Source organism: Amblyomma mixtum, chromosome 1 (genome assembly GCF_055824585.1).
Source record: "Amblyomma mixtum isolate Tamu chromosome 1, ASM5582458v1, whole genome shotgun sequence".
NCBI lineage: Eukaryota > Metazoa > Arthropoda > Arachnida > Ixodida > Ixodidae > Amblyomma > Amblyomma mixtum.
Window position 1 is genome coordinate 139,276,477 of NC_143012.1, and position 288,358 is coordinate 139,564,834.

Genomic DNA, 288,358 nt, shown 5'->3' on the forward strand with positions numbered 1-288,358 from the left:
TGCTGCTGCCAAGTTCTTTGGGCGGCTGACTGGAGTGTATCGGCATCCTCCTGTGTTCCTCTCAGCTCCTTGCCACCTGGATCTCTTCCGCCGCTTCCTTCGGCGCGACGCATCGCAGTTTATCAACTCACGTCCTTGCTACCAGTAAGGCATCCCCGCTTCACCTGGGATGCTCCATATCTGGTGGACTCTTTTCTTTAATCTGTAGTGCTGTACGTGTGCTGAGTGTGTGTTTTTCTTAGTATTTTCATTTCTTATTGGCTCTTTTCCCTTAAATTATAAATATGGCTTTGTTTTGTTTGATCCGTTTGTTGTCTTGTTCAAACCTGCACGCGATAGCGTTCCCCTCGGCAGTTGAGGATGCGTTGCCAAATCGCGACAGTCTGCTCAGAACAAAGCTTGGCTGAAGTTGTCTACTGAGAACAAAGCTTGGGTGATGTCCTCAGGACCCCTTCAGGCCATAAATGACACTGGAAGCGTCAGCAGAGAAGGCACCTTTATTCCACATCCAGATACTCCAAGAGATACAAACAGGCAAAGACGGGACACCACGATGGCAAAAAGGTGCCTTTTCCCCAAACAGCACATATAAATACATGTCACGGTGATGCACCACTGATGCGTCTGCCCTCTCCTCCCATATGGCAGTCAACACAGTCCTCAAGATTGCCACGTTACAACTTTTATTCGAATGCAATCATCAGCCACTCTGCACGTTCGGTAGTCGCCGATGACTGTGTGCAGTTCATCAAGACTATAGGATCGAAATGACTCCTCAAAAACTACAATAAACCCTCGTTAACTCGAAGCCGTAAATATGGAGAAAAAATGAGCTAACTGGAGTTTCCAGTTCAACCAGCTGCTCAAATTTTCAGCCATACACTACATTAGCGCAGATTTGCTCGGTGGTTTGCAGTCGGCTATGCTAACTGTGCACTTATGGCCTCTTCGTGAGTTTGGACAAGCCAGATTTTCAGTTTCTACCATGAAAACCTTTTTAGATAAGTGGTGATAAACACACAGTACCTTTTGAAATGCGCAGTGCGGCCTGAACCATTTTTTACCTACATACTTTAAGTTATCTGAGTTTGAGTTGATGAGGGTTCATTTTATATGACTAAAGCTGCCCCACCTTGAACGAGGGTTGTGCACAGCCTAGCATGTGCTCCCTGTCACCTCAGCACTCTCACGAAAGCTCAGACTTTCAGCCCCCAAAAGTGACGGTGAAAAAAGAAAAGGTCACTCAGTGCAACTTGATTGTTGTTATTGCCCGGCAGCCTAGTAACAAAAAAAGTGCTGTGCCAACAAGACAATTACAACACCTGTAGTTCGCACAGCTGGAAATTGGACGCATGTCTTGTAATCACAGCCTCCGACGAAACATTCATTAGGCTCACGATGATGATGGACTGCATGTGAAAGCACACTTTGGCGGAACAAAAACAGGATGATAAAACAAAACGCACTCTCATAATGGAAAAAACTACCACGTGTGGTTTACTACATCAATTCTTGGTTACAAATGTATATTATAAGTTGAAAACAAGCAAAACTGCTTGGGGCAACCCTGTTTCATAAGCTTCGAGCATGCCTATCTGGTTGTTGCTTGACACTCGAATTTTGTTCGCCTTAAACTCGGGATCAACACGCAGCTCATGTAAACAATATTCACAAAATAAAGCACTGTTGGCAGTTTGTGCACATCATGCGTGCTTCATCCATCTCATCAGGTGCAAGTCTGTCTCCAAGCGTAATCCTACACCGGCATGAGCCGCCAACAAGCCGTCCTTCAATTCCAATTCATTGGACGTGCTGTGCCAATATTTCCCATATGCAAGCTCCCTCTCATCAGCAGCTCATGACTGTGCATATTTTGTGTTGTTATAGGTGTCGTGCATCTGTGCAGTACTGTCCCTCTACTGACAGTTCTGTAATAAACCGGACAGTCCTTCGCATTGCAAAAAATTGCTGGCTACACCTGTGTCAGACGCACAAACGCTAGGATACAACAAATTTAAGGGGGGATGCAGCTTAGAAATAAATGAAAATGGCCAACATTTTTCTATAATTGTTGCATCCAGTTGTATGCCTCGTTTTCCGTGCTGTCCTGAAGTTTCACTGCTGAAATCGAGTGGGAAGTACTCGAACATGAACCTGCCTTCTGCCACTTTCTCTTAACTCTGCACCTTTTAGAGTCAGAAAAAAACATATATTAGAAAACAATTTTGCGAAGATATAACAGCGAAATTTTGTGAGAGATAATTATTTGTAATATGCTCAGAAAATTTCATCTAAATACAAAATGCCAAAAGATTTTTGCTCAAAGCCGCGTCCCCCCTTAAACCAACGCTACTAGTGCACAATAAGGACATGCAAAGTAAAAGCCAGAATTCCATCAGAATCATACGGAGAAAGATGGCGGCAACCTTCAGCGTCAAGTGAGTTGCACAAACTCCATCAGTCCTGGCCAGCTGTCTGAATCAGGCAGCACTCGAGCAGACACATCAGCTAAATGGCATGCTCAAATGACTAGAATGCTGCTCTCGTTAATCACTCATGCCACTGTTTTTCTGCTGCTTTTGTGACCATGTGAAGATGATGTCAATGAATCTCAGCCGTGAAAATTCACTCAGCCCCACCTTTATTACGCATCAATGAACAATCCTGTTTGCTACAGGCCGCCAGTGAAGAGAAATCGGGGCAAATGGGACAAAATACGTGTCTCCCAGGAGTCTACTTTTTGTCCCGTGACAAGAACAAATCAGACGGCCGTTGAAGAAAACACAGACTCAAACGGTGCTGCGCGTCAGGCATTTGGCACAGCCTCGCTCCCTGCTTGGGGCGTGGCACCAGAGGGAGAGGCTCAGTCAGACTCGGATTCGGTCAGGTCCCGGTCCTCCTGGAGCTCGAGCACGTGCTCAATTGGGTGGGGACGGCCGTCGGCGCCCACACGCGCTGGCTGCACCACGCCACCTCTGGAAGGCAGAAAGCATGCTGCACTTCGCATGGGTGTCGCTGGAAGCCCAGCAGAGTGAACAAAAGATGTGGAGAGACTTCGTAATGCATGGTGCTGGCCCATTCAAGTTTCAAGCTCAGCATAAAACATACAATGTTGGTGATGATGATGCTGGAGAGCACCAAACACAAGGTTTTTTGGTGACAAGCATATTCAAACAGTGCTAGACAACAGGACCAGAAAGAGGAGGAGACAAACACGGCACTGGCCCTGTTGTTTATTGCTCTGTGAATGTATTCATGACCATGGAGCATCAACTCGCCCAATCTGCCGTTCTGCTACAAAGTTTTTGGCTGGCTCAGGCTAAAATATGCACCCCTAGGCTGCATGGTTGGCTTCTCATTCGTATAACAGAGCCCTCACAGCTTTCCTAAAGATCAAAAAGTTCTTTGAAGCTGAGAACAGGGATTCTCCTTACCGTACAGAGATACTATAGAGCTTGAGGGCTGGCATAAGAGCTTTACTATGCGACTGAGAAGAAAAAAAAACGTGCAGCCTGGTTACTTTCGACAAAGACTGTACATGATTATAGTGTGTCAGGAGGATGTATAACTCAGGTGGAATGGCTTAAAGTAGTGTTTAGCGCACCTAAAAATTGTGTTAGGAATTGTTGGATATAAAAGACGAAGCCAATCAGCCTCAACCATAGTCAACCACAGGCCTAGGTAGAACACTGCATCGAGCACTTTTAAGGAGGTTCTTCGTGTGGAATCGTCCACTACTGAGCCGCAGTCTGCGTGACAGAACTACGCTACTTAGAAGACGCAACAGGCAGTCTCTATCTGTACCCCAAGATGGCGTGACAGCATCTTTGGAAGGTTCAGTGCCTTCATGCATTTAAGTGTTAACTGCTTAATGTATGCGATGAATGTAAGCTTTTCATCGACTATGACACCAAGAAATCTGCGGTCTTTTTGGACAGCAGTACTCTGCCTGTTAAGTGTGCTGTCGGGTTTGGGTCTAATACCACATTTTTTTTGTGGAGAGTACACTGACTGTCTTTTCTGTGTTGAGTTTAAATCCATCTTCGTCTGCCCATTTTGATACTTAGTTTACTACAAGCTGAAATTGCCGCTCACAGATGGACAAATTACACAACTTGTAGTTTATTTTGTAAATCGTCAACATAAAGAGAGTAGGATACTGATCTAGGTAGGATGCTATTTAATGAATTCATTTTGACTATGAAAAGCGTGCAGCTAAGAATGCTTCCCTGAGGGACACCATTCTCTTGTAAAAACTGTTTAGATAAGAAATTCCCTACACGGACCTTGAATGTTCGTTCAGACATAACTCTGAACGGTGGTCAGAATATTCCGCGAGATCCCAAAGGCAAACAGGTCACGGATGATACCATAGCATCATGCGGTATCGTGTGCTTTCTCCAGATCAAAGAAAACAGATGAACAGTGCTGTTTATCAAAAGCATCCTCTACGCAAGATCGAAGGCAACGAGCTGGTCAGTGGTTGACTGGTTAGCCCTAAATCCAGCCTGATGCTGGTCAAGAATACCGCTGAATTCAAGGGAATCCACAAGGCGAAGCTTTACCAATGTTTTCAACAAGTTTACACAAACAGCTGGTTAGGTCAACTGGCCGCTAACTGGCTGCAAGTGTGGCTTCTTTGCCTTGCTCTAATATCGGGATAATAGTCGCTTCTTCTTTCCAGTGTTTGGGCACACGTCCAGCGGCCCATATCTTGCTTTAAACAGATGCAGGATAGTTTCAAGGGTTTCTTCACGCAGGTGCCTGAGCATTCCACACGTGATCCCGTGAGGGCCCGCTGCTGTTGAGTTGTCACATGTGCCTAAGGCAACCTTAAACTCTTCTCTATTGTATCCTCCAACACAGTGTGTTCTTTTCCCAACAGGTTTCCGTTCCTCAGCTAGCTTGTATCTCAAGAAGGAGTCTGCATAATGCGCTGATCTAAAAGTGTATTCCAAGTGTTTGTTTAGTGCTTGGTGTCCCAATGTATCGCCAACAGTATTAACAAAGGGAAGTGGATGTGCACCATGCCCTTTAAGTGCTTTTAGTCTACTGTAAGCTTTATGCGTATCTGTGTAAGAATTTACAGAGGAGAGAAACGACTGCCAACTTTCTCGTTTGGATATACGTTGAGTACGCCTGCCATTTGCTTTAGATCGCTCAAAGTTTATAAAGTTGTCGACCATAGGACAACAGCGCAATTTTGACCATGAATTATTTTGGTTCTGGCGAGCTTTCTTGCACTGTGCATTTCACCATGGTTTTAGTTTGTTGTGTATTTTACGTGATGTTGGCGGAATGAATTTCTCTCCAGTGTCTATCAAGGATTGATTCACCTACCTATGATCAAGGATCGAGATTCAGCTGTACCTAGGTCTGTAATTGATGAAGAGGATAATGCTGGGAGTTCCCAGAAGAACTACTAGTCAGCAATCCGTTCTTTAAAATTCCTACAATTATTTACCTTTGCATTTATATTTTCTGCGTATTATAAAGAAATGAAAAAGTGGTCACTTCCATAAAGGTTATCCCTAACAGTTATCCCCTCAGCAGCTGCCAAAAGCAATGGAGAACCAATAGCAAGGTGTACAAGCTGTGCACAAAAGCGTCCCTTACGCAAGATTCGAAGGCAACAAGCTGTTCAGTGGTTGACTGGCTAGCCCCAAGTCCAGCTGGGTGCTGGATTTAGCGTGAGCCAGATGACAATAGAAATTTTTCAATTAGGGCACTTTGAGAATCAGTTCTAGCACCTCCCCACAATGGGTGGTGTGCATTAAAATCGCCAACAACAGGAACGGCTCCGGAAGCTGGTCAATAACTTTCTCAAGTTCATCACTGGATAGGCGATGATCTGGTGGGATATATGGGGAACATACAGTTATATTACTCTCCCAAAAGTTAGGGCTTGTATTGTCACTCTAAATCAGTAGCCAGTGCAAGACATCGAGAGGGAGTTGAATTCTGAACCACAATAGCAATGCCACCTGATGAGTGTGCATTGTCTTGGCTGTCCTTCCGGTATACTACGCATTTTTTCACAAAGATCGTAACTGTTGGGTTTAAGTGCGTTTCCTGTAGGCAAATTATGCTTGGTTGATATTGCGAGAGTATTTCATGTGAACTCGAGTCACTTGAAAATCGAAGGCAAAAATCAAGACTAAAGCTTTTCTTTCAAATAGTTCAAGGGCACTTTAAGATAAAAACAGATACAGTGGAACCTCGATTATACGTCCCCCGGTCATGCGACGACCCGCATTTTACGACGAATTTGTGCGGTCCCGGCAAAACCCCCATAGAGACAATGCATTAAAAACCTCGGTTATACGACGCAAATTTTAGAAGGACCCCGCTTCGTACGACGGCTGGCTCGTACCGTCCGTCAAAAAAGGTCGTCAGCAAACGCAGGCCGGGATGTACCGTATTTTCGCGATTCTAAGCACCCCCCCTATTTTCGGAAAAAAATTTCTGAAAAAAAAAAACTGCATGCGAATCTAAGCACCCCCGTTTTTGCGCGGAAGAGAGCGTTGCCGAGGCCGCCAAGTGCACTTGCTCTCTTTTTCGTCGAGCCTGTGCAGTCGGAGTCCCAAGGAGGCGCGGCCTGCGTGTTGTTGCGACTGAGAGAAGGATGAAAAGGAAAGCGCACGGGCCCGCCTACTGGCGTGAGCCAAGCCACCACCGCTGCCGAGGAGAGTTAAAAGATCAGAGGAAAGATAAAGAGAAAAGATAAGACGCGCGTCCCAGCAACAGATGCGTCCACAGGAGCCGACGCTGATGAAAAAAACAGATAAGCGGGCGAGGCCGCGCTCGCCCAAGCGAGGACAGCGGCGTCCACGGCGCTTTTTGTAATGGAAGTAATGGATGCTTGTGCCCCACGATAAAACTTCCGAAGTGGACAACGATGCAGAGGTTTGCGCTCCCATTCCTAGTTACGCGGACGTGTTGCAGAGCGTCGACAACATCCGGCGCTTTGCTTGCGCGCGCGACGATGTTGGCGACCTACTGCCGGACGTGGCAGGCCTTGAAAGAAAGTTGATGCGCCGAGGTTGGGCAAAGGTGCAAAAAAAAAAAATTACCGATTTTTTTTACACGGTAATAAAGATTTTTTTTACAAATCTGTTTCAAACAAATGCTGGGTTTTGTCTTTTTTAATCTGATTGGCGTACTTGCCGCGGGCTTGAAGCCGGTCAAAAGTTTTCGGCGCAAGGCCGAGCGCCACTGGCCGCATTCTTTGATTTTCGATTATACGACACCCGGATTATACGACGGTTTCGCGCGGTCCCCCGAACGTCGTATAATCGAGGTTCCACTGTAGATATGTTCAGTCCCCGGGAAGACGGAGCGTGAGAACAAACCACACTCAATCAATCAAGCCTTACGATTCACGTGTTGATGTTTTTCGTCACTCTTTTTTTCCTGATGTGATCGAAATTTGGAACGCTTTGCCTGCTGAAGTGCACAAGTTTGAATGTTCAATCGATATTTTGTTTCGAGGGCGTCCAACTTGATGTTACGAGATGATTTTTGTCTGTTGTACATTGCATTGTACACCCTCCCTTTAACGACCCTCAAGCGAGGGTCAACAGTATCAATAAATAAATATATGCCATCCAGGTTCTTAAGTAGCCCTCGGCAGTTCCAGTTCCAGTGGATAATGCTCTCAACAGCCATAGTTCTTAACAGAGGATGCGAAGACTAGTGGGAGTTATTCAGGTATCGCCACCTTTATCAGGCTGCTTGACTGGCAGATGTCTTTTCGGTTTAAGGCGGTCTAAGAAACTCTGCCTTTCTTCGGGGGACCCCCTCAGCGTCTCAGACGCTGAGAATCCTGGTGTCACCTCTTTTGCTTCCGGTGTAGACGCGAAAGCGGATGTGAGTTAGTCAAAAGGCAGAGGCTCGCTCTCATTTGTCCGTGTTTTCTCAGACGTCTGTGAAAAGTTCACCTCTGGGACGTGGAAAGTTGGTGCAGCAGAAGGCTGCTTGGTAAAGGGCCGGGACGGGCACGCATCAGCGATGCTATATTGCGTGCCCACTGTGACGAGAGGCCGCCCGACCCCCCGGGGTGATGCGTCAGCGTAGGATGCTCCGGAGATTAGTGAGACCTCCTTCCGGGCTTCTGATAATGGGATGTTTTCTCTTACTTCGATCTGTATTCCTTTTTTCTCATTTTGAAATGCCTGACATGTTAGTGAGTACGCGGCGTGGGGCCCTTGACCGCTGGGACATTCTGCTCGAGCGGCACTGTAGTTATTAGTTGGGTGCTCATGAGCACTGCACTTCGCAAGGGTCAGTTTTCAGTGGCATGTATTAGATCCGTATCCGTACTTTTGGCAGTTGAAGCATCTTCTTGGGGTTGTGCACAAGGACAGATTTTACAGTGAATAAATTCTGCTTTCACAGCATCTGGTAGAAGGTAAAAAATGTCAGGATGATATAAGGTGTCATCACCTCTTCACCGTTGCGCCTTATCGTGATGTGGCGAAAGGCAATGGCACCTTTATCTCGGAAGCCTTCAAGCAGGTCTGAATTTGTTTTGCGGACGAGATCGCGTACGCATATGGCACCTTGTACAGTGTTCTGGCTGCGGTTGTAACACGGTTAATACTTCAATACAGGGACCACCGTGCGCAACTTTTTTAGGTGAACTTTATCATGAAACGACGGGGATGACGACTTCCGGGATCATAAACACGCGGCTGTTTCAGAGGCCCCAAGCAAAAGTAATGTGAAATGCCAAAAGATGGCGAAAATTGCGCTTTTTGCCATTGTCAAAACAAGCCACAACAAGCTAGCGTTCTTCTTTTTTAGTCATCCTTTGCAACTTTGTTTGCTCCATGTATGTAGTGCGAAGAGAATGTTTCAGCTGTGTTGCCTCCAGAAATGGACAAAATTTTTGACAGCGCATCCGAAGATGAAGACTTCGAAGGTTTTAAGTAAAATTAAAATGTTATTATGGACATAAATAGAGTTCTTTTATTTTTTTTTTATCTTTTTCTAAAACGTAAGCGAGTATAGTGTGAGTGTTGTTTTTTTGATCACTTAGCGCTGCTCAAGAACTTCTCACAGGTACGGTGCATTTCGCAATGGTCGCACATCATATTTAATTAAGCCTCACTAGCCTAACTGAGTAAATTGAGGTGCTTCTTATACACGGGTGCGCCTTATATACCAACTTTTTCAATGACAGCCTGCATATATGGCGGGTGCGTCTTATACACCGGAAAATATGGTAGTTCCTACCGATACGCATTGTGCTAGCCCTCTCTTGGGCGACCGTCTTCCAGCTGGCCTCACCTGGCGAGGCGGTCCATGAGGTTGACCAGCTGCATGGCCTCGTGCTCCTTCTGCTCCTGGCTGAGTCCCTCGGTGGGTCGCTCCTTGCGCTCCTGGTAGCAGCCCAGCACGGGGTTGATGTGCTCCCGGTGGAGGCTGTACTCCTCCGTGTCGCTGTCCTCCGAGTCGCTCGAGTACTGCGTGGGGTCCCCCCCCGCACTGCCGCTGCCTCCGAGCAGCAGGCCCCTGCGAGCCAGCAGCCCAGCCGCGTTGCCGTAGCCCGTGTACTTGATCAGCCGGCCCACCTTCTCCTTGCACAGCACGAACAGCAGCTCAGCCGCCAGCTGCTTGGTGTCGGTACACGGTGACGTCATCAGCCGCACCAGCCTGCACCACCACACGTTTTCACAATGGCAGCTGTTTGGGTAACGCTTCCGCTTTGTGGGGACGCGCAGTACTCGTCCCCTGTGGTTTGCTTCCCCGCAGTGCACCCTCAACTCGTCCTGGGTGGTTCACTTCCCCGCAATGCACCCTCAACTCGTCCCAGGTGGTTCGCTTCCCCGCAATACACCCTCCTTAGTCGTGTTACTTTAACTAACAAGGGAGGGCGCTGGCGTCGCGTGAGGCTCCGCTCTTCATCAGCGGGCACCTCGTGGTGGGAACATGCTCCCGCCAGTTCGTCCCGTCCGGCCTTGGAGTTTCCCTCTGCCCTAGCGAGGGCGAACGTTCGCTCTTAACCTTGCTGGTGAGTCAGACGTCCTCGATTCCTCAGCGTATTTTGTTGCTAGCTGGCGTTATTGTTTTTGTAGCAATAAATGCCTTGTTTGTGTCAGCCATAGTGTTGTTCCTTTGTTCCCTCAGAGCAAGGTCCGCCGTGGTTGGCGAGCGTATGTGGCCACGGGGTGACGTCCGCGCGGTTTTGAACTGTGTCAGCCGCAGTTAAGCAGGGAGAACGTATTTATATCTCCCCAATTATTAAAACCCACAGCTTCATGTATGAGGCAGTGGCGTTGTTGGAGTAACAAGCCAGGTGCAACATGCCGTGCCAATTGGTTAGAATGGAGTGATGTCATGCATGACATCATGACAATACGCCGCACCGAGTGGCAACGCTCATGCCGTAATTATGTAACCACACGTGCATTACCATCCTCGTCCTAGGGGATGCCAAGTTACTAAGCACTCCGACTTGGCGTCGGCATATTGTGCCACTCCTACTGTGTCCGAAATTCTCATTACCACAACGATACATGTCCAGTCAACTTTCTCTCGTGCTCTTTCCTTACTGCTGCAGTCACACGACCTTATCACCTGCTGTGTGAGACACCACTACAGAGCGCTCTGGAAAAACTGTGATCACGAGGGGGCGGCTCCTTTCCCTGAACTCCTTTTCACCTGGTGTCTCCAGGGGCACTGATCTGCATAACACCAAGGCCACAACCAGAGCTGCCAGCCATGGCAACCAAGCTCCCACCACTCTTGTGAACCGGTTAGTGTAGCGAGCATGACACACCCCAGCACTAGCCGCTGTCACGATGATGTGAAACAGAGCTGCGGGAAAGGAAGGAGCCCTTACTTTTGCTCTCATCTGTGAGTGCTAGGCATTGTGTATGACAATGCAACTTGGCTAAGATATCCATACACTCCGTTTCATACATAGCAGGCAACAATGCGGAGGTTGCTGAAGTATCCGCGAAACCATACTACTCCGCCACGTATCATTCGTTCTACTCGAAACTCCGGCCATTGTTTGGACGAATACAAAGAGCGGTATAAAAAGATGTGGTAGCATTGAAAATTCAGGCTCTCTGGCCATAATTTTCACGGAGAGTGAACTACTTTTTGGGCGCAGATTCAGTGGAAGTGATTCACCCTACCAACTGCGTATCATACCGCCACGTGTACTTTTTGCTTCTCGAAATCTCGACGAGTCGCAGGATGAAAATGTGGCAAAAGGTAAAACAAAGTCCAGGAGGTGCCAGTCACAGCACTTAAGATTTGTCGCTGCGAAATATGCTCGTGTTCGCTTTGGTTGTATGGCGAACTACTTTTTGCGTGTGGGCTTACTAGCCTGCGTGAACAGGCACACTAGCTTTGGCAGCGTAGCCTGCTATGTATGAAATGGTGTATACACTGGCACAGTATGCGCCAATTTGGTGAGACCCATGAGTGGGGTGTACGAAGGGGCCCCTTCCAAACAAAACTTGGGGCCTTCTTGGCCACATTCTTAAAAAAAAAAAATGTGATAGTATTTTGAAAGTCGGCCCACCCCTCAAAATTCCAAAGGACACTCAAAGTTTTCAAAGTAGGCCCACCCTAGAAAATGGATTAAGGTGGATTACTGGGGCTCATTGTGTGGATCAAGGTGGGTTAGCAGATTGTTGAATGGTTTATGGGTGTCTAACGTCCCAAAGCGACTCAGGCTATGAGGGACGCCGTAGTGAAGGGCTCCGGAATAACTTCGACCACCTGGGATTCCTTAACATGCGCTGACATTCAGTGCTCAAGGAGATACAGCTGCACGAGCAACTCCGAGGCTTTTAACGCGGGAGCGTTAAGGGTGCTGTTCTACAGCAATCGTGGCGTCGGCGTGTCGAGGAAAGCAGGTGACCCACCTGCCACTTAAGTCACGTGATCTTGTGACGTCATCGCAATCTGCCCAACGTGGCAGGTGGCAGTTAAAGCGATCACTGCGGCGACCCGCATTGGAGTAATGCGAAAGCAAAACGTCCACATGCTATATTGACATCCATGGCTGTTCTGACGTTCATGTACTATATCAACGTATATGGCTATTTCGACGTGTAAGTGTATTTTTTCGTGTTTAATTAACTAATTAAACCTCATCAACCAAATTTTTGCCAGGGCAACATTTTATCACACACTATCTGCCACAATCACACTTTCACACATTTATCTTCAGAGAACGATGTAATCGCGCAGACAAAATTTGCGGACACTTATTGCTGACGCAACAGAGCCACATAGTGCTCTTGCATTAAAAATGATTGGTCACGAGGGGGGGGGAGTGTTGCTTAGGGCCTATTCAGACTTGCGAGTCGTGACTCGTAAGGCACATGTGACCAGCAGTCGCTGGCGACCTGGCAGCTGTGCGACAACACCGTTGTCTTAACACTTGCAAGCAGCTTGACGAGCGGGTCGCCTTCTCGCTAGATTTTCGTTTGAAGCGATAACTCTCAGAAGTGACATTGTTCGCGTGCTTTTGAAAGCTTTGTTTGCCTTGGCCGTGCCTCCTGCACTCGCGCTCGGTCCCCTAAAGTGCTATTCACAGTGCACCACGACAACCAGGAGGATGTCGTGGCGGTTTTGATGTACACGACGGCCGTACATGCAGCATGATGACAGGGGTGCGCTTCCTGCCTGCCAGCCTGTATGCCTGCCACCGGCGGCAGAAAAATGCGCCAATATTGCTCGTTCAGAATGTCAAAAAATGAACGATTTTTGAAGACCGCCGGCCAGTGCTGAATTGCTGGTAGAAGTAATAACTGCGACACAAACAAATTTCTTCTTATAGCCCTTTATACTGCTGCTGTCAAATGCGGCTCGACTGTTGTCTGCTAGCCCCGCTGCTGAAGGTGTCACATAAATCGAGCATATACAGACGGGGTTTGCAATAAAGCGGTGACAAAAGCAGCATCTTAATTACTAGCGCTGGCCAGGATCCGAAGCGCCCTCAGTTGCGGCATCGATGTGAAACCGGCTAGGCTTAGCGATGACTAGGGCAGCCAGGGAGCAGCACGTTGTTCATCGCCCCGGAAAAAATTGTAAAACTGGTTTTGAGGAAAGGAAATGCCGCAGTAACTACCTGACATATCTAAGTGGACACCCGAACTGCACCCCAAGGGAAGGGATAAAGGAGGCAGTGAAAGAAGAAACAGGTGCCGTAGTGGAGGTCTCCGGAATAATTTCAACCACCTGAGGGGGTCAGCTGTAGTCTGCGCATTTAGGCATCACGCTAACCTTCTCATAGTTCTTTGAACGCGCTGTGCAGTCCCAAGGCTAAGAGCTTTTCAGTTGAGACGTTATGGGGTAGTCGAAGCGCGGTTTTCTATGCTTTGCGTAAAATCGCGCCCGCCTTTTGTTTGGTTTGGTTTATGAGGGTTTAACGTCCCAAAGCGACTCAGGCTATGAGGGACGCCGCAGTGGAGGGCTCCGGAAATTTCCACCACCTGGGGATCTTTAATGTGCACTGGCATCGCACACTACATGGGCCTCTAGAATTTCGCCTCTACTGAAATTCGTCCACCGCGGCCGGGATCGAACCAGTGTTTTTCAAGTCAGCAGCCGAGCGCCATAACCCCTGAGCCATCACAGCAGCAGATTGCTGAATGGATTGATATGGATTATGGTGGATTAGTCATCCCAATTACTATAATCCCATATGGTAATCTAATGGGAGGTACTGAAGCAATCCAGTCCTCAGACTTTCAAAATTGGCGCTGCTGATGAAGCCGTGACCCTCTCGACCAATCAGAGAACTTATGAGGGAGAAGCTGGCAAGTTTTTCTGAGACGACAACCTAAGTACTATCACATTAATAATGCACTTCTAGCTATTATTACGGAGTGCAAAGCAGAAGCAGGCGGTAGGATGGTTCGACAGGATATCGGAAAGCTATCTCAGGGGACGAAAGATCTGATTAAGAAATGCCAAGGCACGACAGCGCCTAACCCTACACACAGAATAGAACTGGTACAACTATCAAAGTTAATAACTAAGTGCAAGGTAGCTGACATAAGGAAGTTTAATATTGAAAGAATAGAGCCTGCTATAAAGAACAGAGGTAGGCTAAAAGAGGGGAAGAGGAAGCTAGGCACAGGTAAAAACCAGATGTATGCGCTAAGAGAGAAAGCAATGTCATCAGCAACATGAACATGATAGTTAATTTATCCGAAGAGTTCTACACAAATCTATACATTAATGAGAGCGGCAGTAGTGCACAGCAACGGGACATCCCGCCAAATCGAAGGAGGAAGTAAAGAAAGCCTTAGGAGCAATGCAGAGGGGCAAAAGCAGCTGGTGAGGATCAGGTAAGAGCAGATCTGTTAAAGAACGGAGCGTGCTAGAAAAACTAGCCATCTCGTATACCCTGTTTACAGGGTATACAGCCACCCTGTACTGTTTGGCATTACAGAACGGATGCTGCAGGCATGGCGGCTGTAGCTAGGCAAAATTTTTGGCTGTTCCATGCGATGTCACGGTGCGGTTGTTTGCGAAGTGTGGGATTTCGCTGGACGACAACAAGCTACGAGACCACAGCAGCGATGATGACGGAAGTGCTAGTGAGGATGATGGCACAAGTGTGGTGAGTAGTCCAATGACTAAGACACTTTCATTGTGGAATGTGTCCATGGGCATGCCCTTAATTTTTTTTTTTTCATGACGTGCGACACTAGGGGGTTGACTTACATTCAACTCCACTTACAATCGTGTAAATATGGTATGTGCCAAGAATCTTGCAGTACTAGTTGGGCTAGATTGAATTTCTGGCTTGACTGCATGCAGGCGGAACCTCCTTGCTTGTAGAAACAGAATGGGGATCATCCCAAATATGCAACCTGGTTCTTCAGTCAGGCATGTCCTAGTGCAAGACGTGTAATGCTGAGCGCAGCAGTTCAAAAAAAGCTGACAGACAATTCTGATGGTCGCTGGTGCGAAATTTGAGAGCAGCTCTTTACATGTCACCTGCCACCACTGGTAGGTGGGTGTTACACTCCCCGGGATCTTCCTGTGGCAGGTGGCATTCCACTCTGCTACTACCTTCCACGGTTGTCAGGTGGCGCGTTATGCCGACTGCGCCAACAACGCCGACACCAACAATTGTGATGCGGAATGATGGCATGGGAGCTTAAGAGCTGCATTCTAAAACAGATGCAGAGCTACGGCACACTGCATATCGAGCTGTCATGCAAACTCCAGCCTGAACGGCAGAGGTCAAAGCCTGCAGAGGGGTCTTTTGCTTGCTAATGCTACTGGTCACCTGCCCGTTTCTTAACTAGGATGCCTCACCCAAGCAGACAACATGCACTGTGCCCATCTCAGATGTAGTTATTGGCGCCATCTGGCAACACATATAATAACTTCGAGCATACAGATTCAGTGACGGAATGGACTGCATACAGAAGAGGGCCCAACAAACAATATTTGCACATATGCCCAGACACACTGGTTCTTTCTAGCAATAGACCACATGCTCTCTTTGAAATCAGGAAGTTCCAGCGGCCAATTCCCACCTGTTGCGGAGGGTGTTGCCTTCTTCCGGCCGGTTCATCACGTCACTCAGCGGAGGCAGCACCTGCAACAAAGACACGTGACGGCAGGGCTGGGGAGGGGGACTGGGTACGCTCACCACTTCCTTGCCTTTTTTTTTTTCTTAAAAAAAAACACACTCCTCCGAACTTGGTTCCTATATACTTCATCTCAAGCTGTTTGCAGCACTGTGAGGGCTGCGGCGATCTGAGCCAATCAGAATGGCAAGTGCCACAAAGCATGTTCCTCCATGCCCCTCAACCTGCGACTGGTGGCTCCATCCCGGGGAAGAAAACAGCACCAGTGTCCGGTTGCTGTGCACAGAAGACCCGGCCGACTTGGTGGATGCCATTTTTACGAACCATGACGCACCACTTGGGCCTCCGCAGTGCTGTGCTGGTGTGGACTTTCTTTGCTAATTCAACCAGCGATTGAAATGCTTGCTGCATTTTCAGAACACCATCCTGTACTACCTTTTCTATAACTGCAATTGTCTGAAAAACAGTCGCAACACTGCTCGAGTATTTGAGGGACTGCTTGTTCTATTCCTTGGCCTTGATTGGATGACAGAGCTTACCTTCCACAGTGCTGCAAACAACTTGTGAGGTGACGTATAGGATTGCAGTGCTCTCTGGTAAGGCATAACGAAAGCAGAAGCGGCAGGCCAAAGTAAAGGAGCTGGCTAGACAAACGGTGACAAGTTGTGCCCAAACCACTGGCAGGAACTGGTCAATCTAGGGATGACATTTGCTGCTGCATCACCATCCTAATCGTGGTCACACTGACAATCACAGGTGGCAACAGCGTTTGTGCCCAACCCTATACCTACATGGCCATATACAGGGTTAGTCAAAAGTTCCCACATGTGGCCTGGGAACTTTTGACGGACCCTGTACCTAAGCAGTGCATGCTCATAAAGGCACACGGAACAAAATTATTTATAGGTCTTTACCTACTCTTATCCCTTTTGTTTCTAGTCTTCTTAATGGCCATGCACACAGCATATCCTCACGAAGACACAGCTACCTTCGGTATTACTCAAATCTGGGTACGAGATTGCCATGGCTGCACAGAAAGCTGCTGTTACGGCGGACACTCATCATCATCATCAGCAGCCTGACAACACCCAATGCAGGGCAAAGGCCTCTCCCATGTCTCTCCAATTAACCCTGTCCTTTGCCAGTTCCGGCCACTGTATCCCCACAAACTTCTTAATCTCATCCGCCGCCTAACCTTATGCCGTCCCCTGCTACGTTTGCTTTCTCTTGGAATCCACTCCGTTACCCTTAAGGACCAGTGGTTATCTTGCCTTCGCATTACATGCCCTGCCCAAGCCCACTTCTTCCTCTTGATTCCGACCAGGATGTCATTAACCCGCGTTTGTTCCCTCACCCACTCTGCCCTCTTTCGATCTCTTAACGTTACACCAATCATTTTTCTTTCCATAGCTCGCTGCAGACGCTATAAACCACAAATTCAGATGCTAGATGAATGCATTCGAGCCTTAAAATAATGATGGCTGTTCTCCAAATCCAAGGTATGGGTGGTTAGAGGAATTGCAAACAGTGAAAGCGAAGAACACACTTCCAATGTTCTTGTGAAAAAGTGAACAGCCTGGCACTGCAACACTGCTCCTTTATTACCCAAGCGTACAACAAAAAGCTGCAAAACAGAGCATGCCAACATAGTATACTTGTAAAGACTGTAATAAATAGGCAAGGATAAAAAAATCGGCAGGACAGTTACCACTGTGTAGCCGAAGATTCAGTAACAGCTGTTAAAGTATTTATATCTTACGATGCGTTGAGGTAGACAATATGGGAGGGAGTTCATATCTGCACAGTTCTGGAGTGCTCTTTTTAGTTTTATTGATTTATATACACATACTGCAGCCCTGACGAGCATGCGTGACGAGCCGAACTGGGCTTGAGTAGTATTGCTTTCTCAACAATAAACAAGCTGACGTCACGCGTCGCCATAGCAACGGAGAGGCTGACGTCACACCATCTGTTAGGCGCGGCGGCGGCTCCTCGAGAAGCAGGGGGGTCCACGGACCACGCGACGAGGGGTTAGATCTGGCGCAGTACTGTTCTCGCAATAAAACATTGAGAACCCTTGCTCTTGGACGTTAGTACAAAGAGTACGTTGGGGCCACAAAAGGAACTAAAAATAACAGGCCTGCACCACTATGCAAAACAGGCTGAACTAGCAAGCCAACGAGGAGAGCCAGCAATTACCCTGGAGCGCAGGTATCGGCGGAGTATCCGGTGTCCACGTCCACATTCGGCCAAGCACAGCAGCACGGGGGTGAGCTGCCGCTGCAGGCTGGGCTTGGGGCTGGCCTCCTCCTGCGTGGGGGGGGAGATCCATAACCGCTGTTTGCTGCCGGAAGCGGATGGGTGCAGCAATCTGCAGGCACCCTTACGATTTAGCTCGGTTCGTTTGCAGTGCCGTCAGTCGGTAATAATAATCATCATCATCAGCCTCACCACGCCCACTGCAGGGCAAAGGCCTCTCCCCTGTCTCTCCAATTAACCCTGTTCCTTGCCAGTTGCGGCCACTATATCCCCACAAACTTCTTAATCTCATCCACCCACCTAACGTTCTGCCGCCCTCTGCTACGCTTGCCTCCTCTTGGAATCCACTCCGTTACCCTTAAAGGTGCACTGAAGAGGAATCTGAACTTGTCTTTTTGCCGCGGGAACTCGATCTACACGTCCTGAGCTTTCTTAGAAACTGCGATTTACTGCCCTGTGTGGCCGATTTCCCCAATTAAATCGAATTAACGTCCGGCTCCCACCTTTTTTTTTTAATTCTGCCCCGTACGGTGGGCAGAGTCGACCAACGCGTGGAGCGCCTTTCACCCAGTCCCGTGGCGGCTTGCCGCTCTGCCATCGGCGGAGTAATACGTAGTAGTCCGTAGAAGCAAATAGTCCGCGCGTATTTTTATTTCTGCGGGTTTACTTTGCGGCTATATTATTTGCGAATGAAACTATTCATTCATGGAAACCTAAAAAACAAAATAAAGCGAAAGCAAAGCCTCCATGGGACTGGGTGAAAGGCGCTCCACGCGTTGGTCGACTCCGCCCACCGTATGAGGCAGAATTAAAAAAAAAGGCGGGCGCCGGACGTTAATTCGTTTTAATTGGGGAAATCGGCCACACAGGGCAATAAGTCACTGTTTCTAAGAATGCTAGGAACGTGTGGATCGAGTTCCCGCGGCAAAAAGACATGTTCAGAATCCTCTTCAGTGCACCTTTAAGGACCAGCGGTTATCTTGCCTTCGCATTACATGCCCTGCCCAAGCCCATTTCTTCCTCTTCATTCCGACTAGGATCTCATTAACCCGCGTTTGTTCCCTCACCCACTCTGTCCACTTTCAGTCTCTTAAAGCTACACCTATCATTTTTCTTTCCATAGCTCGCTGCGTTGTTCTTAACTTAAGCTGAACCCTCTTTGTTAGCCTCCACGTTTGTGCCCCATAGGTGAGTACCGGTAAGATACCGGTACTCACCTACCGCACTACGGTACTACAAGAACCACCTGTGGTAGACACTTCGACACTTCGTCCGGGAAGCACTCCAAAAAAATTGCTTCATGAATTGCAGTGGCATTTGAAATGGTGGAAAAGGGGAATTTTTCGAAGCCAGATATCTTTACACAGCTGTGAATGAGCAACACTGTCTTTGGCTCGGCAGGAGGCTTGTACCTTCTTCAAAACTGGTGCCTCAGCTCGGTTAAAATTCAAATTGAGTTTATTTCCGTTCAAAACAACGGAGGGGGCTCGAACAAAAAGTGAAGCAAGTCCATTTGATTACGTTCGAGCCTCCTTTTCATGGCATTTGGTGATGACAGAATTCTAGTTTAACAACAGATACATTTACAGATTGTAGAATAGAAGAAAAAATGTTAATAATGCACAGAAAATCTGACAAAATAATTTACACAATGCCAATATGCAATTCTAAGTGCAATGTTCATAGAAATAAGTACGTATAAAAATAATATGAGTGGAACAAAGCAAAAGAAATATTAATTATACAGAACAAGCCTGACAAAACAATTCACACAGTGAAATTATACGATTGTAGGTTGAATATGCACAATGCAAGTTAGGAAATTAATTAAGCGCAGAAGCAAGCAAGCAAATAAGCACGCATGCACGCACACACATGAATGCACACACACACGCGCGCGCACACACGCACACACACACACACACACACACACACACACACACACACACACACACACACACACACACAAGCATGCATGCATGCACACAAAGTTACAAGACTGCCACGTGACTTCTCTTGTCCGCATTGGACTCCTCAGCGACTGCCAATGGTGTGAGGTCTGCTGCAGCGTTTGGTTAGCTATGCTTGCGCACCTCACGTTTTACTATTTTGGGATGGGGCTTTGGTGAGTGACCCCTCCTTCAAAAAGAAGCATAGAAAGGCATGTTGTTACAGCAGCTGCAAGCAAAAGACACCAACAGCTAAGAATGGTAAGAGGACATCTCTACGGGCTGCTGTGAGTGAATTTATTGTGGAGAGCGTCACAGACACTCCACAGAGCGTCACTGTCTGAGCACTTCAAGCTCCGTTGGTAGCCAGTCTGCGAAAAGTGGCTTGATCAGCGTTGGAAACCAAGTGGCAGATATCAGGAAATGCAGCCGAACTGTTCGGAGTCACTGCTACCGTGCAGCAACTACAAGCAATGAAAACTTATGCCATGTTGAGAAAGGAGTCATCAAAAGCGCACCAGGCAAAAGGCCAGACAGCCAAGCAATGCCACATTAAGGGGGGACACTTAGACCTACTTTCCTTATTTTTAGTCCAATCCTATCGAAACTGAACCACCTTGCTCAGATTTTTATACTGATTTCAAATTGAAACTACCTTTCTCATAATTTAGTCGGTTTCCAAGATATTTAAACTTAATTAGTCATTCATTAGTACCTCAGTGCAAACAAAACTGCTCAATAAAAATTAATTTTTAATCCATGGCTACATAGTATGGTGAGTAAAGAGTGCAATAATTAAAACCATATTTCCATTTTATCCTCATTAGTAATTTTACAGCACTTGGAATATCAATGTTCAAGGTGTGAATGTAATGCACCGATAAACTTTGTGAAATTATAAATTTTTGAAGGGCAATTGAACAAATCTACTTCGATTATTGCACACACTGTGCCTTCAGCTTCCCTTAGCATGTAATATGACATCTCTATCTATCCTAGACATTGAGATATCGACATACCAAGACAGCCAAGCGTCCAAAATTTCCATGCCATTAAATTCTCTGCTCCTGCATAAATTCAGCCCACACAATGATCTGAATTTGATATTATGGTCAAAATGCTGACTTCTTGAAGGAAAAAATTGGTACAGTTGGAAAATAATACCTGTAGATTCCAGAAATGTCATTTTTTGAAGATCGATTGTTGCTCACTTTTTGGTCTCAAAGACCAGTGTGCCCTTCAAAATGGCGCCTTTGGAGAAGTAAACGTGGTGCTCAACTTTGAATGCCTTTTTCTCAAAAATGCTTTTCTGGGCTGTTGCTCACCTTGTGGTGCTGATCCCTACACGACTGTTTGGTCTATTTTGACCCTGTTTGTTTTGTTGCACTGTGTGAACCACGTCAAGTACAATGACAATCTTATTTTTTAAGGTTTATGAACAGTGAATTCTTGGTATGATATTGTGTTCGCACTCTACACATGCCCATGGCAATTACATCTCACAAAAAATTTGTACCCAAAAATTTTTACAGTTGGTGCGGGGGTAGGGGAATCACAGGACGGTTATTATGGAAGATGGAAGGTGCATTTGAGTAGTTGGAATTGCAATAAAATCACAAGTGGAATAGACAGGGGAGCGGAAGAAAGCAGACTCAGAATTGGAATAGATTCGCAAGTGAAAGAACGCGATCACATTTCCTCTGCACCAATCCACTTGATCGCCCTCAAATTTTTTTTCACGATGCTCAGCCTGACACTGCCTTGTGGCAAAGGCTGATGCTGTGCTCACTGGAACAGGCACTTTATATTGTAGGGCTGAAGTCACGGGTGCATGCTCAATTCAGCCTCACACGGCAACAGATTGAAGCCCTGGCTGGTGAGTCAAATGCAGGGAAATTCCTGTCATTTCAGAGGTGGCACACACTGCATGTAACGAACTTCACCTTTCTCCGCAAATGTTGCCCACACTTCACAAGCAGTACCCACAGTGATTGACTGGGTCAAATGTTTAGGGGAATCCCCCAAGGTGGAGTAAAATTTGGAATAAGGGAGTAATTACTCCTTGGCATCCACCCGAGCGCAGCCATGCGGCTACAGAGGAAAGCTATACAGCTTTCTCAGAAACTTCGCAGTTAAAGAAAAATTCGTCCTGGTCCAGGGTTCGAACCCGGGACCACCGCTTCACTGGAGCAGTCGCTCTACCAACTGAGCTAACCGGACGGCAAGCTTATGGTAGGCCGAGAGCGAATTGATCAATAACTCGAAGTGGGAACAGTGTTGGTCAAATGTTTAGGGGAATCCCCAAGGTGGAGTAGATTTGTAGTAAGAGAGTAATTACTAGCTTTCCTTTGTAGCCGTATGGCTGCGCTCGGGTGGACGTCAATGAGTAATTACTCCCTTATTACAGTGACTGACTTATGCACACGGTGATTGGCACATGACTGGCTAAGTGGTCCTGTGGAACTTGGCATTAGATGGATCTTTGAATACAGTCATGATCTAACTCAGGTTTCCCACTGAAAAAAGAATTGATTGGAATTTAAAATATTAGCACAGACTTGAGTTTCATTCCTTCCCATTTGTTTCAGTGTGCTAGCACTTAAAGTGGTCGTTCCCCACATTCAGCCGTTGTGTCTTTGTCTGATGTCATGGCAACGCTGCTCGTCTACCCACTGTTTCAGGCAGCAGCTCAATTAATTGTGAGAGGCTGCTCCTAACCCAACCTAACCCAAGCAACCCAAGTCCCACCGATGGTAGCACCTGCCACCGAAGGGCAGTGGCGCATCACTTGACCGCTCCACAAACTGCGCCTGGAGTGGTAGGAATACTCCCAGAGACCTACTAATGTGGAGAATGACCAATTCCACACACATATGGGCACTAACCTATTATCGCTATCCAAACAGTTGCTTTCCGTGAACTCTTCATCTGAACACCGGAACAGAAGTGAAAACCAGACTACTAGCTCACCTAATTCGCATTTGGCCTAACTATGCAAATCGACCATTTTTTTTTTTCTTTCTGTGACCGCAACAACGATGGCCTGTAAAAGCAAGTATTAGGGATTCAAACCTGCTTCAACATTTACAATTTTCGCTGCTACCCACCCACGAGAAATTTCACTGAAGCAGAGCTCTCACTATTTGCACATCGTTTACGAATACCACAGGTGGTTAGGCACACTTCAAAGGCCAAATCGGCGAAATAAAGTCATCCAACTCATGAGTCATTGTGACTTACTCTCAAACTTCTTTGCTTAGGAATGTTTAGGAATGCCAGGAGTGTGTGATGATGAAGGCGTCTGCAACAGCAGACCTAGTTGCAGGCAGCGCTACAGGGGGCGCTAGTGTACGCTGCAGTTGCGAGAATAAACACAGGAGGCCGCCAGGTGCAAGATAGCACGAGGAAAGAGAGACAAGAAAGGAGGGCAGTGGAATAAAGGTTGGTGATGTGGGAGCAATGTGTGCTGGGGTTGTGGGTCGAGTAACTGTCCGCGGCAAGGCTTGCTTGTGAAAGTAGTTCACCCCACCTCACCTCATCGAGTCGACGCTCGAGGTAGGCGACCAGCGTGGCCACAGCATCGACGTTGTAGCCCTCGAAGCTGCCTTCTTCTCCACTGCTGGCCTCGGTCAGCAGCTCACCATAGCTCGAGCGGGGAACACTTGACAGAAGGTGTACCACTTGCCTGTATGCACACAGAGCAGAGCACAGCGCACACGTGAAGGATAAAGGCCTCTCCCATGTCGCTACAAATTAATCCTGTCCAGTGCTAGCTGCGGCCACCCTATCCCCGCAAACTTCTTAATCTCATCCACCCACCTAACCTTCTGCCAATCCCACCTGGCACAAATGACTACAGCATGCAGAATTTTCTGCACTTTTCCAGAGGATTCCCCCGCATACTGGAGTCACGTGTGACATCACCTTTGACTGCCTTCCTCAAGGAGACCAGGCCATGAAATCCTCAAGACACCGACAGTTATCAGCTTGATAACTGGTGCACACTTTACCGGTGGTGGACCATTTCTCGCTCAAAAGCTGTGAGATCCAATGAGAATGGCAGAAGAAGAGTTTTCCCGAATCACCACAGCCGACAACTTCATGAAAATACGCCCGACAAACACCTTGTGCTCACCCGTGCAATTGGTCCTTTGCGTCAGCGTCAGCAACCTCGCAGAGAAGCAGGTCATGCAGGAGGCCCACCAACCGCTCAAAGTGGACCTCGTCCTCCTGCAGATTAGTAACGCACCATCTACGGCCACTTCCAACCGCCATGCCTCAACCATTTACTGACTTCACTTAGCCACATCATCATCATCAGCCTGACTACGCCCACTGCAGGGCAAAGGCCTCTCCGATGAACCCTGCACTTTGCCAGTTGCGACCACCGTATCCCCGCAAATTTCTTAATCGCATCCGCCCACCTAATTTTCTGCTGCCCCCTGCTATTTCTGCCTTCTCTTGGAATCCACTCTGTTACCCTTAAGGACCAGCGGTTCTCTTGCCTTCGCATTACGTGCCCTGCTCAAGCCCACTTCTTCCTCTTGATTTCAACTAGGATGTCACTAACCCGAGTTTGTCCCCTCACCCACTCCGCCCGCTTCCGATATCTTAATGTTACGCCTATCGTTTTTTTTCCATAGCTCTCTGCGTTGTCCTTAACTTAAGCTGAACCCTCTTTGTTAGGCAGCCCATATGTTGCTTACCATTTGGCAAGCCACATAGCCTTGCTGAATGCTGTCAAACCTGGGCATATAGAACTGAAAGGGGATTGCGAATTTATTCGATATATGGATAATCCATTATATAAAAATGGCAATAGAAAAGCTTTTGTGTAGCCTAGAACGAAGAACTTGTAGCACCTATGCCTGACACAATCCTGCAGCGATGTGCTGCTTGCTCGGAGTTTCGCCTAACCTGCTTCGCATCGAATCTGCAGTGGAAGATGGTTTGGAACTAGCCGATGCCTACGATAAGATGTTTGATCCTGTTACCAGTAAACTGTAGAAACAATGATCTAATTAAAATAAAGGTACAGTTGGTTTCAGCAATGACTTCAGTAGCGAAGCATGCCAAGTGAGGGCCACCACAAAGGCTTAGTTCGGCTGACTTCACTGTACGACAGTGATGTGGCATGAGAAATGAGTATAAGAGACCGCACGTCACCCTCACAGTCACCTCATCACACAGTTCCACAGTGCCAGCACTGCCAGTAGCTGCCCAAGGCTATGTAGTCGATACGTCTCCGCATGTGAGAAGAGTTTGAAGAGTGCCTTTAGAAGAAGTGGCCCTTAAAGGGACTAAGAAATAAATTTATCGAGATTACGTAAAGATAGGCAATCCATCACTCGTCACCCCAGCGCAAGAATTTTTGAGCTAGCATCAATAACAACGAAGTTATAGACGATTAAAAATCACGCTCCTCCTCTCCCCCCTCAACTCGTACGCGCGGGGCGCCATAAAAAAAATCAAGAAAACAGCTCCGGGACTGGGCACCGCCCATGAATACGTCATTCCATCATTGCCATCAAGTATCTAGGCATAACTATTTCTAGCGATCTTTCTTGGAGCCTGCATGTTACTAATATAATATCGTCAGCAAACAAGACATTAGGTTTCCTAAAGCGCCATCTTCATCATGCTCCCCATCATGTCAAGTTATTAGCTTACAAGTCATTAGTCAGGTCCAAATTGGAATTTGCGTCGCCCATCTGGAATCCTCATCAAGCATATCTCATCAATGCCCTCGAATCTGTTCAGAATCGCGCTGCTCGTTTCATTCATTCATCCTACTCTTATGACATCAGTGTTTCGTCCTTAAAAACAGCATCCGGAATATCACCCTTATCGCTCCGCCGTCGCATTGCCAGCATGTCTTTATTTCACAAATTCTTCCACAGCCCTATGCACATCGCACCTTATATTCTTCCACCCGCACGCATATCTCACCGCACCAGCATCGCCTACAAGTTGCCCGTCAACGATCACGCACCGTCACTTTTTCTAATTCCTTCTTTCCTCGTGCAGCCGCAGACTGGAACGGCCTTCCGAGAACGTTGCCATCATCACTTGCCCAAGTCTTTACACTGATAACGTAGAAACTTTCCTGTCATTGTGAATTTGTGCTTTTACTCTTGTCACCCCTTATTTAACACCCCTTTTAAGGGGCCTTTAAGGTAATAAAATGAAATGAAATGAAATGAAATTCGCTGACGTTCGGTTTACGACTTCCGGTTGTCCCACTCCCGAGGAGCAGCGTGCGTCGGCAGCGTCTCTCCGGTCTCTGCGCTTTCTTGGCTCCCGAACTCGCGACAGAAAGAGGCGGCAGAGGTAAATTGAAAACATGCGCGAAGGCAATGCCCTGGATCGCGCCTGCCCGAGGGGGTCGCGCGGCAGCTCGAGCAGACGATTTTCACTGCTACCGGAAGTGTGCCCGTGACGTCGTAGCTGCCGCGGCTCGAGCGAATGACAGCGTGTGGTGGCCTGCCGACGTCATGGGACTAGTGACGTCTGTTTTCCCGATTTTGGTTCCAAAATGGCTCCCTACGAAGACACCAAATGGCCCGCGAATTTTAAAAAACACAATTTTTAAAAATTCATAATAAATTGCCGGCTCAGTTCCGAAGACTCATACTTGGTGTCAATGTTTCTGAGCATCACTTCTAACATTTACAAGCGGCTTTTAATTCTTTGGATGGTCCCTTTAAGGGATGCAGCGCACAGCTCGATATAACGAATATTCCACTGAACGAAAGTTCAATATACACGAACAATGGTGCTACACTTGTGCATGGGATTTTCAAGGACGAACATCTGATATAAATAACAATTCAATATATCCGATTTTGTTATCCGGCCTCGACTGTGCAACAAACTGCGCACCAAACGATGACCAAAGGTGGGAAACAAATTTTTAAATTCTGTACCAGTTAAGTCCTATACAAGCTCAATAGCATGCCAACCTGTTCTGCATAAAATGCAAGCAAGACTGCAAAGAAGACTCAGACAGCCGGGTGGCAGAATTGTTGTGGCAGCGGCCTCTCCATTAGTGCCATCAGAGGGAGAAAGAAACTCGCTGCAAGCGATGTACGCAACGAAGCAGCGATATTGCCACGTTGTAGTGACAGCAGTCAGAAAGACAACAACAAGCCTTGAACGAAGCTCTTTATTTGGGCTGACATGCGCCCGCAAAAGAACTGAATCACTCGGCGGCGGCGTAAGCAACAAACGTGCTCGTCAGTCGTCGAACTACGAATGCCCGCCGCTCGCGGCATTGCTCAATTTAAAGCCAGCAAGGAAACTTCGAGATAACAGGTCAAAGTCATATACAGTAATCTGGAAACACGTAGATGCAGCTCTTCATGGCCGTGATCAATCGAGATAGTCCGGTCGCTTCTCGCGTCATGAACAAAAATGATAACACCCCTTTCCTGCGGCCTTGTGCGAACAAATGGATATACTACAATGATACATGGCAATATGTTTTGGAGAATGATTACAAGATGATTACTTTCGACATTAATCCCGTGACCTGTTTCCTATGTGCACTTTCCATTTATTCTGCTGCCATTTACAGTTCATCATTTGAACTTATTTTTATTATCTATCATGCATATGCCTACATTGCACAAGGAGTATAAAGTGGCACCTCTCTGCAGATACTAGGTTCTTGAAGCAACCTTTGCACAGAAGCAGACACAGAGAGCTACAAACCAGGCGGGAACTAGCACTTTATCCGTAAACTATTGGCCTATCATGCTTCCGCGCTAAGTTTTTCGATGGCACAAAAGTTCTGACCACAGCTAATGGGTGTGAGAAAAACAGCCATCAGAACATCTTCCACGCAAGCAACTAACTTTTTGCTGCAGCCCATTAATAGCCAGACAATCTCAATATAGCTTTTTCTACATTTCCAGAGTTCCTGCTGAGACTTCCATGGTCGACCATGGCGGCTGATGTTTGCCTAATCCCTGGAGCTCCTGGTCATACAAGCTTGCCAAGCTCTGCCTGGCTTTCTTTCAAGCACTTTGAAGGCAGCACTTATAAAATGTTGGAGAAAAAATGTCTGCCTCAAACAGAGGCACATTGATTGCCTGAAAATGCGCAAGGGCTAGGCGCTCCTCACAGTGAATGCGAATTCTCTGCAGTATTAAAGATAGCATGCGTGTACCCACAACAGACCATGTTAGGCAACAGCACACTTCTCTCTGCCCCTGGAAGACTGCATTCCCGGAGAACACTCAATGCATTCTCATTCTGATGCTCCGCAACTAAGTCTACTTCTGGCACGCTAAACTCAATCCAAGTTTGCTTCGTTGTGAGTAAACATGTTGAGCGCCATGTGCAGCAAATGATGACACAAAGAACAGCCCCAAACTCCCCTGCACCTGCATTACTTTGCATCACTGTGTGACCACCACGAATGCAGTGGAGCTGCAATGGCCCCGGCCCAGTGCTCACACATTCACCCCAGGAGTGGAGCACTGCACGGCTAGAGATTCATGAAAAAAAGGCACACAGCATACCTACACTCCATCTCACAAGTTGTTTGCAGCAATGTGAAAGGTGGAGCTCTCTCATCCAGTCAAGGCCAAGGAAGACAACAAAAAATTGGAGGAGTCACCTAAGCTCCGCATTAAGCATATCAGGCAATAGCATTAATGGGTTAATGCCCATAATATTGTTACAAAGACGACGAAGCTGGCAGTGGCGTGGGACGGAGCGCTTGTGCTACCGTGGTGGCCAGCACTTAACCACGTTGCCACTTCTTTCCTGCCCTGGAAGCCATCACTGAATCACGCATCCCTTCGTCCATGTCTTCTTCAGTTTACGATCGGGACGATCGCTCAGTGGCCCTGGGTAATGTTACGAAGAAGACGAAGCTGGCAGTGGCGCGGGACGGAGCGCTTGCGCCAGGCCAGCGGCCATTAGGTTTGAAGGTTTGAAGGTTTGAAGGTTTATTTCCGCAACTAGGTGTTGCGAGGACAGCCAGGGAAAAAGCTGTATAGACAGCTTGAGAGGTCCTGGCTTCCTCTTACAGTGCAGCATTGACGGCGGCGGAATAGGACATCAAACAAATAGTAAGAAAAAACTCGTATGTTCTGTACATAGAATGACACATGTACGTTCAGTAAGCAGTACATTCTGCTTGTAAAAGAAAAAAAGAACTATATTAGGTCAAAGAGACTATAAAGGCAAACACAGGGAGGAGAAAATAAAGGACAGCAGAACTGACAGGTGCACTCAAAATGGTAATAGCAAGAAAAAAAAAGAACTACACGAATATTTGGGGCAATTCTTTCAGAGAAATATTAGAGACATCAAGATTCTTGTGGCAGTACAACTGGTTCAGGAGTGTCGGTAAGGTATGCTGCAACATTTGTTTGCCATAGTTTGTACGGCATTTCTTAACATTCCAAGGCTCTGCTGCGCGGGTATCATACACAGTTCTGCTTTGCTCTAACCTAGCAAGTGTAAGTAAGAAGTCATCATTTTTCATTATGGCGAGTTTATATTTATAGCACAGCCTATAGTTATACATGGATTTCATTGGAATAACGTTGTGTCGGTGGAAAAGGCTCGCAGTGTGGAAGAAATACGGCACTTTACATGCAATGCGTATAATACGTTTTTGTAAGACAGTGAGTTTGTTAATATTTTCAGCTGTTGTTGTTGCCCACACCATACATCCGTAGCTGGCTATGGAAGAGAACAAAGAGTGATAAAGTAACATGTTGACTGACGTAGGAAAATTAAAGCAATGGCGGCGCATGATACCAACTGTTCTGGAAAGTTTCTGAACGACGTAATTGATATGGTCATTCCACGACATATCTGCTGCAAAGTAAACGCCCAGAGTTTTCACAGACTGCACAAATTCTATTCTGGTATTGTTTAATTCAATTAGAGGAAGTTCAAAGTGTTTGTGACGTGGGTGGAACATGACGGCTGCAGTTTTACTAACGTTAATTCTTAAGTGATTATCAGCAGTCCAAGTATTTATTTCTTTTAAGGTTTTATTAGCTCGATTTGCGAGATCAGCCGTTGAAGTACCCGAAAAAAACAGACTAGTGTCATCTGCATAAATTATGTACTTAGCAGTGCTATCGATGCGAACAATATCATTAATATAGAGAACAAAAAGAAACGGACCCAAAATGCTCCCTTGCGGAACGCCAGAAGCTACCGCTTTCAACTGGGAGCATTCACCGGCAATACTAACAAACTGAGATCTATGTCGCAAGTATGAGGAAATCAGCATATGGGCTATGCCTCTAATACCGTAGTGGTCTAATTTTTTAAGCAGCACAGAGTGATTAACAAGGTCAAACGCCTTTGAAAAATCTAAAAATAAACCAAGTACCATGTTTTTGGATTCAAAATGTTTTAGTATGAATTCTTTCTGAGCAAGGAGAGCTAACTCAGTCGATCTATTTTTACGAAACCCATATTGAGCGGTAGTGATAATGTTACATCTTTCAGTGAAGGAGGATAGCCGTTTAAGAATAACTTTTTCGAGGCCTTTGGAAAAAAAAAAAAAATTAAAAATTAAAAATTAAAATCATCTCTTGTACATCGTTCACCACGCCTCATTCTTCGGCTGGCCGCCATGCAACAATATGCAGGAACGGCCATTCTCTACTTTACACTCATATATATAGGCCCCTGGGAGTCCTCGTACCACTCCTGGCACAGTGGTGCAGCGGTTAAGCGATGCGCCATTACTCTGCGATGGCAGGTGCTGCCACCGGTGTGGCTTGTGCGACCCAGGTTGCTCCTCCCAAACAAACCTCTTGCGACCAATCATTAAGTGCCACCTGCCGCGGTTTGAAAGTACAGTAAGCATTTCATTTATCGGTTAAATTAGCATCTCCTATGCGAATTAGAAATCCCTCATTCAAATCCCGTGCTGAGTGCCCCCCCCCCCGTCGAGCACCTCTTCAATGTGGAACTTGTCCAGGCTGCAGGTGAGGTTGTAGAGCACCTTGAGCACCTCAGCCGCCAGGGCAGCATCCTCACTGCTCAGCACGGGGGCCACCACCACCGTCTGGCCACCACCACACCCTTCCGGCTCCCCTGCCACGCCCACACCGTGGCGTCCACGACGGCTCAGCCGCATGCACCGCTTGGGGCCCCCTGCAACAGGTGGCAGCACTGTGAGGGGAAGCACTGGAGACAGCCTCCAGTCCACGTGACATCACGACAAAATTCTTGCACCGTGGCAACTTTGCGCAGGAAGGAAGAGTCTGAGGAAATGCACATGTACACCGGCAGGTACAAGTTAAAGCTGCACTGAAGAGGAATCTGAATTCGTCTTTTTGCTGCGGGAACTCGATCTACACATTCCGAGCGTTCCTGGAAACTTCGAACTATTGCCCTGTGCGACCGATTTCTCTAATTTAAATCGGATTAACGTCGGGCTCCCGCCTTTTTTTAATTCCCTGCAAACGGTGGGATGAGTCGACCAACCTTTCACCCAGTCCCGTGGCGGCTTGCTCTCTGCCATCGGCGGAGTGATACGTAGTGATCGGCGAAAGCAAAGAGTCCACACGTATTTTTATTTCCGTGGGCCTATTTTGCAGCTGTGTACTCTCTGACTAGACCTATTTATTCACGGAAACCTAAAAGAAACAAAATAAAAGCGAAAGCAATGTCACTGGGCAACTGCCTGAAAGGCACTCCATGTGTTGGTCGACTCCTCCTACCGTATGCGGGGAATTCACAAAATAAAGGCAGGAGCCGGACGTTAATCCAAATTAATTTGGGAAATCAGCCACAAAGAGCATTAAATCGACATTTCTAAGAAAGCTGGCAATGTGTAGACCGATTTCCTGTAGCAAAAAGACGAGTTCAGATTCCTCTTCAGTGCACCTTTAAACGGACCATGAAACAGTATTTACTGAGGTTAAGAAAAGCACATGAGCGATTGGCATTCTATCAGTGGTGACCGCACCCGCGAAAATTTTTAAGCTAATTTCATTAACAGCTATGATATCGGTGATAAACGATAATGCTCTGCTCACGACCCCTTAACTCATACACGCTGACCTGGCAGAAAAAAAAAATAAAGAAAATAGGTTGGGACTGCAAAAGTCACTGGAAGCTTTGCCAGAGTACGTCATTTATGCTCTGCATGCCTCTGGATTCGGAAGGTATTTGGCAGCCGCTGCCTGATGTATCCACTAGAACAATCACCTTTGTGGTTCCAAGTTTGTGTGCCCTTGCAACCTAACAATTTTAGGTGATATTTTAAAACCCTGCATATCTGGCACAGCTCAAACTAGCAATACTGTGAACTAACCCTTACAAGAAGCGGGAAACGAGGATTATAGAACACTGCTAAACCAGCAACTTGTGCACTTATGCAGGCTCTAGAGGGCAGCCCAGAGTTGCCGAAAGAGCGCCGTTCTATGCAATTTATCTGTTATGGCTCGTTCCACCTGTTCTGGCAACACTGAACTTTGGTAGCCATACACCCCTTAAGCCGAGTGGTACGGGGAAAACGAACATGGTAGTCTGAAAATCTTTCCAGAGACTCTAGACCGCTCCCTGCCTGGCCCCATCACGCCCATGTCAATCGGGTGTGTTAATGAGAAGACTCGCCAAGATTGCCCATTCATGTCAGTGGATTAGGAGCGGCGAAGAACATGTGGTGAGGTGTCAACCTGATTGGTTGCAAGCAGAGTTTTTAAATTTGACTCAGACACTCACAAAGACCACCGAACAGATTTGTTGCATTAAAATATAACCATAAAAATTATTTCCCTTTAATGCCAGTTACTCTTACACTCCGTTTCATACATAGCAGGCAACGTTGCCAGTTAGCGCGCCTGTTCGAGCAGGCTAAGTCCGTGCGCAAAAAGTAGTTCGCCACGCAAACAAAATGAACACAAGCATATTTCATAGCAACAAATCTTAAGTGCCATAACTGGCACCTCCTGGACTTCATTTTATCTCTTGCATCATTTTCGTCCTGCGACTCGTCGAGATTTCGAGAAGCAAAACGTACACATGGCGGTATGATACGCGGTTAGTAGGACAAATCACTCCTACTAAATCCGTGCCCAAAAAGTAGTTCCTTCTCCATGAAAATTATAGCCAGAGAGCCCGAACACTGAGCGCCTGACAGCTTTGACCATGATTTTCAATGCTACTACAGTCAAAACTCGATTTAACGAAACCCGATTTAACGAAAATTCCGATTTAACGAAGGTATCCTAATTCCCCCTCAGATGCCCATAGGGTTCAATGCCTTGACTAACCCGAAATAACGAAACCGATTCCGTGATCTGTCCCGATTTAACGAAACTTTTTTCGAGAAATAAAGGTGAAAAAATGTTAATTTTTGGTCTATTTTGTAGACAGCACCCCAAAATTTATTGATTGCGAGTCAGCGGTAACAGCGCGGAGCATCTTCAGCCCGCCGCATTTTTCGAACTGCGCGGCGCAAAACGAGTTTTAATTTTGAGTCGAGCTCACGAGATGGCGCCAGCAGTAATAAAAGTTTCGTGCCACATTTCATAGATAGCGCTGTTGCAGTTTGCGTGTTTTTTTGTGTGTGTGTTTGTGTGTTGTGCTCTGTGTTCGCTCTTGTGCAGATATTTCCCCGTGCCTTTGAACACACGTCTTTGTCAAGCTCAGCTTGTTAGGCCTCCATCAGTCTAGCCTTGCTATCGTGAACGTGGACGTGGTGTGTGCGAGCAAGCGCGCCGCTAACCCTCCTGACTAGCAGATGGAGCCCTGCAAGAAACGAAAAAGGCTTACCCTGGATGAGAAAGCAAATATAATTCGTGCTGTGACAAGTGGACAGAAGAAATGTGACGTGGCTGCAGCACATGGCATTCCAGCGAGTACTCTCTCCACAATATTGAAAGGGAAAGATGACATCCTCCGCGCCACTTCGTCGGGGAATCTCTCGTGCAAAAAAACGCTGAAGACTTCTCCTCAAAGCAAAATGGAAGAGGCCCTCTTCGCCTGGTTTATGGATTTGCGGGCGAAGAATATTCCCGTGAGTGGAGACCTGCTCCAACAAAAAGCTCGCTCTTTCGCGTGCTTGCTGGGCGACAACGAGTTCAAGGCAAGTCCCGGCTGGCTGTCGCGCTTCAAAGAACGACACGGCATCGCCGGGAAAGTGCTCAGCGGTGAAGCGAGCAGCGTAAGCATGGCTGTAGTCAGCGACTGGCAGTCTGAAAACGTGCCCGACATTCTGGGAAAATATGCCCCCAGCGACGTCTACAACGCCGACGAGAGCGGTCTATTCTACCAAATGCTGCCTAAAAAAACACTCGCCCTGAAGGGGCAGGCAAACACAGCAAACAAAGGCTGACTCTTTTGCTGTGCGTCAACATGGATGGCACTGACAAACGAGACCCGCTTGTCATCGGAAAGAGTGCGAGGCCGTGCTGTTTTAAAGGCACCAAAAAGCTTCCTGTGAAGTACGTTGCCAATTCAAAGGCTTGGATGTCGCGTGCCATTTTCGCTACATGGCTGAAGGAATTTGACAGCGACATGTGCCTCCAGAAAAGGAAAGTGTGCCTGTTGCTGGATAACTGCACGGCCCACTACGTTGCAGAGGTCGAGCTGACCAGCATGGAGCTCCGCTACTTCCCTTCAAACGCAACGTCCATGGTTCAGCCCTTAGATCAAGGGATAATTAATAGCGTGAAGTGCGTATACAAGCGTCGAGTCGTTGACAGAGTTCTCCTCAACCTGGAGCTGAAGCGTGAGATGAAAATAGATATGGCGGTTGAGATGGTGGCAGCGGCTTGGAGAGCACTGAGGCCGTCGATAATTGTCAACTGCTTCAGGACTGCCGGTTTCGGTACACTAGGCCCTGAAACTGCCGAAGCTGGTCCGGACTGCGCGAGCGCCGTGCACGAGGATGAAGATGCCTGGGAACACCTTCGCTCAGTGGATGAAGTGCCCACAGGCATAAGTTTCTCAGACTACGTGAATGCCGGCGCAAACGCAGTCACAACGGAAGTTTTGATTGACGCCGATATGTTGCGGCTTGTAGGAAGCGTGGAGGGAGTGACGGCTGAAGACGCTGCCGACGACCCTGCAGGTGCCGAAGCTTCCGTGCCGACACCAGGTCAGGTGATGGATGCTCTCGATCTGCTGCGACATTTTGCCGGCGCACACGAGGGGACGGAAGATGCGCTGGACGCACTTCAGACCTACGAGAAATCGGTGCGGCCGTTGCTCACAAAGCGCACGCAGGCAAAGATCACCGACTTCTTTGGCGGAAAATAAATTTGTAGTCCCCTCGGGCCTTTCTTGTTGAGTAAGAATTTTTGTTGTTTCTTTCCATACGCGCTAGCGGCGCCGGTCGTTTCCGCGGTCCGCAGTTTCATTTTGGGAGCATTTACGCGTCACAAATATGATGCTGCAGTAGCTTTCTGGATGCCGCCATACCATATAATCGAATGTACCGAATTATGTGCCCAAGAAATGCCTCATTCAATTTAACGAAGTTCTCGATTTAACGAAATAATTCATGGCTCCCCTCAACTTCGTTAAATCGAGTTTTAACTGTACATCGTTTTATACTGCACTTTGTATTTGTCCAAACAATGACCGGAGTTTCGAGAAGAACAAATAATACGTGGCGGAGTAATATACTTTCGCGGACGCACTACTTCAGCAACCTCCGCAGCGTTGCCTGCTATGTATGAAACGGAGTATAGTGCTGTCTGCTTTAGCATGCAGAATGAAAATTGTGCGACGCAGTACAAGAAACAAAATTCACTCGAGGCATGCATTTTTTCAAAAGCACGACTATGAGCAAAGAAATGTCCCAAGTAATGTTAGAACAGTACAACCACTTTACAAACTTTGTCTTCTTTCTAGCACCCCGCTATCCTGTTCACTGCTCCTTCTTTTTTGGCTGCAGTCTCCGCTCAGTTTTACCCATTCGTAAGTGCCTAGGAAGACGTACTATATGGCTCATGTCCATCAACATGAATCAAAACGCACAGTACCACACCTGCTGAGAACCACGTGACAGCTCAGCTAGCACTGGTTGCATGGTGATAGAGAAACAGCAATGGCCTCATTGCACAGCATCTGCCTTACATGCAGGTGTTGCATTGCAAGACACTGCTGGCCTGTGGGCTCGCGAGCTCTGGAAACTGTTTGTGCTGCGAGCGTACCGGCCTACCCTCGGCACCCCAGGGTGCCGGCCTCGTCAAGGGACGCGGGGCTCATGTTCAGCCAAAGACGCACCCCCCTCGAACACGGCGTTCAAAAACGTGACTGTCAACGGCCAAGGATGCTTCCTTCCGGGAACCCGCAGCTCGGTCACGTGAACATGGCGTTCGAAAACGCGACCATCAACAGACAACGAGTCTTCCTCCAGCACCGGAAGAGAGCGGCTGCCCGGGGAGCCAATCTGTACCTTCCAAGGGCCTGGGGCCCTTTTCTTTTTGGGTCAAACTCTCTAAATAAAGACCCAATTCTTAACCTTCATCGAGTCCACAGCCCGTACCTCACAACACAAGGTGTACTGGGTTTGAATCCCAGTAATGCCAGGGGGAACCCAGCATCCACCTAATCGCACAAACACCTCTGGCCAGGAGCTTGGACTTCTTGTGGTTGAAATAATCAGAAAAGCTGACACTTGGTCTCAACATTCAAACCAGCACGCAGCTGTTTATGCTTAGAACAAATGGCACTATGATTCTCGGCACTGCAAGGACGCAGCACCAAAAGCAATATTAGTGGCTGGCTTGAGCTCACCATCAAGCCGTTCACTGTCATGGAGTCAAAGCCGTGAGTGGTCCATGGGGCTTTCTAGCGTGTGCAACATACCAGATCACTGAAACACGTGCTTAAACAGGCAAGATGGAAGATTTGAAACGTATGACTTTGACACACAACGCCTTCAATTCCACTGGCAAAGCTCTCAGCTACTGGGTGGCTATCCAGCAACACAGACCTGACAGCATAAGATATTGCCACCGTATCATTGTAGTGTCTGTTCGTTCATTCTCAAGGACGCAGGAAAGGGGCGTTATCATTTTTGTTTGTGATGCGAGAAGCGACCGGATTAACCTCGTGATCACAGCCATGAAGAACTGCAGCTACGTTTTTCCAGATTACTGTAGAAGATCTTCACCTGTTGTCTCAAAGTTTCCTTGCCGGCTTTAAATTGAGCAATGCAGCGAGCGGCGGGCAATCGTAGTTTGACGATCGACGAGCATGTTTGTTGCTTATGCCGCTGCCGTTTTGTGGGCATAAGTAGTCCAAATAAAGAGCTTCGTTTGCAAGTCTTGTTGCTGTCTTCCTGACCGCTGGACTGCCGTGACTACAACGTGACAATATGATACCAGGGTGAACTTTATATGAATCAGAATGATCATTTTTTGGAAACGTAGCTCTACCATGAATGCCCTCTCGAGCTGTTAAGACAGTGTGAACATCCTGTGCGAACGCAGCATGTTCTCGAGACAAGCCACAATTTGTTGGTGCACACCGGAGCAATGAATGCATGATGTGTGCCACGTCCCCAGCTTTGGCGGTCTCACCTGGCGAGGTCTGTGCAGCGGCAGTGCGCTCCTCACTCAGTTTGAGGACGAGGTCGAGCGTCTCCCGCAGGTAGATCAGCCCGTGGAGCTCCGTCCTCAGCCGAGGCCTGCATGCACACAGACACACACACAACACCGTATGTACAAAGTTGCGTGGCTTCTCGACCATACCAGCGGCAGAACTCCCCACAGGTGACACACTCCGAAGTCTGGCACATTTAATGGCCAAAATTAAGGGATGGATGGATGGATGGATGGATAGGAGCGCCCCCTTTGAAACGGGGTGGTGGCAATTGCCACCATGCTCAGCTTTTCTTTATTTATTATTTTTTTTTGTTTACTGTGTTGGCAATTCTCATTAAGATTCTCCATCACCTTTGCCTACGGTTTCCTACTATTCTAACTTTATGCCACATCTCTGCTTTTCAGCCACCAATCCTCCAATCGCTTTTTGCTGACTTCCACTGCAGATTTATTTACATGACCATTGTTATCTTTAAACCCTAGGGCCTCAGGAAGAGTGACTGTGCCTGCATCGACATCCGGATGGATACCATCACATTTGATTATGAGGTGTTCAATTGTTTCCACAGATCTACCACACACTGCACATGTGTCATCTTCTTCGTTAAATTTCTTTTTGTAGCTGCGCGTTCTAAGACACCCTGATCTAGCTTCAAAAAGTAGGGCACTGCCTCTTGAGTTATCATAGAAAAATTCTTTCTTGATCTGCCTTTTCCAGAATCGATATAGTTCTACACTATGTTTCTTTTCCATTGAATTCATCCAATTTTTAACTTCCGCATTTTTGACCTGTCGTTTAATGCTCTTTCTTTCTCCGTCCTCATGACCGGCATACTTACTGGTTAGTTTTCTAGTTCTTTTCCGCCACTGTGAGTCAACGTTCTTTCTGTATAAATATTTAAATACCTTAGCTGCCCATCTGTTATCGTCCAATTTCCTCAGGCGTTCTTCATATAGTATTTTACTCTTAGCTTCCCGCGCCTCGAACGATGCCCAGCCCATATCCCCTTGTACTGCCTCGTTTGTGGTTTTGCCGTGGGCACCTAGTGCTAATCTTCCAACAGCTCTCTGATTTACGTCTAATCTCGACTGAACTTCTGCCCTTAAGCACAGAACCGCATTGCCGAAAGTAAGTCCCGGCACCATTATTCCTTTCCAAATACCTCTTAGTACTTCATATTTGTTGTACCCCCATAATGCCCTATGTTTCATTATCCCGGCGTCTCTTCGTCCTTTTGCCCTAAGAGCCTGTTCATGCTTTTCCGTGTATATCTGCCCTTCGTTTAGCCATATCCACTAAGGGGCTCACAGAATGCTGTGCCACCTGGTGGCAATAAAACGAACTGCTCAGAGCTGCTCAAGGGTTACGGCAGCAGGGAACCAGTGACGGGTGGCACAAGAGTGTGAAGTGGTGCCCCTGTCTTTTATACTGGAAACTGGACTGGAAACTTGAATAAAGCTTTTGCGACTAAAATTTCTCTTTTTGTTGAAAAATAACAAGCTATCAATGAGCCCGAACCCTTACATGAAACCACTAGTCACGCGATTAACGAGACATCGTCACGCCCAGTCCTTAACACCTTATCATGTCAGAACCAACTTGTTTAAATATTCTTATTTTCCCCGAACAATAACTGACTGAAACCAGCTTCCTTTGACTACACTGTTAAGCACTGAGAGCATTGCCAGTTTTTTACGACTTTTGTATGCTATACTTCCAGTTCTGCCGAGACATTGTGTTAAATTTCCCTATTTCTTTGTTCGAATCATGCATGGGTTCTCTTTGTTTTGTTTATCTTTTAGTTTGTGTGCTAAATGTTACTTTGCCTTGTACCTCATTGTATTGCCCCTCCTGCCTGGGCCTACTAAGGCTGGCAGTATTGAATAAATAAATAAGCTTTTAGAAACAAAAAGAACAACTCCAAAGAATTTTCAGACATTCCATCTTCATAACTGCCTTCACTCAAACACCCTTTACTTAGTTCCAACAAGTTGTTCCTATAAATAAACGGCAAAACAATTTTAAAGCAGCAAGATACAGGGAACCAAAGCCGACACTGGGTTTCGACCAACGCCCAGCCGACAAACGACATCTCAGAACAGGATCGGCAAAACTCTTGAGTACAGGTCAAAAGGCTAAACTAGTGGCTGCCAAGTGACAACCCCATTTGTGAGATATATCTGAAACAATCGATAAGAGGGCGCCTTTTTGTCATTTAGTTAGTGCAAAGCATACCTCAACGGGCGGGTAGGTCATGAGATCACTAACGCAGGACTGCCCATAGAAATCAACCCGAGTGAGATAACGAAATTCAAAACTTTAAAGCCAATTTGCGCTGAAACCAAACACAAGACTGCGGGATTTGGCACAAAAGACCACAAGAAACTTTAGCAAAATTTATGAACCTTGAGTTACCTTGGGTTGCCAGTAAAAGGGCACTGAAAAAGACGGATAGATAATTTGTTGCACTACCATGTTTTTTCTATGTGAAAAGGTGGCTGTGTTGCCGAGAAAACAGCACATGAAAGTCCCGAAACCCTTACACATTCAAGTCGCCGGTGAAAAATGAGCACCATCGCATCATTTTTGTGACGCACTTGCAATTGAGTCCTCCGAACAATCAGAGGCGCCACAGATCGGAAACATGGCTGTAAACTGAAAACGCAAAGTCAACAGACCAGTGGACACTGCAGCAAGCTGCAAATACAGGCTGGTTCAGCCCAGCCCCCCATTGAAAGGTAGATGCCTCCCCGGTACAATGTGTGTGGCTGAGTCAGTTGCTACGCTGCTACACACATGTACGTCAGAAATAGGCTCCGCGGGTGCTACAGAAATTAAGTGAAGTTATCGAGGATAGCCGAAGACTGCAGAACAAGCCGCTTATTGCACTCACGCAGATATACATTGACGACGACAAGAGGAGCTTGTGGCCATCGGTGCATTGTGCGCTGGAATGACGTGTACACACAAGCCTCGATGGATCCTCAAAAGAATGCGAGCAGCAGTTGTGCTCTGATGTGTTTCATTCAACACCACATCTGGGTGGCGTTCCTTTTTCCTGGACAAAGCTAGGACAACAAATGTTGCGCCACTCACTTCCAACTTTTAAACACACTTCACTGCAGTCAAATTGACATCAACCGCACTAACATTTCCAAGGTAAAGGCTTTCCTTACAAAAATATAATCAAGCCACTGAATGCATTAACACCTTCACAAACAATACTGTTCACTTTTAACTGATGTGATCATTCTCATTGCCTTATTGTATTAGGCTTTTGCTGCGGTGCAATAAATACTTTCATCGTTATTTTATTTCCTAACTTGCATTGTACATATTCTATATACAATTTGTATAATTTCACTGTGTGAATTGTTTTGTCGAGCTTGTTCTGTGTAATTAATACTTCTTTTGCCCTGTTCCCCCATATTATTTTTATACGTACTTATTTCTATGAACCTTGCACTTAGAATTGCATATTGGCATTGCGTAAATTATTTTGTAAGATTTTCTGTGCATAACTAACGTTTTTTGTTCTATTCTGCAATCTGTAAATGTATCTGTTGTTATACTAGAATTTTGTCCTCATCAAATTCCATGTAAAGGGGGCTCGAACGTAATCAAGTGGACTTGCTTCGCTTTTTGTTCGAGCCCCCTCCGTTGTTTTGAACGAAAATAAACTCAATTTGAATTTGAATTTGAATTTGAAAACTGCACGCATTGCTCATCAAACGGAGCGCTGTGCTGTCAATTATCACGTTTGTTGACTAAATAAGCCGTCACAGACAACCCTCGTGATTCAATGTGCTCTGGTCATTGCGAATGCTATGTTTGTGAATTGCTTCTTTTCAAGGGTTGCAAGTGGAAATGAATCAGGGTATGTTCCGCCTAATTAAATGCAGTCTGCCGTCTGCCAGAAGCTGTCGGCAGGAATCTTGACAAACATGCTACAGCTGGTTGAACGTTTTTCTTGCAGAAGAGTGGGTACTTAATGTTAACACAGTCGAAGCCACATATATCGAACTCAGATAAAACGTCTAAGAGTTTGACATAATGTGTAAGTCGATAGAAAAGTAGTGGTAAATTTAACAACACACAAACACACTGAGATCGAAAGAAAAAAAAAAAGTATTTCTATGATAGCTACTTAGTGCATGTATATTACCGAGCAAAATAGTCATGAATTTATAATGTCTTTTTTTTATCATCATTACCTCGGAGAAAAAAAAAATATCCATGTTATTGATCGCCGCAACTGGCGAAGGACAGGGTTAACTGCAGAGACATGGGAGAGGCCTTTGCCCTGCAGTGGGCGTAGTCATTCTGATGACGATGATGATCGACAAACCATGCTGAGTGTACGGGGTGTATGAGCACAGGTTCTCTCAAGTCCTTACCGCATTTCGCATCAGTGGTGCCCTGGTTAAACACGACATCGGCAACGATGTCATCGTCTGCAAGCTCTCCTGCAATCTTAATGTCATCGTTCGCAGAGACAAAGTCACCTACAGCTGCCCTATCAGAAAAAAGAACCAGGAAATTTGGACAACTGGTTCCACAAATCATCAAGATTTGCGACAGCTTTGTCAAGCTCATTCGACAAAAAAATTTGCTTTGTCTTCTTTGGCAAAGCAGAGGGCAGAACGTCGGAAGCAGTTCTGAGTAGTTTCATTTTAGACATAACCGCTGGTCCTTAAGGGTAGCGGAGTGGATCCCAAGAGAAGGCAAGCATAGCAGGGGACGGCAGAAAGTTGGGAGGGCGGATGAGATTAAGAAGTTTGACGGAATACGGTGGCCGCAACTGAAAAAGGACAGGGTTAATTGGGGAGGCCTTTGCTCTGCAGTGGGCTAGTCAGGCTCATGATGATGATGACAACCCACTCAGCATCGACAGGGTGCCTAAGAGGTCAATTTTTAGGGCTCTTCCAGTCCTTGGGTTGTGCAGGAGCCATTCAATCAGACATTTCCTATAACTAACCTTCACCATGCAGGCTACCCCTGGTCCAAGGGCTGAAGCCCTGGCATAGAATTCAATGGCAGGAAGTGAAGTACAATGTTGGTGAGACTGCAACGGAGGGCACAGCCAACAGCAGAGGCAGACATCGAGCAACCACTTGCATGCTGCTGCCTCTGCATCTTCATATGCAGCTGTGCGCATACATCTGGCCGGGCCTCTTCTCCACTTTGGCCCAAACATCAGCCTTGTTCTTCAAAATAGCGCTCAGAGTGCTTCTCAGAACCTTGTAGTACACCCTGCGGCAACTTCGTGTTTCTTCTCACCTCGTTGAATTCGCCTGATGACTTCTAGTTCCAATATGTGTAATGAATAATGCTCTTGCCCTCATATGCATGCTTATTATCATCAGCCCTTGTGCACTCTTCTAGCTTGTATTAATCTGCTATTAGTACATGTATGTTTTGCATTCCTGCAACATTTCTGCATATGCATCACTTTGCTATGCACTCATCAGCTCTTCTGAGCTTGTGTAATTTGAGTTATCTGTGTGTACCTTTTCTGCATTTTTGCTTCAGATGTATATCTGTATTATCTTGACATGAAATGGGAAACAGTTGACCTCAACGATTTTTTTGCTTTCCATGCATGGATCCATAACTAGCCTTTGGCTAGGGATCCGGACAGTGATGACATGTATTGCACTAAAGAAATGAACATAATAAAGAAATTGGAATGAATTGAAAATCCCCCCTATTCCACGTTAATCCATTTTAAAAAGGTAAATTTCAAATGTTGGAGAACCTAAGATTTGCAAATGTCATGGTGCTGATGACGCCCCGACCACCTCAACCAATCAGCAACTTTCCCTGACAGAGAATCCGAAATTTTTTTGTAAGACACCAACCTAAATGCAATAAAAGCCCCAGCGAGGGAAATCCCAGTGCTGAGCTAGCTACCATCCTTACCTGGTGTCAGCACACAGGGCCGTCAGCAGGAACAGCATTCGCATGTCGAAGAACTGAAACATACAGGGCAAAGAATCTGGAAGCCCGCGAGAGAACGCTCACACCAAACACACCTAAATCCAGTGCAGTTTTGCGACCTCTGCTAGATAGCCTATGTCCACGAAACACAGCAGACGTGTACACTCGGCCAAATCTTCAACTGGCTCGGGTGTTGCATTGCTAAATGCACCTTGTAAAAGATTCTTTTCGGCTACACCGCTGGCATATTCATGCTGTAATTTGACGCGCGAGATGGTATTTCGTGGTTCTTTTTATATAATGTTTGAGTGGAGTACTTGCATGTTTAGATCAAAGTTATCAGAAATATTCATTGTCTGCCACTACGAAAAGCCGAAACAAGCGGAATACGCAGCAATGGTTCTGGCAGCGCATGTGCGCTCACTCTGGGTAAACGACTTGTCTGCCATGAAAGGAGTGGTAGTTTACCCAGAGGAGGAGGCCATTTGGACCAGATCCATTGCTGCGTGTTCCGCTTGTTTCGGCTCTTCGTAGTGGCAGACGAATATTTCTGATAACTTTGATCTAAACATGCAAGTACTCCCCTCACGAATTATATAACGAAAAGGAACCACGAAATGCCATCTCACGCGTCAAATTACAGAATGAATATGCCAGCGGTGTAGCTGAAAAGAACCTTTTACAAGGTGCATTTAGCGATGCAACACCTGAACTAGTTAAAGATTTGGCCAGGTGTATGCCAGTTTGAACATGTGTTGCATAGGAACAAGGCACAACTCAAGCACCTGCCCCTTGTTGCCAACATGTTGCAATACACAAAGACAACAAGATGGCTGTACCAATGTAAGTGAAAGTAACTCATTTAGAAAAACAGGCCTTTCATAAATGGCCACTCTGAAATTTTTACTATGGTGCTGTTCATTTCTTAAAAACCAGCTCGAAACTGGAAGTGCTTGAAGCACAGAACAAATTGCTCGCTAGCATTTCGAGACTGAAGCTGGGTTCTATAGGCAATGCTCTCTACATGTGTTCATTAGTGGTATTTTCGTGAAAAAAGTAACCTTAACAATGCTGTTTGCATTCCTTCGTCCTATTGTTTGAAGCATCCCTTCAGGTAGTGCTCACAATGGTGGAAGCCATCTGCTTAGATATGGTTCATATTGGTTCAACTTGTACTGCTCGTTCAAACGACATAACTGGTATTCACTCAAGAGTACCTTTATGATTTAAATATTCCAGTTTCCCACGGTGGCACAAACGCAAAAATTGAAGATGGTTTATGGAGGTTTAACGTCCCAAAGCGACTCAGGTAAGGGCTCCGGAAATTTCTACCACCTGGAGTTCTTTAAATATGCACCGACATTGCATAGTAAAGCCTCTAGAATTTCGCTGGTGCACATTCAGGAAAGTACAGGAGCAAAAAGTGCAAATATGAAAGAGATGAGGTAAAGTGACAAGCGCTGTACTGTCAAAAAGCGTTATTTAACGATAAACATTTATACACAAGTTTCGTCACCCATGTATGCATGTGTGTATGTGCTTCCATTTATTTATTCATTTCAAATACCTGCAGCGCCCGAAGGCATTACTGGGAGGCGGAGAACACATCACGTTCGAGCAAAACCGACATAAGAAAAGAAGAAAAAAATATGTAATACAAGAAAAATAAGCAAATTTATTGATGAATAGCAACAAAAATGGCAGCCACGCAAGCCGTTATACATCAAACAACGGAGCCCAAAACGATATCCGAGTATGGCGTTCAATAATTTTTTGTGGATGTTGTTGGTTCTATTCGGTCGATGGTGTGTGGAAAAAATGAGCTATGAAAGACATTAATTTGACAATTAATTTCTCTTATTTTTCATCAATGATTACGTTTCACAGGCATCAAATGAAGTGGCAAGAAGCAAGCCTCCCTGTCTACTTTAACTATGCCGAAATAAACTTAGAAGACCACCTCTAACCGCATATTTTTTTTTTACACCTGCTTAACAGTTCTCATCCCAACCCATCTTTAAGTAAAGTAACACTGGAATTAAAGTTATACCGTATAAGCGCATGTAAGGGCTGCATCCGTGTATGGGCCGCACGCTGCTTCCACGAAGGAAATATCAAAAAAGAAAAAAAAACCTTGTAGGGCCACACCCAAACCTTCCACGACCCACGTGGAAATAGCCTTCGAAATGCATGCGCTGTGGCCTCAGCTCCGGCTGCAAGCAAGGGTGCGCTTGATCGCGGAGGCCATGTACACGCACGGGAGCTTCCAGGTGCTGCCCATGGATGGCGCCTGAGGCCGCGCTCATCATCATCATCATCAACTTTTGTTGCGAAAGCAACACTCCGACAGCCAAAGCGAGACCTCGGGGGGCCGCCCTAGCTACGCTGACCTTGTTTCAATTGGTCAAAACGGTCGCGATGTCACAGTGCGGGAATTTCAAACAGGGCCAATTGTACTCTGGCTAGTAACCATGCAAGCAATTAAAGGGATCGTATAGCGATGCTCCAAGTAAGTGGGACTGAGTTTAGTTAATTGCTTAATTAGCCCAATTAGGCTCATTAACCTTTCTGGTCAGACGAGATAAACAAATAAAACCAAGCAGGAAATTGGTCGAGCTGGGGAATCGAAACAGGGTCTCCAGAGTGCGAGACGAGCACGCTAACCACTCCGCCATGCCAGCTCAATGGTTTGGAATGAACAAAGGCTTCGTTCACTCCCATCTTCCTCCCTTCCTCTTACTGGTTCAGGTGTCCACTGCACTGAGATATGTGAGACAGACACATTTCCTTTCCTCGAAAATCAATTTACCGTCAAGCAAGGCGCAGAGCTGAACGGGTGATGGCGTTCTGTGGACTCCCTGGCAGCATTGCAAGACGCTGTCGCGTTCCACTCTTAGAGGTGAAGCTCAACATCTTAACCACACAAAAATGACACAAGCAGCAACACCGCGCTTAAGGCTTTCGGCTCACCGCACTTTAGGTCAACAAAGCGCCCCCTGAATTTTTTCCCCTGCCGCGAGCCCCCACTATCTATATCGGTATCAGTATCACCAGCTCGTTTTTTGTGGCTGCGAAAGGCACAGGAGTTGCAGTAGACTGTTAGCTCATCATAGCTGTGGCTTTTGTGTGCTGCCGCCAAGCGTTGCAATTTTAGCACGATGGGCAAGCACCTCAATAGCTGGGAGTTTGCTCTCGGACATGGCAAGTATGCGGCAGGCAAGAAATTTGACGTCACGGAGAAGTACATCTGACCATAGTGCAATCAAAAGGATGCATTGAGGAACACAAGGTGCAAAAACGTGGTTCCCGAGACAAGCCGTGCAAGTTTCCCGAACTGGAATAAGAGCTCCTCTGTTATGTGATAGAAGTGCGGAACAGCCGTTACACATTGACAGCGAACATGCTGTGCGACCTGTTACGGGATGAACGTTTCACAGAGCACAGCTCGAGCTACTGAATGTAGAATAAATGTCACTCATTCCCAGATTGGTGTAAGAAACAGATTCACACAGCGCAACGGAACGAGGACAAGAAGAAACACGAAACACAGGATGGGCGCTGTTAATCTGTTTCTTAAAGTATGAACCAACTAGCCCGCACCAGAATCTTCTTGGAACAGATTGGTGTGTTTTTACTTAAACAAATTTTTTTTTTTTCGCGCGTCGCGTGTATGGGCCACAGCCCCGAAATTTGGCCCTCGAATCTGAAAAAAAAAAAAAGTGCTGCCCTTACATGCGTTTATATGGTAATTATTCAAACAAATCAAGCAGCATGGCTTCTTACCCGTTCCAGCATTTCAGAAAGAACTTTAGTTTGCAGGTCCCAGACCACAAATGTGTACACTCCAATATGGATTGTACGTTAGTAAAGTGAAGCATCTTGAGAAAAACAGCGCTTGCAGACAAAGGACCAGAACGAGAAGGACACACAACTGCACTGCCCATCTCGTTCTGGTCTTTTGTCTGCAAGCGCTGTTTTTCTCAAGATGTACCCTAACCAACTCGCCCAGCAATACACCTTGTTAAAGTGAAGCAGTTCTTTAATTCTGGGAGGTGCTAACCTGAAATCATCTAGATAAAAGTCTTGCTGACATACATTCAACATGCTTAATCTAAGTTAGTTGAGATGAAAAATAAACCCCAAGGTATTTACACTCACATACTCGCGACAGCTCTGCAGTCTCTAATGTATAAAAACAGGAATTTATTGCGTTCATGCGCGAAGGAGACCAATCAACACTTCGATGGGTTCAGAGACACCAGTGCCGCCTCTAGTCCAAATTGCGTAATAGGTAATCAAGGTCAGAGGAAAACTTAATGAAGTGATAAATAATGCAATCACCCACATATAGACATATTTTGCATGAGCCATAGCCTGAGCAATATAACTGATGTACACCAATTAGCGATGGCAGATGCCAGTGCTAGGACAACATTCAGTGTCACCAGTGATAGTGGATGAACATTAACTGTCATCATCATCATCACCACCAGCCTGACTACGCCCACTACAGGGCAAAGGCCTCTCCCATGTCTCTCCAGTTAACCCTGTCCTTCGCCAGTCGCGGCCACCGTATTACCGCAAATTTCTTAATCTCGTCCGCCCACCTAACTTTCTGCCGTCCCCTGCTACGTTTGCTTTCTCTTCGAATCCACTCTGTTACCCTTAAGGGCCAGCGGTTATCTTGCCTTCGCATTACATGCCCTGCCCAAGCCCATTTCTTCCTCTTGATTTCAACTAAGATGTAATTAACCCGCGTTTATTCCCTCACCCACTTCGCCCTCTTCCGATCTCTTAACGTTACACCTATCATTGCTCTTTCCATAGCTCGCTGTGTTGTCCTTAACTTAAGCTGAACCCTCTTTGTTAGCCTCCAGGTTTCTGCCCCACAGGTGAGTACCAATAAGACACAGCTGTTGTATACTTTTCTCTGGAGAGAGTAAAGGCCACAAGGCCTGCATTGCTTTTACACAAGCAGCACTGTGCCAGTCCAGTCTGTGGCATAACCAGGAAGATGTTCTCGTCAACCAGGCACTCACCTTCACATCGTGCGGCAACTCTGGGTGCACGTACAGCTTAAGTCTCAGCATGACTCCTTCCACACAGCCGTTGTGACTGCACACACACACACATGCCACACAGTAAACACACTCGCCTGCCAAGACTGCCCATGCCGAGAACAGCTCAAACTGAAAGGTGCACAAAGCACAAAGTTGATTTAAAGACTTTTAGTTTCTTTCGGGCACTGACAGTTGAAGCCGCAATACAGGCACTGATGACAGAGAGTTTCACAAATGATTTCAATACCGCAGCCTAGTTCACAAATTAAACAGTGATGCAAAAAGCATACTCCAAGCATGCAAAGAGGAAATGTATTTACAAGTGTGAATGCTTGGTAGCGAGAGGGCAGTTAGATGGTTTCTTGACACTCACAAAGTGAACAACGGAGGGCAAGGCCCCAGGGTGCCTGCCAACATTTCGACAAGAGGTCTTATCTTCATCTGGGCAAAGTGTTCATCATTGGCCGGGTTTAAATAGGGCCTTCACTCTGAGGGGGAGGAGGGGGTGAAGTGGGAAGGGTGAATCTTGCCCAGGTGTGACAGCTGCTAGAAAGGATCAACCGGGTGACCTATGAAACTGAAACGACAAAGGCCAGCTTAGCAGCAGAGGAATCCGAGAGTGTGGAGCATGGAGAGAGAGTGAACGTGGGCTTCAAAGGCTGTGTGTCCAGCTGCAACAGCTGGCTTGGTATAACTGGCTATGTTGACCTGAAAAACTAGGATAAAGGAATTAAGCGCCATGGCAGCACAAAATACTCTGGTACAAAAAAAAGAAAAAGAAAAGAAAGAAACTGAAAGAGAAAGGAAAAATGGGGACAGGTTCGAGGAAGTGCAAAAGGAAAGGTGGGAGGATGGAGTGTTGAAGCCAAGGGTTTCTGAGAAATGGTTGGTTTGGTTTATGGGGTTTAACGTCCCAAAGAGACTCAGGCTATGAGAGACGCCGTAGTGGAGGGCTCCGGAAATTTCGACCACCTGGGGTTCTTTAACATGCACTGACATCGCACAGCACACGGGCCTCTAGAATTTCGCCTGCATCGAAATTTGACCGCCTTGGCTGGGATCGAACCTGCTCCTTTCGGGTCAGCAGCCAAGCACCATAACCACTGAGCCACCGCGGTGGCATTTTCTGAGAAATTATAGCAGGAGGTGCAGGGCATAAGGTCAAAGCAGAACTATAAATTAGACAAAGAGAAAAAAAAAGAAAGGAGGGGTAAGAACGAGTCAGGGCAGAGGGATAGGGTGAAATAAATGAAGAAGCAGGGATATGAAGTACTGGGAAAAAATCTGATCATGTGCAAGAGCTTTTTAAAAATTTACGCCAGTGCTGGAATGTACCTGAGAGATTCTGAGTTTCCTCTGGATATGTTTGTCCCTGCTGGTTGTAAGGTATTAAATTTGTGGATTAGGAATGCCTCTCTGCATTTTCTACCCCTAGCAGATTTGAAGCCTGAATTGGTTTTCCCAGCACTTCATACCACAGTTTTATCATTTCATTGACCCTACCCCTTTGCCCCGACCCAGTGCTTTCACCCCTCTCCCCCTTTGATTTCCCTTTTCCCCCTCCTTTCCTTTTTTTTTCTCTCTCTCTCTTTGTTTAATTGATCATTCCACTTTTACCTTGTGCCCTGCCCCGCCTGCTGTCATTTCTCAGAAACCTTTGGCTTCCACACCCCTTCCCCTCGCCCTTTCTCTGACCCATTCCCATTTTCTCTTTCTTCTCCAATTTCTTTTTTTTTTAAGGCGGAAGCCTTTAATGCCTCATCGTTGTAAGCAGGAGTGGTCGACAGAAATGTCACGCTTTTCAATTGGTCGAAACGGTCATGATGTCACAGTGTGCGAATTTCAAACGGGGCCAATTGTACTTTGGCTAGTAACCATGCAACCAATTAAAGGGATCATATAGTATCGCTGCAAATAAGTGGGAATGAGTTTAGTTAATTAGTTAATTTACCAAATAGCCTAATTAACTTTTCTAGTCAGACCAGATAAATAAATAAAACTGAGTAGGAAATTCGTCAATTTGAGTTGGGGAATCAAACCAGGGTCTCCAGAGTGGGTCTCCGCCATGCCAGCTCTCCATGGTTTGGAATGAAAAAAGACCCCATCTTTTCCCCTTACAGATACATTTCCTTTCCTCAAAAACCAATTTAACCGGTTCCAGTTAAAAGATCAGAGGAAAGAGAAAAAGGAAAGAAAAGAGGTCACAGCAACAACCACGCTGGCTGAAAAATGAAAAAAAAAGAGATGATCGTCACCACCTCTCAGTTGCTTAACTCTCTTAGAGGCAAAGATTAACACCTTAACCACACATCAGTGACACAAGCAGCAACACCATGCTTAATTCTACCGCCTCACCACATTTTAGATCAATAAAGTGCCCCCCAGAATTTCTTTTTGTCTCCAGGTATTTCATTCTTCCATGGTGCTTAATTCCTTTATCCTAGTTTTTCCAGTCAAGGTAGCCAGTCATACCAAGGCACCTGTCACAGCTGGACCACAGCCTTTCAAGCCCACGCTAGCTATCTCTCCACGCTCCATATCCCTGAATACCAATCTGCCAAGCTGGCCTCTTTCTCTTCGCAGTTTTGCAGGTCAACCAGTTAATCAGCTTTAGCAGCCATCATGCCTGGATAAGATTCACCCTCCCCATCCTACTACTCTCCTCCTCCTCACCAGGCCTTCCTCCTCAGAGCGAAGACCCTCTTACCAGTGACGCATGCTTTGCCCAGATGAAGACAAGACCTCCTGTCGAAACGCTAGCAAGCACCCGGAAGCATTCCCATGCCTTATTCAAACTGAAAATCCAGTGTTTCTTACAAGTGAGTAGCACAAACAAAGAAAATAATAAAATGAAGTTAGTTCCCCTGATGGCAGGACAATATATTTTGTGTTCGGTCTGAAATAGTTATTACACATCATCATTATACTCCCCATCCCCCTCACTACGCTGACTGCAGGGCAAAGGCCTCTCCCATGTCTCTCCAATTAACCCTGTCCTTCGCCACTTGCGGCCACCGTATTCCCACAAATGTCTTAATCTTACCCGATCACCTTACTTTCTGCCGCCCCCTGCTACGTTTGCCTTCGCTTGGAATCCACTCCGTTACCCTTAATAAGGACCAGCGGTTATCTTGCCTTCGCATTACATGCCCTGCCCAAGCCCATTTCTTCCTCTGATTTCAACTAGGATATCATTAACCCGCGTTTGTTCCCTCACCCACTCCGCCCTCTTCCGATCTCTTAACGTTACACCTATCATTTTCCTTTCCATAGCTCGCTTCGTTGTCCTCAACTTAAGCTGAACCCTCTTTGTCAGGCTCCACATTTCTGCCCCATAGGTGAGTACCGGTAGGATACAGCTGTTGTATACTTTCCTCTTCAGGGATATTGGAAAACTGCCGTTCATGATCTGAGAGAACCTGCCATATGCGCTCCACCCCATTCTTATTCTTCTAGTTATTCTACTTGGGTAAGCCCAGGTTAGTTTGGGCACGGGAAAAGACAAGACAAAAGTCTTGCTTGGGGTCGGTGCGTCTGGAGTGACGCTTTCGCACCATTAAGAATGGAGTGGAGTGCATTCAGCACGTACTGTCTGATCATGAGTGGCAGTTTACAAATATCCCTCAGGAGAAAAGTATACGACAGCTGTATCTTACTGGCACTCACCTATGGGGCAGAAATGTTTATGCTAACAAAAATCTGTTCAGTGAGAGGTGCAACGTTGAGACACGGAAAGAGAGCAGAGTCTGTGTGGGAACCAACGAGAATTAATGATATCCCATTCAAAATCAAGAGGAAGAAGTGGGCTTGGGCAGGGCATGTTATTCGAAGGCAAGATAACCGCTGGTCCCTAAGGGTAACGGAGTGGATTCCAGGAGAAGGCAAACGTAGCGGGGGCGGCAGAAAGTTAGGTGGGCGGATGAGGTTAATAAGTTTGCGGGGATACGGTGGCCGCAACTGGCAAAGGACAGGGTTAATTGTAGAGACATGGGAGAGGCCTTTGCACTGCAGTGGGCGTAGTCAGGCTGATGATGATGATAACCCGAGTTACTCGGGTTAGTCCACAGGAGCGTCACACAAGCTGCAGCCAATGGGAGGAAGCTCGGGTAAGTTTGGAGGAGCATAGCATCAGCTGTTGCTACGCTGCCACAGAATGATGCTGTAGACAATAGTTTTGCTAGTTTTTCTTTGCCATGCGCTGCGTAAAACAGGTGAGTAGTGTGGACGGTCCGCAGGAAACCAGTGGCAACGACTGAAAGCCGGTCAGTCAGAGGAGGCAGTGCCTACCTGCAAGTCTGCTGCACGATGGGGCTGTTGTAGATCAGGTTGCACAGGGTTTTCAGGGCCTCCACCACCACTGTGGAAACACAGAATTCGATGTCAGAGAGTCACAGAGGTGCGCAAATGCAAATTTTTTGGCGAAGCAAAGTGAATAGTTTGAATATGAATACAGGTAGTTAAGACTGAAAAAAAGAAAACAATAATAAAGCTTTCAACAAAAAATAGTCGTTAAAAAGTCACCAGATTATTAAACTCTAAATACCAGCTGGACATTATACACATAAAGATGGAGCAACATGTAACTGAAGTACATTTTATAAGATAACATATCCATGCTAAGTAAGAGAGGTCTGATGGGAAAGTCTGACTTAAAAAGGCTCCGAGAGCTGTTCCCAATAAAATTTCGGTTTGCCTGGGATGGTAAAGGATGTCACTCCACGAACATCCTGCAGAAAGAATTTTTTAAACGCCTTTTGTTGAAGCCAAGTTATCAGTAGTCCAAGTTATCAGTAGTAGTAGTAGTGAAAAATGTGCATGATGTTTTTAATTCTTGTAGGTTCGGTCTAACCTTTACAATAGAAATCCCAAACGACGATAGGCTACAGTTCCTTGATATATGCATTAGGTTTAAAAAAGCACGCGTTTGCTGGATGTATTAGCCGAGAACAAAAAAAAGAAAGTCTGAGTTATCAATCAGCGCACTCTAAACTTGTCAAAAGGGGTATTGCCAAGAATGCCTTCCGCGCTGCTCTCCATAAGTCGTGCGAGCATTGCATCACTGAAAGTGTGGCACTGCAGAAGCTTCGCCTAGAGAACGCCGGGTTTCCGGATGAAACTCTGATATCTGTTGCAGAAAAGCTGCTAAAGGAAGTGAGATCTGGGAGGCAACAAAACCGTGAAGATCCCCAATGACGCACTCAACTTGTGGCTATGCCGTATGTGCACAATATGTCGCACCGTCTAAAAAAGGTGGCGAAGAAGTGTGGCGTCGATCTTGTATTGACTTGCCCGAGGAAACTTGTGCGCTTGTTCCCGCTTGTGAACGGCGAGGTCAGAAAGCCAGTGTGCACTACGAACCACCAAAAGAAGTTCGTTCCATGGAAAGTCGGTGTTTACAAAATCCCGCTCACTTGTGCCAAGGCGTATATTGGGCAATCAGGAAGATGCATAAATGAACGGCTGAGAGAGCACCGCTTGGCAACGGAATCCATATCGGTGGGGGGGAATCTCGCTGCGCACTGCAAACGCTGTTTTATCGAACGGTACCCTGGCGACCCTGACCCTGTACCTTGCACACCAATCTTTCCAGAAACAATCATTCTAGGTACAATGAAAACCCAAGCGGAACGTGAAATTTTTGAAGCTGTGTGCATTGATAGTGAAGGTTCCAAATGCGTCAGCACCCCGTCTGTTAATCTGTCGAAAAAAGAAATGATGTTCCTGAGGCGTGGCGTTGCTACTGCGCATGTGTGAGTTCAGCTATTTTGAGATGTCTTATATTGATTGTTTTTCTAGTAAACGGCAGTTGAAGACTAGCGTCTGTCCTGTGTATTTCTGTTCTTGTCCCGTGTGTTCACTAAGCGGTAGCAAATATGAATCCAAACGCTTTCCAACTAGCCCAAGTTTGACCAAATGTTTAGAGGAATCCCCCAAGGTGGAGTAGATTTGTAATAAGGGAGTAATTACTCATTGACATCCACCCGAGCGCAGCCATACGGCTAGAAAGGAAAGCTATACAGCTTTCTCAGAAACTTCGTAGTTAAAGAAAAATTCGTCCTGGTCCGGGGATCGAACCCGGGACCACCGCTTCACCGGAGCAGTCGCTCTACCAATTGAGCTAACCGGGACGGCAAGCTTATGGTAGGGCGAGAGCGAATTGATCAATAACTCGAAGTGGGAACTGGTTTGATTTATTGGTTTATTGGGGTTTAACGTCCCAAAGCGACTAAGGCTATGAGAGACGCCGTAGTGGAGGGCTCCGGAAATTTCGACCACCTGGGGTTCTTTAACGTGCACTGACATTGCACAGTACATGGGCCTCTAGAATTTCTCCTCCAAAGAAATTCCAGCCGCCACGGCCGGGATCGAACCCGCGTCTTTCAGGTCAGCAGCCGAGCACCATAACCGCTGAGCCACCGCGGCGGCTCGAAGTGGGAACAGTGTTGACCAAATGTTTAGGGGAATCCCCCAAGGTGGAGTAGATTGAGTAGATCGAGTTAATGATCAATTCGCTCTCGCCCTACCATAAGCTTGCCATCCCGGTTAGCTCAGTTGGTAGAGCGACTGCTCCGGTGAAGCGGTGGTTCCTGGTTCGATCCCCAGACCAGGATGAATTTTTCTTCAACTGCGAAGTTTCTGAGAAAGCTGTGTAGCTTTCCTTTGTAGCCGTATGGCTGCGCTCGGGTGGATGTCAATGAGTAATTACTCCCTTATTACTAGCCCAAGTTTCCGCCTTAATCAGAAGTCAAGATTTGAATTTCAATGTCTTTGCGCCTTTCCTTCTCTTGTCACTCTTTTGCATGCTGCAAGGTTCCTCTGCTGGCCGCACCACCAATGAGCACGAATGTTCCCCACAGGGCTTCCCGACCCGCAGAAGCGACACGGCTGACTGGCCATGGTAGCTGCGTGACGTCTGAAAGTATCTGACTAACAACCACCTCTTAACCGGCATACGCAGGAGCATGAGACGGAGGAGGCAGCGAGCATGAAAAAGTTGCTCGAAAGGGCTCACGAACTTTCACGCATTACTGTGGGTCTTCTACTGCGTGCAGAACTGTATTATTTGGCTCAGGTGTTAATGACAGCACAATGCAGTGATTGAGTGAGTTTATGTACTCTCCTCAAAAGTAGGCAAGTGTAATTTGGTAATTTCAAATATTTGGTGGGATAGTAAAGTATTCGTTATTCGATTTGATCTGAATGTTTGGTATTAGAAGTCTCGAAGCACCCGCCTCGAGCGAGAAATGTCTTGGGAACTCTTGTTGTGCATGGTTTCGATTCAGCACACCTCGTCCACGATGGCACTGCGGTGCACATGCAACCAAAGCCTCGATTCCGTGCTGCGTGCCTACGCACCCACGCGTATGCTGGAGCTGGTCTGCGGAACAGTGGAGCAATTGCCAGCAGAAATCGCAATGCTGAACCCACCAGTAGCTTACAGCATCTCAACTCAACAACTCAACTCAACTCTGGTCTGCGCATGCTCGTGGCAATGGACGCGAGCAGTCGGAAGTGCTGTGCACAGATGTGTACCTGCCAGGTGTCTGTACCCGCAATGTGCACATGCCACAGCCAGTACGGCGGCATGCATCAACAGAGGTTTTGCACAGTGTGATCCGCTTCCGCATACCGCCAGTGCTCACACGCTGACTGGTCCCGACGGGGCAGGATTGCAAACAGCTGGCCGGCGCCTTGTGGCGTCCTCAGGGCGACCTGTGCATTCGCAGTGGCTACCTGCAGCACCGAATCGCGCTATGCTAAATCTCCGATTGGAAGACGTGCGGTTCCCTTGGTTTCCGCGGAACAAGTCTGAGCTGACTGCAGGTGCCGCAGCCACTCTTCTCTGCGTGAAATTCGCTAAACAACCTTCACGGAGCAAGCACAAAGGGGAGATAACGCATGACACATGGAGACGCCCATTCCCAATGCCTGACATGGGGATGGGGTGGCACTGGGCGCCAGGCACATGTTGCATATGCCTGGGTGTCATGGAGTCGCCGCTTAGCAGCAACAGCTCCGCAATGACACCATCGCAAACAAGAGCAGCAGTTGGAGGTTCCACGTACAGGTCTCACACTCCACGGATGCTTAAACACCACATGCAGGTCGGCTCTCCAATTTCGGATGGCCATTTTTTTGCAGAAAGTTGACCAGCTTCAATGAGTGTTACAAAGCTTCAATGCATTCTCCTTTCTTTTTTTTTTTTTTCACATAATGACCTTGTTTGTTTGAAAAATACATGGATTTAAAAATGCCACTTGTGCTGTTCAACATTTTTGTGCACCAGAAGCATTCAAATACTCGTTTCCGAATTATAAGAAAATTGCGGTTCACTTCGAATTCGCTTCAGAGCAAAACACCATTTGTAAATGGCTCCTCAGCAGGCATTCAGCACCTCGTTAATGCATACATGACTAAAGTGCTCAACGAAAGCTGCCATGAAGCATTCTGAGCTGTTGTTGGCATGATGTACTGAATGTTGTCAAGAAGCACTGCAAGGTGGCCACACACCACCTCATTGACGGATTGATGTCAGAGGTTGCTATCACAGGGGCCACGCAACGTCGCAATGCTGGCAGAATGCAAGATGGCTCACAAAACTCACACAAGGTGGCAGCCCGTGCTGCAACATGAACTGGACCAACTCCTCCACACTGCCTTGCCATGCCTAAAAGGCAGAATGCTAGCTGTGGAACGCCACCCAAACGCACTATTTTCTACAGGACATAGAACACTTATACTTCGTCTCACAAGATGTTTGCACCACTTTGAAAGGTGGAGCTCTCTCGTACAATCAAGCCAAGGAAGACAACAAACACTCCCTCAAACATTCAAGCAGTGTTGTGACTAATTTCCAAACAATCATTGCAGTAATTAAAAAGCTAGTTCAGGACGGTGTTTTGAAAGTATACCGAGCGATCCATTCACTGGTCAAATTAGCAGAGAAAGTCCGCACAAACAGAGCAATTCAGAGGCTTGCTGCAAAGTGGTGTGCCGCCACTGATAAACGTGGTGCGCCGAGTTGGCCAAGTTTCCTGCCTGCAGCAGCTGGACACTGGTGCTCTTTCCTTCCCAGAGATGGAGCCACCAGTTGCATGGTGAGGGATGCGGAGGAACACGTTTTACAGAGCAAGCAGGTCTGGTTGCCTCAGATCACTGCAGCCTTCACAGCACTGCAAACAACTTATGAGATGAAGTACTATAGCCTTACGAGATGAACTAGTTAAGAGATGATGTATTTAATCTCTTCCGCACATCTAACTTTCTGCCGCCCCCTGCTACGCTTGCCTTCTCTTGGAATCCACTCTGTTACCCTTAAGGACCAGTGCTTTATCTTGCCTTCGCATTACATGCCCTGTCCAAGCCCATTTCTTTCACTTAAATTTCGGCTAGGATGTCATTAAGCCGTGTTTGTTCCCTCACCCACTCTGCCCACTTCCGGTCTCTTAACATTGTGTAGAATAAAAGTGGTCACCATGAAACCAACGCAGGAGCACCCGTATGCTTCAGCTTTGCTCGCTCAGCTATCCTCTGCAAGCCTCATTTCCACATGCACTACATTTCTTATCACAGTGATCAAAAACGATAGGGTATTGTTGTTTGTTTTTCTCTTTTTTTTTCCTCAGTGCGTTCACATATCCAGCCATCACCTGCACCACTGGCAGTTGACCATACCTCGGAAGTTTACTCTAATAGGAATGAGTGGCTTGACTGACGTGACAAGTGCAAGATGATGAACTAGCACGGTGCTACTTGGAAGTGCTGCAATGTTTAGCTGCAATCGCAGATGAATAGAAAAATTTTAAATTGACAAACATTAAGAAGATCTGAATACTGTGAATAGTAACAGTGTGCTGCCGATGAAATTAAATACCCAGAACTACCACAGATACTCGTGTAACGACTGTACTTGTTTTCTGGGAGTTTTGATGGGATGCGGCTCTTACAAAGGACTGGTACTTTTCCAAACACTTTTTTCCAGGCTACAGTGGAGGCTCGAACACGCGTCCTCATTTTATGTGGCGATACACATTTATGTGGCGATACAAAAAAATGGCAAAATAACCGCTGATAACATTGTTTGTTGTCCTTCTAGCTCTTGAAGCAGGCTGATTTAGTTATGCAGTGAATTTAAACTATGTATCAGTGTTTATATCGCAGATTTTTTTCGTGCCTTGCATCACCTAAAGGTCAACTACACGTGACAGATTCGTTCAGTTGATAAAACCAATATAGCATGCGAGAAGAAATTCAATTATAAGTTATTTAGCGGCCATAGACAAATACCACACGATGATCCATGTATTCTGATGTCTGACGCATCGTTTGAAAGACGAAAACATGCAATTAAAATGAGGCGTCTATAGTCTTTTCAGATAAAAGAAGTTTGAGGGGATACAGTGGCCGCAGCTGGCAAAGGACAGGGTTAACTGGAGAGACACGGGAGAGGCCTCTGCCCTGCAGTGGGTGTAGTAGGTGTAGGTGTCCACTATCATGTTGGTGTCGTTTACAAGATCCTTACCTCTTGTGGCAGTTTCTACATCAGTGAGACGGGATGCTTACTATGTGAACACGCAAAAGATATACAGAACAAGTCACGCAGAAACTATCTTGCTTTGCATTGTGCAGAGTGTGAAGATTGCAAAGTGCACGTGAATCGGACCACTATCATCGCCGTTATAAAGATGAGACCACAAGGCTCATTTCAGAGGCCTGCCATAATAAAAAGCTAGGTAACACCTGTATCAGCAGCCCATCGATAAATCTACTACTTAGTACCTAAGGAACATGCGTATCTTAATCAGCCACGTGCCTTTTTTCAGTTAGGTTATGTGGTTGTGCGGTATCTTTTTCTCATGCTTTTTCTTGCGTTTTTACTCATGCCATTCCATTTATATGCTGCCTCACCTGCAGCAATAAACCATTTGGTTGTTAGTCAGCGCTGGTGTTTGTCCTTCTCTTGTCTCGTCTTCCGCTGGGCTGTTTTTTCCAATCCTTCAAACATGTACAGCCTTTGTCAAAAGTTTGGAGCCCAGGGGGTTTGCTTTTGAGCCACACTGTCTGGTTCGTTATGCATCTCCAGCGCTCCAAATTTGCTGGAGGTAAGAAGATTTCTGCTCCTGCCTCCTCCAATGGGTAGGACTACCACGAATGCTACAGGAGTCCCACTGCGAGGCTTAGAAGCAAACCTCCTGGGCTCTAAACTTTTGACAAAGGCTGTACCAACCAGCCTGTATTTCAGGACAGCAAGCTGCAGGGCTAGTTGGTGAAGCATGTTATATAGAATTCAGCGCAAAAAAACAAACAAGGGACGAAGTAAGGGACACAGAGACGTTCAGGAGCGCTCGTGAACGTCTCAGTGCTCGTGAACGTCTCTGTGTCCCTTACTTCATCCCTTGTCCGTTTTTTTGCGCTGAATTCTATATAACAGCCCGTATTTGCACTCTCTAGGAAGGGCATCTGGCAAAGCCCCGCCCCGTCCAGGCGAGTCACCTGGTGTGGGCAGGTGCTCCACCTGTCCCAGCTCCTCGCTGGGCCTCCCCGTGAGCTGGGCCACGCGTGCCAGGTCGGCCAGCACGTCGGGGGAGAAGACCTCGTCCAGGTGGCAGCGGTCCCGGCTCAGCAGCCGCAGGGTCTCCAGGCACCGCACCCGACACGACTCTCGGGCCCCCTCGGACGACACCACCTCGAGCAGCCGTGCCACGAGCCGCTGGAGCCCAAAGGAGCAGAACAGCCCCCCCCCCCCACGTGTGACCACAAGCCTCACACAAAGGACGTACAGTCTTTGTCAAAAGTAACCAGGCTCCATGGTTTACTTCTTGTTTGTACAGCAGAGCCCTCACGGCTTCCCTAAAGATCAAAAAGTTCTTTGAAGCTGAGAACAGGGGTTCTCCTTACCATACAGCGATTTAGAGCTTGAGGGCTGGCATAAGAGCTTTAATATTCGACTGAGAAGAAAAAAAAACCATGCAGCCTGGTTACTTTTGACAAAGACTGTACATTGTAAGGGTGCAGTCAGTACATCGCACCTTCATGTGATCCGAGCGTTGTGCTGTTGTTGGCATTTTATTCATGCAGATATTAGCACCTGCACTCAGAGCCACCGCAGTGGCTCAGTGGTTATGGCGCTCGGCTGCTGACCTGAAAGACACGGGTTCGATCCCTGCTGCGGCGGTCGAATTTCTTTGGAGGAGAAATTCTAGAGGCCCATGTACTGTGCAATGTCAGTGCACATTAAAGAACCCCAGGTGGTCAAAATTTCCGGAGCCCTTCACTACGGCATTCCTCATAGCCCGAGTCGCTTTGGGACGTTAAACCTCATAAACCAAACTCAACCTAAAAACTAAGTACTTGAATGCAGCCCAGACAGTGTACTATGTGAATGTCACGCAGAAATTGTTAGGACTCCAAGCTCGTGGAGGTCTGTATGATCGAGAATGAACGGTTAGCTGAAATGCGGAATGCATCGTATTGTTCGGATGAGATTGCCTTTTGTGTGAGGCGTACATCCACCAATTTGGGGCTCAAAAATTTTGAGAAAAAAAAAAAATCAGCGAAGACACTTAACCCTTTGAGGCGCTTTGTACACAATTTGTAAGCGGCAAACTTACAGCTTTTTCTGAGAAACTGGAGCACTTAACAGTGATTTCGTTATTTCAGTTAAATTGAGCACCCTTCTTGTTGCAAATAAGTTGCTTTTTTGTGCTATATAACGAGTGCAGTATATATTTCACATAAGAGTGAGCTAGGCAGCACTTTCTCCGCCGTTTTTGTGCAGACAGATTTTGCCGGGAGTGAGAACACGGATTGTTCTCGCTCAATTTTGAGCGTAATGTGCATCTTCGAAACACAAAGCGATTCCACGATCCCCAGGGTGTTTACCTGACACACGAGAACATTTGATGTTATTATTTCTAACAAATCTGACACTTTGTACGTAATTCTCCACATCGCTATAAAAACTTACCTGCTGGTCTTTCATGTTCAAAAACTAACAAATTCCCTTTCTTGAGGCCTGAATATACTACTTAGGTGAAAAAATAATTGATTGCAGTCAAAACAAAAAATGGCGCCTGAAAGGTTAAGCTCTGCCTTAAGGGTATGACGCGACAGCGTTAATGGGTTATAATGCCCGTATATGTGGAGTTGGTTATACTCGACTTTACATTCATAGAGCCCTGTGAGTCCTCATACCACTCCTCGCGCAGCGGTGCAGCAGCTAAGCAATGAGTCACTGCTCTACGATGGTAGGTGCTGCCACCTATGGGGCTTGTGCAACCCAGGTTGCTCTTCCTAAACAAACCTCTCGCGACCAATCATTAATTTAACTGCCACCTGCCCCAGTGGGCAGTTAGCTTACAATCTGTTGGGCAAGTTGCAATGACACCACAAGGCCATGTGATCTTTGTGGTGTTTGTGGTGCTCTTTAAGATGGAGCTAATATACCTTGAGTGGTTTGTGTGAATGAGACACAAGGGTTCATAATATGCATGCCTTCTTTATTCCTGATTGCAGGAGAGTTGAAATCTGGGTTAGTTGGGACATACTTATGAAAAAACCAGCCAAAAAGACGGGGACAAAAGAGAGACGAGGCACGCACAACGACTGGACTAGCAACTGTTGCTAGTCCAGTCGTTATGTGTGCCTCGTCTCTTCTTTGTCCCCGTCTTTTTGGCTGTTTTTTTTTTCATAAGTATTTATTCCTGATATTTTGCTGGCCTGGACAGGAAATAAAGTAAGATGAAAGTTAGCACGACTCCTGTGCCCTTCCTTTTTGTGAGTCTTGTGAATGCGCTATGCTACGGGAACCTACTGTATGAGTACACATTGATAGGTGTAACGTTAAGAGGTAGGAAGAGAGCAGGACGGGCGAGGGAACAAACAGAATTTAATGATATCCTAGGTCCAATCAAGAAGAAAACAGGCAGGGCATGTGATGCGAAGGCAAGATAACTGATGGTCCTTAGTGGTAACAGACTGAGTTCTGAGAAGGCAAGTATAGCAGGAGGCGGCAGAAAGTCAGGTGGGCTGAATAGATGAGCAAGTTTGTGGGAATCTGATGCTGGATCCCATGCTGGACGTTTTCAAACACCACCCAACAATTTCTTTGTTGTCACTAGTTTATTCCTTTACATCACTGAGCAGCGAAAGACTTTTTGGCTCACAGCAGGCGACCATGGCAAAGAAGCATGAGTAAACTGTGTGCTTTAAAACAATGGACGATTAAAATTAGCTTGATAGCAGAAGCAATCCATCTCAACACTTCCAAAATGGATCAATTAAGGTGCCTCCTGTTGTAGCGGCGGGTGCCGCCCAAGTACACGAACTGCTAGCAACCAAACAAATCCCGCTTTATTGCCACATACAGTCATATATATACACATAGCGACACTGGTGCCTCTAGCGGCAGGTGATTCCCAAAACGGAACCGAAACCACATATACAACATATTCCCTTCCTTATGAAAAGAACAGCTACATGGGTTAGTGATTTAGTAGTGTTAATACGTTAGTGCTCTTTTACAGAAGTATATTTACAGTAACAACAATGTGCTTGTCTTATGCACTTCATACAAAAATATAAAACAAAAAGAGGAAAACAAGATACAACTCCATTTATGTCCATATTTCACAACGTCAGCAAACTCAACACTCGTGCAGATTGTGACAGGTTCATGTTCACTGCAAAACGTGTCTTGCTGTACTTAGTGTCCATAGCGGTCTGGAGGTCGTCTATTCCTTGATGGCTGTACCCTACGCTGAGGTCCCGATGCTTCTGAGAAACCACTGGCGGCAGGCGAAGTCTCTTCCGGCTCACAGCCGGTGACTGGTGGCATAGGCGGCTGCTTCGCAGCAGCCACAGCTGAAGTTCCGGTTGGCGCTTCTGAAACGGGTCTCTCCAAGGTAGGCGGTGAGCTGCTTTCCCTAGCGGTGTCATTTGTATCATTCCTTTCCCCCCACCCACAGAGAGATGCAGAAGCTCGTGGCATCCTTGACAACTTTGAAGCGTTCCATGTTTTTCCATCATCAAGTTGGAAAGATGATTGCCCCTGCTTTCTTATCACTTTTCTTGGGCGGCTAAAGGCCAGGTCACCTTTAAAAGCAGTTGTCGGTTTGCGTACTCGTACAACGTCACCAACATCCACTTTGGTTTCCCTTGCGGCCCTGCGAGCGTCTGTGTATAGTTTACTGGATAGCTGCTTTTGCTTCACCCGTTCGCGTAGGCGGTGGAGCTCTGAACTAGGGTCGGTTGCAAATATTGCTGACGGATACCCAACGACATCGAGCCGAGTCCTTGGCAGACGTTCATGCAGGAGAAGTGCTGGGGCAACTGCAGTTGTGGCATGCGGCGTACAACGGTAAATGCCCAAGTATTCTGTTACCGTTTGGCGTAAGGGACGCTGCGCGAGTGTAGCCACTTGAACAAAGCTTTTAAAAACTCTGTTGAACCGTTCTACCTGTCCGTTTGCTTGCGGGTAGTATACGGATGAATGCCGCAAGCGGATGCCGCGATCCTGCAGAAAAGCTTGGAACTCTCGAGATGAAAACTGTGGCCCGTTATCGCAAACAATTTCCTCAGGGTAACCTTCACGTGCGAACACTGACAGCAAGAAGCCTGTTACTGTGCGTGTTGTGGCTTGGTTGCAAAAGTATACTTCGGGCCACTTAGAAAAGTAGTCGACCAGCGTGATCGCATATCGACAATCGTGTGGTGCTCTCTCAAATGGGCCAACAATGTCCATGCCGAGCTTTAGCCACGGTTCGTTTGGTAAGGGGACCGGGTTCAATGGTGCAGTCATAACCTTCGTGCTCTTGTCCGCTGCCTGGCATATACTACACGTTTGAATAGCTAGCTCGACTTGCCTGTCCATGGCTGGCCACCAAAATTTTTCTCGCAGACGTGCTTTCGTTCGTACAATTCCAGGGTGAGCCTCATGAGCAGCGGTAATTATCCGCGCTGTAAGTGATGCGGGAACCACAAGGCGTTCGCCACGCAAAATCAAATTGTCCACCACTGACAGTTCATCGCGAAGCTTGAAGAAAGGTTGAAGCTCACCCGGCAGAGATTTTTGCGCAGGCCAGGACGATTCAATGTAGGCCTTGATTCGTTGCAGTGTGCTGTCTTCCGACTGGGCCTGTTCAAACTCTTCCCTGGTAATGCAAGAAGAAATAAGGGCAACTGATACAGTTTCATCTGGTAAAGTCTCTTCTTCCTGAGGAGGTGACGCAGGGAGACGAGAGAGCGCATCTGCTACTCGATTTTGCGAACCCTTCCGGTACTTTACTGTATAGTTGTACTGTAGTAGGCGCTGTTCCCTTCGAGAATTAGAAGTTAGCGTCGTTTCAAGGCATTGAAGAGATGACCCATCAATCTGTAGACCGAGGGCCTTGATGGCATCGATACCCAAGAGTGAGGTGCCTTTTTCAACGACGTAGAAAAGAAGGCTTGTTGTGCTAGCTTTGTACGTAACGTCAGCGAAGAAACAGCCACGAACCGGAATTGGCTGTTTTGAATAGTCCAGTAACCGAACAGTCGGTGCCAAAAGTACTTGGCCTTCAAAATACTGCTTAAAAAGATCGTGTGCAACAATGGAAACTGACGACCCAGAATCTACAAGGAAAGTTATGTCCGCACGGCCAATCGAAACTGTGACGTGAACAGCGGAGCGAGCGGCCGACGTCACAGCCAGAATGCTCAAAACTTCCTCGCTCGGAGAATCTTGGCTGTCTACCTCACGCACCGGAGCGGAGCCTCGTTTCTGGCAAACATAGCGGAAGTGACCCATGACACCGCAATGGTGACAACGCTTGGTTTTGGCTGGACAGCGAACTGATGCTGCATTGTGCTGGGATGAACCGCAGCGGTAACAATGAGACTGGCGGTTGTGCGCCCGCTTCGAGCTCTCGTCGGATTCTGGTGTACGCGTAGGCGTATTTCTACGAGTATTTATGCGTCCAACATCTACAGAAGGAAATTCTTGCAGATCATTGTACGCCTGCTCAAACTGCCTTGCCAGTAGTACTGCTCTAGCGAACGAGAGAGACGATCCTTCGAGCAGAAGACGCTCGCGCAAGCTCCGAGACGAAATACCCGCAACGAACTGGTCACGCAGCGAATCTTCTTCGACAGGAAAAGAGCATGTAGCAGAAAGCTCCCGCAATGCTGTGATGTACTCATTCACTGATTCACCAGCTTGCTGAACTCGCCTACTGAAACGATGCCGTTCAGCAACAACATTGCTTGTTGCCGAAAAATGAGCGTGCAGAGCGGTAACTGCGATATCGTACGACGATACTTCAGGCCTTGTATCGCCTTTGCCCTTGCTATCTTCCGACGCTTTATCAGTAGCAATTTGCTCACCGAGCATGGCGTTGTCCAACGATGGAAGTGGTAATGTGTAAAATATGCGCTGACCTTCTACGCCGAGGCTGTGAAGAAGTAGTGCTTTGCGACGATCCGGCGTGCAGTCAGAGGCCCCCGAAGCAAGCAGGTAGTTCTCGAAGATGCGGAACCATTGCGGCCACGCAACAGCAGGTCGACCAGGCACAGGCAGGAACGGGGGCGGCGGCGCGATTCCAGAAATGCTCATGGCGCCGGAAAGCAAGCGGCGAAAGTCACGCCCCCCGAAATGATCCCGTCCTCGTCGCCAATGTTGTAGCGGCGGGTGCCGCCCAAGTACACGAACTGCTAGCAACCAAACAAATCCCGCTTTATTGCCACATACAGTCATATATATACACATAGCGACACTGGTGCCTCTAGCGGCAGGTGATTCCCAAAACGGAACCGAAACCACATATACAACACTCCCACAAATTGTGAAAATCACCAGTACAGCAATATGCAGGTTGTGTACACTAATGAGAACTAAGCACTGAATAAATGCTCGTATATACAGCTGGAATGACTGTAAACTATATTGTTGCTAGGGCAAGAAGCGGTACATTTTACTTCGTGGTAACTGAATTCATTAGATTAAAGGAGTTATTCGCACTCTGAATTGCTCAACGTATGCACAGACACTCAATCAGAAAGTTGTAAAATGCCAACAGAAACCCCAAACGATAAAATCTTTGCAATGATGGCACAATACTGTTCTCATGCCGCCTGGACCAAAGCCTGTGGAATCCATAATGTTCGCAATAGGAACATATGTTCAAAACAGTTTGGTTCATGATTTCATCATCATCATCAGCCTCACTATGCCCGCTGCAGTGCAAAGGCCTCTTCTATGTCTCTCCAATTAACCCTGTCCTGTGCCAATTGCGACCACTATATCCCCGCAAACATCATAATGTTAACTTTCTGCCGCCCCCTGCTACGTTTACCTTTTCTTGAAATCCACTTCGTTACCCTTAACGACCAGCGGTTATCTTGCCTTCGAATAACATGCCCTGCCCAAGCCCATTTCTTCCTCTTGATTTCGACTGGAATGTCATTAAGCCGCATTTGTTCCCTCACCCACTCCGCCTGCTTTTGGTCTCTTAACGTTACACCCATCATTTTTCTTTCCATAGCTCGCTGTGTTGTCCTGAACTTAAGCTGAACCCTTTTCATTAACCTCCTTGTTTCTGCCCCATAGGTGAGTACCGGTAAGATACAGCTGTTGTATATTTTTCTCTAGAGGGATATTGGTAAACTGCCATTCATGATCTGAGAGAACCTGCCATATGCGCTCCACCCCATTCTTACTCTTCTAGTTATTTCCCTCTCATGATCCGGATCTGCGGTCACTACCTGCCCTAAGTAGACATATTCTCTTACTACTTCCAGCACCTCGCTACCAATTGCGAACAGCTGTTTCCTTTCTATACTGTTGAACATCACTTTGGTTTTCTGCTTATGATTATGGTTTATGATTTATGGAGGTTTAAAGTCCCAAAGCGACTCAGGCTATGAGGGACGCCGCAGTGAAGGGCTCTGGAAATTTCAACCTCCTGGGGTTCTTTAACGTCCACTGATATTGCACAGTACACGGGCCTCTAGAAATTCGACCGCTGCGGCCATCTTCTGGGTCAGCCATAACCGCTGAGCCACCGCAGTGGCCATATGTCGAAAACATTCAGCCTCCAGTCATGTTCCTGCACTTGCCACTATTGACACAACATGCCCAAGTTTATGCAGCCATGTTCTGTATCAGCATGAGCTAGTGGCCGAAATCTTGTTCTTTTTCAGGACATGGTGCACTTATTTTCAAATCATGGAGAAGCCAGAGCATTCAAGGTTTCTTTGTCCCTGGCAGTCCTAACAATAATTTTTATGTACAAGGCAGGTAGAAGAATTGGACGAAAAGGTGGAGAGAACAGTTTGCCCAAACTCACCTGCCGGTCATCCAGGCTCAGGTCAGGAAAGGTGAACACTTGGGCATGCTGATGCAGAAAGCAGAGAAGACACACACAGATGTTGAGATACACGTATCTCAGTGAAGAGTATAAGCTGTTAACTGTTAGTGGCAGAAAATGTTTCAAAATCCAGGCAAAGACATTATGAGCAGATCTCTACCCTGGCTTAATGCACCTTTATAACAAGAACATATGGAGACATTGCCAACCACGCGGACATCTTCAGTATACATTAAAGGTGCACTGAAGAGGAATCTGAACTCGTATTTTTACTGCTGGAACTCGATCTACACTTTCCGAGCGTTCTTAGAAACTTCCAATTTTTGCCGTGTGCTGCCAATTTCCCTAATTTAAGTCGGATCAACGTCTGGCTCCCACTTTTTTTTTTAATTCCCCGCATATGGTGGGAGGAGTTGACCAACGTTTCACTCAGTCCAGTGGCGGCTTGCCGCTCTGCCATCGGCAGAGGGATACATAGTGATCAGCGAAAGCAAAGAGTCCATGCGTATTTTTATTCCCGGGGGCCTAATTTGCAGCTATGTAGTCTCTGGCTAGATCTATTTATTCACGGAAACCTAAAAAACAAAATAAAAGTGAAAGCAAAGTCTTCACGCGACTGCCTGAAAGGCACTCCATGCGTTGGTTGACTCCTCCCACCGTTTGCGGGGAATTAAAAAAAAAAGGCGGGAGCCAGACGTTAGATTTAAATGCGGGAAATCAGCTGCACAGGGAAATAATTCAAAGTTTCTAAGAATGCTGGGAACGTGTAGATCGAGTTCCCGCAGCAAAAAGACGAGTTCAGATTCCTCTTCAGTGCACCTTTAAGCACTTGTGAGAGACTGGGCCAGCGTACTTCGCAAAGTTGTACGTGTTAGGCAAGGAGTTTTGATTAGCTTTGCTTTGCATAAATAAGAATTATGGTAGTTTTTCCATACCCCATTGACATCTTTTAAAGAGGGTTAGAGCACCATCAAATTCAGGAAGAAATTCCCCTAAGTCCAACCAATAGTTGACAACCTCCGTCTCTTTCTATATCACCTGCATGGCCTTGGCGGAGCCTTTGTAGTGCACTAACATTACGACCCCCACTCACAAATTTCTCCACTGTCTGTAAGGCTAAGCTTAACTTGAATTAAGTAAACTAAAATAAAAGACTTCATGGCCCCAAGTGGGTTTCAAACCCATGGCGGTGGACAATAGATCAGCTTCATTGGCATTAGACCACTACGGCAAAACCGTGATCTGAGCTAGTTGGTACATCATTGAATTACATTGGGCAAACCGGAAATGCATTAACACCCGCTTACGCCAGCATAAAACATCTTTGAATATTGCTCCTTCATCAAATCTAGCCCTTCATTACACAGCTTGTCATCTGAACAAACCCGGTGTGTCCAAGGTGTCCAATAAAAAGGCATGCTTTCCTCTCCTTAACTGGGCTCAGATTAAATTCAGACATCCAGATCAGCTGACCAGGGAGTTGTGTGAAGCCTGTCACATTCACAACAACAGCGACACGTGCGTTAGCACACCTTCTGTAACCAGTCATGAGTGTGAAATTTCGTATCTGGATTCCTAGCTTCCTTTTGTGTGCTTTTTTTGCGGGAAGCGCAGGTGCTTGGGGTTGCCAGTATACAACCTGTGTGTTTTTTCAAATAAACTTTCAGTTGTTAGTGGCGCTTGTCCCTGTCCTTCCTTCTCTGTCTTTGTTCCTCGTCACAGCGCTGGTGATGTTGTGTAGACCACTACGTCGTCACGGCTGCCGAACATCCCGCGTGATTAACTGCCAGTGTCCCGCACTGTGCTCTGAATGTATTTATGTTCATGAACTTCCATTGAACCGTAATGGATCTGAACACTGAAACCGAAGTGAAAACCGAGCTGCTGTGCACCTAATTCACATTTGGCTGACCAAGTTAAATTTTTTGTCAATTGTTGTGCCCCTTTCCAAGTGCCTTTTGGCACTGCCCAGTATTGTTGAGGCAAGCAAGATTGTATTCTAAAAATGACACTGCATATATCACAAGGTGCCACATTTAAATTGCAATGTCACTTATGCTGGTGACACGAGATGGCACCAAAAGACGCACCATAACTCTTTCATTACCACACCACTATGCATCAATCATTGGTGACCGACGGATTCAAGGCGCGATTTCAATCCTGCCGGAACCGTTGAGGAGTTGTGCCATCTAGTGGGTAATTTAGACACTCAATTTTCCTTTCTCGCATAGTTTGTATTTATCCCTCAAGGTGGCAATTCTTGAAACGCCCTTGAAGCTGAGGACCAGGGCAGTGTGCTTGGAAAAATCCAGCTTCTTGCGATTATCCCACATCTGCAGCCGATTTTTTCAATGTATGAAACAGCAGAGACATTGATGATGAATTGCATCATCGGACTTTGATTCTGACTAACAAACTGCAAAACCTCAACCTGAAAAGTGGGGACCTGCCCGCCCGTAGGTTTTGTTTTTCACTTATTGTCTGTCTATTCATTCCTGGAGATTTCATGAATGATATTTCTGGTTTTTGTACTGTCTCGACATATGAAGAAGATTTACAACCAACTGACCAAAAAAGAATCAATTTCGGGCCCAGCAGAAATCAGGGCACTGACCTCGAATTGACACTCCGATAGCCCAAGGCTGTTCGTGAAAGCTGTGAATGTCTACCAATTCGTACCAAATCATCCGAAACGTCTTCCAAAATAGGTTTTTGTAAAGTGAAAGTGAAAGGGGTCACGACACTATTCTTCAGACTCAAGCTGTTTATTGCATGTTGTTCGCTATCCATCTGGGAACAAATGGACAAAATATGAGCTCATTTGATGCAGCGAGTAATTTGTAATTGAATTTTTAAAAGTCCTCCGAACCATGTGCCAGTCAGGCAACACTGGCACGCTCGCGGTTCGTGACGACATTGATTGACAGTCACGTGCATGCTTGCTCGCGACGACTGAACTGCACGTAGTGAGCATAGAGGAGTGATTGTTGTTCAGGCTTGGGTTGCGGTGAGGTGAAGGGGGGAAGTTGGAGGGGGACAAAGGCAACGAAGGCATGTGCCTTCCCCTGTTCTGTCCAGCTTCCACCCTGCGTCAGCGACTTCAGCACGATGTGCCATATCCGTGCATGCGGCAAGCGCACGCTCTGCTTCGCACTGACCGTGCGTGCGGCAGTTTTGCAGTAGAGGACGGCGCTGTCAGTTTGTGACGTCCCCCAAGCTGCTTCAATATGGCCGTTGCTGCCAAGGGGACGGGCCTAGGGCCGATAACTTCAAACCACAATTTCTAGCTCAAATGCACGCATAGAGCCCTACTTCTTTTTTAACTACACATAATAAGGTTGCGGCTAGAAGCAGCAATGTAAAAGCCCGATTTGTTGGTAGACCATGTCGTGACCCCTTTAATGAATACTGTGGTAGAATGTTTATGTACGTTTTTGCTGTGAAGTTGTGTCAAGCCAGAGAAAAACTTTTCTTATAATGAATTGTAAATGTGGACAGGTGAACCAGACAAGCAGTTAATTACAGGTTAAATTCCTCAATTGCAGTCATAAATTATTTCTGAGCGAAATATAAGAAAAGGTGAGCCGTTTCCTGAACCACGTTGAAGCTCCGTAAACAGGTCCAGAGAATCCTGCACCTGTTTCAGGTCAGTATCTCCGACGTACAGTACAGGAAAAGTGTTCACACTGTTTTATGGCAGGGAAAAAGGGCAAATGACTGAATTAAAAGAGAAAACTGGACTGGAGAGAAAGAACTGTGCACTTTTGCCACTCTGACCAGCAACTTAATTAATTTTTGTCAGTAATGCATTCGTTCTTTCTTCAGTCAAAACTATGGAACAGCAAATAGAAAATGCAGCTAATAGAAGATGTGAACAGAAAAGTGAAGAATCAACCTGCAGGGGAGGTGGTGATGTAGGGACAAAAAATAAAGGAAAGAACTGAAGCTTACATCCAGTTATTCTGGCACAAGGCACTTTTGGCCAAGTTAGTTCATATTCTGATATGTAAATAAGCTCATATGAAGACAATGAAAAGGCCTTTCTCTAATTGCACTTTTTTGCATTTAACGCCACTATTATTTTACACAAGACATCAGTAACAAGCATGGTGTACAAAATGAAAAGCACCAAAACCAATCCAACCTGAGCACGGCATAGGGCTCCATGTAAAGGGCTGAAGAACCTCTTTGGAGTTTGATGTGCAAAGTAAATAAGTGTTTTCATTAGCAGTTGATGCTTTATTACGGTGCAACCCCTGAGCATGTCTGTGTGCTCTATTCCCACCACTGCATATGTGAAAATGCGTGAACAGAAAATGTTCTTTTGAACTGGCAGACAAATCGTGAAAGTAGAAGCCTACAGATCTCAACAAGGCACAAAGAAAGACAAGAAGTACTTCGTCTGTCATCTTCACATCACATCCACTATGTCTCACACAGGCAGAAAAATGCAGCTTATTGCGACAATTGTGCACGGGCTGATACGACAGCACACAACAAACCTCATGCTGATGAGAACCGCAAGGCATGCAACTGAAAATATACGCCAGGTCAAGCACTGGGTGGGAATGCGAAACGGTCGCCTAACTGCAGGCGCGAAATTAACAAATTTTGCGAAAGTGAGAGCGGACGCTTAAAACGAGCCACTTGACGCATTGGCACCCAACTCATCCAATTCATGTACTGCTTGGCTCATCTTCACTTCAACACACAACATTTGTTTTTGCCACTGACGTTGTACGGTCGTTATTTCTCTGCGCTCCACATCACAGCCATCTAAATGAACGTCATTCTCCATCTCACAATCCCTTCGCTGGAGGGGAAGTCAAGAGCGCGAAACGAGACGGTTTGCAGCTGCGGCTCGCGCGAGAACACCCGGCTTGTTGAAGCTGCGTGCCGACTCGCACTTGCAGCCTTCGCTCTGATGGTAAACAAGGCTACGTCTTCGCTCGTTTTGTGCCCCGCTCTTGCGTTGTAGGCTTTGTTCAAATTGAGTGGCCAGTCTGAAGGAATTGCAAGTTCGACGTTCACATTTCGCGTTCTATTCCGCTCTACGACTACCTCACACTTGAAGATGTTTTTGTTTTGTTTTTTGCGTTTCTCGGTGTTTCCACCTCCGTAACTATAAAAGAGTGACCGATCAAGACTGCGCTGTCAACGCCGGCTCAGGAGTTCCGACAGCAGTCGACGCTTTCGTCCCAGCGTGCAAAGCAGCATTTCCGACGCTGCCGCGGCGACTGAATCAAAGGCCGACCGCTCACCTTGGCATTAAACTCCTCGAGTAAGCGCTCAGCTTGGTCGGCTGATGCGCCCAGGAGCTGGTCCACGATCGGCGGTCCCATCGCGAGATGTGCTAGCGTGCCGGCGACATGGACCGCCTACGAGGACCGCTGAACGGCCGGAGCTGCAGGCGATCGCGATCTCGCCCGAGTTTGACAGCAGGAATCGCTAAGGAGCTCTGAGTTCGCTGTAAGCCGACTACGCCTGCAAAGGTGGAAAACGCGTAAAGCGCTCCCCTTCGCTACACAAACACAGCAGAAACGGTACAGCGGGCTTCGGGAACCACCACACAACCGCTGCGGAAACGATGTGACGCGCGGCAAGCCGCTCGCGGCGCTTGCCGCGTCTGGGACGCGCGCGTATTTTGAGTCAGGGTGGTGGTGGTGGTAAACATTTATTGACTGTGTACAAAAGGAGGTGCTTGGGCCTAGGCCCTATTGGCCCAGGTCCTCACAAATCTAGGTGGAACTCCTATTCCGGAGCCCCAATGGCGTCTAGCGCTGCTCGCGCCCTGGCGACCGAGGTCCGTTGGGACTGCAGGTCATGGCGCGAAGGCGCGCCCCTCAGCATGTGAGCAGTTAGCTGCGGTGAAAGACTGCTGCAACTTCAATTGCATGCAGTGGCTGGCTGATCCTCTTAGAGGCGCCAGAACTTAGCTTGAATAACACCACCTGCCGGGCTAGTTGGTTGCGATCCATGTTGTGTTCGCGCTGCTGATACTTAGCTGCCGCCGGTAGTTATGCTCGTGACGAAAGCGGGGCATCGCCGCCAAAAATTGCGCAATTATAAAACACGCCTGAACCTCCCCCAGATTCCTAGGAGGCTTTACACCCGCTTGTTTGTTAAATTGGTTCTCCTCAAAGCACGGAGAAAAAAAATGATGGTAGATTTGCGTAATTAAGCCAAATACGGATTAGGTGCGGTTTGGTTTTCACTTCGGTTCCCATGTTCGGATCCATTGTTCGCACGGGTTCGATCCCGGCCCCGGCGATCGAATTTCGATGGAGGCGAAATTCTGTAGGCCCGTGTAGTGTGCGATGTCAGTGCACGTTAAAGAACCGAGGTGGTCGAAATTTCCGGGGCCTTTCACTATGGCGTTCCTCAAAGCCTGAGTCGCTTTGGGACCTCCATAAACTGAACTAAACGTCACTGATGGAAGTTATTCGGATAGCGATAATGGGTTAATCTTCCCATATGCGAAAGTTGTCATTGTTTAATGACGCAAAATCAACTGAGGCTATGATGCTCCAAACTCAAGGTTAGAGTTTTCTTTTAAAGGTGAAGCTTTTGAAGCGAAAAGCTTCACTACGAGGGTCGGAGCCGAGCTTCGCGTGAGCCGGTGCACAGATTTGCCAGTTCTGCGCATGCGCGAAACCGAGTGATGTCACACGCGGCGCAGGTGGCCGCAGCCGTCGCCTGACCTTTCGCCGCAGCCGCGCGCTACTGCGCATGTGCGCCGCCGCTACCGCTGCGCGCGCTACTCCTCCTCGCCACCATTTGTTTAACCGCGCCGATTTCCGTTTCCTCCTCCGCCTCCGTACAGGCAGTGTGTGGACGGCCGAACGCCTCCACCATTATCGTGGTGCTCCCAGTGCATTGTGCGGGAACTGCGACATCCATGACGTCAAACCAAGCGTAACTGAAGCTTTTCGCTTGTATATCCAGGCTTAACCAGAGTTAAGCCACAGCCAATTTTTTTTTATATCCAGAGTTTGTTTAAAACACTGCCTTCCTTCAGAAACTTAGAAATACATGACAAATCAACAAGTGCTATCTGTAGGTGATCTACATAAACCGAATACATTGTGGACTTGGGTATTACTTTAGCTAAGGAATTCATTTTTACTATGAAGGGTGTCGTGCTTAGAATACACCCCTGGCTCACGCCACTCTCATGGGTGAAAGTCATGGAGAAAGTTGTTTCAGGGCGGACTCGGAATGTGCGGTTATGGCCAGGAAGTCGTTCAAGCAATTCAGCATCCTGCCGCGAATACCTAGCTGTGCTAGGTCACGGAGGATGCCGAATTTCCACGCGGTACTGTAGGCCTTCAACAGGCCGAAGAAGACCCCGATACAGTGCTGCTTGTGGACGAACGCCTCCACGGTGGTGTTTTCTAGGCTGACAAGGGGATCAGTGGTTGTTCATGCTTTTCTGAATCCACATTGATGTATGTCTAAAAGTTGCCGGGATTCAAGTGCGAAGGTCAGTCTAATGTTTGCTGCACTTTAGAAAGATTTATCAATGCAGCTGGTGAGGGCTATTGGTCTGTAACTGCTAGGACTTGTTGGATGGTTTTCCTGGTTTCAGAAGGAGGTACTGTGATTACTTTTATCTACTCCTCAGATATATTCCCTAGTTTTCCATATTTTATTAAAGAATTTCAACAGTGCCTCTACGGCACCCTCAGAGAGATGGGCAAGCATAGAGTGTAATACACATTGTCTGGGCCTGGTGATGTCCTTTTACCGGAAGATAATACCCTATTTAATTCCTGCAGTATGAGAGGCTGGTTTTAGTCCTCAGGCATGCCTGCTCCAGATGGAAGTTTTTGTTTTTCTGCTATTGCTTTGTGCTCCTGGAATGTGTTTTGTAGTTTGACGATCTTGAGCATTCAGCAAAATGCTCGCCCAATGTATTGGTCTGCTCTTCTAATGTTTGTTTGCCGGGTGTTGTCAACAGCTGAAACTGCTTAACAAAATTCTTTTTACAGAATGGCACTTGTAAAGAGTGACCAATCGGCGAGATGAATTTACCAGCGCCGTGGTCGTGTGGGGACAGTATGAGCAGAGGATGACAGGCTGATGACAGCAGGCAGGTGATCACTTCCCAGCGGGTCATTTAAAACATCTCATTTGAAATTGTTAAAAACAGACGTGATGTGAAAGCTAGTTTGAGGAAGCTCATTTTTCCCAAGCTTGGGCATCAATATATGGCTTTTTCGCGTTTAAAAGACATACATTATTTGCCATGATAATATCTTCGATTATTTGGCTCTTAGAGTCAGAGCGTTCGCTTCCTCCCAAAATGGGAGTGAATATTTAAATCCCCAACTACCATACATGGCTCTGGAAGTTCATCGACCTGTCTTCTAAATCTTGGACCGTTAATGTGAAATGTAGAGGAATATGCGCAGAACAGGTTGTTATTGTTTTGTAGCTGACAATGCTGACCGCAACCGCCTCAAGTTTTGTTTCGAGTTTGATTTCTTGAGCAGGGACACCGGTTTGAATGGCAGTTTCGAGGCCTCCTCAGAGTCTATTTGCATGCTTGCCATCCCGTCGGAAAGTTTTATAATGCCACAGTACATTCGCTTGTTGTGGACCAAGGTTGGTTTTCTGAAGGAATAAAGCTACAAGCACCATTGGTCCTATAGAATATGTGTTATGTCACTGATTCGTCAGAAGTCCTCTACAGAATCACAAAAGTCATGTTTGTAGTTTTCGGGGGGTTGGAATGGGTGGGATTTATTTTTTTTTCTGGGCCGGTTATCAGGGCTCTGTCTTTTTTCCGCTCAAGAGAGCTTTCCGCCGCTGCAAAGTCGGCGGACTGGGAGTTCTATCTATCACCTCACCAGAGGCACTGGGGGACCGCGGAGAAACCGCGGGTGTTGTGAGTTTTAGGTCTCCCCCGGCGGGGAGAAGTCCTGCGGGGTGCCTACCCATGAACCGGCCCATCCTGCTTTGGAGATCTGGAAATGGCAGAGCAGCGTACGCTGTCCCTGCCTGGGGCGTGGATGGCCCGATCATAGGCTCGGTGGAAGGGGCCTGGGCAAGTGCCGGAGTGATGTGTGGTGCACCGTCCCTGCGCACCACATCAGCGACAATTTTCTTTTTTGCGGAGAAGGTGAAAGTGTTGTTTGCATGAAAGAGTCGTCGCGCTTCCTTAAAAGTGATATTTTGTTTTGCCTTTATCGTTATAATATCGTTCTCGTTCTTCTATGAAGGAAATTACCTTGAATAGGCAGAGTGATAACCTTCACAGTTTGCGCAGCGTAGTGCTGCTGCTTGACAGTTTTCAAAGGCGTGTCCTTTTGAGGCGCATTTCGCGCAAGTTTCGCGGCCATGGCAACTTTGTGACCCATGGCCGTACTTTTGGCATTTGAAACACCTTCGCAGATTTGCAATGTAATGTCGGACATTTATCTTCAGATAGCGTGCTTCTATGGTTTGGTTGGTTTGGTTTGGTTTATTGGGGTTTAACGTCCCAAAGCAACTGAGGCTATGAGAGACGCCGTAGTGAAGGGCTCCGGAAATTTCGACCACCTGGGGTTCTTTAACGTGCACTGACATTGCACAGTACACGGGCCTCTAGAATTTCGCCTTCAAGAAATTCAGCCGCCGCGGCCGGGATCGAACCCGCGTCTTTCGGGTCAGCAGCCGAGCGCCGTAACCACTGAGCCACCGCGGCGGGGCTTCTATGCATTCCGGGAGTGTGCTCGAGTTGAAAGCCAGTACTAGATGTTTTATGGGTATCTTTTTGTCATCCTTCCTTATTTTTATGCGATGTACATTTGTGGCCTCTGAGACCTTCAGGCATCTCTTCTTCAGTGAGGTAGATGAGATCCGTTTCAGAAATTACACCGTGGACGTTGTTTAGAGATCTATGTGCAGTGATTGAGATATCCCCGACGGTGCAAAATCATGTAGTATGCACTACAAATCAAAATATGAAAAAAAAACATGTGAGTTCCAGATAGCCATGAAAGAAGGCGCACAAATACATATTGTAACAGTAAAAAAAATTCAAGACCTCGCTGACGCGGTCAGTGACGTCGTGAACAAAAGAATCACGCCATTCAATGAGCTGTACAAACAAAAGAAAGGAAATAGTGGCACAAGGAATAACGAGCGTTGTTACAAAAATTTCACAGAAGATACAAATGATTCGACCGAAGACATAATTGCGATTTCTTGCGGTAGAGCATTCCACTCTGAGGAAGCGAGAAGCGATAAGAGTTAGTTTTAGTCTGTGGCATCACAATTGTTTTTCTATGCTTACCGCTTGTTTTCCTTCATTTATTAAAACTCATGAAAACTCATGCGTCGAATGCCGTTTTTTGTTTGACTGCTATTAAACAAAGTTTGTAGATGACGTAGTTACGTCGAAATTCTAGAGTTAATTGGGAGGCCAGGTCGTGTTTTAAGGCTAATGAAAGAAGCTCGTCTACTGTATACATTATAAATAAATAAAAAAGCTTTCTTGTTCGGCTTCAATGTGATTTATGTCGGTCTTTTTATGGAGATCCCAGACAACCTCACCGTTTTCCAGTAGTGGTCTAACAAGCGTGATGTAGGCAGAAAATTTAGTTGTGCTTGCGCAGTGTTCAGACAGTGTTTAAAGTAACCATTTTCTTTTAAGTAACCATAGCCTTCTAAGCGAAGCCGACTCGACGTACTGAACATAATAACTGTAAGTCATTGTGCGGTCAGTTACTACACCTAGGTATTTAAACTTATAAGCCGCTTAATTTCTGCATTGCTGATTTTATATGTACAAACTAGTGGTGTTTTCTTTCTTATAACCATATGTGTGCATTTTGAGTTGTTTAAAGGGACACTGAGGACAACGGTATCAATTTTTTGTTGTTGTTAGTAAAATCCGATAGTTCGGCATTTTGTGGCTTTGATGCCGTTTGTCCGGCAACGAAAGGCGCATTCACTGCTGAAAAATTTGGACTCGGAAGTTGAAAAACTTTTTCCCGCCGCTACGATTCAAACTCGAGACTCTCTGATGACGAAATAAGAGTAGAGTGACGTAAAGCGGTGGAAACGGAAACGAGGAGTCCGTGATTGCTGGTTGCGAGCGTTGTGCTCCCGCCTAGCAGCAGCCGAAGTGAAAACTATACTAACTATACTGCCGGCCGGACGTTGAAGGCCTCTATCAGCTGTCGTAGTAGCTTCGTGTACGTTTGCACCAGCGTTACGATGGATCCCGTTCCCGATTCCGACAACGAAGTTCTCGCAAAGAGCTGCGGCCTGCATTCAGCCACTTCAACCCGACACAGCGTGCACGATGCCTTTGAGGGTTGAGGCGGCGGGTCTGGCAAGAAAGCCCCAGCGCCGAGGAGTCGGCAGCGTCGCTGTCACCGCCGAGCCACCGTCAGGACTGATCTGTAGCGACTGGTACGTGCGGGCATATTTAAATTCTGCAATAACAGTCTTCGTAGGGCTGGTTATACAGCCCAGAGTATTGGTACGTTGACGAAGCGAACACACCGAGCGGTGCGTTTGCTAACGTGGAGGCGCGTCTAACATTGGTTATACACAGCTCTTTTTCCTTGTCGCAGTTGCGTGCCGTTGCACGAGCTTCGTCCGAGGAGCACTAAGATAGGCACTTGGAGGTTCTCTGCTGCTCCGCCCTTGTAATTCGAGGCGCGTAACCAAACCATGCGGGCACGCGGAACGCACAGCCGCGAGGCACCCCAAAACATACCGAAAATGAGCTGGCCGTCGGTTGCGCCGCCAATTACAGGTTTGACTTCCAACATTCAGGTTGTCTTTTTTCCGTCTTCGTCGTGTGAGAAAAGTGCACTGGTGGTTTCAGAACAAAACTTATACACTTTAATATCAACCAAACACGTAACCTTCGTGCACATTTGTCAGCCTCAGAGATCTGTCTTTTCTCTTATTTCGTCATTCAGTTTGTACTTGCGAGGTTGGCCTGCGACGGCGATACCTGTATTTTAGTTCTTGCTCTTTGCTACCTTACAAGAGCTTTGTTTTAAGAAAGGGTGGTGTTTTCGAATTTAGGAGCTGGTATTCTATCAATAAAAAGCCAACTTCAATTTCTCCTCAGTGTCCCTTAAAGCTCACACGTCGAGACTGACACCAATTATTATTTGCAGAGAGGTAATAATTTAGAGCATACTGTGATCACGCAGTGATTGAATACTGTGATACACAATACAATCATCAGCGAAAAAGGGGCAGCGAAAAAAACAGCATCGTCTTTTGTGACAAACCCGATACAACGCTTGATCAAAATTATGAAAAAGCACATCTAGTTGCCCATACCGTTCCAGTGCTGCCATAACCTCACTGGTAACGTGTAGCAACCGTGTAACTGTGGATAGGCCACGTCGAAATCCTAAGGCCATGTCGAAATCCATGCTGTTTTTCAGAAAAGAAACTATTGTTTTCCGGAAAGGAACTTAAGTGATTAAAAACGAAGTGCTCCTGCACTTTACTGGCTGTGCAGAGAAACGAAACGGGTCTGTACTTTTAACACTGAGTTTGACACCGGACTCATGAATGGGTATCACCTTTGCCGTTTTCTAATCGTTAGGAAGGGTACCAATTGTTTCAGACAGAAAAAGACAGACACAAAAAGACACAAAGGAAGACAGACGCAAAAAAAAAAATGGATATGACCGGTTCTGGCAACCTTCCTGGACCATGGCTCCCTCGCACAAGTACACTTCCATGTTTTGCTAAGAAGTAAAGCAATGCCTGCCTTCTGCTGTTCTCACGCCCACGAGTGCTACTAAGTTTGCTTGTGCAGTCATTTGATGTGTGTGGTCAGCTGCTCTTGCAGTCGGTAGAGGTACATCTTATATCCCTGGCCCTGGTTCTGGTGGTTCTGGTGTTGCTACGCGCTCTAAGAAAATGGAACTGATGAAGCGGTACAGAAAAAGCTGTATGATACGTTAACTTTATTTCCAAGCGTTAACTTACGCACCGTTAGAATGGGAACGAAGCAGACACGTTTAATTACTTCCATTACTGAAATAAAAGAAAGTCGAGAAACTATGAAGAAGAGCATCTTTGATATTGATGCGAGGCTGTCAGCTGTTGAAACTAAGACTTCTCTAACTAAGAGCTGAAACTAAGAGCCTCTGAAGTGGCTCAACAAGAGCTGCTAACCCTGCTTGAACTAGCTGATAACCGGGTACGGGAAAATGCCAGATTGCGGTTCAGTTAATCTCAGCTGGAAGACAGGTAGCGAACCAACAACCTATAGTTTTTCGTTTCGCGTGACAGCTCATTGGAAACATGGGAAGAAACGGAAGGAAAGCTGTTAAAGATGATTTCTAGCTGCTCTACCGGTGCTTACGAAGGATGCGTTTGAAGATGCTCATATAGGATTGGTGCATTCCCAGACGAGGAATGTCGTCCAGCTAACGTGAAGTTCCGTTCCTTTAAAGTGAGGCAGCAAATTTTATCCCAGTCGGCCAATCTCAAAGATAAAAGTGTCACTGTAAGTGAGATTATATATTACAAACACACCAGGCCAGGAAAAAGTTGCTTCAACTCGCAAAGGATCAGGACTCGTTTTACAAGCTTAGGTACAACAAACTGTACATTAAGGGTCAATGTTATAGCTGTAGCCCTGCTCGCGACTGTGTTTTCATGGAAAGTAATCTTCAGGGATCTACACCTGACCCTGACAACGTCTGTGGGCAGACGGGCCAGCTTGAAGGCTGGCTCTTCTGCACATTTCTTAATTATAGGAGTAAAGTTCACAAGTTCTTTATCTTCCTTCCTCGCACCAGAGGTGCCCCGCCAGAGACGGTTTGTTTAACTTGAAGACTGAAGCTTTTTTTCGCACCAGGGGTGCCCCGTCAGAGACGGTCTTACGATGAGTTGAGATGCAGGGATAAAGGGAGTACTTGAAGTTTATGTACAGATATTTACATCACATACAAATTTAGGCACTGAGACAAATTAAGCGGCAAAAAGACAAACAAAAAAAAGGAGGAACTGGCTAACACTAGGGGAGGCCCCTACTCAGCGTAGCCGAAGATGCGTAGCACCTGACCTTAGCTCAGAACCCTTTTTCCGGCTCCGGGCCCCGGTTTTAAAGCCCGTAAGACCCGGCCCACATTTGGTAGCAATCATGTTACACTGTTCACATGATTGGTTTATCGAGAGCCCGGCCAGCCCTCCAGTTTCCGTAGGGCAAAACACCCTCTCCATTGCAAAATAAAAATAAAGACAAACAAAAACACAGTCGTGCCCGCACGTGCGAGGTAAAACTTTCACTCCCTCGCAAAATAAAAGTAAAAACAAACACAAAAATACACTCGTGCGAGCACGTGCCATCAGTTCCCCCGATGACCCCCGACTTTGGCGTCGTCTCGGAATTGGGGATTATGGGGCTTAAACGGGCAGTTACCGCTGTAACTGCCAATGTGAGCTCGGACCTACGTTCCAAGGCGACTTAGCCTTCCCAAGGCTGTTTAGTCGGCACCTCACCGACACCCGGTCAGTAGCGTCAGCCAACTCGGGCCTTCGCTGCTCCGGGCTAGCCGCGCTGTCGCCGGCTATTCCTCATCTCTATTGCCCCCCTCGTCAACGGCGCCCTGCCGCCCTTCTGTCCGGCAGTGCTCAGGAATTCTGCAGACTTTTCGAACGGGACGTTCGTTCGCGAGTTTGCGCCTCGGCTGGTGTCCGTTAAGACGAGGGGATTAAGACAAGGGGGGTGTACGTCGTCGTGTGGCTGCTCTTCAGTCCCATAGCTGTCACCGCTCTTTTGCCCTGCCGGCGCGAATTGGCACCGCGGGGCGATGGACACCAGAGCGGCCCTACGCAGACCACAAAAGCTATCTGAAAGAAAAGTTACTAACAAGAACATCTCACATATCAGCACGGATTGATCACCGTCATAAAGTTGGCATTCCATCTTGTCGGACAAAATGTTTTCATGACTCATTCATACCTAGAACTTGTGTCAGCTGGAGTCACTTTCCCCATGACATTGTTCTTATAACAGATAACACATTTCTTAAAGCCATTGTTTACGTTTGAATGTTTCTCTCTAAATTTTGCCCTTTACTGCCTGAACGTTGTTTTTGATGAATCCCCGCTGCAGTTCTGAAGATTATTTTCTTCCCGTGTTTTGCCTGTATTTCTACGTACTACGTGTACTTTCCTTTGTTTCTCCATTTTGTTGTTTCTGTTTATATTCTAATTTTTATGTATTCCTACCCCCTCTGTAATATATGTCCCCAAGCCCTGGGGGTACAAAAAAAAAATACTTACAGGGGTTGAGGATTATAAACCGACACTAGGTATCCTAACTGATTTCTCGAAAGCATTCGACAGGATTGATCATATTTTATCTATAAACTCAGGACACTATGGGTTTCGTGAAGCTTCTGCTGAGCTTCTTAAGTCGTATTTAAAACATCGTAAACAGTACGTTGTAGTGAACCGATCTCATCCTTCTGTACTAAATGTTACTTCGGTCAGCGTCCCGGAACCTGTTTTTTGATTTTTAAATAAATGATATAATAAATATCAGCAAACTTGCTTCTTTTTTCCCTGTCGACTAGTAAAGATATGAGCTCACACACTCCTCAAATGTTACACTAGCAAAATTGTTTCCATGGGCTCAAATAAACGCCTTAGAAATTAACATTGCCAAAACAAAAGGCATAATATTTACGCCTGTACAAAGGTTATTAGTGGAGATATCAACCTAAAACTCGATTCCCAACAAATAAATGTCGTAAAAGAGGCGAAAACCCTTGGGAGTGACATTTAGTCAGCACCTAAATTGGAATGCGCACGTCGAACGCGTGGCAGGAAATTTGGCAAGAGCTTGTGGCATGCTATGTAGGTTTGCTATGCTATGTAGGACAGCGCTTGTCCTGTGTGTTCTTCTACTTTGTCTGCGTCGTTTGCGCTGTTGGCATTCAATATGTACCACCAACTCGCCCGTTTGGCTATAATGTAGGTTTAGACAGACGCTTCCGACTAAAATTGAATCATTGATTTATAACACAATCTTTGCTCCTTACATTAATTACAGCAGCCTTGTTTGGCTGCTACATCTCAGAAAAAAAAATTCGTCACGTAGCCAATGCCGGACCTGACGCTCATACAAGATAACTTTTTGCCTCGTTTATGTACTCCTCGTACAGCACTCTCACAAATTTAATCATGTTAGGAAATATTGCCGCGTCTACAACAATAGCCGCTCGGCGGCTGTTCGGCACGCAGCTCGTGCGCCACGCGGTTCGCTGCTGAAGAAGACGAAGCTCGACGTTCCATCCTGGCCGTCTCGGTGTGCGCTGGCATCATCTCGGTGTTGGCGTTCCTCTGCCGTCTGGACGCGGCGCTACCTGTACCAACTGCTACGTGACACTGGTGGAGGTGCGGGCTCGACGTCCCATGTCCAACACCTCTTCAGACAGCCGCTCATCGAGTCCCGACCAGCTACCCCTTGTCTGCACGCCCGTTCACCGCAGCAGCCGCCGTCTCCTGGGACTGGTCCCAGAGTTTGGTCTCCTCCCAAAAGAGGCACGCACTCATCGACCTGGTGAGCATACCACCATGGCTCAGGCTAGCGCTTCACATTTGACGCTCCAGCAACCCCGCGTGCCAGCCAGCTTCCATGGCGTCACTTTCGAAGACGTTGAAGACTGGCTTGACCAGTTTGAGCGGGTTGCCGATTTCAACCAATGGAGCCCTGCGCAGAAGCTGCGGAACGTGTATTTCGCCCTCGAAGACGGAGCCAAGATTTGGTTCGAGAACAGGGAGGCCGATCTCCAAAGCTGGGATACCTTCCGCCAGCAGGTCCGGGACACCTTTGCTAGCACGGACCGCCGGGATCGTGCGCGGCGCCTCCTGGACGCTCGCGTACAAAAGCCTAATGAGACCGTTGCAATGTTCGCCGAGGACGTGACCCGTCTTTGTCGGCGCGCTGACCCAGATATGGCGGAATCCGCGAAGCTCCGCCACCTGATGCAAGGTGTGAAGGACCAACTCTTCGCTGGTTTGGTCCGGAATCCCCCGCAGACGGTAGCCGACTTCATCAAAGAGGCGACCGCCATTGAGCGGGCCTTGCATCAACGCTGCCGCCGAAATGACTCCTTGTGCGGAGAGCCAAGCGCCAGTGCGGCTGCTTTGAGCGTGTCCAGCGACAATGCGTCGCTGCGTGAGCTCATACGCGCTGTGGTCCGTGAAGAGCTGCAGAAACTGACCCTGGCCTCGTCTGACCCGACGGCTGCGGCTCTTACCGAGGTTGTGCGCGACGAGATTCGTCAAGCATTTTCACCGCCTCCTCCAGTCATGCCGGAGCCACGCCCCATGAGCTACGCCGCGGCTCTCCGTTCCGAGTTGCCACCTGTGCAACGCTTGCCGTACCATCCGCCGCCGCCAACCGCTCCGCCACCGTCATTCTACCAGCGGCCTCAGCGAGGACCTGCCATGCGTCCACCGGCCCGGAAGGCGGCTGTTTGGCGCACTTCTGATCAGCAGCCGCTCTGTTACCATTGCGGGGAAGCCGGCCACCTGTATCGCCGTTGCCCATACCGTGAAATCGGCCTCCGGGGTTTCCCACGTGACGCTCCTTGTCCCCGTTTCGGTGAGCGACCCCACGAAATAGAGGAGTACCTTGCTGCCCATGACACCACCTCTAACCGCCGACCCCGATCTCCGTCTCCCGCACGCGTCACGTCGCCCAGCCGCCAGGCTTTCTCAGATGGACTGCGGGGCCGGTCTCCAAGCCCGCGCCGGGGAAACTGAAAGCGGCGACCTCAGGGGGGAAGGTTGCTGACAGCGGATATAACGAAGACCCCCGAACGCCGCCGGAGCGCGATGCCGAGATCCCGATGCCGCCGCAGCACGATTCTGTGAACCCGAGTTTCCCTGACACCGATGCAGTTAGCGCCGACCTCCGCATTCACGTTGACGGGCACCCAGTGACTGCTTTAGTCGATACAGGCGCGGACTTTTCGATCATAAGCAAGCACCTCGCGGATCGCCTCAGCAAGGTAAAGACAGCCTGGGATGGACCTCAAATTCGTACTGCTGGGGGTCACCTCATGACGCCTGTCGGAAGATGCACTGCTCGAGTCACCATTGCCAATTCTGCTTTTGTTGGCACTTTTGTTGTTCTGCCGCACTGCTGCAAAGACCTGATCCTCGGAATGGACTTCTTGCGTGAGCATGGTGCCATCATAAACCTTCCTGATCGTCTGGTAACATTTTCGACCCCTGGAACGATTCCAATCGACACCGAACCACGCAGAGTGGCCCTGCGCATAATCGACGCCGATGTGACCGTCCCTCCGCGATCCTGTGCCCTCGTTACCGTCATTTGTGACGACCTGTGCAGTGCTGACGGCGTAGCAGAACAGAACACTGCGCTTGTACTCTCTCATGGGGTCTGCATCGCCAGAGGTATCGTCACGCTACGGAACGGCCTGGCAGATGTCCTTCTAACGAATTTCGGGACCGAACGGCAACACATCGCCAAAGGCACTGCGGTCGCATACTTCGAGGGCATCGCCGAAATTAACGACTGCCTTGCCCTCCAGAGCGAAACGTCCAATTCTTGCACACCTCAGCTGATCCTCGACGTGAACCCAGGCTTACCCCCGGCCGATAGGGAGAGCCTAGTCGGCCTACTGCATCAGTTCCAAGACTGTTTCTCGTCTACGTCGGCAGTCAAACAGACGCCTCTCGCTAAGCACCGCATCATTACGGACTGCAGTACCCGACCAATTCGACAAAACCCATACCGTGTCTCACTGCGGGAGCGTGAAGCCATAGCTGAACAAGTCAAAGAGATGCTGCAGGATGGTGTTATTCAGCCGTCGAGGAGCCCGTGGGCTTCGCCTGTGGTTTTGGTTAAGAAGAAGGATGGTAGTCTGCGATTTTGCGTTGACTACCGGAAGCTTAACCAGGTTACCAAGAAAGACGTCTACCCGTTACCACGCATTGACGACTCTCTTGACCGGTTGCGGCACGCGCGCTACTTTTCTTCGCTGGACTTAAAAAGTGGTTACTGGCAGATCGAAGTTGACGAGCGGGATCGCGAGAAGACAGCGTTCGTGACGCCGGATGGCCTTTATGAGTTCAAGGTCCTTCCTTTCGGTTTGTGTTCAGCTCCAGCAACATTTCAGAGAATGATGGACGCTGTTTTGTCGGGCCTGAAATGGCAGACGTGCTTGGTATACCTGGACGACGTTGTTGTATTTTCGCCAACGTTCGAAGAGCACCTCCAGCGCCTCTTGACCGTGCTACAGGCTATACGATCTGCCGGCCTGACGTTGAAGCCCGAGAAATGCCACTTCGGTTATGAGGAGCTCCTTTTCCTGGGCCATGTCGTCAGCCATCGTGGAGTCCGGCCGGATCCGGCTAAAACAGCTGCCGTCGCCAACTTTCCCACTCCTTCGGACAAGAAAACGGTCCGGCGTTTTTTGGGCCTTTGCGCGTATTACCGGCGGTTCATTGCCAACTTTTCCCGACTTGCTGCACCGTTGACGCATCTTACAAGAGAGGACGTCCGATTCACGTGGACAGAACAGCAGCAGCAGGCATTTGATGAATTACGGCGACGGTTGCAAACCACGCCTGTCCTTGGTCATTTCGATTCTAGTGCGGAGACTCTCGTCCACACAGATGCCAGCAACGTGGGTCTCGGTGCTGTACTCGTCCAGTGGCAGGATGGCGCTGAGCGCGTAATAGCATACGCCAGCCGCACTCTGTCTCGTGCCGAATCTAATTATTCCACGACCGAAAAAGAATGCCTTGCCGTGGTATGGGCTGTGACAAAATTTCGACCTTACCTGTACGGTCGACATTTTCAAGTTGTAACCGACCACCACTCTCTCTGCTGGTTGACGAACTTACGGGATCCCTCTGGCCGCCTTGCGCGTTGGAGCTTACGCCTTCAGGAGTTTGACATGTCCATCGTCTATAAATCAGGGCGCCAGCACAACGATGCCGACTGCTTGTCCAGATATCCAGTCGAGGCTGCGCGCGACGACGACGAACCGGACTTTCCTCTCATCGCAGCCGTAGACGCAGCGACTATTTCCAGTCAGCAACGTGAGGACCTGGCGCTGAAACCTCTCATCGACTTCCTGGAAGCACGTACCGAGGAGGTTCCCCAGCCCTTCGCAAGAACCCAGTCCTCCTTTTGTCTGCGCAACAACGTGCTGTACAAAGCCAACTTTTCTCCAACCGGAAGCGACTACCTCCTCGTCGTTCCAGCGAATCTCCGTGAAGAAATCTTGCAGGCGTGTCACGACGAGCCCACCGCAGGTCACCTCGGCTACGCCCGCACTCTGGCTCGGATCAAAAAGAGCTATTACTGGCCTAAGCTTGCGGCGACTGTACGACACTATGTGCGCACGTGCCGTAATTGTCAACGACGAAAAACACCCCCTGTCAAGCCAGCTGGACTTTTACATCCCGTTCAAGTGCCCAGACTCCCGTTTGAGCAAGTTGGCATGGACCTTCTCGGCCCTTTTCCAACTTCATCTTCGGGAAACCGGTGGATTATCGTCGCTACTGATTACCTTACGCGCTACGCTGAAACCAAGGCCCTCCAGCGCGGCACAGCAGCCGAGGCTGCGAAATTTTTCGTGGAACGCATCGTCCTCCGGCATGGCGCTCCAGCACTAATTATCACGGATAGAGGCACCGCTTTCACTGCCAAACTCTTGGAATCCCTCATGCGGCTGAGTGGCACTACTCACAGGAAAACAACCGCCTACCATCCCCAGACGAATGGCCTGACCGAGCGCCTCAACAAAACTCTCGTCGACATGCTGTCCATGTATGTTGACGTTGAGCATCGCTCTTGGGACAATATCCTGCCATATATTACTTTCGCGTATAACACGGCTCAACAGGAAACCACGCGGAGGACGCCCTTCTGTCTGTTGTACGGCCGCGAAGTGTCGACAATGTTGGAAGCAATGCTGCCCCATGATGGCCGCGACCCCGACGTTGGCGCCGAGGAGTTCACGCTTCGCGCAGAAGAAGCTCGACAACTTGCACGAGTGCGCATCCTGAACCAACAAGACCGTGACGCCCGACGTTACGACCGCCGCCACAGACTGATGACGTTCGCCCCGGACGACAAAGTGTGGGTATGGACCCCCATTCGACGCCGTGGCCTTTCCGAAAAACTGCTCAAGCAGTATTTCGGCCCCTACCGAGTTCTCCGTCAGCTAAGCGACGTAACCTATGAAGTCCTCCCTGATGGGGCTTCCCGGACTACTCGCCGTCAGCAGAGACCAGAGATTGTTCATGTAGTGCGGATGAAGCCCTATTTTTCGCGAGACATTCAGTGACTCAGTGCTGTGCGTTACTCTGTTTTTTTTTTTTGTTTCTTTCTCCCTATTTTCTTCTTAAAGCATCGGGCCGATGCTCTTTCCGAGAGGGAAGGTAATGCCGCGTCTACAACAATAGCCGCTCGGCGGCTGTTCGGCACGCAGCTCGTGCGCCACGCGGTTCGCTGCTGAAGAAGACGAAGCTCGACGTTCCATCCTGGCCGTCTCGGTGTGCGCTGGCATCATCTCGGTGTTGGCGTTCCTCTGCCGTCTGGACGCGGCGCTACCTGTACCAACTGCTACGTGACAATATAAAACATAATCTAAGAAGTAAGAACACCATTTTCTTAACCCTTCTAATTTGAGAAGACCCTTAAAACGACTTACTTAATCCGAGACAGAGGCCACTGGTATACCTCTTTGCCGTACTAACCAGGGCCTGCACATGCTGCACCACCTCATGCCTGATTACAGAGTCATAAGATTGATATAAACAGGATTACGAAAGAAAATGGAAGAAATACTTTATTCAAGAAAACACATGAGTTTGAAGGATCGGCTTTCCGGGATCCGTTGCTGCTGGCTCACTCGAGGAAATACGCCCTGGCTCCAGAATCAAGCACGGTGCTCGTTTAATGCCTCACCCGCAGAATAAACTGCAACAAGCACATACAGAAAAAACTTCCCACTGAAGTTGTTCGGTACAGAAAAACCACTTCTCAAAAGCACTCGAAAAACACTTCCAAAAAGACAGCAATTTTGGAGGATGCGCCAGGTGAGAGAGAGAAGGTATCCAACCGAGCTCATAATTCCGACAGGCCCCCTTCGAGTCGGTAATGATGTGTTTCACTCGTGGGAGGGAGAGAGCGAGCGCAATCGCAATTTCGTACGCACGTGTTGTGCCGTAGGCGCGGAACGTGAGTACTGCCACTGTGTTGGTGTTGTGGACCACTGCCGCGGTGAACCACCCCAACGGTGGGGACCGGCAATGTTCACGTAGTACACGTGTTGTTGTCGACCATAATGTCGCTCCAGTGCTTCCGCACGCGCCTGGCGACGGCCATTATGGTCAGAGTGTGACATGTCACGGGGAATGGGTCGGACCCTGAGGGCGTCTCTCCAGGGTTCTGGCGCTCGTACCCTTTCCTCAAAGGTGATGGTGTGTTGGATATTGAATCGGTCAAGAATGCGGCGACCGGATGGCGTTCGTGATAGGCGCGCCTATTGGTTGAAGAGATGGGCTTCTCAGAGTTTCCGTTAGTTGTTTGCCACCTCCAGGCACAACAAACTCTGGTTGGATGCGGTAATGGGAAGGTCAAGAGCCCTTTTGATGACTTTGCGGTGTATGACCTCGAGTTGATCCTCGTCGTGTTTGCGCATGCGAAGGTAGGGGGTTGAGTAGAGAATTCTACTCGTTACGAAAGCATGTGCCAGCCGCAAGGCATCCTTGCTTCCTAACCTCCCACGCTTATTGGGTATCTCCAATAAGCTGGGAGGTTACGAAGCAAAGATTCCCGGCGGACCATACGGCCAACCTGGTTGCCGTACATGCGGAGTTTCGCGAGTATTGTGTCCGATATGCGTTGTTGGTGAATAAAGAGGCCAAGGATGCGGATCTCCTTGGCCTCTTTAATTAGACCCGAAGGGAGAGTGAGGGGAATTGAAGTGTCGTCCCGAGGGAGGGACGAATGTGGACAAACTCTGATTTGTTGGGAGCACATTGGAGACCACAGTATGCAGAGTAAGCGCCCACTACCTCCGCTGCCTGGTGTAGGCTGTTGTCCATGTGTGCGAGATTGCCTTCTGTTGCCCAGATAGAGATATCATCCGCATACAGGGCATGTCGGATGTCGGGCATGGAGCTTAAATTTGCGGGAAGGTTTTCATTGCAAGGTTGAAGAAGAGGGGAGATCACACCGCACCCTGTGGTGTACCAGGAATCCGATGGCACAGGGTCCATGCTCCTCATATTGAATTCGAATGTAGGCCAGAATGTAGAAATTGCCAGAAGTATCGGTATGTATTGTGACCACGGTTGGTGTCTTGGAGGTGATTGAGCATGACTTCATGTTTGACATTATCAAAGGCTCCTTTAAAATCCAAGGCCAGGACTGCCTTGTCATTGTGAGGGAGTTCTCTGGGCTCGAGTACGCCATGATGAAGTTGTAGAAGGATGTCTTGTGCGGTTTTCTGTGGTCGGAAACCAAACATAGTGTCCGCAAAAGTGTTATCGTTTCGAGGTAAGTGGCCAACCTGTCTCGTGCCATAGTCTCCATCAATTTGCCTACAGAAGATGTGAAGGAAAATTGCTGTCGGTGCAGCGACCCCTCAAATTGCAACCTCGTCTGGGCTTCCGGCCACCAGGGACTCCAGGAAAATGAGTTAGCCGATCAGGCGGCCCGCGCGCTCTCTCCCTGGGCACTCACACTTGCTCTGGAAGCCTACTCCGAGCCCATTCAATCTCTAGTTACTTTCGAAGACGTCACTACGTATTATAAGGACAGTCATCGTCGCTTTCCAGAACCCTGTAAGGGCCTCCGGAGAGCAGACCCAGTAAACCATAAAACGTCACATAGACATCAGCGAGATATTTACGCTGGGCATTAGACACCTCCATTAGACATCCATTTTAGTACCGTTTACGAAAAATCTACGTACCTACAACATGGGAATTGGGGTCCAGTCCATGTTGTACGTACTGCAGACATCACGCTCTACATTTATCAGATATTTGTGAACATGTAAGTACGCCTAGTCTACGTAGCCTAGACGTCTATATAAAGAGAATATGACTATACATAGATCAATATCCAGGTGAAAATTTCTAACTGGTTCCAGTCCTACTGTTTTAAGAGACACATTTCCAGACTGGAACCAGCTGCAATACGAGATGCAGCTGACACCTGTTACAATTCCAGATGGAATGGAGACCTACTGCAGCCCAGCCACAGACTTCCCTATGGAGTCGTCGGGACGTCCAAGCACTCCAGCTAGCTCAAATACAGTTGAGTAAGCGAGTACATGGCCATCATGGGAGCCCAAAACACTGCAGATGACTTCCTAGTGCGTCAGTATTTTATTGCGCTCGGCGCTTTCACTGAATCTTCTCGTTGAGCATAATCGTCAGGTTAACAGCTGCGGTGGCATCAATACTCTTCAGCCGAGCCCAATAGGCCAGGGTTGCTGCAAAAGAAAGCATAATTGTTCACTTTTACAGGTGACAAGAGAATGGCACAGCAACCACAACAAACAAACCCAATAATTTACGCCACTTTTACCGACGCAAGTCTATGAAGCGTCAAAGGTTGCCCTTGCAGCACTAAAAGGCAGTCGTGCTGAGCGGAGTGTGCTTGCACACGCACTTCGGCACACCATCCGAACGCATGCCCACATTTCGGTAGTAGAGGCCAGTTGCATACATCACCAGCCTTTGTTTCAATACACAGCGAGTTTGGCAAAACAGCCAAACGAGTGAGCGTAAAAATATAACGTGCCGATAAATGCGTTAGAATTTCTTCATTACGAACGCAAAAATAGCATAAAATACACTTCAATGAGTAAACTGAGACTGAGTACGCACCAAGAAAGGTCACGATCCCAGCCGGTGAAAACGACTTCTAGTCCTAATTCGTACTGACGGGTCCACTTCGCCGAGTAGTAAAAGCAAGCAAACTGTCTTCCTTCAGCTCCATCAAGGAAAGAACGGTTGAACAATCTCGCCAGCAATAATAAGGGAATAATTAATTCTGTGTCGAGGTTCTTCAAACACAATGTTCCCACGGAACACGATTGAAATCGCACACGCGCTGCGCTCTACCACTGCCGCCATGGCTGAACCTAGCCTCGTGCGGATGTGCGAAACTGTCACATATTTTGTATCGTCTCTTTTTTGTACTTAGTAGCAGGCTTGGTGTGGCATGAAAAATAACTTAATTATTTTTAAATTGTAGCATGTTACTTTTTTCACAGCTGCAATCGCCATGCGCAGTTTGCGCTATTATTGATAAAATACGATACGAACTACAACGCGATGGCGGCTTAGACAATTCACCGCACTTTCCCCGCCGCCGCCTGTCCGCAGCATAGAACAGGCATATGGGCAGCGCATGTAGCATGAAGGCAAGATGACCAATTATCATTAGTGTCACGGGCTGGATTCAGAGAGAATGCAAGCACAGCAGAGAGGATCAGGGCAGGTGGGCAGATTAGGTTCGGAAGTTTGCTGGGATAAGGGGGCCGCCGCTGGCACAGGGTTAACGGAGAAATTTTTGGCCGGCAGTGGACATGATTACAGTGTTGACATGATGATAAAAAGCGGGACTCAAGAAGTTTATTCTCAAGAAATATGAGGTCACACATTCAGCAACACAAATGCCTAAGCTTTCCTCAGCTCAACATCCCAATAGTTATCATTGCTAGCGCGATTAGCAGATTTAAGACATTTTTGAAAAAAAATAACTCCCAAAAATTGAACTCAACCAATTCTTGTATTTTAAATAGTTGGATAAGTTGAATAAAACATGCTTAATCAGAAAAAATGGTTATTATATAGTCCTGGCTGCTAAATAACAAACAAGGTTTTTAGTGTGTCCTCACTTTTCAGTGTGGTTGAGATAGCTTGCAGGCTGTAGCACAAGGTATAAATTGAATGTAAGAATAGTAATGAAATAACAATGCGAATCCTGACCAAAGTGACTGGCATTTCAAACCAACTACGTACAGTTCAGTCAGAAACCTGATGCGTGTGCATTCAGATTTGTCTTTACTACTTCCCGTATTTTTCTTCTTTCTAGGCAGGATAATGTTGCCGTGAAGCGAGCACGAAAAAACACAAAAACACAGGCAGCGCTGGTCATGCCTCCAATTTGTAGTCAACAGCGATTTCAAACTTTAAATGCAGTAAGTCAACACGAAATATCGAACGATTGAAAAATATGGAATTCTTAAATTATATATCTCGCTTACATACCCAGGACGTGACAAGTAATATCTACGAGAAGTCTAGGTTAAGGCAGATATGATGTCGTGGGTACGTCTGCAGCTTTTCCACGAAAAAAGGTTGGTAGATAAGACGTCTGAGAGATTTTGGTTTGGTACATAGACGTTCAGGCTTAATCTGGACATCTATGGGAGGTTTGTGGTTTGCTGGGATAGATCAATACCCAGGTGAAAATTTCTAACTGGTTCCAGTCCAACTGTTTTAAGGGACACATTTCCAGTTGTTGGAACTGGAAATTTGTTCCTTAAACCAGTTGCGACTAGAACCAGCTGCAATACGAGATGCAGCTGACACCTGTTACAATTCCAGATGGAACGGATACCTACTGCATCCCAGCCACAGACTTCCCTATGGAGTCGTCGGGACGTCCAAGAACTTCAGCTAGCTCAAATACAGTTGAGTAAGCGAGTACATGGCCATCACGGGAGCCCAAAATACTACAGATGACTTCCGAGTGCGTCAGTGTTTTATTGCGTTCGGCGCTTTCACTGAATCTTCTCGTTGAGCATAATCGTCAGGTTTACAGCTGCGGTGGCATCAATACTCTTCTGCCGAGCCCAATAAGTCAGGGTTGCGGCAAAAGAAAGCATAATTGTTCACTTTTATAGGTGACAAGAGAATAGCACAGCAACCACAACAAACAAACCCAGTAATTTACGCCACTTTTACCGACGCAAGTCTATGAAGCGTCAAAGGCTGCCCTTGCAGCACTAAAAGGCAGTCGTGCTGAGCGGAGTGTGCTTGCACATGCACTTCGGCACACCATCCGAACGCATGCCCACATTTCGGTAGTAGAGGCCAGTTGCATACATCACCAGCCTTTTGTTTCAATACACAGCGAGTTTGGCAAAACAGCCAAACGAGTAGAGTAAAAATATAACGTGCCGAGAAATGCGTTAGAATTTTTTCATTACGAATGCAAAAATAGCATAAAATACACTTCAATGAGTAAACTGAGACTGAGTACGCACCAGGGAAGGTCACGATTCCAGCCGGTGAAAACGACTTGTAGTCCTAATTTGTACTGACGGGTCCACTTCGCCGAGTAGTAAAAGCAAGCAAACTGTCTTCCTTCAGCTCTATCAAGGAAAGAACGGTTGAACAATCTCGCCAGCAATAATAAGGGAATAATTAATCCTGTGTCGAGGTTCTTCAAACACAACGTTCCCACGGAACACGATGAGAAATCGCACACGCCGTGCGCTCTACCACTGCCGCCATGGCTGAACCTATAGCCTCGTGCGGAGTGTGCGAAACTGACACATATTTTGTATCGTCTCTTTTTTGTACTTAGTAGCAGGCTTGCTGTGGCACGAAAAATAAGTTAATAATTTTTAAATTGTAGCATATTACTTTTTTCACAGCTGCAATTGCCATGCGCAGTTTGCGCTATTATTGATAAAATACGATACGAACTACAACGCGATGGCGGCGTAGACAATTCACCGCGCTTTCCCCGCTGCCGCCTGTCCGCGGCACAGGCGCCTGTCCGCGCGCTGCAGCCTGTCCGCTGCCCATATGCATATGGGCAGCGCATGTAGCATGAAGGCAAGATAACCAATTATCCTTAGGGTAACGGGCTGGATTCAGAGACAATGCAAGCACAGCAGAGAGGATCAGGGCAGCTGGGCAGATGAGGTTCGGAAGATTGCTGGGATAAGGGGGCCGCCGCTGGCACAGGGTTAACTGGAGAAATTTTCGGCCTGCAGTGAACATGATTAGACATGATGATAAAAAGCGGGACCCAAGAAGTTTATTCTCAAGAAATATGAGGTCACACATTCAGCGACACAAATGTCTAAGATAGATAGATAGATAGAACTTTTATTCATGTCAATTGTCAGACAATATAAATCGGGCCTACCAAAGCCTCAAAGGTCTTGAGTGGCAGCGCCTGGCAGACAGCGAACATTGGCAAAACAAAGGAAAATAAAGATGTTGCAATGAACTTTGCGAAAGAAGAAAAAGGTCGACAAACGTAGTGAAACAAATATATAACTATTACAACATCAAGAGAGATTACAGTAATTTGAAATTAATACAGTAATATAGATGAAATAACTGCGGGGCAGGAAGCAGCGCGGAGACATACCGCAAAGTTTTTTTCAGGGTGCATTTAGTTTTCATGCGGAGTACAGTAGGTGGCAAGCTATTGAAACAGGCAGGTACATAGTAATGACGTGTGCGCTTTCCGTACCGGGTTGAGGAGCGAGGAATGCAGTAGCGGTATTTTGGTCTTAAATCCCGTGCAGGAACATATGGAATGGTGAACTGACTGTACCAGAAGTGTTTTAGCACCATAGTTTCTGTTAATAAAGAGTTAAAACTTGGAAGCTTTAGTCTTCTAAAAATATCAATGTCATTACCAATGGACAGGTCGTAAGCAATATTCTTTAGAAGCACACGCAAAAGCGATTTCACCCTGTGTTGCCAGCGAACCGTGCAGTGACCATAAACAGTAATTCCGTACCTAAGCACACTATAGGCTAGAGCATGTGCAACACATTTACGGACAGAAAAAGGCATAAAATATCTAATGTTATACAGGACACACGATACAGCACGAAGCCTTTGGCAAACAAAAGAAAGGTGCGAGTTCCAAGAGAGATCACTGTCGAAGATCAGGCCGAGATATTTGACCGTACACAGTTACAATTAAAACAAGAGGAAGTATGCAAATAAACAGGGTGAGTCAATTCAACTTGTTTTAATGGGTTATGAAAACATATCAGTTTTGTTTTAGAAGTATTAACATTAATAAGATTAAACTTAAACCAGTCCATGGCTTTAATAGCTGCTATCTGTAGTGCTGTAACAGCATCAGTGTATTTCTTTGCACATGCAACAATAACAGTGTCATCAGCATACTGAAACAGCAAAGCTGGCACATTGTTAGCAAGGTCTTTAACGTATAGATTGAATAATAAAGGACTCAATATAGAACCCTGTGGGACTCCAGAGGTAATTGCCGTGAAATCGCTATGGAATCTTGAAATCGACACATATTGGCGCCTATCTTGTAAAAAGTTAGTAAGCAGTTCTAAAAACGAACCTCGAAATCCCAGCGCAGAAAGCTTATCAAGCAAAAGAACGTGGCAGATGCTACCAAAAGCCTTGCTTACGTCCAGAAAAAGAGAACATGCGCCTTGATTCTTATCAAAAGCTGAATTTAGCACGTCAGAGAATTCTTCAAGAAGAACCGTTGTTCTTTTTCCTGCTATAAAGCCGTACTGACAAGGTGATAGAACACTGTGCGTATTAAAAAAATTCATCATGGTGAGTAACAGATGCTTCTCAAAAATTTGGCCAATGCATGGTAAAATAGAGATAGGTCGGTAATTACTCATAATGTTTCTGGAGCCACCCTTGTACAAAGGTATAACTTTAGCAGTTTTCATTGAAGCAGGTATTATACCAGTAGAAATGATAGTGTTAAGGATAACTAGTAGAACACCTTTAATCGCTTCAAAATTTCTGCACAATTCAGAAATCGTGAGGCCGTCATGACCAGGAAATTTGCTACTTTTAAGACTGAAAAGTATACACCTTAAATCATTTTCAGTAGTATCAGGAAGGAAAGCAGATTCCATCACAATGAGAGGCATATGACAGGCGGTAGGAGGGTTTAGAGATGCACCAGAGACCAGAGAAAAAAAATTGTTGAAGTCATTCGCAATGCTCTGTCCATCTTTATGAAAATGCGAGATGAAATATTTATTTTTATTTATTTATTTATTTATGGCATACTGCAGGCCGTGAGGCCCAAGCAGGAGTGGGTACAGAACAGAACACAAATTGAGCAATAATACCAAACTGCAAGCAGAAAACGAGCAGCGCGAAATGACATGGAAAAGAAAAAGAAACTAACATAACAAACTAAAAACAAACTAACAATGGTCACTTATCAGGTCAAGAGACCGTACACACGAAGCTGGTAAGCTGTTCCAGTCACTGATGGTTTGTGGAAAGAAAGAGTGCTGAAATAAGTTAGTCTTTGCAAAGTACGGGGTCAGAGAAAGGGGTGGGAGTGTCGGGTTTGTCTGGTGTTCTGTAGATTAAGATACGGCGAAGAATTAATTCCAAGTTTCTGGTTAAATAAGAAAAATAAGAATTTCAAGTGAAGAAACTTGCGCCGGGACTGAAGGGTTGGTATGGAATTTGACTGCATTAATGCAGAGACGGAAGCAGTTCTATTGTATTGCGAAAACATGAATCGCACAGCTTTCCTTTGGATCCGCTCAAGTGCTTTTATGTTAGTGAGAGTATACGGGTCCCATACAATGCACGCATATTCCAATTTAGTCCTTATAAAGGTTTCATATGCTAGTCTCTTAACCTGAAGTGGTGAATCTTTTAGTTTATGGCGCAACAAGCAAAGTTTTCGTAAGGCAGACGAGCAAGTGTTAGAAATGTGAGTGTTCCAGCTTAAGTTGTTTGTTAATGTAACACCAAAATATTTATATTCAGTTACTTCGGTTCTGAACCCAGAAAAAAGGAGCGCTTAAATGAATTAAGTTTTCTTGTAACACGTAGTAGGACAGTCTTTTCAAAGTTAAGTTTCATGCCCCATCGATTACACCATGCGTGGATATTATTAAGGGACGTGCTTAGTATTGCCTGATCGTCAGCTGATCAGATCTCATTGAAAATAATAGTCATCAGCGTACATTCGAATCTGTACAGGTTCATCAGCCACATCTACAATATCGTTACAATATATCAAAAACAACAGCGGCCCAAGCACACTGCCCTGAGGGACACCAGATGTGACCGGAAGAGCGCAAGAATCATCTCCATTAATAGTTACGTACTGTTCGCGTTGTATTAAGTACCTCGATACCAAAGCAATAATAAAATCTGGCAGTCCAATCAGTTGAAGTTTCTCAATTAATTTATTATGGGGTACTAGGTCGAAAGCCTTGCTGAAATCCAAGAAAATTAAGTGTATACCTGGCCAGCCCTATCCACGACGGAAGCAAGGAAGTGAAATATGGTGACTAACTGAGTAGTAGTTGTAGAAAACCCTTTCCTGAAGCCGTGTTGATGTTGCGACAGAATGTTATTTTCTTGAAGAAATTTTGAAATGAGGTTAGACACAATGTGCTCCATGAACTTACAAGAAGAGCATAATATAGATATGGGGCGGTAGTTAGATAAAGAAAGTGGGTCACCCTTCTTTAGGACGGGCACCACACGTGCCGTCTTCCAATCGTCAGGTATGGACGCAGTACTAATGGATGCTTGAAATATAACTACAAGGAACTTGCTCAGTGTTTCAGAGTAACGGCGAAGGAACGCGCCAGGTATACCATCAGGTCCCGGTGAAGATTTAACTTTCAGTCGGAGCAGCATGTTCAGTACTCCCTCATGCGAAATCAAATCTGTGACATTCGGAAAATGAGACTGGAATGTTGAAAATGAAGGTTCAGCGGGCATGGAGAAAACGCTGTGAAAATATTGGTTAAAATGTTGTGCAATAATCTTGGGGTTAGTGACTACTGCACCGCTATGAGATATTTGTTACACATGCCTTTTGCTTTGCTTCATAAAGTTCCAGAAGCCTTGAGGATCCTCAGAAATGAAGTTCGGGAGAGTAGTGTTAAAATAAAAAGACTTTGCACGCATAATGGCGTCGGAAAGAGCTGCGCGAGCTTCGCTGAAAGCATGAGATGCTGTTCTTTTCTTACGTAAGCGTTTGACCTTCCGTTTTAAATGTATTATATGCCTGTTCATCCAAGGCGTATGCTTCGCCGTTTTCTTTATTTTGTCAGGAACAAAATTACTCAAACAAAAGTGGCATAAATTCTTAAATTTGTTCCAAAGAACAGCAGCATCATCATCAGAGAAGTCAGAAAACTGAGAATCTAAGTAATCTAAAATGGCATCATCGTCAGATCGTTCAATATCTTTTACTGTTTTAACAACTGCATCATTTTTTACAGATTTGGGAGCAAGTGCTAGGCAAACAGATATCATTTTATGATCAGATAAGCCGGAATCTACAGACACTTCATAATCATCAAAAGCGCGATGAAGAAAAACTAAATCAAGAATGGAACTAGACGAATTGCCTACACGTGTAGGCTTACTGACAATTTGAACAAGATTATTCTCAAACATGATGTCAAACATAGTATTGGAATCAATTGCAGAGTCGGCACTGGAAAGCAAACGGTCCCAGTCAATGCATGGAAAGTTGAAGTCCCCAACAACTATAATCTTATATTTGCTGTAATGTGCCATATGATTCCTTAGTTTTATTAGAAGATCAGGTGTCGACTCTGGTGGTCTATATATCGCATACAATAAGAGGATATGCCCAAGCATATCTTTAAGCATAAAAATTCTACGTCATCTAGGTCAGGAAGACGAACGGTTTCTATATCCGATTTTATTACTACAGCAACTCCACCACCCGTGGTGGGCCTGTCTTTACGATAAATTTTGAATGCTGGAGGAACAAGATCGTCGTTGCTGATTGCACTGTGCAACCAAGTCTCAGTAATGACGGTGATGTGTGGGCTATAGGACAAAAGAACTCCTTCAAGTTGGCTAGTCTTATTTACGATACTCCGGGCATTTATGTTAAGAAGCCCAACATGCTTATCCTGAATGGGTCATGGGGAAGGTGTTTGGGGGGGTTTGAAATTAACTGCCGTTCTTGTTTTGTATCGTCCCAGATAAACACATCACCGTCAATGTGCAACTCGTCATGAACAAGAAACACTTTCCGGCCATGCAATTTCTCAGATTTTGCACTCTGCCACAACATCTTCCGTCGTTTTAAAGTAGGCTGCGAGTAGTCGTTCTGGATAGAAATATTAGACCCTTTAAGTTTGGTGCAATTTTTGAAGAGGGATGCTTTTTCGTTGAAATCCTGGAAAAAAACAACTGGTCTTGCGGACGTCCCCTTTCCTAGCCTGTGAATGCGACCAATTGACACACATGTTACGCCAAGTTTTTCCTCAAAGGTTTCTGCGATGACTTTGCGTTTAAGATCGGATTCAGTTTCGTTCTCTTCTTCGGTTATACCATAAACGATAAGGTTAGAGCGCCTGCTTCTGTCTTCTAGATCTGTGAGCTTACGAGCCTGATTGCTCACAGAAGCTTGGTATGTACGGAGCGCGTTTTCAAGATCCTCTAATTTCAGGGTCTTAGCTTTAAGTTCGGAGATGTGGGCGTCAATAGTGGCAAATTGAGCTTGAATGTCCGTAATCATGCCATCTGTTTTTGACTTTAGGTCAAGTATTTCTTCGCGCAGCGAATTTTGACCTTCAAGTACCCTTTGCAGTAATTCGTTGTTAGAAATGGGACCGGGATTCAATTCAACGTCCCCACATAGAAGGAGCTCAACAACATGGCAGCACTCATATGCAATCTTCAGACACCGTAGTGGGCACGGCAGGACAAGCAAAAAACGGCAGTCACTTTTAACAGAACTAGACAACGAACCAACCTGCATGAAGTACAAGAAGGGCTTGATTAACGCCATGTTCTTGCCAGGCCCACCGTGCCCACTGAAGGTGAAGCGGTGAAGACAGTCCTTTATGTAGACGCCAGTCGGTGACGTCATGAATCCCACGTGAGGAGCGGCCGGTAGCGTCGCGGTTCCAAGGTTGCTTTGATGAAGCTGTATAAACTTTGGATCGCTGGTGATCGCGCAACTGTTAAGCTGCACTGTTGGTACGTGGAAGGCAGTTGGTTGATATAAGCACGATGGGTCACCGGCGCAGGAGCACGGCATCGACGTTCCAGAAAGCCAGAGAAATAATCCCTGCATGAAGTATAAGAAGGGCTTGATTAACGCCATGTTCTTGCCAGGCCCATCGTGCCCACTGTAGATACCCATCGTACCCACCGTACCCACTGTAGAATATGTACCATTGTAGATAGCAGCGCTCCCTCCTTTCAGACTATTCACCAATGACCATGTTTTCTTGCTGTTAAAACGTGCGTCATTAAACTGAGACCTAAAGTGGTTGCGCTTGGCCAGACGGATCATGGCGTTGACACGGTTTCGTTCCCGTTTAAACTGCAGTCGTAGCTCAGAACAGTTTGGGGCACGTCTTGATCGAGCCCAGAGCAGATCCTTCTCTTTAATGGCTTCCAGTATTGCGGGAGCCATCCACTTATTGTCTAAATTTCGTTGTTTAACTGTCACCATGCGGGAAGATTCTGCTTTGTGTGAACGAAAAACATCGACGAACCTGTCATGTAAGTCCGCAGGGGACACACTGTGAATAAAATAATCCAAATCAAGCTTTGCTATTCTTTCATCAAGACGCTTATAATCAAGTACTGATACCTTTTGCTGGCTGTGCATAGATGCAGGATGGCTGGAACTATCTGTTAACGAGCAGCAAATGAAATAGTGGTCTGCAAGCTTGACCTCAACCACAGCAGATCGCACCGACAGGTTTTGAGAACGCACGTTGATGTGGTCGATGCAAGACGCGACCAGCTGCCCAGCTAAGTATTCCTCACGTGTAGGGCTGTGGACTGTAGTCGCTAGTCCCCACTTTGATAAAGTGTCCAGATAATCTGCGACCGTTGACACAGTGGGGCGTAGAATATCGATATTCATATCACCGATAATGCGCACGTGTTCTTCGCGGGAGAATGGTGATATTGCAAAATCAAGCTCAGCTAAAAAGATTCGACCGTTACAACACGGAGGGCGGTAAATTGTGAGAAGAACCAGCGACAACCAAGGTGTACTTAGGCGAAGCGCAACTACTTCTGCTTGAGTGAAAGGAATACTAATTTCAGAAACGGTCCAAGAATCCTTAACAAAAACTGTGATTCCTCCTCCCATTCTTTGTAAACGAGTGTAAGAATATAACTGGTAGCCTGGCAGCGAGAAATGTAGTAACACGTCTGACGAAGCGTTCACTTCCGTGAGAGCAACGACGTCAAAACTTGAGTGAAAAGGGTGAGTTAACGCAAAAAATGGTCCCAGTGTTTCCGTATACTGCGAATATTGACATGAGTAAACTGAAATGAATTGACTGTTTGATACTGAAAGAACTTCCGGACTTCAGAAAAATCGGAACACTTCACGAAACCTGTATCAGACATGGTTATGTTAGTTTCTCAAGATCCGAAAACTTGTTGATGCGAATGAGAGGTGCGCCTTCGGACTGCTTTGCAAGGACCTTCCAATTTTTGGTCCAGACGAACTAAAAACCCTTTTGTTCGCCCCGAGACCTTGCTAATCGGAACAGCTCACGATTAACCCGAGACAGGTTATCGTTAAAAAACAGCCGAGGAGACTGGTCGTCTTGCACAAAATCACGAAGGCCCTTCCGAGCTCCGAGCCATTTCTGCTTAACAGAAACCGACTGAGTCTGCACTAGGATCGGTGGGATATAGTCGCCTCTGGATGGCAGCCGATGGACTGCTGAGATATCTGCTGCTTGAAAATCGGTAATGTTTAGTTTGCCTGCTAAGGTACTTAAGAAAGTGTGCAAGATTTCATCAGATTTGACTGGAAGGCCGTGAATCTCGAAGTTACATCGTCTGCTGTATTGTTCGAGATCATTTATCTCTCCACTCATCCTGTCAATCACTTCTGTCTGGGAAACTACTGTTGAAGACAGTGATTGAACTTGTGATCTAAGGTCTGCAAGCTCAGCCTGATTAGTGGTCACTGTAGCAAGCACAGAGTCATACCGTGACGAAAGGAAGTCAATAGCTGACTGTATGTCCTCGACTGCTGAAACAACGTTTTCACTAGTTTCCTTGACCAAAAATAGTTCTTCCATTTTCACCATCAGTGCTGATACAGTGGTAGTCAAAGTATCCAGCTTCACATTCAGAGCGGACAGTTGCTGCGAGAACGAACCACCATCGGGGTTGGATGCTACGTCAGGTTGCGCCACCGAATCATCCTTGCATGAAGGACACTTCCATGTTTCACGTGTTACCGTACTCATCTTCTTGTAGGCGTTATCAGTAACTGACGAGCAGTTTTTCCCCAAGTGAAATTCGCCCTCACAGGCACAGCAAGTCATAAATTTCCCATCTTTCGGTATGGCTTTTGAGCAAAAAGTACACAAAGAAGACATGGTGCAGTCAGCGGCAAAACACGAAAAGTGATGAATTACAACAAGTGTAACCAACACTCACCTGCCAAAAGCGAAGCAAACGTTTAGACCGAAATAACTCTCAAAAATTGAACTGAACCAATTTTTGTACTTTAAATAGTTCGATAAGTTGAATAAAACATGCTTAATCAGAAAAAATGGTTATTATATAGTTCTGGCTGCTAAATAACAAAAAAGGTTTTTAGTGTGTCCTCACTTTTCAGTGTGATTGAGATAGCTTGCAGGCTGTAGCACAAGGTATAAATTGAATGTAAGAATAGTAATGAAATAACAGTGCGAATCCTGACCAAAGTGACTGGCATTTCAAACCAACTGCGTACAGTTGAGTCAGAAACCTGATGGGTGTGCATTTAGATTTGTCTTTACTACTTCCCGTATTTTTCTTCATTCTAGGTAGGATAATGTTGCCGTGAAGCGAGCACGAAAACATACAAAAACACAGGCAGCGCTGGTCATGCATCCAATTTGTAGTCAACAGCGATTTCCAACTTTAAAGGCAGTAAGGCAACACGAAATATCGAACGATTGAAAAATATGGAATTCTTAAATTATATATCTCACTTACATACCCAGGACGTGACAAGCAATATCTACGAGGAGTCTAGGTTAAATCAGATATAATGTCGTGGGTACGTCTCCAGCTTTTCCAAGAAAAAAGATTGGTAGATAAGACGTCTGAGAGATTTTGGTTTGGTACATAGACGTTCAGACTTAAACTGGACATCTATGGGAGGTTTGTGGTTTGCTGGGGACGACCGACTTCTCAAAATTTTTACAAATCTAATGCTGTGCCCGGCAGTATTGCAACACTTCAACACAGAATTTGATGAGGGGCTGGAGCCTGTGTGGAGCGACGTTCTCGGACGTTTTCCACATGGTCTGGGCATGCCCTTCCAATCCCCACCCATCCCAATCCTCCATCTCCCACCCTTCTGGGGGGGCCTGGGGAGGCGGCGCTGATCAGCTGCCATTACCTACATTCTCAAAGGACTTCGCTCACCAGGGCGCGAGCGGCGTTAGATGCCATTGGGGTTTCGCAATAGGGGCTCCACCTAGATTTGTGAGGACCTGGGCCAATAAGGACTGGGCCCAAGCACCTTTTGTACATAGTCAATAAATGTTTAACACCACCATCAAAAAGACACTTCATAAACACTTCCAAACGACGCTTCGAACAACTCTGTCGGTGGTGCCGTGGCACTGCTCCCTCCTGCTCGTCTCTCCCCCTTTATTGTCTTGCCCTCTGCTTGCATACTGCGCTTTGTATTTGAGCACCTGACCCATAGACTGCACTGGTTCAACCTTCAGTTCATGATCACGTCGTTGAGAAATGAAGTTGGGAGGTAAAATGAACACGTTCTTTTTTATTCCCGTGAGATCAGAGTATATTTGGAAAATAGTTCTAATTTTGCAGTTAGTCGCCAATGTGCCAGTGTTTTCCACCCAAGGTATTCTTTAACCCTTCCCTTGTTTGCGTAATACTACTACGGCAGTTATAGTTACCGGAAACAAACCTGGCAGCACGGTTTTGGACGCGTTCAAGTTTTTCCATAAAATAAGATCTTTTAGGGTCCCACGCCGCACAAGCGTACTCGAGTATTGGAGGTGCATTAGATATGCACAACTTTTTTTTACTCTTTTTTTTTTTGGGGGGGGGGGGGCTTGATAAATATTACGCCTAATTGAGTTTAGCGTTCTAGATGATTGTAAGGTTAAATATTCAGTGTGTTGACCTATGTTAAATTTCTGAAGACTAGACCCCAATATACTTGTAATGTTGGGCTTTTTCAAGCGGATGTCCATCCAAATTACAGACTGATCTCACGGCAAAACGTTTGCGGGTAAATGACGCAAGTTCACATTTAGCACTGTTCAAAAGGCATGGCCCATTTAGTGCGCCAACCACGAATTTCGTTCAAATCACTCTTTATACTGCGGACATCCCAATCTTTTTGTACATTCGTATAAATGGCACAGTCATCGGCATATAATCTCAGTTTTCACTCATGGCCTTGAACGTTGTCAGTTATGAAGTGTACAAATAACAAAGGCCCTAAAACCCTCCCCTGGGGCACGCCAGAGGTTATGGTCACATGTGTTGATTTAGTTCCTTTGATTAAAACATTCTTAGTTCGTCCACATAAGCAATTTCTAATCCAATTGACTAGTTCAGGGTGTATACTGAAACAAGATAATTTATGTAACAACAATGCATGAGGATCGGTGTCAAATGCTTTCCGGAAATCCAAAAAATAGTCTACCTGAAATGCAAGGTCAAAATAATGAAGGTTATCGTGGGCGAATTCCATCAGTCGAGTCGTGCATGCTTTTCAGGCTAGAAACCAGCTTGAGAACACCGTTATATGAAGCATTCACCGCGGGCATGTTCTCATAGGCTCTTTCATGTATTTCGGGCAGTGCAACAGTGTATGCGGGAGTAAAGACGGATTGAAAATAAGAACTGAAACAGCAAGCCTTCTCATAATCCTATGATGATGTTTTCCCATCAACTAACATATTACGGAAAGCAGTCACCTATTGATTTTAGCAAATTTCCAATATTACGAGTATTAAGGATTTTCTCTCAACTTTGTGTTGATTGGTCCGCCTAATCCTGCACCACACAGAATCGGAATGATTAAAAGAAGTAGGCAGTTCACCACTCTTACACTGAAGGCATTCATTAATGAGGACAAAACACCACCGCCGCGGTGGCTCAGTAGTTACGGCGCTCGTCTGCTGGCCCGAAAGACGCGGGTTCGATCCCGGCCGCGGCGGCTGAATTTCGGTGGAGGCGAAATTCTAGAGGCCCGTGTACTGTGTGATGTCAGTGCACGTCAAAGAACCCCAGGGGGTCGAAATTTCCGGAGCCCTTCACTACGGCGCCCCTCATAGCCTGAGTAGCTTTGGGACGTTAAACCCCAATACATCATCATCAACATCAAAACACCACCGCCATGTGTGTTTCTGTCACACTGATAAACATCATAGCCCCACTGAAAGACTTCGGTATCAGCAACGGATTCATGAAACCAAGATTCAATTCCTATTACAACAAGCGGTTGGTTGTACGGAGGAAGCAATAATTACGGCCTGTAAGTATCTTCTTTGCTGTCGCTTTTGTCGAATATATATGTCGAAAGAATACAGCACGGAGGTATTCGGTATTCTCTATGTCCTTTAAGTTATGTTTTATACAGTTTATATATATATATATATATATATATATATATATATATATATATATATATATATATATATATATATATATATATATATATATATATATATATGCGTGTATAAGAGTGTTTACATGAACGTATACAGTGAATATAATCATATGTATTTATTGTGTATTCTGCGTTTTAGTCTAAACACTTCTAACATGACTGTTCGTTTTCTATGCCAAAAAGGGGTACAAACCTTGTCAAGCTGCCGAGTTAGTACCTTTTTGTTCCTCCTTTGGCATTTTTATTCTGACGGGTTGTCAGAAAAAAACAGGCTCAATGATGATGAATGAATCAAGAAATTAATTAATAACTCTAATCTGAAGCTATTATGACGCCCTATATTCTTCTCTCTTTTGCTCGAGTTGTTTTCCTGATGTGTGCATAATTTTGAATAATATGCATCTTAAGTTTGTACTGATGCATCTTCCTTTAGCGCTTTGTGGCGAATCTCGGTGCGCATTGGGTGATTCCTCGTGCCGCGTGGACAACCAACAAGCACTCTGCGCTACGTTGGCCAGGAAACGAAAAGTTATGCACCAAATGAAGATGAATAAGTTTTGAATTTGGATTTCGACACAAGACACCAACCGCGAATGTACCGTGTTACCTTAAGCGCTGGAGCAGCACCTTGATGAGCAGGCGTCTCTGAGGTGCCTCGGTTGCCATTCGACACGGGGGTGAAAGAGGAGGGAGAAGCAGCCACGGCACCACATGGCATTTCCTTATTTATACCACTATACCTTGGCCAATTCCCCCGCGTGGGTATGTGCCGTTTTCATGTGGAGAAGATGAAGAAGAAGAAGAACCACATGGCGCAGGAGGGCGAAGAGGGAGCAGCCATGGTGTCTGCCTGCGAGGCTGACCGCTGCCAAGGGCCGCCGTCGGACGCCACGTTCGACGACGTCGGCGTCACGGCGGAAAGCGACGCACAGCGGGGCACCGACTGGGTCCAGCCCCGGAGGCGGCCCAGCGTCTGCGACATCTGCCAGGCTGAACAAGGCGAGATGGGTGTGCCAACCGCGTCCGCTCATTCACGTTTTCGCCTTCCACCGACCAAAGCGCGTTTTTCACAGTACTGCGTGCTGTAAACGACGCTTCGACTTGTGTGGAACAAAAACTATTGCGATCAAAATATACTATTGCTATTGCGATCAAAATATTACGGGACGTGTGTTCTCGGAAAAAAGTATTGCATTTCTCTCTTGCGACCCACTTGCGTCGTATATGTTGCCAATGGATAGAGAGTGAATGTTTTGTCATAACCTCAGATATTTCAGGCACGTGAATGCTCCGGAATAATTTTTTTTTCCGCACACACGCGTCCCGTAAACTTCTTTTCGCGATAGTATTTCTATTCGCGTTCACGTTCGCGTCTGGCTCATTTCGTACTTGGCTTCGCAGAAACATTCCTTTCTGGGCCGTTGCATGCAAGTGGTTCGTTGTTCTCCAGCCCACTTTTCAATGTCGTTTTAGTTTAGATTTAAAAATCCGTTTAGATTAGTTTCATTACGACGCCTCACTCGCGGATAAGTCATGCCGTACACACGCCTCCTCTCCAGCGCACATGAACCAAACGCCAAAGGGTGTAGAATGACACATTGTTGGATTCGATACCGCTGACCTGCCAGTTGTGTTACATTTTATTTGTGTGCAAGGCCATTTCCTTCTGGCAGCGTTTGCTATTCTTAGCATACAAAACGAGCATCTTGACTACCACACTGTGTGGGGTTTAATTGGGGGAGATATACACGTTCTCCACGCTTAACCGCGGCTGACACAGTTCAAGACCGCGTGGACCCCACCCCGTGGTCGCGAGCGCTACCGAGCGCACGCCGCGACCACCGCGGGCCTTGCTCTGCGGGAACAAAGGAACGACACGCTGGCTGACACAAACAAGGCATTTATTGTTACAACAACAATAACGCCAGCTTGCAACAAAATACGCTGAGGAATCGAGGACGTCCGACTAACCAGCACGGTAACGAGCGAACGTTCGCCCACGGTAGGTCAGAGGAAAACTCCGAGGCCGGGCAGGACGACATGCGGGCTTAACGTTCCTCCCCACGAGGGTTCGCGCCAGCCGGCGAAGAGCGGAGCCTTGCGCGTGAACATCTACGCGCTCCCCCGGTCCCGAGCTGAAGAGACCCGTCTCTCCCCCCCCCCCCCCCCCCCCGCGCGCTGCAAACACGCCATCCGTGGCGCTAGTGTCGCTGCGACGCGAGCGCCCTCGCCTGTTATTTAAAGGGAGACTGAGGCGGTTTTCGAATCAGCTAATTTTTTAAGGTTTTGAAGTAGTGTCATTGCTGATCACGTCTGTGAAATTATTTTTTCGATTTTGGCCAAAACAGTGGCGCAATCACCAATTAAAAACGCGATGTTTAAATCTCCCGCGCCGCGCGCGACCGCAGGAGAGGAGAACAGCGGAGAAGGAAACCTCGTCCATGTCGGCCAACGTGACGTCACGTTGAGGAGCCGGGGATACTTCGGCGCACCCGAGCGAGCTTTCAGCGCGCGTTGTTTCTCGTGCTGCATGCGTTGTTCCTCGTACTGCGTGCGTTGTGACTTACAAAGCGTGTCAGCCGACCTTGAGAATCAGATTCAACACGAGGTACTACTCTGCTTTCGTGTCCACGAACAACTACGCCCGCGACTGTGTCGTCTTCCACTGTTTTCCGCAAGATCATACGCTCGCAGCGCAAGCGCTCGCTGCTTTGACGAAGAATTCAAGCCGACCAAAGCAAGCGTACTCTGCTCGAAGCACTTTCGTGAGACCGGCTACATGCAGAGCTTGTCCCTAATGTGATCTCTGGAGATTTCGGTCGCGGCTGAACCATGACGCAGTTCCTTTCATTTCCTCGCGCATGAGAGGCGTGTCACCATTTCGAAGAAGCGCCTCTTCTAAAAGCAGAAACATGCTCACTAGAAACACGCCCCTGCAGAAACCTAACAGAGGCTCAAGCATGTGTTGCTCTTCTCTATGTGTTGCTCTTCTCAGCTTATAAGTGCGGCCAGACCACCTGAGGCGTGCTCAGCAAGGCTCGGTTAGTGATTTTGTACTCGGTTCGACGTGTCCAAGCAAGCAAGCAAGCAAGCAAGCAAGCAAGCAAGCAAGGCAAAACACAATAAAGCAAAGCAAGCAAGCATTGAAGCTCTTCATATGCGGCATCGTTTAATTGTATCTAAGCGATTAAAATGAGAGCGTCCGACGTTCTGATTTCGGATGCAAATTTAACAGAGAAATGAATGCCAACCAAGTTTTTGCATAAAACATCATGTCTCGCAACCTTAGTCGGTTTCTTCTTCAAGTTGTGGCAGCGAACGAGTTGCAGCTAGCTTGGCTTTTAAACACACATATAGTTGGCCACTACTTCACTGAACCTAAACTGCAAATCTAGGAAGGGCGAACGTTTCCGAGGCACCGATTAATATTTTCTGGCATCTGCTGAACGCGCCACGAGTGAAGCAGCAGCCTTGTGCTCGTATTTAGCTTGGTTTCCAGCGCACAATGATTCCTTCAATATCCTGTGGTCACATGCCTCGCAGTGCTTGGCCACTGCGCTTCGCTAATTTTGACAGCTTTGTGCTGCTTCATCGTTTCCTTGAAATACTTTCTTGCCCCAACCTACGCCGGGTAGTGAGAATAGGATTTTTTGTACACAGCGCTTTGGGCCTTTTCTTTAGGATGACGCTCTTTCGGGTGAGCCAGGAGGCGTCCGGTGGTGGTAATTGACTTGAGTATTGTTCGCACCCCTTCCTTTCCGAGAATACCAGCCGAGGTTGTGCTGGCACCTTTTACGCATGATATGCGTACGGGTCTTTCACGCTAGCGTATGCTTGTGCTAGGCGTAGAATTTTTTGCTCGTGTCTTTTTTGCTTTCAGGTGATACGTGGAATGAACAAACTGTAGTATCCTTTTCTTTGGAGGTCAGTAAAAAAATAGTCGCCATATTCGCTTTTACAACGCCACGGAAAGCTGCGATCTGCACTCAACGCAGCGCCGGATCCGCATCGGCAGCTTCTCCAGTCCTCAAAGTGACGTCACGACCTCGCTTGACCAATCACGGGCGGCGGCGCACCGCGCGGCGTGCCCCGCGGCGGAGGCCGCATATTTCTGCTAAGAAAAGGCAATTCGCGCTTGTTTTTGCCTTATTTGGATGCGATATTCGAGCATACAGCATGAAAAACTATAGGACGCCGCTGCCAGCCTGATTTTCAAAAAAAGTGCTTCAGTCTCCCTTTAAAGTAACCCAACTGAGGAGAATGCATTGCGTGGAAGCTAACCACAGAGAACGAGTTGAGGGTGTATTGCGGGAAAGCGGACCACAGGGGACGAGTGCGTCCCCACAACTGTCATACAGCATTACGGGCAAAGCCGCATCATATACCCTCCTGTCCACTCCTCACTACACAACTTACAAATCACACGTTTAATCAAGAAGTTTTGTTGAGTGACACAAACAAAACGTATACACAGATATTTGGGCCGATAGCCAATGAGGCTAGTCAGTGGTCCAATATAAAATAACATGTAGGTCAGCAGTCACAGACACATTGAAGAAAAACTAATTTTGTAGCCTTGCTTCGATTCCCAGAAAATGTCTCTTGCATGTCAGTTTGAAATTCCTAGATTGCTTTATTTCAATTGGCAACGAGTTCCAAATTTTCGCTCTTGTAAATTCTATTCGTCTTTCTCCGTGAACATTATGACAAAAAAGAAGATTAAAATCGCCATTACTGGCTTTTCTGTGTTGCGGACGTAAGGGGTCGTTGGCATTTTTGATATTATTAACCATAAGAGCTATTTTGTAGTCGTGTAATGTTGTGAACGACATGATTTGCATTGCGTCAAAAATGTTATTGTTAGAACTGTACGACGTGGGTAATCCCATGGTTTTCAAGGCACGCTATTGTAGTCTCAGCAATGGTGATAAATACGTTTTGTATGTGATTCCCCATGATTCGCTGCAATAACTGAGATGACTGTGACATAATGAAGAGTACACTGATCTAAGAATAGCATGTGGAAAGTGCCGCCGTGCCTTTGCCAACGTAAAACAACTGTACGCAACCTTTTTACACACCCTATGCACCTGTTCCCTCCAAGACAAGTGGCACTAAAACATAACCCCTAAATATTAAAAAGGAAGACACACTGTCAATAATATTGTTACGGGGAAATACTATTTACATTTATTTACAAGCAGTAGGTGAATAGTTCTTAGCGGCGAGCATCAGGAAGCACCAACGCCAGCAGGAAGCACCAACAACCTCTTCTTCTTCGTGCGACCCTTTCACGCGGGAGGCCACTTCGACTTCCACTTCCTCTTCGTCGTAGCATGACCCCCGGCGGCATGAGCGCCGTCCCGGCGTTAGGCCGGTGATAGAGGAGCGGCGTGGTAGGGCTTGAGGCGCATAACGTGAACAATGTCGGTGGGTGGTGTACATGAAGAGGATGCAGGTGTATGAGGAGCAACTTCATACGTGACATCGGTGACCTGACGCACAACACGATAAGGACCATGGTAGGGAGACAAAAGTTTTTCAGAGAGAACGACGCGACGGGAAGGGGACCACAGAAGAACGAGCGACCCCGGTTCGTAGGTGACATGACGATGGCGATTATCGTACAATGACTTCTGCGCTTGTTGGGACGCTTGGAGCCGAGTTCGGGCGATTTGGCGAGCGTCTTCAGCTTGAGCAATGGCGTCCCGGGCGAAGGCGGTGACGGGACGGTCAGCGGATGGCACGAGTGTGTCCAATGGCAGGACGGCGTGTCTGCCGTATAAGAGATAGAACGGAGAGTAACCAGTTGTGTCATGCCTAGAGGTGTTGTAAGCGAACGTCACATACGGCAAGGCGAGATCCCAGTCTTTGTGGTCGGGGGAGACGTACATAGACAACATGTCTGTTAATGTTCAATTCAAACGCTCGGTTAGCCCGTTTGTCTGTGGGTGGTATGCTGTGGCAATCTTATGCTTGGTAGAACACGAACGCAGGATGTCGTCGACAACTCTGGACAGGAAATAGCGTCCGCGGTCTGTGAGTAATTGACGGGGGGCACCATGTTGTAGAATAAGACTGTGCAAAAGAAAGTCAGCGACATCGGTCGCGCAGCTCGTAGGCAGCGCACGGGTGATCGCATACCGAGTGGCATAGTCTGTGGCTACTGCGATCCACCTATTTCCGGAATCCGAGGTCGGGAATGGTCCGAGGAGATCGAGCCCTACACGGTGGAACGGCTCCACAGGCACGTCTATAGGATGCAGAAGACCAGGAGGTGGTGCCGAAGGCTTCTTTCTGCGCTGACAAAGGTCGCAATTGGTGACGTAATGCCGGACTGTACGGTATAATCCTGGCCAAAAGAAACGGCGCCGTAGGCGGTCGTAAGTTCGTGCCACACCAAGGTGGCCAGCTGCAGGCAGGTCATGGAGTTCTGCAATTATAGAAGACCGCAGCTGCTGGGGAATGACTAGAAGGAGTGAGGGCCCGTCAGGACGGAAGTTGCGGCGATAGAGAATGTCATTTTTAGTAACGAAGAGCTGCAGGGAGCGCTTCAAGCTTCCAGAGCTGAGGCCCTCGATGATGGTTTGCAAATATGGGTCTTTGCGCTGCTCCTCGGCGATGTTGTGTAGATCAGAAATGCCAAACAGGGAAGGGATATCGTCAGTGTCACTGAGAGCAGGTGGCTCGACAGGGTACCGCGACAGGCAATCAGCGTCGTGATGGAGACGTCCAGACTTGTACACGACAGTGTACGAATATTCCTGAAGGCGTAGCGCCCAGCGGCCAAGACGCCCAGAAGGGTCTTTCAGCGAGGACAGCCAGCATAGGGCGTGGTGGTCCGTGACAACAGAAAAAACACGCCCGAACAAGTATGGCCGGAATTTAGCGACAGCCCAAACCAGAGCGAGGCACTCACGTTCCGTAATGGAGTAATTTCGCTCGGCAGGTGAAAGCAGGCGGCTAGCATACGCAACCACGTGGTGTGGGCCCCGGGAGCGTTGAGCCAGCACGGCTCCCTACTGAAAAATCCGGTATGAATTTTAAACCGGAACCGCATACCGGGTTATTGTACAGGATTTGCGATACCGGATTACCTGAATATCCTGTATAAAACAGGACAGTCCTGTATAATACAGGACTCTCCTGTATTGTACAGGATACTCCGGTAATTCGGTATCGCAAATCCTGTACAATAACCCGGTATGCGGTTCCGGTTTAAAATTCATACCGGATTTCAGGACAGTCCTGTATTCTACAGGCTAGGCCCGTATTATACAGGAGGGCCCTGTATCACAGGACAAAGGCAGGAATAAAATGCTTCAAATATATTCCACTTGGACTAAATCTGCCCAAAAACTGGGGCCATAAGTGCACATGCCAAATGCTGCAATATACAGAGCCTCAGAAACTGGTAATCTGCGATTATCAGCGACTCGTATTGCAGTCGATGTGCAATTGTGTTATTTGCTCCCAGCTTTTACCAAGTATTGGTTGCTTGGTGAGTATTGTAATGCATCAAAAACTCCAAAAGATGTTTATTTTTTTCGCATGTCGTGAACCAGCTCACTGAGGTAATAATTTAACTCTTTGCGACGATCTACCGGCGCGGGGGTCTCTACAGGGTGCTGGCCAATGAAGTAGTGAAAAGCACCTGCAGAAAAGAAAATATGATTGGTAGTACATAATGCCCCCACCTTATCATTTTATTGGGCACTGACACACAACATAATGCATTGAGCACTGTGACATGCAACTTACGGCCAATGGCTTGTAGCGTTTCAGGGGTCATTGGCTTCCTGCCCACTGTCGAGGCTTCTGACTTCAGGTTCCGATGGCAAGCTTGCCCTGTAACGCTCCTTTCCAGGAGTTGTGGAGTCGTCCAAAGGCTGCGTCCTTGCAGAAACGCGAATCTTTGGGTGCCACCATAACTGCTGCCCACGTAGCCGAAGGAATAAAAATTCCATTCCCGAGGTGGACCTGTATGCAATAATTACAAATGCATACCCCAGTAGCACAAACGGGGCTCTGAATTGCGGGCCCTCGTAGGCCCAGACAAGCCACAGACAAGCAAGGCGTCTCAAGACGCCAGGCCCTGAGCATTGGCAATGCTCAGTATCGTGAATGCACCTCACGCCTTCCATATTTGAATCAATAATGTGTTGAAAATCTGCGTCGTAACATTGTTGGTGTGTAAACAGGTTGTTCGGACGATTCCGATGCTTGCGTGGTCATCCTCCATTATTTACGGCACATACTGCAGCATCGATGCGATGCTTGACGTTTGTTCAAGGGCTTGAGCCGCTCCCCCTCAGGACGCTTATCGATGATTGCTCTCGCACGTGTGCACCACATGCCTGTGCAAAGAAAGAATACAAACTATAAAACTAATTTTAGTCGTGTTATCATGAAGGACAAGCAATTTCGGTATGTAACTGAAATAAAATTTTGCGCTATTCCGTCCCTCTACGCTGTGCAATCTACAAAGTTTTAGTTAAAAAGACACTGGACAGTTAGAACGTTTCTGTTGACGCCGAGCATATCCCCGAGACGGAGGCAGTACTTAAAGAACAGAGTGATTTAAAATGCGTACTTACGTCCTAGCAGCACGACGTCGCCGTCATAAAATCCGCCTTCACCGCCGTGGCCTCCACCGGTCAAATGTTCACCACTCACGTCTTTCGGAGCGAAGTCATTCATCACTGAGACAAGGATGATAGGGTTCCACCATATTTGCACTGGACGTACGCATGAAAGGCAATGTCATCTTTGATCATGGATTGATCAAGGCAACACGAAGAAAGGCGCAAAAAATTGTATAACACAAATTCAACGCCAACGAGCGAGTGCCAGCGTGTTTTCGCAGCTACCTTCATAGCTTGACACTCAACCCAGCCGCAGGAGAGAACTAAAACCTGTTCCAAACAAGCGCAGGAAAGGCGGGGGAGGACTTCTGCATAAAGTCACCGCGCTGCGACCGGGCACAGTGAACAAGCAGAATCAGAACCTCCTCGCCACTTCATGGAAGCCTCGCGGGTAGCGTGGTCGGGAGGGCGGCTTAAAATGCTCGGTCGTGGGTTGTAGAGTGAGCGCCTCCGCGCCGCTTCGGGGAACGACACTGGAAGGGACAGGACAGAAAAGCCAGGAATGCGCAGGTTTTTTTTTTTTTGCGACTGGACCCAGGAAAAGCAAAGGCGGTGAGGAGAGAAAAGAAAAAAGCTTTAAAAAAAATTGCGCAAAGACGGGTTACTCGTGTAAGGTTTCTACAGGTGGTTTTTGTTTTTATTTTGTTCTCTCGAGCACTGTATCTTTTAGCTAGCACGAAGCGTCGCCCTTAAGGGAACACCCCAAGCTTCCGGCTCCGTTGAATTAACCTTTTCTTGTTTGTAGATAGAAATGTTCTGGGCGATTTGTGATTAGTATGTGTTCCTGATAGAGTGAAAGGTGGGGCCGGTCGCGATGACGCTTGGGCAAGTTGCGTTATCAATGGGCGATCACTTGAAGAAGAAGTGCAAAGAATTCCTGCACGAAACCAAGAATTTTCTTTCTTCATCGATGCGTCGCTAGAGGCTGCCGCTAGTGAACGTTAAGAAAGCTGCTACAAACCTTTTTGAGCCTCTGGCGCAGTCACCGGAGGCTCGCCATGTTTATCAGCCAGTCTTGAAGTTCTGCACTGTGAAATCCAGAGTAATCTTCGAAGGACTTACGAAGGCTGCTGGCGGATATATACTAGCCGGTTGCCCGCACACAGCCGCCCTGGCTTTGTCAGGGTGCTGCACGGGAAGCAGCCCCCGCCTTTCATGCACAAACTGCATGTTTTGCCACTGCGAAGCTCACGCCTAGCCCTTTTCTTTTCCTAGACCTTTCAACAAAACCATGTATGTGTTGATTATCGCACTTATGCGCACGCTGCCCCCCCCCCCCCCCCCCCCCCCCTTCCCCTAAAAAATATCTGCTGGCGTACAACAGTCAATCTGCAAACCAAGCACCAGAACCGCAGCACATATCGCTCTGAATACAGGCTGGTATGTCCGGTTTGAGCTACGTACCGGACTCCTCTGTCCGGTTTGAGCTCCGTACCGGGCTGGTCTGTCCGATTTGAGCTTCGAACCGGGAATGGACTGCCCGGTATGAGCCCCGTACCGGAGCGGTCTGTCCGGTTTGGTATCGATACCGGACCGGTATGAACCGGTATAGCCATCAAACCGGACGGGTCTCGCCGGTATGAGAGTGATACCGGACTGGTATGAAACCGATATGTTCCGGTAAAATCCGGTTTGCCGCGATACCGGATTTTTCAATAGGGCTCCGATCCCGTAGCCACAGGCGTCCGTGCGGAGTTCAGTAGGGGCCGCGGGATCAAAATGTGCCAGAATCGGGGATGATGTCAGCAGGCGGACAAGCGTGGAAAACGCATTTTGTTGATCAGAGCCCCAGGTAAAGGCTGTGTCCGTCTTCAGGAGGTCAGTGAGGGGACGAGCGATAAGGGCAAAATCTTGAATAAAACGGCGAAAGTAGGAGCACAGCCCAAGAAAACTGCGCACGTCTTTCTGAGAATTTGGGCGAGGGAACTGTTGCACCGCTGCAATTTTAGCTGGATCAGGACGTACACCGGAGGAATCGACGAGATGTCCCAGAATGGTGAGTTGCCGGCGGCCGAATTGGCATTTGGACGAGTTGAGCTGGAGCCCAGCCGTACGAAAGACAGTCAGGATACTCCTTAGACGTTCAAGGTGCGAGGCAAATGTGGGCGAGAAGACAACAACATCGTCAAGGTAGCAAAGACACGTAGTCCACTTAAATCCGCGAAGGAGTGAGTCCATCATCCGTTCGAAAGTAGCTGGTGCATTACAAAGTCCGAACGGCATCACTTTGAACTGATATAAACCGTCAGGTGTGACGAAAGCTGTCTTTTCGCGGTCTTGCTCGTCAACGGCGATTTGCCAATAACCGGAACGAAGGTCAATGGAAGAAAAGTATTGAGATCCGTGGAGACAGTCGAGAGCGTCATCGATCCTGGGGAGTGGGTAGACGTCTCTTCTTGTGATGCGGTTCAGGTGGCGGTAGTCGACGCAGAAACGCCAACTGCCGTCTTTCTTTTTAATAAGGACGACTGGAGAGGCCCAAGGACTGGACGACGGTTCGATTATGTCCTTAGCGAGCATCTTTTCGACTTCCTGTTGTATCACTTGGCGTTCGGAACTGGACACCCTATAAGGCCGGCGGTGCAGAGGAGTGGCGTCACCAGTGTTGATACGATGCTTCACAATAGTCGTACGAGCTAAAGGGCGGTCATTGAAGTCAAATATGTCCTGAAAAGATGCCAGAAGATGGGTAAGCGCCTCGGCTTGGTCGGCAGAGAGATCTGAAGCGATCATATTGGCAAAGTGGTCAGGTCTCGAAAGAGCTGTGACATGATCGTCCGGAGAGGACGATACACAATTTGTGACTGCAGAGATCACGTATTCATCGGTAGGGGACAGCGTGGCGAGGCACATGCCTTGAGGAAGCGTCTGGACGTGCGTACTGAAGTTGAGAACAGGTAACCACGCGCTGTTTGCCGAAACTGCGACAACCGTATGGGCAAGGGCAACATTCTTTGTGACGGGCAAATCAAGGACAGGGGTGATGATATACTGGCCGTTAGGAAGAGGTGGAACAGATTTAAACAATACGTAAGTAGCGGCTTCAGGTGGTAAGCGGGTGAACTCGGCAGTACAGAGACGGTGCACAACTGGGGCAGGTGGTTCTGAGAGGTACGGTAGGTCCAACTCAACAACACTTGTAGCACAGTCAATAAGGGCTGCGTGCTCACTAAGGAAATCAAGGCCGAGTATGATGTCATGAGGGCACTGATTCAGAACGGTAAAGAGCACGGTGGTTTGGCGGTCAGAAATCGTCACACGAGCAGCACACAGGCCGAGGACTGGGGACGTTGTGCCATCGGCAACTCGAACAACGGCCGTAGGAGCAGGCGTCAGTACTTTGCGGAGGCGGCGTCGTAGGTCGGAACTCATCACAGAAATGTGGGCGCCCGTGTCAACCAGAGCAGAGACGGCAACGCCATCGACTTGTATGGTCAGTAAATTGCGCGGGGCACGAAGAACTAAACGAGGATTTTGGAGCCGGGTCGTATCTGCAGCATCACCTCTGGACGCTGCAGAAATTAGTTTTCCGCCTGTGATTGTCCGTAGGGGCCGTGAGAGGAAGCGCGTGGTCGTTGCGGCGAACGGGACTGGCGGCGCTGTGGTGATGGTGAGCGGCTGAAGCGAGGCGGTGGGACGTCGGTGGTGGGTCTTGACGTGTCCAAGGGTCGCGAGAAAGAGCTTGAGTCTGCAGCGTCGGGGCGATAAGGTGGGGTCGAGTAACGGGTCCGCTGGGAGGAGTACCATCGACTACGGCAATGACGGGCGATGTGGCCGACACGGGAACAGTTGAAACAGATAGGCCTGTCGTCGGGCGTACGCCACTCGGAGGGGTTGCGCGGTCGAGGAGCGGCGTAAACAGGCCGGACAGGGTATAGAGGAGGGACTTCGGGCACTTGGGAGGTATGAAGAGCGGCGACAGAGGTCAAACCCAAGTTAGCAATTTCCTGGCGCACGACGGCTTGAATAAGTGGAAGGGGCAGGGGCTGGTTGGCTGCAGGTGTTGCTAAGGAGGCCGGAGCAATGGCTTCAAGCTCACGGCGTACGATACGGGTCACGTTCTCTGGTGAGGTCGGCTGGTTCCGTGGGCAAAGATCTTGGCAGGACGAAGAGGCAGCCGTGTTGGGCAGGCGTGCGATATGCTGGGTGATCCGTCGGCTTTTGGCGTCCTCGAAACGGCGGCATTCTTTTACGATGTCTGCAAGCTTGTCGCAGTTCTTATAAACGAGCAGATTGAAGGCATCGTCTGCAATGCCCTTCAGCACATGTCCGACTTTGTCAGCCTCGCTCATCTCCTTATCGACAGTGTAGCACAAAGCCAACACATCCTGAAATAGGACACGTAGGATTCCGTGGATGACTGGGCGCGACTGGCAAGATCTCTTTTAGCGGCAAGCTGCCGGCCGAGTGGTTTGCCGAAAAGGTCAATAAGTTTCTGCTTACAGTCATCCCAACTGGTTAATGTCTCTTCGTTACTATCATACCACTTCAGCGCCGTGCCCTTAAGGTAAAAAACCACGTTCGCAAGCATGAAAGTCTGGTCCCACCGGTTGTTAGCGCTGCACCGTTCATACTTGCGAAGCCAGGTCTCAACGTCAGCGTCGTCGTCCCCAGAGAAGGGTCCAGGATCCCGAGGGTGAGTGAGGACCACCGAGGACACTGATGCTGCCGAATCTGGAGGAGCGGCTTCCGTCATTGTAAGCCGTGGAAGGTAGCGGCGGCGTGAAAGGTACGTCGGGGGTGGAAGGTAGCGTCCGCTGCGTAGTTCCGTCTTGCCGCACCTCCACCAAGATGTTACGGGGAAATACTATTTACATTTATTTACAAGCAGTAGGTGAATAGTTCTTAGCGGCGAGCATCAGGAAGCACCAACGCCAGCAGGAAGCACCAACAACCTCTTCTTCTTCGTGCGACCTTTTCACGCGGGAGGCCACTTCGACTTCCACTTCCTCTTCGTCGTAGCAATATTGTTTACAACCCACATAGAAAAAAAAAACACTTGATTCAATACACTTTTGTTTTGAACGGAAAATAACATATTTAGTTTTTTTCGGTGTTTAAAGTTAGATGGTTATTACGAAACCAAGTCGAGGTACGTTAGAGTTCACTGTTTATAGAATTTTCCATTGACTCAAGAGTTGCCAGTACAGACAAGTGCAGTGTCATCCGCATACATCAAAGTTTGAGAACACTGCATTGCATTAGGGAGGTCATTAATAAAGAGTGAAAATAAAAGCGGTCCCAGAACTGAGCCCTGGGGTACACCACACGTACAAGTTTGGTATGCAGACTTGAACTGTTTGAGGACAACTTGCTGCTGTCGTTAAGAAAGGTAACTTTTAAAGAATTCAAGTGCCCCGCTATGTACACCATATGCTTCCAGTTTCATTACGGTGTCGAAAGCTTTTTTGATGTCTATAAATACGCTTACAGCAACATTATGGTTATGAAGAGCAGATAGAATAAGCTTTGACAGAGTAAATACAACCGTGGCCGTGGACCTGCTAGAACCAAAATCGTGTTGCTGAGGACAAATAATATGATTAGTAAAAAGAAAAGCTTTCAGTTGGGAAGCAATTAATTTTTCAAAAATGGTATCGACAACACTCAGTACAGATATTGGCCTGTTCTGCACGTACTTTTCACGTGCTGGCCTGCTTGCAAATCTGTTTGAGCAGTCGCGTGCTTTTTCCCTCGTGCTTGAACGCTGACGAGCTTCAGAGGATTAGCGAAATGTACAGGGGCGCTAGAAAGAAATGTGAACAGCACTGCGCCCACGCACTGCGCAGTGGGAATTTATCTCCAGTGCGCTTGTACCTGGGTGGCAACAAAAAGGCGCCAGAATGATATATCATTGTATCACGGATGTCTCTAGCGTATTTGTATTGGGAGTCAAGTATAAGCCTGACGAAAATAAATTCCAACAGCGGAGCGCGTAGGCACCGCGCTGTTCGCAATTCTTACTGTCGCGACAGTACGCTCTGAGATGTAGGTTCAAAGAAAGTGACAGTGAATTTTTTTTTGCTGTACTTGAAAAAACAACTGCTAGTGGTTCAGGTCCACTCCTTGAAGCAGATTGTTGACGGAAAGGATGTTACCGTAACGGTGAATTGGGTGTCGCAAGTAAATAACAAGATCATTTAAGACGTGGAATTCGAGGTAAACACCTTTTCTTTTTGGCATGGTCATCTTCGCAAAATACTTCGTTGAGTGGCTGAGCAGTTGGGTGCAAGCAGATTTATTCACCAAATAATTAGGATTTCATTACATGTTTCGCTGAATAATAATGGAAATACTCTTTATTTTAACATAAAATAAAGTGGCCTTAAGGCGACACGCGAGTCTGAAGAGGAAAACGAAAACACGCACGAAATGCGCCGACCAGCTACTCGCTATATACGGCTAAGAGAAAAAATGCTCCAGTTTGGTCAATCGCTACAACTGAGATAAGCGGTTGGTATATTCATTTTATTGTCGATTACAGCGCACGCGCATCCCCAAAACAATTTATTTGCATAGCCATCGCTCATATGCAAATGCTCATTGATGTGCAAGCAAATATTTTGATTATTTTCATTTCTAGAAACTTTTTACATGCAGTAAAGCAACTTCGAAAATTTAGTAGGGCGTCAGGGGGTCACAAGTCGGAACAATGAGGCTATTACTGACCTTGCCGCACACGCGTCTGCATAACGCCGCTAGCTCTTGATGTCAGTCTCCAAAATAATTTTTTGCTTTACCTGACCGGCGAAGGGCTTTAATAGCAAAAAAAAAATAATCCGTTTCGTTAGCGCGCGCTTTACTAAACACTGCATGCTTAGTGAATGGCAACAAAAGCTACTCAGAAATAAGATTACACGTGCAACATACCAAACATGTTTAGGAACAGAAAAAAGCTTACTTCACCCTGCCCCCAGCAGTTATCGAGGCTTGCCGTCTCTCGTTCTCAACCATTTGATACCAGGACAAAATCATTTTTGAACGGGAAAGAGTGCATGAACGCATTTCTTTTTCATATACTGGAAGATTTCACTATAGCAATCTCCCATCGACAGCCTTGCGTTTATTTTTCGTATTATCGTTTTTCCTATCGTCAACTTCTCGATACGAGTGATGAAAAAAATTTAAGATTTTGGTACATATCGATAGGACGGATCATTTCCTTCAATATTTCTATTACTGTATACATTTTTCCAACATTAAAGTTTTTTTTTTTCGAAGAATGTAGGACATGTCCAGGAAATCTGTAGATTCCTCGGGCAGCTCTTGGCCGTTGATGTCCAGAGAACTACAGTGACAGCCTCCGACACAACAATTGAGCGTCGCGGAATCGCATTCATGACTCACTACGAGCGGCAACACCTATTCTGTGCACCCGCGAGCAGGACTGCGCGTGCTCACAATGAAAGAGAGTGCCAGCGGTGCGAGCAGCACGCGTACCAGTCGAGACGTTGCTGACTCAATGCGCTCCGCCCGCGACGTGCCCGGACAGTAGTTGGGAAATAACCACCAGGGGAGAGGCGGCGCTGGTGCAGGGGGGGGGGGCAGACTTTAGGTGGTCTTCCCTATTTACAGCCCTGTTGTGCTCTTTATGCACAGCATGCAAATAGCTTATATCTTGCGCGTGTTGATTGTAAACCTGTCTCGCGTGCGAGTTCAGCTGCCTCTTGTTGCGTGACTATTCTGAGTGAGCGTGTGTTGCAGTTCTCAAATTATTAATAAAATATGTCTTCTAATGAAAATTTACACTACTGCTTTTTTATGCGAGAGAAACTCGACGAACATAATTCTGTCATGGTCCATTGCTTGCAAACTTCGGTGCTTGAAAACATCTCCCGGCCACCGTGACGACTCAGTGGCTCAGGCGCTCGGCTGCCCATCCAAAGTTAACGGGATCGAACACCGACCGCAGCGCCTACACTCTATTTCACTAAATGAAAGTTTGCACCACCACCAGCGGCCGCATTCCGACGGAAGGCAACCAAAGGTTGTCTAAATCCTCCAATACGGCATCCATCATAGCTGACGCGTCGCTTCAGGACGCTGAACACCACAATTTGCTACTTGAAAACAGCGATAAAATAGCTATGACTGTCTGTACCTTAACATCTACAAATTCAGCATGACACACGTGATGAGGAAGAAGTAAGAAGATACAACGTGCGCTCGACGTATGAAAATTGTCCTTGCAACCAGCACTAGCTTCGTCTTTTTACAGCTAAATCTGTATAGCAGCTTAGCTCAAACCAAAAAAAAGTTTAGGGGCATAATAGCAACCATATAGCGCATCAGCACCACGCGCGTAACGCGGTCTAGCCAGCGGCAGCAGCGGAGATGAGCTGAAGCCAATCACAAGTTAAGGGCACAGCGGCAGCATTAAGCCAGCCAGTTTCCTGAAAACATAGAGTATGTCTGCGCAACTTAAACCTTGAGGGGACAAGTTTCCTTAAGAGTGCTACGCAATAGCGGTTCTTGAAGGCGGTTCTTGGTGGCGCACAGGCAGCGTGCGACTGAAGGGAGTTCGATTCCAGCACTTCACCATTGATTTTTTCTTTTAAGTGAAAGTGCTTGGCTCAGACATCAGTACCCTTTCGACCAATCAGGACTTTCCTTACACAACGTCGATAAACGCAGGGTTTTCCGTCGAAGACTAGACAGTTCCCAGTCTAACCTTATTCGTAGTCCAGACCCTCCGCTGTATTTGTGGAAAGGAGAGGCGCATAACTGGCTCACCTTGCCGGGGAGCACCTCAACTGAGCCTTGAGTGAGTAACATGTACGCTGAATAAAAGCTCGTTTACAGATAGCGTTCGTGTTTTTGTCTCGCTGCGCGGTTGAGGTGTTCACCGGCAAAGTGAACCAGTTATGCGCCTTTCCTTTGCTCTTACATAACGGAGAGTCCAGACTACTACTATTTTCGTGGTATAAGCTGTGAATAAGGTTAGACGGGGAACTAGACCGTTTAATTTGCTTCGTGCAATGCGGGTCCTGCACTGTACTGAGAAGGAAGGGTTGAAAGGGGCAGTCCACGATGTAGAGCAGCTCTATGAATCAGGCGTGTTTCTCTCCTCGTAAACAGCGCTTGCTAGTCGCATCCTGCAGCCCACCCGCACGCAACGCTCGGTCAGTCCCGGCCGCGGTGGTGGTGGTGGTAAATATTTATTGACTATGTACAAAAGGAGGTGTTTGGGCCCAGGCCCTATTGGCCCAGGTCCTCACAAATCTAGGTGGTGCCCCTATTCCGGAGCCCCGATGGCGTCTAACGCCGCTCGCGCCCTGGCGACCAAGGTCCGTTGGGACTGCAGGTCATGGCAGCTGAGCAGCGCGCCGCCTCCCCAGGCCTCCCTAGAAGGACTGGGATTGGTGTGGACTGGAAGGGAAGTCCCAGACCATGTGGAAAACGTCTGAGAACGTCGTGCCCCCCCCCCCCCCCCCCCCTCTTTAAATTATACGTCAAAGTGTTTCAATACTGCCGGGCACAGCATCGTATTTGTAAAAATTTTGAGGAGCCGTTCGGTTTCCGGAGACCCTTACAGGGCTCCGGAAAGCGACGATGACTGTCCTTATAATATGTAGTGATGTCTTTGAATGTAACTAGAGAATGGATGGGCTCGGAGTAGGCCTCCAGAGCAAGTGTGAGTGCCCGGGGAGAGGCTAACTCAACTAACTCATGCTAACTCATTGCCCTGGAGTCCCTGGTGGCCGGAAGCCCAGATGAGGTTGCAATTTAGCGCGGCCCTGCGTTGTCAAGAGAAATGTTATTGATCGAACTGACCTGCTGGAGTTCGTGTTGCCGGCCGTGTTTACGGTGCCGCAGTTTTCTTACAGCGGAAGCTCTACTCCTCTTGTGTCGCTCCGAAGGACGACCTTCTAGCGGCGGAGCGGGGTGTGTGGCTGTGGTGTCATACCATGCGACTCGCCGCGTCTCAATGCAGCTGCGGCGTTCACTCGCCTTCGCAACTGCGTTGAACAACGTGATTCAACTCTCATCTGGAAGTTGCGTTGAACCAAGTGACTCGCTTTCATCTGATAATAAAAAGCGCGGAGCGTTGCTTGACGTTCGCAGAGTCAAGGAGGAGTCGAGCACTGGAACCAGCGCTTCGGCTGTGTATCGTAGACGGTATTGAATCTGATTATTATTACGGTCTAGGACGCCGACAGGGCACGTTGGCCGAAAATAGAGACAGGAAACGTGCTAAGATTGAACCAGGAACCGAAGAAGAACGAGAGGTTCGTCTTTCGCTCTTTAAACTAGGTTCAGCCGGGTTGTACTGCAGCCGATTTTTTTAATTCGTCGTTGTCTCGTGTGCACTGTTGAACGTCAAAACGTCCGAGCATTTTTTCCCCACCAGACAGCGCGTAGGCTGCATCACGTCTTGTGTTTAATGATGATGTCATTGTTTAGTCGGCCACTCACTTCGGGAATGTCGCACCCTCCGTACCACAAGCCACCATGTTTTGAGCCTATGGGCTTCTATGAAAACTATGCTGCCACGATACGCCTACCCTGCCGCGTACTGTTGCGTGGTGCCACAGCCATAGAGTAACATAAAAGTAAAGAGCGGACACTCGGACCCTTTCGCGGCCGAGTTCGGCGCTTCCCCGTTTCCGCCAGATGGCACTGAACGTGCAAATAAAAAGAAAGAAAAAAGAGTATGGTCATGGCATGTCTTGGCTTGCAGTGACGTGCGCTGCGCGCCTACGGCCGCAGTTACGTCAGCAACAGCGGCGTCTTTTAAGTGCGTCAAGCCAACGGGCAAGCACGTCCAGGCGGCAGTGAGCGACGGACCGACGGTGTGAGCGGCTGTATTTTTTTGCGATGTCTGCAAGCTTCGTGGGCACGTCCGTTTTGTGTACTGCTGTGGTGCTGCGACGGTTGTTTCTTGGTAAGACCGCAGTTCGCTATTCTTGCTGTACTGTCTGCACGTAAATATTCCTCTATGTGTCTCGCTGGGGGGGCATAGCCCTAAATACGCATATTTCGAACAAGAAATAGCGCATAACTGTAGCATTCGGCGCGAGGGCCGTTTGTTTTATTTACTAAAGCTGCACACGGCGGCTTCAGGACATGTGAATTCAACTATGATATCGCCTTTGTGTGAATTTGGTTAGCTACGCGTAGCATGCGTTGTGAGAAATTGTGTATTTTGTATTTTTGTTAGTGTTCATTAGGTTTATCTCAACGCTGGAATTTGCCTATATGCAAAATTGTGGCTTTTCTATGTTCTCAGGCCATGCCACCGGGAAGGGGGCGCTACGGCAGGTACTGCTGTGTCACGTGGTGCGGCAACAAGCATGTTTTGCATAATAAAAACACACCTCAGTCAAGATCATCTTGTGTGATTGTGTCGTTGCATTTACGTCCTTTTGCGTGACTCCAAGCGGTAGGGTAATAGCATGTAATAGCAATGCAAAGTTCCGTGCACTTGACACCTGGGCAAACCTGCATGAACGACGCTATGCATGCGAGAACGAAACCGAAAATGAAAGTAGAGCCTCCAAGATTCCTGTTGACGTCTATAATCTCTGAGGCCAGTGCGTTTCCCCGGGTCCGCTAGGTGCGCTGTGCACAAAAGTCGGCCGCTGGGGCCCACGGGAGTGTCCGCTCTTTACTTCTATATTACTCTATGCCACAGCTGCCACATGTCTCTTCCTCCGCGTTGCTGTGCAGCATAGAGTTTCTTACTATTACCTAGAGGGAAAGCTGGCAAGCCGTCTATGGGAGTTTGCATGGAGACCCCACGTGACCACCTCAGCCACCATGGGCGCTCAAAGCATCATGGGGCGGTGAGCTACTTTTTGCGGAACTGCAACTTTTGGCCGAAAAATAATAAAAAAATAAAGCTGTTTGATAACTACAAACGTCCTAACATTCAATATCTTGTCTAATGATTACAACAACCGAGCAGAAAAGCATTTAAGTGCAAAGTTTGCCTAAAATAAGAGATGACTAGCTTTCCTATTGGCCAAGTGATGAACACAAAAAAAAACTAATATTTCGTAATTAATAGGCGCACTTTTAAAAGTAAATATGTTTTCAAAAAAAAATGTTGTTGTTTAGATACTTTGAGGTTTTTTTAATGGCATTTCGGATGAGTAAAACCTTTTATTGGCGTCGTGTGTCGTCGCGTTTTCACTACTATGGCCTTTGCACACTGCGTTCGCGCGAAAGTCGTCTGCGCACAGACGAACTACGTTTTCGGCATGAAACGCCTTAGTACTGCCACTCTGTGTTCCCGAAAAACTACGACTGTGCCGCAACAAGTAGCTCACCGCCCCATGATGCTTTGAGCGTCCATGGTGGCTGAAGTGCAGCGCCGCCAGCTTTCCCTGTAGGTAGTAGTAAGAAACTCTATGCTGTGCAGTGCTTGCCGCTCGCTTTCGGCGCCCTACGCTGCGGCGCTGCACCCAAGCTGTGTCGCACTTGCAGTTAAAGCGTAAGCTCTACTACGCCATGTCTCCCAAGGTCACTCGTCTGCGGCCCTACGACCTTGAGCCGGCTGGGAGCGGGGGTGTGTTCGTGACGTCGCGCTGTCACGTGATCCGCGCCGCCGCCGTAGCAGCTGCTTCCCCGTGCTAGCTTCTCAGTCTCGCCGCCGCCGCCATGGACGCTGCGCCGGTGGTCGGGCCGTCTGCGCGCTCGCTTCGGCGTAAGCGTCAGGATTAATCCTATCATCTGGCTGATGTATCCGTCCGCAAGCCAGTCTTGCTAGCCAGAGAGAACGCACCCGTGCCAGGTACGCTGCTAAACCTAGCACAACAGAACTTACGCTCGATACAGTAGGTTTAAGAAAAGTTAAACCCCACCAATTTTTCCCCCATCCTACCCCTCTCGTATACCCCCCTCGCTGTGCAGGCGTCCGTGCCAATGTCGTGGAACGGGAGGCACCTCCTATTAACAGCTACCGCTGTCATATAAATCTGACAAAAGAACCGCGTACTCGTGGCTTACAAGTCTGCTGCTTTCGTTGACGCAGGCCTCGCCGCACTACCAGGACTAAGCGGGTGCGACCAGGAAGGCCTGAGCAGCGATTCACCGGGGACCGGCGATGTTGCGCGTGACTTCCTGTCCGACTGGGCCTTCCTGGGCGTAGTGGCGGCTGTCGCATCCGCCCTCGTTTTTTTGCTGCTTCTGGCCTACCTGAGAGACGACACGAGGCTCGACGACCTCGTCCCAAAGCTGGCTATGAGAATGCTTGAGCGAGAGGGACTCCTTTACTTACACGCCTTTTATGTCTTATGAGGCGTTGCACATAGCGCCGCGCGAGCCGGCCCCGACGCGGCTGGCCTGCGCAAGTTTTGCAGGTGACGAGGTAATCGAGAAATCCACTTATTTTTCCTTGAACCCTACAAGCAGACGCGACGAAAACCTTTGCAGTGTTTTTAATATGGCAGCCTTAAATTCCACGTTCGCCAGAAATTCCGTCGTCGGCGTTGAGAAAAAAATCACGAGCATGACTCTGGTAGTTGGTGCCTAGAGAGCAACCCAGGAGGCAGGTGGGCCACCTAGGTCACGTGACCTTGCGGCGTCATCAAAACCTGTCCACCGGGCACTGAGGAAACTGTCCACAGTGGCAGGTGACAGTTAAAATAATGATTGGTCGCTCGGGAAGAGCAGCCTTGGCCGCACCACACCCACCTCTGGGAGTACCTGCCATTGCATGGGCAGTGGCGAATCGCCTAACCACTGCGACAGGAAGGTATGAGGAACCCCAGGGATCTATGAATGTAAAGTATAGAATGACCTTCGTGGTATCTGGAAATTTACCCATTACGCTATTGCGTCATACCCTTATGCGTCATACCCCTCCAATTTTGTTTTAATGCAGTACTGAACACGACTCTACCAAAAAGATGCCCAGGTAGGCATGAAATCACTGCTCCGCTAGCGTATTTCCTGATGGAAATAAGGAAATTACGGAAGTTAATTTTTTTTGCTAAGGAAGGTATATATTTAGGTACTCTGCTCTCATTCGAGCTTTTATTGTACCTGCTGCAGTCTGCGAGCCATTCAGGGAGAGCCGAGTACTGCGCAAAAATTTTATCGCAGTGCACACGATGCATTGTGCTGTAAGTACACTACACATCACACTAACATTTCCGGAGCTCTGGGGGATGAAGAATAAAGCGAGTGTGGAGATGCCACCTGCGTGGCATAATCTGGGAAGTAACTCCGCCCAGGACGGGTACACTGCAGTCTACGGCCAGAGCGACGCGGTGACGACGAGCCGCGGAACAAACGGCAGAAGTATTATTCATTGGGTCGTAACTGCAGCGAAACCAGCTTGGGGCAACCGAGCTGCAGGTGCGGCGGGCACGTCTGCTTACACTGCTGGCAACCACCACATGCAGCAGCTGCCGCCGCACCGTATACGGTCGCAGCGCGCAGAACCGCCGTTAGAACCGCCCGAGGAGCTGTTTGAGGAAGTCCGGTAATCCATGAAACTGGCGCCCTGAGGTGCATGCGATACGGATGGGGGCGCAAACGCTTAGCGCTGGTTTTCAGGGCAAAACAGCATGGCAGGACGAGCGATGCAGGTTGTAGCCCCACGGGCACACAGTGGCGCGTGCCAGAACTAAACAGACGCGTGGGAGGGAAGCCTGCCGCGACGAGTTCGTCGTGGTCGCCGCGGAGTTGGGTAGTAGCGCGGTGGCAGGCAGTTGGACCGCAGAAGGAGCCTCTGCGAGCAGGGCCACACCGAAGATATGTCCAAGGACGGTCGCCCGCGAAAGCGGCTCAGCCGATCTGCACGAGACTACGGGGTCCCACGAGAGCTGACGCCATGGCTGCCGCGAGCGAGAAGGGAGGCCAAGCTGGCAGGTTCGCCGTCCGCCCGCGTACAGAAGACAGACGATGAGCCCGCTGGGAGAAATTCCGGCCGCCGTGGTGTGCTCAATTCATCGCAGATGTAATGACCTTCGCCGATACAGAGCAAGCCGCGACCGCTGCACCGCGCACTGTGCTGCACACGAGGTTTGCTATTATAAAATTCGTTTGCACAACATATCTGAGGTTGGTATCTTTTCTGAGAGCTTGGTGTCAACTGCAAGTCTTGTATTATTTATTTATCGTAATGCTTCAGGGCCAGAGGCATTACTGAGGGGGAGTGGCAAAACACTAGAATAAGATTAGAAAATACAGCAAAGAGACAAATTTAAATAACACCTGAATTGTAGTGTAGCAGCCGCGCTCGCTCACTGGGATGAACTGTGGTAGTGAAAGACGACGACGATCCTTAGGTGTGAAGCTCGCTCGCAGCCCGAACGTTTGGCCGAACCTTTGCTGAACGTTGCAGAGCGACCTAGGTTCTGCTGAGTCACAACCCCCATCCTACATTTGGTGGAGGTGCTGTAAGTTCCCCCTCTCGTCCTCATCCTGGAGCTCCGTAGCCGCACCTTACCTTTGCCGCCCGTTATGCCTGAAGTCACCAGCCAGACAGCCCCCATTCCGTCGCCTACCATCCTCTGTTCTGGCGGGCTCCGGCAGCGAGATCCCAGCGTCTTCAGCGGTGCCGACGACCACGATGTTGACGACTGGTTGGCGACTTACGAGCGCGGCAGCGCCCACAACAAGTGGGACGATGCCACCAAGCTTGGTAACGTGCTATTCTATCTCAGCGACATTGCCAACTTGTGGTTCCGCAACCACGAGGCCGACTTGCCTACCTGGTCGTCCTTGAAGACCAGCTTCTCGGAGGTATTCGGCCGCCAAGCTGTGTGCAAACTGCGCGCCGAACAACGCCTCCGCGCTCGCGCTCAGCACGCCACTGAAACCTTCACCAGTTACATAGAAGATGTTCTAGACCTGTGCAAACGCATCAATCAATCCATGCCGGAGGCCGAGAAAATTAGTAACATCTTGAAGGGCATCTCAGACGATGCGTTCCAGATGTTGCTTGCCAGGAATCCACAAACAGTGGTGGATGTCATTCAGCTTTGTCAGAGCTATGACGTCCTCAGGAAGCAGAGGAATTCTACTCGCCGACCCGGCGTGCTCAACGAGACCCTTCCTGCGCCGGTGGTCTGCAGTCTGCTCTCTGACTCGGCCTCCCTGCTTCCCCAGATCAAGGCCTTCATACGGGAAGAGGTGGCCCGCCAACTGTCCCTCCTGCCTGTGTCTGGCGACCATGCGCCAGCCCTCGATCCAGCACTGCGACGCACCATCCAAGAGCAGGTCGCCGACGTTTTGCCCTCTAGCTCTCGGCTTCCGCCTGTGGCTGCCCCCGTCACCTACGCTGAGGTTGCCGCCAGACCCCGACACCACGACGCCTACGTTTCCCAACCATCTGTCGCGCCGCTACCACCTCCGCCGGCACCTATCCGTCGTCGCCTGCCGCCTCGCCGTGCCGTCATGAACCCATGGCGCACCCAGGACAACCGCCCCATCTGTTACGCTTGCGGCTTGCCTGGCCACGTCGCCTGGCTTTGTCGCCAACACACGCCGAGTTTCCGGGACGAGGCAAGCCCATTCCAATACGACCCTGCGCCTCCTTCGCTACCAGTTCCCTCCGGCACCACTGCAGACTCCTTCCACCTTGACCGCTCTTCATATTCTTCACGCCAGTCGCCTTCTCCCCGTCGCCGATCTATCTCTCCCATGCGCCGGCGATCACCCTCTCGTCCGGAGGAAAACTAGCAGCCGCAGTTCCGGAGGCAAGAACTGCGATTTCAATGCTACAATGATACAATGCTAGCTATAGCTTCGCGAAACATATCATAATTATTGATGTCGGCAATATCTATGGGAAGGTGATTTCAGTCACGCGAGGTACGCAGCAAAAATGACTGGGAAAAACATTTGGTGTTGCATTGGCCTTTTATTGCACCAGTTAGCTACAGTGGTAAGGCCAGTCTGAAGTAGGCAGCTGTCGTTAGTATCGGTTATTTCTCTGAAAACAACGCAATCGTCCGCAAAAAGGAAGATATGAGAGTTAACAAGAGATGGAAGATCGTTGATGTAGATTAATAATAAAAGAGGCCCAAGGACTGAGCCTTGGGGAACGACTGAATGCACTCCTGTAAAACCGGAATTAAAACCATTGGCGGTTACAAACTGTGAGCGATTAAGAAGAAAACACTCAATCCATTTCAGTAGATTAGGGTCAATATTAAGGTTATTTAGTTTTAATAATAGGAGTCTCTGATACACCTTGTCGAAAGCTTTACTAAAATCTAAGCATATACAGTCAGCTATTGATGATTAGTCAAGGATACGGTGTAATGCATGCGTAAAACGTATTAGTTTAGTCTCGCATGAATCATATTTCCGAAAACCATGTTGTGCTGATGAGAAGAAGGCGTTTGATTCCAGAAAATTAACAGGATTTGTAAAAATTATATGTTCGAACATTTTGAAGCATGTAGGGAGATGGGACGATAGTTGAGGGGAGATGTTCTGCTGCCCGACTTGTACTCTGGAATCACCTTCCCAATTTTCCACTTTCGGTAGGATAGATTGGTCATAAGATTGTTGGGAAATTTTTGTTAGCATAATAGAAACATAGGCTGAGCTGTTCTTCAAAAACGTAGCGTTAATAAGATCACAACCTGGAGCAGAATGAAGACTGGGATTATCGATAAGTTTAATGACACCAAAAGTATCAAATAAAATTGGCGACATAGTTTCATAGTGGTGATTATGTTGTTACGTAGACGTATGCACACGAGGAGTAGGCGTAGTCACAGAGAAGTAGCTGACAGCAGCTCAGTCGAACCACCACCGGCCAACGGCGCACACAACCCACTTCGTCCTCTTCGCGCTCTGTGCACGAGCCCAGCACTGTCTTCGTCGTTGTCCCCTGACAGAGCTCCCGGCGGCGAAAGCATCGTCACGTTGCTAAGTGGAAGACGGAGCAGGTGCACAGTACGGCTTGAGGCGAACCACGTGAACAACGTCAGTGGCAGGGCGGGTGGATGACGACGGAGGAGCGAGGGGGGTCAACCTCATAAGTCACGTCGGTCACCTGACGGAGCAGGCGATAAGGGCCGTTGTACTGACGGAGTAGTTTCTCAGAAAGACCGACACGGCGAGAGGGAGACCAAACGAGGACGAGTGATCCTGGCGCGTAGTGTACTGGACTATGTCGGCGGTCGTAAACTGACTTCTGGTAGGCCTGGGAGGTGGTGAGACGGTCACGGGCGATTTCGCGGACCATGGTTGCTTGGGCTATGGCGTCACGTGCGTACTCCGTGGTCGAGGCCGAAGAAGGCGGCAGGAGTGCATACAATGGCAACGCAGGATGCCGGCCATACAGAAGATAGAAAGGCGAGTAGCCCGCGGTGTCATGCCGCGATGAATTGTAAGCAAATGTTACATAGGGCAAGGCAATGTCCCAATCACGATGGTCGGGGCCGACGTACATTGATAGCATGTCAGTCAGGGTCCTATTCAGGCGCTCGGTAAGCCCGTTCGTTTGAGGATGGTACGCTGTAGTGAGTTTATGCTTGCGTGGAACAGGACCGGAGTGTGTCGTCAACTACCCGGGACAAAAAGTAGCGGCCGCGGTCCGTCAGCAATTGGCGGAGGGCACCATGATGAAGGATGACATTTTGCAATAGGAAATCGGCGACATCGGTAGCGCAACTGGTGGGTAATGCACGCGTGATAGCGTACCGAGTGGCGTAGTCAGTCGCGACAGCGATCCATCGGTTGCCGGAACTGGACGTAGGGAAAGGGCCGAGGAGGTCCAGTCCTACACGATGGAAGGGTTGCAGAGGTACAGATGGCAAAACGCATGTATAGAACAAGCGAACTGCCTGTTTCGCATCTCCCAAAGGCGCTGCGACCAGGAAGTCAAAAAATGACAATGAAATCCTGTTTAACTGCACATGCTTACATCCAGACCATTTTTAACCGAATGTTTTCTATAGATATAGCGCGTTCAGCCCGAAACACGCCCAGAACGTGTTCTAGACAAGCGTTTTGCCCTATGTACGTCGATAGGCTGCAGGAGGCCAGCAGGCAAAGTGGAAGGACGCTTCCTGCGTTGACAGAATATGTTGTAGGTAAGTGTGCATCAGATGTAACAGAAAAGTTATCAATAAATGAATGGTTAAGAATTGTAGCAACAAGGTCCGAAGGAATATGATCACCAGAGGAGTCGATTAGGACGATATTTTCATCAGTCGCGGGATTAATAACGCGCGAGAATTTTCTGATATTTGTTGTGAGCATAGACGGAAGGATCTGCGAATGAAAGTGTTTCTTTTCGTCTTTAATTGCCTGCATGTATGCTTCGGATGCAGCCGAGTACGAAGCCCAACGTTCTCTGGTGGGGGAAAACTTAGCGATGCGATAAAGTCGCTTCTTTTTATTAAATAAGCAGAGGATATGATTGCTATACCAGGGAGCATTAGTGTGGTTGACGATGGTGCGTTGAGGATTGAACCGTTCAGTGAGCTGGTTTACTTTGGACGAAACCATTTTCCAGTTGGTTTCAACAATACGATTGTCAAAGCCATCAAGAAAAATGTAAAAAATGTCCGGGGTAATAAATGCGGTCTTCTCCCAGTCACGTTCGTCCACCTCTATTTGCCAGTAGTCGCTGCGTAGATCGAGTGATGGAAAGTATTTGTCGTGGCTCAACGGTCTAGGGAGTCATCAATGTGCGGCAAAGGATAAACGTCTTTTTTAGTTACTTTGTTCAGACGTAGGTAATCAACCGTCTTCAGTGTTCAGTTCTCCCGCCGTGGGGACGTGCCTCTGAATTCGCCAGAGGTCGACGGACGGCTGGGAGAAGAGAATCTCCTTGGCGATGGGGATCGAGACTGACGTCGCGGCACGGTCGGAGCCTGCAAGTTGGATGTCAGGTACTGCTAAATCTCCTGGGGTCGCTCACCATAGCGTGGTCGAGAAGCGTCTGAAGCAAAACCCCTTAAACACATTCGACGGTAGGGGCAGTGGCGAAGGATGCGGCCGGGCTCACCGCAGTGGTAGCCGAGCGGCCGGTTCCTCGGCGTTCGCCACACGTCCGCTTTACGCATGGCGGGCCGGAATTCCTGCGGCACGGTGGTGGGCACGGCTGGACGTGGGTACGGCACAGCCGGCATAGGTGAAAAAGCTTGTGCCACTGCCGCAGGCCGTCGAAGTGCTTCGCTGTAGGTCATAATGTAGGGCTGCGGCTCAGGAACAACTGGCGCTGGCTGCATCACTCTCGAACCAGATCTTTGCCGAGTCCTCTAGCGCGAAACAGACATTCCTCAACTTGCGCTCACCGTCCCATTGGTTGAATGCTGCCACATGATCGAAACTGGCCAACCAATCTTAAACGTCCTCGAACATGTTAACATGGAACGCCGGCGGTGACCGGGCGCGTGGAGTACGAACGGGGCGTCAGCTCCAAAACGTTGAGTGGTATGGCTACCAGTGGTTGATGTCATCTCCCTTGACGGTTTTGTCAGGCCGCTGAACTCTGGCTATAGGCCTCGCAGGCGGCGGCTTGCTTTGTGGACGGGGGTGTGTCCACTCATTGAGAACTGGCTTCAAAGGAGTCTTCGGAGTCAGTGTACACGGGACGTTACCCAGCACCTCCACCAAATATACCACGGCTAGACAGTCGGCACAGGCAGGACACGTTTTGCTGGAAAGCGCCAGGCAGCAGCGAACTCCCGAGAGGAACGCGAAGAGCCGACGACGAAGAAGCACTGCCCGCCACCATGGCTAAGGCTATAGCCAGAATAGCGGTTAAGGCAGTTCGGCCGGGAGACGGCGCCGCGAGAATGCCCAGGAATGTGGCATTATTCTCGAAGAGATATTTAAGTACTTCCTTCCTCCTAATTTTTCCTTACAACGATACCATATAAATAAACTTAGAGAAATAACGTGTAACGTGTCATTTTTTCCCCGGGCAATTTCGGATTCGAACCACCTACCCAAGATGTTGCGACCGTAAGTGGAAATGATCACTTTTTTCACTGCTGCTGTAGTGTTTGTGTGCAATTATGCGAAAATGAATGTAAGTTCTGTAAGTGCTATATCCGGTGCCTTGTGTATATGGTACAATTTTTGCGGTTATTTGTAGTTGCGTTTTTCGTGCTATGTTTTTTCTTTTGTTCTCCTTTCATTGTTATACCCCCCACTGTGATGCCAATTATGACGCTGTTGGTATTGTGATAAATAAATAAATAAATAAATAAATAAATAAATAAATAAATAAATAAATAAATAAGAGGAACTTATGGACAAAAAGGTTCCCGTTTTAACAACCAGATGGCGCCACTTTGCTGAGCTTATCATTTTTGCTCTCTTTGCATTCGCTAAAATAAAAATACCAATATGGCAAATGGCGTAACATCCTGCAAAATGCTTGTGTTTGGCATACGTAAGCATGCATACGCTCATACGCTTATGGTACGTAGGCACGGTCGATTTGGGCTCTTTTCTAACCCTATCTGTGTAAGACACGAAGAGAAGACGTGTAGAGAAGGAACATGTTTAACGCGCTATCCTGATTGACTGAGAAGCTACCTTCCATAGCATTCTGGGTTTTTTGAGCAAAGTCTTTTGCGCAAAACACCCAGGATGCTTAGGCACCAACTAGCCTGCAAAAACATACTCGCAACCTTCCATAGCGCTGCAGGAAAATTATGAGATAGAATATACTCACAAGACCGTCTTCGGCCTATTCTGTCACCTTCCATTTGTTACGCAAAAACAGAGCGCGTGCGCGGTGCAGGAAGTTAGGTCTTTTAAGCAACCACCGGCGTACATCGGCGTACATCAACGCGAGTTGGTTGGAGGAGACCAGTCGAGGACACCAGCGCAAAAAACCACAGTTTTAGCACTACCGGACAGCCTTAGGGCAAACAGGTAACGCGTTGCCGTTGCTAGCGTTGCCAGACTTGCCTAGCCACATGTGGCCTACGGTCGCAGTTACCGAGTTTACTGTACGGTGGTGCTAAAACTCTAATAACGCGCTGCCGTGGAAAGCAGCGCACCGCACGTGGACACGGCTGCGTCTGTGTGTGTCATGTCGTCGTGTTTAATTCATCCAAGGGCGACGCTATAAGCCCGCGAGCAACTTTTCGAGCAGGTTTGGCTGGCACGTCTCGGAGCAGGCGGCGAGCGAGGTGTGGCGGTTGGGGCCGGCCAGACAGGCGGTGCGCCACGCCACGCAGGCCGCCAGAGACTGGTCGTAGTAGAAGGCGAAGCGCTTCTGGTCCAGACGGCATGCGCCCTGGAAGCGGGGCACACGGCAGGCGGGCTCCCCTGCGATGCACCGACCACATGATCTGAAGCAGAGTGGCGCAGCTTTGCGCCCCGTGCGATCACGCGAACCTCTTCATGAGTAAAAACAGTGCAGCGACTTAGCATTCCTTCCACTGCCACTTTTATGAATGGGGAAATTATATATAAGAAACGTAAAATCCAATGAAAGCAAAATCCATGTTCTGAAAATGGCGATATGGATGACAGAACTAGTATTCGCAGCATCAGGCGTGCTTTGACGCGCCTAATCATGGAGGCAAATTACCGACTTTGCAAAAGTTCCTCTCCGAAGCAACGCATATGTTTTCAGTAAGGCATGTTGACGGGCTAGTTGTTTTTGCATCTTGAAACTTGGAAAAAACCACCAAGGCGCAAATAATTTCACAAGGACAAAAAGAGACTGTCCGTTGTCTCCTCGTCTCTTTTTGTCCTCGTGAAATTATTTGCGCCTAGGTGGTTTTTCCAAGTTTCAAGCATATGTTTTGGAGGGCTGGGAACCCGTTCACTAAACAGCACAATTGTGATGCTGAAATTAATACTGAAGAAAGAACTAAACTATTTAATCTTTTCTTCTGGTCTGCATTTACTCGTCTGTTTTTATTAAGGATGTTGATACAGTGCCAATACTTTGCGGCTTCTCAGCTGCTGTCCTCCAATTTCGGATATTTAGATAACCAAGGAAGGAGCTCTGAACATTTTGCTTAACGCTAACGAAAGAAAAAGGCCCCGGATCAGACGATATTCTTAATGAATTTTCAGTTCTACGGAATTCTTAGTCAGGTATGCTGAATGGTGTCTTATATTCCTTACGAAATTATTTCATTCGTCCCGTACGAATGGTTCCTTCCCTACAGCGTAGAAACTAGCTAGAATAGTACCAGTTAATAAACCCGTGGCACTTCAGACTTTAGCAATTTCCGGCCAATTTCACTAACGAGTACCCGCTTTAAACTAGTCGAACACATCATATGTAAACTCCTGTCGAACTACCTTGAAACTTATAACTTGTCTCTCATACAGCAAGGTTTTCGCAAAGGTCACACATTTGAATTGGCACATGACACTTAAGAAACAACAACTTTCCGGGGGGAGATGGACCATAGTTATCCGATTTCTCCAAAGCTTTGGATAAAGTTTCCGACCCTAAAATTCTGTTGAAAGTCAGTACAGTGTCTAAGAATTCCAGCATCAAGAAGTTGTTCACCTCTTATCTGCGGTGCCGTCAGGAGTGTGTTGAAATAGATACGCGCAGGTCCAGCTTACCACCGGTTGTTATCTGGAGTACAACAGGGGAGTGTCCTAGGACATGTTTTATTTAACCAGGTTAGAATGCAGCCGAGAAAGCATTATTAAATGGCAATCAATCCCATAAAATCAGTGCGCCTGTCTACTACTGGAAAGAAAAAGATCCCTCGATTTCCTTATTGTATACACGGCAACGAGCATGGAAGGGTAGACGAGCACATGCACCTGGGTTTATTATTTACAGGCGACTTGAAATGGAATCTATACGCGAAAAAAATATGTAACAACGCTAATAAGGTGCTTTGTAGTCTAGGGCGCAATTTCCACAGTGAAACACTTGAAACTAAAAACTTGGCTTGTAGAACCTGTTATGTATGACATTTTTAAACCAGTAGCTAGCGCCCCCTACGTGTGCTGTGCAGTATCTGTGTGGGTGTCCAGTCCAGGGCTTGGACGCTGGGGGAACCGGGCAGAGACAAAAAGCGCGGGAACTCGCCATGGCCGCTCTGGCTTGTAGTATGTAACGTCAATAAACTTTTACTAAAACATAACATGGTGTCAGAAGTGCAAGTGAACGCCTAGTCTCAGCAACGACTCCGCAACAAGCAGCGCAACATGGCAGGCGTATTTCTGCAGCAACCGCCACCGTTTGAGCCGACAGACGACCCAGCAACGACCTGGGAAGAATGGCGTTCGTCGTACACATGGAGGAAGGAAAAAAAGAGGAGAGGCCCTTTCCACACAGCACGCTGGGAGAAAAGTGTGGAGGAAATCACGTGGTTTTTCCTCGATTGGGAGGCCATCTTACTCCGGCAGCTTAGCAACGGCGTCGTAGTTGCTGTTTACAACCCGGGCGATAGCAGACGGCCGCGGCGTAGCATTTGAGGTGCGGCGTAGGCGTGCTTTCCTCAACTGCTCGAGTTTATTTTTGATCGTGCTCACAGGCTGACGTTGGCGCCGTTCACTCATATCTCAGGTGGAATTCGCCGCAAAACTCTCGTGGTTGCGTGCATTGATTTCAACGTGCTCGGCGACCACGATCGCACGGGCATTTCGTCTACTGCGTCACTGCTCGGAGCCGTCGGGAGACCGCCGCTGCATTCGCGCTGTTCGTTCACCAGTGATTCAATACGGCGTGCGCTAGAGCGGTCGTCGGCGCATTGTGCGGACGTTTTGCGTCCTGTACGTGCAGTGTGTGTGTGCTATTCGCGCTCCCGTTTACATCGGCAGTGAAACCTCGTTGCTACCTATGCGTGTTCTTGCAACGCTCCAGAGATTGTCACTGACGTTGGTATAACTGTCATTTTCGTTTTTCGACGATTGCGCTTGTTTGAGCGGCGGGGGCCATCACATGGGCGGAGAGCGATATTGTAAAGGAAGCAGCTGCGCTCGCTTTGCACTTAGTATACAGAAACTTTGTTACATGCCCGTTTGAAGCGTGTAACGTTTGAAGCGTCTAGCGAGCTGTTTGCCTCGGGGACGTGCCGGGCTCAAGTGTATTCGTTCATATTGTAGCGTGCAACGCGAAATCGAACACCGGAGTACGAAAAACTGCGGCGGTCCCTCAGTGGTCCGAGCGCGCGAGCGAGAGCCAACTAACTTCTTCCTTTTCTATAGTGCATGCACTACTTCTGTATCTTCGAATGCATGTATCAATATCGTGGCCAATTCTGTGGTTTTGGTCACGCGCTATGTTTATACCGGTTTCGTGTAGCAGGTTTGCAATTGCTTTTCTAGCTGATGTCATGGCCAAGAAGTGCGAAAAAGGCGAAGCTCTAACTGAATTTGGAGGCCTTTTCTCACATGCGTTTATTGTGCCCATGTCCTGTGATAGTGTTATTTGTCGTAAAAAGTACGTGGTGAAATGAGGATCCGCATGTGCGCTGAATTTCATTGATGCTTGTGGTGGTTATATTGTGATCAGGAAAGTAAAAACAGCGCTAAATTTTACACAAACCACACAGAAAGACGGACAGCGCCCGTCCTGTCCATCTTTCTGTGTGGTTTGTGTAAAATTTATGCTGTTTTTACTTTCCTCAACATAATGTCACACCAACTAGCCCAGCAAAAGGGCCTGTGGTTATGTTGAAGAAAAATAATTTGATGCATTCATTACGTACAACAGATCGACTTTCATTGCCTGTATTGTCGATCACAAGTAAAGTGTGCTACTATGCAGTGACATTACAAGCTAGTATTTCACCAAGTAGAGAAAAGTGAAGCGTATAGCTGCAGCTCTGCACATTAAATATGAAACACAGCATTGAAATGAGGCACAACACCATGAAACTTATACTGCAGCCACTGGGGACTCCTAAACTTCTAGAAGCCTGAAAAGCCACGGTCATATATATTATGCACATTACTAGATCTGTGGATGTGAAACATATGCGATGTTGCCATGCTACAAAGGGTGGATTTACGGAGGGGGCAGTCACATTTTAAACGTATATTTTCTGAAATTTTTTAATTGAGGAAAAGGTGTTCAGAATGGTTGTCCTATGTAAAATTTCAGTCTTTTGAAGAGAAGCGACGCCCCCCCCCCCCCCACCCCCCATCCATAAATCCTCCCCTGCCGTCTACTATATGCACTTTGGCCCTCTCCGTTTCTGTCGCCTCTATGAACGGCTTTTGGAGTTGTGAATCAAAAGTCATTGTTGGCACAGCCACCATTACAACACGTTATGATACTACATTTTGTGTTCAGGGTCAAGAACTCAAACTTATTAGTATATTTGCCCATCCTCACTGCTGTATGAGAAAGCATTCCTTGCATGGCCAGCCGCACGAAAACATGCAATGAAGATAAGTATGGTATTCGACACCAACAAAAAAATACTGCAGAATTTTTCTAATCCTCACTGCTGCAACAGAAGCCATTGTTGACACTGCCAGCTTCCAAAACATACAGAATGGAGGCAGATTGCAACATTCAGCGACAAGAGCTGCAATAAAAGGCAGGTTGAACTCTAAGGTGGGGTGTGGTCATGCATGGCAGCATTGTACGACGCAGTACGAAGCAGTAACTGGAAGTAGCCGCCTGTCTGACACGGGTATTTCCGCTTTATTAACTTTTCCGCTGACGAACACCCACATAGGGCACCCTAAACCGGCAAGCAGCCAAGCGCCACTCGCGCGGGGGCCTGCGCCCATGCGGTAGCACGCTCCTTCGTTGGCTTTGAAACGCGCGCGCAATCGGCGCGGCGGCGAAATGTACACAGAAGCCCGCCGGAGTAAGATGGCGCCGAGCTTGTTTCCGGCTTCACAAAATGTCACGTGACGGCCTCTCCTCTTTTTTTCCTTCCTCCATGGTCGTACAGCATATACGAGCAAGCTTGTGAGTACGCAGCTAAGCCAAACGCAGCTAGGAAAGCCTTACTTCTGCACGTTCTTGGCCCACAAGCACGACGAATATATCAAACGTTCCCGCCGCCTCCTACGCAACCAGACGGACAACCAGTGGATGAAGTCGAGTGCATTCTTGACAAGTTCGACGCCCTTTATAAGCCTTACAGGAGCGCTACTCAAGCCACCGCCATTTTCAACTCCATGACCCAGCAGGTGGGACAGTCAATTGACGACTTCGTAGTTGAACTGCGAATTCAAACCAAGCGCTGCAATTTCGGCAGCGTAGCGGATCGACTGATTGGTGATCGAATCATCGTGGGCATTCGGGACTCTGCGCTTCGGGAGCGCCTGTTCCGCGAAAACGACTTAACGTTGGAACGCATGATCACAATCTGCAAAGCTGCCGAGATTTCAAAAAAGCACTTGCAAAATCTTCAGGCGACTGAACCAAAGATAGAGGTGGACGCACTTCGCTGCAACAGTCGGCGGGCCGGTAATTTTCAACGCCACCAGCCCGTGAATGACCGACGTCCGCCACCGCCGCAACAAGGCCGCACGCCGACCCCGACTACACTCTCATGCTCGAGATGTGGGAGCAATCATCCGCCGCGCAACTGTCCGGCATATGGAACGCACTGTTTTCGCTGTGGCAAGTTTGGATATTTTGCAGTAATGTGCCGTCAGAGGAGAGCAAGACCAGCTAGACCAGCTGACTGTAATGATCAACAGACGCAGACTAGACCACCGCACAACGTGTCGACGCTTGACCGGGATGACTTCTTTCTTCGGGAGCTGACAGCGGGCAGTACTCTCAAAACATCGGACTGGACAGCTACACTTGTCGTCCACAACCACAAGGTGACGTTTAAGCTTGATACCGGGGCTGACGTGAACATTCTTCCAAAGCATGTGCTTCAACAGTGGAGTGATCAACCAATGCTGCATCCGACTTGCATCAGGGTGTCTACGTATACAGGCGATCGACTGCCGGTCAGCGGTGAGTGCACTCTGCAGACAAAAACACAAAACCTCAGCTGTAACTTGCAGTACCTTGTCGTAGACCGTGATGTGTTCCCTGTGCTTGGTGCTGAGGCATGCCAGCAGCTACAGCTGATTCGTCGACTTCATCATCTCGCCTCTTCAGGAAATGCAGCCGGTACTCCTCAGCGTGGTTCTGACGATGTCACAGCTCAAGACATCATTAAGGACTTCAAAGATGTGTTCACTGGGATTGGCCAGCTTCCAGGAACTGTCAGCATTGTGCTGGAAGATAGTGCAACTCCTACTATTGCAGCACCACGCAAGATCCCTTTGGCCATTCAAGACAAAGTTAAAGCAGAGCTCGAGAAGATGGAGCAGGATGCTATCATCACAAAAGTCACGAAGCCAACAGACTGGGTGAACCCATTGGTAATTGTACCCAAGAAAGACGGCAGTTTACGAATCTGCCTCGTTCCCAGGCATCTAAACAGTGCTATCAAGCGCCAGCACTACCGTATACCAACGCAAGAAGAACTGTTTGCTCATCTATGTGGGTGCACTGTATTCAGCCTGCTTGATGCCAAATCTGCATTCTGGCAGCTTACTCTCTCTGAAGAAGAAAGCTCTTACTTGTGCACGTTCGCAACCCCTTGGGGCAGGTACCGTTTCCTGCGGCTACCATTTGGACTGAAAAATGCTCCAGAACTTTTGCAGCGTTGCATGGATGATATGTTTGCAAACATTGAGGGTGTTTACCCATACTTTGATGACATTCTGATAGCGTCCAAGACTATGAAGCAACACATGGAGCAGCTGCAGCTCGTCATGTTAACAGCTCGCAAACACAATCTCAAGCTTAATGAGAAGAAGGGTCAGCTAGCACAGCCTAGTCTTCAGTTCCTGGGACATCAGATCACTTCAGAGGGTCTGCAAGCAGATGCTGCAAAAGTGAGTGCTATCTTAGCAATGCCAGTGCCAACAAACAAGACTGAACTCCTCTGATTTTTGGGTATGGTGACTTACCTTACCAAGTCTGTGCCAAATGCATCAAAGGAAACTACATGTCTCAGGCAGCTGTTAAAGAATGACGTTCCTTGGCACTGGGATGACAACCTGACTCGAGACTTCAGCAGAATCAAGCACCTCATCTCTAAGACCCCTGTTCTTCACTTCTTTGACAAATCAAAGGAGGTTGTGGTCTCAGCGGATGCAAGCTCATACGGAGTTGGTGCGGTACTCCTACAGGAAAATCATCCAGTAGCCTATGCCTCAGCTGCACTCACGTTGGCAGAGCAAAAATATGCCCAGATCGAAAAAGAGCTGCTCGCTATAGTCTTTGCCTGTGAACATTTCTATTTTTACACATATGGCCGGAGTGTTGTGGTGCAAACTGACCACAAGCCTCTGATTGGTCTGCAGCAAAAGGACTTGGACAAGATAACCCCAAGGCTTCAGCGTCTTCTACTCAGACTCCAGCGGTATGATGTTCAGCTAACATATGTTCCAGGGAAAGAACTCATAGTAGCTGATGCACTCTCACGAGCGCCTGACAGTGCACGTTCTTTGCAGGAGTATGAACCTGCTGAGTGCCTGGCTAGTTGTGCGGTAGTCAACGCTTCAACGTCAAAGCTTGAACATATCCGAAAAGCAACTGTTGAGGACAGCTTTTTGCAACAGGTGTTGAAACACATCAAGGAAGGTTGGCCTACACGTGACACATTGCTCCCAACAGCAGTGAAACCTTTTGCCCATTGCAAAGATGAACTACACGTATGTGATGGCCTTATATTGAGAGGGCAGCGACTTGTCTTGCCTACCTCGTGTCAGCAAGATGCCTTACTGAGACTTCACGAAGCACACCGTGGCATAGTTTCATGCAAGAATAAGGCTTGAGAAAGCCTATATTGGCCGTCCATGAATGCAGACATTGAGGAGATGATCAAACATTGTCATCACTGCCAGCGACACCAGCGACAAAACCAGTATGAACCCCTGGCTGAGCGTGTTTTGCCCGATCGTCCGTGGCAGAAGGTTGCAATGGACCTCTTTCATTTCAACAGATCTACCTACCTGCTAATTGTCGACTACTTCAGCAAGTATGTGGAGGTGCAACAAATGGCATCAACAAGCACTGAAGCCATTATCACTGCTCTCAAAGCAGTATTTGCCCGTTTCGGCATCCCGGAAGAACTCGTATGTGACAATGGACCTCCATTCAATGCGACCCAGTTCCAGGAGTTCCTCGCTTCTTGGGATATCACATACAACCCTAGTTCTCCCTATTACCCAAGGTCTAATGGACTGGCAGAAAGGTCCATACAAACAATAAAGCACTCCCTTCTAAAGGCATTGCAAGATGGAAAGGATCTTTTTGTGGTCCTGATGGATGCTCGAAGTACACCAATGGATGGGCTTAAGTCACCAACCGAACTCCTAATGGGCACGAAAATGCGTGCAAGAGTACCTATACATCCTGTCCAGCTCCAACCGCAGTACAACTGTGCCGACGCAAGAAGCCGCCTTCGTGTTCACCAAAAACGACAGCATCGCCACGGTGACAGAAGAACAAAGCCGTTGTCTGTGTTGAAGGAAAAACAGAAGGTGTGGTTCAGACGCCAAGGTCAGTGGATGCGTGGAAGTATACACAGAGCTGGCCCACAGCACCGATCATATCTGGTCGTCACACCAGAAGGTGCCATGTATCGTCGGAACCGTTACCACATTAGACCTTTATTTGGCATTGCACCGGTGCCACTGGCTTCTCCAGAGAACTATGACATAACTCCATCCTCTGACAATCCATGGCCTCAGCCTGCATCACCTCAGCCTCCACCTGCTCAGCTGGCTTCACCAACATCCCCCACACCAGCAGCATCATCACCTCCACGAGCAGTTTCTTCTAGCGTGTACCATACTCGCACAGGTCGGCGGGTAGTTAAGCCAGCAAGATTTCGTGAATGACAAAACCCAGAAAGCCTGAACACCGCCTTGTGTTGTGAACTTTTTGTTTTTTAAAAAGGGGCGTGTTATGTATGACATTTTTAAACCAGTAGCTAGCGCCCCCTACGTGTGCTGTGCAGTATCTGTGTGGGTGTCCAGTCCAGGGCTTGGACACTGGGGGAACCGGGCAGAGACAAAAAGCGCGGGAACTCGCCATGGCCGCTCTGGCTTGTAGTATGTAACGTCAATAAACTTTTACTAAAACATAACAGAACCCTCTTTAGTCCTAATATTGCCGCGAATCTTTGTAGCGTTTGTTTGTTGTGTTTATTTGTTCATGCTTCAAGGCTGCCGGCACGCCGCTTCATCGCTTCGTTTGTGACGCAAGACGCGCCTAGAATTATCTCGATTGATCGCATCCAGGCGGAGCCGATTCTATTTTGTGCCAGAATGTTCTAGTAACTTCCCAAGCTTTATCTCGAATGTTCGCTATCAGCTTTAAAGAGAGCACAGCCGACAGCGGCGGGCATTCTGTTCGACGACCGCCGAGCCCGCTTGTTGCTACTGACGTGCTCAGTGCTGCGTCACTGAGCATGTGCTTGACTGATCAGGGCATTAAGTTCATCTGTTTTGTTTTGTATTTTCTATGTTAAAACAGAAAAAATAAACTTCTCTTTCTACGCCGCCGCCGAGTGATTTGCGGGCGCAAGTCAGCCCGAATAAAGAGTTCCGTTTCGAAGACATTCTCGCTGTGTTCCTGCTCGCCGGACTGCAGTCACCACTACGTGACATCTGGTGGAGGTGCTAACGGATGTCTCTGTCGTCCTCACACCATGGGAGCCGTCAGAGCAGCCCGAGCCGTCTCGAAGAAGATCACGCGAAAGCCGCAGAAGACGTCCCCCCCGCAGGCGAAGGGCGAAGCAGCCGTCGTCTCTAGGGGTGTCCACCAGAATTCGGACTGCTACCGGACCGCACGCGAACGAAGAAGGACCCCTCAATTTCGACTTCGGCCATGGCTACGACACCAGCCCCCATTATTTTACATCAGCCCCGACTGCCGCCCACGTTCAACGCTTCACCGAGCGAGGATCCCGAGGAATGGCTGAACAGTTTGAGCGTGTCGCTGTGTTCAACAGTTGGGATGACCAGACTAAGATGAGCCATGTTTTCTTCGCCTTGGAAGGACCAGCGAGAATTTGGTTCGAAAACAACGAAACTTCTCTAGCGACGTGGGAGCTATTCAAAGGGGAGTTCCTGAAGGACTTCACGAGCATCATCAGAAAAGAAAGAGCTCAGCTGCTCCTACAGTCACGCATCCAACACCCGAACGAGTCAGTGACCGCATATGTAGAAGATATGAAGCGCCTTTTTCGACGAGTCGATCCTGACATGGCGGAGGAGAAGAAGGTGGTTCTTTTGATGCGTGGTGCTAAACAGGCACTTTTCAGCGGTCTGACCCGCAACCCACCGAAGACGGTCGCGGAATTCACCAGTGAAACAGCCGCCATTGAGAGAATCTTGGAAGCACAAGCCCGTCATTTTCCTCGACAGCCCCAAGTGACCTCGACTGCCTCTCGGATGGCACACCATTCGGAGGCAACCTGCGGGTTGTTATCCGCGAAATTGTACGACAAGAGCTGCGTCGCCTGCTACCATCTTCTAACCAGCCTCAAGTAGCGACCCTTGAGGAAATTGCGCGCGAAGAAGTGCAGCATGCGCTTGGCACTCCGTCATCTTCGCCTCCAGCTGAAGCTCCAGCCTTAACCTACGCTGCTGCACTACGCAGTCCTCAGCCCCAACGCGAGAGCCGCATTCCGCCTCTTCGACGTGAACCAGCTGTTCCCGAACGCCGTCCCCCTGCCCCCGCCCGCCCAGCCTATAACCGACGCCCAAGCCCCAGGAAGTGCAACGCCTGGAGGACTTCCAACTACCGCCCGCTGTGCTTCCATTGCGGCGAAGCCGGTCATGTACTTCGCCACTGCCCGTACAGACGCATCGGCCTATGTGGTTTCGCCATAGACGCCCCACGACCATTCGCCGGCCAGCGACCACGGGAAATCGACGACTACCTGCGCAGAGGGGAGTACAGGTGCGGACAGAATAATACGGAGCACGCGAAAGGCGGCCAAGCTGGCAGAAACTGCATCTAAGCGCCACCTATCAGCACAACAAAGACACCCCTGGCTATCCGCGCGCAGTGAGACTGCCTGCCGCCGAGCCCCCCTCTTTGCTGCAACCCTGCCGTTACCACTGTTCGAAAGATGCTGAGCTGGTTCGGGCAACACCGCCAGGTGCTGCCTTCATCCAAGCGTGCTCACTTCAGCCTCGGTGGCCGCGCGGACTGAAGGGTCGAGATAACACGTAATGCCAAAACGTCCGTCTTGCGCCCGTACAGCGCGCGCCGCTCCTTGATGCGAGAAACGGGGCAACGAAGCGCATGGCGCTGTCAGCAGAGTATCAGTCGCTCATAGAGCAAGGGATTGCATGCTATATGCTGTGATTTTGATAGGCCTGCGGAAAAAGTGGGTCCGTGCTACCGGCGCCATCTCCCCGCGTCCAAATTAAGATAGTTCCTGTCGCCGCTGCTAGGCAGCGCACATAAGCTCGTTTCCGCTGCTCCGCGACCCCTCCTGTGCTCCGTATTATTCTGGCCGCACCTGTACGTGTCGTCAAGCCGTCTTTTCCGCTCCCCGTTATCGTCCACCTCACGTTTTGCATCACCGAGCCGCACCTACGCCGCGGCTGTCCGAGATCTCCTAGCCCCGTAGGGGCAACTAAACAAAGCAACCTGTGGAGGTCAGGTTGCTTGCCGAGGAAACGACGAAGATCCTCCAGCGACCACGCCGTATGAAGACGTCGCACCCACTATGCCGACGCCGCATACAACGACAACCTCGACCACGACGCGAACCACCTTCAAAACGACGCCGTCATCAGGAAAAGCTTCGACCACACGCCCCACCCACAATTCACATATCCGACGAAGCCGTGACCCGACGCCGAAGACGACGCGCAATGCCAGAGCCAGGACATCCGACTTAGAAGCGGTTATCGACGGCCGGAAAGTCACCGCTCTAGTCAACACAGGAGCCGATTATTCAGTGATGAGCGGACCATTCGCTGCGCAGCTGAGGAAAGTAACAACCGCTTGGGACGGCCCGTAAATTCTCACCGCAGGGGGCCACCTCATTATGCCATCAGGACGATGCACAGCGCGAGTGACTCTCAAGGGACATACCTATCCCGCGACCTTCGTAGTGCTACGGCAATGTTCCCGCGAAGTGATCTTGGGTATGGATTTCCTAAATGAGCATCAAGCGATCATCGACCTGCGATCCAAGATGATCACACTTTCCACGGATGAGGCCACCCCGTCGATGAGAACTCCGGAACATCACGTTGCGCTTAGTGTCCTGGAGGAACAAGTGAGTGTCCCACCTCGCTCAAGCGTCATCATCATCGTAGGCGCCACGGAAGCGAATAACACTGAAGCCATTATCGAGGGGAACAGCAGTTGCTTCTCGACCGAGGAATCGGCATCGCAAGAGGCATCGCACATTTCCGCAAAGGACAAGCCGAACTACTGCTAACTTCAGCGAAGAATACCGGCACGTTAACAGAGGAACGACGATTGCATTCCTCGATGAAATATCTGACGTACGAGACTTCTTCGCGCTCTCCGACCCATCCGTTGAAGATTCGCAGGACCAAGAGAACTCGCCAACTTTCGTCATAAACCCAGCCCTGCCACGGAACAGACAAGACCAGATCCGCAATCTCCTTCGAAGCTACAGCGAGTGCTTCTCGTCATTGCCGAAGGTCCGGCAAACGCCGATTGTTAAGCATAGCATTATAACCGACCAGCACGCCCGACCTCTCCGCCAGCGCCCCTACCGAGTGTCGCCGCGAGAACGACAAGCCATCCGGGACCAAGTGGAAGAAATGCTGCGCGACGACGTTATTCAGCCTTCAAAGAGCCCCTGGGCGGCACCTGTTGTTCTAGTGAGAAAGAAAGACGGTGCACTTCGATTCTGCGTTGATTACCGGCGCTTGAACAACATTACAATGAAGGACGTCGACCCCCTCCCTCGCATCGACGACACACTGGGCCGGCTCTGCAACGCCAGGTATCTCTCATCGATGGACCTCAAGAGCGGCTACTGGCAAATTGAGTCGATGAAAGACATCGCGAGAAGACCGCATTTATCACTCCAGATGGCCTCTTCGAGTTCGAGGTGATGCCATTTGGTCTCTGTTCCGCACCAGCCACAATTGAGCGAGTAATGGATACAGTGCTGGCAGGCCTGAAGTGGCAAATTTGTCTGGTATATTTAGATTTATTTATTTATTTCTGATACCCTCATGGCCCACAGGGCATTATTGAGGAGAGTGGTACATAGATATAAAATGAAACTGTTACAAAAAGGGGGGTTACGCATACATCGACATGCCTACAAAAAATAATACGCATGATAGCAAAAAGAAAACTAGCTGCAAGAAAATACACGGTTCAAAAATGCGAAACAATACAATAATTAGGAATACCAACACCAAAACGAATAAATTCACAAAAACAGTCGAAAAACTTTGCAAGTAAACACAAAGATATGAACAAGAACATCACCATTCGTAGAAACATTGAACGTGTACGATGGCAGAAGGCTATTAATAAAACAAAGTGCATGCAAAAAAGAAGGAACAGAGCTAAATACACAATATTCAAAACGAAGTGAACCAATGATGTCGTTGTCTTCGCCTAGAACTTTGAGGAACACCTAAAAAGGTTTCGTTTTGGTTTTATGGGGTTTAACGTAACAAAGCGACTAAGGCTATGAGAGACGCCATAGTGGAGGGGTCCAGAAATTTTGACCACCTGGGGTTATTTAACCTGCACTGACATCGCACAGTACACGGGCCTCTATAATTTCTCCTCCAAAGAAATTCAACCGCCCCGGCCAGGATCGAACCCGCGTCTTTCGGGTCAGCAGCCGAGCACCATAACCACTGAGCCACCGCTGCGGCCACACACAGGAAAAGCTTCGAACAGTACTAGACGCAATCAAATCGTCCGGCCTAACTTTGAAAGCAGAGAAGTGCCAGCCACTTTGCCTATGAAGAGCTGCTGTTTCTAGGCCACATCGTTAGCAATGAGGGAGTACGGCCAGACCCGCAGAAAACCGCTGCTATCGCAATGTTTCCACCACCGGCCGATAAGAAAGCTGTGCGCAGGTTCCTCGGACTGTGCGCGTACTACCGACGATTTGTGAAGAAATTTTCGCGCATCGTCGAGCCACTGACCCACTTGACAAAGGCAGACGTGCCATTTAAATGGGAAGCGCCGCAAGTGGGAGCCTTCAAGGAACTTCAGCGTCGTTTACAGTCCCCACCGATCCTCGCGCACTTCGATGAAAACGCCGAGACTGAAATTCAAACCGACGCAAGTAGTGTGGGCCTAGGCGCTGTCCTCGTTCAGAAAATTGACGGAGTGGAGGTCATCGCGCACGCTAGCCGTTCCCAGTACAAAGCCGAAGCCAATTATTCGACAACCGAGAAGGAGTGCCTTGCCATCATCTGGGCTACGTCGAAATTCCGCCCCTACCTGTACGGACGACCGTTCAAGGTGGTCAGCGATCACCACGCATTGTGCTGGCTCGCCAGTTTGAAGGACCCCTCCGGCCGCCTCGCTCGATGGAGCCTGCGGCTCCAGGAGTGTGATGTAACCGTCGTTTACAAGTTCGAACGCAAGCACTCGGACGCCGACTGCCTGTCACGAGCCCCTGTAGATGCACCGCCGCCGAACGACGACGAGGACACCTTCCTGGGACCCATCAGCTCCAGCTCTTTTGCACAAGAGCAACGCGCGGACCCCGACATAAAATGCCTCATTTTTAATAAGAGAGTAATTACTCATTGGCATACACCCGAGTGCAGCCATACGGCTACAAAGGAAAGCTATACAGCTTTCTCAGAAACTTCGTAGTTAAAGAAAAATTCGTCCTGGTCCGGGGTTCAAACCCGGGACCACCGCTTCACCGGAGCAGTCGCTCTACCAACTGACCTAACCGGGACGGCAAGCTTATGGTAGGGCGAGAGCGAATTGATCAATAACTCGAAGTGGGAACAGTGTTGGTCAAATGTTTAGGGGAATCCCCCAAGGTGGAATAAACTTGTAATAAGAGAGTAATTACTCATTGGCATACACCCGAGCGCAGCCATACGGCTACAAAGAAAAGCTATACAGCTTTCTCAGAAACTTCGTAGTTAAGGAAAAATTCGTCCTGGTCCGGGGTTCGAACCAGGGACCACCGCTTCACCGGAGCAGTCGCTCTACCAACTGAGCTAACCGGGACGGCAAGCTTATGATAGGGCGAGAGCAAATTGATTTGACCAAAATGCTTCATTTGACCAAAATGCCTCATTGAATACTTGGAAGGCAAGGTTTCTTCACCCCCCGCCTCCGTCAAGCGAGGATTGTCTTCGTTCTGTTCACAGAACGATGTCCTCGTGAAGAAGAACTTTGCAGCGAACAAGGCAGCCTACCTCCTTGTTGTACCTGCAAGTCTGCACGTTAGTCAGGTTTCGGGCGAGCAGTTCAAGGCACCTTCAACTGCTCGCCCGAAACCTGACTGTAACGTCGTGGTCTGCCCCTGGAGGTTGGACACCCCGCTCGCATCACTTCAACCTCTTGCTCCAACATCATATACTATTCGGCCTCCCCCGCAGTGATACTACGCTGTTGTGCCGCCTGTGGCTAGGAGTGGCATTCACAAACGCCTATTCCCATCTCATCTCAATGGCTGACTCTCCTGCGTGTGACCAGTGTGGTTGTGACGAGACGATCAGCCACCTCCTCTGTGACTGCCCTCGTTTTGAGCGAGAGCGCGGTTGCCTAGTTGCTTCTCTGCTCCGCTTGGACTCGCGTCCTTTAACAGAGTATAACGTTCTGGGGCCTTGGACGCAACCTTCCAAACAACGGAAAGCGGTGAAAGCGCTCCTGAATTTCCTAAGGGACTCGGGGTTGCATTCCCGCCTATAATCTAAGTTTTCTGTGCGCGCCCTCTGTCCCTGTGACATAGTGGTCGATGGACACTTGACAGACTCATTTCTTTGCAGCTCTTTTTCCTTTTTTCCCCTTTGTTCCCCTCCCCGAGTGTAGGGTAGCCAACTGGGCATCGCCTGGTTAACCTCCCTGCCTTTCCGTCCTTTTCTCTCTCTCTCTCTCTGCGCGGAGAAGTTCTTCAGGCCTCTCAGGCCTCTCAGGACGAGCCGACAGCTGGACATCTCGGGTTTTCTCGCACCCTCCGCCGCATTCAAAACAAGTATTACTGGCCCCGACTGTCTGCCGATGCCGCACATTATGTGAGAACCTGCCGAGATTTTCAGCGACGAAAGACCCCTGCAACCCGATCAGCAGGATTTCTGAACCCCATTGAACCCCCATCAAGGCCCTTTCAGCAGATCGGCATGGACTTGCTTGACCCTTTCCCGAAATCAACATCTGGAAATAAGTGGATCATTATAGCGACCGACTACCTGACCCGCTACGCCGAGGCAAAAGTCCTACCGAACGGAACGGCAGCAAAAGTCGCCAAATTTTTCGTGGAGAACATTCTTCTGCGACACGGCGCCCCCGATGTGCTCATCACTGACAGAGTAACAGCATTCACGGCGGAACTGACGCAAGCCATCCTCCATTACAGCCAAACCAGCCACCGGAGAACAACTGCATACCACCCGCAGACCAACGGACTGACCGAGCGCCTCAACAAAACCATCGCCGATATGCTCGCCATGGACGTCGATGCCGAACACAAGACCTGGGACGTCATCTTGCCTTACGTAGTCTTCGCCCACAACACCGCAGTGCAGGAGACCACCCAGATGACTCCTTTTAGGCTCGTCCATGGCAGGGAGGCCACAACCACGCTGGGCGCCATGCTGCCGAACGTTACCGAGGAAGATAACATCGACGTCGCCGCCTACCTACAACGCGCAGTAGAAGCCCGAAGAGTTGCCCGGTTAAGGATCAAAGACCAGCAGCGGACCGACGCCAGACGCTACAACCTACGAAGCCGCAACGCGGAACACAAGCCAGGAGACCGAGTCTGGGTTTGGACGCCCATTCGCCGCCAAGGATTGAGTGAAAAGCTTTTGCGACGCTATTTCGGCCCGTACAAGATTCTTCGTCGGCTAGGCGAATTGGACTATGAAGTCGTCCCTGACCAAATGTCTGCATCCCAGCGACGCCGCGTACGACCAGAAATAGTCCATGTCGTACGCCTAAAGCCCTATCATGCACGCTAAAGGACGCCGTTGTACCATCTCGCCAGCATTTATTCCTTTCGATTAATACAGATTACATCACTGCTATCACGGTCACACCACCGGCTTCCTTCGCCGGACGCACACACCCAGCATTCCTTGCGCGGGGTGATGTTCATGTGGGTTGGAGTACAGGTGTTAGTTGAAACCGAAACCGTAACACACAACACTACACCTCTCCTCCATTTCGTTACGCTCAGCACTCCTCAATGAGCCTCTTTGGCCTCCTTTTATGACGCTTCTTTGTACCGCGGGGAGAGCGTGGTATAGCTTGCCGCCCGGTGCAAAACGGCGAAGATAGTGCACTGGGTTCTGGTACGGCGAAGCCAATGATAGATTCTAGCCCTGCTGCGCAGCCAGGTGCTTGCAGCTTTCTGAAGTATGTTTGTTTCTGTATACTATTTTCCCTTCCTGGTTTGCTGCAGTGATGGTGTTGCCTTTTGTTGAAATCACAACCAGGCGGTCAGGGTCATAGACAGAGTGGTGCTTTTCCCTTACTTCTCTTTTCTTGAGTACTTCCCCCCCCCCCCGCCCCCCAGAGAAGTCGTGGTGGCCAGCACGTCTGCGCTTGTCGGCGTAGGCATTCATGGTTTGTTTGCTGAGGGTGTCTTTTGTAGCCATTTGGTTGTGCTGCTCTGGTGGCAGGATACATGATAGGAGGCCTTTGGCATCCCTTCCAAACATAATGCGATGAGGGGAGTGCCCCGTAGTGAGATGGGGTGTTTGCCTGTAACTCGCTAAGTAGGCATTAAGTTCCACAGCCAAATCCCTGTTTTCAATGTGCGTTGTCTGGATCAGCTTGACCAGCGGCTTCATGAACCTCTCTACGGTTCCGTTCGCTTGAGGCCATTTAGCAGTCACTTTGCGGCGATGGAAGTTCAGCTCAGTCGCGAGGGAAGTCATGTCTTTGCTGTTGAAAGGTGGCCCATTGTCTGACTTTACCACGTCTGGGATGCCAAAAAGAGCAAATCTTTTCCGCAGCTTTGGCAGAACTTGCGTAGAAGATGTTGAATGAACGATTTCCACCACTTGAAATCGTGAGTGCTCATCAATGATGACAAGTAGATATTTGCCTGACTGAAGGGGACCATGGAGATCAATGGCTACTTCTGACCAGGGTCGTGCTGGGAGGGGTGTCATGACGAGTGGCTCTTGGCGTATCTTTTCGTCGCATGACTGGCACGGGATACAACTTTGGATTGTGCCCGTACAGAGCTGGACCATCTGGGGAAACCATACTTTTGTACGCAGGAGCTGCTTTGTCTTCACTATTCCCTGGTGGCCAACGTGGGCTAGCTGTACAGCACGCAGGCGAAGAGGTCGTGGTATCAAGATTCTTGAACCTCGTAGGATGATGTTGCCTTGTGTGCAAAGTTCCTGTTTTACCTTTGACAGTGCACTGATTTCCTCTTTGTCACTTGGGGGAATGAACTTTGTATGTAGTTGATGCCAGGTGTTGGTGGTGATGGCCTCAACAAAAGATTTGTAGAGCATATCTGCACAGGTTTCAAGCTCGGTCAGGGAGAGTGCTTTTGGCTTGGCTAACTGCATGATAAGACGAATTCTTCGGTGGAGCGCTCAAGGTCTTCCCTTGGAACCTGAACTGGATGTCGGGAGAAGTAGTCTGCTGGGTTGAGGGTTCCAGGTTGATAATGTACCTTAAAGTCATACAGCTGAACTCGAAGACGCAATCTCTCAATTCTTGGAGGCGTGTTTGTCGCTTTAGCAGAGAATATGGCGGTTAGCGGTTTGTGGTCTGTTACCACTACAAAAGGAGCTCCATACACATACAGGTGAAAATGTTCACATGCCCACACTATGGAAAGGGCTTCGCGCTCAGTTTGTGAGTATCTTTGCTCAGTTGGGATAAGTGACCGGCTGGCATGCCACACAGGTCGAGGGGAAGGGTCATCTGCAGTGTGCTGTGTCAGAACTGCACCGAGGCCAACTGGACTTGCATCTACTCTAAGCATGGTTTGTGCTGCTGGGTTGAAGTATGCAAGCGTGGTTGCCAGTACGACAGCCTCTTCAGTGCCACTCGTTAGTCTTCCGTAGCAGCTGCCTAAGAGGTGCAGATGTGGAAGCGAAGTTGGGAATGAAAGGGGAGCAGTAGGTAGCAAAACCAAGGAAACTTCTGAGTTCCTTCACAGAATTGGGGGTGGGTGTCTGCCGGATGGCCGTGACTTTGCTTGGTGATACTTTAAGACCTTCTTCGCCAAAGATGAAGCCAAAGAACTCTATCTTTCTTTGATGGAATGAGCATTTGGCAGGGTTCACTGTTAAGCCACAATGCTTGAGTCGTTCAGATGTGGCATATAGTGCACGGTCATGTTCTTTTGTTGCGCCATGCACTAGGATGTCGTCACTGGTGTTCAGGGTGCCAGGTATGTCCGCTATGACATGCGAGATAGCTTGCATCGTGCCGGATCACTGATATTGCACGCAGTAAGGAAGTTTCCAAAACGGGTGACCCACTTGCGCCAGCGAGGCCCAACAGATGCGGCGTCTTCATGTACGCTGAAGCTTGGGAACGGTGGCAGTATTGTCATGGTGACGTGCTTAGCTTTGAGCGAGGTCAGCAGCAGCGATGGTAGTGGCACGTTGATGCGGGTGGACGGAGGGGGTCGATGGCTTTACGTTTTTATCCTCGTCGCCATTTGTGACATCTTGCCAGCATTTATTCCTTTCGATTAATACAGATTACATCACTGCTATCACGGTGATACCACCGGCTTCCTTCGCCGGACGCACACACCCAGCATTCCTTGCGCGGGGTGATGTCCATGTAGGTTGGAGTACAGGTGTTAGTTGAAACCGAAACCGTAACACACAACACTACAGCCGTGTTTCCACATTCGGTGTTTATTTTTGCACAATCCGTTTTTGATTGATGATAGCCGCATTATGTTCTAAAGCATCGAGTCGATGCTTCTTTGAGAGGGGAGTAATACCGCGAATCTTTGTAGCGTTTGTTTGTTGTGTTTATTTGTTCATGCTCAAGGCTGCTGGCACGCCGCTTCATCGCTTCGTTTGTGACGCAAGGCGCGCCTAGAATTATCTCGACTGATCGCATCCAGGCGGAGCCAATTCTACTTTGTGCCAGAATGTTCTAGTAACTTCCCAAGCTTTATCTCGAAAGTTCGCTATCAGCTTTAAAAAGAGCACGGCCGACAGCGGCGGGCATTCTGTTCGACGACCGCCGAGCACGCTTGTTGCTACGGCGCCGCCGAGTGATTTGCGGGCGCAAGTCAGCCCGAACAAAGAGTTTCGTTTCGAAGACATTCTCGCTGTGTTCCTGCTCGCCACACTGTAGTCACCACTACGTGACAATATTGAGCACGTAAAGAATGTATGAGATCCACACACAGAAAAAAAAACGTAAGGAACTGGAAGGGCTGGAAAACGTTCTGAACAAATAACCGTCCAATGTATGCCTCAGTGTGCTTTAGAGGCTTTCGAAATAGACATTAGCTTCCAAGACTGGTCTTCTGTGTATGAAAAGTTAAATATAAACGATGCATATGTACAATTTCTCGAGATATTTTCCACAATCTATTCCAAACACTTTCCTCTCAAAACTTTTACTCCATCAATGAAGATAAGAAAGCCGTGGGTAACAACCGACCACTTGAAGACTATAAAGAGAAAAAATACACTTTTTCACACTTTTCTAACAACGCGAAATCCTGAAGCTTTGAAAAATATCAAAGTGGTCAGAAACAAGCTGAATTCTGAGCTTCGGCGGGCAAAGGTTGCTTACTTTGAAAATCTCTTTGCAAGTGTTGGTAAACAACAGCCGGCCGCAGCCTGGAAAGTAATCAATAATGTTCTGGGTAGAGACAGGAAGGGTTTATTACCTGATAAAGTAACTCACGAAGACCAGATAATTACCGGTCGAGGTCTTGCAGATTTCTTCAATAAGCACTTCATTGGAACTGCACTACAACACAAAAATTCCCAAATAAACGAAGATTTAAGTTGTTCCTATGCCGAAAGTATATTTCTTTCACCAACAGATGAAGAAGAAGTTTATAGAGCATTTATGTACTAAAGAACAGCAAAGCCCTTGATATTGATAACCTCGAAATTAATCTGAACGAACAAACGTAGCGTTTAAATAGGACACAGAAAGATGAGGACAGGACGGGGCTACTTCAAGAGTAGCCCTTCAAGAGCAATGTGCGCTCTGCGCAAGCCTTATTGACGTTTCATGTAGCCCCGTCCTGTCCTCATCTTTCTGTGTCCTGTTTAAACGCTACGTTTGTTCGTTCAGATTATGTATGACCAACTGGCCCCACAGTGTACTCTGTTAAACCTCCAAATTAAGCCTATCAAGTATGTTACAGAATACCTAACACCAGTACTAACGTATATGTTCAATCTTTCTCTTGAATCCGGGGAATTTCCAAATGCGATGAAAAAGTCCCGGGTGTCTGTCGTATACAAAGGAGGGGATAAAAACGTGCCAAAAATTACCGCCCAATATCTATAATACCTACATTTGGAAAAGGATTTGAAAAGATATTATATGACCGCTTTAACAAATTCTTTGAAAAGTTCCACCTAATTTCTAATGCACAGTTTGGCTTCAGAAAAGGACGCTCTACTGAATTAGCATTATTAGAACTTAAGGAATACATAGTGAAAAATTTTGAAAAGAAACTAATAACTGTCAGCCTTTTCATCGACTTCAGTAAAGCTTTCGATTCTCTGGACCATGATATTCTAACTCATAAGCTTTCGGCTTACGGTATCAGGGGTAAGCCTCTATCCTTATTACAGTCCTACTTAGCAAACAGGCAGCAATGCGTATATCTTGCCAACCATCAATCGTCCTTTTTACCAGTCATCAGAGGTGTACCGCAGGGTAGCGTGCTGGACCCTTTATTATTCAATGTGTATATCAACAGTATTGTAAACATTGATAAGACCTTAAAATTCATTATATATGCTGATGATTGCACAGTACTATTCTCTGGTGTAGATGTAACTAAACTAATATATACCTTTGTAACTAATATATATATATCTGTATATACCTTTTTTAGATTTGCCCCCCCCCCCTCACCCAATGCTCTTCGGGGCCTGTGAGGTACTAATAAATAAATAAATAAATAAATAAATAAATAAATAAATAATGATCAAATGTAACCAATTGCTTGATACCCTTTAGAAGTGGTGTGGTGCTAATATACTAAACATCAATCCTACAAAATCAAAAGTGATGGTATTTCGACCGAAAAACAAGGCTATCAGGTTTGAAGGTGTTATTACCTGTGCTGGTGAGAAAATTGAAATCGTTCATGAACACGCCATACTTGGGGTAACATTTTCTTCTAACCTTACTTGGTATTCACACGGTCAAAAGTTAACAGCGCTCGTCTTTGTGTCCTCTCGCTTTGTCTGTCGGTTTGTTTCGCGCTGTTCCCTCCCACGATTTAACTAATAGTCTCTCGTCAGTGACGGGCGCAATCTGCCGCTGCCGCACTTTTCTTCATTGTAAAATAAAACTTCAGATATATAATGCGCTATTTGCCTCACGCATCAATTACTGTTCCTTAGTTTGGCTCACAACTACTAAAACAAACATAGAGAAAATTTCACTGCTCCAAAAGAAAGCCATTCGTCATATTGCGAATCTTGGATTACTTAGGTCATACTCGACAAGCTCTCCAGGCGCATAACGTTGTAAGCATTCAAAATATGTACGAATTGCGAATTATGTTGTCATACTATTTCCCTTCCAGCTTCAGATCAATGGTAGAAGGTACCCCACTGCTAAAAGAAAATAGCCATCCAGTAAACACACGCAACACAGACAAATGGCTAGTACCCTTTTTTCGAACAGACTACAGGCTGCAGACACTAGAATACAATCTTCCCACAATTCTCAACAAATACAAAGACACGAATAAATCTACCAAAGCTACACTACGTCATTATTTTGTAATGATGTAACCTGATGTTCTTTCTCTTAGCTGAAAAATTCTCTCCAATTTTCCTCAGTTTGTTTAACAAATTTCTCGTTTAAAGCGTTAATAAAGTGTGTAAGATTTGCTGTCATTTATTGAGTTGATTGTATGCATATTTCCTTGCAGTTAGTGTTACTTGCCGAATTGATATTTTTGGTGTCCTCTTAATATAACTATATGTTCACTGCATTTACTTGAATCCATGATACTCTTTTGTTTCATTGTTCTATCAACTATTTGCTTCTTGATGTATATGAATATTCTTTTAATGTGTGCTGTTATGCCTTGTAACGGCTGGCTGGGGCCTCGTCAAGCTGTTTACGCACAGCTTTTAGCCCAGTCAGCCGACCAGAACCTTCTGGGAAATAAATTGAAATTGAATTGAATTGAATTGAAAAAGCTAGCCTCTCGATTCATCTTGAAGAAGTATGGCCGTCTTTCTTCCCCTTTAAAATTATGTCAGCTTGCAAACCTTTCCAATATATGTAGAATTAATGACCAAGTACGACAGGCAGAAATTTCTGCATCTAAATAGCTGTATTGAAATAAACATCACCTGAGCAAGCATTTTTTACTTATCAAAAATGATTCCTCTATAGAGGATCCGTTCTTAATAAGTTAAAAAGAGTTGCTCCGCTGATTTTCAGGCTACTGGAGGAGGAATGTACATGCTGTGGCGGGGACTATAGACACCGCCACTCTATGTACAGTCTTTGCCATAAGTAACCAGGCTGCACGGTTTGCTTCTGAGTCGCATAGTAAAGCTATTATGCCGGCACTCAAGCTCTAAATCTCTGTATGGTAAGGAGAACTCCTGTCCACACCTTCAAAAAACTCTTTGATCTTTAGGGAAGCCGTGAGGTCTCTACTACACGAATGAGAAGCAGACCATGCAGCCTGGTTACTTTTGGCAAATACTGTACATTCCGGCTCCAGCAACCTGAAAAGATGCATCTTAGTAAACAGTAGAACTCGGATGTATCAAACTTGAAGGTCGATTTATAGCGCAGTAGGCAAGGCTATCTGTAAGAATACATTGCACCGACGCCAGTGACGCGCTTCCTGCAGCGAGTGCCGCCCACCGGCGTAATGCCAGCGCTCGTTAGGCGTTGATAGGCCTAGCTTGTTTCGCATGGAAGCCGCAGCATACGATTCTTTGGAGCTAGCCAGTGGCGTTCATAGGGTGTCTATTTCAGTAACAGAATAACTGCTCATTAATATTAAAGTACAGTTGGTTTCCGCAGCGTCTTCTGCAGCGAAGCCAGCAATGCACGCCAGGCGTGGGCCACCGTTAGGCTTATTAGGTTGGCTTCACCGTACGACCGCGATGCGACTTTAAAAATGAGTACAGGAGAAGAAGGGCACCGTCAAGCACACCCGACGTTCACCTCAATACAAACAGTTTCATGGCGTTAGAGCTGCTAACAGACGAAGGCCGCGTAACCGACTCGTCTCTACGCGCGAAGTGATCGAAGTGCGTCGTGAGAGAAGCGCCACTTCCATGCAGAGCCGCGGCGCACAATTCGATATGTTGAATGACCGGAGAATTTTGCATTTCGGTATATACTGCGTGACTTCCCAAAATTTTACGCAGGTTTTTGAAGGGTAAATTCTGTGAGTTCGATATAACCAGTTATTCTATAGTGTGCCATCGTGGTCCGGCCGGAGAAGACGACGACACTCCCAGTACGCCTGCCAAGCACGCGCAGACTGGATTTCGTGGCTGCTTAAAGGGGCTACGAAACACTGCTTGGGGGGATACCGGCTATACTTCAAGTGGATTCTTTATGTCACACAGATGCTGACTTAAAAAGAATTACAGGAATCGATGCACAGGAACGGGAGTTATTGAATGAAGAAATTTCAAAATACAAGCAAACAAAACGCTGCCCTCAACTCGACTTTGGCGGGGCTTCCCACTCCTATTTCGCTCTCCCAATGACGGCACCTGGCGCAACCAATCAAAACAGCCTGCCAGAGCACGTCGCGGAAGTTTGCACTCCATGGTTGCCTGCTCTCTGTAACTCGTTCTTGCTGAGTCTGGCAGCGTCGTTTCCACGCCGGAGCCCCTGGTGGTGTATCTTTATTTTACTTGCTTTGCAGGGCTTTTATCTTAGACAGACAAGTTGTTTTTGTTGATCTAACAAAACGGAGACTGGTGACAAAATGTGTCTCTATTTATTCACACAATTTGCAGTATATTTACTGTTTGCCCAATCATCAAGCTCGCGCCAGGTGATGTCATATCCGCTGCTGAAACCCGCCACTGTGGGGGGCACCATCAGAGCCATGAATGTGTTTTTGGGAGGACATTAAAATATTAAAAAACGGAATATATGCGGTATTACCGGCGCTAATAGCACCATTGTAACTCACTGTATGCGATCAACAGGCAGAACAGTCAACTAAGATTGTGTTTCTGGGCCCCTTTAACTGCATGCCGGCGGGCACGCTGTGCCGCCCCCGCCTGGCTGAGCGCGTCCAGCCAAATATATTTGTGGGGACCCGACGACGACTAGTGTCCACGATTCGTCATGACAAATTTATTCTTCTGCGGCCGGACCACGATGGCACGCTATAATTCTAAATATCCGGGTTTGATATATTCGGGTGCGACTTTAGTATGATGGGCACTGCACTGATTTCTGTTGTCCGTTCTAATCGGCTATACTGACGTACTGCGCGCTTGAACTTAACAGATCTGTTGGCATTGATTGTTTTTGGTTTTGCCTCCACCCCTGTAATGGCCCTGATGTAGGGCTGAAAGCATTAAGAAGGAAACAAAGTAAGAAAAAGATGACTGAGGACGAATGACAGCGGCATGATGAACAGCTGGAAGTTGAAATGTGTCCGGAGGCTTCCACTTCGGCATGCTTCATAACCAGTGTTGATTTGGCACATAAAAACCTGCCAGCCATCAATACCGACGCTGAGAAGCATTAGTAAAAGAATCAGAGGCGTATGGAGAGCACAAGTTCTCTAAATACGATACAGGATCGCTTGAGTTGGAGAGAGACAAATGGTCAGCCATCCAGGAAACGTTCCACAACTGAGAGACAAGCCTTTATGCTGCGCTGCCCTCGGCACCCTGCGGTGCGCTTTTCGCAGAATTTTTCTTCAAGGATGCCGGCCTTCGCCGCGCAAGTTGTTGTTACCTCGAGCCGTCTACTTCAGTGTAGCTTTGAGCTGCTCAACTAAAGCACTAGATAGCTGTTTCAATACGAAGCAACTAGCAGAAAATTGAATGCCAAGATTATTTCTGGAAAACATGACCCGCAGTACTACTGATACCCAAGGCGTTCAGTTGGGCGAGTTGGTATCTTCCCTTTGATTGTTTCTTCATATATGAAGGTTTCAGTGAATAAACCTTTTAGTTGCGAGTCAGCGCTCGTCCTGTGTCCCTTCTTTTCTTGTCCCTTGTAGTTCGCGCTGTTTACATCATGATACCCAAGAGCGGTTATGCCTGCTATATTTTCCTCACTTGACATGCGAACGTCGTTAACCTGCTCATGGGATGAGCAGTTGACATCACAACATCCGACTACGCTTTCGGAGAGGCTGCTGTCCCATGTATGCGGCCCTTTAAAGGCTTTCTGGACCGATTGTGCGCAGCCCCACTAATTATGGAGACAGTTGCACAAAGTCCGGCGCCGACGTAGAAAAAAAAAAGCGCGAACAGGCGTTCGCTTACTCTCCGACTTAAGGGAAGAAATAATACGCGAACAGGCGAGCGAAATTGGCAGACTATAGTTCTCGCATTGTGCAAACATTCTCTCCCCGCAGTTCGTCCATCCACGACAAAGGCAGACAGCAGTGTCTCCAATGAGCCAAACTGTTGATGATTACATGTTATTTTGGGGCTTCTTTAAAGAAAAGACCATGATTACCATTAGCAAAGTTCAGGGTAATCTAACGTACGAGCACTTTCATATACGGTGTCCCTCCGCAAGTATGACCTGCTGGGTCCAACGCACGTGAGAAGAGCACCGCTGCGCTCAAGAAGTGAACGCTTACGAGCTGAACGATTCTCGGGTAGCCTTTGACAGTTTGGACACTTGAAAGGACACAGTCGACAAGTCAATCCAATTCCTGTTCTGGACAAAAATCTCTTCTAAGCCTTTTTCTGGCTTAGAAGATTGCTTGCCGCAACGACACGGAAACAATTACGAAACTCGCGATTGGTCTAAATGGTCTGACGTCATTAAAGACAAGAAAATGCGAAATGTTAACCACTAATAGCCAGTACTAGTGCTTACAACAACAGCAGCTACAAAGGCATAGAATAAAATTAGAATAAATTTCAAATAGGATTCGAATGAAATATGAATTAAATTGAAAAAGAACAGATTTGGAATGCAAGTGAAATATAATTGGAGCAAAATTACAATGCAAATGCAATATACATGGAATAGAGCTGCAATGCCTTTCCTTTACCCGCACGTAAGTTCCTTAAGCGCCCCCTGTAATTTGTTAATGTTGGTCAGGCTGAAAAAGAGAAATTTATTGCTGAGTAAATTGTTTCTAACGAAAACTAGATTTGCCAATTTTCCCGGCTCTCTTGTTCGCACTCCGACATAAGCAAAGCAGCTCGAATGAAGGTGCCCCAAGTCGAAACGATGATGAGACAGGAAACAGCGCCGATTGCTTTACTTTCGTCAGAAAGTAAAGCAACTACCTCAGAAAAAATTTTTATTTCTTCACACTCGTGGCATCAAGGTCGAAAAAACTCCATGATCACCGTCTGAGAATTCAGTGGCAGCGTTTAACTGCGTTGACGCACGGCAGATTTCTTAAACAGATTGTGGGGGAAATACGTGCATTTCATTTGGTGACCTTTTCTAGGCCAGAACAGCTGCGTATTCAGGGAAGGTAGCGTCTTTGTTGTTAATACATGGTCTCTTCTGAAAGTAGTAGGACTAATTTTTTAAAACAAAATTTATTCAAGAGAATAGTACAAAGGATTACAATTTTTCAAGGTAGCACCCTTCCGCACCTACACGCTGCTGCCAATGAGTTTTACAGTTTTCGTACGCCTCCAGGAACGCCTGGACCGGAATGATGTTTAGCTCCCTCGTCACGGCCTGTTGAACCACCTCTACCGATCCGTGATGTTTCCCCTCAAGCGTCGATTTTATTCTCGGGAATAGAAAAAAGTCTGGCGGGGCCAAGTCGAGGCTGTAGGGGGGCTGAGGCAGCGTTGCCGCCTTGTGCTGGGCAAAAAATCGGGGTCCTCATTCACATGATGAAGAAGATCCTACCGCTTGGCCTTTTCCTTCTGTGACAACACTCCCGGCACCAACTTCGCGGACGCTTTCCTCATGGATAAGTTTTCTGTCACGATCTCAAAAACTTGTGTTTGAGGAATGCTCAAGTCATCAGCAATCATTCTGATACTCATTCTACGATCACTGTTAAGTGAATGTTTCACTCGCTACACATTTTCTTTGGTCATGCTGGTCGAAGGGCGTCTGGAGCGGTCGTCTTCCTCCACTCTTTCCTTACGTTTTCGGAAAAGCTTGTGCCACTCAAAAAACACCTGATCTACTCATGGAAGCGTCACCGTAGGCCTCCTTAATCATGTTGTGAGTCTCTTTGACCGTTTCACCAAGATTTACTGAAAATTTGATCGCGTATCGCTGATCCAGTAAACGCTCGACGATTCTGCGTGACGAGACGTTTCGACAGGGTTTCACAGTACAAGCGACCTCCTCTCTTCAACGGCCGAGAGCCGACTGCCGATTTTCCCCAGCATTCCCAATATCCCCCTTCAACGATCCTGCACGCGCAGACCACCTCTCGTCCGCCCGTTCGCCCAGGAAAAAACCAGTCCTACTACTTTCAGAACAGACCCTGTATGATACGATATATGATATGATACAATACGATACGACACAATACGATATGATACGTACGATAAAATGATACTATATGATGTTAACTGCTACAGACCAACTCAACTTCCAATCGTCATCAGTGTCCCTGTTACGACTTTTGGTTGCGAGTTTCTGAGTTAATGTTGCTGAAGGACCGTGTTTTGATATTTGGCGGCATTTTCTTGTTCACGGTGATAAACTTGATGCCTGAAAGTAGCGTCTTTGTTGTTAATATGATGCGATATATGATATAATACGATGCTATAATATGATACGAAACAATACGATATGATCGATACGATAAAATGATACTATAAAATGGCCTTTTTACGTATATATACAACAAGTGTTTTCCTTATAAACATGCAGAGAAACGTAAGAACATTAGAAAGCCACAGATTACACCTGAATTGCTGAAGAAAATTTGTAAAAAGGACAAGCTTTACAAAAAGTTTGAAAAAACACGAGACCCTGACATATTTAAAGCGTTCAAAGTGTTTCGAAATAAATTGACGACGGAAATACGGAGAGCGCGCAATCAATATATTTGTTACAAGTTTTCCTCTATGAATAAGTCAGATGAATTATGGAGGAAACTGAATTAACTTCTGGGCAGGTCTTCAGGTTCAAGCCCTATAACAACAATTAAGAATGGGGGTAAGGAATTGACCGGCATTGACTTGGCTAATGCATTTAACAGCCACTTTACAGATATAACTAGTAATTTCGTCGATTCAAATACTCTTGATACTAGAAACGAGAAATCTATGTTCTTAACGCCAATATCAGAGTCAGAGGTGAAATCGGTTTTCATGGGCTTAAATAACAGTAAAAGTGTTGACGCAGACGACATTATAATAAAACCAGTAAAGTATGTGATAGAAGACATAGCAGGGTGCTTAACTCAAATGTATAACCTTTGCTTATCTCAAGGACTATTTCCGAAGCAAATGCAGCTTGCCAAAGCGAGTGTACTGCACAAGAAAGGAAGTAAGAATGAATTTACAAACTTTAGACCCGTTTCAATACTTCCAGTTTTTTCGAAAGGATTTGAAAAAATGATTCTCTCTAGAATAACAAATTTTAGTGAACAATGCAATATTCTTCACGACGCGCAATACGGCTTCAGAAAACACAGATCAACAGAAATGGCACTGCTGGAGCAAAAGGAATTTGTTCTAGAATCTCTCGAAAACAAAGAAGTAGCCCTTGGGGTATACGTCGATTTCACAAAAGCTTTTGATTACTTAAATCACTCTATCCTACTGAAAAAACTTGAAATGTACGGCTTCCGTGGAACTGTGCTATCGCTTTTGACATCCTACCTAAATAATCGAAAGCAGTACGTATATTGAAATGGCTACTCATCCCATGTATTGCCCATTTCTGCAGGTGTGCCTCCTGGGAGTATTCTTGGCCCGTTTCTTTTTAATTTGTACCTAAATGACATCGTAAGCATCGATCCCACGGTGAAATTTGTCATTTACGCGGATGATGTGACACTGTTGTTCACTGCAGCTAGCGCGGATGAGGTCATCACTAGAGCGAACAAAACTCTTGAGAAATTAGACATATGGGCCCAACTGAAGAAATTAAAAATAAACGTTAGTAAAACAAAGGTTGTCCTATACCGTGCGAAAAACAAAATTATTAAGTTGAACAACTCAAAGATAGAGATAGTAAACACATTTAAAATACTTGGAGTATAATAAGTACAGAAAGTTGGGCTAGTTGGTGTGGATTCATACTTAGCAGCGCAAAAAAACGAGGACCAAAGCGAACGAGGAGACACAACACAAGCGCAGACTATCAATTGAATTTTTATTCACGAAAGGGAAGCTTTTTAAAGGCTTAAAGGCTGTATTTTCTAACGCCTTTAAAAAGCTTTCCTTTCGTGAATAAAAATTCAGTTGATAGTCTGCGCTTGTGTTGTGTCTCCTCGTTCGCTTTGGTCCTCGTTTTTTTGCGCTGCTAAGTATGAACTTGGAGTATATTTCACCGAAAATATGACGTGGACGATCACGTGAGCCACGCTATCTAAAAACCGTCTTGCATCGTGGGAGTAACGTACGCAAACAGATATACTCTGCCTCCAAAGGTTAAACTTTTATTGTACAATGCACTATTCCACTCACACATTACTGCCAACTAGTCTGGGGGAATACAACCAAAGGAAATTTGCAAAAAATCCTGACATTGCAGAAAAAAATGTTAAGAAACATTGAAAACACCCCCAGAAGTCACCCCTCCCACCTTTTGTTCTCGAAGTATAGTATAATGAAAATAGACAGCCTATACTCGCACGGCTTGTGTTCGCGTTAGAGGATTGAAATAAAAAAACAACACCCATTGTCTGTTACGGTTGGCATCTCTTTGTAAAAGGACACTACCTTATGAATATAGAAGCACACAGCCTTGGTTAGTAAAAACGTGCAGGACAGATTATGGACGACAAATGATAAACAGAATGCTACCACACTTGTTAAATACCTGTTATAGAAACGGTATCACTCCCGAGTTAACTTCAAGAAGAGAACTGAAATTACAGTTTGTCACAAAAGTGGTACGCATTTGTATATTCTCAATTTCGGGTAATTAAGCATCTGTAAGTTCTAGAGTTGGTTGATATCACATGTCAATGTATCCTGTATGTCTGTGCCTTGGTCGATAGTCGCAAGAGCGCGAGTACGTGCGCGTCGTCTTCGCGTGTTAGCTTCCGTCCAGTTAGGCCGACCCCCCGCAGTGCGCGAGCGGGGAAGCACACCCGGCTTGTTGTCTATATGTGTTAGGTTTTTTCAGCTCAAAGTCACCCCTAACAGGCCCAACGCTTTGGGCTTCCTTTGCATCTTTGTAACTTTCCTCGCCTGCAAGGACAGAAGATGTTGGTGTACGTGACCATTCTTTTGGTTGTCCTACTTTTTTTTCACCCCCAACATGGCGGCCATGCAGAGTGGAAGGAGCGGAGCCTACGCGCTCCGTACTGTGTGTATCGACTACTTGGTGCGCTTATGGGTATTTGTTTTACGGGGGCTGTCCCTTGGAGTGAATTATTGGATGGGAGGGAGTGTCTCGTGCGTTGACAACCGACGGCTGGACAAGAACCCGAGTCGGCCGCAACAGTAGTGCGCCTCTCGCCTCCGAGCACTCCGGACTCCCCGAGCCGCCGCCGCATCGCACTCCGAAGAACGCCACAGGACTCCGGAAGGACCGTCACCTTCGAGAGCTCCCCTTCTGCGTCGTCTTTGTGAGTGGACTGCCGCCGCGCTCGCTGGACCGTTTCCTAATTCACTGTGAACTTTCCCTCCACTCCTATTCTGTAATTTTCGATGTCTGTGTACAACCTGCATGTAACCTGTTAGTTCAAATTTGACTGTTGTATTAGTAATTACTAGTTTTCCTGTCCGTTACTTATGGTGCTTTGTTATTTTCACTTTTTTTTGTAAATGCTTGCGTCTGAGTCTCCTGCGGTTGATACTGAGAATAGATCTTATTTTCGGAGACTGACTTCGTGGTTCTGTCCTCATTCACGACGCTGAACATAAACCGGCTACCGCTGGGCGTCAAAGCTCCAACCCCTTTGCCTCGGTTCGGGAAGGTGACTCGCGCTCCTTTCGGAGCCGTGAAACTGTTCATAGACAACAATCCGTTCATATGATGGGGTATTTCTCGCATTCTGCATATGTACGCTGTACCCTTCCTTGAGCGACGCTTTTCTGTTCATGCGCATTGTTTTTCTTCGTCTTTTTCCTTTACTTATGCAACGTTCTTGTTTTTTCGGTCTTTTTCGGCATGTACTTTCGCTTATCAACGGTGTCTCATACAATTCAATTAGAATTGTTTTTATTTTCCTTGTACAAGCCGATCTGACTTTGTAAACAAAGCATTTCTGTATTTTGATTTGTGCTGTTCTTATGCCGCTCTGCCATTATTTTATTTTATTTTTTTCTTCTCCTCTCTTCTTTTGTTTCTTGAATTTTTTGTACTCTGTGGAGCTGGGAACTAGTAAAGCTGAATTTTCAGCTTTTTTTCCCGCAATCCCTCACTTCATGAGTGTAATAAAGAATTTATTATTATAAGATGCTAAACTGATACAGACCAACTCAACTTCCATTTGTCCTCAGTGCCCCTGTTACGACGTTTGGTTGAGCTTTTGAGTTAATGTTCCTGAAGGACACTGTTTCGGTATTTGGCGGAATTTTCATGTTTACGGCGGTAAACTTGATCGCTGCCTGTTTCAAGCATTGAAAAAAGCACCGGCTCACCAGTCGTGAGGCATGCCTCATGGCATTCTTCCTCGGAGGCGAACCGGTTGGGCCCGTAGAGGCACTTGGGTCCCGTCTGCCGGCTGCAGTTGCCGTCCGCGAAGAAGAACGGGTGATCGCGCGTCTTCAGCTCTTCCTCGGTGCACGGCGAGGCCTTGAGGGGCTCCAGGCACTCCGCCGGGAGTCCTGCGGGGGCACCGGCATGCGGCGCGAGTAAGTCTACGTATGTACACGACGTCACCGCCACAGCATTAGGTGCCCACACTTCGACCTCTAAGCAGGCTGTGAGCTGGCCTAAGAGTGCAGCACACACTCTAGAACGAAATATTCCATAAAAAAAAGAAGCAATAGTAAAAAAATTGCCGACGATTAAGTTATTTCCGAATGCGAAATTTGAGCGCAGCCCCTCAGCTCTTTCAGCTTTTCGATAGACTGAGGCAAAGAATGCGATCAAGTCATGTATGCACAATTGCAGACAGCTTTTTATTTTTCAGACATATTCCTTCTTCAAAAAACACTCCACTAACAGCAAAGTTACATTTGAGGGAGATTTCAATACAAAAGAATTATTGAACTTAAAGTGCACTACCACAAGAGAGAGAGGCAAACAAACAAAACACAATTTGTTCACTAAAGCTTAAACGGCGGCTCGGGCGGTCAACGTCCTTCTTATATAGGCTCACTCCACATCTGTCTGTTCTTCGCGTCAAAGCAGGCGTGCACATACACACAGTGTCGGCTGTGCAGTCTTCTTCTCCTTCTCGCGCTGGGCGCGCGTCCTCATTGGTCAAAGGCCGGGAGTGGCTTCGAGGAACATCTGGAACTTTCTGTCGTGGCACCACCGCCGTCACGCGAGTGAAGAGGTGGAGAGCATCTCTTAGCTCATGCAAAGCTAAGCCCTCTCCGTCAACATCGTGTAGAAACGACTCGGACAGTCTAGAACAATCGACGGCAATCCCACCGCTCGCCGACGCGGCGCGCGGGGGGAGAGGGGGCAGCCACCCACATAAGGCTAGTCGCTCTCCAGGGGTTCCTTCTGCCCGTTATACGACGCTTGCGCTTTTACCCTCTCCTGGTTACAACGGACAACGACGACGGCGACGCCGCGAAACGCAGAAACGGGCTCCTAAGAGCTGCGCTCTAAAAGCAATTATCACGATAAAATCGGTACTAGCCGTTTGAAAACAGGACGCTGTGGACCACGCGCCGCAAGTGGTTAGGAACGCGAAGGCTGGCGAACATTCAAGGAAATAAAATATTATGCAAAGCAACAACGTCCTGCTTACAAGCAGCTATGAAGAGTTTTATCAAAATGTTTGCTTTCTGCTATGCCTTCTTTCTTTCTTTTAAATCTTCCTCCTTTTCATGTGTGTGTTTGGTGCTCTTTACGCCAGCTCACAGTTTAGAACTCCTTCACGAAGTCAGTGACGCCAACTACGTTTGAAATCCCTGTCGGACTGAGTGGTACGGCCATTTCGTGTCTAGAAAATAGGACCCCTTTTCAACGGCAATAAATAAACATGGACGTCGCGAAGTTCTGTAGTGCGCCTACGAAAGGCAGAATGCAGTGAATTGAAAAAAGGGCAGACGTGTCGGAAACAACCGATCTCGTAGTGACACCTCTGCAGCGAGCTTTTCAAAACTGACGGAAAAAATTTACGCGTAGGACTACAAAACGGGAAAACCACGAACTTGCGCGTCGGAAATTCCGTCCTCTGCGGTACTGAAAACATGCATCGCACCCGCGCCCTTGTTCTGAGTGCGTCTAGGAAGCCCTTTGTGAGCTTCTAGCTGTGAACCGCTGTTGTTGCTACCCCTGTGCCAAAACTTTTGTCGAAGAAAACGCGCAGTCGGCCGTATATTGGGGCTTTTAGAGAGCAGAGGATAACGCCGGAAAATAGAAGAATACTTGGAAATCAATAGGAGACCTCTTCGCCGCGTAGTATAACTGTATGGCAGAGTACGTGTTGTATCAATGTTCGGCGCACGCAAGGTTCTTAAAAGCATACTGTACCTCTTCGTAATTTCCTCCCTTCGCACGTTTCGCCTGTTCGCGCGGTTTGGGTATAAGATTCAACAAGAAAACGGCGCAAAAGACGTGGACAAAAGAGACAAACACGACAGGACCAGCGCTCTCTTTTGTCCACGTCTTTTGCGCCGTTTTCTTGTTGAATCATGAACCAACTAGCCCAAACTAGAGATCTTCTTGGTTATAAGGTTTACCAGACTGACATGTGCTCCGGTAATTTACGTTTTTCGGCTGCCGCCGAGCGGTGGCAGCGGTAGCTACAGATATGGTCCTTGGTGCCATAACAATGGCACTGAGCAGGAAGGCCGGAACGAGTTTCCTCCTCTCGTTTTTGGGCTTTCAGTTTTCAGCTTGCGCTTTTGCCCTGCTTCAACGTAAAGACATTCATGTGGAGTATTTCCACTGCGGTGTAACTTTTACTCACTCTGAACAATCTGTTGATGGACGTGAAATTAATGGTACTCACGTATATTTGACCGACAGAAATAGCAATGTATATTTTCAGATAAGAGGAAATCGACCATGTGGTCACTTAGGCATAAAAATACAATCATTATTATGATGCAACTAATTTGGATGGTGTTTACGGAGAATTTCATGCGTCTTGGTTAAGTTTATTCCATAAATCGAACACAAGCCAGGCTTTGCGACAATTAAAAAAAAATAGCGTGATGGTACTTTTTCCAAATTGAGTTCATGTACCTATTTAGCTAAATGTCTGATAGCCTCTGATCGCGAACACTTGTGACCACTTTTGTTCGGATGCTAATGCAGCATTTAATTCTTCCATTTTGAGCGGTGCAGTGATCCAGTGCATTAAACATGTACACTGGTTGACCACGTGGGTGGCATACGCAGTAAGAGGCGGCCTTTTGAGGAACTGCGCGCTGCATTACAGTGTATGCAATTGCCACTTTACAGCACAGGACTTCACTGATCCTGTAGGCGCACATGGCTTAATTAAAGAAGTGGCCGTGTCTACTGTGTGCCCAATTGTATCGGCAGAAGGAACGAGAAGCGTACGCTTCCTTCTTCCAATCGTCTCGTGTCGTACGGACGGCTTCGTTTGAAAGGAAAAGGAACTGAGTTACGGCCACATGTAAAGGCGCGTTTATGCTGTGACGTAATGTGCGGCTAGGCGACGTCACGCTGGCCAAAACGGTATCCTCTACTACGATCGCTCGATTCCAGCGTGCCCTACACTGCAAGTGCGTTTGACCACCGACGTGTAAGGCGGCTTCAGGCGCTCTCTTACCATGCCGGCGCCGACTTGTGAGGCCTCATTCTCGCAGCTGGCCGCCTCTACGGCGGATATTTTTTTATGTGTTTCCCATGTATTGAAGGACGACCAACTGATATCCCCCTGTACAGCTGTGCCTCTTGACTTTTCACGAGCCCCTAGAATGATTCTGTCCACCGTTGTTTAGCTCATATGTACGTTTTGCTACCACATATGATTTTAACCACAGTACCGTGTTTACAAAAATTGGTGCCGGAACTAATACACCCTTCCACTGCCCTCGCACTACTTTATATCTCTGGTGCCCCTATACTGGCTTGTGTCTCAGTATCGCCGTGTACATCTCTCCTTTCGCCTAAGGCGTTCTTCATGGGTCTTTAAATATTCTTCATCACTGCACCCACCAAACGTTTGTACTCTACACGAGGTATTTCACGTCCCTGTTTTGATACTGTTCCAATCCCGCTGTCGTTAAACACCATATCAACACTGAATTCGAATTCCTTCGCAGAGATACCTGAGAGAAGTTGTAGCTTGCTTAGGCTATTAGCAGAAAGCAGCACACCATCCACAAGCAGTAAATTCAAAAGAAATTGGGGTATCACTAGTCCTTATCGACTATAGGCTAAATTAAACCTAGCTTACTCTCCTGTGGCATGCCTTCCATTCGTGCTGTAATCACGTACAACTTTTGCGGCAAAAAGCACTCCTGTTGTAAACCTATTTCTGTGTTCACCTCCTCCATATTATATAGCCCTTGCCAAATTATTTGCATTCAAATGCCTTTGCATGCCCCCCTTAAATGCTCTATTACGTCGGCATCTAGCCCTGCTTCAGTCAGAAAGTCCCACAGTACTTCTCGGGTTACATTGGCATACGCCCCTTTCATGTCTAGGAAAGCTAACCATAGCGGCATGTTTTGCGTCCCAGCTATTTTAATACGCTGCTTTACTGTAAACAGATTGTCCATCAAGCGTTTGTCCCGCCTACAGCGATTATGCTGTCCTCCCAGCGTTTAACTTTTCTTTCTCCATTTTTGCAGCTTTGTTTTGAAATGCAGCATTGCAAGCCAACATATAAGTGAGGTTATCAAGATTGGTCCGCGTGAGTCAATCCCGGCTGTCTGTCTTCTTTACCTTTGTACATTAAATTAGTCTACTGCGCAGCCAATCTTCCGCACAACGCAATCCAGTGCCTCACCGCGACCTCCTGCCGCAGCAGCGGTGCTTTTGACGCATCTCTCGCGGCACTCGCTGGCCGTGCCGAAGCGGTTTCCGCCGGCCAGGCAGCCGGTGTCCATCTGCCACCGCACCAGGCACGCGTTCTGGTCGGGGTCGTGGTAGAACGGGTACTTCTCCGTCTCTGCGTTGCAGGCCGCCAGCTCGACTGGCGCCTTGCACACGGGTCCCTCTGCGAAGCCCAAGTACAGCGTGGGTTCCAGATTTGCCGACGCAGAGAGCGGGGACCACTGAAGGGCAGAAAGCGAGCCTTGATCTTTTCTCGAACTTTCTCGGGGAAAGGTGGCGGCACAGCACCTCGCTGCCGAAAGCAAAGAACATTGCTACCCGGGGGCCCTATTTCGAAACGTTTCATTTCGTGTTTACTTAATTCTGACGTGACGTCAATACTGACGAAAGGAAGATGAGGTGTTGTATTAAATGGCCAACAACAGATACGGCGGGTGATGTCGCGGTGGCGCCACGGCTGCTGCCTCTGTATCTGACCTAGCCGAGCCAGACGGACCATGCTCCCCAAATTTGTCACACGACTTTCGAGCAGTTTCTCTTCCGAGACGAGATTAGCGCCGATTAAAGCTTGTCAGGATTGTGAAACGCGCCGCCGTGCGCCGTCATTCGTCGCCGCCGGTCGCCAGTGCACCATGGGAGTGGTCGCGTTTCTGCCCCAATCAGCGGACGTCATTCTGCACTGCTTACGTCACTTTGAACAGCGTGCAGGGATGAAATTTACATACATAAAAGCGAATAAATCGCTCTAAAATGCGGTCCCCAGCGATCCTCAACTGCAGTGCACACAGGCTGTTTAACCCACGACTACACAATTTTTAAAAGTAGTATTTTGAGTTAAAAGAGCGGTTTTTTCGGTATAGCCTTGTCAGCGGTGTAGCATATTAGAAAACAGCTAGACGCGCTGACTAGGAGGCTGCTTAACAAATATAAAATAGTTGACTTTTATCTATTACTGTTAAGCTCCTCAATCACTAAGAGGCGTTTAGCCCACCGTGAGTGATATCCATATCAGCTAAAAGTTTCGAAAACGCGGTTACACGGGCGCTGTGGCTCAAAAAATTTTGGCTGCTACATTGTACCAAAATACATGCGCTTTGGAGAAGCTTGCAGGCAAAGCGACGTCTCCGGCGCACTAGTAACTGTTCTTCATTTGTCCTTGAAGCAATATTTTCTGCGCCTTTGTACTGATGGTTGCAGTATCTCGTTCGCATCAAATTTCTCCTTGGTAGTAGATATGCGAATTACAGCGCATAGGTTGAAACCAGTATAAGCTAATATGAATTGCTTTACGTTGTCTTTTGTGAGTGGGCATGGAACAGCAGCAGCAATGCAGACTCGTCAAATTTTCCTGTGTTTCCTGGTGCAGGTCAGCCTGTGTCCTTCTTTTGCTTGTATGCTTCTATGCTTCTGTGTGCTGGTTTTGCCATGCCCAGCGTGTTCCTGTAAGTGGTATGTGAATGCGTATATGAGCTGAAATTACTGCGCTTAGGTGACGACATTAAACAGAACCCCGGACCACCTAAACAGGATGCTAGCCAGTCCTGTAAAGTTGTCGTCTCCCTCTTAAAAGCTTTAAATGAAAACACTGACAAGAACCATGGCGAAATACTCTCCCAGCCCGATGGAGCCCGGCAAACACAATGAAAGCTTGAGCGTCGGATGACCAGTATGAACAATAGACTTGCTGCCGTCGAAGAAAAAATAGCTGCTTGGAAAGCCCCCGTTGCCGTTGACAATACTGGCGAAGTGTCTGAGGCTGAGCAGAACGAAGCAGAAGCGCTTCATAGACGACTGGACGACCTTGAAGACAGGTCACGATGTGATAACCTGATTTTTCACGGCCTAACTGACAAGGAAAACGCAACATGGGCAGAATCTGAAAAGCTTGTGCGTGAAAAGCTTCTTTCTGCACTGAGCCTTTATCTACCCAGTGAGGCTATAACTCAGGCGCACCTGCTTGGCAAATTTTCGTTCTGCTCAAAGGCTCATTACTGGCACCCCTTGTTTGTAAGGTCCAGGGAGCAGGAACGGGAACCGAGCAGACACGTCGGAGCAAAAATCAACAGATTCCCACTTCGAGTCACTTACGGCCCTACTTCCTAATGCTTACCGGCGACCGTGTCATTCTTGGAGATCTCTGGAAGAGAACGAGAAGTCATTGTCGAGATGCCTGATTTAGCAGGCGCAGCAAAACATGCTCTTTCACAATTGCTCACACTGCATCTGCCGCGCCTGAGATATATGACTGCTTACTCAAAGCCAAAAGGACATTTTCTCTATTCTTTGAGCCTTGTAAATGGGAAGTAGAACACTCCCAGTTGCCAAAAGCACGCGGCTACTTACAACGGTCAAAAAGGAGCCCAGCCCGCTCATAGCTGCTGCTACATGGCGCGAGTGATCGAAGCGGACAAGCCGTCAACAATCGTCAACTGCTGAGGATCGGCGACAGCGCTTTTCAACATCACCGCCTCAAGCTTTGTTTTTCAAACGCATGATGGAGAAGAAAATAGCTGTCAGTCTGTGGGTTACAACGCGTAACCCATGATCAAAGTGTGACGAGCAAAGCGAGTTACTTTGCAGATATTATAGGTAGTCCTCGAACGTCTGCAACGAAAGCTTTGCCGTGTACATTTGGTGCCGAATTGCGCACGAACCCAAAACAAAAGTAGCTGTGTCTTAGATGAAACCATGTGAAGCCGGTAAGTAGTTGAGCCTCTGTTCTGGGAAGCGTACAGGTGCGGCCAAAATGTTACGGAGCAAGCTTTGGCGCTTGAGATGTTCTCATGCGAATGTAGAGCAGGTGTGTGTTTCTTGGATTCATACGCGAGCGCATCAGCTGCATGTGGTTGCATATGTATGAAGTACCTCCTGGTTTTTGCTAGTTAAGGAGTGACAACTGATTCTTCATCAAAGCGTGCTCCGTGATATGATGGCAGGGATAGTATAAGTCCGCAACTGCAGTTACAAGCACCCTGAAAGACAATCATAGTTGCCAACAGTGAACGAAAAGATGTTCTTAGTGCCTTCATTCCGCGTGCTGTGAAGACGGAATGTGTGTGCTAACACCAAAATACGCAAAATGAAAAAAAAATACTATGTGTGATGGCGACGATGAAAATCCATTCGTGCTGCACGCAAACAGTTCCCTAACAAGTTCTATCCTTCCAAGGAAAACTTTGCGCAAAAGAGACGGGACATAGGGGAGAAAAACACAGATAACCGTAGACTTGCAACTATCGATGTGCCGTCTGTTTTGGGCAAAGTTCTCTGCGGAATGATCGTTCACCGACCAGCCCAACAGTCTGCGCTAGTGATGTTCTTTCCATACGCAAGGATACCTTCTCGTGCCTTGCTTTATCGAGGAGGTGTTTCGGACACCACTGTATATAGTTTACACGCACTACACAAAGCTGCGTGCACTGTCACCTTATCTCCCGCGCGCACTCACTCGGTTTGACGAAGTGCAGGACGACGGCGGCGAGCACGACGACAGCGGTGGTGACCAGGAAGCAGACGCCCATGCAGAGGAAGCACGGGTTCTGCTGGTCGGCAGTCTTCACCTCAACGCTGCATAGGACATTGCGCTTGCACAGTCGACCGACAAACCACTGCTGCGATTCCATCAGTCGTCCCAGTGAGCGCCACAGATGAGCATTCTCTCACTTGTGCATATGCACTCTGATCAGAAAGAAGTAAAAAGGAAGCAAAGTGTTCTCTAACAAGCGATTGCGCTTCGCATTCAAGACCAGCAGCACACCGACGCCTGACGCTACAATCTGCGCCGACGAGACACGCATTACAAGCCAGGTGATCGTGTTTGGATATGGACGCCAATTCGCCGCCGTGGACTGAGTGAAAAGTTGCTGCGACGCAACTTTGACCCGTACAGAGTCCTCCGCCGCATCGATGACCTCGACTATGAAGTCATCCCCGACGGCACAACAGCATCTCAGCGACGACGCACACGCCCGGAAGTCGTACATGTCGTACGCCTCAAGCGATATTACGAACGCTAAAGGACTCGAAGTTTGCATTATCTGTGGTGGTGGTGAAAATATTTTAATGAAATAGTTTAGGAGGTTGTAGCGGCGTTTGGAGCTCTCAGTCCGGAACCCCATTGGCGTAGGCTGCTGCCCGGGCTCTTTCGATGAGTTTCTTTTGACTCTTTTCGTTCGAGCTGGTCAGAGCTGCCTCCCACCTCTCCTGCGTTGGCTGGTTACTAACAGTGATCGCCTGATTTCGTTGGCAGGCCCATACCATTTTGTACAGGTCCGCCTTCTGCCCACAAAATTTGCATTGTGAGTCAAATGACTCCGGGTCCATGGCATGCAGTCTTCGTGTTGTTGTAAGTGTTGGTCTGTAACTTTCGGAGGTGTTGTTTCTCCCCTTTATCTAGTGTCTTAGCCGGCGGAGGGTAGACCCGACGGGATAATGTTAAGTGCTGAAATATGTCATTGTAAGTTAGTAGTGGGGTAGAAGGTTCCACAGCATCCGCACTGGGTGCCCCGGGGGGAGAAATGCTCGGGCTGAGGCATGTGCGCTCTCGTTCCCTGGGATGCCCTGGTGACCTGGTACCCATATTAAGTGTTTGTGTGTGGGTTGGTAGCCACGGGTGTAGCTATCTTGCAGGATTTTAGCTGCTAGCGTTGCGACCTGCCAGCCCTATACAATTGACCAAAGGGAAGAGGTCCCACGCGATGTGAGAAGACGCATCAACGTGCACCCCATTCCGCGGAATATGCATCCCGCATGTAACATCGAGAGGAGGAAAGCAAGAGGGGAAGCCCTGCAGAAGAAATGGGACAAGCAAACTAACACCCTTTACGTGGACGCAGCAGGACCAAAGAATGGAGTCATGACTATTGTAGTCTCAACGCCTTCAGGGTCGATGGTGAACTGCGCCTCGGTGAAAACATCTAACCCCACTCACGCAGAGGATGCAGCTATTGCATTAGCTGTAGCATCTAACACCAACGCCGTTGTGCTCACTGATTCCCAGAACGCCTGTCGAAACTTCAATTACGGATTAATTAATCAGTCAGGGTTGTCTTTGCTGACAAAGCATCCACCCAACCAAGCCTCAGTCATGTGGTTTCCCGGTCACCTGGAACTACCAGGAGGAAACGAAGCCGCTCACAGGCATGCCCGAGCTCTTCTATTCCGGGCGTCTCCCCCTGACGACCATGACGGGTGCCATGACCTGATAGGTTTAGCAGTGTATGCTGACAATCTCGCGCCATACAGAACAGCTAGAAAGGAGTACCCAACACCACACAAATCCCTCAATAAGTTAGAAGAGAACACCCTTAGGTGACTACAAACCAACACATACCCAACACCAGCTAAATTACACCAATGGTACCCTACACTATACTCTCCGCAGTGCCCACACTGTGGAGAGGTAGCTAACCTTTACCATATGGTGTGGGCATGCCAATTTACTCCGTTAGTTGACCCCGTTCCCCACCCCTCCGAGGAGCAGTGGGAGGCTATTCTGCTCAGCGATGATCCTGACCGTCAGCACTGGCTGGTGGGGAGGGCCAGCGCAGCAGCAGCAGCCAATGGTCTACCGGACTAGGCGGTCCACCCACATGTTCTGAGAATACTGAACAAATAAAGATGTTTTTAAGCATGAAATGCTTTTAGCCCCCGTTGTCGGCAGTGTGGTGACGTCACGCCGAGACCGAGAGCCATCATCCGGGCACTGAAATCCACTCATCCGGGCACTGAAATCCACTCTTCCGGGCACTGAAATCCAGTCATCCGGGCACTGAAATCCAGTCATCCGGGTACTGAAATCCAGTCATCCGGGCACTGAATTCCAGTCATCCGGGCACTGAAATCCACTCATCCGGGCACTGAATTCCAGTCATCCGGGCTCTGAAACGAGAACATCCGGGCACCGTACGAGACTTAACGAGATTTAACGAGACTCTCTAAGCCCTCCTACGCGACCGGCATGCAAGCGCCGGTTGGTCTCCAAACGAGACAAAAAATAACTGCTGCCAGTGCCTTCTCAATGTTTATCAAGATATCAGTGGAGCTGTGGGTTTGATAATGCACGGAATTATAATTTCCGATTTCTAATAACGCGTGCAAAAAGCACATAAATGCCACGTTACACTTCGTTGTCATACGTGATCTCTTAGGGGCTTCGCGCATCGAAGCAAAGCCGCGCAGGCGCACAGGGGCCCGGGGGAGAAGCGCTGCGTTCAAAGGGCAAGGCATCGCGCCGAACGGGTGGTGGCGTTCCTCCCTTCCTTTACGGTGCGGTTCGGGTGTCCACCGAGATGGCAGAGAATTACTGCGCCATTTCCTTTCCTCAAAAAACCTTGCGGTCAAATGGCAAGGCATCGCGCTGAACGGGTGGTGGCGTTCCTCCCTTCCTGTACGGTGCGGTTCGGGTGTCCATCGAGATGACATTAGGCCCGTAAACATTTCATGCTTACTCTACTCTCGTTTACGGGAGAGGCAGAGAATTTTAAGCATGAAATGCTTTTAGCTCCCGTTGTCGGCAGTGTGGTGACGTCACGCCGAGACCGAGAGCCATCATCCGGGCACTGAAATGCACTCATCCCGGCACTGTATTCCAGTCATCCGGGCACTGAAATCCACTCATCCGGGCACTGAAATCCACTCATCCGGGCACTGAATTCCAGTCATCCGGGCACTGAAATCCACTCATCCGGGCACTGAATTCCAGTCATCCGGGCTCTGAAACGAGAACATCCGGGCACCGTACGAGACTTAACGAGATTTAACGAGACTCTCTAAGCCCTCCTACGCGACCGGCATGCAAGCGCCGGTTGGTCTCCAAATGAGACAAAAAATAACTGCTGCCAGTCCTTCTCAATGTTTATCAAGATATCAGTGGAGCTGTGGGTTTGATAATGCACGGAATTATAATTTCCGATTTCTAATAACGCGTGCAAAAAGCACATAAATGCCACGTTACACTTCGTTGTCATACGTGATCCGGGGGAGAAGCGCTGCGTTCAAAGGGCAAGGCATCGCGCCGAACGGGTGGTGGCGTTCCTCCCTTCCTTTACGGTGCGGTTCGGGTGTCCACCGAGATGGCAGAGAATTACTGCGCCATTTCCTTTCCTCAAAAAAACCTTGCGTTCAAATGGCAAGGCATTGCGCTGAACGGGTGGTGGCGTTCCTCCCTTCCTGTACGGTGCGGTTCGGGTGTCCACCGAGATGACATTAGGCCCGTAAACATTTCATGCTTACTCTACTCTCGTTTACGGGAGAGGCAGAGATTTTTAATCAATCAATCTGCCCCTGAGGTAATTGCGATACGCTGTCTGTGAATCTGTGAGAATGTATTCTGAGCTAGTGTGTGTTGCAGCTAGAGCAATCGCCACTTCTTCCGCAGCAAGTATGTCCTGGCTAGCCAGTACTACCGCGACGGCCGTCATTCCCTGCTCGGGACCCGCAGCATCGACATAGAACACGCCCTCGCGCCCGCCGTAGTGTCTTTTCATGGCTTCGGCTCGTGCTTGTCGTCTTGACTGGTGAAAATCGGGGTGCATATTCCTGGGAAGTGGAGGTGCCTTGAGTTGTCCTCTCCATAAGGCTGGGATATCGGTTTTGGTGTCTAGCTGTCGGGGGCAATTGATGTTTAAATCACTCAGGACTTGTCGGCCGGTCAGAGTTGTGGAGAGCCGTACCACCTGCTCCGTGAGGTGTGCCTCTATCAGCTCAGCTATCGTGTTGTGCCCACCCAGTCACAAAAGCCGGTCCGTCGATGTCGCAAGAGGGAGTCCCAGGGCCTTCTTGTAGGCTGTTCTGATTATGATGTCGAGGTTTTTGATGCCACGCATCTTGAGGCGGAGGTAGGGCGCTACGTAGACGACGCGGCTTACAACGAAAGCCAGCACCAGTCGCATAGTATCGTCTTCTCGCATCCCTGATCTGCGCGTCGTTATCCTGGCGATCACCCTGGCGACTTGATCGCTCACGAGCCGTAGTTTCTGGAGGGTGAGTAGGTTGTTGCCGTTGTTCTTTATGTATAGACCCAGTATCTTGAGGGTCGGAACTTCCTTGATGGGGGAGTTGTCTACGCGGAAGTTGATGGTGTCCTGATTCTTGCGTTGACGGAAGACTATGAGTTCGGATTTTTCGGGTGAGCACATTAGTCCACACGCCCGTGCATAATTTTGAACTGTTGTCGCCGCTGTTTGTAGTTATTCTTCAATCATTCCCATACTTCCTGTAGTTGTCCAGATGGTTATATCATCAGCGTGCAGGGCGTGGCGTATGCCCTGTACCTGATGGGGAAGAGGTGGGAGATTTAGGAGTGCAATATTGAAGAGAAGTGGGGATAGTACTGCCCCTTGCGGAGTTCCTCTCATGCCCACCTTTACTTGCGTTGTGTGTTTTGTGCCTGTGCTGATGTTGGCGGTTCTGTCCGTAAGGAAATCACAGATGTACGAGTAGACTCGCTGGCCACAGTTCGTGCTGTGGAGGTTGTTGAGGATTGTGGAGTGTTTGAAATTGTCAAACGCTCCCTTGAGGTAGAGTGTTAGAAGCGCTCGGTTACTGTTTGTGCGTGGGGGATCGATGACTTCGCGTTTGATTTGCTGAAGCACATCATGGGTGGACAAGTGTTCCCGGAATTCAAACATCGTGTGTGGCAGTAGCTCATTGTCGTCAAGATAATTGGAGAGACGCGTGTGGACTGCCTTTTCCATGAGTTTGCTTGCGCACGAAGTGAGGGATATGGGGCGCAGGTTTTCGATGCTGATTTTCTTGCCGGGTTTGGGAATAAAGTGTACATTGGCTGTTTTCCATGCTTGTGGAATGGTGCCGGTACGCCAACATTCGTTTATGTAATCCGTGAGTTGCTGCAGAGCCTCCGTGCCGAGGTTGGCCTGAAGTCCGACAGTAATTTTGTCTTGTCCCGAAGCTGCGCCTCGGCGCATATCTGCTAGTGCTGCAATGATTTCCTCTGAAGTGAAAACTCTGTATAGGTCTTCGTTTGGTTCCCCACGGTACTCCTTATTGTAGGGTTGTGGGTCTCGCGCGGTGCAGATATAGCGACGCGTGAGTTCATCCACGAGTTCATGATCCGTGCCTTGAAAGCTGTGTAGGGCTCGATACAAGCTTCTGTGTTGTTCACTCTTCACTTTCGGAGGGTCAATTAGGCATCGCAGAAGGTTCCATGTAGTCTTGGTGTCTAGGCGGCCTTTGAGGGATTCGCACTTCGTTAGCCAATTGGTGCGAGCCAGGTCCCATGCGTATTGGTCTGCTTGAATAGTAAGCTTGGCTATTCGAAGTCTTAGTTTCCGATTGTGTCTTTGTTTTTTCCACCGTTTTATGAGACTACGTCTTGCTTCCCAAAGGCGTAGGAGGTGGTTGTCAACAGCTGGGTGGTCCTCCGTGGTGGCGAGAGACTTTGTGAGTTTTCTTTAAGGTCGAGAATGGAAGCCGCCCAATCTTCGTAGGTGGTTATTTGTTCGGATGTGGTTAGTTTGGTGTCCTTCCTGAATGTCTCCCAGTCTGTAATTGTCGCTTGCCCTCGTGGTTTGCTGTGCTTGTTGCTTTCGAAGATGGTCTGTAGCACGTAGTGATCGCTGGCTAGGGTCTCTCCTGTATTGAGCCACCCATAGTTGCGGGCATTGCGGACGAGTGTGAGGTCGGGGGAAGTATCCCGCGTTACGCTGGTGCCGACTCGTGTCGGGTGCTGCGGGTCCGTGAGTAGGGTCAGGGCCATGTCAGTGATGGCGGATGCTAGTTTTCTGCCTTTCGTGTCTTCCCTGGGGTATCCCCATAGGGGGCTAGAAGCATTAAAGTCGCCAACTATAGCTAGGGGAGCTTTTTGGGCTTCTCTTAGGGCTTTAAGAAAGATCACGTCGAAGGCTACGCGGTGCTGTTTGGGGCGACTATATATATTGAGTATATAGGTGCCCTTGCTGTTTCTGTACTGTGGCAGTATTTTTATGAAGGTATATTCAATGTCACTGTCTAGATTAAGGTCTACAGTGATTGCCGTGCATAATTTGTGGACCAAGATGCATGTCGAGGGTTTTGTTTGATGTGTTGAGTATCCTCTGATCTTAGCCTCCATATTGACTTCTTGCAGGGCTATTATTTGCGGCGTATCGGGATGAGAGTCTATGTATTGCTGTAATGTTTCCCTCTTCCGTTTTAGTCCCCTGCAGTTCCACTGTAGGATGGTAAGTTTATGTCTGCGTTGTGGAGCCATGCTGAACACTAGAATCGTGGGTCTCATCATGTGGTGCGCACTCAGGTTGTAGATCTATCTCAGTGCTTAGCAGGCGACGAGTTCCCATTTTACCCTATAGCTTTGTGCCCTTGTTGTGAGAAACATCTGATAATTCCTGAAGTTTGCGGTCAATTCTAATCTCTTGCGCTTGCATCCTTATTAGAACTGGCTCGAGGTTTTCCATCATGGGTTTAATAACTGATTCGAACATGCTTTTGATTGTCGTCTCGATCATAACTTGTAATTTATTTTCAATGAGGTCTTGAATTCTTTCTTCCAAGCGAGTGATGCGTTCCTGGGTTTGGGGGTGCTCTGTATATTGCGGCTTTAGTGCCTGCGGTGGTGGTGCCTGCGGAGTTGGCGCCTGGTGTGGTGCGTCTGGTGTAGTTGCTTGCCTCTCGGGGGTGCTAGTATCTAACTGGTGTGGAGACGGAGGGGTTAGCTCTGCCTTATCTTCTTCCATCGGACATGCCTGTTGCGTCGATGGAGGTAATGTGTTGTTTGGATTGACTGCGATGCCTAACTGCTGTTTCAATGTGCTATTTTCTGATTTTAGTTGTTCAATCTTTGCTTTAAGTCGTTTGTAAGCCAACGCTTCGGGGGAGGAGGCAGCTACATCTGCCCAGCTCACCTTGCTGTCGTTGCGCTGCTCCTTGTTATGGGGTCCTGTTGTCTTCTCGGCTGGACGACTGCCGTTGTTGTGCGACACCTTATCGGTAGTCCCAGGTCCATTGCTTGAAGAGCGTGAGCCGGGTGGTGCTGAGTTGTTGCTGGAGGACTGGGCCTGGTGGGTCAGTCGGTTCCCGCTGCTCGATGGACCTCTGCTGCCGGACCGGTTGCGAAGCCTGGATCTTGACCGGTGGTTGACTTGTCCTGTCTTGGGCTTGGTTGTTTGTGATGTTCGGTACTTGTACTTGCACTGATTCGATCCCATCGGATGTGGACCTTCGAACTTGGGTTGGCAGTCTTCGAGTGGCAAGGGCAAACATCCGCCCGGTGTCCAAGTTTCCCGCACAGTGCGCAGGCTGGCGTTGTTTTCTTCTATAGGCGTACAGGAACCGCTTCACCGTAGTAGAAGACGTGAAACGGAACCTTTCTTCCTTCAAACGTGATGGCCGCCACGTTGGAGGAACCTAATTTCCTCACGCTCACCACTGGTGCGTCCGGGGAGCGAAGCGCTTTCGTGATGTCTTCGTCGGAACCCTCGGGTCCACTTGTATTACTCCTTTGCAAGTGTCGTCGGAGGGGCGGAGGTAGGAGTACACTGCGTGTGCCTTGTCCCCAAGCTGAATTTCTTGAATTGCCAGGATCTTTCTGATTATTTGGGCGTCTCGCACCCCGACGACGATGATGTTCTGTTCCCATATGGGCCAAACGCTGAGCTCGGCTGAGCCCTTGTCGACGCCAGCTTCAATGTGCAAGGCGTTTCCGACCGCGTTGCTTCCCCTGAATTTGCTGAGATCCAGCGTTCCTTTAGGTTTGATTACGATCACTGCATCTTGCTTGTCCAGACGCGGCTGCGGAGGAGGCTTCCAACGCTTGACTTGCGTGCGGGGCGTCTGCTGCAGCGGCGTATCCCCTGCCGCGGTGACGCGTCCATCTGGCGTTCGACCTTTCTGCCGTGCCGAGTGTTGTCACGGGCTGATGCGCGTTCCCACTCTTCTATCTCGCGTTGTATAATCGCCTCCGTAACCTTGTCGAAAACTGGGGTTTTCGCCTGTGGTATGGTGACGATGTGCATCCCCTTCGGGTCGTATCCCATCAGGGTCGTCATGGTTTGCGGCAGAGTTTGCCCGCGGAGCCGCGGCGGGCAGCTGAGTCGGGGCCTAACTGTTAGGCTTAGCAACTCGCGCGATCCGCTTAGTCTTGAAATTCTCGAAGGATTTGAGAAAACGGTCCCACCTGAACAAGGGTGTGTGGTCTCGTTGTTCTGGAAGTGTAGCCAGATGGTGTCGCAGCGCTTCGGCAAATGCTTCGGGAAAGGAGCATTAAATTCGGCGGAGCCGACGTGAGACACGTCCGCTCTTCCCGACTGCTGAGGCGCGTCTCAACTTTCCTTCCGATGGAGGCGAAATTCTAGAGGTCCATGTACTGTGCGATCTCAGTGCACGCTAAAGAACCCCAGGTGGTCGAAATTTTCGGAGCCCTTCACTTCGGCGTCCCTCATAGCCTGGGTTGCTTCGGGACGTTAAACCCCAATAAGCCAATAAACCAATCTATCTGCACGTGGCAGCGGTTGTGGCTCAGCTCGAGCCAGTCAGCAGGCTCGTGCAATTTCCTTTTGCTGTGAAAGCAACACTACGCCCACCGTTTCGCCTCTTCAACGTGGCAGCACTTCCGCCGTGGTGGCGACTCCAGGAATGGCCTTGAGCGGTCGCATAGCAACCGCAGCAGCTGCCGCCGGCGCTCGCTTCGCCGGATGGCGCCGCCGTCGCCGGCGCTCGCTTCTTCGTGTATGAACAATAGAGCTTAGCTTAAACGCCTAACGACAAGCGAATCCTAAGCGTAGCCAGGCAGCCGTTGCTTTCACAACACAACCAGGTTTAACCACACCTAAACCACGGCCATTTTATTGAGAAAGCAATACTACTCGCACTTTCAAGCCTTCGCGTGACCCGGCCGCAGTTACGTTTGACTTTTAGCGGAGTGAATATGGGTGACAAACTCGCTCCTTCAGATAGCCCGGTTGCAGTTACGCCACGCCGCGCACCTGTGGCGCTACTGCCGCTGTGACGTCATACCAGCTGTGGATTATGTTTTCTTTCTCTCAGTCGCAACAACATCCAAAACAAAATAGAAAAAAATTACCGAAGACGCTTTGAGTCGTCGTGCAGCGGCGGCCGGTAGCCACGCGCGACCTGTAGACGCGGCGCACTGCGTTCCAAGACGCTTTCAGTCGTCGCGCAGCGGCGGCCGGCAGCCACGCGTGACCTGTAGCAATACCTCCGAGAAAGACTTATAGGAGGTATTGCCTGTAGACGCGGCGCACTGCGCTCCTTCAGTTGGAGGCGCTGCGCTTTTGCTTTCGCAACCTATCAGGCTTAACCAAAGCTAAGCCCCCGCCAATTTTTAAAGCGAATGCTTTGCTACTTGCACTTTCAGCCTTTGCCGTGGTGCGGCGGTGCCACCATTGACCTTTAGTTGACCTCTGTGTGACGTCATGTGTGACATCACGCCGAAGAGAAGGGCGACCGACTCGTGCTGTCGCCAGCCGCGGCGGTGCCACCACCGGCACCTAACTCCTGCGCTCTCCGCTAGGAGCGCAACAGGTGCTTTGTGACGTCACGCCGAAGAGAAGGGCGACCGACTCGCGCCGTCGCAAGCCGCGGCGGTGCCACCACCGGCGCTTAACTCCTACGCTCTCCGCTAGGAGCACGATTGTGGCGTTACGTTAAAGAGATTAGGCTCGACTCACATCGCTAGAAAGCAGTAGCTGTGCCAACCACCAGCGGCTTAACATTGCTTCGCGATCTCGCGCCGTCCGTGTGCGACGGCGGTGCACATGAACGGCGGCCTGATTGGACTGGATTGTACTGGACTGGATTGTACTAGACTGGATTACAATAGATTGGATTAGATTAGATTGGATTGGATTGCATTGGATTGGATTTTCATCCCTCTTTCAATCTCACCAACAGCTGGAGCAGCAGACGGGTAGCAGACGAGACATCACGCCAGAGAGACGCTCTCCCGGGGCATCGACCTTCTAATTTGTGCTAGCCCTTTGTGCCCTCGGCCCTTGTGCCGATTATGTGAACTCCTTGTACAGTCTTTGCCAAAAGTAACCAGGCTGCACGTTTTTCTTCTCAGTCGTATATTAAAGCTATTATGCCAGCCCTCAAGCTCAAAATTTCTGTATCGTAAGAAGAACCCCTGTTCTTACCTTCGAAGAACTTTTAAGGCGAAAGCCTTTAATGCCTCATGCTGTCGTTAACAATCCGTGTCCGCAGCCGCGTCAGCGTCCGTGTCGGCAGCCGTGTCGACAGATGTGTCCGCGTTTTGACGGGTGTCCACCGAGATATGTGAGACAGTTACTGTGTAATTTCCTTTCCTCAAATACAATTTTCAGTTTCTTCATTACGGCCCCTCTTTCTTCTTTCACTGTTACTTCCTCTCTCCCTGTACGGTGCTGTTCAGGTGTCCATCGAGATGACAGAGAATTACAGCGCCATTGCCTTTCCTCAAAAAGCGTTGCGTTCAAAGAGCAAGGCATCGCACCGAACGGATGGTGAAGTTCCGTGGACTTCCTAGCAGCTCTAAAACACGCTGTCGCATTCCACTCCTAAAGGAGAAGCTTAAGCGCCATTAATTAGCAGTCAACTAGTGCTGAGTGATTAATCAGTAATTAGTCATATGTCATTACTTCGTCATCAATTATGTGTGACGTCATCCAGTGGTGACGTCACCAGTGTCACATAGGCAAAGTGGTGCGGAAAACGCTTCCGCCTCTACGCACTTTAGACAGTCAAAATGCCCCTTGAATTTTATTGCGAAAGCAATACTACTTGAACTTTCAGCCAGTCGCGTAGCGAGGCCGGTAGCTACCATATTAGCATATTGGATTGGATAACCGATGCATCACCACAAGTCTAACCACAAGCACCACCACCACCACCAGCTACACTACCAGCTGAACCATGGCGTAGCCACGGATATTAAGGCGGAAGCCTTTAATGCCTCATCGTTGTAAGCAGCAGTTGTCGACAGAAATGTCACGCTTTTCAATTGCTCGAAACTAACCATGCAACCAATTAAAGGGATCGTATAGTGATGCTCCAAGTAAGTGGGACTAAGTTTAGTAAAGTGCTTACTTAACCAATTAGCCTAATTAACGTTTCTGGTCAGACCAGATAAATAAATAAAACCGAGTAGGAAATTGGCCGAGCTTGGGAATCGAACCCCGGTCTCCGGAGTGCGAGGCGAGTACGCTACCACTCCGCCATGCCAGCTCGATGGTTTGGAATGAACAAAGGCGCGTCTAGTGATTACGGTGTCTTCGTTCACTCCCATATTCCTCCCTTCCCGTTACGGCGAGGTTTAGGTGTCCACCGAGATATGAGAGACATATACATTTCCTTTTTTTCAAAAATGGCTGTGGCTCAACTTGGTTAAGCCGGGAAATCACGAAAGCAATACCCATGGCTACGCCCTCGCTCACATGATAGTCGTGCTGTTGTGGTGCTTGTGTGAAACTCGTTGTATACCTTGGTGCTGCTGTGGTGATCACTTGGCTATTCTATGTACAACTAGTAGTGAAATTATAATCGCTGCGCTGTGAGGATATACTTGGTTGCTGGTGCAGACTGTAGAACTGCTGATCCTGCACTGGCTACAACGGCATGCTTGGCACTCATGGTAAGTGGCCTGGTAAATCCAAGTTGAAAGGCGAAAGCCTGAGTGCTGCATTCTGCTACGCGATTGTTCACACATTTTGTTGGTACATTAATTAACTGCCAATTAATGACGCTTAAGCTTCGCCTTTAGGAGTGGAACGCGACAGCGTGTTGTAGCGCTGCCACGGAGTCCAAACAACGCCACCACCTGTTCGAACGCAACGCTTTTTGAGGAAAGGAAATGGTCTGTAATTCTCTGTCATCTCGGTGGACACCTGAGCCGCACCGTACAGGAAGGGAGGAAGTGTGAGTGAAAGAAGAAAGAGGGGTCGTAATGAACAAAATGAAAATTGTATTTGAGGAAAGGAAATTACTCATTAACTGTCTCACATATCTCAGTAGACACTAGTCGAAAATTGTATTTGAGGAAAGGAAGTTGCGCAGTAACTGTCTCACATATTTCGGTGGACACCCGTCAAATTTCGCGCGCGGTGACGTCACGAAAACTTGGGTCAATCTGAAACGCGGACAAATACGCCTTGCTCGTCGGTGAAGTGTTTTTTGAGGAAAGGAAATGTATCTGTCTCTCATATCTCGGTGGACACCTAAACCTCGCCGTAACGGGAAGGGAGGAAGATGGGAGTGAACGAAGACACCGTATTCACTAGACGCACCTTTGTTCATTCCAAACCATCGAGCTGGCATGGCGGAGTGGTAGCGTGCTCGACTCGCACTCCGGAGACCGGGGTTCGATTGCCAAGCTCGGCAAAGTTCTTGCTGTGTTTTATTTATTTATCTGGTCTGACTAGAAAGGTTTGACTAATTGGTTAAGTAGGGAATTAATTAAACTCAGTCAAACTCACTTGGAGCATCACTAAACGATCCCTTTAATTGGTTGCATGGTTAGTAGCCAACGTACAATTGGCCCCGTTTGAAATTCGCGCACTGTGACGTCACGACCGTTTCGACCAATTGAAAAGCGTGACATTTCTGTCGACAGCTCCTGCTTACAACGATGAGGCATTAAAGGCTTCCGCCTTAAAAGCGCGCTTCGCCGTGGTGGCACCGCCCCGGCTTGAGACGGCGCGAGTCGGTCGCTCTTCTCTTCGGCGTGACGTCACAAAGCACCTGTTGCGCTCCTAGCGGAGAGCGCAGGCGTTAGGCGCCGGTGGTGGTGGCACCGCCGCGCCACGCCAAAGGCTGAAAGTGCAAGTAGTAAAGCTTTCGCTTTAAAAACCAATTTACCGACGAGCAAGGCGTAGAACCGAACGGGCGATGGCGTTCTATGGACTCTCTGGCAGCGTTGGAAGACGCTGTCGCGTTCCGCTCTTAGAGGCGAAGCAGAGAAACATCTTTATTGCCATAGATTGGCAGGATTTAGGGCAGGTGGGCTTGATGTGGACCCCAGGTGGGGGCGACTTCCTTGGCGCACGAAATGAGTGCCAGTTGGATGCTCTTGTCTGGCCTTCTGAGGAGTTGGTTCCATCCTTCTTCGGAGGGAGTGAGTGAGTGAAGAAACTTTATTTCCGCCAGAAGAAGACCCGTGCCCCTCCGGGTACGCACGCAGGCGTCCGGGGAGGGGCAGCGTCGCAGCTGGAAGACTAGCAACGGTATAGTCGCGCAGCTTCTGCTGCCAGGCGGGTAGCGTATCGTTGTATGCTAAGGTCGGCATTTCTGAGTATGGTCTCCCATTCCTCTGCATTATTGATTCTGCCACATCCTGGGGCACTGGGGCATCTCCATAGTATGTGTTCGAGTGTAGCGGTATGCCCGCAGAACTCGCACACCTCCGCATCCTCCCTCGTGTCACCTCCTGTCCAGCTCCTCCAGAGCGGGGATGCGAAGTTTCTAGCTTGGAGTCTTCTCCAGTCATAGGCCTCAGCCGAGCTAAGCGATCTATCCGGAGGAGGATAGATCCTTTTGTTCTTTTTCTGAATGTCTGTGATGCTATTAAAGGTATTGGTTTCCTCTTTAGTGCTGAATTCGTATGAGGTGTCCACGGCTCCCCGGGGTAAAGAGGAGCGGGCGAGCCTGTGGGCGGCCTCGTTTCCAACCAGACCCGTGTGGGCTGGGGTCCAGATAATTAGAATATTGTGGGCTGGGATAAAGTCTTTTAGATATTTAGCCGCCATTTCGTGGATGCGTCCCTTGCTGTAATTTCTAATTGCGGCTTTGCAGTCGCTTACTACGTATTTGGTACCTGGCTGAGTTAGAGCGATCGCTATTGCAACCTCCTCCGCCACAAGGGGTTTTAAGTCAAGGTGTCTTACAACACGTAACGTTCTGCCTGAGTCCCCGACGGCTACGGAGACGGTGTCTCCTAGCGTGCCTACCGCGGCATCAGTGTAGGCCACGGTTCCCTGTGGCATCTTGCCTAGCTTAGCAGCCAGCTGTGCAACCCTGCTTCTGGCAGTAACATCTTAACCACACATCAGTGACACAAGTAGCAACACTGCGCAAAAGGCTTTCGCCTCACCGCACTTTAGGTCAACAAAGTGCCCCCTGAATTTTGCTTTCGCAATTACCGGGCTTAACCAAGCTAAGCCACAGACATTTTTTAAGCATGAAATGCTTTTAGCTCCCGTTGTCGGCAGTGTGGTGACGTCACGCCGAGACCGAGAGCCACTCATCCGGGCTCTGAAACGAGAACATCCGGGCACCGTACGAGACTTAACGATAATTGTTGTTGTTGTTGTGACTGAGAGAAGGATGAAAAGGAAATTGCACGGGCCTGCTACTGGCCCGAGCCAAGCCAAGCCACCACCGCTGCCACGTGCAGATAGAGGAGAGCTAAAAGATCAGAGGAAAGAGAAAAAGGCAAGAAAAGACGCGCGTCGCAGCAACAACTGCGTCCGCCGGAGCGGACGCTGCTCAAAAAGAAGCGGCCGAAGCCGCGCTCGCCGAAGCGAGAACAGATACTCCTCTACTTCTTAACGATAATTAACGAGACTCTGTAAGCCCTCCTACGCGACCGGCATGCAAGCGCCGGTTGGTCTCCAAACGAGTCAAAAAATAACTGCTGCCAGTGTTTTCTCAATGTTTATCAAGATATCAGTGGGGCTGTGCGTTTGATAATGCACGGAATTATAATTTACGATTTCTAATAACGCGTGCAAAAAGCACATACATGCCACATCTGGGCACCGTACGAGATTTAACGAGACTCTTTAAGCCCTCCTACAGGACCGGCATACAAGCGCCGGTAGCTTCGCGCCGAACGGGTGGTAGCGTTCCTCCCTTCCTGTATGGTGCGGTTCGGTGTCCACCGAGATGACAGAGAATTACTGCGCCATTTCCTTTCGTCAAAAAGCGTTTCGTTCAAAGGGCAAGGCATCGCGCCGAACGGGTGGTGGCGTTCCCACTTTCCTGTAAGGTGCGGCTCGGGTGTCCACCGAGATGGCAGAGAATTACTGCGTAATTTCCTTTCCTCAAAAAGCGTCGCGTTCAAAGGACGAAGCATCACGGCGAACGGGTGGTGGCGTTCCGCGGACTGCCTGGCAGCGCTACAACACGCTGTCGCGTTCCACTCCTAAAGGCGAAGCTTAAGCGTCATTAATTCGCAGTTTATTAGTATTTAGTCATTAATCAGTCATTACACACTAATCAGTAATTTGTCATTACTTCGTCATGAATTATGTGTGACGTAATCCAGTGGTAACATCACCAGTGTCACATACGCAAAGTGGTGCTGAAAACGCTTTCGCCTCTACGCACTTCGGACAGTTTCGAACGCGCTGCATATACATTCTTGTCAGGTCTGCGTCTCGTCGTGTCCGCGCGCGCTACGCATTATGCCCGTAAACATTTCATGCTTACTCTACTCTCGGTTACGGGAGAGGCAGAGATTTTTCTTTTATCTTTAGGGAAGCCGTGCGGGCTCTGTTATACAAATGAGAAGCAAACCATGAACCTGGGTACTTTTGACAAATACTGTATATAATGTACATAGACGTTTCGTTGCTCCACCGTCGCCTCGACCGTTTCTTCGCTCAGCTCTGCGCAACACTAGCAGCAGGCTGAGATACTCCAGTCCCAACAGTGGTGACCGGGTGGGATGCCCCAGTCGTAACAGTCTCTAAGCGCCGTCAGCAGCGCTCAGGCGAAGACGACGTACAAAGATGTTACACTATCTTTTTCGTGAAAGGAAATGTCGGGAATTTTCAACGTTATACAGTGTTGCATATCCTGTCTAACAATGACGCCATCACTTTTCCGCTAATGAAAGGAAACTAAGTGTGCTCTTGGCCGTGAGAGAGCAACGTGATCTCATTACCTGCCCAAAAGATTCTCTAACTGACGGCTGCAATGAAGACGGCCTCGCAATGATAGCCTTAGGCCCCAATCACAGCGGGAAAACGCAGAACGCGCAACCTACTCCGCGCACCGCGTACCAGATGGTGCATGTTTCTACACAGAGAGGTGCAATAGCTTCGCATAAGCCATTTAGCGAGTACAACGGCAGCCGTGACGCGTTATGTTGGACGTTACGCCAGCTGCTTTTCCGTTTTGCTTTGATCGAAACGCAGCCGCTGCTATCACGTTCGAATCCGGACGCTCCCGCTCAGTAGCCGAGCGCAGCCGCCGCGGTGGCTCAGTGCTTATGGCACTCTGCTGCTGTCCCGAAAGACGCGAGCTCGATCCCGACCATGGCGGTTGAATTTCGATGGAAGCGAAATTCTAGAGGCCCGTGTACTGCGCGATGTCAGTGCACGTTAAAGAACCCCAGGTGGTCGAAATTTCCGGAGCCCTTCACTACGGCGTCTCTCATAGCCCTAGTCGCTTTGGGACGTTAAACCCCATAAACCAAACCAAACCAACCAAGCACTAACCACTGAGCCACAGCGGCGGGCTAATAGCAATTAGACTGTGTTTCCATACAAGAAAACGACATTTTAAGCATGAAATGCTTTGAGCTCCCGTTGTCGGCACTGTGGTGACGTCACGCCGAGACCGAGAGCCAACATCCGGGCACTGAATTCCACTCGTCCGGGCACTAATTCCACTCATCCGGGCACTGAAACGAGAGCATCCGGGCACCGTACGAGATTTAACGAGACTAAGCCCTCCTACAGGACCGGCATACAAGCGCCGGTAGCTTCGCGCCGAACGGGTGGTGGCGTTCCTCCCTTCCTGTACGGTGCGGTTCGGGTGACCGCCGAGATGACAGAGAATTACTGCGCTATTTCCTTTCCTCAAAAAGCCTTGTGTTCAAAGGGCAACGCAGCGCGCCGAACTGGTGGTGGCGTTCCTCCCTTCCTGTACGCTGCGGTTCGGGTGTCCATCGAGATGACAGAGAATTACTGGCGAAGGAAAGGATTTTACAGTTCGAAAGCTAAACGTATTAGCAGACCGCTTTAGTTTGAGATTAGCGAGACTTAGTGATTCTGCCGCCACGTAACGAAAGCAGCGACGACAGCAAGCTTGACCCGTATTTTGACGAGGGCCTGTCGGAACGTCGAACAAGGCTGCACTCCCTTCCTAGCCTATCGAATCTACCAAAATTGCATATGGGATACGGACCCCGCACACCGTTACCTTATATGGGCCCCTGCACATCAGGGGTTGGCAGGAAACGAGGAAGCAGACGCAGCCGCTCGCGCGCTCTCTCACCGGGCTGTTTTCTCCTCCCCATCCGATCAGGAACCCGATTTTAATCCGGTCTATACATTCAAAGATATTACAACATATTATCAGAATTGTCATCGCCTTTACCCTAGCCCATGTAAAGGCCTGAAGAAGGCGGATGAGCGGCTCCTTCTCCCCCTACTCGCCAATACATTGCTGTGCCCCGCACCGCTAAAACATTTTGACCCCTCATTTAGCGGCAGCTGCCCACACTGTAGCGCAGTGTCTTCTGACACCTATCACATGTTGTGGGCCTGCCCCTCCAACCTCGCTATTCGCCCCATCCCCAACCCAACCCGGGAGGACTGGGAGGCGACCCTGCTCGTCTGCCACGACTTACAGGCCCAACAAGCCTTAGTCGGGCGCGCCCGGGCGGCGGCCACCGCAACTGGGGTCCCATACTAGGGACCTCCACCTAGTGTTTCTTAGGATCGGTCCCTTACGGGCTGATCCAAACGTACCTCCTGTTCATTCTTAATAAGTTTTTTCACCACCACCACCACCCGTATGTCGTCGCTTCTTTTATTGCGAAGCAATACTACTTTAGCTACCACCTCAGCCCGTTCCAGCGCGAGGCGGTGGTAGGCACCACTTGACCTTTGGCATGACGTCATACCATCTGTGTAAAAACGGGGCCCCATCTCGCGCCGTCGCAGCGCTAGGCTGGTAGGCACCAACGGCGGCCTAACTCTAGCTCCTCTCACTGGGGGCGCCGCGCGCGGAGTGACGTCATGCCATCTGTGTAAAAACGGGGCCCCATCTCGCGCCGTCGCAGCGTTTGGCTGGTAGGCACCAACGGCGGCCTAACTCTCGCTCGTCTCACCAGGGGCGCCGCGCGCGGAGTGACTTCATACCATCTGTGTAAAAACGGGGCCCCATCTCGCGCCGTCGCAGCGCGAGGCTGGTAGGCACCAACGGCGGCCTAACTCTCGCTCCTCTCACCGGGGGCGCCGCGCGCGCAGTGACGTCATACCATCTGTGTAAAAACGGGGCCCCATCTCGCGCCGTCGCAGCGCGAGGCTGGTAGGCACCAATGGCGGCCTAACTCTCGCTCCTCTCACCGGGGGCGCCGCGCGCGGAGTGACGTCATACCATCTGTGTAAAAACGGGGCCCCATCTCGCGCCGTCGCAGCGCGAGGCTGGTAGGCACCAACGGCGGCCTAACTCTCGCTCGTCTCACCAGGGGCGCCGCACGCGGAGTGACGTCATACCATCTGTGTAAAAACGGGTCTTCAACTCGCGCCGTTGCATTTGTTCTCGCTTCGGCGAGCGCGGCTTCGGCCGCGTATCTGTTTTTTGAGCAGCGTCCGCTCCGGCGGACGCAGTTGTTGCTGCGACGCGCGTCTTTTCTTTCGTTTGCTCTCTTTCCTCTGATCTTTTCACTCTCCTCTGTCTGCACGAGGCAGCGGTGGTGGCTCGGCTCGAGCCAGTAGCAGGCCCGTGCAATTTCCTTTTCATCCTTCTCTCAGTCACAACAACAACGCCGTCGCAGCGCGAGGCTGGTAGGCACCAACGGCGGCCTAACTCCCGCTCCTCTCACCAGGGGCGCCGCGCGTGGAGTGACGTCATACCATCTGTGTAAGAAAAAGGGTGCCCCATCTCGCGCCTTCGCAGCGCGAGGCTGGTAGGCACCAGCGCCGGTTCGCTCCTCTCGTCAAGCCTGTCAGATGCCGCCTCAAGCAAGCAAGACACTTCGGCAGAATGCAAAGAGGAAGCATCAGCGAGCTACGGAGACGGCAAAAGACCGACTTTCCCAGCGGCGTGCTCAATATGCAGCCCGACGAAAACGGTCACCGTCTTCGGTAGAAACAACGTCAGAAGCAAGAGAAGAAGTTACGTGTTTGGCCGACAGTGAGGAATGTGCATCTGTTTCCAGTACTACTAGTTTAGAACGCTGGAACGCATGTGTGTCGTCATTCTTGGCTATTACATGTCAGTAAAGTACATGAGAAACCAAGTGTCAGTACATGGGAAACCAATAAAATAGCGGAACCTATCGTATTGCTTCGCAATTACCAGGCTTAACCAGGCTAAGCCACAGCCAGTTTTTTTTAAGCTGCTTTTAGCTCCCGTTGTCGGCAGTGTGGTGACGTCACGCCGAGACCGAGCGCCAACATCCGGGCACTGAATGCCACTCATCCGGGCACTGAAATGAGAGCATCTGGGCACCGTACGATATTTAACGAGACTCTCTAAGCCCTCCTACAGGACCGGTATACAAGCGCCGGTAGCTTCGCGCCGAACGGGGGGGGGGGGGGGGGGGGTTGGTTCTCCTCCCTTCCTGTACGGTGCGGTGACCACCGGTGGTGGTGACCACCGAGATGATAGAGAATTACTGCGCCATTTCCTTTCCTCAAAAAGCGTTGCGTTCAAAGGGCAAGGCATCGCGCCGAATGGGTGGTGGCGTTCCGTGGACTGCCTGGGAGCGCTACAACACGCTGTTGCGTTGCACTCCTAAAGGCGAAGCTTAAGCGTTATTAATTAGCCATTAATTAGTATTTAGTCATTAATCAGTAATTAGTCACTAATTAGTAATTTGTCATTATTTCGTCATCAGTTAAGTGTGACGTGATTCAGTGGTGACGTCACCTGTGTCACATAGCCAAAGTGATGCGGAAAACGCTTTCGCCTCTACGCTCTTTAGACAGTTTCGAACGCGCTGCATACACATTCTTCTCAGGCCTGCGTCTCGTCGTGTCCGCGTACGCTTCGTGTTATGCCCATAAACATTTCATGCTTACTCTACTCTCGGTTACGGGAGAGGCAGAGAGCTTGTCTTTCCAGAGCTGTGGGACTAAATACGTTTCTGTTTGGTTTTGCACATTTCAGAATATGTTTGTTTTTTTACAGCTAGAGAAAGAGAGAAAGATAGAGAGAGAGAACGAAATAACTTTTAAGAGCGTTAACTCTTATTCATCACGTTTCTCGATTTCTTGGGGTCAGCTCCCATCTCCCTTCGGCGTGAAATTTCCTAAGGCCGCGGAATCCATGGTGGCGACCCCCATAGTAAATCGATATAGCAACCCAATTGGTGATTGTTTGGTGACGTCATTAGTACATCAAATTGGAGATTGATGACGTCACTTATAATGTGACGTCATAATTAACAAGTCACATGACTATGTTCAATCGCGACATCATAAAACGAATTAGATATTTGGGATCCTCTATATGAGTTGAACAGGTTACACACCAAAATTGTCTAATTAGGTTAATATTTACTTATGGTTAGGCTTAACATGGTGGTCATGCCGTCAGCACTCGGCAACTCGCAATGTCATACCTCATGGCGAAAGGGCACCTACCGCCTTGAAGGAAGGAAAAATGGCCCCTCCAAATAGTCGATAAACTTTAGCAAATTGAAAAATTGTAAAAATACAAGACTGCTGTCGGGTGACTGAGGTTATATTTACTGCTATAATGAAATATCGCAGCCACGAACGAACGCACACGCAGAGAGAGAGAGAGAGAGAGAGAAGCGCGCGGCGCAAATCCGTGTTCGCCGTAGCGCCGACGCTGGATTGAGGAACAGATATCGCAGGTGCAGACGAAATCCCAGCTATGTCATCACTGGTTGACCTCAATGCGGTGGCAGTATTCCTGAACATATTCACTAAAAATTTTTGCAACCGTTTGCACCATTTCGGGTGGTGTCATAGAATTTCTCTTTGCTTATAGCTTATATGTTTTAGTAGCACTACACGGGTTCGGACCATTGATCTCCACTAGGTGTCTCGATGCCGCATTCAAGCTTTCCGAGACGAGCGCGAGTGAAGCCACTGGAAGTTGGACGGCTTGTCCCGGAAGTCGGGTGTCTGCTGTGTATTTCAATTCAAAAAGTCGCATCTTTTTGGCTCTTTCGTTCTCAGTTTTTTGCGTTGTTCTCGTGTAATGACTGCTGTCGTATGAAAGGAACAAGCAAACTGAACGCGATAAATGTGAACATTGTGTGCAGAACCGTGTAATTTCAGAGACACCGAAGAAAACAAGCATGCAGATCTCACCCTGATGCTGCAAAGGGGTACGTGCAATAAACACTATCTTCTTATCCGGTTATTGTCTTCCGAGCACAAAGGAGAAGTAGTGGATTGACGATGAGGCTTAGTCATCTTAAAACCGAATTTTCGTGTAGCAGAGAACAGGCGAACGATGGCGCGGAAATCCTTACACTCGAAGAGACACTCGTTACACAGCTTCCGCAGTTTCAGTTTCGAGTTGGTGGCTGTCGATGACTCTTCTCATCGACGGCAGGGGATGTTTATCGTTTTAGGGTGTCATTTTCCTTCCAGCCATGCTTTTAACCTAATTCCAAAGCACAGCCAAAATTTAGGTGCACAGCGCCAGAGAAACGAGCGACGTGAAAGACGAATGGTGCAGCACGCTTCAGAATCGCTGTCAGAATTCAACTGCTTCAAGTATCACCGAGAAAAGCCCATTCAAGCATAACTTGCTACAGTACGAAAGGATACATGACACGTTCCGTTGAAAAAGCAGCACCATGCCTTTTTGGAGGCGGTAATGTGAACCAACCGAACATCGCCTGCACCTCGCTAGATAGCAGCCTCGCCTCCGCCCCGGTACGGTCTAAACATAAGTCGGTAAAATGGCCACTGCGAAGTCGGGTGTCTGGTGAAGGCTTCTACCTATTCTTACTTGAATTCATCCCCCATTGATAGCATAATTTGCGCTTGACTGCAGGAACGTGCCCACAGTAAAGAGCGGAGTTGGCGACGCTATCGCAGCGGGACGACACAGAGATGAGCAGACGAGGCTCCATACTTGCTGTGTGTAGCGACGTCCTGTCGTCTGCTAGTGTCGTCCCATTGCGATGCAATGGACCCTTATTTTTGAAACGTTTTTCCCGAAGACTTTGCGGGTCTTCTCGCTCAGTTGACGGCGCAACAGCTGTGCACTATCGTGGGAAAAGACGAGAAAGGCGAAAAGACGAAATGCTGTGGAAAACAGAAACTGAAACTGAAAAACCGTGCTGAGGTCCCATTTTTTGCACTGCCAAAGGCTGACTTCCGGGGCAAGGCCGCTCACTTCCGGTGGCTTCACTTTCGGGCGACCGATGCGCCATCCAGCCCCCTAGTGGAGATCAGTGTTTCAGACCTATGACATATGTATGCACTTTCAGTTGCATGCTTTAAGGCATGGTTGCGTCCACCGAGATATCGAGATTGGAGAGCTGAAAGAAAGAAAGAAGTGAAAGTGAAAGGAAGAAAAAAGAGATAAAGAGGTGCCGTAGTGGAGGGCACGGGAATAATTTTCAACCACATGGCATCTTAACGCGCACTGATATCGCGCAGCACACGCGCCTTTGCATTTCGTCTCCGTCGAAACACGGCCGCCGTGGTCGGGTTCGAACCCTAGTACTCCGGCCCGGTAGACGAGCGCCTTAAACACTGAGCCACCGAGATCTAGAAGCGAAAGCGTCACTACGCTACGTAAAACCAAGGTCACCGTGTCTGGAGATTTCACTTTCACTTGACCTTGAGATAAAGCAAATGAAAGGAAAGGTGCATAACTGGCTCCCTGGGACAACCTTAGTCATGTTTTAGCGCGTGGCAGCCAGCAACTTCGACGTTCTTCGCGACATTTATATAACTCTGATAACCACAAAACCGATGAAGAGCGGAGCTTCGAAAGCAAAGGAAGGCTTCCCGTTCCTTGCGCTGTTTTATTTCGAAGGAAGGCGCATAACTGCCCTCTCGGACAGTGGACACAATCGTGCTTTAATCTACGTGATGGCGTTAGACGGATGTGAGCTGCGTGCGTTGGCAATGACAACGTTGTGGCAGAAACACGGCACTGAAGCCATAGGCCGTCGGCGTTCATTGTTTTCATTGGCGTTGGAAACGTTTTAGACTCCAATGATTTATCGAAACGAAGTGCGCATAACTGGCTCCCGGGATCTGTGCACGCCTGAATCGCGCTTTGAGGTACGTGGGGTGGTGAAAGAGAAAGATGTGGGCTGCATGCCTTAGGTCTACAGTGTTGTGGAAGCAATAGGCCGCAGCATACATTGGCTGAGCAAACAGTCGCGATCAACCACTAACTGCCACCTGCCACGGAGGTAGGGTGGGCACGCTGCCTATCCAGAGTGCGGAATGCACTCATCGTTACAGACACCAAGCCGCGTATAGTTGCCAGATACGCCATAGCTTTCGCTCTCTAACCAGGTTCAAGAATAGTTGAAACGAACCTAATTATTTTTCCCCAGCGGACTGAAAGGTTTTTCAACTCGCAGAGTTGCAGGCCCGTGTTAGGATATTTACCCTGTCCGTGCGCTATTTTTCCGTTACCGCTGCTCAAAATATATGGCTTGCACCGAAGTCAAAGCAGCAGCCATGTTCATGCACCAGGAGCCGTACTCTGTAAATTGTCCTTTTTCCGTGGTCCATTTCGCGTCATTGGGTCCTGGGTAAGTGGTCGATCAGATGTACCCGCGGCTTTCGAGCGTCTATGGCAAGCTACCCGGCCATTGCATAGTTGGCGACCGGATCTCAACATTGGCTGACTTGGGTATGTCTGAGTGAATAATGAGCCAGGACAAGATGAATGCGAAATGGGCAACGGTAAGTAGACAGCTTATAGAATGCAGCCCCAGGAACACAGCGGGAATCTGCACGTGAACCTCGAACAGGGGAACAGCGGGAACCTGATAGTGAGAAACGGGCACTTACCTAGGAGCGTTGTTTCCCCCTGTTGAAAGAAATAGAATTGAATGGTCATTGGAAACAAACAACGAACATCTGTTGCCACAACTACTATTACGGCGTTAAATCACCCGCGAGCGGCACACCTTCGCTGGACATTTCCTGTTCTTCGGAGGACTCAGGCTGATGTGCAAGTCAACAAATACAGCTTCTTCTTTCTCGTCCCCTCAAAGGCTGACGCACAAAAAAGGTTGCCGTTTCTTGTTCCTGGGGAATGATAGTTAGCCGCTGCTCCATTTTGCTTTCTAAAAAATTTAACATTTTTTTTGCAATCCAATACAGAGCGTTGAAGTCACCACAAGTGCCACGCTGTAGCAGAACTGGCACACAGAAGAAGGCAGGGAAAAGAAGAGTTGGGAATGGCGAGACCACGAACCACAGCAAGTTTGTCCAGCTTATTCCCGAAAGCTCAGGAGAAGCTGGCCGAAAGGAACGGACTTGCGAAATAGGAACACCAGCCACCAATTTTACGTCCAATTAAAAATTCTTTAATCGTCATCACCCCCCCCCCCCCCCACAAGGAACGAAGAGGTGGGAAACAGGAGGCACATGACTGCAGCTCTTCATCGTTTCAGGCGACAGGTGCTCAGGTGGAACGTCTATGCAGCCACATCATGTCGGGCACGAAATTCGGAGGTCATGGGTTCGGACCCCACCGGTGGCGTGTGGCTGTTGTTTCTTCTGGTTTCTAATCAACTGTCTTTGAGCGATAAAATAATTACATTGTCAATCTGCCTTTCGTCAACACCACAAACCCGCGTGCTGTGCGATGTCAGTGCACGTTAAAGAACCCCACGTGGTCGAAATTTCCGGAGCCGTTCACTACGGCATCCCTCATAGCCTGAGTCGCTTTGGGACATTAAACCCCAACAAACCAAAGCAACCAAACACAAAAAAAATTTCTATGCTCAACGGTTTCGGTGAATGTTGGCTTCCTTCATGTATATGATTTCAGTGATTTCACTAAACACACAAATCAATGACACCAATGATAGTTTTCTTAAGTGAAAAGTTGTGTTATATTAACTCATGATTACACACTTAGACGCGTCCGACATAAAAAGAGAAATGTAATCTTGAACCGTTGGGAGACGATCAGATTCCATTCGGCTGGCGTGGAGTTGTAGTCCACTTAAGTTCTTTCAAGTGAAACACATTACATTGAATGCGAATAAAAACCAACGGGTTTCGCAAAATTTAGTTTACATAATAATTTTTTATAGGAACCTTCGTCGTTTAAAAGGAATTTCACTTGTAGCGAAGCAGCCACGCTCGTTCACTGTGGTGAACTGTGTGTGTGAAGGACGACGACGATCCAGAGGTGTTAAGCGTTGTTCCCCCCTGTTGGCGGTTGTTACGCTCGACTCCTCCTTCCGCTAAAACGCCGAAGCGTCGGGACGGCTCCTTGGGGCTGTTGCTACTATGTGTTAAAGACGGTAAGCGCCAGCCTACAAGGAATCTACAGACATCTGGAAACTGTCAATAGACAGGACTTCGGAGAGGTGTCGGCGTGGCGGCCCCGGCACCCCGAAAGCAGGGAGCGGCGTCAACAAGGGGACCCCCTGGTGGTTTATGGGGGGACATCCGCTGCACGGGAACGGTCTTCGGCTCAACTCCCATTAGCGGTGTCAAACCCAAACTAAACGCAACGGCATGGTGTGTCGGCGGCTGTTCTGTGTTGTTTGTGACCAGCGCGGGTGCTGGCGTGCTCGCGCTTCGGTAACGGCTTCCGGTCTTCCTGGAACCTTTCGGCGCAAGTGCGACGCCGGCCCTCCATCCCCGCGGCTCGCTGTGAAGTGCAGGTGTCAGACTCGTGTTTCGGCTGACGAATGGCTCGAACTTAACGGCTTGTCATCGTTGCGGCGAGGGATCGGCCGGACAGCATCTTCGAAGAAGTGGCGAGGGTGAACTGGGGGACGTCCTTGTGGGCGGACCACTACGAATGGACACGTGACCCAGTTCACAGTGATTGGACACATTTTTGATTAACCAAATTCCCCAACTAGGGACCTGGGGACAGGAGACCCTATTTAAGCCGCTGTTCGGCATGGAAAAAGGGCTTTTTCTTCAACCTTGTAACCTTGTCTCCCTACTTTACCTTCTTGTCTTACTTTATTCAAGTAATTAAACCTTTATATTTTACCTGACGCTTGTCTGGGAAGTTCGTTCTATGTGCCGGCAGAGAGAGAGAAATTACGTTGAGAGGAACCACAACTGCGGTGAACCATTATTACCAGGGAATACAATCCGGCCACTCTCTGCCTCAAGATCTCGGATGAGCAGCTCCTTCTCTGCCTTCTCATCAGTACATTGCTGTGCCCGGCAGCACTAAAACATTTTGACCCCTCCTTTAACGGCAGCTGCCCACACTGTAGTGCAGTGTCTTCTGACACCTACCACATGGTGTGGGCCTGCCCCTCCAACCCCGCTATTCCACCCATCCCCAACCCAACCCGGGAGGACTGGGAGGCGACCCTGCTCGGCTGCCACGACTTACAGGCTGTTGGCGATGCCACCAGTTGTTGGCGAAGACGGGTCGGTTCGGGGTCGTTGCTAGCTCGCTGCTGCTCGCTGCTTGACGGGACCGCGGTCAAGCTTCGACACCCGTTCCCACCACCACCAGGACAGGAGTGCCGCCAAGTCAAAGAGTTAAGTGATGGGAGGAAGATTACAAGAGGGTTTATTTACATTTTTACATCATTATTAGAAGTGAGACTGAAGTGAAGCTGAAGTGAGGCTAAGTGAGGCTCTAGTGAGGCTAAGTGGGTCGAAGTGAGGCTGATCTGCCGCATTCGTTGTCGACATTTATACTGTTCGCCTTCCCTAAATTCCCTAGGTTGAGGACGCCCACGCCGGGGTGGGAGGGGCCCAGATCACAAACACACCACTGCACTTAGGGCCACGCCCCGTCACATGTGGAGTCTGAGGGAAAGAAGGTTGTCGTCGAGGTAGCGTCGACGGCGGTAGGTGATGGCCTCCGGCCAGCCGAAGGTTTCTGCGGGTCACCGACATCTGTTGATCATCAAATGCCACCCGCCGCTCGAGGCCGGTATGCGAGGTCACGAAAAGGCCGAAAGTGGTTCCTCGTGCTTGGGTCGGAGATGATGCCCGCCAGCTTGTCGCGGTGCTTGGCACGCCAAAGAGCAACAGGAAACGAGGCCCTTTGTTCCCTGGCACGGTCGCGGCAAATGGGGAAGATAACGTTCGTCTCCCCGAGGCGACGGCGGCGGCGTTCTACACGTGCAGACCTTTCGGAAAGGGGGTCCGTTTTGGTCCTGCACTCCAACCGGGCAAACTCCGTAATTGAAGTCAGCTGGCACCTGGGTCCTCTCCGTGCGTGCTGTCCATGGCGGCAGGCCCGAGAGTAATCACACTCAAGTTGCTCGCAGCCATATCTATACAGTAGAAACAGGTGTGCTGGCTGGCTCCAAACGAGACCCGCTTACGTCGATCTTAATAAGGCCCAACAAGCCTTAGTCGGGAGTCCCAAACTAGGGACCCAACTGGGGTCCCAAACTAGGGACCTGCACCTAGTGCTGCACCTAGTAGTACACGGGCCTCTAGAATTTCTCCTCCAAAGAAATTCAACCGCCGCGGCCGGGATCGAACCCGCGTCTTTCGGGTCAGCAGCCGAGTGCCGTAACCACTGAGCCACCGCGGCGGCTCAGATGCCTTCACTCTGGTTTTCTTGGCGGCATGCAAGACCCTATCACGTGTGCTTCCGTGAAGCAAACCTGACAATTATATTGGGAGGGACTTCAGCCCTTGTTGCCACGCGATGTGCGACGTCTATGTCGCTGCTCGAAATGGTTACATTCAACTGCTCAGCAGTATGTTGTAGGATCTGATGGAGATTTTCATCTTCAGTCAGGGGAACCCCTCTCATTTCAAGATTGTTACGCCTGCCGTACTGCTTCACCTCCGCAATCTGTTAACTGATATCCCTGAGTTCTTTGTTCACTCTTTGGTTTTCATTTTGACATTCCAGACTCTGCCTTTGGATCACTCAGAGCTCTTGACGCAGAGACTTGATTTCATTCTTTACCTCATCAAAGCTGTGGCTGATGAATGCGATAGAAGATCTGATAGATATAAGTTCAGCGTCCACGGCACTGCTGGAAGAGGCAAGGTTTCGTACTTCAGCCTTAATTTCGGCAGTTACTTCCACAAGCCTTACTACGAGCTCATTCAGGACTTTTACTGCTTCCTTGATGCTATTCGGGGACTTCTCCCCCAATACCTTTGCGATCTCCCCCAGAAGGCCTGGCCCATCTACTTCCATTTAAGAGAGTAGATCACAAGTACAATAACGTCACAGAATATGCAGCGCTTCAAAATCCTTGAGAGCAAAAGCATGCAAGTGGTAACTCAGCAATTCAGCAGCCGCAACAAATGTAGAGCGAATAAGAATACACTTTTGCTGCTTGCCTACCTGCAGCCAGAAGAGGTGTAGTTAGGATGCATGAAGCACGCAGCAGCATGCACTGCTCTGAAGAGCCGCCGGCTGATCCTGAGTCCGTATATATAGCCGCTGGTCACACCGTCTAGAGCAGTCCCGCAGAAACGGTTGACACGTGTAGAAATGACGCAGGTTGCAGAGTTCTCTTGCGCCTCGGCTTGATCAGTACGTCAGTAGCCAGCCCGGAGAGTATTATCTTGGTAACGCATGTCCGAACGCCTGGCGTCAAAAGAGGTGTAGATCAGCATGCATGAAGCACGCAGCTTCATGGACCGCTCTGCATGGACCCCGATTATACACATCATGTGTGTATTCTTGTAATGTTCAACGGGCGAACTTGTGCTTCAGTTGCTGCTTGGTGGACATCTAGGCTAATTATTTGTTACGACCATGAATTTTTGCCTGAAAAGGTTGTGGCGAAACTTGTCGTCGACGCTTCATACCACAGCGAGGCACTCCAGCTCGTTGGAGTGTTAGTGGCTTTCTGCAGTTGTCAATTTTCGGCTAGCGTATGCAACGATGGGCTGAGCCCCCTGTGGGTTAGCTGAAGGAGAACCACCCAAGGCCAAGCTGGCTGGCATCGGTGTGCACTTCTGTGTGCCATGCTTTACGAAAGTCGCTTAGCACCGGGCATCAAATCAGCTGGTCTTCAAGCGTCTGGGAAGCTCTTTGCTGCCTCTTACCTCATATATAAAATTCACAACTTGAATCAAGAAATTTGTGAGGGGAGCCGCCGGGGAAGCAAAGTTGGCAACAAATTTGCAGAGATAAAAAGCGATGCCAAGGAACGCCTGCAGCTGCTTCGTATTGGCTGGTATAGAACAGGTTGTGACGGCCATTATCCATTCACGAAATAAGTGAATGCCGTCTGCAGAAATCTTATAACCCAAATACGAAATGTAAGGTAGATCAAACTGGAATTTCTCGTTGTTCAGCTGGAAGCCAGCTTCGAAGATGCTCCCAAGGTCGTTATCAAGGTCCTGGAGATAGGCACCGTCACTTTGGCCGACAACTAAAATGTCATCCAAGTAGAACACGCAGGCATGATCTTTGAGAGGTCCAAGCACTGTGTTCATTGTGCGCTGGAAAGTGCTGGGAGCAGTGCGCAGCCTGAAAGGCATGCCATTGAATTCGCATAGCCCTGTAGGAGTACGGAAAGCAGTCTTGTGTTTATCGTCCTCGGTGACGTTTATCTGCTAATACCCTGAGCGCAGGTCTACAGGCGAAAACAGTTTGGCGTTCACACTACGCGAAGTTCACAATTATGTCAGGCTGGCATATAAAATTGTGGTACGCTCCATGCTCGATATGCGGACTTGAAAGTGCTCGAGGTATCGTTGGTTGTAAGTAATCAGCTTCACTTTGAGCCGGAGTCACTTTTAGTGACTGTCTCGCATGGACCGCGACGAAGTGACAACCTCCCAACACAAAAGCCCTAACGCAAATACGTTATTTCGATTATGGTCCACGAGAACCGCGCTTCTTGGCGCTCAGCGAAGTTGAACAGAAGCCCCAAGACGACGTGTAGTACACGGACTGACGCTAAGCGTTGTCCACTCGCACAGCTGTGCACTGCAGAATATACAGTAACGGTATGCAGCAGCGTAAGTCGTCTTTTTTTCGTTCTTAATTCGGCCTCGGGCTCTCCTTTTGCAAATGGCCGCACAACTTAATTTACGAACAATGGGGTCTCGGTACACTGCACAACAAATGAAATCCCGAAGCGATGGTTTCGTTTGAACAACAGCTTGTTCATGCGGCTAATTGTTGTGCACTTGCCCTCGCAGATTTTTCAAGATCGAAACCAATTTCTCTCGATACTGGCTACCTAGCGCTGCCGAATGTGTTTGTTGCGTTCACCTGTTCGGAAAGGATGCATGGCGAACGGGCGCGAACAAGGACAGTACTTCGTTGTGCAGTTCGGTTCCGTTAAGCTCGCAAACGATCGTATCCATCACCTTTAACTCTCTGTTGCAGTTCTTGCAATCCACAACACAGCACGTATTTTGTCTGCCTTTTCACATCTTCGTAGGAAGAACACATTGTGCCGCGAGTCCTAGTGATGCAAAAGTATCGAAAAATTGACTATCGATAGTATCGATAGTTTCTTTGAAGCTATCTATAGTGTAAAAAACTATCGATAGTGCTACTATCGATAGTAGAATTGATAGTATTACTATCGATAGTACCGTTATCGATAGCAAGACTATCCACAGTGAAACTGTCGACGGTAACACTATTGATGGTGACAACATTGATATTATGCATTTGTTGGTCAGCGATATAACCAAACCATTTGCGATACCTGATTGGTTTCACGGTCCATGAGCTTAACGTCCCAAAGAGACTCAAGCTATAAGGGATGCCGTAGTGGAGGTCTCCGGGTAAATTCCGACCAGCTGTGCTTCATTAACGTGCACTGGGGAAGTTCTAAAAAATATATGGAACTGCACCTGATGAAAAAACAAACAGCACAAGTAGTGCTGGCCTACACGACACTATCGTGCACAGCAGACGTCATCTTGCTGACGTAACCGCTGCAGAAATGCTTTTCGCACACATGCTTCGCAACTAGGACATTCGCACGCTAACACTTTGTCCAGCAACTTTACGTAGGAAACGTCTTCAGAGCTCGGTGACGTGTAGGCAGCGAAAACGGGCGAGTCCTGTCAGTTACTCATAGCATCCCCTCCATACCACACACTCGGGAAACCAAGTTTAGGGTGCAGTGGGTACGCGTGGTTTATTTTATGGAATCGGTAGCACTATATTAAATAAGTAGTATCGATACGGCTATCGATAGTACTATCAATAGAACTATCGAAACTACTGTCGATAGTGCTATCGATAGTCTTTTTTGCCATCGATAGTGCGATAGTGACTCAACTATCTATAGTATCGATAGTACTATCGATAGTTTTGCGTCGCTAGCCGCCACCCGTGATACTTCCGCTGCTGCGTCGAGGCTTACGCGCCGGCGGCTTACGAGGCCCGCAATGGCACCGGGTTCTGAGCGCAAATGTGGCGCCATCTGGCCTCAAACGGAAGAACTGCGCGTTGTAAACGGTCTATAGCCGCGCTCCGCGTATGTTCGTTCTGCGCGCCAAGGCAGGCGTGCACATACACAGAGTATCGGCTGTACTTCTCCTTCTCGCGCCGGGCGCGCGTCCTTATTGGTCAGGCGCTGACACTGGCTTCGAGGTGCTTCGAGATCTTTCTAGCGCGGCGCCGCTGCCGACGCGCGAGTGAAGAGGGTGAGGACATCACTGAGCACAGTCAAGGCTACGCCCTCTCAGTCAGCATTGAGTAGGAACTACTCCGACAGTCCAGAAAAATCGACAACATGCGCAGACGCAATCCTCTTGGCGTCGAGCCGGCGAGCGATGGTGCAGAGGGCAGCTACACTCACAAGGCTAGACGCTCTCCGGGGTTCCCTTCTCCCCCTTTCTAACGACATGCGCTGGCGAGATCGCGTCCACGTGGCGCTGGGTTTTTTCAAAAATGCGCCGAATGTTGTGACACTAACCAATAATATCTGATTGGAGAAACAGCAAGCTGTGTGTATCTCGAGTACATCTTCTAACTTCAGGTTTACAAACACAGGATATGGTCGAAAGATTGGATACTTGGGCTGCTCTTATTTTAATTTGTATCAACGGCCTGCCTAACTGCCTTAAAAATTTGGTTCTGTTTCTTTATGCCGACGACGATATTATACTTACTGACAAAACAACTCATTGTCTGAAAAGCTTTGTTTTGACTCGAACCGTAACCTGTGCTGGCGTTGTCCCAACTCTTAGGAAATTAACCACCCGAAAACAAGTTTAATGCATCTTGTTCGTATTCTAAGACTCTTTCATATATTCCAGTCATTAATTTAGGCCAACATGACTATCCTGTAACTAATAATTGTACATTTCTTGGTGTCATTCTTGACAGAAACGCAAGTGTTAAGGTGACATATAGTACGTGGAACAAATTAAAATGAACTTATGGCATAAGAACGTTATTTCGAACGCGCATCTGGATTTCCCAAACGGCATTGATTTTGCTTTATTACTCACTCATTCGCAGTTATTAAACTTACTCTATTATGTCATAGGAAAAAAATCTACCAAAGCATTCATCGCAGCTGCAGCGTATCACATATGTGAATAAGTTCGTTATGTGAATAAGTTATGCGATTAAGATATGTGAATAAGATAAATGAAAAAATTCGTTAATTGCAACATGCGCGTTGTATACCAAATTCTATTATCATGTGGTCGTACTTACATAGGCCAGACAGGCCGTTGCATTGTTGTTAGACTTATGGAGCATGCCAATTCATTGCAGGAGAAAGACACGAACCTTGAAAATCATTGCAGTGTGTTGAAATGCGTACAATTCTTTGACGACACAGGATTGTTATTTTTTTTCATAGTGAGAAGACTACGAGAAAAGTCCCCGAAGCATTCTACATCACCAGAAAATCTAATGGTTGCGCTAGCAAAACTTCGTTAGCTTTGTGAGGGAAAGAAATGACATGGTTGCACATAGGGTAGCTGCAAGGCAGGTACAACACGTGCGACTGTTGTGGCTTGTTGTTTTTATCTGAAGTTTGATGTATGACTGTGCACCCGTGTGGCCATTTTTGTATGTAGTATATATTGAAGCTCCGTGGTAAGTTCAGCGCCGTGTTTGTCTCCTCCTCTTTCTGGTCCTGTTGTCAAGCGCTGTTTCAATTTTCTTGTCACCATGGAACACCAACTCACCCAATCTGCCGTCCTTTTGCTTATCCAAAACTAAGCCATTCGCACTATAAAGTTCGTATCGATGTGATGTCTTCCTGTATGCTTCCTCATGATCATCGCATTCTACCAATTGTTCATCTAGTCAGCTTTCACCTCATGGTTCTCTTTTTCAAATTTGTCAGTAACCTAATCTTTCCAGCCACAATCAACAGAGATGCTCTAAGTAATCCAAACTTAAGATGCTTAGCAAAAAAAAAAATAATTTTCAACTAACAGCTGTGCGCATAAATTACGGTAAGCACGCCGATATTTTTTCTGCTCTGTCACTCTGGGACAATTCTCCAGCACTAGTTAAACAGTGATCGTTGCATACATTCAAAGATGGACTAACCGGTACACAAACTGGAAAATGAAAAATGTCTATTGGCGCCAATTTAAAACATTACGCGTACTGTGCTTCTTTTTTTTCTCTTTTTTTACACCAGATATACTAATCACAGCAGCGGTTCTTGTATTTCTTGAGCAGATGCTTTATTTTTATGTGTTTGCTTTGTGACTGCATAACTTATTTGAAACATCATTTCCAATTTTGTGCATAACTCCAAGTTTTATGTGAATATAATTCTTCGCGCTGTTTAGCTACTCACGCATTAAAGTCGAGCCCGCTATAACCAATTTAATGGTCAGGCGGGTGGCGTTCGCTGTATCTGTTGTGCGTAGCAAGCGGACTCCTTGCATTGCAGCCAAAACTAGTAAGTCCGCAGAAGTGAAGTTAACTCTTTAAAAAACTGCATCATGCGCGTCTTTTTCTCCAAAGCAGGTCCTACTACGGTGCCCTCCAGGCTCTCCAAGGTGGTCATGTTCTCCTCGCCGAGTTCCTTGAAGGAAGGGGAAGGAAAACTTTATTTTCACTAATACTTTTCCTGCGGTTTGGGGGCATCTTCAGAGACGTCTTGGTTCTATCCCCAGGAGCCTTCTCTGTCGAAGTCGTCCACCTCTAATCAATGGTGCATTTTGTTTAGTATATGTAGGTTTGGGAAAGAGCCTGTTTGTAATTGTCTCCAAGTGGCAGCTTCCTCTCTGCGGAGAGATTTGTGCGGCGGGGGTTATCGAGATCCTTGAAGACAAAAATAGGCCTTAGAGACTGGACATAAGTAATCGTGGTTGATGCGTCTACTGCACCTGTTAGCAAGTCGGCCTTATTAATCAGATTTGTAACGGTAAGGGCAATGCTCGTCCTTTGCGTACATAGGCTTAGCCAGAGCATGGCTCTGCGATGTTGCCGCCCGCATGAACTCAATTATCTGTGGCAACATCTGTAAAACTATGCATCAACGATGCGTTGCCACAGATCTACTGCGTCTGGTGGTGTGTGTCTTCGACACCGTCATCTTCGTCCCTGCGCCAATGCAAAGACGAAAGTAGCGTAGCGCACGTGCGCAAAGAATGTATCAGCTACACTGCCTGCTATCTGGCTCAGCCTGCACGTGGTGCAGGCAGAGCCAGAGCTTCTTTTCTGCACGTGGCAGGCGACGCACACCACGTGCCCAGCATGGCCAGCAAGGCATTCCAACTTTCCAAATTTCGGCCCCCAGTTAATCCACGGCCATGCACATCAGCTTCACTTTACATGCTGGCACTGTCTCATGCCCAACGCGCTTCTTTTTCATTTGAAGTACTTCTCCCAGCCGGCGCACCCGTAGGCCATTGGCGTGCGCTCAGCTGGCGGTTACCCGCAGTTTCAATGCCGCCTTTCTCTTCTTTTTCTGGGTCGACATGCTCTTTCTGGGCACTGTGGCAGTACCTCAGAGACAATATTCGTCTTCGGTCTTCGCGCTGAGCGGGAAGCGTGTGTTTTTCAGTCACTGGGGCGAGTTTACGACGTCTGCCCTTACGCTATAACCGAGTCGCGCAGCGACAGTTGTTTTATTGTGTCTGAGCTATGTTGCCAATACTTTTATGCATATTCTGACGGTAACACCGCAATTGTTCGTTATAAGTGAGTGTTCTTTATATCTGCGGCAGTTATGGGTGGGTTCGATGAGAGTCGCTGTTGTGCTTTTTTTACGTTCGCACTAACAGGAGGTCTCGGTGCAACCATGAGCTACGGCACCTACGGGTAAATAGGTGGGTGGGTGGGTGGTAGGTAGGTATAGGTAGGTAGTCAGGTATAGGTAGGTATAGTTTGGGTAGGTAGAGTTTTACGCAGTTTCGATTAGCGCAAAGCGCCTTTCAGTGTTAGGCTCTTAACGGGCTACTCTAAATGGAAGAACCAATAAAATTCCACAATGAACTAATGACACCCGTTTAGCTTCCTGACGCTGTGATGTTATTGTGTTCGTACACGACATTAGACGTTTAAACTTTCATATTGTGTAAATGCAGTAAACCACATCACAGCGAAGATACCTCAAATTTTCTTGAGAATATTGCAGGCACAGATTAAGTTTTCGTCTCGTCCTGATTCAACGTTTATTATTTTTTTTTGCGCAGGTTTATTTATTCTACATTCTGTAGAGTACACAGAATAAAAACTGAGTGTGTGTACTTTAACAGGAGGGGTAAACGAGGCTTCACAACTCTGACGATTGTAAGTCCTGAAAGTGTTAACGTGGATAAAATTCTCCAGGACGCGCGAAAAGTTTTTTAGGTGCTTAGGTGGCATGTTTTTCAGCGATAACCTGATTTAAATAGCGCGAATTATAGCTCTTCAGCCTCACATTCACTCGCACAAGTGTGATCTCGAGCTACTGGCTAATGGTAACGCATGATGCTGGGCGAGTTGGTAGAGCATTCTTTTGAAACACAACGCTGGCGGACAACGGACGAGAATGAAGACACACAGAAGACACACAGTGCGCATTGTGTGTCACACAAGGCTCACACGTCCCGGAAATTTTTGTCCCCAGCCGTGCATTTGCGAAGACACGGGCACTAGTGCTTCACAGAAACACGAAAACCTTTATTCACGCACAAAGGGTTTACAGCGTCTACACTGGCCACGCCTGCGCGGATTGATACACAGCATTCTTAGAAAGTGAATGCCCGGAAACAGTGGCAGTATTCCACCCCAGGTCAATACATGTAGGTGGGCAAGGGCGCCTTCGACTTTGAGAGAACAGGCGTAAGTGTGTGGGTGGGTGGAAAGGGGGACAGCGCAGGCCACATTGCATTCCTAACGCATGTGTGAAGCATGCAATAGGAGTACGCTCGTGAGATATTTCACATGTTCGATGCATCAAGTGAACGAACCAATGGTATGCTCAGTAGTCTGCCCAAATTTTTAACGCGCGTTGTATCTGCCTCTAATCTTATAACTCACACGAGTACTTCAAGCCTCTCTCTTTTACTTATTTCTATTTAAACGCAACTAGTGAGAGAAAATTCAGTCACTGACCTTTCCCTCCCGGCATACCGGACGCCTCAGCTAGGATGGCTTTTAAATAAATTTACGTTGAAGATAACCGCCGCGTAGACAAAATGTTGGCCAGATAGTGCAGTCTTTTACCATGTAATGCGACTAATACAAACACAATCTGACAAAACTGGAAATGGCAGATGAAGGGAGCAACCTCTCAATTTACCAAAAAAAAACAAAAAACACTAAGCACAAGTACATCGTGTATATGCAAGACGCTGTTCATTAAAAGCTTTGGAGCTTACATAGCTCCCTCGTGTCTACACGACAGGACGTATTAGTAAATTTAGTAATGCTCACTTAAATGGTACGACGTCACACTACTGGATAATAGTAATTCAGTCAATAGCTCAAAAATTTGGTATGCGGTGTAAAGCTGTTGCATAACACGCGTGCAGCTTTGCGGGTTGTGCTGTTGAGGTAAAAATGAGCGTGAATAGGTTCCGAAGATTTATGAAACACTTTCCCAATTCCACATGCCAGTGGAATAACTCGTTTTCCTTGAAGGCGGACGAGCACTTTCACAATGATATACATAGAACAGACATATACAATATATGTGGGCATTCTAGATGGCCAGGCATTGCCGCAAGATTGTTACCCACGTAAATCCACCGTAATAACAGGAGTGGTGTGTATTAGGCGTCTGCCTCGTTGTTTCTGGGAACAACAACCTGGTGCTCTAAAGAATGACTTTAATAAATGTCTATATATGTATCAAAGTCATAGATTTCAGCGTTGTCAGAGTGAAGACAAAAGTTTGAACAGATTTTTTGTGGAGTGACTTGAAGCTTGAAAAGTGCAGATATAAGCCATATGTCGCGAGGAACAATTTGTAGCAAGTGAATAAGTGATAAATGTGAAATGTACAAAGATGTCTGGAAGCAAGATGACACTTCATGTTACTCCTGATACCCGATACAGCACGTACAGTACACAGGAATATTAACGGGGTAGGCGCCTTCCGAGAACAAGCCGGGGGGGGGGGGGGGGGGGGGGGGGGGGGGAGACACAACTACTCGTATGCTGGCGCCTTTCAGTGCCTGGTCTTCGGTCATTTCCTATCTCAGTTGACAACAGCGCTTGCGAAGTCAGCAGGCTATCAAAATGTGCTCCAAAAGATATCTTCCCTGTTTTCATGCTATACCAAAATTTCATTTGTTCTTTTGATGCCGTAAGTGCAGCATCCGTCACAGCCAATGGCACTTGAAGCCATTACTTCGAGTCTTGTCGAATTGTGCAGAACAGGCAGAGGGAGATGATCATGACGATGATCTGTAAAGCAAAAAAAGGCAAGAGAAAAAATAATGTTTAGTACTTCCGAACGCATGCCAAGCTGCTCCTCCATTCATTTCTTCGGCACATCTACATCACCACCAGTAAGGTAGCTTTGTAGTAGGGATCCAGATACACGGAGGTCACAAATGGCTTTCCCTCCCTTGTTCACTTTGTATGAATACCTCAGGTAATGCAGCAACGAATAATCACTAGGAGCATCAACAAAAACTTAAAAATATAAGAGTACAATAGCTGGAAGAAGAACAAGAACAAATATGGAAATACATATAAAACACTACACGCAGTAGTATAGGGCCCTCAGTGAATTGACAAACATCTTCAAAAAACAAGAACATCAATGAATAAGGCTTGAAATAGTGTGTTCGAAATCAGGCGCCACCATTACATCATTAGGCAGCAGGCTCCAATCGATAATTGTTTGGTTTGGTTTTATGGGGTTTAACGTCCCAAAGCGACTAAGGCTATGAGAGACGCCGTAGTGGAGGGCTCCGGAAATTTCGACCACCTGGGGTTCTTTAGCGTGCACTGACATCGCACAGTACACGGGCCTCTAGAAGTTCTCCTCCAAAGAAATTCTAGCCGCCGCGGCCGGGATCGAACCCGCGTCTTTTGGGTCCAATCGATAATTGTGTTTGGCAAAAACAACTGCGACCGTCCTTATCAAGACTTCATTACTACCCCAGAGAATTATTGCCGAAAAGCTCAGAAACTTTTTGAACGCAACAGTACTTAATTAGCCGCGTCGGTGCACTGGCGATTAAAGGTAATTGATGCCACGGATGGCGAACTTCATTGATCATGACATGTTTACGCAAAAGGCGTACTGGCGCTAAAAAACGGAGACAAAACACACAAGACAGGACTGGCGCCAACTTCCAACTGAGTTTATTCACAGAAAAACCACTTAATAACCACAATGCATGCAAAAAGATAAAGACAAACCAGATACAAGGGGTGATTTAACAAAGACACACGTGCCACACGGACCAAAGCAATTATTATAACGCTGACAAAGACCCTATGAGAACAACTAGCCCCTCACCGTACTCTTCTAGACAAAGACCCACTAAGAAACCTAATCTCTTCATCTGACAGCGACACAGATGGCTTGCTTATGCAGATATCGCCCTCTGCTTGATGTAATAGGCTTCTGTTATCTCACGCTCTAATCTGTCTTTTCACCTTGCAATGAATTTGGTGTTCTCAAAACCGGGACGGCATTTGCAGCTTTTGCAGTGAGTGGCCATGTGGCTGCCATAGCCATTTCTTACAGCAATCTTGTGCTGCCTCACTCTTTCATTGTAGCACTGACCTGTCTGGCTGATATGTGGCCTTATGATTCAGCACATTCAAAAATAATTAAAAGAAGCACTCTGAACTTGTGCCTCGAAGCAGCACGTGAGAAATCGTGCGAACACGAAATGCAGGCCAGCTTCGATAGCCAATTGGCAAGAATGTTCGATTCAGGCTACCCTCGGTCGGTCGCGAAGGCTGTTGCCGAGACCTTCCTGAAGAAAGTAAAGAAGACCATCTACGACCCTGAAGACGAGGAAAGATGAGCGGACCTTGCGACCGTAAGTTGCCCCCTACCTCCCCAAAGATTCGCATAACACGAGGAAAACGAACGGCTTCGGGGTGCCGCTCGTTTTTCCGGCTCCGGTAAAACTCGGCCGACTATGCCCTCGTATCTCCAGCAAGGAGACCACCAAAGCTAGACGCGAAGAAAAGCATGGGAAGCTCTATGTACAGTGCCAATCAGCAGTGCTGTACGAGATTCCGCTGTCGTGCGGAAAAGCCTATGTCGGCAAAACTGGCAGGCGCGTCAACGACCGGAGCTCGGACGAAATTTTGAATATAACAAAGATGTGAGCTTGGTTCACCATTGCGCGTCTTGCAGTGAATTTTCACCTCATTTTGATAGTGCAAGGATTCTAGCAAACGAAAAGACCAAACTGCACGTGACTACAGGAAGCTTACCGTATAAAGAAAACGGGTGATAACTGCGTAAACTATACTTCGATTCATTTGTACACATCAGAATACGACCTTTTCTCTGCCAAAAGATAATATGTATCCACGAAGAAAAATGTTGTAAGTTGCCGTTGTCACGTGCTTTTCCTCTTTTCTTTCCTTGTGTATTTTGTGCGCATGCGCGGCGGAGCATTGCTGAAATAAATCAGTTGTGAATGCAGCATTAGTCTGCGTCTTAGGTGTTTTCGTCCCTATGTGGTTGTTTTTAAAGTAGGCTGTTACGTCCAAGCCTATTCTTATTCATTCAGTTATTTCACTCTCGTGGTCCGAGTCTGCGGTTATGTATTATTTTAAAACTTCTACCTTTGCGCTATCTATCGTAAACTTCTTTTAACGCGTTGGCGTTAAGGTTCCCGTTCTGCAGAAAAATCGGCGCCACCGTCAACGTTGTGAGCGAAAAATCCCCGGAGAATCAACCTAGGTGGGCTACCTTGGCCAGCTAACGTTGCAGCGTCATCACAACTTTCCCAGCGGATTTTGAGAAAACTAACCACCGAAGCAGGTGGCAGTTAATTTAAGGATTGGTCGTGAGAGATTGCTCATGAATGGCGACCTGGGTCGCGCAAGCCCCCAGAGGCAGCAGCAGCTGCCATCGCAGGGCATCGCCTAACCGCTGCACCACTGCACTAATAGGGCTATGAGGACTTCCAGGGATCTATGAATGTAAAGTAGAGACTAAAGTCATTCCTTTAAGGATGAGCTGAAGTCCCCTGAGTTACTTAGCTAGGCAATTTCATCAGCGAATCGTAAATTACCGAAGTATTCCAATAAACTCTTATCCCCAACTGTTCCCAACAAAGGTCTCTCAATACCTCCTGTAACCGAGAGGCGAAAAACCTGAAGAGATCGTGCTTCTCTGACAAAGTGCTGTCTTAGTTGGATTTTATTACTTTCTTCATGAAGGGCTATGGTGGCTGTGCAGCTGCTACAAGCGTCCTCCAGTATTTTTACATAAGGCTCTGCTATATTCTAGTTCTGCGATGCCTGCAAGGTTGTTGTTTCGACTGAGTCCAATACTTTTTCGTCATCTATAAAAGCTACACATGGGGAATGGTTATTATCTGCGCATTTCTCTCTCATCTTATTGATAATGTGAATATGGTCTATTCTCGAGTAAAATTTACGAACGCCTGCCTGGTGCTTTGGGCTGATTCAAGTCTATGGTTGTCTTCAATCTATTAGCGGTAACCTTTTTAAATATTGGTGAAGGAATTCTACAGTCATCGACCCCCAGGGAGCATAAGGGAAGCTGTTTGACAAGGTTTTGCACGCCAAGGTGACAGCAAAACCGACGAAAAGCGGAATAGGCTTTGGAGATATTTCTCTCTGTGCCATTCAAACTGCTGACGGGAATATATAATCGCTTGGCGGTTGCATTCAGTTGCATTGACGGGACGTAAAGCCATCGCCGCTGTGATAAAGCGCCGCCCGCTAAATAACCTGAAGTGCCGAAGACCGCCGGAGGATGTCATGGTCCAGCATTACGTACAAGATATAAAAATTATTTCTACATTGCAGCTGAAGAGGCGGACAAGTAAATGGGAGTGCACTGAAACCGCGAAGCAAACAATAGTCACGAGGAAAATCTGCCGTGCGCGCTTACGTCAACACTGCTGACTAGTAGTACACGACGCAAGCACGCGTCCACACTGGTTCGCCGCAGCACCGCAAGGTGCAGACTCTGCTCGATCTCGCGGCCAATAGATCTACGAAGAACTCCACGGCTACAATAGCTATGTTATCCACAGTGGTGAAAACATTGCCCTGCTCCGCCTTGTGCCCCACAAATCACATAGAGCATACATTTGATTTGTACATATGCCCCTTTTCCTAGTCAATGCTTTCAGACTACCTTCGTTCTTTAGAGCATGCTTGATTCTCTCCATATTATACTCCCTTATGTCGGTTCATCAACATCAGCCTTACTACGTCCGCTGCAGGGAAAAGGTCCCATACCTCTCCAATTAAATATTATTGCGCAGGCTGCGGCCACCCTATCCCTGATATTTTTTTAAATCACACCTACCCACCTAACTTCCTGTAGCCCTCTGTTACGCTTGCCTTATCTTGGAATCCAGTCCGTTAGTCTTAATGACCATCGGTTGTCTTGCCATTCTTGGGCCGTTTTTATTTAATGTCTATGTAAATGACCTTATGTCTACTTATGATAATGTCGTATTTGTATTATATGCGGATGATTCAAGCTTGTTCTTTAGCTCAACTAATGAAGTTGATTTGTTTAAAATGACAAATAATGCGTTCTCAAAAGTACTGAATTGGTCCGAAACAAACAGCTTAAAAATAAATGAAAAAAAAACAAAAGCAATTTAACTTGCGCCTAAAAATAAACGCTTCGCCTCTAGTCGTGATCTAAAATTTGGACCTCATGAAATAGATATCGTGAAAGAACATAAAATACTCGGTGTCGTATTCTCTAGTCAGATGACATGGGACATTCATGTTGAGCGAATGGCTAAAAAACTCTCATCTGCTGTAGGTGCCTCATTTCGAACCCGTGATCTCTTTCCGATGTCCATTAGACTACAAGTTTACCCCGAACTCTTCCGTTCACACCTTAGCTATTGCACACTAGTATGGGGAACGACTACAAAAAAAAGTCAGTACATTTCTGCGTCTAGAAAAAAAAGCGATGCGTTGCATAAACAATGTGCCATATTTACTTCCTTCAGCCGCGCTATTTCGTCAGCATCATGTCATTAATATCGAGTCTCTTTATAATTACCGCCTCCTCTACCACTTTGATTTTGCTAACGAAATGTATAAAGAATTCCTTCTCTGACTATGAGGTGCAACGTTGCTCTGTAATATTTCGAAAACACGTGCCCCTGAAGAATGGTTGATTCCACACCACCGAACTAATTACCTTCTCCAGTCATTAAGCTATACAGTGCCAGTGTTACTAAATAAGATCAGTCTATCTAGTTTTAATGACGCTGAAATAACGTGTAAGATTTTGCGTTCAATGTTTCTGGAGTGACCCGTGTTTGCTGTTTCTGGCGTAAAATGGTAGCGTGTAGAATAAAAACATACACATGGTAGTTTAACCTCTCATATGTGGAATTATCGCTTTTTTTTTCAGTTTTATGTGCATGTTAACCCTGGCTTTTGTATAACATCTCAATATCTTTTTTGATTCATCTACTTCACCTTTTATTTTTGTAAATCTGTAATAAAATGTGATAGCAATTGATATCTTGTATATAATTTTTTTGTACTGCTGTCACTGTTGCCTGCCGCCGGCTTCCAGGCCTCGTCAAGCTGTTACTACAGCTTTTTGCCTGGGAGACCGTCAACATTGTGAAATGTTGAAAATAAAGGTAAATTGAATTGAATTGCTCAGCTCGTCTAAGTCATTCATTATGCTTTGTAACTCATCTGCTGTGTAATTAAGCAAGGCAACGTCATCAGCGAGTCCCAGATTACTAAGGTATTCTCCATTAACTCTTATCCTCAACTTTTCCCAATCCGGGCCTCTGAATACCTCCTGTAAACAGGCCATGAATAGCATTGGTGATATCTTGTCTCCCTGCCTGATACCCTTCCTTGTTGGAATTTTAATGGTGACTTTATGGAGGACCCTTGTGGCTCTGCAGCTGTTATAGATATCGTTCAGTATTTTTAACTACTGATCTTCTACAGCCTGATTCTGCAACGCCTGCATGACTGCCGATGTTTTGAATGTGTGAAATGCTTGGTCGTAATCTACAGTGGCAATATATAGAAGTTGGATATATATACTAAACATTTCTCTATCATCTGATTGGTAGTGTGAATATGGTCTATTGTTGAGTAGCCTTTACAAAAGCCTCCCTCATCATTTTGTTGATTTAGTCTAAGATTGTCCTGGCTCTATTAGCGATTACCTTAGTAAATACCTTATAGGCAACAGACAATAAGTTTACCGGTCTAATTTTTCAACTCCTCGACGTGTCTTTTCTTCAGTGTTAAGATTATAGCGTTCTTCCAAGCTTCCGGTACACTTGCGGTCATAAGGCATTGCGTATACAGGGCGGCTAGTTTTTCTAGCATAATCTCCGCTCCATCCTTCAAGAGATCTGCTGTTATCTGATCCTCACCAGCTGCTAGCCCCCATTTCATTGCACCTAAGGTTTTCATACTTCCTCTTTCGTTAGAGGCGGAGTGTACCATTTCTGTGCGCTTCTGCCTTTCTTATTAACATCCTGAGTCATGTCCAACATGATTCGATAAAAATTTTTAATACTAGAAAACTGTAAGGTATTTGTATAGAAATATTGAGAGTCATGGTCCATTCTTCCAATATGTAGGAAAATATTTATTTTATAGTGTTTCTATCGTGCGCATCGAGCATTTAAAACTGCCATATAAAACCAATGGGGAACGCTTTTTACGATAGCGAAAATGTTAACAGCATACAAATGCAAGCCTGCTGACGAGATATTTATTTATTTATTATACCCTCAAGGTACAAAGGTACATTATAGAGAGGAGGGGCGGATGCAGAGGCATACACATTCTACACAAAAAGTTATTAGTAAAAAATACACACAATCTCTGTAAAAACAGTACAAAAACAACAGTAAGCACACAAAAAGAATGAAAAAGAACAAAGGTACAAACGGTCTATTTCGAAATAGGAAACGGTGTTGATAAATACAGAAAAATATGACAATGGAAACAAATATAAAACAGGGAATACAGTTCCTAATAAAAAAAACAGCCATAATTCGAATATGAACGCCAATTATGAAAGCCATGATGATAATATGAGCACCAGCTATGAAAAGAAACTTTGTAATGCGGATTTAAAGTTCTCAATTTCATATGTGCTGGTTAGTGATGCGGATACGTTGAGTGTTATGCAGAAACCTTGCAATAGAAGAAAAAATGGCTCTTTCCCGTTCAAAAATGCCTTTGTCCAAAATTCGTAGTAGAGAGAGGTTAGTCAGATGGTTCGTGATAATCACAAAGTGAACAAGGGTGATCTTGTTCAGACAAGTAGACAAGAGAAGACAAGAGGACTTGTCCTCGTCTGGGCGAAGACAAGTTCTCTTGTCGAAACGTTGGCAAGCACTCTGATGTTTTCCGTCCCTTGTTCACTTTGCGATTTGTCCATAACTGTTGGGCATGATTGTCTACTGCATATATATTTGTATGGAATTATTCGGCTACTGTAACTATCTTATTCATAATGCTAATGACTTTGCCATCTTTCTCTCTTAACGCATACATTTGTTTTTGCGTATGCCCAGTTTCCTTATCATGGCTTCTAGAATGCCTCCATTCTTAAAAGCATGCTGGATTCTCTCCATATTATACTTCAATATGTCGGCTACCTTGGGCTTATTTAACTTTGATAGCTCTGCCAGTACTATTCATTCTGTAGGATTAGAATCCTTCATGATTTTGCTTTTCTTAATGAGATCTTTCGTCTCCTGAGATAGCCTGCCGGTATCATGTCGTACCACCCGGCCGCCTACTTACACTGCGCACTCCGTAATGATAGCTGCGAGCTTGAGCGATAAGGTCAGTGTCCTCGCTTAAAGCCGAATGTCTGTTCTGAAGCGATATCCTGAATTACTCTACCTTACCTCTTATCGCTAACTCTTTGATGGGCTTCTGCCTCACTAGTTTCTTCTGCTCCTTCTTCAAGGCTATGGTAAATCGAGACAATAATATCCTAACACGTACTAATACTATCTTGCACTATCCTGTGGTCGCTACAACGGACCTTTCCGAGGACTTCCACATCCTCTACGATGCCAGGGTGAGCGCACAGTATGAAGTGAATTTCATTTTTAGTCTCACCATTGAGGCTCTTCCTCGTCCACTTCCTGTTCCCTACTTTGCAGAAGAAAGGATTCATGATCCGTGAATTATTTCTCCCTGCGAACTCTGCGAATAACTTCCCCCTGCTATTCCTGGAGCCCATGCCATAGCCACCTACCGCCCTGTCTTCAGCCTGCTTCCTTTCTACATTGGCATTGAATTCCCCCATCAGTACAGTGTACCACACTTTTAATTTAATCATTGCTGATCGCACGCCCTCATAGAAGGTTTCAACGATTTGGCCATCATGGCTGGATGTAGGCGTGTAGGCCTGTACCACCTTCTGTCTGTACCTCTTATAAAGAGTAATTACGATACCTCCCACTCTCTCGTCAATACTATAGAACTCCTGTATGCTGCCAGTTGCATCCCGACTGATGAGGAAGCCCACACCTAGTTCTCGACTGCCCGCTAATCCACGATAGCCCCGTACGTGCCCGCCCCTTAGTACTGTATACGCCTCATCTGTCCTCCTAAACGAAGTCCGATTACATCTCATTTAATACTCGCTGGTTCCTTGAACAGAAGTGCTAGACCAGCCTCACTGGATAAGATTCTAGCGTTAAAAGTTGCCAGGTTCATTTCCCAATGGCGGCTTGCCCGAATCCAGAGATGCTTAGCGTTGCGTCCCTGATCTCAGCAGCGTCTTGGTCGGTTGCTTTGCAGCGGGTGGGGACTGAGGGCCGGGTTTATTTGGTGCATTAATATCGGAGGTGGTGGCCAGTTACTATGCCATGATGGCCAAATCCTATTCTGGTGAGGGAGTTCGTTGTCAGCTGTGGTCACCGGGATTTGGCTGCACCCCTGGCTTGGTTATGTAGTTCCATCGACACGTGGATTTTTTATCCGGCAGAGAATCACGCGGCATGGACATTCGAACCGCGACCCTCTAGGCGAGGTGAAAGCTCTACCTTGACACCTTCGCTGAATTTTTATTGTAATAGTTGCCTCGTATAAGCCACACGCCTTTCAGGACGCTCTGCACGGATCACCCACTAAGCATATCCACAAGGGCACGCAAGCACAGCATTCAGCTTTTACAATGCACGGGAGGGCAGTCGAACGGGAATTTTGCCAGAGTAGCCTCGCTGCTCGAGTTCCTTTATTTTATGTTTCTATCTCTGTCTCAGCGGTCTACACAGTTCCATTCAAGCACATTCTGGAAAACTCAAACAACTCTTACCTGAACAAACCCGAGGGCGAGACCCAAGCCCCCAACCACGGCTCCTGTCCGCTCCAGCAGAACCCGCAGGTTCTCGCTACATCCCTGAAAAAGATTTATCGAAGCATCACACAATTTTTGATCACTGCTTGCATTGTCATTTTTTCTTAACAATAAATTAAGTGATAGAGATCCGTGAACGTGACTAACAAATTTGCTGAGGTTTGTGGCTTATCACCATAGTTTAGTCAGTCGTTCGAGCGCGGAGCTAAAGGTTGCTTTGGAATGGAGAGTAACAACTTGCGCTGCCACGTTCGTTCTAAGCAGTTCGACCTTCTCATACGGCCTTCTCTGTTAGGAATGAAATAGTTTTAGCTCTTTTGGCCTCAACTCTCCTCAAATTGAAAAACTTGCAAAGCATTTGCGACATGACTTGCCGCTCTTCTCTTTGCTACTGCTTTTTGCGCAATCGTATTTTCGAAATTGTAAAAATTCATATACCTATACGGTATACCGCCAGCTGCAGATTTCTAATTGCAACCACGCACATAATGACAACAGTTAAGTACTTACCCATTACAAATTTATTTACCAGGTTACCGGCTGACATTCTTCACTTATTTTTTAATGTTCACCAACACCTGCGATACTATGCACAAAACTCACCTTCCTACTTCAGAAAGTCTATATTTAAAAATTACTGGATGGCTTCACCGAAACATCCAGATCTCCGAACTCCAAAAGCCTCTGACTCTCGGCAATTCAACTAACTTGCTTAGCTTTGAAAATGTGAAGACACCAACTGGAAGAATTACCTGCTTCAAGTAGCAGGTGTCCCTTGACAAATTCCTCATGAATTTACGCCTTTTTAAACCACACTCTATGAAGAGCCGAGCAGCTGCTTTGGAAGAATAAAAATAGCCTTGCACTCCATGTGTGCTACGGGGCTGATTTCTGAGAAAAGCACTCTCAGGGAAAGGGCACGGGTGTCTCTCCGCTCCAGATTTAAGGAGCGTCAAGTTATAATTCTCATGACCTGCTCTAAGCCGCAAATTTTCAGCAGGAATTTAATCCTGTACTACAGACTGTTGCGTCACTGACAGCATTCGCAGCGTAAGGCTTCATCCCTTCGTTACAACAGGAAATGCCGAATGCACGGCCAATACTTTTCGCCGATTTTTCTTTTTTACGTGGCACAAGCTTCTCTCGTCTGACGGTGGCGCACGTTCATACGGTCTAGAAACTGTGCACAGCCCTCAAGATGGCGGAATTGACCTAGCGCAAAGGCAGGACCAGCTCCCGAGAGATGGAGTTACGACGTTAGCGGCGGAAAGACCATATACTCGATCGGAAAAGACCATATACTCTGGGTAGGGTTGCACTTCTTAGCCTCCTGTCTCTCGTTTCGCTCTTTTTCTGTTTATTAAAGTTTCACTTCAGTCATCATAACGCGCACTTTCGTTTGGCACTTCAGTATAGAAAAAGCTGTTCTGCTCAAAGGTTCGAATGGGGCATTTCGCGAATTCTAGTACGTTTTCCTTTCATTGCTGCGGTGAAATGAAATATAAGTGATTTTTAACTACAGCAATAAAGGATGCAATAGAGACACGAAAAACTCGAGTGAAATTCCATTATTTATTTTTAGCGGAGGGTTTACCATTTAACCACCAATTTTATTGTGATTGCGGAAAAAAGGTAATGCTCAGAACGCCACAGTTCATATTCTCTCAGCCTACGGGGAGATCATTCGGTATGCGCAGTGAGCTGCATGACTGAATGGAAGAGCAGGTGCTCCCACAGTAAATATTTATGTCACGTTTTATTTATGGATTAGAACTTGCTTAATGCCGAAACGAATATCTTCTTGTGAATCGCTATCTAACACCATTCCTGGTTTTAGAAGCTGATCCAATACTTGCATGGGCGCAACCGATCTATTCTCTGAGTCGGAGGTGGTGGTCGTTGTTTATGCAAGTTGTGCACTCACGTATATGAAGATGTTGTTCGTCCTGGAGCTGCTGCACGACTGAGGTATGGTCAGGTCACGGACCTCGTAGTCGTGCTTCGAGATGGCGCCACAGCACTCCAACTGCGAGGAGTAAGGTGATGTTACGTGGCATAGGCCCCTTCGAGCTGTTGTACATACGATCGGTTTCCCTTCCCTGAAAGTCACGATTTGGCAGACATAACTTCACCAGCGAAAGGACGAGACACCACGAGACGAACACAGGACAACGCTGGACTAGCAACTGAAGTTTAATCGAGAAACGGCCAACCTAGGTCACCAGTTATGTCTGATGTACACCAACGAGCCCACATGGGTACCTTGTGACGATTTGGCCACAGCCGTCCACTGCCGTGATTTGCCGAGCCCTCGTGGTAGTTGGGTTACAAATGCCTTTCCCCAGCATCATCAGCATCAGCAGCAGCATGACTACGTCCGTGGCAGGGCAAAGGCCTCTGCCATATCCAACTAACCCTGTCCCTGCAAGCTTCTTAATCTCATCCGTCCACCTAGCTTTCTGTCTTCACCAGCAATGGCTAGAAGATGATTGCATGGTAAACTGCAGGTGGTCAATAAATGTAATGTTTTCATACATGGAAAAGCAGTTATTAGTCTCGCATTCTCTCGCGAGCAATGCAGGACGCCGAAATGAAAATGAGAAAGCCAGCTGCATCATCATCGTTCTTCTCATCGTCATAATCCTAGGGTGAGTTGATACAAGCCCAGGAAATCTGCGCAAATTCTTCTAGGTCGAGTGGCTGCCACCATGTACCGCGTGGCGCTGATCATTCGTGATCACCGCGGGAATTCAGAATTTTCGGTACATCCCGTGAATTTTGTTTGGCTGTCGATCGGAACTAATTGGTGTGAGCGCAGGAAGCATTTTATGGAGAGATTTTGCAGAGAGGAGGAAGAGTCGGTCATGATGATCACCGTGTTCGCGCGCGCAGAATCACTTAGGACTTGCCAGTTTCCTCTAAGTTAGAATTTCTGTATTTGGTGTAATTTTATCATTATATCGAAAATTAAAATATCCCGGTTGAGGTACGCGGTGTTCTCTTCTTGTGGCGAAAAGTGGACTCTAGTTGCTGATGTCCAGGAAAGATGGGCATCAGTTGAAAAATGGCAAAAAGCTTGCAGGCTAATTCGTGATACGCGTGAGTTATATGACTGCACGGAATGGAGTATGCTTACTAATCAATAGCAACTAGCCCAATCTGCAGTTCCACTCTTGTCTCGCTTCTCTTGCGGCACCTCCTATAGAACCCTGTGAAATATTCTAGTCTGTCTTATTGTTCCTGGTCGTCTTCTGATAAAGACTCCTTGAAAACTTGGATAAGCTGTCCTGCTGCCTATGCGGTCACGAATCCAGTGAACTCTTGCTAGAACATCACTGCTCTTTACTGCTACACATGTGAGTGAGTGTTATCAGGCGATGTGCCTTTCTGCGAACGGATGGACGAAATGTGCAAACACAGAAACTGAATGAGTGTTAGTGTAATCAAAGACGCTGTCATTTCTGAAGGTACTTCTGCCTCTGGTCATAACTCCTATCGCGCCCTCTACAAGCATCAACTGGCGTCGGCCAACGCCCTGAATAAGAGCGTGTGCACCGAAAACAAACTCATTTTACGATTTCGTTCTAGCTCAGACCACAGCGAAATAAAAACATCTCCCGTAACAGTTTCTTCGTTGTGAGCGCAAGGTGTTCTGATCGAGATGAACTGCCATGCCCAACAATTCTGGACAAAAACATTTTTTAGTGGGAAACCTTTTATGAACGCAGTTTTTTCATATAAGGTTTCACTACAACAATTAATATCTCAGTAGATAACCCGACGCCAGACTTGCATTTTTTCTATTAATGTTTTTAGTACCGTCAAAAGCGTTCCTCACTGGTTTTCTATGGCAGTGTTTACTGTTCGAAGCGATCAATGGAAACACTGTAAAAGAAAGATTTTGCTAAATATCAGAAGAATGGACCATTACCTTCAATATTTCCATAACCGTAATTTACAATTTTCCAATTTTAAAAATTTTTGTCCGAGAATGATGGATATGCTATTTTATCCAAACAGCTTGCGTTGTCATTTTCATCAGGCTCGAAGCTGCCCAAAGCTCATTTTGCCGCTCTCATTGCGTTCATCTACGTATTACGATCAATTCCCCGCTGTGAAAGCAATCTTGGCTCGGTATGCATCGAAACAAACAAACTTGATCAGAAAAATAAATGAGCTACTTCAGCCACGGATACGGCAAGAAAAAGAAGATGATACTCTAATGATAAAAGCGGGAAATTATCATTAAGCAGAGGCAATGCACAGCACACATTGAATATTTTGCAGAAACAAGTGAAGAAGACAAAATAAATGAAGATAGAGCAAGATTATGGGAACCAAAGCTCGGATAACAATACATGTATGTGGGAGACGGTTGGTTCGAACCACACAGTTGGACAAGAATGGGCGCAGGCATATCCTTGTTCGGTGCCCGGCCTCTTTGCTGTCACGCCACAGCTGATGCTCAAACATTCGCGTTACGCACTCGTAACCATCCTGCGTTTTTTTTTCTGAAAATAACTTGGGAACAAAGCCCTACTATTTAAAAGTGCAATTCGTTTCTTGTCCTGCGCTACACCATTAGCGTATAAAGAGGCTTCCTTCTAATTCAGCCTAGCCAGGCAAACTGTGTCTGTCTGTGGACGAGTGCAGTTATAGTGCAGTTATAGAATCCCGACTGGGACACAAATGAACGGAAGGAATTTGCAAAGAAGTGGTACTCGATGCTACAAAAGCTCATTTCTTAAAAATTCACATGAGCCCAATCTTTGATTAAAATTTTAAAATTAAAAACAGGCGAAAAAGAAGCGCTTTAGAAAACTTACGTGAACTTGCATGAGATCCATGAAGCGTCGAGCCTTTGAGTCGTCGACGATAGTGTCGAGCTTTTCTTCGATTGCCACTGCAAGGTGGTGTTGCAACTGGGAAAGCGGAAGGAATCGAATGAACAAGAAGAAAAAAAAATGAAACGTTGCACGTCTTGCTCATCTGTAACAAATCTTTCGCCGAATATATTACCAATATCATGCGCACGAATTCCGCGTCCATGCAAGGCTGGTCTGTATTTATTCATTGAGCAAACAATCCATTCAACATCACAGTGACGATTTCAAACGGTCAAGAGCCTTGAAGCACAGGAGGTCGTTCGTGTGTGTAGAGCTTAACACAACGATGTAAATTAGACGTCCGGTCAGTACCCGTAGTTTCGCCTCTCGCTTCTAAAACTTACTGCTCTAACGTTTCCTATAATTAGGTTGTGTCATGAACAACAATCATTACAAGAGGTTCAAGAGCACCAGTCGACCGAAATCATCCCTCTGAAACAAGGTTTGAAGTCACTAGGATGCGGTTGACCACACTAAAGACTGCTTGGCTAATTTTCAAACGACTGCAAACACTTTCGTTGGTCGTTGCTAACTTCTTTCATTCACTCTTAGCTTGTGCCGAACCGCTGCCACCACCGTCTTGGTTGGTTGGTTGGCCTCAAGTAAAATGGCACATACCCACTACGGGGGAGTGGCCAAGACACAGGCGGTGAACTGTTGGAAAGATTAGCAGTTTTAGAGGAAAAGGAGTAGTAATAGGGTATAGGCTACTCCGTCTTCCTCACACTGCATCATTCTTCTTCTTTTGTAGCTTTTATTCCCAACAGCTATCCCTCGCAACTTTCAGTCAGTGCGCTGATGATTCCGGCAGAGTAAATTTATTTATTATTTATTTGTTTATTCTGGCATGGTAGCTTCAACGAAAAGTGGCCCAGCGCTTCTTTTCTATTGGGAATAGAAGGCAGGAAGTTCGCTCACCTGGTCTCCGTCAGCCACCTTCCAGACGAGCCCTGCCACGGCGCACTCCATGATGAGCAGCACGAACATGGCGATGAAGTACTGCGAGGGAAAGAGAGATGCTGCACTACCAAGATGGCAAGTAAAAAGGGTAAGCGCTTTCTACAGCGCTAGCTGTATAACCCTAGCTCTCCTGTTTCGCGTTGTCGTCGTTGCGGTCTGGTCTGCACGACCGTTGCGCAGCAAAAAGATACACAACTACATACATGTACACAAATGTGGCGGCTCGGAGGCAGAGCAACTCTACCCAGGACTCTATCCTCTGGTGAAGGCCAACATGGTTAACCGAATTGGCACCGGAGGCGAACACATTTTCCTTCAGGCACGAATACGTCCAATCATTCAGAGGCTATTGCGGCTGTTCGTGCCTGTTCAGGGGCTGTCCAGAGGGAGTGGCCGTCAGGCATCGCAGTCATCAGTGGCGCCACCCGTTAGCGCTGATCCATTTTCGTGTCCTGTGAGTAAACGGCTGTAATTTTTTTCTTTTTCTGATGTTTGAAATAAAGTAGAAGGAGTTCGCTTTTTTAGAATCCCCACTGAAGTAAAGAGAGTAATGTAATGCTCGTCTTGACGCCTTTACTACAGTAAGTCCTACGTCCAAGCATTTCTTTCGATATAGTGGGTGTCTGTACCGTCGTAATCATTTTTCTGCGAGCTCTCCTGCTGCCTCCCTGGTTTAATAAGGCACAAATGCATGCAGCTCGTGACTGCAGCTTATGGACATTTGAGCGAATAAAAAAAAGAGGGGAAAGAGTGAAGAGCAGACACGCATACAAAAGGAATCCATGACTTCGTATGTTAATTGCGTGATTTAAAAGGACGATATTAACTTATGGCCAAGGGTAAGTGCTGTTTCCGCCAGAACAGTAGTTTAGCCAAGCACTGATTAACTGGTTGTGTGCTGAATTGTCTTCTAGACGGAAACAATAATTGAGCCAAAGCATGAGTTAAGACGGTCTTACGCAGTAATAAATTAGCTGAACTCGAGCTTTCGCAAAATACATGTGTGTTTCTCGTTGTCTCCCGCATTTCGTTCAATGATGTTCCAACGTATTCACGAGCACATTACCTTAGCTTTCTTGTTATATCAGTTCTACGAGTCAAACTTATACTCCGCATAATTCTGTAATTTACGCGAACTACTGTCGCAGCATCGTTGTGACCGCTTGTAGAGTTTCTTACAAAAGAACATGGAGGGAAAATATAAGTTGGCCTACATCGATAATTTACAAAGTTCTACAGGCAAAGAGGACTAGTTTCGCTAAACATTGATTTTTATGTGCTCGAAAGAGTTAATAAAAGTGGAGTACAGAAATCAACGCCATCGGCTATTTTACCAGCTGTCAGCACATTTCTCTGCACGCGGATTTTTCAGGCTAGTCCGTCCTTAAGCTTAGTCAATTTCAATTTTTAGGTGATGAAAAATTTTCTAATTAAAGTACTTCAAAGTATTTCGTTTTTGAGTTCAAATTTCCCCACAAAAATGCGTCTTTCGCAATCGAGCAAACACTAACATAGCCAGAGAGGGCCACTTATTGTCGGATTTTTTTTGAACAAAAGTTTCCTGCAGTTGTCCTCAGCAGGGCCTAGCTATCCTGAGCGCCGATGCACCACACAGTAACCTTGTTGGCGAGACGGGGAAAGACAAGATGGACAAGAGCGTAAATTGCTGGGCTAGTTGGTTCGTAATGTTATCAGGGTGGAACCAGCGGAACACAGACGCAGGACCAGAAAAAGGAGGAACACACACCACACCGCTGGACTTGCAACTTATTTATTTCCTGGTGGTCCGCAGAAAAAGGGGACCTGCAAAACCAAGCACCAGACGAGGTTCCCTTCGTGTGAAGTGGGGGTGGTGTACTGCATCCCTTTGTCCTGTGGGAAAACCTACACCGGGCAAACCGAGGGGTGCATCAATCAACATCTGAGGCAGCACCGAACAACGTTCAATTCAGGCACTGGAAGCAATTTAGCCTTGCATGTTAAGGTTGTGGGGATGCACTCGCCTCCCCGTGGTTCGCTTTCCCGCAATGCACCCCAACTGTGGTTAGCTCCCCCGCAACGCACTCTTCTCAGTTGGGTTACTTTAACAGGGGAGGGCGCTCGCGTCGCAGCGACACCAGCGCCACGGATGGCGTTTTACTGCGCGCGCGGGGGAAAATCGGCTTCTCTCCTGCTCGGCATCGGGGAAGCGCGTGGACGTTCACGCGCAAGGCTCCGCTCTTCGTCGGCGGGCGACCTCGTGTGGAAACATGTTTCCCTCAGCTCGTCCCGTCCGGCCTCGGAGTTTTTCCTCCTGCCCTACCGTGGGCGAACGTTCGCTCGTAACCGTGTTGGTGAGTCGGACATCCTCGATTCCTCAGTGCATTTTGTTGCTAGCTGGCGTTATTGTTGTTGTAGCAATAAATGCCTTGTTTGCGTCAGCCAGTGTGTCGTTCCTTTGTTCTCTCAGAGCAAGGCTCGACGTGGTCGCCGTGCGCTCGGCAGCGCTCGCAACCACGGGGTGGGGTCCGTGCTGCTTTGAACTGAGTCAGCCGCGCTTAAACGGGGAGAACGGATTTATCTCCCCAATTTTTTAAACACCACAAAGTATGCAAAGGATGTGCTCCTTTGCTTCACCGCACGAGCATTATCGGACGGGGGAGAACAAGACGCGAGCGTGAAATTCTGGAAGCGTTTTTAATCAGAAAAAACAAGCAGACGTGTGTCAGCGATCCCTCGGTTTTTATCACGGATAAAGAATATAACTTTCTTTTATCTTAATGCCGTCGATCCTATCGTCCAGAGTGCGCGCTTGCGCAGGGAAACATTTAAATGTGTGGGTTTTCTTGGCAATAAATCAGTTTCAAGTCCAGCGGTGTGGTGTTTGTTCCTCCTTTTTCTTGTCCTGCGTCTGTGTTCCGCTGGTTCCACCCTGACAACAAGATGGTAAACTACGCTCACCGTGAGTAGCATGCAGGGGCTGTCGATGGCGGCGGCGCAGCAACCCATGAAGCCCAGCACGAGCAGGAGGACTCCGACGGCCATGACCACATAGCAGGCACTGTAGTAGTTGGACAGCGGAAGGTTGTCCTGGTACACCCAGAAGTCCGGGTCCGACCGGATCCAGATGCCCACCGAGAGCACGCCCAGACCCAGCATCTGCGCATCACGCATTGTCAGTGCACAAATGCAGACGTGCAGGCGCAGTGTTGCACAAAACGTCAAAAGGAACGGAAGCAGAATGTAGAAATGCGAAGAAATCGGCTGTCCGACAGTGAAGTACACAGGCCCCAATTCCGGGAGCCTCGTGTCCGTCTCAGCGTCACACCAATACACGTCAGCGCGGTATTTATTTTAAATAAAATGATCAGGCATACTGTGGCATACATGCGCAGCAAAGGCGACGCCCTTCTCTTGACAAGGACTTCGCCTCGCTATTACAAGTAATGTGACACCGCGTTGGCACTCCGTGAACGTAGTACATGATTTCGCCTAATGAGGCATCGATAGAGCGGGGTAGATTGCTGGCCCTTTAACAAAGTTCATGTATTTTTCACATCATAATGAAAGCTGAATAAAGGACAATCATTAATTTCACGACACGCTCACATCAGACAGTTTATCATATAATACTAGAAAAGGAATAAGTTAAGCGGAACCGAAGTTATCGAGGCTTGAGACAAAAATGAACAATAAATAGACCAATTTTTGTGTGTGTGTGTATCATAGTTTTTTTTGTGAATTAGATCAAGCGAAAGATAGGGTATGTAAAATGCATGGAACGTTCCTCTTTAAATATTTGTATGGAAAGTAGGTAAAGTGGTAGTATAATTTTAGAAAAATCAAATCCAAAGTTTAATTTTAAATTCCATGTCTTAAATGGCGCCTGTGTTGGCATACTATTCTAAGTGAAAATTCTCGGGTTCATCTCCTAAGCAATGACTGTGTCGTTTAGTAACAATGGCGGTTTGCGCCTTGCAAATGTAAGCACTCTGATGTGACTTAAGGTATAGTTCGAGAGGGCCATGGAACGGGCGCTCACGCAGAAGAGGACATCCAAGCAATAGCTGCCACTATTTGGGTGCAAAGAAGAGTGAAAATTCTCGACTCGAAAAATACTCGAAAATTCTCACATTAAGGATAATTTCAGAGGAGCCTTTTCATGAAACATTTGGATTTCAGTGTACATTTGTTGATGTTCGGAAATAAATGGGTGCTCGAAGGTCGTTTGTAACAATAAATCAAGCTTGTCTAAGCTGGCACAATACGCAGAACGCAATCAAAATAGCTGATGCCAATCATCACAGCGGGGAAGTCAGTAAGCAATACTGGCTTGCAGAAATTGATAGACTGCGTTAGAAGGAAGCAGTTGGCTACAGAAGTGATTGAAATGAAATCGCCCCATTCCTCAGACAAAGATACAGCTTTTGAAGGCAAAATAACCCTCAAGAAAAACGCGGTGACGGACGCCTTAGTCCGTAACTGCATAGACTTTCTTGATATTAACTACAGAGAAAGCTGGCGTCGCTACACTACGTCCACCACGGATGGAAGCAGAAATACCGGGAAGATGAGGTTTCGTATTCCCTTACAGAAAAGTTTTAGACAGTCTATCGAGTGTCTATAGACATCTGTTTATAAAGTCTATAGACTGTCTATAGACAAATCCTAAAGAACAGTCTATAGGCAATACAAATGCCATAGACAGTCTATAGACAATCTATAGATTTATGGCCACACACTTCTAGTAGACTTCGGTCCATAGACAGTCTATAGACTATGAATAGACAAGAATAAATATCTATAGGAAGTCAATAGAGTCAATAAGAAGTCTATAAACTGTCTATAGACCATTCTTATAAGGGTTGAGCTTGTCTGTTGTTAGGCATGAAGTGTGGATTCAGCCATAATGATCCGAGTCTTTCCGCAGTAAGCGTCAAAGAAGACCTGTGAAAGTTTTCATGCAATTCTAACAATAGTGTTCAATTTATTGAAGTGAAAAGAGCACTATTAAAATAAATTAATCTGTGCTAAAATGAGAGCCCCGCGGCGCAGCAGCCGATTCCGAGACAGAATCCAAGTTTTTGTGCCAACACTAGCCAAGGACGGAATCTTGTCTTCCCTGCATTCCCGCAGAGGATGAAGTGCTCTTTAAAAAACTTGCATAGATGGTGGCGCCAGCTTTCCATCTAGGCAACGTTGAGAAACTCTATGCTTAACTATGATTCTGGCACTTGCATCCACACCGCGTATTTCTGCTACGTTTACTAGCGCAGGTATAAGAGGTGTCTTTTTGTTTTCAACAAGTGGGGACAGCCAGTACAACTTCTTATGATGTAAGCTGACGAGAAATACATATCTAGGCACATGCCTCGACGCTTGAAGCTGCAGTGGAAAATGACAGTTCTACCCAAATAAGAGCGAGTTACGTTGTACGCAGCAAGTCACAGGCATCCAAGGAGAACAAACGTGTCCACTTAACAAGCCTTGTAAAATTACTTTAGATGCCACATTCAGTGGAAGGAGGGAATGAAGAATAATGAAAAAGGAGCACTAAAGCTATTCAGCTTTTTCACATCACTATCCGGCCAACTATGCAGTACAAAGGCTTCTGCAACCCTTAAAGACCATCGGATATCTGGCCTACGCATTACATGCCCTGCCGAAGCCCATATCTTCTTCTTCATTTCGACTATAATGTCATTAACACGGGCTTGTCCCTCATCCACTCTGCCCGTCTCCGGTCTCTTAACGTTACACCTACAATTTTTCTTTGCTTAGGTCCCTAACATTTCCTTAACTTACGGATATTGGTAAACTGCCATTCATGATCTGAGACAGCCTTCCATACGCGTTCCACTCCATTCTTGTCCTTCTAGTTATTTCCCTCTCACGATCCGGACCAGCGGACACTAGTTGCCCTAAGTGGATGTATTCCCTTGCCACTTCCAATACCTCTCTACCAATTATTAACTGCGGTTCCCTTGCGAGACTTCTGAACATAACTTTGGTTTCTTCATGCAAACTATAAGACCCATCGTTCTGCTCATGCCTGTCTAACTCATTAATCATGCTTTGCGGCTCATCTCCTGAGTCACTTAGCAAGGCAATGTCATCGGTGAATCGCAAATTACTTAGGCTGTTTATTGTAGTGTAGGTTTTTTAATATTAATTTTATGAGCAATCATTGTACTTTGCCTGTCTATGTCTTCGAACATAACTTACTTATTTAAAAAATACTATGGACACTGTGTTCAAGCAGGGTGGGCGAACAAGTCATTCAAACCACAAAAATGCAGCACAGTATAGCAATAATTGGATGAAACTCACGGGGCAAAGGCTTAATTAGCTGATTTCAATCTGTTATTGTGCGTGGAAAGAACGAAAGCTTGTAAGCGTCTGTTTTAGCGAATATAGGGGTTAGAAAACTGTGATAGTGTTGAAGAGTTTGTCTGGTTGGTGCCGGAATTAAGCGTATGAGGGATCCAAACTAAGTTTGTTATGTAATAAGAGAGAAATAAATAATAACGTAAGACTTCTTCTCCGATGTTCAAGTGGTTCAATTTTATTAATCTCCATTAAAGTGGTTGGGGAGTCAGTCCTTGCATATTTATTAAAAATAAACCTGACAGCTCTCCTCTGTATTCTTTCCAGATTTTTTACGTTAGATTTAGTATACGGGTCCCACACTATACATCATATTAGAGTTTAGGTGTAATTATTGAAGAATAACAAACTAGCTTTTTGTTAGAAGGGGCAGTTTTTAGTTCATATCTTAAGCAGCACAATTTTCGAAATACATCAGAGCAGATATTGTTTATGTGCAAGTTCAACGAAATATTGCTACTTATGGTTACCCCTACGTATTTGTAGCTGGATACTTGTTGAAGAGGAAGAGAGCCTAATTTATATATGTAGCCATGACGTATGGTTTTGCGGGTTATCGACATATAAACACTTTTATCAGCATTCAGAACCATGCCCCATTGGTCGAATCATTTCAAAACGCTGTTCAAAGCGTTGTCCAGGTCAATTTGATCTTCCTTTTTTGTAACTTCTCTGTATAGAATACAATCGTCAGCGAATAATCGAACGTGCACTGGTGGGTTAACCATTTGAACAATACAATTGGCATACAAAAGGAAAAGCAGAGGGCCCAAAACAGATGAAACTGGAAGAGAGCCCGAACGTTGTCCATACACTTCAACAAACTGTTTGCGGCCTTTTAAGTATGCAGTAATACATATGTTACAAAGTATCAGGAATGTCCATTTCTTTTATTTTAAAAATTAGTTTATCATCAAGAAATTTGTCAAATGCCTTAATAAAATATTTATATACTGCGTCATTTTCGCCTTTATTATTTATACAGGAAGTTAATGCATTTATTACAATAACTAGCTGTGTTACCATCAAAAATAAGTTTCTGAACCCGTGCTGGAAGCTAGTTAGCACGAGATATTTTTCTAAATATTCGTTCATGCAGTGTGCAACTATATGTTCTAATAGCTTGCAGGTAAGGGACGTCAATGATATGAGACGGCAGTTCTGCAGAAGAAGACGGTCTCCTTTTTTATGAACGGGAAAAAATCCGGGCTGTCCTCCAGTCATCATGTCTTTTCCCTATTGACATTGAAGCGCGAAAAATTATCGGAAGGAATTTAGCCAGAGTTTCGGCATAACGTCGCATAAATGCGTTTGGAATGTTGTGAGGGCCACAGTACGTTTTCGTTTTTGGTTTTCAGGTTTAGTAGCATGGAAAAGGCACCAGGGTAAGTAATAAAATTCACTTCGGCGGGATAATACATTCGGCTGCTGTCGATAAATGTGCTCGGGGCAGAAAATACACTTTATTTATTTTATTTATTTGAACATACTGCAGGCCCTTTTCGGGCCCATGCAGGAGTGTTTACAATGTATCATTGATCAAAGAGTAAAAACAAAAATTAAAAAATACAGAGATGTTCTCTGACCCAAACACAAAAAGAGTAGAAGAGAATTAAACAGAAAAGTCAATTTTTTGATATAATTAAGAAATAGTTCCACGGACGTGCACTTAACCGCATCTTCAGGCAATTTATTCCAATGTGATATAGCATCTGGAAACAGGGAGTACCTGTGGACATTCACACGGCTGACTGGTTGACGAAGTATTTTACTATGGTTTGTTCTAGACGAGTGTTTGAATGGCGGGTGTAAGTATTGTGAATTGGCTATTTTGAAGTGGCCGTGAAGAAGTTGGAACAAAAACTTTAATCTTGAAATGATTCTTCTCTGTGACAGGCTTTGTAAATTTGACTGAACTATTAGACTGGTAGCGCTAGTTTGGCGTGAATACTTTGAATAGACAAACCTCACTGCTAGTTTTTGGATGCGCTCTAATTTGTTGATTAAACTTTTTTAATGGGGGCTCCAGACTATATCCGCGTATTCTAGGGTAGGTCTTATAAGGGTTTTATAGGCACTGAGTTTAATATGGGCCGGCGTGTTATGGAGCTTTCTCCTTAAATAATGTAATTTACCTGCAGCTTTAGAACAAATGGATTTGATGTAGGGCTCCCACCGCAGGTTAGATGTTAGGATGAGCCCCAGATACTTCACCTGATCATATTTTTAAACCTGTATGTCACCAAGTATGTAAAACTTAGAGGATGCTTCTTATTAGTGAATGGGATGCTTTTGGTCTTATCTGCGCTAAGTTTCATTCCCCAGGTCATACACCAAGCGTGGATTGATTCTAGGGAACTGTTAAGGAGAATTTGTTCGTCAGATTTTTTTACGGCTATATATACGACACAATCGTCTGCAAAAAGGCGAAGCTGGATCGATGAACTAACACAGGAATGAATATCATTTATATAAATGAGGAACAAAAGAGGCGCAAGTACTGATCTCTGGGGTACACCCGAATACACGTCCAGGTTTTGCGAAACGTATTCACCTATTTTAACACATTGTTTTCTGTTCTGCAAATAGCAGGAAATCCATGATACAATGTTGCGATCAATGCCAAAAGATAGTAATTTTGTTATAAGGTCATCGTGAGGAACAATATCAAACGCTTTAGAGAAGTCTAAGAATATAGCATCTATCTGGTAGCCTTCATTAATTGTGTTAGCGATGTCATGAGTAATTTCAGCAAACTGCGTTACTGTTGAAAGCCCTGTTCTGAAACCATGTTGTTTTTAATAAATGAGGTTATTATTTTCTAGGTATGAGATTATGGCTTTATCATTTTACAACTAGTGCTTGTTAACGATATCGGACGATAGTTATTCAGTTCAGTTTTAGGACCCGATTTGTGTATAGGAATTATTTTGGCACAGCGCCAGTCATCTGGAATTACGAGTGTTTGTAAAGATGTTGTGTAAATTTTATGCAGGTATTTAGACACCCAGTCAGCGTATCGGGCTAAAAATGTGTTTGAGATGGAATCAGGACCCGGAGATTTTTTTGTGTCAAGTGTTTGTAAAAGAGAAATGATTCCAACTTCACTAATGATTAGTTCTTTCATGGGTTCCTTGATTGTGTATGCGGGTAGAGAAGCGTGAGAGGCTGTTCTGGTGAAAACGGATTGGAAAAACTTATTTCATTCATTTGCAATGTCATCAGGTTTACTTATGGTGTCACTGAAATCTGTAATGATGGAGCCAGTTGACTGTTCTTCAGATAAGTAGCGCCAAAACTTATGAGGGTTGTGGGCCATGAAGGAAGGCAGCGTCAAATCAAAGAAGCGAGTTTTTGCATCTCGGACTTCGCTCTGTAAGCAGTTAACAGTTATTTGAAAATAAATACTAAAATGCTGAGCAATAGCCTTTGAATCACATACCGTAGCGTTGTTCACCAAGATTTGTGGGGCTGCTTTCTTTTTTCACTAATATAATTCCAAAAGTTATTGGGCTCAGTATTTATAAAGTTTTGAAGGGATGTGTTGAAGAAACAACCTTTTGACTCACTTAAGGTACGTGCTAGATTGTGCAGCAATCCCTTGAGCATTTCAGGATCTGCGCGTTTGTTCTTGCGCCGCTTTACCCTTCGCCTCATTTTAAATTATATTGCGTGTTATCCATGGGGTTTCATTTCTTTCCTTTTTTTGCCTGCTTGGTACAAGTTTTCATACAATACAAACATGTTTTTTTAAAACGGCCCCAGAGTGCGAAACATTGACATAATCGAAATCAACAAGGCTGGTTTCCAGATGTTCAAAGGCAGATGCGTCATTGGCACGCGAGTAATCTTTAATGTAATGTGGCGATGAGTGTTTATTTTTTGTTTGCCGTGCTAGAGGGAATGAAGCACTAACTGAGTGGTGGTCAGACAGCCCTTGTTCCACAGAGAGAGTAAAATTCACAATGTTGCGAGGGACCTACAGCAAATCTAACCACGAATTCGTGGAACCCACTTTGCTGGTTGGGTCCTGAACTACTTGTGGGTAAGCATTTTTTTAAACAATACGTTGGCTTCCTTTGTGGAAGCATCGTGGCACTAAAGAAGTTCCCAATCCGCACCTGGCAAGTTGATGTCGCAAATCAATAAAATTTTACTGTTTTAGTACTCTCACATATTATTTTCTAGTTTAGTTAAGTAGTCGGCTTCAGAACTAGGAGGCCCATAGAGAGCATATAAAACAAAGTGTGTCCCAAACAGGACAGTTTCCCACATAGCCATTCAATATCATGCACTTCATCTTGAAAAACGGCCTCAATTTGTTTCTTAATTAGGACAGCCACTCCACCACCCCACATTCCCTGTGTTTTCGAAATACAGTGTAAGAAAGAGGGAGAACGTCCTCATCATTCACATCACTGTGAAGCCATGTCTCAGTAATCACTGCAACGTGCGGATCATGGCATAATAGTGTCATTTCGAGCATGTCTGTCTTATTAAATAAACTAGGCGCGGTAATGTTTATTATGCCCCGATGTTTGCTTTGATCTTGAAAATCTCGTCATGTCTAGATCTGCTGATCTGCTCTCTTATTCGAGTAGACTATCTTTATGCATTTATTTTGTGATTTACCCCAGAAAAACATATCTTCATCTACTTTTAGCTTGTCATGAATAAGGATGATCTTTTTTTTTATCCCTGTCTTCTTTCCTGCTATCCCAAAGCAGTTTTCGTTTCTTCAGCGTAGTCTGGGAATAATCATTCTGAACTGATACTTCTGAGCCTTCTAGCTTTGTAACATTTTCCAATATTGTCTTTTTTTCTACAAAATTCTGCAAATAGAGAATAACAGGGCGTTTGTCGTTCATACGCCCAAACCTATGAATGCACCCGATAGATTGGCAGCTGACTTGAAGCTTTTCCTCGACAACTTCATTGATTACTTTGTCTTTCAGCATAGCTTCTGTTTCGCGAGGTTGCTCAGTAACACCGTGAATGATCAGGTTGAACCGTCTGCTTCGATGTAATTCAATAATAGTCTGTAATTCGTCCCCTTAGTTATTTAGCATTGCAATACCATCAGCGAATCGAAGAAGTAGCATATGGGCTAGTAACCACAGCAGCATAAGAAGCAACTTGATTTGGGCTGAACTTAAATTTCATGTTTCATCCCTTTCACGCTTCATGTAAGCATAAGATAACCAGATGCACCAGAAATAGTGAAAAAAGTTTTAATTGCATATTATGATGAATTCAGTTAAGCTGCAGCTGTGCAGGAAATGCACTGTTGGACAAGCTGATGTTAAATAAATGTAATGAACGGGGGCGCAACATATAGCGCATGATACCATCACTAACTAACTATACAAAACCTCCCTGAGGACAACGCTGAAGTAATGCGTGTTTATTTGACAGAAATATTCTTTGCGGCTGGGAGCTATTTGCAGGCTATCATACTCAGGATTTCAGAGAAGGAGGTAACATAAAGATAGCTGGCATCCTTTCATACCCGTAGGGGAAAAAATAAGCGCTGTACCTGCATATCACAGCGCTGATTTCTCAAGAGATCTGCACAACGAGTAACACTCAAGCTTAAAGCGATATGGAGACGAAATGTTTCCTTCAATTTTACCTTCTTTGCTCTGATGCGCAAGACGTTACTACGCTCCAGTCACCAAGAGGTATTCAGCAGCGACAGGTAAATATTTCATTTGTTTTTGCCGGCATGCTGTTTTCGCTTCAACAGCCGAATTATCGCTGTGACGTCAAGGTTCAGTAAAGGGGACGTGAGGCGCAAAAACCACAATATAATTGTGCTCCGTTTTTTGAATTTCCAACAATGTTTAAGCCAGTCTTCCTCAAGACCTGGAATGATACCAAATGTAGAAAGAACGATTAGGTCAAAGTGTTTCTATGCCTCACATGGCTTATAATGAGCATTCACAGAACAGCCCGCTAAGCTGTTGAAACCGAAACATCATGACAAAAAAAAAAAAAGATCAGTGCTAAATAATTTACCGCTTGTACGAGACCTCAACAGGGCCACCCGTGTACACTGCAGCCTTACGCATTACTACAACAAAGAAAACACGCAACCAAAACAAACCACCAGTCGGTTGGTCAAATTTTGCACGTTATTTAGCATTGAGGTTTCCCGAAAATTTTGCCGTTACACTTCAACAATTCATACACCAATATATCCAACAGTTTAATTGGGCTTATCTGTTCGTCGTGGCTACGATGTATATGCGATATGCACGTCGACTAACAAAACATTTTGCGATGTTCTGTCCAGTCAAGTTCATTATGAAATTTAATCGAGCCCTAGAAAATAAGCTTAAGATAACCTTTTGTGCTTTAGTCTGTTGGTATGCTAAACGCTATCATAACAGTGCCCATTTCAATATTGTATTTTTCGCTTTAAACTATTGGCGGGTAGCTGTGGAACACCCCACAGCTTATGTCTCCTGGTTTTTCCCCACCATTCGGGGTGCTCTAAAGTGCACCTCAAGCCTAAGAATCGCGCGTTTTTGTATTTTTTCTGGGTCGAAATACAGCCAGCGCAGCAAGTGGAGCCTACGCCTTTCGGTGCTCCTTCACATGTGACTCATCGCACGGACACTGATAAGCGAGTGCCGACGCGTCCACTGCCTTTCACCGAGGTACTCAAGTATTTGGAAAGCAGGGCATGCAGCCACCTGTCGGAAAGGTATGCGGATCTAAGTGTAGAGTGAAATCCGTTTCCTGGTGCTCAAAAGTGCTCTACGGGATCGCGGTGCTCGGGGAGAATCGCGCGACCAACGTTCCGGCGCCACCATGTTTTGCCCGTGTCGTGTTATCATGTTATGCTTCCTGTGACGCGCATCAAGTGTCCATATCTTGATTCTGTTCCGTACGAGTATAAAGGACACCCAATGACTTTCTCCTTACTTGCTCTCTTAACGATTAAAAAAATTGTAGAAAAAAGGGGATCCATTGGGTATTCTCTAATACACCACAATGCTAGTATACCGCTGTGATAAGCAGCCTGAAAAACAGGACATCACGCCAGAAAGCGAACGGCACACGCCGGAACCCCACTTTCGCGCTTTGTTTCGTTGGCGCTATATTTGCTGTCCCAAAGAGCCCCTTTGGTCAGCGTCCAGCGGACCACGAACAGATGTGGGCGTTTGTTTCAAGCTTGAACGACGTCTAGTGGCCATTCATACAGTAATTTTGTTTGGTGGCGCGGCAGAGATAATTCTTGCAGAACGTATAAGAAAAAGCACAGCAAAAGAAAAGGATAAATTCAAAGCCCTTTCCTTCTCAAAACACAACGAGCATGTGATGCTGGCATGAAAGGGCGATAGAAACGACTGTGGGATCTGTCTTATATGTGCGGTGTAAGGGATCGATAGTGCGTGCGGGGTCATTACTACCGCTAATTCTTTCTCAGTGCCCCGCAGCTGCCGTCTTCAATGGACCCCCCCCCTCGACGGGACGGGACGGGACGGGACGGTGGGGTGCGCTGGAAGCGCAGAATGACATTTCTTGGAACGATGCGTGCGCGCGCAGGCGCCGGGCCGCTCGGGCGTCCATCGCCCCTTGGGGCTGACTCGCGCCGACTAGGCAAAAAAGCGGTGAAAGCTATGTGGCTGAAGGGCCGCCACACGTCGACCCCCCCTTGTCTTGATCCCCTCGTCTTAGAGGACACCAGATATGCGAAACAAGCTCGCGACGAACGTCTCGTTCGAAAAGTCTGCAGGATTCCTGGGGGGATTAAGCACTGCCGGACGGAGTGGCGTCAGGGCGCCGTGACGAGGGGGCAAAAGAGATGAGGAATAACCGGCGACAGCGCGTCTAGCCGCGAGCAGCGAAGGCCCGAGTTGGGTGACGCTACGGGTACCGGAGAGGCGCCGACTAAACAGCCTTGGGAAGGCTAAATCGCCTTGGAATGCAAGCCCGATAATCCCTTAATCCGGGACGACGCCAAAGTCGAGGGTCCTTGGGGAAACGGACGGCACGTGCTCGCACGAGTGTGTTTTGTGTTTGTTTTTATTTTTTTTTGCAATGGAGAGGGTGTTTTGCCCTACGGAGGCTAGAGGGCTGGCCATGCTCTCGATGAGCCAATCGTATGAAGAGGGTAGCATGATTGGTGGCTACCAAATGTGGGCCGGGCCTTTAGGGCTTTAAAACCGGTCCCCGGAGCCGGAAAAAGGGTTCTGAGCTAAGGTCAGGTGCTATGCATCTTCGGCTACGCCGAGTAGGGGCCTCCCCTAGTGTTAACTAGTTCCACCTTTTTGTTGTTTCTCTTTTTGCCGCCTAATATGTCTCCAGTGCCTTAACTTGTATGTGATTGTAAATATCTGTACATAAACTTCAAGTATTCGCCTTATCAGTTATCCCTGCATCGTAACTCATCTTGAGACCGTCTCTGACGGGGCACCCCTGGTGCGAAGAAAAGCTTCAGTCTTCCAGTTAAACAAACCGTCTCCGGCGGGGCACCTCTGGTGCAAGGAAGGAAGATAAAGAACTTGTGTGAAACTTTACTGGCGCAGTCGACAGGATCCTGCGGCCATTGGAAGACGGCGCAGGAAGAAGACTGAAGGCAGGGAAAAAGGCGACGGCCAGGCAACAGGTCAGCTTTCGAGCAAGGACCTGCGGAGAGACGGCAACCAGGAGAAGCAGCGCGTCGAGTCGGAAACTCGACGGTCACCTGCGGGTCGAAGCAAGGCGACAGCAGCGGGCACAGGAACAGCGGCGTGCGACAGCTCATCGCAGCGCGCGGTGAAAGTGGCGGTGGACTCCGACACAAGGAAGCTGGCAATGCGGATCGACGCATCGAAACCGTGAGTTTCCTTGGTCGCATTGTTCACGTCCCTGTTCATGTGTTCGAGCCGGTAGGACTGTTGTGGGGTACAGACGGCGGTATGGAGGGTTATCCATGCCGACCTTCACTAGATGTGAGGTGCCAAGTAGAATTGGCGAAGGCGCGCTTGGCGTACTATGAGGCCAAACTTGCAAAGGTAAATGGCGGAAAGACGCTGCTTCGCGAGGAAAAACCTCAGGACGTTAAGTCCGTTTTGAAGGCGTTAGAGGAAAAGCGCCAGCAGCTAGAGCTCGAGCTGGCTGAGCTCAAGGGGGTTAGGAGGGCTAGTGAACTAGCCAGGGGAAACTACTCCGAGTCCAGACAGACCTTGCTGGAAGGCAAAGGCTTGTGCTCGCCGAGCACAAGTGAAGGAAGCAGCAGCCAGGTGGCTGTAAACAAGCAGCCGGCATGCGGGAACACCTCGTAGTTCGAAAAGGCCGAAAAAAAGGCAGGAGGTGAGGGCGAGATTCCTGAGGGGCGCGAAAATATCACAGCTTTTCCGCCACTACACGCGGCTAGCAACGAACAGGAGCAGCCAAGTTCTGATCATCCGGGGGCAATCGAGAGAAAACTGTCCGACAACAAACAGGACAGCGATCAAATTCCTGCAGGCTCGGTGACGGAGGTTGTGACCTCCGACATATCAAACTGCCAGGCAGAAGCAAAAGGAGAGCCAGATTTCTGCAAAACCGGAATCTCAGGTGAACAAAGTATCCTGATGGAACGCAGCGCCGCGGTATTAGAGGCGGTGATCACGCACTCCGATGATCAATCCGCCCAGGTTAGCTCTACCCCAGATGAGACCAGGGACGAGGGCGCGAGTCCAGGAACAAAAACTCGGACTCAAGGAAGCTGCGAAAAAGGACATTTCGTTCAGTATGAAACGGCCAGCGACGATAGACGTCAGATAGGCGAGCGAGTGAAAGGAGGAAGGCTAGCTTTGCCGCAACGGCACACTGTGTCGGGCATAGGGCATGAGGTGCCCCGTAGCGCTATTGATGGCAAAGGCCTTTCATTCGAGGACAAGGGAATGCGTGGCGACTTGCCACAAGGCAAGCTCGGGTCAAGCGACAGCGAGTTAGACGATGCTACGGAGCCAGCAAGCGCCTGTAAAGTAGGGAGCGGCGATTTCAATGTTTGCCCTTGCAGGAACGGTTCAAATAGCCCCAAGCGAGGCGAAGTAGCGGGAGGCAAGGGCGTGGCTTTCAGATTGAAAGTCGGTGTGAGAAACAGTACGTTCCGCGCTACAGATCGCCAAATCAAATGTAGCAAGACTGACCGTACTGGTATATTTGGACGGGTCAGGGGCTACGCTCCTTACGCAGTACGCTGTTCTTACTGGTGCGCCGGAGAGAGCGTTCCCTTGAGGGCGTCGCATAGTGAGGTATTTGGACCTACCGAGGATCAGGACGTTTTCGATCCCGGAGGGCAGCAGCTTTTGAGTTCTCGCCCTGTGGCGTCATCGGCCTAGTGAGCTGAGCGACCGTCAGGCGTTGTCGTTAATCGGGTTGATTAACGTGTAGCGGCTCGAATACACACAGGGACACTCGGTGCGACTAAGGAGGCTCACGTGGCCACCTACGGACATCGTACGAGTGCTGCTGAACGCTCCAGTTGCGAGTGTCTGTGTGTGTGCTCGTTCGCGAGCAGGACGACGGTGTGCATGCAGATGGACTGGGTACAGCCTATCAACATGGACTGCGTTTTACGGCGCACAGCAGGCATGCCACTGTGTGTAATTGTGCAATTTGCTTATGTTGTATTGGTGCCCGTGTGCATTTTGCTTTTGGTTTTGTTGGGGCAACTGGTCGCTGCGCGACAGCTTGGACTCCGGCCAATGCGCTGGATTTAAATGTGTGAAACGCGCATTTGAATGTGTACGTTTTGTTTATGTTATGTCACCCGCAGGGTGGTTTCGTGACAGGCTCCGATCCCTTTTGTTATAATTCTAAAAGGGCCATTTGAGCCCTTTTTAGAATCTTGGAAAGGGCGTGTAAGGGATCGGTAGTGCGTGCGGGGTCATTACTACCGCTAATTCTTTCTCAGTGCCCCGCAGCTGCCGTCTTCAATGGACCCCCCCCCCCTCGACGGGACGGGACATGACATTTCTTGGAACGATGCGTGCGCGCGCAGGCGCCGGGCCGCTCGGGCGTCCATCGCCCCTTGGGGCTGACTCGCGCCGGCTAGGCAAAAGAGCGGTGAAAGCTATGTGGCTGAAGGGCCGCCACACGTCGACCCCCCCTTGTCTTGATCCCCTCGCCATAGAGGACACCAGATATGCGAAACAAGCTCGCGACGAACGTCTCGTTCGAAAAGTCTGCAGGATTCCTGGGGGGATTAAGCACTGCCGGACGGAGCGGCGTCAGGGCGCCGTGACGAGGGGGCAAAAGAGATGAGGAATAACCGGCGACAGCGCGTCTAGCCGCGAGCAGCGAAGGCCCGAGTTGGGTGACGCTACGGGTACCGGAGAGGCGCCGACTAAACAGCCTTGGGAAGGCTAAATCGCCTTGGAATGCAGGTCCGAGCTCGCAGTGGCAGTTACAGCGGTAACTACCCGTTTAAGCCGGATAATCCCTTAATCCGGGACGACGCCAAAGTCGAGGGTACTTGGGGAAACGGACGGCACGTGCTCGCACGAGTGTGTTTTGTGTTTGTTTTTATTTTTTTTGCAATGGAGAGGGTGTTTTGCCCTACGGAGGCTAGAGGGCTGGCCATGCTCTCGATGAGCCAATCGTATGAAGAGGGTAGCATGATTGGTGGCTACCAAATGTGGGCCGGGCCTTTAGGGCTTTAAAACCGGGCCCCGGAGCCGGAAAAAGGGTTCTGAGCTAAGGTCAGGGGCTATGCATCTTCGGCTACGCCGAGTAGGGGCCTCCCCTAGTGTTAACTAGTTCCACCTTTTTGTTGTTTCTCTTTTTGCCGCCTAATATGTCTCCAGTGCCTTAACTTGTATGTGATTGTAAATATCTGTACATAAACTTCAAGTATTCGCCTTATCAGTTATCCCTGCATCGTAACTCATCTTGAGACCGTCTCTGACGGGGCACCCCTGGTGCGAAGAAAAGCTTCAGTCTTCCAGTTAAACAAACCGTCTCCGGCGGGGCACCTCTGGTGCAAGGAAGGAAGATAAAGAACTTGTGTGAAACTTTACTTGCGGGTTGGACTCTTCATTTTTTATTTATTGAAAATTTGGCGATCTCTCTTGATGTTTATTTCAGAACGAACTTTCGTTGTTCTTTTTTTCCGGCATATATATTTCGCGTGGAAAAGTGACCTTTTCTTCGATAATCTATGTCGCAACCCTGTGCTCTCCAAAATCAAGTACAGTTTATCTTGACTTGTTTAACTAATTAACACAGAGATGGTCAGTATAGATGGTCGGTTACAGGAACGGTAGGGATATGAAATACTGTCGATCGCCATAAAACAATGAACAGCGTGGAAGTGAAGACAGAAACCTAAACGTTATTTCTAAAAACTGGGCTGCGCATGCCTTTTGTTCCTTACGTGGTTGGTCCTTGTCTCTGCTGCAGCTCAGTGACGTTCTTTCAGTGTTGCGCAAAAAAAAGGAGCAAAGGACGAAAAAAAAAAAACAAGCGAAAGCAGCAGGCAAGTCACACATATACACATATACCTAAGACTTTACACAATCTTAAATATAAGCTTATTTAGTGAGTAGAGCGCTTTTTTCGCCATAGCATTCTCAGCGGTGAAGTACATTGGAATACAGCTAAGGCGTGCTAACTAGCAGGCTGTCTTAGGTCTTAGGTGAAACACCCTGTATACACTTGGCTCATCTGTGCAAGTGGCACGATGCCTTCCTGTCGAGTCAATTTGGTGTCGGAATGCCTTTACCTGGTTGTGATTAATGTTAGTATATTTGTTATTTGTAACTCACTGCTCACTCGTTCAGTCACGGCATGAACACTGCAAGCTGCACACGCTCCACAAAAGCAAAGTTTCCGATTGGAGTTATGATGAGGGCAGCAGTGGAAATGCAGCTGAAGTGCCCCGGAAACCAAGACATGACACTTTTTTTTACGCTTGTGCACGGTTTCGAGTTGTGTGCGGCTTGTAACGGTTACAAACGTAGTCAGTGTCCTTACATGTCATCCGAAAGTATCTGAAGCAACAGCTTTGATTAGCTGTTGCCAGTCATCGAGCACAAGGCGCTACGCTAGTGGACGAAGCCTGACGTGGTAGTGGAGCCTCTCGGTCTGGGCAAGGCGTTTGTCTAGTGGGCCGGAGCAATACGCCAACAAACACAGCATCACTACTTGTATAACGCTTTCTTGTGACTGACTCACTCATTCTTGATAGCTAGAAAGCTGTGGCAAACATCTGAATAATAATGAACTTGTTCGGTAAAAAACGTATTTAAAAATTATTAGCCGTGTTTTTCGTTGTCTTTTTGTTTTAACCCAAATAACTTGAAACCCTAGTTGTATGTATCGTAATTCATCGACTGCATTGCATTTGCAAAGTTGCACAAGGTCCCTGAAGCGCAGCAAGAAACGCGTCGTCGAAATCAAGTTAAATTTATGTACATAATCACATATACCAACTGCCCTTCTATTTGGTGAATAAAAATACGAGAGACTCCATTATATAAACATATGAAAAGAGAGAAAGCCACCCCTCAACGAGCTTTCAAACGTGCAGTTTTTACGTTTGGTATTTCAAAACACATTGACGATTAAGAAATTTAAAAACGCAGCTGACCTTCGATACTGGTGGTCACCAATTTTGCAATATAAATTAGTCCCTAAAGAATAAATACAGTTGATTGATTAATTTTAGTTTATTAATCGTTCAATTATTGTTTCAAATGGGGAACATAATGTCCGCCCTGTTCTAGAATTCCGCTCAACAGACCGCGCCGACGTATCTTTCACAGTTTTTAAAATAAAAATATCTAAAGGTTAAAAAAAAGTAACCTCGGTGTAACGAGAGCTAGATGCGTATCGCTTCTTGAATGACCTCATGCATCCCATTCTAGATCGCTTGTTAGCCTGCTGAGCTACGCTGCAGTGTTTCAGAAGAGATTTTTTCTCAAAAGGAATCGAAACACGTGTTTTATTATCAGCGTTTGACCTTAATGTTCCTCCATGCATTCTCGTTTTAAATTGCGCTATTTCCGTTTTGCCGCTTTGCACTTAATGAAACTGCTCACGTCGGAAGACCACCTTTAAACCACAACTAACAGTCACCGTCCATTGAACTCACCATTCGCCCTCCCGACAGTGACGCGTGCTTCGGTGCGCTTAAAGAGGAGCAACGTAGTAGCGGGTGCAGAGCTGAACAAAATAGGGCCACTTTATTCACAAAACCGGTAGCCTACCCACTGAATATCTTGTTAAAAGGAGCTTATGACTTCTGGATTGCAGCTTACCAGTGGTTATATCTCACACACCTCATTATTACCTTCTATAGTTGCAAAAGTACCTGATGGCTCCAGCGCCAGATACGTCCTTATTGCAATTACTGTTTTAATTAGTCACCCAATATTATACACATGTCTTCGCAATTTTGTTTTCAACTGTTCTAGTTTCCAATACTTATTTCTCCCGACAACTGCTGTGCAGAACATGCGCTGACACGATTACAGCAAGCCCGCCGCAGATGGAGTAGGCAGCCTCTGCTGCTGACACTATTTCCGTGCTTCTGAAGCGTACATGTTCGATGTGATGCGTACTGACATGGATAAGGAATTTGTGCACATAACTCCGCACGAAATCTGATCGGTTGCACAGAAATGAAATGGTTTTGGCCTGTTGCTTTCTATTACATTCTAGCATTGAAAAAGAGGGCATCCCAAACAGGTAAAACGCAATGTTTTCTATTGCAGGCACCTATAGCAATGAAAAATGCTTTACAACATAACAAAACAAAGTTGAACACGCTCTGTTGGCAGTGAAGTGAAAGCTAATACCATATTCGTGCCCACCTAATTGGTCTTAACTTAGTCTTTGAGAGTACAATTGTTTTGGTTCTGCAGCTATATATGCACATATAGATATAAGATTGGACTTTTGTCGCCTAGAAACGGTAGTAAAAGAGACCGCTGATTTGTTGCATGCTCCTAGTTTTCGGACGAAAACTTAGGGTGCTTTATTAAGGACCAGTAATCGATGGCGGGCGTGCAGGAAACAACATTTTGTTAAGTGCCATAAACTTAACATAGCACGAGCTTTTTAAGGTCGCATACATTTCCTCATAAATTTCAATGACCAGCAATCCATCCAGTGGAGAAACTGCGTATAGAGGCTTGTACAATTAAGGTCCTTCACTGGAAGGGCTGCAGATGTAGTCTCAACGTTGTTGTTCCTTCCACGGTTTTCTCAAGCAGCAAATGCTCGCCAGAGACCCATTAGCAGACAATTGACGTTATCACTGCGCGAACCCCTAATGTACCATGTTCGCCAAAAGTAATGGGGGCTGCATGGTTTACTTCTAACTCCTATATCAGAGCCGTTGCGGCTTCCCAAAATGATAACAAGGTGTTTCATGCTGAAGGCAAGGGTTTCTCCTTACCCGGCGCAGATTTAGATCTTGAGGGGTGGCAGAAGTCCTCCTCTACACAAGCGAGAAGTAATCCATGCTTTGGTAAAGACGGCATATGGTTTGAGGGAGGCAGGCTCACTTTCATCGTAATGAAGCGCCCAAATGTCTCTGAACAAGTTATTTGATTAAGCTGATACTCCTAGAAGCAAGCCATTAGATTTAATGCAAGCAGGGATTTCGAAAACGCTTCAATATTTGCCCGTAGTGCACTAATTACCATTCTTAATATGTATCTGCAGCACATACACGTGCACGGCCCCCATTTTGAGTTACTAATCCTGCATGATACTTTCGCAAGTTTTTTAGCGTTTGCTTATAAAAGACAACACCAAAACCGAAAGCGTCAACCGGACTTTTGAGCTTACGCCTAACGTGGCCGACGGATTGTCAACAACGGTTGTGCCGGAGCACAGGCAGCGGGTCTCGTTAAGCGCCGTGCGTACTCACCCATACGAACAGGTTGCATGTGATGAGGATGTATTTTACGCAGGCTACTCCTTCGTCCATGGCTTCTTAGCGTCGCGGTCCGCGTAGCCCTCAGATCGTGCACACCAAAGTCGACAAAACGGCAGCACTGTTCTCCGAAGCTGGCGCGACAACGTACACGGGCGAAGAATGTCGATTACACAAGGGCGGCGGCCGGTACGTCGTCACCTCCAGGTGAGCAAGCCCCAACGCCCAGAATGCTTCCCGTTTGGACTTCGTTATCGCGAGCTGCGGAACGCGCTGGGTCCGTTCGGTCGTGCGAGCGTGGGCGTCAGGCGAGGGAAGCGGGTGGTGGAGAGACAACGGGAGCTGAAGAGAGCACGTTCTCTCCGCCTCCACGCGATCTCAGGCAGAGTTTATTGCGAGGCGACCCTTACTCTCGGCGCACCGCTATCTCGACGCCTGGGACGAAGTCCACCGTGGACGCTCCGCGTTGCAACGTCTCGTACGCACACGAGGGCGTGCGTGCGTGCCAGTGTGGTGGTATCTATACTGTGTGCTGATGCATGTTTGCTTCTCTACGCGGAAAGGAGGAAACACAAAGCGCCGGGGAGAGAACGGGCAGAATGTGGCTGCCAAGTCCGCCTCCCTGCTATGCAGAGACAAAACAACAGCGAAGACCGTGACGCACTGGGTACTCGTCTGTGGTGACTTCTGAGTTGTGAACTGCTCCATGAGGCATTTCAATCTCGTGGGTCGTTTACACAGTGTCCGTGGTTTCGGAGAAGTGCGCTTGAATATCTCTCACGGCCAGTGTCTAACGCGTGCGGCCGGTACAGCGTGACTCACACACCTTGCCCCAGAGGAATCAAGCTGTCGTAATATTAGTTGTTGACCTATAGAAGAAACGTTAAGGCTAGCTGGGATGTGTTTAGAATTTCCGAGAAAGCGCGTGAAAAAAACACAAGCTGGTTGCGATAGTCGGTCATGCGCAACTGCAGCACAGCTATGTTGACAGTTTTCTATTTAACGTGTTTTGATATGCTACCTATCTTCCAGACGCGGGCACTACGCGACTGCTTCTACGGCTCGAACGGCGGAGTCTTTGCGGCGATGGCTCGGCTCGTTTGCCACAGCGGCTTTCACCGTGACGTATCCAGTGACGATTTTTTACCTTATGCATGAAATACTCATAGCTCCGGCTGTCGACGCACCGCGGACGAGCTTTGCGCCAGAACGGAGGTGAACATAAGCGAACTTTTGCTAAACTTGCCGTGTGCTGTGCCTCTGGCGCCTACGTACTGCGCTGCAGCCAGAGCAGCGCTTGCGTCGACACAGCGCCTTCGTAGTCTCTTGTTGGGCGAAACTTGCATACGGCGCGAAGGACCCTATGCTCTGGGCAGACACATTTAGCACTTTATCTCACCCCTACTGCTCTATGCGCATGCGCTGCGTTGCTGTGGCGACGGAGGAGCGCGTCGTCTGCTTCTCACGGTGTCGCGGCCGCCGCGGCCCCAATAGCCGTTCGCCGTGCTAGCGAGCGCTGCAAGTTAAAAGTCAAGTGCTTGAGCATTCTGCTTGAGCAACGTCAGAGGAGAAGGCTGTGAGAGTGGAGACGTCTACTTCCACAGCGGCGTTAACTCAATGCACACCTAGGTGGTGAGCGTTGCCGGATCGCGTGGATGGCTTTGCAGCAGCAGTGAGGAAGGTCTACGCAGACCTCCCCTCTAGGCGCCTCGGCGCACGCATTTTTATTTTATTTCATTTCATTTCATTTATTTACCTTAAATGCCCCTTTCGGGGTATTGCATAAGGGGTGTTGTACAAAAATTGTTGCATTTTTTCACGATGACATATGAAGTTCAATGTTGGCGTTGAAGAGTGATGGGCAGGTGATAGCAGCAGCGGAGTGGGAGAGGCCGTTCCAGTCTGACGCGGCTCGTGGAAAGAAGGAGGTGGAAAAGGTTACGGTACGGGCACGTGGACGAGCAACTCGAAGGGGGTGAGCAGTGCGATGTGATATGCGCGGCGGATGTGCGCAGATGTATGGTTCATGGTCGAGTGAGCTGTAATAAAATTTATGAAAAAGAGATATGGTTGCGACGCGACGACGGCAAGAAAGACTTCGTAAGTTGGACAGGGATTTCAAGGATGACACACTGACTTCGTATGAATATTGGGAGTGAATGAAACGGGCGGCGCGATTTTGCTCGGCTTCAAGTGCATCGATTAGATATGCTTGATGGGGGCTCCAAATGGGGGATGCGTATTCTAGTTTTGGTCTTACCAATGATGTGTAAGCGAGTAATTTGAGCTCTTTTGTTGCGTGACGTAAATGGCGCTTCAGATATCCAAGGGTTCTGTTTGCAGATGAAATAACGTGACTAACATGTGCCCGCCAAGTTAGATCATGACACACAGTGATACCTAAGTATTTATATGAATGAATGTGCTCTATTGGATTGTTAGAAATTCTATAGGAAAAGAACAACGGATTAAGTTTGCGGTGAAACGAAATAAGCTTACATTTCTTAGGGTTAAGTGTCATTAGCCAATCATCGCACCATTTCTCAATGCGGTTAAGATCATCCTGAAGGGCTTTTTGGTCGGAAGTGTTAGTTATTGAGTGGTAGTTAACGCAGTCGTCGGCAAATAAACGGTTATTGCATGATAGATGTTCTAGCAAGTCATTTATGTATATTAAGAAAAGAGGACCTAGGACCGAGCCCTGAGGTGCGCCTGAGGTTACGGGGGCAGAAAGAGAGGGAGATTTCTTTTGTTAAGATTTTCTTTTGTTTGTGTTTCTTTGGGAAGGGCAAGACTTCGCCGCTTCCCTCGAGCGCTACAAAGCCGCGCGGTCCTAGCGTCCTGTCGCGAAATAATCGCATGTGCGGCACACTGTACGAGCAGCCGAGGTGGGACGCCCGGCTGGATATCGTTCGAATCCAGCCGGCAGTAGCGACGACGCACGGAAAACAACGCCTAACGCTCCGTTTGCCCGGTTCCGCAGGTCGTTCCCGCCCCTTTGCACCGACAGTTTCTAGCCGACCGAGCATTCTCCCCGCTTGGACGCGCTGCCCTTTACCGGACAACCGGCACCAGGGGACGTAATCGTCACCGACGAGGGGCGTCTGCTATCACCATCAGCAGTGACGTACCGCAACCCGGCTATAAAACCGCTATCGCTGGCTACCCTCATCACTTGGCAGTAGCGACGACGCACGGAAAACAACGCCTAACGCTCATTTGCCCAGTTCCGCAGGTTAGTGCTTGGCATTTACACATCGAAATTTTGCATTTCTTGTCCGTTGCCGCTGCTGCCAACTGGTGTGTGCCCTGTTGTTCTAAAAATGTCAAAAGACACGGCAAAAGTAAAGGATGAAATGCAATCCGGTCTGTCAAAGTTGAAAGAAGAGATAAAGCAGGAACTGAAAGCGTCACGAGAATCTGTCGAACGAAACCTGCGCAATGAAATCAGAATAGTTCGCAATGAGCAAACTGAGATGATTAAGAGCATTGACCACGCGTATGCTGAAATTGGGGACCTAAAAAGGGAACTAAAAAATGAAAAGGAAAAGAACGCGAAGTTGGAGCAAGTGACCAACGAATTGAGCGTAACGTGTGCTGCTCTGGAAAAGCAGACAAAGGAGCTCGAGAGAAAGCTTAATCATGCGGAACAGTATTCACGAAGGTCGAACATTGAAATTAAAGGTGTCCTGAAGCAATACGAGGAAAATGTTCTTAATCTTGTTACAAACCTTGGAGATGTTATTCATGAACCTATCACTGAGTCGGACGTAGCGTGTTGCCACTGAGTGCCCACTCGTGACCCTAATAATTCAAACATTGTTGTTCAATTTAAATCCCGTGTAAAAAGGGACGCAGTGCTGTAAAAGGCAAAAAAAGTACGTCTGACAAATGAGGACATCAGTATAGATTGTTCTTTGCCAACTTCACCACCGATTTATGTAAATGAACACTTGACACCAGACAACAAAAGGCTTCTGGGCGCTGCGATTGCTAGAAAGAAGGAGGTCTCGTGGAAACATCTGTGGACGAGGAACGGCACTATTCTAGCCCGCCAAACTGACGATTCTTCGGTGGTTCACATTTACTCACAAACAGACTTATCGAAGATGAATTAGGGACGCCGTAAAGCAGCACACGTGGAAATGGATCTTCTAACATTGCCAATGGAGAAATCGCCACTTTTCACACCTTCACAGATCAACGCATATTTTTCCCAAAACAAAGACAAATGCTGCCAAATCATACATTTGAATATGCAATCGGCCGTAAAAAAGCTGACCAACTAACATACTTTTTATGCAGCTTAACCTGTCCCTTCGATGTCATTCTATTGACGGAAACATGGTATCACTCAGACGTTGACGTCATCCATCTTCCCGGGTACAGATCATTTTTCTTAATCGTACTACGAAGCGGGGCGGAGGCGTAGCAATGTTGATCAAAGAAAACTATTCCTGTGACATTTTATCTGATCACTGCTTAAGTAACGATGACATAGAAATGCTGGCAGTTAGGTGTGGCGGTCAAGCTTTTTGCGTTGTTTATCGTCCCCCACATGGCAATATAGCCAATTTTTTTGGCAGCTTCGAACACGAGTTATCTTTTCTTTCTGAAAACTTCTTGGCGTGCATCGGGGGCGATTTCAACATAAATATGAGTACAAGCAGTTCAGTGCATGAGCGCATGTTAGTCACCATACAAACAGCTGGCTTTCAAAATGAAATCCGCGGACCTACACGCGTTACCTCACATTCTTCTTCTTTGGACTTACTAATCACCAATCGCGAGGATGCGTCATTTGCCGGTCGTATTGCTACAGACATTAGCGACCATCTTCCTATCTTCGTCCGTCTTCAAAAAGAACCTTCCGCCAAGACAGCCTTGAAAGTCCGTCGACAGCTACTTTCCCAAAGCCGCCTTGACCATTTCAGGAACAGTATTTCACTTGTGAACTGGAATCCTGTTTTCCAGCACACAACACCCGATGAATCATACAGTGAGCTCCTTCGGCTCTTTCTCCCAATTTATAATGAGTGTTTCCCTATCGTTGAGATAAAACCTTCAAAAAAAGCACGAAAGCCATGGATGACTGCTCGCTTGGTACGACTGGTAAAAAAGAAACACAAGCTCTTCGCGACTTCCGTAAAAAGTAGATCCCCAGCAGTGTTAGCCACTTATAAGTCGCTAAGGAACCGCTTAAATAGCGAAATTAAATCATCCAGGACTGCCTACTATAATAACTTGTTTAATGCGCATCTCTCAGACCGCCCGAAAGAAAAGTGTAGACGCCTAAATATTCTGCTAAATCGAAATAACCAACATCAGGACCTCGCGAGCCTAGTTATGCATGGCAAGGAAATTGCTGGGCCGTCCCTTGCAAATGCCTTCAACCAATATTTCACTGAAGTTGGAAGCAGTCAGTACATTCCAGGTATGTCTCGATTTTTGGGCGACAGGCTAAACGAATCGATGTTTCTTGAACCAACCGACGAAGCTGAGGTTTACTCGGTGTGCAAAAGTTTAAAGAACACGACAAGTCTTGACCCAAGTAATATTCAAAGTTTACCTGTAAAATAAGTACTACCTTTGATCGTGCCATGCCTCACACATAATTATAATACCGCGCTTCGCACAGGACGTTTTCCCGCTGCCATGCAGGTGGCCAAAGTTGTGGTTATTTATAAAAAAGGCGATAAAAACGTTGTAGGAAATTATAGGCCAATATCTGTACTACCTTTTTTCTCCAAGGGGCTAGAGCGAATAATGCATCGACGTTACTACAATTTCCTACAGAAGCACTGTGTAACAGCCAACTGTCAGTATGGATTCACAAAGCATAGATCAACTGAGCATGCTCTGCTTGATCAAAAAGAATACATATTAAATAACTTCGAAGCTCAACACCTCACCTTAGGCGTCTTTGTAGACTTTAGCAAAGCATTCGATACACTGAATCACGAAACTCTGTTTAAAAAACTCGACCACTACGGTATACGTGGCCACGCCCTCTGTCTCATTCAATCGTATTTCAGTGCTCGTCGCCAGTATGTTGCTTTAAATCATTGCTCTTCGGACTTGTTAGCAATCACAAACGGCGTGCCCAGGGCAGCCTTCTGGGGCCGCTCCTATTCAACATATATATTAATGACGTACGCAACATCAGTAATTTAGTTAAATACATCATATATGCTGACGACACCAGTCTATTTTCGTCCTCACCTGACATCGAAGAACTAACTAGCACCGCAAATACAGTTTTGTCATCATTATCTGAGTGGTCATCTTTGAACTCATTAAAAATAAACAAACTAAAAACTAAAGCTTTATTGTTCCATCCGAAGGGGCAGCATATAGGCAGTGTGCCACCACTCTATTTCGAAAACGCCCCCATTGCGTACGTGCCTTCACATTACTCGGAGTGGTATTTACTGCTACTATGTCGTGGGACGCCGATCTAAGCAAAGTGTGCCTATCCCTTTCCAGATATATTGAGATAATTTCGCGGAATAAACATATTTTACCCGCCAAAACTAAGCTGAATCTGTACTATGCGTTCTTTTATTCTTATGTATCGTATTGCTTCCTTGTATGGGGTCAAACCACAGCATCTAACATCCAGAAGCTTCTAGTACTGCAAAAAAGAATACTTCGCGTAATTGCTAATGTACCGTATGATGCTCCGACACGTCCTATCTACCAGCAATACAGAATGATACCCGTAACAAGAATGTTCGATTACAGGTTTGCATCCTTCTATAAAAAAATAATAGCCGAAGACGACACATTTCTTTCTAGCATTGTGACACTTACACCACATCGGACACCGTATATGACACGACAGCGTATCATCTATTCATTACCACGATGCAGAAGAAACTATGGCTTTTCCACACTAACATACATTCTTCCCAAATACTTGAACACGCCATTTTACGACACGTTGCTCAGCATGTCTGTCTATTCGAAATCTGTTTGCAAGCTAGGTCCCACAGTATGTGTCCCATGTATAGAACTCTATTGCATTGAACCGCAAATATTGTGTAAAACCTTTATTCTGTTGTGCGGAAATACTACTTGTCCATGCAAAATAAAATCAAAGTTCCTTTCATGCATGTATTTAAAAAAAAAGTTTCTTTTTATGCAGGTATTTAAAAGAAAATGTTTCCTTTTATGCATATATTTACACGCCTTGTCTTTCCGTGTACCTTGCGTTGTTACCAGTGTATGAAGTAACCATCTTAGTCGCTACCAAACTGCCTCTTTGTAGGGGTGGCGAGGCTGGTCAAGCGGTCGTAATGACTGCTTTTTTCTTGCCGCCCTCAGCTTTTGTAAAAAAAAGCTGAAATAAAGTGATTGATTGATTGATTGATTGATTGATTGATTGATTGATTGATTGATTGATTGATTGATTGATTGATTGATTGATTGATTGATTGATTGATTGATTGATTGATTGATTGATTGAAGTACCTCAAACACAGCTTTCACGTCACGCGCTCACTACCTGGCGATGAGCAAGGCGGATATCAAGCCTGCCTGCTTGATGGCTGCACAGAGGCTAACGGGTGCGCACATTGCCGTACGGCCACAGGGGCGCCTAGAAACTGTCCAGGATGATGCCCAGCGCCCTGTACGCCGCGAGCATCTGCGACGCGGATCTGCAAAAGCGGAACAGCGCAAGAGCTGGAACTCCAGTGCCTCGACTGCACCGCAATCACATGAACGCATCGCCGAATGAAAGCTCCTAGCGCCCGTCTTTTTCCGGGTGATCATCGCGCGCTGGAGACGCTATGGTGGAGTGCGCGCACCGACAATGCAGATGCGTTCTCCTTGAACGAGGCGTGGGTCCGGTCGTTTTTAAGGCGAAAGCCTTTAATGCCTCATGCTGTCGTTAGCAGCCGCGTCGACAGATGTGTCCGCGTTTCGGCGTCACTACTTGAAAAGAAACTGTGTCTAGGCTGGGAATCAAACCAGGGCCTTTGGCATTTGAAGCGGCTATGGCCACGAAGGCTCAAGGGTTGAGCACGAATAAAGGCGCATCTAGTGATTGCATGGGTTTCATAAATAAAATAGAATAAAAAATAAAAATAGGAATAGAAAATAACAAACTAGAAACATAAGATAATAAAAAGGTAAATTAAAATAAAATTTCAAAAATGAAAGATAAAAACAAGAAAAGGAACAAAAATAACAGATAAAATGAAAAAATAAAATAAAATATGAAAAATAAATAAAAAAGAGTGCGCCAGGAAACGCTTTCGCCTTGCAGCACTTTAGAGAACCAAAGTGCCTCCTAAATTCTTTTACGCAGTTGATCGTGGATCACCATACGGACGTCTTCCAGGGTGAGCGGAACGTCGCTAGGAGGAAGGTGACGTGCGGCGAGGCGGCGACAGCGTCGACCTCCTCGTTGCCGACGATGCCGCTGGGACCGGACGCCCACTGTGCACGCACGGATACTGAATTCGTGCTCTGCCAGGCGCCCAATCTCGAGGGGGCACGTCACCGCTTCAAACACGGTCATGTCAACTCCGTTCCTTACGCAGGCTGTCCTGATATGGACCGTATCGACGCTGCCTTTCTGCTTCGGCCACTTCTACCCGGTCGAGGAACATCATCCCACGAAGCCGTTCCGTCAGCTACCTCGGATCGAGAACACTGATCAGCAAACCTCGGCATTCACGCTGTTTCCGGAGTGGAACGAACCTCTCATCTGGCAACCTGGTGGCACAATCAACGCGGGATCTTCGTGTATAAATACGTGGCTATAGTGAACTAGAATACTTTCTAGTGGCGCGACCGGCGGCTGCTGGGGCCAGCTCGGGTGAAGCGAATTGACACTGACGGCCGGCAGGGGCGCTGCTGCGCCTTTTCCTAGCCTCCGGCGCGCGCGTTGGCAGGACATAATGCGGTGTGTGGTTTAGCTCGCTTTGCGCGCGCGCTGTTACGCAGATAATTTCACTTCAGCGTTCGTATCTTGCTGCTAAGTAGTGATAGCAGTGAGCAGGAACTTTGTTGCACCAATGACAGGAAATTTGATGAAGCTCTGGCGATAAGAAGAACTGATTCCAGTACTGTTTTGCGCCAGGTTGCCGCACCGGCTATCCTGGCGCGCCAAAAGCATCGTTGTTTGCCGCACGAATATATGTCGGATAGCTTCGGTTGAGTATCATTGCATTGGGTAAATTTAAGTCTTAATTAGCTGCCAATAAAAAGTTACTTGTGATTCGATATTGAACTTCATGCTGCAGTTTTAAGACATATATCGATGGATAGCTTATTTCGAGTACGATTGAAGTGCGCTAATTGCAGGTCCTAATTAAGTTCCGTTAGATAATTATGACAAACAAATTCGCGATACAGCAGCAACTCATATCGTTTAAAAGGTCTCAACGAGTAGAATCCAAAATCAAATGAAAACCACGCAAAACCGAGCTATCGCTCATCTATCTCGGTTGAACCATGATTAAACCACTGCCACTTTGTTGTTTAGATAAATCTGGTATTAACGTAACACTTTGAATGGTTCTTAGCTGTACATGCATCTCATTGTAAGATTGCTCTTGCAGGACCATTCATTCATGTTGTTATTCAAGTCATGACATCACGCTTTCCAGCTGAAGCATTACCTCCTCTGCATGAGCCGAGAAGTTGAATTCTTTTCTGTCGTTTCTGTCAGAGTGGGAACGCCACACAAATGGGCAGCGAGGCTTTCTAAGTCAGTCCGCAGTAACTGGACTGCGTGTAACACTATGCAGTATATACCTTATCGGTGTTGAAGTAGTCAAGTAATGACAAGCAGGGTGAGCCAAGACCCCGTGGAACATCTTTTTGGCATCGTCAAGCAGTCATCAGGATGCAGTACTCATCCTACAATTCAGCAATTCATTGCTCTTGCGCACTCTGTGTCAAGAGGAAACTGCGAGCCCGCTGTTCTAAGTTCACTCTTGAATGCAGATGCTGGTGAGCAGGACACTTGCTCTGGGAGGGAGAAAATGATTGACATATTTCTCGATGCCGGAAACTTGAACGCAGCCGACGCACTGCTCACAAAAGCTGTGCCTGGCCATTCTTCCGTTGTTGTGGCATCAAGCGACAGCAGGCTAACCTTTTAAATTGCTGGTTACGTCGCGCGAAAGTTCGTTGCTTGGATGCCCTGAGCACGCTCAAACCATAGCTGCAGAAATAACTGCATTTTACCTCACAACTCGTCTGCATTTCTTCACGAAGAGCATTCACGGAGCCAGCGACAGCAGGCGTCTATGTTGTGTGCGTCCTTGTCCCGTTTTGCGCTAACTCACATACCGTGTCAAAGCGCCGCGTTGACATAGCGCCTGTGTTGTGTGCGTCTTTCTCGGTACCTTGTCCCGTTTTTCGCTACCTCACATACCGCGCGTCAAAGCCCCTTAAATTGAATAGGTGCTGAACAAGTCAATGGCAGGGAAGTTGTGGATTTTCGCAAACAAGATTTTTTTGTTATCATTTCTGCACTGAAGTCAGTTGCAAATAAAAGCTTCATATGGTGTTCATGTGTACATACATCAATTTAATAATTATTACTAAATCAACAACACCACCAAAACTCACATCATAGCGGTAAATAGATCATATTTGCAAGCGCGTTCACTTCTCTAAACCATATATGAGCTCAAAATGCAGCATCAAATTTAGCTTAAACGGTTTACTTCTGAAAGGGGTGAGGAATAAATGACGGTGGGTACACATTCTAAATGGCATTGCTTTCGGGTTTTGATCTTCAAACCACAGTAATGGTCGCGCAAATAATCTGCTCCGCATGTGATGCTGACCGCTTGGTATTCTGCGATGGCGTTTCGCGCCAGAAAATCACTCTGGAAGTTGGAGTTTAGTCAACGACGCGACAGTAGGAACGTTGTATCCTCGCTTAATTACGTGGTTTTCGGACACGCGTTTTAATCCTTAAGAAGGCTAGTCATTGTAACTAACAGGTGGGGAACAGCAAGAAAGAATAAATGAGCGATTATAATTAGTAAATGAGCTGAAAAACGCAAGATAACAGACGAACTTTTCAACACTCCGCCAATTCCCGTGCCTAGGAAAAGTTGCGGTGGCGCCATCTGGTGGCGTCTGTTGGAAAATGGCTTGCCTGCGCCTCGCCGCTCGCGCCACTAGAGAGTATTCTAGTTCACTATATACGTGGCACAAGCACCGCCGCGACTTGGGGCCCGTCACCGCTTCAAACACGGTCATGTCAACTCCGTTCCTTACGCAGGCTGTCCTGATATGGACCGTATAGACGCTGCCTTTCTGCTTCGGCCACTTCTACCTGGTCGAGGAACATCATCCCACGAAGCCGTTCCGTCAGCTACCTCGGATCGAGAACACTGATCAGCAAACCTCGGCATTCACGCTGTTTCCGGAGTGGAACGAACCTCTCATCTGGCAACCTGGTGGCACAATCAACGCGGGATCTTCGTGTATAAATACGTGGCACAAGCACCGCCGCGACTTGGGGCCCGTCACCGCTTCAAACACGGTCATGTCAACTCCGTTCCTTACGCAGGCTGTTCTGATATGGACCGTATAGACGCTGCCTTTCTGCTTCGGCCACTTCTACCCGGTCGAGGAACATCATCCCACGAAGCCCTTCCGTCAGCTACCTCGGATCGAGAACACTGATCAGCAAACCTCGGCATTCATGCTGTTTCCGGAGTGGAACGAACCTCTCATCTGGCAACCTGGTGGCACAATCAACGCGGGATCTTCGTGTATAAATACGTGGCACAAGCACCGGCGCGACTTGGGGCACGTCACCGCTTCAAACACGGTCATGTCAACTCCGTTCCTTACGCAGGCTGTCTTGATATGGACCGTATCGACGATGCCTTTCTGCTTCGGCCACTTCTACCTGGTCGAGGAACATGATCCCACGAAGCCGTTCCGTCAGCTACCTCGGATCGAGAACACTGATCAGCAAACCTCGGCATTCATGCTGTTTCCGGAGTGGAACGAACCTCTCATCTGGCAACCTGGTGGCACAATCAACGTGGGATCTTCGTGTATAAATACGTGGCACAAGCACCGGCGCGACTTGGGGCACATCACCGCTTCAAACACGGTCATGTCAACTCCGTTCCTTACGCAGGCTGTCCTGTAATGGACCGTATCGACGCTGTCTTTCTGCTTCGGCCACTTCTACCCTGTCGAGGAACATCATCCCACGAAGCCTTTCCGTCAGCTACCTCGGATCGAGAACACTGATCAGCAAACCTCGGCATTCATGCTGTTTCCGGAGTGGAACGAACCTCTCATCTGGCAACCTGGTGGCACAATCAACGCGGGATCTTCGTGTATAAATACGTGGCACAAGCACCGGCGCGACTTGGGGCACGTCACCGCTTCAAACACGGTCATGTCAACTCCGTTCCTTACGCAGGCTGTCCTGATATGGACCGTATCGACGCTGCCTTTCTGCTTCGGCCACTTCTACCCGGTCGAGGAACATCATCCCACGAAGCCGTTCCGTCAGCTACCTCGGATCGAGAACACTGATCAGCAAACCTCGGCATTCACGCTGTTTCCGGAGTGGAACGAACCTCTCATCTGGCGACCTGGCGGCACAATCAACGCGGGATCTTCGTGTATAAATACGTGGCACAAGCACCGGCGCGACTTGGGGCACGTCACCGCTTCAAACACGGTCATGTCAACTCCGTTCCTTACGCAGGCTGTCCTGATATGGACCGTATCGACGCTGCCTTTCTGCTTCGGCCACTTCTACCCGGTCGAGGAACATCATCCCACGAAGCCGTTCCGTCAGCTACCTCGGATCGAGAACACTGATCAGCAAACCTCGGCATTCACGCTGTTTCCGGAGTGGAACGAACCTCTCATCTGGCAACCTGGTGGCACAATCAACACGGGATCTTCGCGTATAAATACGTGGCACAAGCACCGGCGCGACTTGGGGCACGTCACCGCTTTAAACACGGTCATGTCAACTCCGTTCCTTACGCAGGTTAGTTACTTACCGAACGCTTGTTCTACTCGTACAGGCGACCCTTTTTTATCCGCGGTGTCGTGCCCACTTGAGTTCATTGATTCTTGCCGCAAACTGTTGTTCGACATGTGTTTACATTGCATCAACGCCTATTTTTTTCGTGTCTTGCTTATGCTCTCTGGCGATGTTGAAGTCAACCCTGGACCTGACCAAAACGACACCCCAGCAACCCTAGAATCAATCGCTGCGGCAATATCGCGCCTTGAATTGTCCCAGAATACTGTTTTGTCCGAGCTTTCCAGCATACGTGGTGCACAGATTAGTATTGAAAAGAACGTCAGCGCCCTTTCATTGCGGGTTGATGCTTTGGAAAAAATTGTAAATGCTGGTCAAACCGAAGAACAAGCTTCGCCCTCAAGCTCGAACGCCGACATTACCAGACTTTCCTCTGAAATCAAAATGCTCACAGAAAAGTGCGACGACGCAGAAAATCGCTTACGCAGGTCAAATTTAATCTTTTTTGGTATCGCGGACTCGAGCGACGAAACCTGGGAGCAATCAGAGGCGCAGGTTGTCACCTTCTGTTCACAACACCTTGGACTGTCGATAAACAGTGATGATATATAACGCGCCCACCGAATGGGCCGCTTTCAGGAATCGAAAAACCGCCCAATCATTGTGAAACTGGCACATTTTAAGGTCAAGTCAAAGATTCTGGCTGCAGGACCAAAGCTGAAAGAAACAAACTTTTCTGTTCGAGAAGATTATTCGGCGCATGTTCGATTAGCCCGAAAGAAGTTATACTGTTTTGGCAAGGAAAGAGATGTCACGTTTAAAATACGTTACGACAAGCTGCTTATCAACAAAAAGCAATACATATATAACGCCGACACAGATTCAGTAGTCGAGCTTTCATCATAGCAGTCATCGTCCGCCTCCAAGTTTCCCTCTAAAGCGCCGCCCCAGCCTTTGCATATTTCACGCGCCATCCCATCTTATCATCACATGGCTGTCATGCTAACAAATATTCGCAGCTACTTACCCAAGAGAGAGGCTGTGGAAGCGCTTCTCGAAGATCACTGCTCAGAAATTGCTATCCTTACTGAGTCATGGCTTACCGATGACATTCGAGACAATGAACTACTCGAGGACAGTAAATCTTTCACTATCTACAGGTTTGACAGAGCTGGCCGAAGAGGAGGGGGTGTTCTGGTTCTGATAAAATCTAGCATACGCTCACACTTCTTGCCAGTCGGCTGTAGCCTTGAATTAGTTTGTGTTAACCTGTCCCTTACTTTTACCGCGACCATACTTATCGCCTGTTACCGGCCGCCAGATTCTGACTGCTCTTTTGTTGATGAATTGTATTCGGTCTTTCTAGACTTGCGGTCCCGCTTTCCCCGTGCACACTTAGTCCTTTGTGGCGATTTTAACTATCCCGACAGCGAATGGGATCAGCTATCAGCACCTTCTCGTCAGTCAAAAAAATTTCTTGAATTAATTCTAATGTTTAACATGGTTCAGTGTGTTAATACTCCAACGGGTGGTAGCAACGTCCTCGATCTTGTATTCGTCTCGAAGCCTGAGTTGTTTAAGTCTCCCTCGTGTACCAGTGGCCTTAGCGATCATAACCTGCTATTTTTAGAGCGCAGCTCTTTGGCGTCCGTTCCTGGGTTTCGCGTCGTCGTCGGCCTCGTAACCAGCTCTGCCCCCCTTTCATCCCCCCAGCGCTAGCAGCGACCGACTGATACCGCTGGATGCCGCTGACGCCGCTAGAGAGTCAAGATAACGTGACTGCATAGAACACCGTCGCCGCCATGCAGAAAGAGGAGGAAAGGGTCCCCCCCCCCCTGTTCTTGTGTGGCGGATAGGGTGCTCTTCAGTTGCCGACGCGCCGGTTATTTCACGTAGGCCCCGGCACGTCGACGAATACGTGACCACCTTCCCACGGCTAGACCTGGTTCTTAGCGCTGCGGAAGCGAGGGTATCATATTGTTTGTGTCGGCATCGGCGGCGTTGTCCCTGAAACCAACTCCGCAGCTGGGGTTGACTCACTATCGAAAAGGTGAAACAGCTTATTTGCTGCGCTCAAATTTCGCATTAGCAAGTAACGTAATCGTCGGTAATTTTTTAATTTGTCATTTGCCATTCCTTCCCGCAAGCCATCAATAAAATATATTCGCGACTATAACAAAGCTGACTATGCTCAAATTAACCAGGTTCAAGAAAAGTTTCTTCGTCATTTTCGTAACTCTGCTCCCTCTCGAACAGTTAATAGTAACTGGTTGCTTTACAAGCAAAAAATGCTGTCGCTGATGGAGTCATATGTGCCTTTTGTGTGCATACGTGGAGATGCTGATAAGCATTGGTTTTCCAATTCTCTTCGAAGATTATTAAAAAAGAAAAAGCGTCTTTTCCGAGCAGCCAAAAATTCAGCCACCGTTTCAAAATGGGATAAATACTTCGAATGTCTCCGTAATTATACGAATCTTTTGAGACGCTCCAAAAAGAAATTTTTTAATAATGATTTGCAAGACATAATTAAAAATAACCTCCAGAAAATCTGGAAGATTCTGTTGCCAAACCATAACTCGCCGCAGGGTATTATCTTGCGTGAGCAAGATGGCTCGCACGTCTCTGCAGATCGCTGTGCAGATCCATGGTAAAACAGCGCGGAAAAAACACGAGGACGGAACAAACACGACAACACGAGCGCTGATATCGAGACTAACATGGCGGGACTGTTATAGTTGAAACACGAAGAAAAGACGGAGCCCAGGGAACTAGAAATGACATTTAGAAGTACAGAAAGGTGGGCAAGTTGGTTATTACTATCCATGGTGTGTCAACTATAACAGTCCCGCCATGTTAGTCTCGATAAACAGCGCTCGTGTTGTCGTGTTTGTTCCGTCCTCGTGTTTTTTCCGCGCTGTTTTACCATGGATAGTAATAACCAACTTGCCCACCTTTCTGTACTTCTAGCTGTGCAGATGTTATGAACAATTACTTCTCTTCCGTTTTCACTCATGAACCCGTCCTCCATGTACCCAACCATAACAGCTCTCATTTCAGCCAGATGCCCCCAATCTCCATTTCTGCCGAAGGCATACGTAAACTTATCGACAGTTTGAAGTCGTCTAGCGCCCCTGGACCTGACGAGATACCTACCAAAATACTAAAAGGCACTAGAAAAATTTCATGTCATATATTACAAATAATCTTTAGCCAATCAATTTCAAGTAGTTCGATTCCAAATGACTGGAAGTTAAGTAGGGTTGTTCCGGTTTTCAAGTCAGGTGATCGCTCTGATCCATCAAACTATCGCCCTATTTCATTAACATGTATTGCTTGCAAAATGCTAGAACATATCATATACTCACAGGTTGCTCTTCATCTAGACAAAAATTCCTTCTTCTTTGCCAACCAGCATGGATTCCGTTCTGGTTTCTCGTGTGATACCCAGCTTTACGAATTTACTACGGACCTTAACCTCAATTTGGATTCTTCATTTCAAACTGATATTATCTATCTGGATTTCTCTAAGGCCTTTGACCGTGTCCCACATCAACGTCTGATGTTTAAACTCTCATCCCTCTCTCTTGACCCCTTGGTACTATCATGGATTTCCTCCTTCCTTTCAGACCGCACTCAGTTCACTGTTATTGGCGACCATCGCTCCAAAAACTCCAATGTCATTTCAGGCGTGCCCCAAGGCCCTGTCCTCGGTCCACTTTTATTTTTAGTCTTTATAAACGACCTCCCTACAGGCATTTCATCCACAATCCGCCTTTTCGCTGACGATTGTGTACTTTATCGTCGCATCACTAATACATCTGACCAGTTGCTCCTGCAGAAAGACCTCAACACAATAGAAACCTGGTGCGCCACCTGGCTGATGAAACTGAATGTGTCCAAGTGTAAGAGCATGCAAGTCTCCCGAAAACGCTCCAACCTTGATTATTCATACTCACTGAACTCCATGATCATTTCACGTGTAGAATCATACCGATATCTGGGAGTTATTATCACAGACAAACTGAACTGGTCTGAGCATATCACGAAACTTGTGGCGGACACATCTAAAACACTTGGCTTCATCAGGCGTTCTCTCTCTTTATCCCCCAGTAACATTCGTAAGCTCGCATATGAAGTATACATTAGACCTAAACTTGAATATGCCTGCGCAATATGGAGCCCTCATCAACAATACTTAATTGACTTACTAGAAAGCATCCAGAATCGTGCAGCTCGCTTCATCTGCTCAAAATATGATACACGGATCAGCGTTAGTGCCATCAAATCATCCATTGATCTCGACTCGTTAACTCATCGAAGGAAGACATTACGGCTGAGTTTATTTCATAATCTATATTACAACCGCCCTGACCTGCGAACCTCCCTTCTGGTACCACCTGTACGAACGTCCCGTCGGCTCTTCAATTCCCTGAGCGTGCAGCGTATTACTGGTTCCACAAACGCATTCAATAAATCATTCTTACCCTTGGCTATTGATTAATGGAATTCACTTCCCGAAACTATTGTCCATGAGCGTGACAACTCAAAATTCAGGCAGTTAACATCCGCTCATTTTTCTAAATAAACTGATGAGCAGCAATAGGATTTCATTTTTCTTTTGCTTTACTTTTCTGTAGTACACTGCATTTTTTTGTTCAGTACCCGATTGCTTTTCCTTTTTGTGTGTGAATATACTGTTTTGTTGTTTGTTAAAAGTATGCGGACCATAACTGCCTGTGTAATTTTCGTCCGTTTGTTTTCCCTATATTTCAAAATGCACGGATCATAGAAATGCACGTACATCACCATGCCTCATTGTGTTTTTTTTTTGTCTGTATAAATATGACCATGGCCATACTTTCTTGTCCCCCCCCTCCCCCTTATGTAATGCCCAAACCAGGGCCCTTAAGGGATAATAAATGATGATGATGATGATGCTGATGATGATGAGTGGTTACAGGGCGCTCAAATTATGTCGCAAGAGACGCACTCCGTTTTGGCTTCTCTTTTCATCTCGCTAGTAACTTTAATTCAAAGTCACCATATACCTCAAATTCGTTCGCGGTGTGCGCGGTGTCCTTATTGTAGACCGTGCTTTAGAAGCAGACTCGACTACGCAAGCACAATGTGTCAAGAGACATGCAGCGGGGATAATTGGCATGCACGAACATCGCTCAGTTCGTATGTTGATATGAAGGCTAGTGCCCGTTCAAGGTCCACAAACGCCTCGCGATATAGTGCAGATCCTTTCTAAGTGTTTCCTTGGTTCTTTAAGTCTAACAAATGTCAATTCTTCAGATTGCGTTGACACGACGCCTGTCATATCGCGAGGCGTAGTGCTGGTCGCGTACGAAGCTTGCAACACTTGCAAGGCGCGCTGGCTCTGTCCTGTGTCCCGGGACCTGGCTCTATAATTGAAAGAAGGCTCCCAGTCTTGGGTTCTTCCCGACGCCTACCTCCACGGCTCCTCTGGTCGTGACATTATGTTCCCAGTTCACGTTGTCGTATGCACCGCTTATGTCAAGGGCGGCTAAGTACAGAGGTCTGTTTTCCGCCTTAGCTATTTCTATGCATTGGGTAAGCCCGAACAGGCTATCATCTGAACTTCTCTGAACTTCTGAACTTCTACGAGTATCCTATTACTTTCTACTCATGACGGCATTTTTAATTTCACCGCCTGCATTACATTGATCACGGTAACAGATCTCTTCGTAATCGGTCGGAAGTATTTTATGTTCATTTTATCTCCTTTCCCTTTATAAATCCAATTCATTTTACTCTCTTCAGCTGCGAGGAATTCGCTTATTTGTTATGACTGTCTTCAACGCTTTTACCAGCGTGTCCTTGCTTCTTGGGCCAAGTTCATTAATCAGCTTAACTGAAATTTAGTCTATCCCTGTGGATGTGGATTTAGGTATTTGCTTCTGCCTTTTTCCAGTTAAGATTAGTCAGTTATAAGCTGTTCTTTACTGTCTGTTCTGTGTTGCTGCCTCACTTGGGGAGATTACCCTATCGTCGCTCCTAAATGACGGAGCTATAACTGACGTAACGTAGTTCCCAGCATCGTCTCTCTCTAAATATTTTGCCTCTTGCCGGCCCGGTTAGCTCAATTGGTAGAGCGACTGCTCCGGGGAAGCTGTGGTCCCGGGTTCGAACCCCGGACCAGGACGAATTTTTCTTTAACTGAGTTTCTGAGAAAGCTGTTAGCTTTCCTTTGTAGCCGTATGGCTGCGCTCGGGTGGATGTCAATGAGTAATTACTCCCTTATTATATTTTCCCTCAGCATCTTGAATCTGTTCCTGCTTTCTTTGATTCGTTTTACCCAGCCAGCTTATATGCTTCCTGAATTTTCTTGGCCCCCCTTTATTTGCATCACGAACTTCAGCCAGCCAGTGATGAGAGGACTGCTTTATTTTAGCCTGGACTAGGACCTGAAGTTGCTGTTTCTTTTCTCGATAGGATTCCTATCTTTGGCCTATTTCCTCTTCAGATAACTGCGCCTCGACATCTCGGTGCCTCGGTGCCTCGATGCCAGCGCCGTGAACGGCGGTGCGCTGCATCGGAGTACCCTAGTCTTGCTCCATGGAGGAGGGAAAGACTTGCTCCTTGCCGAGCGCGTCGTCTGCTACACACATGTGGTTTCTGCGAGCTTCCGTTGCATTCTGCATGGCTGCAGGAAAATAATGATTGAATTACGGCAGCTTCTGCTTCGAAGCTAGGCATTATCTAGAAGAGAGCGCTTGTGTGATGAGAAATTAGCGTGCTAATATCGTGAAACAAGGGTCACAACGCCGTCGACTTGCTCACCAGCGCTGTTTCTTGCTTAGCTCAATGGCTCGTGTTTTTGTAGCGCAGACTCCAGGGCATAGTTCTTACAATGTAAACAGATCAGACATTGCTTCCGTGTATTGGGGCACTGTAACCTTGAAATGGATCGCAGTGAATGTCATGTTTGCTGCGGCGCTGCGCAGTTGGCCTGCATTGCATGCAGAAAGCTGGTTGGTATGAGCAGTCCATTGACTGAGTGCCTGAAGCATGGCTACTCGCATGAAACGGGATAGTGAACACAGAATACAAGCAAACCACCTCCGTCGTCGTCTAATCAGAAGCGCTTTGTTTAGGGTCCGACTTTTGATGTCTAGCGTAAAATGCTGCTTCTTCCTCAGCACTCCCCCATATACCATTCTAAAAGAAGTTTTACGGCTGTGTTTTCTGAACATCGCGTGGGTAGAGTTATTTCATGAATTGACTGCAAGAGAAATCAGCGGGAAGAGAGGTATGCACAGCGAAGAGAAATGACAGAGGAAGCACGAATTTATTAAAAATGAAATTTATTGCCCGTAATCACAGGAAGTTTTTATTCCATTTGCGCCATTCCCTTGAAAAATGCTTTCTGTCCCTCACCTCTCCTTAGAACAAAAAAAAAATAAGCGACACTTGTACTGCGTGTAGGCTAAATTGATGGTGATGATATTGATGATGATGAATATTTATGACGCAAGGGCATCTGCGGCCGAAGACCGCCATGGCACAAGGTATTTCCGTGCTGAAAAGTTCTATAATGCAATAACGTCATAGAGGCTTCATCATAGAATATCATACAATTTGTTGGTTTAGTAGGTTTATGGTTTATGAGGTTTAACGTCCCAAAGCGACTAAGGCTATGAGAGACGCCGTAGTGGAGGGCTCCGGAAATTTCGACCACCTGCGGTTCTTCAACGTGCACTGAAATCGCACAGTACACGGGCCTCTAGAATTTCTCCTCCAAAGAAATTCTAGCCGCCGCGGCCGGGATCGAACCTGCATCTTTCGGGTCAGCAGCCGAGCACCATAACCACTGAGCCACCGCGGCGGCGGTCATAAAATTTGTATGATATATCATACAATTTCATGATATTCTGTGACATCTCTATGATTACTGTATGATTTTGTATGAAACGTAGGACATTTGTATGATAATTTTCTGCGATTTGAATGATAATTTTATGATATTTGTATGACAAACTGTACGAGTTTATTGCATCATACAATTTTTTTTAGCAGGGTTTCGTTTGCTCAAGGTGCGGTCAAATACCCTTTCCACAAGTATTTCACCCTGAATAAGCCGAACAGTAGGCCAGGGGAAACTTGTACCCACCGTATCACCGGTGAGCACCCGGCGCAACAGGGGATCGAACCTCGCACTTCCCGCATGCAAGGCGGATGCTCAACCATTAGGCCACCGCTGCGGTGTATAGGATAAATTAATGCAATCGCAAACTAACACCCTGGCCTGCAATGTTAGATATGCGATATTGAAGGCTCATCTAAGCGTTGAAAGGGCATCACATTAAGAGGAGTTGATTACAGGAAAGGAGCAAATTCATCAACGCAACAACGATCGAAAAACAAGCATTGTCAATAGCACTAGTGGCATATGCAGTAATTAAATGAGATTCAGCAACCAAATCGAGAACTTCACCAACATGGACAAAAAAGTGCAGGAATCGACAGCAACGCAAAATGATAACGCTGTTACCTCTTAGGTAAATGCATTATTACATAGTAATATCCAAGAATATATTAGATCCTTTTACATATAAACGTCGCAAAGAGTCCCACGTCATAGTTTACATATAAACGTCCCAATTCGCTAAACGAATTGGGTTCGCCCCGAAGTAGAGCTTGGAAGCGAGTAAAAAGAAATAGAAGCGAGTCGTGCGCCGTCAGTGCAAATGGAATCGAACAGGACGGGCCTCGGAGAAAGGTCAGCAAGAGAATGAAATCAAAGAGAACCAAGATGAAGACAACTGAGTCAGTTGCAAGCGAGCTGCTGCACGAACATCCCAGCACAGTGAGAAAGAAGCTGAGACGAACGAGCCCAGCGTTCATTAAGGACTCAGTCTGGAGACGAAAGCGCAAAGAGTAGAGCGCAGGTCGAGAAGAAAGAAGACAGGAGAAGTGTAGCCGTCATGAGCGAACTGGCGCACAATTCGTTCGCAAAAGACGCGCTAGCCGCAGGAAGAGAGGAAGGCCTCATAGTCTGAACAGAAACAGAGAGGAGTACGAGTAGGGAGCTGGGCCAGGGCCTGAGTAGCAGGCGGACGAAGAGCACTGTTCGCTACAGGAGGAAAGGGCAGAGTCACGAGCAGAAGAGAATGAAGAATGCGACTTAAAGCTTGAGGGAGACAGTCCTGTTCCGAACCCACTGTGTAGGCCGAATGTACAAATATAGGTTCGCAGGCCCTGAACTTGTGTGCTCCCTGTTTGTAATGTTGTAAATGTACTGCCTCATTGTGGCCTGTATTTTTACAACTGTCAAGTGTCATGTACGGAAGCATCCTTGTAGTGATGTATGTATCTTGGCATTTGAGCCTCATGTAGGGCGCCAGAAATGTGGGTGCTTTCTTAAATGCCTCCGCGCACGGGGTGAGTACACAGCCCAAGATTGGGCTTCCTTACATGTCCCGGCGGCGTGCGAAGAGATTCCCACTGCGTGGTTCGAGCACCGAGCCGAAATGGGTCCGGTGCGCTCGATCGTGCGCTTTCAGTCCAAGAGAATCAGCACGTTCACAGTGCAGACAACTACAATACAAACACAAGCACTGTATTGCACTGATTCAGCTAATGCGCACCAGGTGTCCACCAAGAATTTTCTCAGACAGGTGCAAGTGCGCATTTTTATAAATGTAAAAAGTGCATGCGGAACATTTCTCTCTTCGGTTGTTGAATGTGTTTAGTTTTTCATCTGTGTATGCGTCTGTGTAAAATGCAAGCGTAGATGTGCGGCGCGCCAGGGGAGAGGAAGACGAACGCCGCCGAGAGTGCCGTTTGAGCCATAAGAGGAAGGAACCGGCGGCCTGCTGTTTCGCGGAACGGCAGACCCCCAGGGGTCAGACTTGCAGCCTCCAATGCAGGTCCGAATGCTGACCTTTTCTTTCACCTCGCTCCGTTTAGTCGTTATTTTTACTGTATGTATAGCATGGATGGTGCAGGGAGGAGGTTCAGCATTCCGGGGAGCCTGGACGTGCTGCATCTGTGCGGCCTTTTCCTCACCCGGACTCATTGCTGACCATGTATGCTGCAGTGCTTGTGTGTGTAGTAGAATTGACATTCGAGCGAGTTGGTACAGGATTTTGGAAAATTTCAGCGCACACAGGACAGGGACAAGGAAAAGAACACCACAAGCGCTTACTCGCAACTAAGCGTTTATTCACAAACGCAGAAAATATAGGCATGCAAACAAGAAAAACAAAAAACATCACAACTTCTGCAATCACGCTGGCGCGTCCAGATATTCAAATTCTCGTTCATGCAGGACAACAGGTGGGTCACTAACACATGTAGGCTGGTTTTTATAGATATGATATGCTTCTGATACCTCTCTAGTCAATTGATTAGGATGCCTAAACAAAACAGTTGTTTTATCTTACAGCCCCTGCATTCCATACAGTGCCTGGCAAGATTCGAAGAAGGCGGTTTACCCAACGGCAAGTTGTGCTCTTGTAAGCGAACATTCGTGCAACGGCCAGTTTGACCGACATACCGTCTTTGTCAAAAGTAACCAGGCTGCATAGTTTGCTTCTCATTTGTATAGTAGAGCCTTTACGGCTTTCCCTGAGGTCAAAAAGTTCTTTGAAGGTGAGGAGACGGGTTCTCCTTACCACACAGAGATTTAGAGCTTGAGGGCTGGCATAATAGTTGAAATATACGACGGAGAAGCAAAACCATGCAGCCTGGTTACTTTTGACAAAGACTGTACATGCGCCCACAAGACAGCGGAATCTGGTACACTACACCTTTTTCGCATTTGATGTACCGGTTTATATGGTTCACATTGCACACCTTCCGCATCTGGTTGCGAGTAAGCGCTTGTGGTGTTCTCTTCCTTGTCCCTGTCTTGTGTGCGCTGAAATTTTCCAGCGTGTGTGTGTGTGTAGGAGAGGAGGGGGGGGTGTATAGCTGTCACCTACCGCGCAAGACGTGGAATCGCCGGTCCCTCCCTCCTCTGGGGTTCTGCTTGCGCGGAAATATGCTCTGGCCCTGCAGAAACCGCCCCGCTTCGCGAGTGGCCCCTCTGTTCTGAGGGCTGAGTGTCTGAGGACAGTTCGTTAGAGATGTGTACGAGGTCGACGGACTACGCCAGCGTACCAGCAGCGAAATCGCCGTTAAGTCGCCGACACCACCGCTGCCGACAACCCACCTGCTCCGGCCATGTTGGCAACCGTCGTCGCCGCCGGGGTGGCCACCAAGGAAGACGGATGCCTGGGGCGCCTGGAGCGAAGTTAGGGCCCCAGCAGCAGACGGCGGCTCGAGGAAACGGTGCGTTGCCACCTGGGCCTGTCAAGACGGCGCGTCACCGCCGCTATCATACGCGTCGGCCAACGCATGGACCACCCAGCGAAGAGTGGAGCGGGGCCAGCACCGGGTGCCTTTCCCGTTTCGGGGCTACACTGTCACCGAGCGGGAGGCGGAATCGGGCAGCGTCCACATGCCCCTTTCTCAGGACGCTGTCACCTGTGAGGCGTGCGGTCCGCTCGTCGTACACGACTCGCACTACACCGGGCGCCTGCATCCCGAGGCCAGGCAGACCACCGCCGTCCCTGCAGTGCCCTGCGAGCAGGCACCATCGATGTCCAACGAGGAGCTGGCGGCGACGGTGCGCGGCGGGATGCAGGCAGACCCGGCGTTTGCGGCGTTTGAGGGGAGTAGCACTCTACCTATTGTCGATTTTTCTCTTTGAAAAAGTGCTAAAAATTTACTTTCATTTGCACGCCGAATGCAGTTGTAGGTCATTTTGCCCTAACTTAGATTAATGAATGCCGGTGTAGTTGGCATTCACCCGTAATATAGACGAAACAAATCCCCACTATCGAGTGTATAGTGAATAAACTTTATTATTACCAGTAACTGAGCTTTTACGTCGATCAGTACACCAAAAGTTCGTAGCAGCTTGAGGCTGGTGGTCAAGGGCTCGCCTTAGGTGTACGTCCGAAGGCTTCACAGTTACGTATGCTGTGAAATACTCCCTGTCTTAACCGCTGCAGTTGCCTAAATGGTACTGAATATTTTTGTTTTAAAAATCCCGATATTCACTAAAAGAGTCTGCCACCAAAGGCAAGCTGCTGCACGCGGGTCTTCCAGTTGCCAGTGAAGCCTTGCACTTTGCAGTGGGCAGTGCGCACAGAACCGCGCGGGTACACAGCAGAGTAGGTGCGGCGTTGTATGCGGTTTCGACAACAGGCAGGACCTGGCTGTGGTCGCGCGTGTCCACCCGACAGGCTCGGCGATTTCCATCACTCAGAGGGGAACGGCCAGGTAACCTCGTCGCGCCCGGGCCTTACAGCACACCAACATCGCCAGGCACAGAGTCACCAGCTGAAACGGGAGGTAGGGATTAGGCATGGCTTAACAAGACGTGTGCTAAGACAATCGTAGTTTTCTGAATTGAATGGGCTCAGTGTTGACTGAATGGGTGACGTCGTACGGAAAGAGACTACGTCCCATTGTTAACAATGGGACATCGCGCGACTACAAAGGGACGCTGTTGTCTCGTTCCGCACGTCCTGGTCCATCCCATCAACACTGAGTGCATTCAATTCACAATAACATATAGTGCAAGCTAGCCCAGTTTCTCGCGTTGCTGGAGATCACAGCTGCGAAAGTAGGGACATTGCACTCAATAAAAGGAAGTTTAAAAGAGCATTGTTCGCTTGTAGGGTTACTTTTAGAGGTGTATCTATATAAGAACATTTGTATAGAAAAATTTGTCAATCTCGGCAGCTAGAAGTATCTCTGACAAGGTTGCACTGCCGTATCCCCCCTCTAAATTTCTATCTGCACAGGTCTGGTTTGGCGTTATCTCCCCTCTGTGTATTTTGCCGTGAGCCTGAATCTATCGATCATTTTTGGCTTCACTGTCGTCGTTTCACCTCTTTGAGAAGAAGACTGCTGGAGTTGCCCTTACAGCATCTTGGACCTAGTTTGAGCAGCCCACTCTTGCTATCACTTGGCGCCACCACGCTTGGGTTCAGCCACAGGTCTGTTTGTGACGCTGTTCAAAATTTCCTGCTGGAAACTCATCGACTGCCTTGCTAAAGCTTACAGTATCTTCAATTCTATGCTTTATTACATTTTTAATTACTCACTTCTTTTTTATTTTTTCCCCTCACTTCTCTCTCTCTCTCTCTCTTCGATCCAAACTCCTACCTTTCTTCACTCCCTGTCCTCCTTGTGGTAAACTCCCCCGGTGTTGCTCTCCCGTGTGCTTTTCTTTTGCCTTTAGTATGTACAGATGAATAGCAACCTTTACCTCCCGATTCTTGCCCGATACCCCAGGGTGGGTATGTGCCATTCTTTCAAAGGCAAACAATAAAAACAACAATATAAGAGAGAAGTCGGCATCTCTGATCGGTGGAATGCCATAACCTGATAAACGCGCCAGTTTTGAACATTCAACGGGTAAACATTTTATAACAGAAGACATGTACTATTCCGTGACCGTACTCAGAGCTTTTTCCGTCATTTTCCTTATCGCGTGATTGATGGTCCCTCGTATCATCTGTACTTGAGTGTAAAACGCTGTAACTCATTTCTCTTCAGCTTAAAAAGCAGTACGCGCAGTAGTCTTGGAAAATGCCGGTAAAATAAATAGACCATTTGGTTTTTCCCCCTAAATATATACTCATGGGGTTCCAAACGGAACTTTATCTGACTGTATAATACACTTCGTCTTGGAACCAGCCAAAAGACGCGACACAGGAAGAGAGAAGAAAACAGGACAGGCCCCGAGTTAGCCCTTTAACTCGTTAGTGGGGAAGGCAACTTCTAAGCTGGCATTGCACTGCCAATCCCTTGAATGTAAATTGGTAGATAACCCACCAGTTTGCACGCCTGATTTTAATGCGTTTTCAGTCGTGCATAGAAATGGTCAAGAAATCAATACAGAGACAGTTTAGGCATACTGTATCTCAAAGGCAATGGCCGCGTGTGTTGCTAAACTGTAAATGTTCACCGGAAAGAATTTGCTTTTCTAGATGATGTCTTAGTACAATGGTGTCCGCCTTTCACTGATTTGGGTCATGTGCGTGCGTATCTTCGTGCGAGTCTTCATTTCCCTCTTTACTTCTATAAAATTTCGGTTCGTTGTAGTGTCTCCGTCTTTTGGCTGCTTTTGAGATGAATCAGTACAACCACACCCAGTCACCAGCTTTGCTGAGGAGTATAATACACTGCTTATTACTCAGGAGTTTATTGCGAAGAGAAAGAAATGCTGGGGAAGCCTCGTTGTTTTGCCTGGCAGCAACATTCGGGGTAAGTGTTTGAAAACCGGACGAGATCATGTAGGCATAACGGGAAGCGTGCATCTCATCTGAACCTTGTGTCAGGGATATTTTTGTCCTCTTGGCCGCACAAACATTGTCGTACGTATATCTGCCACTCTTGTCGCATTTTGCAAAACATTTTTTTTTACTTCGTTGTAGCGGAACTGCACTCTGTCTTTTCGTTCGCTTAACCAAGAGAAAGAGTGCCGCACCACAGAGAAGGCACAGCGGATGTGCTGTTGGTCAGTTGGGCCTACAACTGAACTGGCTAGTATTTTGCCCCGTTATGTGCATACACGATAGAGTTTCTATGGCTCATGCAAGAGCAGCAGCCCGGGGCGAGACGTCTGTGCTGTAAAACTGTTTATTCTCCGTCTCAGAAGGGAACTGCGGTGGGCCGCGGAGAGGGTGAAAAAGCAGGAGGAGAAGGATGGTGCGCGCTCGCCGAGCGAGTACGCGCGTGGCTGTCTCGGTTGCCTCACGTAAACATCACAGTTCACGTGCGCCGCAGGTGTGGGAAATCGCAGAGAAATTTCTTATTAACATCGGAGCCCAAGTGTCCTCCCAGCCACAAAATCAGAACGTGCTTCCGCTGCAGTTTTCCATCTCCAAGCGGTTAACGGAACACGCATTTCTGCCGGCTCCGTTCGAAGAGGGCTTCGAAGAGTCTTCCGAGAAGTGTTTTCGGTCGCGAATGTTGGATCTGCCATCATTGGCTTTGATTTTTTGACAAAGCAAGGTCTCCTTGTCGATGTGAAGCGAAAGCGCCTTCTTTACTCCGCAAAAAATATCTCAATGGCTTTAACAATACGTTTTTCTGGGCAAGTTGGAAGTAATTCATATTGTGGACCAGCGCAAAACGGACAATGGACCAAGGAAAGAGAAGACGACACGGGCGCTGTCTAGTAACTGCAATTTTATTGAAAAACCACGTGAAATATGTACCAGTACTACAGCAGCGATCAGGTAGGCAGGGAGATCTTTGAAGCTTACTGCATCGCTAAGAACACCGACACGTCTGTTGCGAAACCATCCGTGGCGTTGCAGAGAAACGAGATAGCCTTCCTCGATAACTGTCGTACATTCGCTGTGTAATCTTCGATGTGGTTCTGGTTTTTTGGCTGTTGCTTTTGTTTCGTACCTTATGTATTTCACGTGGTTTTTCAATAAAATTTAAGTTGCTAGACAGCGCCCGTGTCGTCTTCTCTTCCCTTGGTCCATTGTCCGTTTTGCGCTGGTCCACAATATGGATCTCCATTGCACCGCGCGCAAGTACTGATGTACCACCCTCATGTGCTACAAGTTCTTGAGGACACCCCTGAACCAAGCGACCCGATCAATCGCTTCAGTTCTAAGCATTCTGAGCTTTCCTGGGCAACAGCTTCAAGCGTCATCTCTTGGCCTCCGGCAGGGAACACCATGTAAATCAATGAAAACATTTTAAACCTCTCGGAAGACCAGACAGTGCTGAGAGATTCTGTGCGAACATGGTGATTTAAATTGCCGACTGCTCTTCGACCTGTGAAATGGTTTCTACGCTCACACAAACTATTTTCGATGGCCGTAGAAATTAGTGGCATGTGGCGAGCATTCGAAATTCCCACGGCCATTCTGAGCGCTGAGCACCACGCGGCCCGTGGTGAGAGCCTCGCATTATTTGTCCATATTTCAGAGGTTTGGCTCTTCGTAAAAGACGGCGTCATGGCACGGGCCCCAGTGATTAGAATTATTTTTTTTTTCAGAAAATATAAGCCTACTTGGCTTATTTTTTTCTTATTTAGGAGCGCTGTAGCTTATTGGTTTGCTGCCCGCCTTACAGTAAAAAAATTGAAGGGGACACTGCAGCTCCCAGTTAAAGGTATGACGCGGTAGCTTTAGAAAGCAAATGCCTATATATGCGGAATTGGTCATTTCCTACTTTAGATTCATAGATCCCTGAGAGTGTGAGAGTCATTGTGCCACTCCTGGACCAGTGGCGCAGCGGTCAAGTGATGCGCCACTGCCGTGCGATGGCAGGTGCTACCACCGGTGCGGCTTGTGCAACTTATGTTGCTCTTACCGAGCAACCTCTCGCAGTTGACTGCCACCTGTTACTGTACGCAGTTTGGTCACAACCCGGTTGGCAGGTTGTGATGACGACACAAGGTCACGTGACCTTGGCTGCCCACCTAGGTTGCTTCTTCGCGGATTTTTCGCTCACAACGCTGACGTGCGACGCCAGATTTTCTAAAGAACGGGAACCTTAACACTGTCGCGTTAAAAATGGCGTTCATTGTCAGGCACATACGGCGTATTACGACGGATATCAGGCAGGCATAAGGCACCTGCCAACTAAACTGTTTCTCGTTCCGAAACGATAAGCAGGAAATCAGACATCACCTAGACGGACAGCGACAGTGTGGACGGAATAAGATGTATTTTGGGGCGAAGGTGCGGGTATACGAGTACGGAGAGCTTTGAGAAAAAAAACTGAAAGGAAATTCATCACTGTGTATCGTGGAGCAACCCGGAGCAAGAAACTTGTCTTGTTCCGTGCTCCGAGCTAACCCGAATTTAGCCTAGTTACTCGGGTAAGCTCGGGTTAGCTCGGAGGAGCGTTGCGCAAGCTGCAACCAATGGGAGGAAGCTCGTGTAAGTTCAGGTTAGCTCGGAGGAGCATCGCGCCAGATGTAGCCAATAGGAGGAAGCTCGGGTAAGTTCGGGGGAGCGTCGCGCCAGCTGTAGCCAATGGTGGGCAGGCGGTAGTTAAATTAACGATTGGTCTCGAGAGGTTGCTCGGGAACAGCAACATAAGTCGCACAATCCCTACCGGCGGCTGCGATAGAAACAGTCACCTGCCAGTGCAGTGGCGCATCGCTTGAACGCTGCGTCACTGCGCTGGTAGAGGTATGAGGACTCGGGGCGATCTATGAATGTTAAGTAGAACGTGACAAATTCTGCATATATGGGCATTAACCCAGTACAGCTATCGCGTCATACCCTTAAGGTGGAGCTTAAGTGTACCCTCCAGTTGAACAACGAATACATGCTTTCGCACGTCTACGTCTACTCGGTTTAACCCTGCTGAAAAAAACTTCTATGATGCAATAACCTCATAGATCATTCATCATAGAATATCATACAATCTATATGACATATACAAATAGTATGATATATCATACAGATTGTATGATATGTCATACAGATTGTATGATATTCTATGATGAATGATCTATGAGGTTATTGCATCATAGAAGTTTTTTTCAGCAGGGAACGACGTTAAAACCCTGCCACTTTTTTATTGCGTAAGCAATATTACGACAGGTTTCAGCCCTTCGCGTCGGGGCGGCCCGAGGCACGTTTGACCTTGAAGGGCGGCGCGAGGCGCGGCGCACTACAGCTGTAGCCGCGCCGCTGCCGAGTGGAGGCGCTGCCCTCGCCGTGCTCTAGCTAGCTGCGTAGTGTGGAGAGGAGGCTGGGGAACGGAGGGGTATAAAATGCGTTCGCTCGCTTTGCGTTCGCTCGGGGAGTATCTGTACTCGCTTCAGCGAGCGCGGCTTCGGCCGCTTATCTGTTTCTTGAGCAGCGTCCGCTCCGGCGGACGCAGTTGTTGCTGCGACGCGCGTCTTTCCTTTCCTTTCCTTTCCTTTCCTCTCCCACCTTCCTCTTATCTTTTAACTCTCTTCTATCTGCACGTGGCAGCGGTGGTGGCTTGGCTCGAGCCAGTAGCAGGCCCGTGCAATTTCCTTTTCATCCTTCTCTCAGTCACAACAACAACAACAACAGCGTTCGCTCGACAGAGAGGCGGCTTCGGCCGCGAGGAGTATCTGTTCTCGCTTCGGCGAGCGCGGCTTCGGCCGCTTCTTTTTGAGCAGCGTCCGCTCCGGCGGACGCAGTTGTTGCTGCGACGCGCGTCTTTTCTTTCCTTTTTCTCTTTCCTCTGATCTTTTAACTCTCCTCTATCTGCACGTGGCAGCGGTGGTGGCTTGGCTCGAGCCAGTAGCAGGCCCGTGCAATTTCCTCTTCATCCTTCTCTCAGTCACAACAACAACAACAGCGTTCGCTCGCTTGCCGGCTCCGTCGTGTAGCAGAGCGCGGCTTCGGCCACGAGGAGTATCTGTTCTCGCTTCGGCGAGCGCGGCTTCGGCCGCTTCTTTTTGAGCAGCGTCCGCTCCGGCGGACGCAGTTGTTGCTGCGACGCGCGTCTTTTCTTTCCTTTTTCTCTTTCCTGTGATCTTTTAACTCTCCTCTATCTGCACGTGGCAGCGGTGGTGGCTTGGCTAGAGCCAGTAGCAGGCCCGTGCAATTTCCTCTTCATCCTTCTCTCAGTCACAACAACAACAACCGGCTCCGTCATTATGCCGCCTGATACAAAGAAAGGGATGCTACGTCGGCTTGACGAAGCAGGGAACGACAACGGGCTTCGGAGACGGTGATGAACGCGAACAGCGCCTTGCTAAGCGGCGCGCTCAAGACGCTGCTAGACGGGCGCACCGCGCCTCTATCGAAACCGAATCGTCTACAACTGGTGATGATCCCGAATGGAACGCTATGGATGCTTACGCAGCCTACCAGGTTTAACCAAAGCTAAACCCCAGCAAATTTTTTACGATATTATGAGGTAGAGAATATGAGGTCGACTTCATATCTCATAGCTCTTGAGCGTTGTATGAGTAGTTTTCCGCACATACCCATTTTTGACTAGTTCTCTCCATTCCGCCGCTCCAGGCGCGGCGCCATCGATGACTCGGTCCTCGGACGGGGCGTTTCCCAGCTGCTGCCGCAGATGGACCGTGCTACCATCTCCCGCTCTGGTCACACTCTCCCTCCTCTTTCCACTGTAACCACCCTCCGAATGGTTGCCGCGCTAACCACCATCCGGTTAGGTATCTCTACGCTCTCACCATACGACCCTTCCTCCATGGTATCCCTTCTTCTCCTTCTTCTACCCTCCGTGTGGTTCTCGTGGCAACCACGTACCTCCGCTCGCGCCTGACGCTGTCGCCATCCGCTCCTCCATCCACGGTAACCACTCTCTGGTTATGCTTTCCTACACTCTCCCCATTCCCTACTCCTCCTTCTTCCTACGTAAATGCCCTCTAGGTGGTTCCCGTGGCAACAGCCCGTCTGTTGCACCTTCTTACACTCATGCCATACCCTCCTCCTTCCAGGGTAACCACCCTCTAGTGGTTCCGAAGGCAACGCACCCACTGGTTACGTCGACGACTGCGACATGCTACTCTCACTGTTACTACTACGACGATGACGATTACGACGCGAAACCCAGGAATGGGCGCTCGACAGCTGTTAACGTAAAGCTCTTCGGCGATCTTCCATGGATCGTCTGGATGCATTACTGATCATTCCCTGCTGATTCTTCTGCAGCTGATGCCCATATATGCGGAAATGGCTTCTCTGCATCTACTGATCTCTGATAGTCGTCAGACCCATACCGGCGCATTGGTGCAGTAGTTATGCGATGCACAACTGCCCCACAGGCGGCTTTTTCAAACACAGCCACCGCTGGGGCTTGCGAGGTCTCTTCCCAAGCAGCCTCTTCCGTCTAGTCATTAATTTAACTGCCAAATGCCACGGTAGACAAGTTCTGATGACGTCACAGAGTCACATGCACGTGAGGACAAGATTCTGTGTCAAGAATGACTCGGAGAACGACGCAGAGATGAGTGGACTTTCTCGCCCCCGTGGTGCTTACATTCCAAGAAAAGATTCTGAATCCGCATCTGCTCGTTGCTTCGTTAAGGCCGATTCACACAACGGTCCGTTCGCCCGCAGCCCGCGCACTACGTGTTCATGCGTCACCACATTGAGAGGCGCGCTGTCGGCCCGCGGCCTGGTCAGCGCGCCTCTCATTGTGCTGACGCATGAACACATAGTGCGCGGGCTGCGGGCGAACGGACCGTTGTGTGAATCGGCCTTTAGTGGCGCTGCCGAGCCGTCGAAGCCGACGACAGGAGAAGAGCGTAGCGAACAATACAGGTGTTCCCTGCCCTTTCGAAGCGTTAGCTTGAGCTTTCAGTGAGTTTCGGCCGTGCTTTAAATTGCTGCTAATCAGCGGAAGAAGCCTGCTGTAGAGTCCCGGTCATTAGAAGCTGTGCTTCGCAGCACTCGTCATGTTGATGGCTTAAAGAAAGACGGCATCCTGAACTTACTATTGCGAGATGAGCTTAAATGCAAATTCATTCTGGCACGGAGCATATCGAGCGTCTTACTCATGGCTAGCATGCTTGCACATGGTGCCAAGAAAATTGAAACAGCGCTAGACAACTGGACCAGAAATAGGAGGAGACAAACACGGCGTTGAACTTACAATTAACTGAGTTTATTTGAAGGAAAAAAATCAATATACATACAAAAATGGGCACACGCGCGCATAGTCATACATCAAAGTTCAGATAAAAACTACAACAAGCTGTAACAACCGCACGTGTTTTACCTGCCTCCAAGCTACCCTCTGTGCAG

At 47.6% G+C, this 288,358-nt stretch overlaps 5 protein-coding genes, 2 long non-coding RNA genes and 1 pseudogene across 10 annotated transcripts in view; 2 read left to right on the forward strand and 6 right to left on the reverse strand.

Annotated features, from left to right (window-relative positions):
* Window positions 1–479: 479 nt before the first annotated feature.
* On the reverse strand, window positions 480–73,277 carry ric8a (ric8 guanine nucleotide exchange factor A). Its single transcript, XM_089557273.1, has 14 exons — window positions 72,944–73,277; window positions 67,659–67,706; window positions 59,830–60,046; window positions 52,624–52,693; window positions 48,316–48,391; window positions 43,259–43,311; window positions 37,312–37,418; window positions 30,723–30,922; window positions 23,922–24,016; window positions 23,321–23,471; window positions 17,778–17,888; window positions 15,525–15,586; window positions 9,292–9,657; window positions 480–2,975 (listed from the first exon to the last, which is right to left on the reverse strand). The coding sequence occupies exons 1-14, from the start codon at window positions 73,022–73,024 to the stop codon at window positions 2,864–2,866; spliced, it is 1,749 nt and encodes a 582-aa protein (XP_089413399.1). The 5' UTR covers window positions 73,025–73,277; the 3' UTR covers window positions 480–2,863.
* LOC149367728 (uncharacterized) lies at window positions 64,669–66,579 on the reverse strand (annotated as a pseudogene).
* An 18,755-nt stretch (window positions 73,278–92,032) lies between the features above and the next one.
* On the reverse strand, window positions 92,033–93,088 carry LOC149367729 (uncharacterized). The gene is made up of 2 exons (XR_016287744.1): window positions 92,556–93,088; window positions 92,033–92,158 (listed from the first exon to the last, which is right to left on the reverse strand). It is a non-coding gene; the product is annotated as an uncharacterized LOC149367729 (long non-coding RNA).
* Window positions 93,089–99,611: 6,523 nt separating this feature from the next.
* On the reverse strand, window positions 99,612–188,783 carry LOC149367730 (papilin-like). Of its 4 annotated transcripts, none has more exons than XM_089557355.1 (5): window positions 186,483–188,144; window positions 179,069–179,187; window positions 175,574–175,783; window positions 171,105–171,290; window positions 99,612–101,748 (listed from the first exon to the last, which is right to left on the reverse strand). In XM_089557355.1, the coding sequence occupies exons 1-5, from the start codon at window positions 186,581–186,583 to the stop codon at window positions 101,696–101,698; spliced, it is 669 nt and encodes a 222-aa protein (XP_089413481.1). In that variant the 5' UTR covers window positions 186,584–188,144; the 3' UTR covers window positions 99,612–101,695. The 4 variants fall into 4 exon arrangements, with proteins under 4 accessions (XP_089413481.1, XP_089413475.1, XP_089413466.1 ...); XM_089557349.1 differs by lacking the exons at window positions 99,612–101,748; window positions 186,483–188,144 and adding exons at window positions 137,899–138,161; window positions 188,660–188,783; XM_089557340.1 differs by lacking the exon at window positions 99,612–101,748 and adding an exon at window positions 137,899–138,161.
* Window positions 108,120–129,435, forward strand: LOC149367731 (uncharacterized). The gene is made up of 2 exons (XM_089557301.1): window positions 108,120–108,309; window positions 128,932–129,435. The coding sequence occupies exons 1-2, from the start codon at window positions 108,120–108,122 to the stop codon at window positions 129,195–129,197; spliced, it is 456 nt and encodes a 151-aa protein (XP_089413427.1). The 3' UTR covers window positions 129,198–129,435.
* Window positions 188,784–215,661: 26,878 nt separating the features above from the next.
* On the reverse strand, window positions 215,662–254,896 carry LOC149367732 (CD9 antigen-like). The gene is made up of 7 exons (XM_089557314.1): window positions 254,594–254,896; window positions 235,309–235,506; window positions 232,327–232,407; window positions 231,349–231,444; window positions 228,447–228,548; window positions 226,481–226,564; window positions 215,662–217,413 (listed from the first exon to the last, which is right to left on the reverse strand). Exons 1-7 carry the CDS (start codon window positions 254,651–254,653, stop codon window positions 217,354–217,356), a joined length of 681 nt encoding a protein of 226 aa, XP_089413440.1. The 5' UTR covers window positions 254,654–254,896; the 3' UTR covers window positions 215,662–217,353.
* LOC149367733 (uncharacterized) lies at window positions 254,761–263,418 on the forward strand. The gene is made up of 3 exons (XR_016285171.1): window positions 254,761–256,574; window positions 257,583–257,834; window positions 262,914–263,418. It is a non-coding gene; the product is annotated as an uncharacterized LOC149367733 (long non-coding RNA).
* A 14,348-nt stretch (window positions 263,419–277,766) lies between these two features.
* Window positions 277,767–288,358, reverse strand: part of LOC149367734 (uncharacterized) — a 55,853-nt gene continuing 45,261 nt past the window's right edge. Inside the window, exon 5 of the mRNA XM_089557332.1 lies at window positions 277,767–279,953. Coding sequence (XP_089413458.1) covers window positions 279,876–279,953 — 78 coding nt within the window. The 3' untranslated portion in view covers window positions 277,767–279,875. The remainder of the gene's footprint in view (window positions 279,954–288,358) is intronic.

Coding starts and splice junctions, on each gene's coding strand:
- ric8a (XM_089557273.1), bottom strand. CDS start 73,024: ATGGGACCGCCGATCGTGGACCAGCTCCTGGGCGCATCAGCCGACCAA. Junction 67,707..72,943: donor TCGAGGAGTTTAATGCCAAG/GTGAGCGGTCGG, acceptor TTTCTGCATCAG/CATGCCCAAGTGTTCACCTT. Junction 60,047..67,658: donor TGAGCCTGGATGACCGGCAG/GTGAGTTTGGGC, acceptor TTTGGGCTCCAG/CGGCTCGTGGCACGGCTGCT.
- LOC149367731 (XM_089557301.1), top strand. CDS start 108,120: ATGGCGCAGGAGGGCGAAGAGGGAGCAGCCATGGTGTCTGCCTGCGAG. Junction 108,310..128,931: donor CATCTGCCAGGCTGAACAAG/GCGAGATGGGTG, acceptor TCGTTGACGCAG/GCCTCGCCGCACTACCAGGA.
- LOC149367730 (XM_089557340.1), bottom strand. CDS start 186,583: ATGGACCTGGGACTACCGATAAGGTGTCGCACAACAACGGCAGTCGTC. Junction 171,291..175,573: donor TGCTGCGGCAGGAGGTCGCG/GTGAGGCACTGG, acceptor GTGCCCCCGCAG/GACTCCCGGCGGAGTGCCTG. Junction 138,162..171,104: donor TGAGGCATGCCTCACGACTG/GTGAGCCGGTGC, acceptor GGTGCATCGCAG/GGGAGCCCGCCTGCCGTGTG.
- LOC149367732 (XM_089557314.1), bottom strand. CDS start 254,653: ATGGACGAAGGAGTAGCCTGCGTAAAATACATCCTCATCACATGCAAC. Junction 235,507..254,593: donor CATGCAACCTGTTCGTATGG/GTGAGTACGCAC, acceptor CGTGATGCGCAG/ATGCTGGGTCTGGGCGTGCT. Junction 232,408..235,308: donor GCCCCTGCATGCTACTCACG/GTGAGCGTAGTT, acceptor TTTCCCTCGCAG/TACTTCATCGCCATGTTCGT.